Source organism: Tursiops truncatus, chromosome 1, assembly GCF_011762595.2.
Source record: "Tursiops truncatus isolate mTurTru1 chromosome 1, mTurTru1.mat.Y, whole genome shotgun sequence".
Classification (NCBI taxonomy): Eukaryota; Metazoa; Chordata; class Mammalia; order Artiodactyla; family Delphinidae; genus Tursiops; species Tursiops truncatus.
In genome coordinates, this window is record NC_047034.1 from 97075672 (window position 1) to 97329357 (window position 253686).

At 36.2% G+C, this 253686-nt stretch overlaps 1 protein-coding gene and 1 long non-coding RNA gene across 11 annotated transcripts; one reads left to right on the forward strand and one right to left on the reverse strand.

Moving 5' to 3' along the window:
- Window positions 1-34234: 34234 nt before the first annotated feature.
- Window positions 34235-132552, reverse strand: SNX7 (sorting nexin 7). 9 transcript variants are annotated; one of them, XR_012334406.1, is made up of 12 exons: window positions 132314-132550; window positions 107620-107802; window positions 96133-96180; window positions 95271-95381; window positions 94766-94930; window positions 92504-92702; window positions 87722-87921; window positions 84860-84946; window positions 54804-54956; window positions 44172-44274; window positions 42773-42814; window positions 34235-34647 (listed from the first exon to the last, which is right to left on the reverse strand). XR_012334406.1 is itself a non-coding variant. In XM_033863062.2 (11 exons), the coding sequence occupies exons 1-10, from the start codon at window positions 132491-132493 to the stop codon at window positions 44218-44220; spliced, it is 1383 nt and encodes a 460-aa protein (XP_033718953.1). In that variant the 5' UTR covers window positions 132494-132550; the 3' UTR covers window positions 34235-34647; window positions 44172-44217. The 9 variants fall into 9 exon arrangements, 7 of the variants coding, with proteins under 7 accessions (XP_033718953.1, XP_019775674.1, XP_033718968.1 ...); XR_012334398.1 differs by having other exon boundaries at window positions 42773-42875; XM_033863062.2 differs by lacking the exon at window positions 42773-42814.
- LOC109547436 (uncharacterized) lies at window positions 132456-242671 on the forward strand. Of its 2 annotated transcripts, XR_012334420.1 has the most exons (6): window positions 132456-132751; window positions 135251-135336; window positions 140145-140358; window positions 219405-219503; window positions 235676-237216; window positions 240993-242671. It is a non-coding gene; the product is annotated as an uncharacterized lncRNA (long non-coding RNA). The 2 variants fall into 2 exon arrangements; XR_002173240.3 differs by lacking the exon at window positions 140145-140358.
- Window positions 242672-253686: the final 11015 nt, after the last annotated feature.

Consider the following 253686-nt stretch of genomic DNA (forward strand, 5'->3'; position numbering starts at 1 on the left):
CCTCCCTCTCCCTGGCCTGAGTGAGCAAGAGAGCCCTAATCAGCTTCTTCTTTAACCTACTCCTGTCTGGGCAGGGAAAAGTCCCCTGAGGGCAGCCTACACACAGAGGCAGGACCAAAACCAAAGCTAAACCCCAGGAGCTGTGAGAAAATGAAGAGACAGGGAAATTTCTCTGTGTAGCCTCAGGAGCAGCAGATTAAATCCCCACAGTCAACTTGATAAACCCCGTATCAGATGAGTACCTGAATAGACAATGAATGTTCCCAAAATTGAGGGGGTGGACTTTGGAACCAACTGTAGATTTCGAATTTGCTTTCTGCATCTAATTTGTTTCTGGTCTCATGTTTATCTTAGTTTAGTTTTTAGTGCTTATTATCATTGGTGGATTTGTTTATTGGTTTGGTTGCTCTCTTTCCTTTTTTTTTTCCTTTTTCCCTTTTTGTGAGTGTCTATGTGTATGCTTCTTTGTGTGATTTTGTCTGTTTAGGTTTGCTTTTCCCATTTGTCCTAGGGTCTGTTTGTTTGTTTTCTCTCTTCCTTTTCTTCTGAGCCCTGTGGCAGGGTCTTGTTGATCCAGCCAGGTGTTGGGACTGAGCCTCTGAGGAGGGAGGGCCAACTACAGGACATTGGACAACCAGAGACCTTCCAGCCCCATGTAATATCAATCAGTGAAAGCTCTCTGGACATCTTTGTCTAAACACTAAGCAACAAATAACATACAAGGGAAACCCCATATGGTTAACAGCTGATCTTTCAGCAGAAACTCTGCAAGCCAGAAGGGAGTGGCAGGACATATTTAAAGTGATGAAAAGGAAAAACCTACAACCAGGATTACTCTACCCAGCAAGGATCTCATTTAGATTCAATGGAGAAATTAAAAGCTTTACAGACAAGCAAAAGCTAAGAGAATTCAGCACCATCAAACCAGCTTTACAACAAATACTAAAGGAACTTCTCTTGGCAGCAAACACAAGAGAAGGAAAAGACCTATAATAACAAACCCCAAACAATTAAGAAAATGCTAATAGGAACATACATATCGATAATTACTTCGAATGTAAATGGATTAAAGGCTCCAACCAAAAGACACAGACTGGCTGAATGGATACAAAAACAAGACCTGTTTATATGCTGTCTACAAGAGACCCACTTCAGACCTAGGGAAACATACAGACTGAAAGTGAAGGGATAAAAAAAGATATTCCATGCAAATGGAAATCAAAAGAAAGCTGGAGTAGCAATACTCATATCAGACAAAATAGACTTTAAAATAAAGGCTATTACAAGAGACAAAGAAGGACACTACATAATGATCAAGGGATCAATCCAAGAAGAAGACATAACAATTGTAAATATTTACACACTCAACATAGGAGCACCTCAATACATAAGGCAAATGCTAACAGCAATAAAGGGGGAATCAACAGTAACAATAATAGTATGGGACTTTAATATCCCACTTTCCCCAATGACAGCTCATCCAAAATGAAAATAAAGAAGGAAACACAAGCTTTAATAGACACATTAGACCAGATAGACTTAATTGATATTTATAGGAGTTTCCATCCAGAAACAACAGAATACACTTTCTTCTCAAGTGCTCATGGAACGTTCTCCAGGATAGATCATATCTTGGGTCACAAATCAAGCCTTGGTAAATTTAAGATTATTGAAATCATATCAAGTATCTTTTCTGACAGCAATGTTATGAGACTAGATATCAATTACAGGAAAAAGATTGTAAAAAATACAAACACATGGAGGCTAAACAATATGTTACTAAATAACCAAGAGAACGCTGAAGAAATCAAAGAGAAAGTCAAAAAATACCTAGAAACAAATGACAATGAAAACACGATGACCCAAAACCTACGGGAGGAAGCAAAAGCAGTTCTAAGAGGGAAGTTTATAGCAATACAATCCTACCTCAAGAAACAAGAAACAGCTCAAATAAACGACGTAACCTTACACTTAAAGCAATTAGAGAAAGAAGAACAAAAAAGTCCCCAAACTTAGCAGAAGGAAAGAAATCATAAAGATCAGATCTGAAATAAAGGAAAAAGAAATGAAGGAAATAGTAACAAATATCAATAAAATGAAAAGCTGTTTCTTTGAGAAGATAAACAAAATTGATTAAACCACTAGCCCGACTCATCAAGAAAAAAAGGGAAAAGACTCAAATTAATAGAATTAGAAATGGAAAAGAAGAAACAACTGACACTGCAGAAATACATAGGATCATGAGAGACTACTACAAGCAACTATATGCCAATAAAATGGACAACCTGGAAGAAATGGACAAATTCTTAGAAAAGTACAACCTTCCAAGACTGAACCAGGAAGAAATAGAAAATATGAAGAGAACAATCACAAGCACTGAAATGGAAACTGTGATCAAAAATCTTCCAACAAAGAAAAGCTCAGGACCAGATGGCTTCACAGGTGAATTCTATCAAACAGTTAGAGAAGAGCTAACACCTATCCTCCTCAATGTCTTCCAAAATATATCAGAGAGAGGAACACTCCCAAACTCATTCTACAAGGCCATCCTCACCCTGACACCAAAACCAGACAAAGATGTCACAAAAAAGGAAACTATAGGCCAATATCACTGATGAACAGAGATGCAAAAATCCTCAACAAAATACTAGCAAACAGAATCCAACAGCACATTTAAAGGATCATACACCACGATCAAGTGGGGTTTTTCCCAGTAAATGCAGGGTTTCTTCAATATACACAAATCAATCAATGTGATACACCATATTAACAAATTGAAGGAGAAAAACCATCTGATCATCTCAATAGATGCAGAAAAAAGATTTTGACAAAATTTAACACCCATTTATGAAAAAACTCTCCAGAAAGTGGGCATAAAGGGAACCTACCTCAATATAATAAAGGCCATTTATGACAAACCCACAGCCAACATCATACTCAATGGTGAAAAACTGAAACCATTTCCTCTAAGATCAGGAAGAAGACAAAGATAGCCACTCTCAGCACTATCATTCAACATCATTTTGGAAGTTTTAGCCATGGCAATCAGAGAAGAAAAAGAGATAAGAGGAATCCAGATCAGGAAAGAAGAATTAAAAGTGTCACTGTTTGCAGATAACATGATACTATACATAGAGAATCCGAAAGATGCTACCAGAAAACTACTAGAGCTAATCAATGAATTTGGTAAAGTAGCAGGATGTGAAATTAATTCACAGAAATCACTTGCATTCCTATACATTAACAATGAAAAATCTGAAAGAGAAATTAAGGAAACACTCCCATTCACCATTGCAATGAAAAGAATAAAATACCTAGGAATAAACCTTCCTAAGGAGAAAAAAGGCCTCTATGCAGAAAGCTATAAGACAATGATGGAAGAAATTAAATACGATACAAACAGGTGGAAAGATAGACCATGTTCTTGGATTGGAAAAAACACTGCTGTGAAAATGACTATAATACTGAAAGCAATCTACAGATTCAATGCAATCCCTGTCAAGCTACCAATGACATTTTTCACAGAACTAGAACAAAAATTTTACAATTTGTATGGAAACAAAAAGACCCTGAATAGCCAACACAATCTTGATAGAGAAAAATAGAGCTGGAGGAATCAGGCTCCCTGACTTCAGACCATACTACAAATCTACTGTAATCAAGACAGTATGGCACTGGCACAAAACCAGAAATATAGATCAATGGAACAGGATTGAAAGCCCAGAGATAAACCCATGCACCTTGGTCACCTTATCTTTGACAAAGGAAGCAAGAATATACAATAGAGAGAAGACAGCCTCTTCAATTAGTGTTGCTGGGAAAACTGGACAGCTACATGTAAAAGAATGAAACTAGAACACTTCCTAACACCATACACAAAAACAAACTCAAAATGGATTAAAGACCTAAATGTAAGGCCAGACACTATAAAACTCTTAGTGGAACACATAGGCAGAACACTCTATGACATAAATCACAGCAAGTTCCTTTTTGACCTACCTGCTAGAGAAATGGAAATAAAAACAAAAATAAACAAATGGGGCCTAATGAAACTTAAAAGCTTTAGCACAGTAAAGGAAACCATAAACAAGATGAAAAGACAACCCACAGAATGGGAGGAAATATTTTCAAATGAAGCAACTGACAAAGGATTAATCTCCAAAATATACAAGCAGCTCATGCAGCTCAATGTCAAAAAATACAAACTACCCAATCCAAAAATGGCAGAAGACCTAAATAGACATTTCTCCAAAGTAGACATACAGATTTCTCACAAACACATGAAAAGATGCTCAACATCACTAATCATTAGAGAAATGCAAATCAAAACTAAAATGAGGTATCACCTCACACCGGTCAGAATGGCCATCATTAAGAAATCTAGGAACAATAAATTCTGGAGAGGGTGTGGAGAAAAGGGAACCCTCTTGCACTGTTGGTGGGAATGTAAATTGATACAGCCACTATGGAGAACAATATGGAGGTTCCTTAAAAAGTAAAAATAGAACTGCCATATGACCCAGCAGCCCACTACTGGGCATATACCCTGAGAAAACCATAATTCAAAAAGATACATGTACCACAATGTTCACTGCAGCACTATTTACAAGAGCCAGGACATGGAAGCAACCTAAGTGTCCATCGACAGATGAATGGATAAAGAAGATGTGGCACATATATACAATAAAATATTACTCAGCCATAAAAAGAAATGAAATTGAGTTATTTGTAGAGATGGATGGAACTAGAGTCTGTCATACAAAGTGAAGTAAGTCAGAAAGAGAAAAACAAATACCATATTCTAACACATATGTATGGAATCTAAAAAAAAAAGGAGGTTCTGATGAACCTAAGGGCAGGACAGGAATAAAGACTCAGATGTAGAGGATGGACTTGAAGACATGGGGAGGGGGAACGGCAAGCTGGGACGAAGTGAGAAAGTCGCATGGACATATATACACTACCAAATGTAAAATAAAAAGCTAGTGGGAGGCAGTTGCATAGCACAGGGAGGTCACCTCTGTGCTTTGTGACCACCTAGAGGGGTGGCATATGGAGGGTGGGAGGGAGGCTAAAGAGGGAGAGGATATAGGGATAGATGTATACATATAGCTGATTCACTTAGTTATACAGCAGAAACTAACACAACATTGTAAAGCAATTATACAATTATACTCCAATAAAGATGTTAAGAAAAAAAAAAGAGTTATGCCATGACAAACATAGAGCACATGAACCTAAATTTTATCCTTGACTCAGCTCTCTGGGCATTCCGCTGATCTGCTAAGTTATTAATATGGCTTAACTTGCTCTTGGTGAACTCATTCTGCTTATCAGTGCCCATCTTTTCTATGTGCTTACATGTCATCTAATCAATACCAGTCCATTCTTAGTTTGAAAAAATCAAAATAAAATTTACTCTTCTATATATATTAAAATATATTATTTCTACCATTTTGAAAATTTGACAACTGCTATATTCTAGGCTTGAGGCAACTCTGATCTTCATGATTTCGTGGAGCAGATTCTGTCATTCTCTTGAATGGAGTTCACCCAGGTCTGGCAAATAGTCTTCATTATAAACGTTCAGATTTTATCCTACTATATTTTCACATGTGATTGTTTCTCTGTTCTTTCCAAGCATGTCATGGGGGTCAAGGAGTCCCACAGCCCCACTCGCAATAACTCCAACATTTTCCCAGCATTGCCCTTTCTGGGGTCTAGTTCTCTGAAATAGAGATAGCTAATAGAGATAATGCATTTTTTCCTTTAACCTTTTCTATGAATTTCAGACCATTCTGGGTTTTATTCTTCCCTGAACAGATTTTACTTTTTATAGACACTCAATAAATACATGTAAATTTTTTTAAATAATAAAAAAAGAAGAAGGAACAGGCCAAAACAATAGGAATATTTTATAATAAAGAAAACATAATTTTGTGTAGATAAAACATACTAACTTATAGAACTTCATATCAGACGGTTAGACTATACCTACAGGTAAAAATCACTTTAACTGCTTTGCCTGAGTTGATTGCTTGCTGTTTCAAACTCCCTGGCAATTCAGTTAAATTGGTTAGACCATTACATAATATGAAACTGACAAGTTGCTTCACTGAACTGACTCACCGAGTCAACCAAAAGTTGAACTTGTTGCATATGGAGCCATAAGACAATCTGGGAATAGTCTCATATTGGGTGCTGTGGGGCTTGGAGAGCACTAAAAAAAAAATTGTGAATCCTTTCTTTTCCTGTGATGTTTTTACCAAAGGATTTGGCGATACAACAGTATTAAAGCTCCTTAGAGCTAAGGTGTCTTTGTTATCTGAAGAAATATAGTCATGATTGCAAATAGTCTATAACATGCATTTTAAAAATATCTTTATTGGAGATAATGTTGTGTTAGTTTCTGTTGTACAACAAAGTGAATCAGCTATATGTATACATGTATCCCCATATGCCCTCCCTCGTGAGCCCCCCTCCCACCTTCCCTATCCTACCCTTCTAGGTCATCACAAAGCATCGAGCTGATCTCCCTGTGCTATACAGTAGCTTCCCACTAGGTATCCATTTTACATTTGGTAGTGTATATATGTCAATGCTACACTCTAACTTTTTCCCAACTTGCCCTTCCCCCATTGTGTTTTCAAGTCCATTCTCTATACCTGCATCTTTATTCCTGTCCTGACACTAGGTTCATTAGTACTGTTTTTTTAGATTCCATATATGTGCATTAGCATACAGTATTTGTTTTTCTCTTTCTGACTGACTTCACTCTGTATGATAGACTCTAGGTCCACCCACCTCATTACAAATAACTCAATTTCTTTCCTTTTTATGGCTGACTAATATTCCATTGTATATATGTGCCACATCTTTATCCATTCATCTGTTGATGGACATTTTGGTTGCTTCCATGTCCTGGCTCTTGTAAATAGTGCTGCAGTGAACATTGTGGCACATATATCTTTTTGAATTATGGTTTTCTCAGGGTATATGCCGAGTAGTGGGATTGCTGGGTCGTATGGTAGTTCTATTTTTACTTTTTTAAGGAGCCTCCGTATTGTTCTCCATAGTGGCTGTATCAATTTACATTCTCACCAACAGTGCAAGAGGGTTTCCTTTTCTCTACACCTTCTCCAGCATTTGTTGTTTGTAGATTTTTTGATAATGGCCATGCTGACTGGTGTGAGGTAATTTTGTAGTTTTGATCTGCATTTCTCTAATAATTAGTGATGTTGAGCAACTTTTCATGTGCCTCTTTCCATTTGTATGTCTTCTTTGGAGAAATGTCTGTTTAGGTCTTCTGCCCATTTTTGGATTGGGCTGTTTGTTTTTTTGATATTGAGCTGCATGAGCTGCTTGTATATTTTGGAGATGAATCCTTTGTCAGTTGCTTCATTTGCAAGTATTTTCTACCATTCTGAGTGTGTCTTTTCATGTTGTTTATGGTTTCCTTTGCTGTGCCAAAGCTTTTAAGTTTCATTAGGCCCCATTTGTTTATTTTTGGTTTTATTTCCATTTCTCTAGCAGGTGGGTCCAAAAAGATCTTGCTGTGATTTATGTCATAGTGTTCTGCCTTTGTTTTCCTCTAAGAGTTTGATAGTGTCTGGCCTTACACTTAGGTCATTAATCCATTTTGAGTTTATTTTTGTGTATGGTGTTAGGAAGTGCTCTAATTTCATTCTTGTACATGTGGCTGTCCAGTTTTCACAGCACCACTTATTGAAGAGGCTGTCTTTTCTCAGTTGTATATTCTTGCCTCCTTTATCAGAGATAAGGTGACCATGGGTGCATGGGTTTATCTCTGGGCTTTCAATCCTGTTCCATTGATCTATATTTCTGTTTTTGTGCCAGTACCATACAGTCTTGATGACTGTAGCTTTGTAGTATAGTCTGAAGTCTGGGAGCTTGATTCTTCCAGCTCCATTTTTCTTTCTCAAGATTGCTTTGGCTATTTGGGGTCTTTTGTGTTTCCATACAAATTGTAAAATTTTTTGTTCTAGTTCTGTGAAAAATGCCATTGGTAGCTTGATAGGGATTACACTGAGTCTACAGATTGCTTTAGGTACAATAATCATTTTCACAATGTTGATCTTTCCAATCTAAGAGCATGGTTTATCTTTCCATCTGTTTGTATTATCTTTGATTTCTTTCATCAGTGTCTTATAATTTTCTGCATACAGTTCTTGTGCCTCCTTAGGTAGGTTTATTCCTAGGTATTTTATTCTTTTCATTGCAATGGTAAATGGGAGTGTTTCCTTAATTTCTCTTTCAAATTTTTTGTTGTTAGTATATAGGAAAGCAAGAGATTTCTGTGTGTTAGTTTTATATCATGCTACTTTACCAAATTCATTGATTAGCTCTAGTAGTTTTCTGGTGGCATCTTTAGAATTTTCTATGTATAGCATCATGTCATCTGCAAACAGTGACAGTTTTACTTATTGTTTTCCAGTTTGGATTCCTTTTATTTCTTTTTCTTCTCTGATTGCCATGGCTAGGACTTCCAAAACTATGTTGAATAATAGTGGTGAGAGAGGGCAACCTTGTCTTGTTCCTGATCTTAGAGGAAATGCTTTCAGTTTTTCTCCATTGAGAATGATACAACATGCATTTTGCATCATGGTACCAAGTGAGGAAATCACACCTAGAACTTAGAATAACCCTGTCTTGGCATCATAAACAGGGCACTGATATTAACTAAGTTAAACACACTAGTAAGAAACTGGGCTAATATTTACCAAAAGACCACTGCAAAGCTGGAGTAGAAATTCCGAATGACATTCAATAAATGGATTAGTATGTTTGTGCTGGGTTTACAAAGTGTATCTTGGCACTCCTTGTCATTGAAATGTCAGTAAGCACTACAGTACCAATAGGCCTGCTTCAAACTTCTTCCCAATAGCTAGAATTGAGGTTTTTGCTTAGAATGTTATTTTGTGGTTTGAGGCTTTGACAAACTAACTTGGAAGCACAGCACAATTTCTTTGAAATCTTGTAGTTTAAAGTGGCATTGACAATTGCACCTTCACTATTCCACTTTCTCTCCTAACTCTGCATGTTCTTGTTAAGAAAGAAACAATACTGGCTGAAGTGAGCATTAGAAAGGAAGTAACATGTTCTAAGACAGGGGCTGGGATAAAAGTAAGAGGAAACTACGATCTAATGCCATGTTTCTTAGGCTCACATAATTTGAGTTAGAAAATAGTTTAACAGTCAGCTAATACATTTCCTAATTTTACAGATATTCTAGGAAGTGAAGTCACTCCGCACAGAGACAAGATAAAAGCCTATCCAACAGGTCTACTGTTAGTTATTTCTCAGTCTTACCTGGTAGATCACCAGACTGGTTGACACTGATATTTCCTCCTCTCTGCCACTCAGCAGGCTTTCTAAAGGGGAAAGATACTGGCTGTGGCTGGCAGCAGTGTCTCTTCGTCCCTCTGCATGACACTGTCTTCCTTTTCCAAGGGATTTTGCTGGGAGAATTCCACGGCTCCCCACCAGTGTAGAGCCAGTGCTTCAGGGAAACACAGAGTAACTTGTGTTTATCAAAAACAAAGACCTGGAGTTCTCAGATAGGGAAGGCAGTTTAGGGAGGGGTTAAGAGCACAGACTTTGGTGTGAATCACATGGATTGTTGTGTGAGATTGTTCAAGCTATTTTTAAAGTAATAATTGGTTTGGTCTCATAATATCAAGTAAAGACTTTTCCGTGTGTAAATTACTTGATGTAGTATCTGTTAAAAAATATTATCCATTGTTACTATATAATCAAATAGGATTACCCCACCTCAATGTTTCTTTTCTTTACCAAACCTAACTGTGATCTGATAGCCTTTCATTTTACTGATTCACAATGAAAAAAAAAAAAAAAGGATATTTGTACAGCTAACAAATTTGTTGAGGCAACCAGGTTTTCGTGTATCAAATATAAAGTATTTAAAAAACATCATTTCAGAATCAATACCATATTGTTATTCAAGTTCTGTGTCATATTTATATGGGGCCACAGGCTTTTCAAAGAATTATGGGCTTGAAAAATAACAGCAATGGAGCTACATAGCCTGTATGCTGGTGATGGCAGTGACCCATAAGTATTTGGAGTTAGTGAGATGGCTTTTTCCACCTCTTTCCCCTTCTGTACACCATTTTGATGGCTTGTTTGTTTGTTTTTTCAAGCAAGCTGGATTCAAAGGACTGAGAGCCATATGTCTCATTGATAACGGCTCTTGAAGACTCAATGTAACAGCTGAATCAGGAAAAGTGATGTGGTAAGAGAGAAAAGTCTGATAATCACTGAATCAATCAATGTCAAGTATCTTTGCTTCCTGTACTGAAACCAGAGAAATGTTATGTTGGAATATTATATAAATAAATTATTTTCCTTCATGTATTTTTAAAGATCTCTTTTTAACATCTTTATTGGAGTATAATTGCTTTACAATATTGTGTTAGTTTCTACTGTATAACAAAATGAATCAGCTATATGTTTTAAAGATATTTTGATGAATGAATTATTAAATTCCTGAAGGAAGGTAAGGAAGATGGAACAAATTTATTCTTCTCTATAAGATGTGTTTGGACATGCTGCAAAATGAATGGCTCTCAGCCTTCAGAAAGTGTGTTCTTCCCCCACGGTGTGCCTCTCTTTTGCTGTGATGCCACATGTGACACAAAACACAATTAGCCTTTCAGTTGGGCTCTGCATTTTTCTGATCTTCTAACAACTGGGTGTCAGATATCTCAATGTATAGCCAACCACTCACAACAAGATTATACATTAGACTCTGTGCTATCTATTTTTATGAAAGATTTCTGAAAGCTAAAAGGAATAAATTAACTCTGCCAAATCTGTGATAAAGTTTCTTGCTCTGATTGTTAATAATATTTCCATGACTGTACAGTTAATACCCATCAAGGAAAAGACCACTTACAGTATCTTAAAAGGCGGACACTGATAGTTATATAACATACATTTGATTCTTGGTGCTATATAGTCATATTTGCTGTAGACTAAATATTGTGGTAGTATCTAATAGCAAGCTGTAAAATAACTATTAGAGTAAATCTTTTTGAATGCAATGTAAACACAAACCAACAATGCAAAACCAGTTATAGAAGTTTTTTTAAAATTCTCAGATTTTAACAATCTGATGCTTGTTTTCCTCTGAGTGGTATTTTAGTGTTAACACTTCTGTGTCCATACTTTGTAGAAATGTATAGGCTGGTGAATGTTTGGGAGTAGAGATGTTGTCTGTCTTTTTCACCATTAACTTCACCACTGAGGAAAATGGCTGACACGAAGATACTCAAAAGATACCTATTTATTATTAAATAAACAGTACATATCAAAAACTGTGGAACATGTATAATAATGTATATTTTATTTTTTAATTAATTAATTTTTATTGAGGTAACATTGACTTATAACATTATATAAACTATATTATATATATAATGTATACAACATTATATTTCTACTTCTGTATACCTTATAACATGCTTACCACCCAAAATTTAGTTTCTATCTGTCACCATACAGTTGAATTCCTTTACTCATTTACTAGCGGTTACTCTCTGCCACTACTCTGTTCTCTGTATCTACTTGTTTGTTTTTATTTGGTTTGGTTTGTTCATTTATTTTGTTTTGTTTCTTTGTTTATTAGTTTTTGTATTCCACATATGAGTGAAATCATACAGTAATTGTCTTTCTCCATCTGACTTATTTCACATAGTATAATACCCTCAAGGTCCATCCATGTTGTGACAAATGGCAAGATTTCATCTTTTTTTATGGAGATATATATATATATATATATATATATCCTTTCATCCCATAATGGCACTTAGGTTGTTTTTATATCTTGGCTATTATAAGTACTGCCTCAATGAACATGGGGGTGCAGATATCTTTTTGGATTAGTGTTTTCATATTCTTTGGATAAGTACCCAGAAGTGGGATAGCAGGGTCATATGGTAGTTCTGTTGTTAATTTGGGGAGTCATCTCCATACTGTTTTCCATAGTGGCTGGACAAATTTACATCCCTAGCAACAGTGCATGAGAGTTTTGATAATAGCCATTCTGAGAGGTGTGAGGTGATATCTCATTTTAGTTTTGATTTTTATTTCTCTAATAATTAGTAACGTTGAACATCTTTTCATGTGCCTGTTAGCCATCTGTATGTCTTCTTTGGAAAAATATCTATCCAGCTCCTCTGCCCATTTTCTAATTGGGTTGTTTGTGGTTTTATTATGGGGTTATATGAGTTCTTTAGATATTTTGGATATTAACCCCTTATCAGATATATTATTTGAAAATATCTTCTGCCATTCAGTAGGTTGTCTTTTCATTTTGTTGGTGATTTCCTTTGCTGGGAAGAAGATTTTATTTTGATGTAATCCCATTTGTTTATTTTTTATTTAAAAAAATTTTTTTTTAAGACTTAAATTTATTTATTTATTTTTGCTGTGTTGCATCGTCGTTTCTGTGTGAGGGCTTTCTCTAGTTGTGGCAAGCGGGGGCCACTCTTCATCATGGTGCGTGGGCCTCTCACTATCGCGGCCTCTCTTGTGGTGGAGCGCAGGCTCCAGACGCGCAGGTTCAGTAGTTGTGGCTCACGGGCCTAGTTGCTCCGTGGCATGTGGGATCCTCCCAGACCAGAGCTTGAACCCGTGTCCCCTGCATTAGCAGGCAGATTCTCAACCACTGTGCCACCAGGGAAGCCCCCATTTGTTTATTTTTGCTTTTGTTTCCCTTGCCTGAGGAGACATTTCTAGAAAGCTATTGCTAAGACCAATGTCAGAGTGTACTGCCAATGTTTTCTTCTAAGAAATTTATGGTTTCTGGTCTTACATTCAAGTCTTTAACTCATTTGGAGTGAATTTTTGTGTATGGTGTGAGATAGTGGCCCAGTTTCATTTTTTTGCATGCAGTTGTCCAGTTTTTCCAGTGCCATTTATTGAAGAGAATATCCTTTCTCCATTGTATGGCCTTTGCTCCTTTATTATAAATTAATTGTCCATATAAGTGTGGGTTTATTTCTGGGCTGTCAATTCAGTTCCACTGATGTATGTATCTGTTTTTCTGTCAATACTGTGCTGTTTTGATTACTATGGCTTTGTGATGTAGTTTGAAGTCAGGAAGTGTGATACCTGCAGCTTTGTTCTTTTTTCTCAAAGTTGCTTTGGCTATTCAGGATCTGCTGTGGTTCCATATACATTTTAGGATTTTGGGTTCTATTTCTGTGAAAAATGTCCTTGGTATTTTGATAAGGATTTCATTGAATCAGTAGACTGTTTTAGGTAATATGGACATTTGACAATGTTAATTCTTCCAATCCATGAGCACAGAATATCTTTCCATTTATTTGTGCCTTCTTCAATTTCTTTCAACAATGTCTCATAATTTTCAGTGTACAGGTCTTTCACCTCCTTGGTTATATTTAATTCTAGATATTTTATTCTCTTTGTTGCAGTTGTAAATGGGATGGTTTTCTTAATTTCTCTGATAGCTCATTGTCAGCATATAAAAATGCTACAGATTTTTGTATATTGATTTTATATCCTACAACTTTACTGTATTTGTTTTTTATTTCTAATAGTTTTTTTGGTGGAGACTTTAGGATTTTCTATTTATAAAATCTTATCTGCAAACAGTGACAGTTTTACATTTTCTTTTTCAGTATGGATGCCTTTTATTTATTTTTCTTGCTTAATTGCTCTGACTAGGACTTCCAATACTATGTTGAATAGGAGCAGCAAGAGTGGGCATCCTTGTCTTTTTCCTGATCTTAAAGAAATAGCTTTCAATTTTTCACCATTGAGTGTGATGTTAGCTATTGGTTTTCACACATGGCCTTTATTATGTTGAGGTATGTTCCTTCTATTCTCTCTTTATTGAAAGTTTTTATCATAAATGGATAATAAGTCTTGTCAAATGTTTTTTTCTGTATCTTTTGAGATTATGGTATGTTTTTTATCATTTATTTTTTTAATGTAGTGTTTCATGTTGATTGAATTGTAGACATTGAACAATCTTTGCATCCCTGGAATAAATCCCCCTTGATCATGGTGTATGATCCTGTTGGTGTATTGCTGAATTTGGTTTGCTAATATTTTGTTGAGGATTTTTGTATCTGTGTTCATCAGAGACATTGGCCTCTAATTTGTGTGTGTTTGTGTTGTCCTTATCTGGTTTTGGCATGAGGGTGATGTTGCCCTCATAAAATGAGTTAGGAAGTACTCCCTCCTCTTCAATTTTTTGGAATGGCTTGAGAAGTATAGGTATTAAGTCTTCTTTGAATGTTTGGTAGAATTCAATGGTAAAGCCATCTGGTCCTGAATTTTTGGTTTGGGGGAGCTTTTTGATTACTGTTTCAACCACTGTACTAGTGTTTAATTTAGATTTTCTATTTCTCCAGTCTTGAAAAGTTGTATGATTCTAAGATTTGTCTATTTCTTCTAGGTTGTCCAATTTGTTGTATAGCTGGTCATAATATTCTCTTATAATCTTTTGTGTTTCTGTGGTCCAACCAAGTTGACTCAAAATTAACCATCACAAGTCCACTCCTTATCATCTTGACACCCTCATGCATCTCCTTAAACAACATTTAATCTCCCAATAAAGACAATAACTAGGTCCTACTTTTGCCTATCATGATACAACTATCCCATGTACAACAAAAAGCGCATTTATCTTTTCCCCAGAAGAAGATGCAAAGTCATTGGATAATGTTTACTCTTCTCCTTGATATCTTGTAACAAACATAATGTAAAGCTAACAATACTTAAATACTATGATATAAATTCAATACATCTGATGTGACATAAGGGTTAAAAGAGTGAAGAAAACAACAATATTTGCATTAAACCTATACACACAAAATATTGATAACAAAATAAGGAAATATTACTCATGACAATGACAGTCCTCATTTTGGTAACTGGTTACATGGCTGTGGTTGTAGCTGGTACTTACAACTACCTTCTTCCATTACCCACTCTGTATTCCCTTTGCCTTCAGCAAGCACCTTAGCTGCTTGTGGTTCTTTACCTGGTGGGTGACCAAAACCTTCATTCTTAAAGGGTCAAGGCCATTGGAATCCCTCCCTGAATTGGGTTGTCATAGTTTTCCATTGACCTTAGTCACAGGGCATGGCAATATTAAGATGCCCTAATTCCAGACGTACTCTTACTTACCTACATTGTGGAATAGCAGTCCACTTTCCCCTTCATAGTCAGGATCAGCCAGCACAGTAACTCCCTTCTTTGCCTATTGATTCAAAGGTATGAGGAGCCCAAAGTGGTCAGGCAACAGTCTAAACTTGCAGTTCAATGGAATCGTTGTGTCTCCTTATGGAAATATGCCTCCCTTAGGAACTAATCCCTCTAAGCCAGTAAAGCATAAAGTCATGAGACCAGAAAGCAAAAATTTTGCTTGTGTTTCACTAGGAGTAATAGTGAGTGGTGCCATTCCCATTTCTGTCACTTGATTTTTGGACCTGTGAATCCTGGCTATGAGTGAAATAGCACCCTGTACTGGATACTAATTCAGTGCATATACAGCCTCCTGTAAGGTTGGTCCTGACTGAGACCCTGCTTCACAATTTCTTCATAAACTCAGAGACTAAGTTAAATTATCCCCATTGTAACTTACAGCTTTTAGGGTCCTATATCATGACTGTATTATACTTCATGCTTCTTAGATTAAAAAGATTATAATGTTTACTTGTTATAAAAGAATTTTGGGATCTTTTTTCTTTAAAAGGAATTACCCCCAAATCTTCAAGTATTTGCAGCCTAGCCTTAAGAGGAGAAAAATATTGACTTCCTAAATGGGATTCTCAATGATTTTCATCACATTATTAATGGAACATTCAACTAATCTAACCTGTTACAGAGAAAGGATCAGTATAAGACCTTCAGAAAAAAAAAAAAAAAAAAGAAGAAAATGCAGCTATTATATATTTTCAACCTTAATGTTTAGAAGTGGGTAATGATAGTTCTTTGGCTTGCATTTCCATTTTAGCTCTTTAAAGTTTACTGGAGGATGCAAATTATGCCATCAAGCCATCTTGTGCTCTTTAGGGCTTTGTGATAAAATAATTAAACAAAAAATGTTTCTCTCCAAAAACATATTGATTGTGGCATAATTCTCCCTTCCTTCAAATGTTAGAATCTGAATTCCTTAGGTCAGAATGTATTCCAATATGACAGAAATCCATGAACATGAAACTTCAAAAAAATAATGAGTGTAAGAAAGGATGATAATTAAGGGAAAAAGGAAGAAGGAAAGGGGAAAAGGTGAGTTACTATGCTGTTACTCTAAGAAATATTTATATTTTATAATAATTTCAAAAGCAAAATTGACTGCAATGATAATTTAGAGGAAACAAATAATGGGGAAAGAAACGATATGGCCTTCAAGAGCGGCTCTGGGCAAGGTTACTAAGTCTGGCATCAAGCTTGAAGACATCTCAGAACCCTCAGTCTTCCATCTGTTATCCATTGCAGCAGACTTGTGGTGATGGGAAATGGAATTTCTATACTGTTCACCCAGGGTTCTGACTTACTTCAGATACAGCTAGTTATTCACCCCATATCTAGCCTTCTCTTTTTCTTAGTAATGAAACTTTGATTTTATTCTATGGAAGTTGCATATACAAATAAATAGTAAATTCTCCAATCTTCCTTGAAGCTAAGTGTGGTACTTGACCAGCCACTGAATTGTGGTAAATTCCGGCCATTGAGTTATAAGCAGACCTGTTTGTTAGCATTAATTTCCTAACTGCCAAGTTCAGTAGGTCCATTTCCTATATGTTGGCTCTGAAGCGATTCACCTTATTTTGTTTTTTATTTATCCTGAAACTCTGTCCTTCCTTTGCTTTCAAAACAAAATTCTGTATTTTCTTCCCTAACATTTCAGCAACTCCTTTCAACTTCTACTGCCACTACTTTAGTTAAGATCTGAGTAATTGCTAATCTGTGCTATAGCAACAAATTCTTAATTAATCTTGCAGCCTCCAATTCAAATGTAACTTCGCTTTGTTATGCACAGAATCACCTTATTTTCTCTAATCACTTTAAATTAGTACAGTTTGAGGCTGATACTATGAGGCAGAGAGTTAGAGAATAATTATTATTACTGTGACTGTATTCTCAGGATGACATAGACAAGTAGATTTCAGGAACAGTGGGACATGACAAGAAATAAACATTTAAACTCATGCATATGTGGTCAATTAATTTGAAGTCAAATAGTCTCTCCAATATACTGTGTTGGGAAAACTGGAGAGCCACATGCAAAAGAATGACACTGGACCCCTATCTTATACCATACACAAAAATCAACTGAAAATAAATTAAAGAATTGAACATAAGACCTGAGACAGTAAAACTCCTAGAAGAAAATATGAGGCGTAAGTTCCTTGCCATTGGTCTTGGCAATGATTTTTTTGGATCCGACATCAAAAGCAAAGACAACAAAAGCAAAAATAATCAAACGGGATTACATCAAACTAAAAAGCTTCTGCACAGCAAAAGAAAACACAAAATGACAACCTACAGAATAAGAGAAAATATTTGCAAGCCACATATCTGATAAATTGTTAATATCCCAAAATAGAAACTCATACAACACAATAGCCAAAATCCAAACAATCTGATTAAAAAATGGGCAAAGGACCTGAATAGAAATTTTTCTAAAGAAGATATACAGATGGCCAACAGGTATATGAAAAGATGCTCAATCTCACTAATCATCAGGGAAATGGAAATCAAAACCACTATGAGGGGCTTCCCTGGTGGCGCAGTGGTTGAGAGTCTGCCTGCCGATGCAGGGGACAAGGGTTCGTGCCCCGGTCCGGGAAGATCCCACATGCCGCGGAGCAGCTGGGCCCGTGAGCCATGGCCGCTGGGCCTGCGCGTCCGGAGCCTGTGCTCCGCAACGGGAGAGGCCACAGCAGTGAGAGGCCCGCATACCGCAAAAAAAAAAACCCAAAAACAAACAACAAAAAAACCACAATGAGATATCACTTCACACCCGTTAGGATGTCAAATCAAAAAGACAAGCAATAACTACTGCTGGCAAGGAGAAAAGTAAATGTCTGTACTGTTGGTGGGAACATAAACTGGTACAGCCGCTATGGAAAACAGTATGGAAGTTCCTCAAAAAATTAAAAATATAACTGTCATATGATCCAGCAATTCCATTTCTGGGTATATATCCATAAAAAGCAAAATCACTATCTGGAAGAGATATGTGTACCCCTATGTTCATTGCAGCATTACTCACAATAGCCAATATATGGAAACAAACTAAGTGTCCATCAACAGCTGAATAGATATACAATAGAATATTACTCAGCCTTAAAAACAAAAAAGGAAATCCTGCCATTTGTGAAGACAAGGATGAATCTTGAGGGCAGTATGCTAAGTGAAGTAAGCCAGATAAAGAATGACAAATACTGCATGGTATCATTTATATGTGGAATCTAAAAAAGCCGAGCTCATAGAAACAGAGAGTAGAAAGTTGTTGCTGAGCCTGAAGGGTGGGGGAAATAGAGAGAGGTTAATGAAAGGGTACAAACTTTCAGTTATAAGATGAATAAGGTTTGAGGATATAATGTAAAGTGTGGTGACTATAGTGATAACATTATATTGTATAACTGAAATTTGTTAAGAGAGTAGAACTTACATGTTCTCACCAAAAAAAAAAAAAAAAGGTAAACATGTAAGATGATGAATGTGTTAATTAACTTGACGGAGGGAATCCTTTCAAAGGTACACATATGTCAAATCATCATGTACACTTTAAATAACTTACAAATATTATGTGTAAATTATATCTTAATAAAGCTGAAAAAATTTAAATGAATAAATAAATAAACCTAGCTATAATGTGCCATGGGAGGATAGAGGGAAGAGTGACTCTTGGAGATGATAGGAAAATTCATCAAAGATTGGATAACGTTAAGGTCAGTCTTAAAGGATGCGTATGAGTTTGAAAGGCAGAAGGGAAGAACTCATCAGTAGAAAGAAAAACGAGCAAAATTGCAGAGGCATTAACGTGTACCAGTATTTGGAGAATGCCAAACAAGTCCATGCGATTGGAATTTTCAGTGGGTAGGGAGAAAAGCACGGAAGGTCATATAGGCCACAGCCTTCAAACTAGCCTGTGGCTACAGAAGAAAATTTCCCAAAGGTGAACTGGCATGGGTGACCTTTTTGGTAATCAATTTTTCGATACTTTTTTGCTAACGTGTTTTTAATTACTTGCCGTTTTAGTCTAAGTATTTTTTTTTTTCTTTTTTGGCCAAGTGACGTGGCATATAGGATCCTAGTTCCCCGACCAGGGATCGAACTCACACCCCCTGCAGTGGGAATGCAGAGTCTTAACCATTGGACCTCCAAGGAAGTCCTAATTTCTAGATACTTTACTTAACTCCTAAACATACTCTTCTAAAACTCCTTCAGAATGTCTCTGTTTTTTAGAAGTCATGCCTAATTTTCTTTCTCATCTTCCTTTTACAATAGACCTTCTCCCACTTTACAAAGGAGAGGCATATCTCTTACACAGTTTACACAGTTTACTTCAGTTTACACAGTAAACTGAATTTTACTGTGGCTAACTTCCCAGGGATACAAATCCACTGGTCACTGAACAAAGAGACTATATATATATACGATGTGTGTGTGTAAATAAAAATGCTGTATTCTTGTCAATGCTGAGATGTTCAGCGTTTTGGGTGAGGCAGGATTACTTAATTTTTATTTAATGACTTTATCTTATCCGTCTCTGGATGATTATGAAAGAAAGCATGGCTCCAGAGACTGTGTCTCATGAGAGTAAAGCAAAGATTTTATTATAAGAAATGCTGAAGGTTGTGATGCTTTATTTTATCCAAATGACACACTGGTAGCAAGACTGATCTGTTTATCTATCTGTCCACTTATCCTTCCGTTTATCACTTATCTCTCATGCAACTATCTTAGAATTCAGAAGGGAGATGATTACGGTAAAAATACGAATTTATATGTTTATTTGAATTGAAAAATAAAGACAGGATTTCTTACAGAAAGTCTGATTTGACAATGAGGGCTGGCTTTGCTAATTAGGTCATATGGTAGACATTTACCATAAACTGAATGAGCTAAGTCTGTAACTCCAAAGTTCTGACAAAGACATATTTAAGATACATCAGATTAAAGCACTTTACTTTATCAAAATTTATTGTAAGGGCCAAGTTTTATTAAAATTAGCGATAGCTAAATTTCCCCAAACCTTTCTGTTTAACTAAGTGCCTCTAAGTGAAAGAGTAAGAGAATTAGTAATTGTCACTGAATAAGTTTGGGTAAAATCTATTTTTCATATGTTCCAGAAACTGAAAAGTGAAGAAGGACTCTGTGTGATAGCCATGTAAACAGCAGCTAATTGTGCCGTGTAGATCTCCTTCCAAGAGCAGACCTGCTGTGAGCAGTGTAGTTAGCAGATGCCTCCAGCTGCCACATCTCCATTTCTACTGTGATGTTCACAAGAGGTCATGCTTTCCCTAGGCTGCTCACAGCCAGTGACTGAGCCTGGCAGAGTGACTAGAGCTGGGCCATTTCTGCCAACACCAGACTCTCCCAACAGTCATCTTTGCTCTGGGGCTGCCTTCTGACCTAAGACTTTTTCAGGGCTGTTCTGTATCCTGAGGTCCTTCAAACCCAGTTTCCTTTCCTTCCACCTCTTAGGTTTAGATTTGCATTGTAGTCTGAAGCCTTTCTCTGTTCCTCGCTCCTCTATCTCTTGTAGGCATATCCTATATAAATCTTTGACGTTTCTAATGTTGTCTTGGTGTCTGTGTCCTTATCTGACCAACTCTAATGCTAGGGCATCAAATCCTTTTCAGATTCTTTGCTTTTAAAAAAATTTGAGAGAGAACCTAATCAAATTGTCCACTCCCCAATAAGTGAAAAATAAATTTTGTTAATAAATCTGGGATTGGGCTAATCGGCGTTAAGAGTAATCTCATACCCTGTTTGGGATGAATTCAGGAATTCAGACCAAGGTCAATTGTTGCATAATTAAATAGACACAGGGATTGGTTCAAGATGGGCATACATTCCAATCTGGAGAAATGATACACAAGGAGAAGTTTGTTGGGTAGTCTGGGAAAGAGTTTTCCTGTTCTTAAAAATAGGTAACTACTGGAAGACAGTTCCTAGTATCCTCCGGATGCTCTGTATGTGGATATGAAACCAAAAATCATCATTTTCACTCGGTGAGGAAAGCAAGCAGAGGAAAGGCCAGCAAGTGAAGTGCTCAACGAACAAGGGAACTGCAGGGGGCCAGAGGTGGGGTGATCTGAATAAGTAAGTTGATCCTAAAGCCCACCCCTTCTTCTGGACTTCCTAATTAAGGGAGGATATATTTCCTCTCTGATTAAACCTCTTAGGGTCAATTTTCCTATGTATTATCATCAATGTGTCCTACTTCCTTTGTCAATGTTAGCCTCCCATTCCTCTACTTAACATCGGAACCTGTCCTGAATCCAATGTGGGCCAGTCCCCTCCCACGTGGAGTGGATCCTGTTCTGCATCCCCAGTTCCTTGGGCTGCTCTCCTGAAAATGGCATGCAGTTATTTTTCTAGCCTTTGGGCACTGCCTCTGTCTGAAGCCTCCCACTTCTAATCTTTTTCTAGAATGAGACCAGTTTGGATGTGGATACCAGCCTGAATCAAAGCCAACTTCGTGACTGTTTGCTGCATTTTCTGCTGCAGAGTTCATTTCCCCAGCTACACCTGTCTCTAGCCTCTACAACTTCCATATCAGCCAACAACTTGAGTTTCAGTGGATGGCTAAGATTTCAGAGATTATGGCTCCAACAGGAATATAAAATAAGTAACTTTCAAGCTTATTCTCCTAGGTAATTTTCACAAATATATAGTTGTGTACAAACACATATTATGCAACCTCTCTCTATATGCACATAAATATGTATCTCTCTATATTTATCATATGTGAACCTTTCTTACTAGGATATGCCCAGTACATTATGGGTAGACCAATCAGAATGGAGAACAGTAAGCAACAGAGTGAATGCAGGTAACTTCCAGGCCCCAACTATCTCTTGAGCTAACACTTTCACTTCTGAAATTTGGGGGCAGTCTAGGAAAGGTTCCAGGAGAGAGGCCAGCAAGGTGATTGGAGGCCTATGGCAGGGGCTATTACCAATTGTTATCAAAGTAATCAAATATTATAATGGCCAGTATGGCTGGATTAGTTCAAATCATCCTGAATATCAACTCTGGTTATGACAATTTGCAGGCTTTTCTTCAAGTTGTGAACAATTCCACTGATGTTGTTATTTATACTCCAGCCTTTTCCTTCTCCCTGTTCTTCTGCTGTTCCTAGCTTGCAAATATCCTCCAGTGTCCTCACCTTTTTCACTTACTATCAAGGAAGTCATAAAACCGTACTGATTACATCCTTAATAAGTTCATGCTATCTAACCTCAGTCTGTTCTGGTAATTGCTCACAGTTCCTAAAAAACAAAAATTTGGATAAAGTTAAACTACTTATCTTGAGATCTTTTCTCTCATTCACTGTACTCCAGACACCCTGGCTGTCTTTAACTTCTTTTTGTGCATCAAGCTTTTTCCCACCTCAGGACCTTTGCATGTGCTGCTTCACTCAGCTGCATCTACTCCCCTTTGCCTGCTTGGCTAATTCTTATTTTCTGGGTCCTCAGTAGTCCTTCCCTGTTTACTCAACTTAAAATAGAGGCTCCACGTTATTCTCTCTATTGGTGGTTATGCTACATCATAGCACTTGTCGCTGTTTGTAATTGTGCATTGTTATGGGTTGAATTTTGTCCTCCACCAAAGAAGGTATGTTGAAGTCCTAACACCCACTACCTCAGACTGTGCTCTTATTTTAAAATAGGGTCATTATAGAGGTAATCAAATTAAAATGAAGTCATTAGGGTGGGCCCTAATCCATTATGACTAGTGTACTTGTGAAAAGAGGAAATTTGGACTCAGAGACACTAATGAGGGAAAACTATATGAAGACACACAGAAAGAAGATAGCCCAGTGACTGCAGTGGCACATCTACAATCCAAGGAACACCAAGGATGGCCAGCAAACAGCAGAAGCTAGAAGAGGCAAGGAAGGATTCTCCCCTAGAGCCATCAGGGAGAGGACAGCCCTGGTGACACCTTGATTGCAGACTTCCACCCTCCAGAACTGAAAGACTAACAATTTCTATTGTTTTAAGCCACCTAGTTTTTGATACTTTATTATGGCAGCCCTAGAGCCTAACACACGCATTAAATGGAGATTTAATTTTTATTTATGTATGATGTCTACCTCCTCATTAGACTTTTAGCTTACTGAAGGCAGGTTATGTTTATTTTATTTAGCATTACCATTTACAACAGCACAGATGATGGTATCTGGCACCTATGAACAGTGGAATATTTGTGGAATTAGTGAATTACTGTTATGACTGGATGCACAGATGATGGATATTTGAATGCAAAGTGTTTCAAAAGATTTGAGAATTTCAGATTGCTTAAATAAACCACTTAGAAGCAATAATAATTTAACCTTAAAATCAGTAATCATAATACTTCAAGTAGGAAGAGAAAATTGTTTTTGCATAATTAACAAATGCCTAATTTAACCAGCTCTGATTAGCTCTTTAATTGCATGTTCTGGGATGATTTGCCTTAAAATGAGAAAGCATTGTTCTTCTGATCTTACCGAAACATTACCCTAACTGTCACGTTTAGAATAAAAAATACAAACAATGTCTCCGATCTCCATGACTTACATTAAGAGAAATATAAACAGGAACTGTGGACATTCAATTTTTCTGTTTTGAACATATGTAATTATAGCCTTCAAGAACTGCACTAGCCAAAGTGGTGGTAAACACACACAAATACCTGTCCTATTTTAAAGGATCTCATCGCTCAAGAACCTTTTGAACATGAACATAAATACATTTTCAAACCTGGGGAAAGTGTAATACACGAAAAGAAGGGAGGAAGATAAGCAATAGTATGCATGCAGTTGGCTCCTGCTCCAATGATTTTTAATTCATATGTCTTTCCACTAATTACCATACACATTCACACACTACACATGTGTACGCACACATCCACACACACACACATCCGTGTACATAAGTACGACCTTAAATGTGTATCCATATCTATCTATATTCACACGCATACATCATATTCTGAACCTTTCTTAATACACCTTAGTAACTATGACCATTAGCATGCTTTATCTCAGGATATCCTGAGTTCATGGATGGACTGAAAGTTTCAAGTATTTGGGCAAGTAACAAAGGAAAGCTGATGTAGAATTTAGTATTTTTTTAAAGTAAGTAGTCAAAGTCAGCTGTGTATGATTTATTCTAGTACTTCCCAGCAATGTAGATCTGGCACGTTAATTCCCCCTTTCCACAGATGGGAAACTGGGGCCTAGAATACTTAACTAACAAGTTCAGAATTTTAAATGCTAAAATGCTTCTTCTTCTTCTTTTTCTTTTTTACAGTATGCTCAGTACTTAATTCTACCTCTAACAACTCTAAGAGTTTATCCAAAGCCGTTATTAACACAGAAGAACATTATTTCTACATTTGTAAGCTAGACGTCAGAATTGGGTTGCCAGAAAAAAATCTGTTTCCAGACAACTTCTATTTCTCTCTGAAGTTAGGCTGTTCATGGTTCACGTTGCTATACCCCTACATCTGATGTGTAAAAGCTAGAAATTAGGAAACTTTTCTTGATCGTTATATTATCTATGAGTTGATCAGTACCTAATTGTTGCATGTTTCTATTTCACATTATGTAGCGATCAAATTGATTCTTCCGTTTAGGAAAGAAGCCTATGCTGTAAGGTAGGTCTCTCTGGGAAAAGTCCTAAGATCCGGTTTCTATCTTTTATGTTTAACGTGTGCACTTAATATATACAGACCTTTACATAAATTATTTTATGCAGTACTATGTTAGTAAAGTACTATTATTAGTCTTTTTATAGAACAGGTAAAGCAGGGTGGATCAGGGCACAGATTCTGGACTTCTGGTTTTCACCAACCAGTGCAATTTCAAAAGAACTACAGGGAGATGAAATGATGGTGTATTAGTCAGGGCTCTCCAGAGAAACATAACCAATAGGATGTGTGTGTGTATAATTTATTATATATAATAAAGGTATCATAAAATTTATATTATATCATAAATATTATATATAATAAATATACAATTATTATAAGGAATTGGCTCACACAATTATGGAGGCTGACAAGTCCCAATATCTTCAGTCAGCAACCTGGAGACCCAGGAGAACTGATGGTGTAGTTCCAGTTCGAAGGCCAGCGGGCTCAACTTCACCAGTCCCCAAATCTGGGAAAGCTATAGACCAAGGAAGAGTTAGTGTTTCAGTCCAAGTCCAAAGCCAGAAAAATAGCCAGTGTCCTAGTTCAAAGGCAATGAGGCAGCAGGAGTTTCCACTTTTTAATTCTATCCAGGCATTCAGCTGATTGCATGAGGTCACCCACATTAGGAAGGGCAATCTGCTTTACTCAGTGTATGGATTTAAACGCTAATCTCATCTGAAACACCCTCATGAAAACACCCAGAATAATGTTTGACCAAATATCTATCTGGCCACCCTGTGGCCCAGTCAAGTTGACACATAAAATACAATTAAATTTTATTTTAATAAGTACGGACATTTCAATTATCATTACCTCATAAAGGAAGCATATTCATGACTTTAAAAATGACTTTAAATAGGACACAATTTCAAAACAATTCATGAAGAGAATTAAGTTTGGCTATATAAAAACTACAGTAATTATCTTTCATTTTCTCATTTTAATGTGGACCAAATAAAACTGCCAAGATGAAATGAGTCAGAAAATCGAGATTTGGAGGCTACAGGGAGTATGCAAGGGAGTGAAATATTGAGGGGGATGTCCACTGAAATCCAGGGCTGCTGTGACAAAGACCTGCTTTTCTGCAGTTGAGAGTACAAAAGGAGTGATGAAATGGAGAGGGCAACCAGCTAAGAGTCATTAGGCCCCTTTGAACTTTTCTTTTCTCACATGACAAAGGCTGACTGAGATACTGTTAAGAACTGGTTGTCAAATGCCCTGATTCTAGATGTTCAACCTAAGTAGATCTGTGAAATGACAGAAATAAAACAATTTGTCAAAAGCTTAAACCTCAGAGATCTGATGCAATGTGGTGCTGTGGACAGAAAATTTGGAAGTCATACTGTGCTTACCAGGTGGCTCTAGTCATTCTACAGTTGTATGAATTTCATGATTTGCTCCTTTCATTTTCAGAAGAAAAAAAGGACTAATCCTATTTAAAAACAAAGTAACATAAAATAAAACAGCAAATTAAATCCTTTGTAAAATACCTGTGGAGAAAGGAACAAATGGGCCTAATTCTACTGCTTTAACTGTGAATGCTTTTTCGGTACTGTTTGTATGTGAAAGTTTCACTTGAGATGTTATGAAAAAAGTAGCTGCCTTTCAAATGAACATTCTCTGTCACAGGTGTCAGAATTAAGAGGTGCACTGCTAAAGTGAGTCAGCATATAACATGGTAGAGGAGTCCAGGAACAGACTGATCAACTACAAGATCAATTAAGGGCATGTTGGCGTCCAGAGCACCTCCTTCAAGGCTGGTCTGGGAGCTGTGGGAAGATCAAGGTAGCCAGGCCCCAGGAGGCAGGGGTTGAAAAGCTTCTCCCCCAGTGCAGATTTATATATATATTTTTTTCCTTCACTGTGTCAGGTGGAAACACAAATAAAATTGAAAAGAAAATACCGGGGACAAATGGATACATTAATATGATTCTGTTTGTGAAGATTAAAAACTTTCTAGTGACCTGTGTATCAGTTCTAAATAAATTACTGGGTAGCATTGTTTGGGGAGGGAAGTCCCTGCCATCCTTGTTTAGTCTCTATTAAGGAAATCTGTGTCTTTTTAATATTCTTGTGAGGTTTTAAGAGCTATAGGTCTCTTCTTGCATGTTCCACAGTAATGTGTTTGTGGGTTTTACTTTTGAATGCTTGCTTTTAGAGAGAAAAGGACATTACCCCTTACCCTTTTCCTCAATTCTCGACAACCCCAAGGGGGATGATTTAAAGGGAAGGGGTGGGGAAACACCAAAAATGAATTTATTTTATCTAAGCTCTGTAGCAGGATTCATGTTGTCCCTCTGGCAGTTCTTTCTCTTTCCTGTATATGCAATAACAAGGTTTTAAAAAAAAATGATAAAGAAGCGAGACTCTTAGACAAAGTATTTATGTAATTATTTGATAACTCTTGTAAATAGGTGGAATATGAATGCTCGGAATATTAAACTTTAATTTATTGACATTGTACATCACTCTGTGTAAATAGGATTGCCGCTGTCAGGTTTTGTGGGTTTGTTTTCCTATAGTCAGTTTTATTTCAGGGTCACAGGATCGCTTTTGAAAGTAGAAAACACACTTTCTGTACCGACATCAACACACTTTTCAAAACAGTTGTCTGCAAAGAAATTTTTTTTTCTTTTTTAATGTCCAAAAGTGGGGAAAAGTGCTATTGCCTATTTTACCAAAACTTGGGAAGGTTCAAATTTCTAAGAGTGGTTCTGAGATTGCTTGGGGGCAGAGGGTGGGGAGTGCAGAGGCTGTGGTAGGACTTTCTAATTTTTCTTTTGTATTTGTATTTGCTAGTCTCTGATTTCTTCAAAACCAAGTGGGATTGACTACTTACTGTCTTCAGTATTGATGGTGTTTTGAATTGGTGCCTATAGAGATGTATATTCAGAGTTCAAAAGTCAGGTGCTGAGAGCTGGTTTAAAGACAAAAATTCATGAAGGTATATTTTGTGTTATAATTTTTGATGAGTTCTTTGGTTTTCTGTAGTTTTGCCCTCTCTCTTTAAAATATCATTGAAATTTCAATAAATTTTTGTTGAAATGTCAAAAAAAAATTACGGGCATGGGCACTTAAATTTAAATTAAAGGTGTTTAAATGCCATTTTTCACATGCTAACCTGGCTTAAGAGACCTGGAAATCTCCACATCATAGATTAAGTTCATTATTCTTAACTTTCAAATCTTCATGAAACAGTGAGAATACTGAACTTGATCTTTAATGAAACTGGGTGCAGCAGTCCCTCATTACTCCATTCACGTTACAGTATTCATATAGTTGGTTAAACATATTTGTAAAAGAAAGGATCACAGCTTTGTCATTCAATATATCCTTCACATCAGTGTGCTTTGATGGAATCTCAATGTAGTATTTCAATACAGGAATATATTTTATACACTGGGCTCAGTCAAATCTAATGTAAAGGTTGTATTTTCAGTACAGATGTGTGCACTGTCAACTCTAATTTCACAGTCTTGTGCTATTTCTTAGCCAATAAAATTATGATTGACTTCCTATGTAATTATATGTGCTGGACTAATGGTTTATTTATACTTGTAATCTCTAATCCACGTTCCTTCAAGAGCTATTTTTACGTTGGTCCTTTCTTGTTGAAGAATTCTAGGCATAAGAACAGAATACTGTTAATTATACAAGTGTATAGAACTTATACCATCTAAATGAATAAAAATGTAAGCTCATTTTAAAATTATACTGTGGACATAATTACTCTGTCTTCCCCCAACCTCTTCTTTCTTTTCCATAAAGCAGCCCTCTTTGTTTGGAGGATGAACATCTAACATGGGGTCTGAATGAAAGCTGCCATCTTCCTTTGGCAGTAACCTCCCTGCCTGCTGTAATTTGTATAAAAGTGAGAACCTGACCTAGAATATACTGATAATAGCACCCTGGCTCCATATACTGATGATAGCACCCTGGCTCCCAGCTGCAAAGATTGGCCTGGGGCAGGGATGTGGGGAAGAGGGAGTTGGCTGTATCCCAAACCACTTTCCTGGGATTTTTCAAATGAATTGAAGCTGGAAGGGAAGAGCTTTTTCCTTCCTAGCAGCAGAGCTGGGGACTCGTGAGCCAGGAGTTACTAGGAGACATTAATCTAGCCCATAATTCCCCAACTTCAGCGACCTTGCATTTTGGGTCAGACAGTCCTTTGTCGTGGGGGGCTGTCCTGTTTATTTTAAGATATTTAGCAGCATCCCTGACCTTTATCAACTAGATGCCAGTGGTACCTTTACCCATAATGTGGTTTCAAAAAATATCTCCAGACTCTATTAAATGGCCCCCATCTGAGAACTACAGAATGAGTCTCATGTATGAGCAGGACTAGGTGGAAGTGAGGTCAACCTATTCGAGCAAAGTAGGAGATAAAGACAGAAGCAGAAATAAACCTGTTCAGAACCAGGTATGCCCAAGTGTACCCTTTTCCTTTTTGGTTATGTAAGTCCATCATTTCCCATTTTTCTAAAGTAGTTTCTTTCTTTTGTCAGGTGGAATAAGAATTCTGAAACAATATCAGAAAAAGAGACGGGAAAACTGGGCCAAAGGCAATAAAAATAATCAATCAATAATAGGGTTTGATCAAGGCATAGATTTAACTGTGAGTTTTGAAAAAAAAGAACTTATAAACCTGTTTAAAGCAAAGAAATTGATTATGAAACAGACGGTCAACAGCACGAGTAGAATCCTAAGAGTTCCAGAGTAATATAAAATTATCTTCAAGGTAGTAGTCTTGGGATGAGGCATAAGAAACGGGGAAAACACATTTATTTGCATCTTCTTCAGATTATACACATGTCCAGTGATAATTTCCTATTTAAAGTGTGTGTCTGTGCGTGGTTCTCTAAAAAAGGAGCACATACTGTTTTCTAGTCAATCAACTGCCAATAATAAAAAGAGAGAAGGGAAAGTACAAACTGTGAACCAGACACGTTAAGTAACATCCCCCAAAATATCTTAAACCTGAACCCACTGACTCTAAAATTCACATGAGTCAACCTCTATGATGATGACTTTCACCCAAGTACAACACAGGAAATAAGTTTCTTTCTTCCTAGGACTTTAGGTCAAAACAACAGAGAAATTCATCATTAATGTTTCCCCTTTGAATAGCCACTTGAGGCAAAAAGATTTCAAATTCCCCTCCAGGTAACTGGAATGAAAGGAGGGAGTGGAATCCTTAGAAAGAAAGAAACAGTATTACCTGGTTAGAAGCAATTGTACAAGATGGACTTGAACCATTTTCAAAATGTGCCAAGTCTATCACCAATTCCATATAGCAGCTACTGGCCTGTCTCACTTGAAATCCTTGTCTTTTTGTAAAGGCTATGTACCAGGGGGGAAGGTAACTGAACAGCAGGAAATCTGGTTTTTTGGGAAGCAGTTATTGAAAGAAGGCACGTGTGGAATGAAAAGTACCTATAAACTTTAGGGTAGATCTTTCCTTTAAGTAAAAGTCAAATGTGTTATTTTGTTGTTGTTAAATCTTTTTTTATGCTAAGGTATCCAGTAATCATATTTTCATATCACTAACAACCCAACCACCACCTCAGCACACATCACAACAACCAGTTCAAGAAAGCTACACCAGGAGTTCCACTTCCAGGATGACAATACAAGGAGCTCCGAGGACCCATTCCCCAGCAGTGAAAATTATAAGACATAGTCTCTTCAGCAAATAGTACTAAGACAACCGTATATCCTCATGTAAAAGAATGAAATTGGGCCCTTTCCACACATCATATGCAGTAATTGACTGAAATTGGCATCAAAGACCTACATCTAAAAGTTAAAACTCTCTTTAGAAGAAAACATAGATCTGCATAACCTCTGATTTGGCAATGGCTTCTTGGATATGATACCAAAAGGATAAGCAACAAAAGAAAAATACACTAAACTTCACCAAAATTTAAAACTTCTATGCTTCAAAGTGCATTATCAAGAAAGTAAAAAGAAATATTTGCAAATCATAATCTGATAAGGGATTTGTATGTAGAACACATAAATAACTTTTACAACTCAATTATTAAAAATGGGCAAAGGATCTGAACAGACATTTCTCCAAAGGATATATATAAATGGCCAACACACCCAAAACAAAAGATGCAACAGGAAATGCAAATCAAAACAAGACACCTCTTCATCCATTAGGATGACTACAATAAAATAAAATAAAATTTAATTTAATTTAAAAAATAATAAGTGCTGGTGAGGCTGTGAAGAAATTAGAACTCTCATACACTGCTGGTAGGAATGTAAAACGGTGCAGTCACTTTGGAAAACAGTCTGGCAGCTCCTTAAATGGTCAAATACAGTAGTGATATGACTCAACAATTCCACTCCTAGGTATAGGCCCAAGAGAAATTAAAACATATGTTCACACAAAAATTTACATACCAAGTTTTATAGCAGCATTATTTATAATAGCCAAAGCTGAAAAAACCCAAATGTCTATCAGTGAAAGAATAAACAGATAAATGGACACATACACACACACACACACACACACACACACACACACACACACACCCCAGAATATTTTTGGCCATAAAAAAGAATAAAGTACTGACAAATGCTACAACAGGAATGAACCTTGAAAACATTATGTTAAGTGATAGAAGACAGTCACAAAAAATCACATATATGATTCCATTAACATGAACTACTATCTAGAATAGGCAAATCTATAGAGACAGAAAGCTGATTAGTGGTTCCTCAGGCCTGGGGACATGGGGGAAGGGGTTATGGATATGGAGTGTTAACCAAAAGGTATGGGGTTTCTTTATGAGGTGAGATGATGAAAAACCAGAAGCAAAGTAAGTAACTATAAACAAGAAAATGGCTGCACAAATCACTACAGATTCAGACTAGGAAGTACTGTGCAGCCGTTTAAAAATGTATAAGAGCTATTCTTGACTTTGAAGGATTTCCACAAGATATTGTGAAGTGAGGAAACAAAAGGCAAAATAGTATGTATAATATGACTTCATTTTTATAAAACAAAGCTAAAAACTGTGTGTGAGGGAGTGTGTATGTGTGTGTAAGTCTGTATAGGATACTATGAGCATAGAGCAATGTAAGAAAGGATACATATTAGTTAACGTGTGTAGCCTGTGTGTGTGTGTGGTGTATACGTGGGATAGCAGTCGTGGATAGAAAGGGGGAGAGAAGCGAGGAAAGGCATACAAAGCTAAAGTTTTGTTGAGATATAATTGATATATAACATTTAAATGTTTAAGGTGTACAACATAACGATCTGGTTTATATATCGCAAAATGATTACCATAATAAGATTAGTTAACATTCATCACCTCACAGATACAACCAAAACCTTGATAAGAACTTTTAAGATCTATTCTCTTGTCAACTTCAAACACGCAACAGTATTAACTGTCTTCATCATGTTGCACATTACATCCCCAGGCCTTATTTATCTTATAACTGGAAGTTTGTACCTTTTGACCACCTTCACCTAATTCCTCTACTCCCACCACCACTTCCCTCTGGCAGGTGTTCTAAGTTTCTGTATCATTTAACACCCTGTGAGTTGGAAATTATTATCTCTACTTATTATCTCCATTTGAGTTCAAGATTATTATCTCCAGATGGGGAAATGGAATTTGGAGTGGTTAAATGGCTTGGAAAACAATACGGTTGGGGCCATCCTGATAGGAGGGACTCTCACCCAAAATTTGTTTTGTATGTCAAGACCGGCGACGCCATGAACACACCAACAGGGTATGAAAAGGTTTATCACTCATATAATGAGGCTTCCTGGGGAGAGCAGGGCTGGCCTCTCAGGCTGTTTGAAAATGTCTTGAGACCTGGGAAAGGAGACTGGCTTGGGGTTTTTATGATGGTTAGAGAGGGTGAGCCCCTGCATGCTGGGAGGAGGCTGTATGGTTTGAACTTCCTGTGAGTGCCGAAAGAGGGAGCACTCTTTTGGCCTTAGCAGCTTGTCCAGACACGGGGCAGGAGAGGAAAAGGGAGGTGAGGCTTAAAAACTGTCAGCAGGGTGGTGGCGCAGTGGTTGAGAGTCCGCCTGCCGATGCAGGGGACACGGGTTCGTGCCCCGGTCCGGGAAGATCCCACATGCCGCGGAGCAGCTGGGCCCGTGAGCCATGGCCGCTGAGCCTGCGCGTCCGGAGCCTGTGCTCCGCAACGAGAGCGGCCACAGCAATGAGAGGCCAGCGTACCGCAAAAAAAGAAAACAAAAAACAGAAAAAAAGCTCTCAGCAGTCAAACATCAAAAAATGAAGCCAGGGCTTCCCTGGTGGCGCATTGGTTGCGAGTCCTGGTCCGGGAGGATCCCACATGCCGCGGAGCTGCTGGGCGTGTGAGCCATGGCAGCTGAGCCTGCGTGTCCGGAGCCTGTGCTCCGCAACGGGAGAGGCCGCAGCAGTGAGAGGCCCACGTACCACAAAAAAGCCAGATTCTTTATCACAAATGGTTTAAAAATTGTACATGCCACTATTTAAGAAAAATGTTTAGTTTTATATTTATATGGTGTTTGTGTATCTCTTGTTTTAGTTAAGATAATCTAAATGTCTAGTTTGTGTGAGATACTTAAGAGCTAGTAACCAAATGGTACTTAAAGTCATACATGTAACAGGCATGACTAAATACCTCAAACTTTACTCAAAGTCTTGAGAAATATATATTTCCAAAAATTGCCAAATATTAGGATAACCAATACATTCAATTTTTAAATGCAGCCATAAAATGAATATAAAATTACTCTGTATGATAAATATTACTAGAATGTAAGCCTGGAGAATGAAGTGAGTGTAATGTGTCTTTATCATTATCATCATAAGCACCTGCAATTGTGCCTTACAAAGAGTAGACCCTTAACAAATAAACGGGAGAACAAATTTGATAAACACTGTGTACATTAAAAAATAAATCTAGATGTGAATTGTGAAGAGTATGTAAAAAAAAAAATACCAAAAAAAAGAATAAATTTACTAGTGGGAAAATGACTGTATAAGGAATTCTAAATAGTAACTCAAAAAATAATTTAAATTTATCTTGGTAATCTTTAAACAGTTACTTAACTTTTAATAAACCAACTTTTGAAGTTATCATTAATGTTTAATAATATTTAATCATTTTTGCATATTTACTTTGAATTCCTAATATCAAAGTAAATAGCATTTCAGAGAAAATTATGATGAAATAATGGTGAATACATAGGATAGTTGTTAACATACATTGGATTCACATTAGAATCTGCTTCAGAGGCTTGAGCTACTAGTAGAAAAAGAACACACACAAGTCATTTCATATTAAACTTTTTATTAAAACTGAGTCTTTACAATATATTTAAAATGACATGTTCCACAGACAAATATTTAAGAAAAAAACTTTTTAATGTATAATTATTAGTATACAAATTTAAGAACATAGTTAAAACTAAGCTAAATATTTATATGTATATATATATCCAAATTCATATGAATGCTCTGGAACACCTGAGTTTTAAGTTGTTGGTTTTCCAGATAGTGTGAAACACTTTTCGTTCACTTTAGAAAGGACCCAGCCCATCCAGAAAGAATAACTTTGGTTAACCTTGGTTATCTCCCAAAGATCACAGAGAAGTCTTCAATGCGATTACGATTTATCTTCAGAGGCTTCTTCCAAGTGGAGATCTGTCTGTGATGTAAGGAAGGATTCCCATGTAGCAAGGCACTAAATAATGGAAACACACCATGAGGAGGTCAACAGTAGTTCACTTTCACTGTTAGAAGGATTAATAAATCCTTACGTATCTGTTCCTATAGCAAGCTGCCCTACTCCTCTCTCCCACAGGCTTGCCAGGATCCCTGTCATTTTCTACATATTTTAATTCTTAATGAGGGAAACTGTTGCTAAATAAGAGGAAACCATAAGACGTTAAAAAATTAGCATGGATTAGTTTGCTGAAATAATCCACTATTCCCCCATTGTCAGGATAGAAAACAGATCTTTAATAAACTGTAGAGGGAAAGATGGGCCATTTGGATCTGAGGGGGCAGGCATTAAGTATCTAGACAGAGGAGTAGTGATACAAGCAAGGCTTAATCAGATTTGAATCCTACTATATCAAGTGTGAGTTTGTGCAAATTGATTAATCTCTATTATAGTTTCTTCAGCTATAAATTAGGTTAATGACAATACTTACCAGTAAAGCAATCGTGAAAATTAAATTTACATAACCTGTATAAATTTCTATGCAGAATGCCTCGCTCAAAGTAAGTATTCAAAAAATTAGCAATGATTATATTATGATGGTCTGCTGGGACTAGGTGGTGAGATAGTCATTAATGTGCCCAGGAAATGAATCAAGGTGACCTAACTGATATCTACAGAACAAAAGAGAATATGTATTTTTTTCCATGTGCATATAAAACATTTACCAAAACACACCATATTCCAGGTTATACAAGACATCTCAATAAATTTAAAAAGAATCAAGTTATATGAGGTTTGTTCTCTGAACATAATGAATTAACTTAGAAATCAGCAATTGAAAGATATCTGAAAAATCCCCAAATATTTGAGATCTAAACAGGACACTTATAAATAAGCCCTGTGTCAAAGAAGAAATCAAAAGGTAATCTAGAAAGTATTTTATTTTAAACTGAATGAAAATGAAAATACAATGTATAAAAAATTTTGGAATGCCACTGAAGTAGTACATAAAGAGAAATTTATATCACTAAACACCTTCATCAGAAAAGAAGAAAGGGTCTTAAATGACTTCAGTTTCCACCTTAAAAACTAAAAAACAACAAATTATAACCAAAGTAAGCAGCAGAAGAAAAAAACCAGAAAAGATAGAAGTTTGACTCAATGAAAGAGAAAAACAATGAAACCAAACATTGAATCTTTGAGAAGATTAATAAAATTGATAAACTTTTAGCCAGACTGTTCATAAAAGAAGAAAGATGACACAAATTACCAACTGTTAGGAATGAGAGAGGTGACATCCCTTTAAATTCTACTGAAGGAAAAAAAGAAAATATTATTGAAAACTTTATACCTATACAATTGAGAACTTAAATGAAACCAATGAAAAGATACAAACTACCAAAACTCACTCTAGAAAAAACAGATAATTCAAATGAATTTGAATTTGTTGTTAAATATCTTTCCACAAAGAACACTTCAGGCCCAAATGGCTTCACCAGTGAATTCTACCAAAAACTTAAGGAAGAATCATATTAATTCTAACACAAACTCTTCCAGAGAACTGAAGAGAAAGGAATGCTTTCCAACTTACCAAAGACATTACAAAAGAACAAAACTACAGACCACTATCCCTCATAAACATAGATGCAAAAATTATAAACAAAATTTTAGCAAATCAAATCCAGCAATCTATAGAAAGAATTATATTTCATGACCAAATGGAGTTTATCCCAGGAGTGTAAGATTGGATTAATGTTCAACTATCAATCAATGGAACTGACTGTATTAAATGTAATTTATTATCATCTCAATAGACATGGAAAGACATTTGTCAAATTACAATGTTCATTTCTTACTTTAAAAAAAAAATTCTCAACAAATTAGGAACAGATGGGAATTTCTACAACTTGAGGAAGAACATCTACAAAATACCTACAATTAACATCATATGGAGAAATGCATTAAATATTAGCAGTTATTAGTATTTTATTTCTTTTCAATGCCAGGAAAACAATTTTTAATTCAGCTTTATAGATACTCAAAAATCTCCTTCACCAAATTTTGAGTATAAAAAAGAAGGAAACACAAAAATACCTAAATACAGATAATGTTTAAAAATCTATCCACAACATTTACAAAACAATGAAAACTATGAACTGGGATTGAAGGGCCCATAGAGAACCATGGTTCACCTTTGGAAAGAGTCCTGTTTCCCTTGCGAACCTGATTTCTGGCCTCTTCTGCAAATCCATATGTTATCTACTATGTGGTAACACTGCAGGGCAGGCCAAAGCAATTACTGCTTTCAGGAGATATCATATCTTTTTGATAACTCTGCCAAACTATCATTTAAAAAATCTTTGAACATATGCAAGGTAAAATTCAAAATAAAAATCTGAGCAGTCTGCTCTATTTAGAATTCCTGTCAAATAAGGGATCCAAATTGCACGAAAGATGGTATTAATCCTAATGTGATGAAACTTCTATCACTGTCATATTCTTCAACTCTCCTAGTTTAGTAAATGTCTAAGGAAGATCAGCCCTCCATGCTGATTAGTGTTGTGAGTTAACATTTTCATTTCTAAAGCAAATCCTAAAAATGACAGTGAGATATGGTAAAAGAAACAAGTTAGCTACTTAACTATCTCCCTACCATCCACCATATGAAAGGCAGAAAAACAATTTACGTATTTTGAAATACAGATTATAGAACACTAGCACAGAAAATCAAGAGAAGTATCATGACAACGGCTGAATATCTATATGAATACTTGGTCAGGCATTGTAATGGTTGTTTTATCACATATTACCTTCTTTAAACCTCACAGTGACTACTATGAATCTTATTTTATAGATGAGAAAGCTGAGGATCAAACGGTTAAGTATGTCTGTGATATTACAAACCTGGTAAGAGGTATAGCCATTCATTAGCAAATGGAAAATAACCAATCTCTTGAATGACCACCAGGATACATGGATACATTTAATAAGTCACTGGCCCATCAAGATGAGACACCTTTTTTTTTTTTTTTTTTGAGACACCTTTCTTTTACATAGTGGAAGAAGGACCATTTTGGAGGGCAGGTGAGTTAAAAAAAATGCATAATTGCAGGGGGTTCAACTTTTTTTTTAAAATAAATTTATTTGTTTATTTTGGTTGCATTGGGTCTTTGGTGCTGCGCGCGGGCTTTCTCTAGTTGTGGCGAGCAGGGGCTACTCTTTGTTGAGGTGTGCGGGCTTCTCATTGCGGTGGCTTCTCTTGTTGCAAGGCACGGGCTCTAGGTGCATGGGCTTCAGTAGTTGTGGCGTGCGAGCACACTGGTTGTAGCACACGGGCTTAGTTGCTCTGCTGAATGTGGGATCTTCCCAGATCAGGGATCGAACCCGTGTCCCCTGCACTGGCAGGCAGATTCTTATTCACTGTGCCACCAGGGAAGTCCCAAGGGGATCAACTTTTAGGAAAGAGTATATATGCAGGTTGAGTGTGTAGAAATTGATTCCTTACATACCTCTTGGAAATTTTTATGTATTTCCAGGAGTATGTATACCCTTTGAAGATGACTGAGTTAATACATGCCAGGAATATAGTAAGTGCTCAGTAAATGCAAAGACCATAGAGAAGAAATGTACTTTACTACTGATGCAAATATGCTGCTCATCATAAACACTGCATTTTTCAATCTGAATATTCATCAACTGACATCCTGGCTTCTATTGATCCCTAAATTTGTTAATGTTAGGTTTTGCTATAAAAGCCTGATCCCCACTCATGTTGCTGACCATCAGATTTCTGGATCTACAAAACTGAGGACATGCTCTGAACTGTGTAGCTCCTGAAGCTACCAATCTTCTTTTGGAATTTTGATAGCAGATTTTTTTTACTAACTAAATATGTTAACTGCCTCCTCCTGCCAATGTTTAATATTAACCTATTACCTGATATGTTGCTCATTTACCCAGTTAATGTACATAAATCTATTTTAAAATAATGAATGATAATCTCTACAACTCCTTAAATCTTTTTAGTCTTTCTTGTTTTTCTTGGATTTCTGAGTATGAAAAACTAAGTAAAAACTCAAGAAATGGATTATTTATACCACATAAATAGTTTAGTTCAGTATTCACTGCATCCAGGACTGTGATAATTGGAGGATATAAAGAATCATCAAAATGACAACAACAAAAAATCTCAAAATCTAGTGTGAAACTTCCTTATAATTGTAAATTATATATATATATATTTTAAATTTTTTGCAGAACGCGGGCCTCTCACTGCTGTGCCCTCTCCCGTTGCGAAGCACAGGCTCCAGACGCACAGGCTCAGCGACCATGGCTCACGGGCCCAGCCGCTCCGCGGCATGTGGGATCTTCCCGGACTGGGGCACAAACCCGTGTCCCCTGCATCGGCAGGCAGACTCTCAACCACTGTGCCACCAGGGAAGCCCGTAAACTATATTTTTTAAAAATGTATTTCCCTGGTGGTGCAGTGGTTAAGAATCTGCCTGCCAATGCAGGGGACATGGGTTCAATCCCTGGTCTGGGAAGATCCCTCGTGCCATGGAGCAACTAAGTCTGTATGCCACAACTGCTGAGCCTGCGCTCTAGAGCCTGCGAGCCATAACTACTGAGCCCACTTGCCACAGCTACTGAAGCCCGTGTGCCTACAGCCCATGCTCTGCAACAAGAGAAGCCACCGCAATGAGAAGCCCACACACTGCAACAAAGAGTAGCCCCGGCTCACTGCAACTAGAGAAAGCCCATGTGCAGCAATGACGACCCAATGCAGCCAAAAATAAATAAATAAAATGAATAAATTTATTTAAAAAAAAGAAAAAGATGTTAAAACAATTATTTGAAAAAAATATATTTCTGTTATTTGGCTTCTCACTGTTTTCTATCAAGAAACTGATTTTTTCCCCACTTTTAAATCATTATAATTAGTAAAGCAAACTAATATCAAAATTAGAGTAACAATCAAAAATACACAGTGTCACGGGTGGCCTGACCTTCAATCATACCCATCAGCTCATTCTAGTTTTAGATTCTCATATTGTCATAAGAAAATCAACAATTCCCCTTCTAGTTGAATAATGTATTATGATTTTCCATACACATTATTTTATTTGATACAACAATACTTTGACAAACTCAAGTAATTGCATCTTATAGTTAAGGGAACTGTGATCCACTGAGTCCAGCACTCTTTTCTAGTGCCCCACGCTTCCACTGCAGTAAAAGTAAGTCCATAAACATGTTGAACATATTTATTGGCAGGATGTTGGGTGACCAGAAAGCAAGTTGATCACAAATCCTCGTTAACTGAGAATGCAGTGCACACTTTTTTCCAGGTGGCTCCAGTTTTTAGACAAAGACCAAAAACTGTAGCTTCTCTATAAAGGGCAGGACTGGGAAAGAGGCTGTATCGTTAGAAAAGTGAGCCAGAACTAGGGTAAACAGGTCTGACAGGTAAACAAAAGCCCTTTTGTCCCAAAACACATTCTTAAATACTTCTCAAATACACAGACAGAATAGAAAATAAGTTTTAATTCCAAAACTCTTCTTGAAAGTAAATCTCTTGCTACCCCAGTAAAGTAGTGATGACATTTTGCCATTAGATAAGGTAAATGTCTCTTTAGTTCTCATAAGTAGGTAGTGATCACACAAGCAGATATGATCAAGTGTTCTAAAGAATGAATGATAACAAAAATGGTGTTTCTGTAGATATAGCTTCCAATGAAAACTTCCACATTTAAGAATCAATATTTTCTCAAGATGGTGGGATATGAAGAGGTTCTGTTCCACAGTCTGACTTCAGGCAAATCTTTTCATTTCTCTAGGCCTATTCGCCCATTCATAGAATAGGGGGGTTGGACCATGTGTGTCTGTTAACTTTCATCCTAGAACCTAAAGTGGCCAACACAAAAATAAACAAATGCAACCTAATTATTAACTTAAAAGCTTTTGCACAGCAAAGGAAACCATAAACAAAACGAAAAGACAACCTACAGAATGGGAGAAAATATTTGCAAATGATGCAACCGACAAGGGAATAATCTCCAAAATATACAAACAGCTCATACAGCTCGATATCAACAAAACAAACAACCAATCAAAAAAGGGGCAGACCGAAGATCTAAATAGATATTTCTCTAAAGAAGACATACAGATGGCCAAAAGGCACATGAAAAGACACTCATTGTCACTAATTATAATTAGAGAAACGCAAATCAAAACTACAGTGAGGTATCACCTCACACCGGTCAGAATGGCCGTCATCAAAAAGTCTACAAATAATAAATGCTGGAGAGGGTGTGGAGAAAAGGGAACCGTCTTACACTGTTGGTGGGAATGTAAATTGGTGTAGCCACTATGGAGAAGAGTATGGAGGTTCCTTAAAAAACTAAAAATAGAGCTACCATATGATCCTGCAATCCCACTCCTGGGCATATATTTGGAGGAAGCCATAATTCAAAAAGATACATAAACCCTAATGTTCACTGCAGCACTGTTTACAAGAGCTAAGACATGGAAGCAACCTAAATGTCCACTGACAGACGAACAGATAACGAAGATGTGGTATATATACACAATGGAATATTACTCAGCCATAAAAAAGAATGAAATAATGCCATATGCAGCAACATGGATGGACCTAGAGACTATCATACTAAGCGAAATAAGTCAGACAGAGAAAGACAAATATCATATGATATCCCTTATATATGCAATCTTAAAAAAAAAGATACAAATAAACTTATACACAAAACAGAAATAGCCCCACAGACATAGAAGACCAAATTATGGTTACCAAAGGGGAAAGTGGTTGGGGGGTTGGATAAATTAGGAGTTTGGGAATAACATACACACATTACCATATATAAAATAGATAACCAGCAAGGACCTACTGCATAGTACAGGGAACTAGACTCAATATTTTGTAATGGCCTATAAGGGAAAAGAATCTGAAAAAATATATATATGTATGTATAACTGAATCACTTTGCTGTACACCTGAAACTAACACAACATTGTAAATCAACTATACTTAAATAAAAATTTAAAAAACGAAAAAAAAATTTGGCAAGTGAGATCACATACAATTTGTAAATATGCCTTGTTCTATTTGGCTTGACACAGTGTGGAAAGGCATCAAACATAACATTTTACCTCTCCCCTCTGTATTTGATATTTATAAGGTAATTGTCACTATAAATAATTTCCAAAGGTAAGATTCAGAAATACATGAGAAATATTTTCAATTACTACTACTGCTACTATTACTACTAATAGTTTACATTTATCAAAACCTTATTATGTGCTAGGCACTGCATTAAGAACTTAACATATATTTTACTTATTTATTTACTTATCTATCCAGCAGCTTTCAAACATATTTTCTACATTGGCTATTTCGGGCTCAAGTAAAATAAGTAGTGACTTAAGGGATAAACTAGTTGAGACTCCTGGAAAAGTATTTATGAGTATAAAAGCTTCAAAATGATTTACTTTTAGTAACTTACTGGGAATATTGAATTTTGCTTCTAAAACTTTCCTTTCATCTTTCTTTATTCCATTATATACATACAAACATATGTGTACATATATATTTTAATACCAAATAAAGCTGATGTATATACTATTATTTTTAGTACTTTATAGATAAGGATGCTGAGGTCCACTGAAATAAAAAAAAGTCTTCAAGGTCTCTGAGCTTAAAAGTCACAAGTTATGCCTGTCCAAAGCCCATGCTCTTAGCCACCAGATGATAATGCCAACATAAAGTTTGATATCTCCATAGGTAATGCTACCACACTGTTCATGGAACAGCTAATAGAAAACCTAGTCTCATCCAAATTATCACATAAGTCAAATTAATAAAATATTATCTATATATCTCTGCTAATAAAGTAAAATAACCATATATTTGCCTAAAACAATAACAATATCTATTATTGTAAAATGTAATAAAAGCCAAACCTTACCATGTACCCCTTTTTAAACCAGAAATTTCCATATTAAGTCAAAGTTGTTGTGCTTCTAGTTTTCCTACTAATCTAAAAGTATCTTTTAGACAGTGCCATAATAATTGCATCTCTCTTAATAAATGAAAACTGAGAAATATGACTGAGTGTCCTTTACGTACTTTAATGCTGTCTCAAATGATCTTGGGCACAGACGACATCACCTACATTTGAGGAAACACTGAAGCTCAAATATGTAAACATCTCCATACTAGGCCAATATCACTGCAAAATAAATTACATTATAAAAATTGTAGGCCATGCCTAAAATGAGGGCAATGGAGTGTGCAACATTTTAGTAATTGTTTTTTTTATCATCTAAACCTAAGATCCAAACAGTAATGAAAACTTTCAGGAGCTGCATATTTAAACATTTTTCTGAAATGTAATCAATCCAGAAAGAAATTAGAGATTATGTTACAAATGGAAAGCAACTTCTATTATTTTGCAATGGCTCAAAATTATTCATTAAATTTCATTTTTGAAAAAGTCTAAATTCAGAATAACCTGCCAACTTATAATTTGAGAAATGTCAATAACTTCAAAATAACAAGACTTGCATACTTTTTTCTAAAATTACTTTTACATATCTCTCAAGAACATAAGTAATAAGTTTGGATTTGTAAATACTGCAAATACTTCAATGACTGCAACAGAGTTAACACAAAAAACTCATTAGCTACAAACGCCATCTTGTGGTCCATTTAAAAACTAATTTTGTAGTATTAGTCTGTAGATCTCTAACTCAAGATCTGCTAAAGATAGAAAAAGCCTTAGATACGAATAACTCCACTTCTGTCATTGTTACATGTGGAAAAATTGGGGCTCCAAAAGATCTAATACATTGGAAATCTTTATAGAAAGAATATGAGAGCCAAATTTTCATATCTTTTCAACTCATACTTTTCTATACCATATCATCATTGTTTTTTAGAAATAACAAACCAATTACATGAAGTTTGTCCAGTTTAGTACCCCAGACACTTCAAACACCAAGCTTATCTGTGTTTGCTTATCAAACATGGAAATACAACAAACTAAAAAAAAGCACATTTACTTTCGGATTACTGGAAAACTATCAAGGCACAGCTATGATGCTTAACTACATTATTTTAAAGCATTTCACACATGTCTTCTAATTTTATTCTCCTAAAGACCTGTGAGGGATGTGTGTGGATAGGGTGTGGAGGAAGAGGAGGACCATCAGTACCACTTTTTTTTTTTTTTGCTGTACGCGGACCTCTCACTGTTGTGGCCTCTCCCACTGTGGAGCACAGGCTCTGGACGGGCAGGCTCACGGGCCCAGCCGCTCTGCGGCATGTGGGATCTTCCCAGACCGGGGCACGAACCCGTGTCCCCTGCATCGGCAGGCGGACTCTCAACCACTGCGCCACCAGGGAAGCCCGGTACCACTTTTTGACAGATTAGAAAACTGGGTATAGAGAAAATATGATGAAAATTTTACAATTAGTGGCAGGCACTCTGATATCCAATTTTAATTTTTTTCATTAGTAAACCCACCTTCTTTTTTCAAGATGTTACATCATGCAGTGTGTGCATGTGTGTTTTAAATCATTTCTTCCTTTTCTTTGCAGGAACTATTTATTGGTCCATAGTGTATAGTCTGCCATTTATGAAGAACAATAAGAAGAAAATTCTTGATTCAGAATCTAGATAATTTTAGAAATTATTTAATTATCATATATAATCGCCTATTCAAGTATTTGATAAACTTAACTACAGAAAAAGTTATCCAATCCAAAGGGTGGCAAGAGGCACAGACTGTCTATGCTATGTCCCTTTTACATCTAAGCTCAAATTCGCTTGTACAGATAATTGAGAAATAACTATCTCACAGAATGAGACTGGTGAAAATATTTTTAATACAAGTTTTTAAGAAAGCAGAAACCTGCAAAACAACAAAAGCTTTAAAATTACATGAACTATAATAAAAGATGTACACAGTTATGTGGAAACATGAGCTATAGCTATGGCTTTGGAATATGCAATTCAGAACAGAAATCATCACTTAATAAAACAACAAAATAGTTAATTACATAATACTTCAGAATTCTAAAAATGAGAAACACTCGATTTTTAAGATTTCCTTAGAAGTAAATAAAAGTCAGACCCTGGTGCATTTAAACTGATTCTATAATTAACTGTGCTTTATATACATTATAATACTTGAATATTAATCAGATTATAAATGTTTAAATGAGAAAAGACACTACCTATGTTAAGTGTAAGAGATGAAAAGACTTTTAGAAAACAGAAGGAACTTTAGAGCAGTGCTTCTCAAACTATCTGCGATGATGAATAAGTCTTTTTCTTTCAGTCTGCTGAGGACCATTAAGTGAACCTACTGAGCTGACTAGTTTGCACTTCATGCCACAAGAAATCACCACAAAAGCTGGATAATACTCGAATTGGCCTATACCTTATTTAACAAAAGTCTAATAATCACCCACTTGGATGTCATGACAATGTCTAATTGCTATAGAAGATTTCAACTGATTACATTTAGTTTCTGAATCTATCATGTTATAAATCTGTAATTAACAATTTATGAATTGGACATTAGTCCACAGTTTAAGTAGCATCACTTTAGAGATCAACATAATTACCTGAAGTTTCCTAAATTGTGTTCCATGACAGGCTAATCCTATAAGAAGAAATGCTGACCTAGTCAAAGAAATTATGTCTTCAGATTCATAAACCATATAAGCACATAAAAGACTCTGAGAACTTTAGTAAAAACTCCTGTTTAACTTTAACTCAAACTTATTTGACTACAGAACCTATCTTTTCTTTCACGATTAACACCCATTAACATTACAAAAACTAATTTCCTATAAAATGCATTGAGAAATTCTAGTACAGACAGAATTTCTGATGTACATTATTCAACAATTGCTTAAAAACTCCCAGTGGCAGAGAACTTATTTCTTTGCATTGCAATTTAATGTAATTTAGAGAATTTTAATACATAGGAAATAACTCCGCCTGTGAATTCAAATTATACAATTTCCAAAAGTTGGTGCTAGATATGTTTTCTGAAGCAACAATAAAACATGTACTCCTTCCATGACTGCCCTCCAAATACCTTTCTTCTTTTCCAATTCCTTGAATGAAGATGCATTTCTTAGACCACTATCACCATGATAACCTTATTCTGACTACATCTTAGTTTGCTAATATTACTATCAAAATGCATCATCAAGTCTGAATTCAGCATTTTGAATAGCTACTAAATAATGGAGATCATTATTTTGTTCTAATTTTTTTAAGTCAAAAGTGTCTTCTAATATAAAAAGACCTCAATATGCCTCTTATGAAAGTTAACTTTTGAAAAAAGCAAATTTCAGTGTGGTCACCAAGATAAAGACCCAGTAAATTAAATGACTTAACGTCTGCAAAGTATACTATCATTCTACATGCTGAAGATAATCTTATTGCAAAGTAATTTTGGCTTGAGTATAAGGATTCCTTGTGGTGGGTGGTGGTAGAAGTAGTTAGAAGTAGATTTACTACTTGGAATACGACCTTGTCATCAATGTAGAGGATAACAATGAACCTTATCTGCTATGACAGAGGAGCATTCATTTGTATCACTGAAAAGCTGTATCAAATTATTGAGGTGTAAGTTTAAAAGGTCAGTTGGCTACAACAGAACAGTATTTTAAGCCAAGTGGAACTGAAATGTACTGTCAAGAGCTCATATTTACCTAAACTTCTTCAGATGGTTTTACAATAAAAGCTCTAATGAACATTTTTACCAGTTTCCTAAGTGTTTTCTAGAGACTATTTCAGACATTAATTTCATAAATGACTTCGGTGAACAAATAAATCTGAGATCTTAAACAAAGGTGAACAGATGTTTTTCCTAGGGAGTTTCTTAGAAACTTTAATGTGCTAAGATGCATTGCCAAACTTCTCCACAAAGTGAAACAGCACAACCTAAAAGGAAGACACTTGGCTATGAAGTTGTCATATCCAATGACAGTCAAAGTAAAATCAATAGAAGCAAATGATTGTGTGATCAAGTATGTCCTTAAATATACAACAATTAGAGACCCAAAGAACTATGCCCTGGGACTTCCTCTGCCATTTGTAATAGTTGATTTAAAAAATTTATAAAATGTCTTTAATGTAGAGTTCCCTCAGCTCAATTTATAATTCTCACCTCTTCACTCATCCAGGATTCCTGGTACAATCTATCAAACTGAGAAGGCAGCTCTGCAGCCTCTGTGATAGCTATTCTCCATAGATGCCTCCTCCGCAACCAATCGACCATAATAGAGGACCATAATAGCCTCCCATGAACAATCCAAGCAAGTGTTTTATTGATGAGTTTGTTTCCATAATCGATGGTGAAGCTTCTCATCAGACAGTGAGAATAAAAGGTTTTAGCCTTAGGATGACACAAGGTTATTCCATCTGTTTCCATTGTTCTAGTCATTATTACCATGTACCTTTAAATTCTATTTGAAATAGGAATTGATTGCTCCCCCCAAAAATGATCTCCATAGGATAAATGGTAAAGAGGACAAGATTAATCATTAAACAATCAATAGTGTTGGTCTCTTTACTCAAAATACAAAGGGAAAAACTCCTAGGTATTCAATGGATTGTCATTTAACAGCATTAAGAAGATGAAAACTTGGTGTTTTTCTTTTGATGAAGATGACCATCCCTAAATGAACTGGATGGTGCATAGAAGAGTAGTGTAATGCTGCCTGAATTTGCTAATCCAGACATTCAGGCTTCTAATGAGTGCCTCCCATTGAGTAAAAAAGTAAATAATGTGGACACAAGAACGTAATGAATTGGAAAATTTAGCTGGCATAAAAATGGTCAGGTTGAGTAAATATCTAAGTATCTTAGCCTCTCAAGCTGGTGGTGTGTTTACTTTCCAGGAAATCTATCCTACCCATTAATGGAAATCTACTGAATCCCCTAGGGTATATAATGTAGTTCTGAAACAGTCTTCAAATAGTTCCAAAGATAGACTGCTATTTTCTGAAGGGCTCCTTTAGCACCATCAGATCTGTCTTCCTCGGTCCTAGGGATTAGGTCAGGTACCGGCTTTAGTAAATGTTATGAGGCATGACTGTAAAAAGAAAAGTACCCTGATATGGATTCAAAAATCCCTGTCCTAGATAACTTTGAATTATTCCAGCTCTAGCTAAATTCTTTATTCTTATGATTTGGAAAGGGAGTTGAGACACATTAACCTTAAAGAAAGTATCTGTTTACTCTGTTTCATCCTAAGAGACTGTCAATATAAAAATATAATTTAAATGGTTCAACATAGACCAACTTTTATGCCTCTCTCCCAATATTTAAAAGGAAAACTCAAAAACTACAGGTCATTCCTTAGGACCAAAATGATACTAAACAACTACAACTGGTTAAATCCTTAATCACTTCCATCCTTCTCTTTACAAGAAAGGCTGTTACAAAGAGTTGAGCAGTATGAGGTGATTGTGTATGGTGCGTAGAAATTACAGAGGTTAACTATTTTGGAAACAGGTGTCATTGTTTCAGTATCTCCCAAAACCTTCTCTGGAGCTAATCTGAGTATTCACCTAGGAAAGAAAAGTAGCCTGCATTTCTCCTGGGTGAGCAGAAGTCTGTCGATCTTTCTCTACGTAAATCAGTTTAGAATTAAAGGCTTCATATAGGGCTTTGTAAGCACTGCTTTTGGGCTGATAAAGGAGAGGCTTTGCAAGGGTCATTGTAAAAAGAACACGTCAGCCTTCTCTTTTTGTGGCAATGGATAGCTAATGTTTTATTATCTCTTCAAATATACTGAATTTTAGTTACCTTTTATTTGTATTTGCCTAAATCTTGCAACTTACATTTTCATTCTCCTTGATGGAGAGAACAGGAGTGAAATAGAAATGAAGTAGTTCTGTTTCCTCAGTTTCCATAACATGGTTTCCATTAGAGATTCACTTTACTAATTTTATTAGAGTTTATTAATTCCTAATTTTCTTGCTTCCAAAAGAGGCTCCTCACACCTACTTCCATTTGACTTTGGTACTATTTGGAAGTCATTCCATTTTTTTCCAAAACCTCACTTCTTCCTGAAATGTGCCCTTCCTGATACTGTTTCTCTGTATTCATCTCTGACTATATCTCTCTCTTTACATCTTTGTCTTTCATAGTCCATGGTCCACAGATGTAATCGTATCTGATTCTTTAACTGCTTCACTCTTTTTATTACTTTTTAGAATTGTCCATTCCTCTTATGTCATATTCTCTTTTTGAGTCTGTGATGTTGAAATTATACTTTTCTGTAATTTTTTCAAATCACTTTACTAAATTCTACGCAATATGACTGAAAATGGCCAGGGTTTCCTTCCTTTGCTTTCCTTTGACCTCCCAGATTTTGAAAATGGTACTTTCTCCCCAAGTTTCTGTCATGTTACATAACTGTTCCTCTTTGTTGGATGGAATTAGATCTAGAGAAGCTCTTCCCTCTAACTGTTCCTTTTAATTCATGTAGATGAACAGAAAGTCCATAATTTATCTGGGTCCCAATTTTTTAAAAAAGAATGAAATTTCAGACAGAAATCTAAATGCCACTCATCAAAATCTTGCTTAGCTGGCAGTTTTATAATCATTACCAATATAGATTAACCTCTTAAAGTCACAATGCTTGGGAGCTATCTTTACTTGGACCAGGGTGTTTTAAATATTCACAAAAATTTTAAAAATGTTCCAAAGCATGTAGTGCACCACTTAATTTAAAACAAGCAACTCTTTTGCTAGAGTTTATTTTACCATTCCCCAATGTAATAAGGAATACATTTCTAGATAAGAACAACTATACTTGAAGAACTTCTAGGACATTCAATGCTTATCTACTACTTATTTTGTAGAAGAACTGCTATACGTATTTTTTAAATTTTCTCTACTTTTTAAACGGTCCATATATAGCTGGACTTGGAATTTAGGAAAGCATTAGTTGTACTATTGATTTGGCTTGATGGTGAACGCTTGTAATGATATTTTTTCTTCATTTATCTTAGAGAAAACGTCCTATACTATAATTGCTTTTCTGCTTCCTAGATGTCCATGTAGATACATATATTTTTATTATTCAGTAATGATAGAACCCTTCTATTAAGCCAGCTCATTACCATTCAAGTAAAAAAAAACTAATTTAAATATTCTTCCATTAAAAAAAGTAATACATTGTAAAGCTGTATAAATCAAGTGAAAAATACATATACTTATTATTCTTCCCTAAGGGCAAGATTTAATTTTGAATTTGAATGTTGCTTAGCATAGGGTTTTGATGTTAATTGAATCTTAAATGAATGATTTTACATGAGGCAATTGACATTCTTAAATAAGACTGATAGCATTTGAAATGAAGTGACCTCTAACCTGGTTATTTCTTGAAATTCTTATCAAAAAAGATTTTAAGTCTAGTGTTCATAATTATTTTTAATAGTATTATTTATGAGAGCAAAAAATTTACATAAGTGCTTAATTATTAGTAGTTCTCTTCACTAATAAAGGTATGTTAACATGATGTACTAGAAGATTATGTCATTATACAGAGAAGTGTTTAAACAAATAAAAAATACAGAACTCAAAATAATACATATCCACTATAATCATCATGACACAAATAAGTAACATATGTTTTTATGTTGACACATTTGAAAAGAACCATGCAGAAATTTTAAAATATTTTTATCTGCATATAGCAAATTATTTTTCTATAATTGCATTTAAGTGTAGCCTTCTCTAGGAGATAAGGTTATGGGCATTCTTTATTTCCTCTTTATACATTTGTGTACTTAGCTCTTGTCATTTTTTTGTTTTTCATGTGCATGTATTAATTTTCAAACCAGAAAATGAGGCTCTGAAATGACTTCCATACATTAACTAATAATTCTAAAATAAACTGTGCAAAGAAACAAATTTTATTACTTCAAGTATTATATTCACTTAACTACAAACAGTTTTACTTGGCAAAAATTAACATTATGCGATCTTTCCATGATTATGATATTAAAATTAAACTTTCAAAGGGTATATTCTTTCAGTTTATAATACCTACCAAGGATTACTTCCTTTCAAATCTCTTCACCATCATCATAATCATCAGCATCAGTATCATCAACAATTGAAACTTACACTCTTTTGTACCTACTAAAGAACAATTAGAAAATGTCCACGTACTTTATCCAGCATGTCATATTTTATGGTTTCAGCATCCCTTCACATTTTAGCAAGAAATAATTTTCTTTGGTTACCTGGATACCAAGATACTTTGAAATTATTCACCTATGTTCAACTGGATTTTTGTTTTATTGTTTCATTATTCTTGTTTTTATAAAAAGACTCAAATTTATTCTTAGTTATTGGTCATATAGAACAAAATTGGGAATAGCTTCATTTCACCTACTCAGAGTTTATTTGGAGATACCTGTCTTATATTCGGTGTCAACTGTCTCCAAGTAAATTCACACATCTAAGTATAATATTTCAATATGACAATAATTGGTTTCTGATACAGACCTATATCTCATATTTACAAACTGAGTTTCCTCTTTCATTTTAATATTTAAATTTTAAGTTGTAAACAAACTGTGACCATTTTACTTCATAAAAGTCCAAAGGCAAATGTTTATACCCCATTTCTTCTATCACACTAGGAACAAGCCCCTTTGGTGATTTATTTTTACAAATGTGGATGAAAACAGAAGTATTTCCATAATAATATGATTAAATTAAAAAGGGACTGGAAAGATTCTGCAATATTTCACTTCCTTGTATATCTGAGATATTCTGAAGTTAACAGATAACAGCAGACTGTTGCTGTTTCAGGCCACACAGTTTGTGTGTTAGTTAGGAAGCCGTGATTATATAAGGGCCCCGATTCCCTGATTATGCTTGGACTGATGTGTCAAATCAGTTAAGAGTTATTCACTTAGGAAAAAAAACAATAAATAACTGGAGCTGTAGGGATCTTGTGAAGTTATAATAAAGAAAACCAGAGATTCATCCAAATATATACATCTAAGATGCAGTACACTTGATATAATTTTAGCAACATGTAGAAATATAATTCATTTGGAGGAAAGGGTGAAAAACATACTGATATAAACTGCTGTGAAGAACAAAGTTTGCAATATAGCAATATGGCACAGTGATGCTAATTTAACTATTTCTAATAAAACCGTATTTTGTATAAACTGAGTGCAACCTATGAGCGTGACAAAAATATGTATTTATGTGACAGGTATAGTCAAAACTCAAACATTTCATTTGGAGTTCAATGGAATTGCCATGAACATTTTCTCTTAAAAAAATAAAAAAGCAAACTTAGAAAAGTTTTGCAGACTTTATCACTGAAAGGAAAACATAGTAGGTGCACTTGTCACATGACTTTTATAACCTAATATACTTATGTTTTATAATCACAATCACTTATAGTATATTGTATATCTTAATTTTCAAGGCATTTTCTTAAAAATTATTTCAATTAATTGTCATAACACTACTATAAGGTCAGTGTGGACAGGTTCTATTGTAAAGGAGAGATAAAGTTATTTCTGTGGATTTAAAGAGTTAAGTGGTAAAAAAAGCCTATGTTGATAAATGCGCTTTATCCAACAGAAATATTTTAAATCATTTCAAAATCTGAGATTTATGAGAAATTCCTTTTAGAGACTTGAATTTACTTAAGGTTGTTAATGTAGAATAAAAAAATAGGAGAGGTAGAAAATGATCTTTCCAATCCCACCTGCTATAAAGAAAATCACTTGAATCTGTCCACTAATCTCTAGCCCACTGCCATGAGACCTCTATGTCAGTTCACATCTCTGTCTTTGTTGCTATGTTTTCTAACTAGGCTCAACATGTTTAGTTTTGTTCCACTCTGACCCATATAGCCAGTGTGATCTTTCTAAAAGGCAAGCACAATAGATATTGTCTCTTCCCTGCTGAAAAGTCTTCAGTGGCATTCCCCATTTCCCTTAGAATGAAAAATAAAAGACAAAGCTTATAAGGCCCTCTTCAGCCTAATAGCGTTCAGGACATACTAATGTAAAATATGACATGTTGGCATATTAAGATGAATGAGTTTGAGAATATGGCAGAAGCAGAAAGGTCACTTTGACCTTCTTCCAACCCTTATCTCACAAAGCAGGTCATAAAACCCTCATACAAGAGGTGGCCTCCTTATGCCCAGAGGGAAAAAGAAGCATCTTTACCTCCAAAGACAAAGGGACACTTAGAAGACTCCTAACAAAAAGGACTTGCTAAATTCCCTCCAGTTTATTTCACTTAACTCATACTCCTTAACCTACCCTATTTCTACATGACAGCCCACTCTTCATCAAACTTAGCGTAGAAATACTCAGATCTGTTTCTTCTGGTCTAGATTTGCTCATGAAGGCTCCTGTACCACAACGAACTTACATTAAATCAACATATATACATTTTTCCTGTTAATTTATCTTTGTCAGTTTCATTTTCAGACCCAGCCAGGAATCCTAAGAGGATTGAGGAAAATTTTTCCTCCTCTACAAGCCTCCTTTTTCAACTCAACATTACCTCCACTCCACCATCCTTCAAAGAGAACCTCAGTAATTTGAACATGTACTCTCTCACTTCTCGTCTTTTCTCTGCCTGGAACTCTCTTACTCACATCTTTATCTGACTACCTCTCATTCATCATTCATTAAGGTCTCAGCTTAAACACATCCTCTGAGGAATCTTCCTCTTTCCCTGCAATGTCTTTCTATCCTGGAACTTATTATACTTTATTATCATAACGTTTTATTTTAATTGACTGTTTCTCTTATTGACTGTAACTACATGAGAAAGGGACCGTGTTTGTCCTGCATACTGTGGTCTCTCCAGGGCCCAGCACAGTGTCTGGTGGTAGTAGGGGCTCAAGTAATTCTTGTTGAATGAAAATATCAGTATCAGTTAGATAATCTTGCAAAATATAAAATATTTTAGTTTAAAGTACCTTTAAACTAGCAAGCACTATAGACTACAAAGGATAAAATAATTCTCTTAATGTATCAATTTTGTATAGTCATTAATTCAGTCAGAGATAAGGTTAAAGATGTATGTTTAAATATACGTTCCAGGAAAAGTATGTTCAGAATACGCTAGATGAATGGGAACTTCCCTGGTGGTCCAGTGGGTAAGACTCCACACTCTCAGTGCAGGGGCCCCGTCATCGACCCCTGGTCGGGGAACTAGATTCCGCGTGTATCCTGCAACTGAGAGTCCGCATGCCACAACCAAGACCCAGCGCAGCCAAAATAAATAAGTAAATATTAAAAAAAAGAAAAGAAAAAGAATGAAGTTGTACCCCTACCTCATACTATCTAAAAAAAAAATTAACTCAAAATGGGTCAAATACCTCAATGTAAGAATTAAAACTATAAAACTCTCAGAATATGCTAGATGAAGAAAGTGATAGCATAAAATTCATTTAAAATAATAACTACTTTGCGGAATTGTTAGTTGTTCAAAAAAGGTAATCATTTGAAAAGAAAAATGTTGACTAGGCTCTTTCCTGAATTAAAAAACAAACAAAAAAACACAACTGAACTATAAACTAAACTGCACTAATGCTCCTTTTTTGATTTTTTGAATAGCTACAGAAGGCATGGTAGGGATGGCAGGGACATAACGTATAAGCCCTGAACTAATTTTCAAACCTTTGGTCCTTTCCTCATTTTGCAAACCCTTTTTAATACAAGAAAAAGAGAGGAAAAGGAAATAAGATAGGAGAATCATTAGGAAGCATGTGCAAGTGCTTTTGAAGAATTCAAATCCTTCCAAAACAAGAAACTGAGGGGAAAACAGACACAATAAAATGGTAGCATAATTCTTTCTCACATCAAGCTGAGCTCAAATTAGGTACTTGGGCATGCTGTGTAGGAAGGAAAACTTATCACCCTCCCTCCACATATACACATTTGTGTCAGTGGGTGGGTTCAGCGTTACTATATTAACTGGCAACTCCACTGGCACTGAGCCACCGAAGAGGCTTCTGAATGTGACACTTGGTTCCTGAACAGACTCTTTCAACACAAGACATATAGAAAGTAAGAGAGAGGATAACATTTTAAAAATGAAGCAATACCACATATCACTAATTACCTGTTCATAAGAGTGGATATTCTCCTCAGCCATATCTGTAAATGCTGACTTGATATCATTTTGCATGTTTTGTTTCCATCTTTCCCAATCTGCTTTCAAGGCATTGTTAGCGCACTCCACTTTATCTTCCAGTTTTCCAATCTCTTCCGTAAGCTGAATTAGATCACAAAGAGATCAACTGATCTATGTATTCCTGCCACTAAGTGAATTCTTAAAGTCTAAGCTGAATATAATAAAAAACAGTTTAAGAAAAATACTTTTTTTGAAAAGTCACCAGTATTTACCCTGTATACTAACTAGTTAAAGTAAAGAGAACACTGGATTCAGAGATGTCAAGTTGAGTTCTAAGGTCTGCCACCAATTAGCACTTGACTTTACCTAAATCTCTCTAATCTTGGGCTTCAGTTACACTATTTATAAAGCAAAGGAAATTGGACTACAAGTTATTCCAAAATTTTTTTGCAATAACTCTCTAATTACCACTGATTGTGATGAAATATTTATGTTAAAAGGTATGGTTGGGGGCTTCCCTGGTGGCGCAGTGGTTGAGAGTCTGCCTGCCGATGCAGGGGACACGGGTTTGAGCCCTGGTCTGGGAAGATCCCACATGCCGCGGAGCAACTAGGCCCATGAGCCACAACTACTGAGCCTGCACGTCTGGAGCCTGTGCTCTGCAACAAGAGAGGCCACGATAATGAGCGGCCCGCGCACCGCGATGAAGAGTGGCCCCCGCTTGCCGCAACTGGAGAAAGCCCTCGCACAGAAACGAAGACCCAACACAGCCAAAAATAAATAAATAAATAATAATTAAAAATGAATATCTGCTTATAAAAAAAAAAGATATGGTTTCACATGTTCAGCTTCCCCTTCCTACTCCTCATTTTTCAGCAGTTTTTAGCAGAATGCTCAGTTAACTGACATGTTATAACATCCGTACAGATTATGTAGTCCAACCTGGAGGCCCAGGGGATTAACTTGTCACATTCCACTCAGCTGGTAACAGAGGCAGGTTTATATCACAAGACACCTGACACCTAGTCCACGCTCCATTAGACAGGCTGAGTGTGACAGTCATACCTCCTCCCCAACTTACCCACCAACCTTTGAGCATGGAACCCATCAATTTATTGCTTTATATTTAGCACATTTATATTTATATAAATTTTTATATATTTATGCATATTTTATACACATATATTTATTCATATAGTCAGCATACATTTATTTATTAAGTTCCTTCTCCATACCAGGCATTATTCTAGGACTTGGAGATTCAACAGTGAAGACAATAGACAAAAATCCTTGTTTTTACCGGAGCTGATATTCAACTGGGGAGAGACAAACCATAAGCAAGATAAATGAAATATGAACTACCATTTGATAATAAGTGTCAAAAAGAAAAACAAAGCAGAAAGGTAGATAGGGAGTATAAGAATGATGCAATTTTAGATAAGATGGCTGGGGAAAGCCTAAATAAGAAACTGTCATTTGAATAAATATCTGAAGTTGATGTGAGAGTGAACCATGGGGTTCTTAATCAGAAAAGCATTCCTGGCTGAGGAAGAAACAGGACAATGGCCTAGAGGTGGAAGCATGCCTGGATGGTCCAAGAAGAATAAGGAGACCAGCATGGCTGTAGCAGGTGGCAGAGTTAAAAAAGAGGGAAGCTCTTAGGAGATGAGGTCAGAGAAGCAGTGGGTGACCAGATCTTACTGAGCCATGCAGTCCATGGTAAGGATCTTAGGTTTTATTGAGTGAGACCCAAAGCCAGAGAGATTCAAGCAGAAATGACACCACCTCTCCCATGTTTTAAAAGGGGCATATTATACGTTACCACTATTCCTTGGCTCCGAGTATTTGAAAGAGGCTATCATTTAAGAAGGTCCCCATTACAGACATGCTAAAATGTGAAAATGTATGTCTTAGAATCAAAAAAATGTTATTTTACTTCCAATGCTTGTTTGAAATATTCTTTTTATTCATTTGTCTGTGTCTATTATTTTGCTGTGCAATTTCACTGCTGACTTTATTTCATTGCAGCCATATTTGCTTTTGTTTCCCTAAGAATAGACATTTGGTATTATATAAATCTTTTATTACCTATGGGAGATCTATTTCAGTAGTAAGGTTGGTTTTCATGTTTTGTGTGTGGCGGGAAGATGTGTTTTTTTTCACTTTCTTATTTTGTTTGTAAACTATCTCAGTGAGGCCATTTATTACTTTATGGGTATGTATGACTCTTTGGGGGTAATTATTTTGCTTAATCACAGAGAATTTGTCTAAAAGGATGTTAATGGGATTTCTCATGGTGGACTGCGGATGCTGGAGAATAAGCTAAGGTAAAATTTTACTGACAGGCCAAACTCAAACAGGATCCGGAGAAAGCTCAGGGGCCGGTTACAAAACCTCACTCCTCTGGGTTGTTGGATGGAATCTTGCCATTTTCACAGCCAGATGGAGATGATTAGAAAAGTGTCTTTTTTTATAGCTAGGATCAAGAGGTACCTACACCAACTGTAACTGCACTGTTTTTCTCCTCTGCTTAGGTTTTGCAGTCTAAAAGTGCCATGCACTGGAGTGGAGTGGGATTACTGGCAAAGTTCTTTACTGAAAGTGGCTTCAGGAAACACAGTATCTAAATCATGTATTCTATCTTCCTTCCCCTCCTGATGGAGCTTAAAATGGTGTTACTGCCATAAGGGATTTAAACAAAGTCTTCCCTTTTTCAATCTGCAACTCCCTCTCCTAAAAGCCCTTGTTAGTGGTAGTCAGGCTGGTTGGTGCTTCTGCTCTGGCCCAGAGCTACTGCATTCCTAAAGAAGTCCTGTCCTGTTCTTTGACTTCACTCCCACCTACAGAAAGAAGCTTTGTAGCCTGATCAGCACGGCACTGGGATTAAGATCACTAATGATAGGTTAGACTGATCGCAGACCTCACGTCTGTCTTTCACAAGCTGTGTGACACTGGGTAAGAGTACTTTTTGAAGCCCTAGTTTCTTCATCTGTAAAATGAATATAAAAATGACACTACCTATCTCGAAGGGATTTTTATTAAAAGTTGCCTGAGATAATGAACACATTCATTGATGTGCACAGTGCCTGACAATTTTTCTACTAAACTGTATCTATTACTATCATCATTACCACCATTACCACCCGTACCACCACCATTACCACCATCATCATCAGTTGGTGAAATGGAAATGGATTCCCTCTCCTCTTCCAGTATTTTGGTCTCTGGAAATATACCATTTCTTTGCCAGGGTCTAGGTCTTAATTTCTAGTGCTATTTCTTGATTTATTCTCATCAGTGTAGAAGAGGATACATATGTTCTAAATATACATGATCAATTCCTCTCACTTTTTGGAGGCTATATATATATATACTGACCACTTTTTATTTCTTTGATGATTCCATCATTATTTTAGTTAGAAAAGGAAAAAAGAGACATTAGGTATTTCCTCACACTGAGTCATCTTCCCCTAATTTTGACTTGAAGAAACTCTAATTGATAATAAGCACAAAACACTTAATTCAAATTAGGAATGATCTGGACTATTCTCTTTCCTACCAATTTACAAAGGCATATTATTAGATTTCCCTTCCCTTAGTTGACTGCACTTTTAGCAAGTTCTTTGGTACACAGAACTGTGCATTTAGATGGCGCAATCCAGGCTCTCAACATAAACAATGAACAAAATTTCACCGAAGTGGGAGAGTAACGTGTTAGGCACCTGGCGGGCCAAAGAAGCCCCTCTAGTGCTTCAGCACCCCTCTAACCACAGAGCAGGTTTCAATAACTCTAAAAGTAGGGAATTATAGTTTCTACCGGAAGGCAGCATAGAAAAGACTGAGTTTAAAAGGATTAAAGCTTGAATCATTCATTTCACAAATACTGGAAACGACTTGGCCCTCTGTTGGTGGAAAAACTGAAGAAGGAAGCAATCCTTCTTGCCAGGAAAATGTTGTAATATCAGAATAAGTAATAAAAGATTATAATATAGTGAAAAATAAAGATTTAGATTTAACTGCAAGGCTAATGGGTAATCTCTAGCTTCAGTTATATTCAGCTAGAAATGAGCCATACAATTAAGTGAAAACCATTAATACTAAGAGCTCAGGCAAACAAAAAAATATCCTTCTTCAATAGCGAGTACCTACTATAGCACCAGAAAAAGCAGCAATAATAATGACCACTTATTGTATTTCTGCCATGGGCCACTGTATTAAGCTATATACTTTACATATATTATTTCATTTAATCTGCATAATAATATTGCAAATTTGGTAATATTATCTTCCTTTTACAAGCTGGGAAACTGGGAGAAAGAAATAAAAGAGATCACACAGCTTTTTGTGGCATCATGGAGATTCAAGTGAAAATACATGCTCTTTCCATAGTGAGTGAATAGCCCCAAGCTAGCTTGCCTGTGGCTTTCAAGGTTAAACTGATTCAGCTCTTACCTTAAAGAGTTTGTTATCTTTTAGAATGCAGATATGCAAAAATAAAACAAAAACCAAAGGCTATAATAAAAAGCAGAATGTGATATATATCATAATGGAGGAAAAAAATTAAAGTAGTATATAGAAAGATACAGCATGGAGGATTAATTCCAACTTTGGTAGGGGACATTCCAAGTGTTAATTTGCTAGGCAGTGAGTGGGGAAGAAGACACCTGGATGAGGGTATGGCATAAATAAAACCACAGGGATGTTATGCTATAGAGTGTGACAAAACAATGGATAAGAGATAGGTTTGGAGGCTGGAGGTGGGCAAGAAGAAACATGGGAAATGCAGCTGGACAGGCTGATTGAAGATTGACCACTAGAGGGTGTAAATGCTATTGAGCATGAAATGGATTCTGTAGGAAAAGGTAAGCTACCGAAAGTTTTTGACCAGGGCTGAAGTATACTTCAGATAGATTCCTGAGTCAGAGATATGCAAGGATGCTTAAAAGAGAAAGGGAGGAGGAGGGGAAGAAAGGAAACCAATTAACCTGCACTGGGACTATGGAGACAGCAATAAAAATGATGAGGATTTGGTTCATTCCCACCCACTCATCCTGCAGCATTCACTCAGCATCCATCTAGTCTCTGTTAGGAACTAAGATGAAGGGTGAAAAAACAGACCTTGCCCTCAAGGACTCATGCCTAAGGGGAGAAATAAAAAAAAAACCAACTGGATACAGAAAATGTGAAATGCAGTTCATGTGAAGCAAATAGGGTGTACAGTCCTAGAAGCATGTTTACTTTGAAGTTTCTAAAAATCGAAGGTGGTCTGTCAAGGTTGGTACCTAGAGTGTGAGTAGGGGAATAGCAAAAGAGGAAAGAGAGGCAGCTGCCAGGTACTAAAGGGATTTCCCTGGGGGGTGTTTGGATTTTCAAACCAGGACCAGGAAAGCAGCAGTAACAATGAGATTCCTGATACAGGGGATACTGAGAGGAGGAGATCCTGAGACACAGAATCAGTAGGGGCTGGCAACTGACTAAGTATGGGTGGGCACTGGAAGAAAAGATAAGATTATCTGATATTTTTAACTGGATAGCATTCACTGGAAGAACAGGTGGAATAGGGTGAGATAGGAAATGAAGGCCTAAAGCCAACAGTAATAGTCTTGCAGGGTGAGGTATACATCAAACAACTTTTGGAGGTCAGCCTTGTGACATGTTTCACTAAAAATTCTTACTATAACTCTTACAAAGTGAAAAAAAAAAGTACTCATCCCTGAGAAGGAACAGGGTCATGGAGAAAAAAAATAAAGGAAATAACAATGAAAAAAAGAGAAAAATATGATCATGCTAAAAATAGTCCACCATTAACATCAACATATTAAATGTTAAAGTAATATTTAATTACTATGCTTCATTATTTCTCATCCATGAAAAGTACAGTCTAGGAGGTGGGTGTCAGATCAAAGAATAAAAGATGCATGAGGTTCATGTCATATCCCATCAACTTGGATATATCCTAGATTCAGCTGAAGGGTGCCCCTTCCTTTACTTGTTAGATTGAGCTTGTTTTGTTTCTTTGATTCAGTTCAAGATTATCTAGAGAATGGTCTGACGGCTAAAGGGCCAAGAACTGACATACTGGTTCTGTCCACGTCAGTTACAGCTCTGAACCCTGGTTATATCATGTCATGAATGTTTGTCACAGGCCATGTGGGAAAGTGGGTAAAATAATTTGGATGAATCCACGCAGATCATTCATTACTGCTAGGAAATAAAGCCTACATTCTAATGAAATAGCCCTGTGGACCATTTCTACGATTATAGACCATTACACTATTTTTAACAGTTACTCAATTTTTGAAGCACATGTCTGCTAAGACAACCACAGGTGCACTGAATCGCTCAAACCCATTTAACCACCTTGGAGGTTTTCCTCCTTATTCCCTCAAAGCTGACTTTACAAAGCGAAACCAATCCAGAAACCCTATAACATTTTAATAATTTTTATTAAAATAGGCCTTTTATAGATTTTAATTTTCTATGACTTTTATACATTTAAATTTGCAAGAACGTATTTTCCCATAAGTACAACCATCAGAAATAGATGGATTTTTATAGAAAAGTTAGATAAATCCATGCAAATACAGTTTATTTATTACCTTTCTTTAAGCAAATGATTAAAATATAAAATTTTTTTCACAGATAATTCATATTTTATTAACAATAAAAAAGATATAAGTGATAGAACATTTTAGAATCCCATAATAAAGACAAGGTTTTTCCTTTGCGACAAAATGTTGTCTTGGAAATTATATCAGAAACATCTATTTATTTATAAATAAAATATTACAGATGTGAACTGTATAATCACAAAGTTGGGGTAGCAAATAAAATAGGGTAGCGAATAAAATATGAAAAATATTTTTAAATATTTTTAAAAAGAACATACTCCACAAATATACATCTCCAAAAATATTTTATAATAAATAAAGTTTGGAGACAAAAATGGGATTACCTGTATACTCATAAACTATTTAAGAGGTAAATACAATGTATCTAGAGTACGTATATTTGATCTAACACTAAACATTAAAAAATAATCGGGCTTTTCTTAGAGATTAAAGTGTGCTTAAAGATGATTAGGTAGGCCTTTTGCTCTTAAGATTTAAGGTTGATCTTTTGATGCTATTTCTCTCAATATATTTTCAATACAGAGGCAAGAACTTTTACATTTACTAATAGACACAAGAATTATTCCACTGGATTTGCTTGGCTATACTATGTCCTCCTGCAAATGGACTCTGAGCGCTTATCTGGACTTTCTGGCAGAGAAGTGCAGGTATTTAGGAATTACTTTAGAATAGCTTTAGATTTGGCAAGGACTATGAAAGACAGCAATTAACTTTTGGAGGGATGGCACAAGATATGGGTAACTACCTAGCCAGTCAGATGAGTGAAATCACCTTTACTACTAAGGAGGAGATGACAAACAGCCCGATTTCCTTTACATTCTTGCTGGATAGCCTTCTGATTATCTTTGATTTCTTTGTCTCTAACGTTATCAAGAATGGTCTGATAGTAAGAAAAAGAGGAATTTACAAGAGGTGTCTCGAAGCTATGGTGAGGGATAGAGTTAGGAAAAGGAGCTGTGTTTGTGCATGTATGTTGCACATTCTTAACATCTGCCTGCTCACCAGCAATGCTGAGTCCCTACTATGATCAGGTCCTGAGCTGCATGTCACACATGGCATCTCATTTAACTTTCTCCGTAACTCTTAGAGGTAGATTTCTTCCCCCGCATCTAGCTGGTCCAAGTCTTACAAAGTAGACTTTGCACGTGATGAACGTGGGTCCATGTAACAGTGCACTTTCAACATCCTTCCACCAGCTCTCAATTATGCTTTTCCTCTCTTGAATTATTTGGCAAACTCAATCTAAGTTGATTTTTTAAAAAAAATATTTCCTGCCCCCCCACTTTAATTTTATTTATTTGTGCTCCTTAAACCTCTATTCTCCTCCAAAATACAGTTTCTTATTACCTTCAATAAGATGAAAGAACACATAAATTGAGAATAAAAGTAAACATTCATTCAACAAATCTTTAAGTGCTTACTGTGTCCCAGGCATTAGCCCAGGAACATGACCAAGAGCACAGGGGTGAATACGAGAGGGAAGGTCCCTGTTGCTGGGAGCTTACAACATAGTAGGGGTTTCAGACCCACACTGCATTGGGCATTCCCTCTTTGTCACCTTACCAACTACCTTAGAGTCTATCAATGAGCTTGTTCTTTTTGCATTAAAAAAAAGGAAGTACCTCCCAACGTAAATTTTAAGAAATCCAGAACATCTAGATTCAAAAATTTCCCCAGAAAAGGAAATGTATCTTTATATCTAATAAATATCCTTACTGCATCTTTCTCAGTTGCCTTATGGTATTAATAAGTTGTATTTACCTCCTCTTCTCTTTTTTCCATGAATTTTAAAAATTTCATAATCACACACATTTATAGGACAGTGATCTAGAGCCTGCGCTCTGAAATCCATGGGTGATAATCTTGACCGTGTTGACCTTAGCTAACTAAATTCAGTTCTGTGATAGGCTGCCGTTTCCTCATCTGTAGAATGAGGAAAAAGAAAGTACCTACTTCACAGGATTGTTTTTGAACAACATGTTAGCAAAGTGCCTGGGACTTAAGCATTTAATACATGTTAGGGTTAGAGTGGCACTCCAGAGTGATTATGGAAGGACAATTGTTAGGGTCTCGGAAATGTCCTGACTGAATCTGCCAGCTCACTCACTTCTACTATGTTAGGGAATACTTACTGAGGACATGCATATAAAAGGAACAGCCATAGGGGAAACAAAGAGACATTAATAGCTCAGAAAGCTCCCCAAATGCTCCAATATGCCTGAGAGTATTGGTGGCTGAATGGACAATGTGGCCATGCCAAAAAGTCTATGTAAGGCCATTCCAATCAGGCTCTCCTCCAAATCAGATGGGCAAGGCCAAGAAGTCCAGAAATTACCTCCATTTTGAGGAACTAGGTTACCACATTACGTCAATAAATTATTCCACTCTAATACAAGAAATATTAGTATCTTGCTAATTTATGGAATGATAAAACCCTAAGACAAACAATGCAGATGGCTCTTCCCACACTGATTCTGAAAGTTCCTTAAAATATACTTCCTAGTAACCAAAAAAACCTGTCCAGCAACTTAAGAAGACCCCCTATACTTCCAAACATTCTCTTATGCCTTTAGTTTTTCTTATTTACCAGAGATCAGTTTTTAGAAAACATATTAGTTCCTTCAAGAACTATTTGTTGAGCACGTACTATGTGCCAAGAGTACCACGCTAGACACAGTGCCCCTATGTGAAATATTTTCCTTCTTTTCTCACTCAGTTTTTGGCACACTGATGTCATAGAGGTACATCTTTACTTAAATCAGAAAGTCCTCCTAATTCTGATAGTTTCATGATGGGACCAGTACAGAATGACTTAATGTGTGTTTCTTAAATTGGGATTTCTATATCCACATCAATACTCAGTGATAACATAAAGGATTGCCAATGTCATAAATAAATGTGGCATAATCTTGTCATAGGTATTTTATGGAGATCAGAGAAAAATATTTTTAAATTAACATAAACATAAATATATTATGGAGTAGTGATATTCATATGAAACTTTAAAACAGGACACCTTAATGAAATTTTGATCTTGCACTCGCCACGAATGGGTCTCTGACTACTGAGGTATACATTCCAACTTTCCTATACCAAAGAAAGTAAACTCTTTTCATAAAAATGTTTGAACTACACACTGCATTACAATGTGTTAGAAGGAAATCTGCTTGACTGCTGAACTACATATTTAATAAAGATTAATATACTTTGGCATGATAATTCTAGGTGAGTTAATTGCCATGATTACCAAGTTTTATCAAAGTATCATTTATAAAAATTACAGACTGAGAAAGCAGCTTCCCCATAGTCTATTTCTCCAGGAACAGCTGCCAGGATGATAGAAGGAAAGTCAAACTTTTTTCAACGACTTTGATCTATCACTGCTGAACAGCAGTCTAGGGAAAATTTCACTTACCTCTCTAAGAAAGAACCACCGTCTCTGACTATTTAATCATCCCCATCCTTCATCACTTATCCCTGACATTATAATCTACAACTAGTGGCAAGTAAGCACCCCTTTTCCTCACCCTATGACTGTCTCTATTTACAAGTACAGCAGTAAGTTCATGTGGGCAGCATGATTAAAATTTAGAGTCTCTCCAATATCATGACTGAGCTCCTAACATCTGAAGAACTTACAAGGGTCTGCTCCTAATGCACTATTGGAAGAGTTATCTTCCTAATGAATGATAGCAATCTCACACAAATTAGTCTAGTATGTAGAATTTATAAGGATAGCATGACCTGGATACAAAAACTGACATTTCTGGTACAAGCAATGGTAATTACAAATCACTCTCCCCCTGCCCCCAGCTTTATTGAGGTATAATTGACAAAGAAAAAAAAATGTATATGTTTGAAATATACAACATGATGACAAATCATTCTTATTCAGAAATATAAACACAAAAGTCCTAAAAGTTGAGGTAGCCAAATCCAGCAAGGGCCAAGTTGAATTTATCCCAGGGATCCAAGGATGGCTAAAATGAGAAAATCTCTCAGTGTAAATCACCACATTACGTGAATGATGAAGAAAAATCATACACTTACAATGAGTCGGTACAGGAATCCACACAATAAATTTGAACACCCACTTATGAATCAACTTCTCATCACATAGGAGTAAATAAAAACTGCCTTAACCTGATTAAAATATATATACTTTAAAACGTTTAGCAAATATCAATACTAATGGAAAAAATCCTGAAAGCATTTACTTTAGCATCAGGGATAATACAAGGATGTCCCATCACTGATAACTTTACAATGCATTTTTTAGCCAGCTCAATAAGAAATGAAAAAATAAATACAAGGTATAAAGATTGAATAAATGAGACAAAACTATCAATATATACCCATAAGGTTTTCTACATAGAAAATCCCAAAGAATGTACAAAGAAATTATTAAAACTAAAAATAATTTAGAAGATTGCTGGATATAAGATACATATGCTAAAGTGAATTATATTTCTATACTCTGGCTCAAAAAAAGTTAGAAAATAAAACATTTTAAATATATAATTTATGATAAATACAAACAAAACATAAGGTACTTAGGAATAAATTTATGGAAAGATATAGAAGACCGTTTTGGAAAATAACATTTTAAAACTTATTGAGAGATATCAAAGAAGACAAATAAATGGTGAGGTTTCTAAAAATTATTCCGTTTTAAATCTTGTAGCTAGTTCTCTTTCTTTTAATTTCAGTTTAAGTATCAGTTCCTCAGATAGTCCTTTTCAGACAGCATTTATGTTCAAAGTAGGTACTTTTTCACTACTCTCTCCATCTCAGTCCACTGTTCATCTCCTTAATATTCATTAGAACAATTATTTTTTGTATGTTTATGTACTTTCCTGTTAGAATATAAGTTCTAACATGGGCCATGTGTCTACCTTTTGGCCACTATATCCTCAGTACTTACTATGTTGAAATGTGATAAATATTTGTAGAATAAATGAATGATTTCAGAAAAGTAAAATATTAGTAATGAATCTAGGCTTGTTTTACTACTGCCTTTCCAAGGATTGTTTTACCACACTTTGAAATACCACAGAAACTTACAAGCTGCCTGTACCTAAACCTAAAGGTATATATCACCAAAATTTTTGAGCAAAACAATACAATTTGAGGATAACAGCTATTCTTACTTAAAAATATCTTCATTGTTTTCTTTTTAAAATGGCTTCTCTATTATTGCCTTTTATGGAAATAATTAACCATTCAATCTATTTATTCAAGTGCTAAAACTTTCTCTTCATAATCAGAAAAGCTGAGAAATTATCATTTTAAAAGTTCTTGAAAATAATATACCTAAATAAAAAGATTTAGATTGCCACTCCATCATAAGACAATAGAAAATTCAAAAATTCAATTCTAATCTGACAGCTACTTCTTCTTAACAAGTATTAATTAAATTGCAGGGGAGAGAGAAGAGGGCTCTTAACAATAAAATTACATTATTTTCTGATTTGTGAGAGGGGTAAGATGTGTCTGAAAAATTAGCTGCTTGATTATACAATGCTGCTCAGGCATCCATGTGATTACTACATGTGAATGCCTTTTTTATATACTTTACAATACATACTTTTCTTAAAAAGTAGAAACCTCTCTTCCTGAAATTCACTGCAAATTTTGTTATCCAAATGTAGCTTGTTCAGTAAAGCACAATGTATTTTCTAAAAATGACAAATTAAGTCATAAAACACCCACAAATATAGTTGATACATCACCTTTCAAGTCAGTACCTCCAACACCATTAACGTCCTTCGAATAAGGAATAATCATAATTTTCTTTGACACTGGAAGCAACAGAAAGCCAATTATTTAAACAGCCCCATTTTAGGAAATGTAGTGATCCCTTTTGCATCCTTTGTACAACAGAGGCACAGTAAAAATATATAGGATGGAAGAGGATTCATTTTTTCCAGGTGCTTCCATGAGTCCGATTAATATAAACCTTTTAAAAAGGAATGATGTGGCTCCTAAGAAAAAAAATTTTTTAATCAGGGTCTTTTAACTCTTTCGATATAATTTCCTATATTTGTTTCTGAAGAACATAATCCAAGCCTAGAAAAGCTATATGCTATACTATCATTAGGTTTTAATAAAGTTATAAAAATTATTTCAAAGCCAAATCTAAACATTTATTTTATAGACCTTCGCAGGCCATACAATTTTCTGCCATTAAATATTTTTATTCACTATTTAACCAAACAATACCTCTACTATTATCTCATTTAATTCTCACTATACACCTATAACGTAAATATTGTTTTACTAACAAGAAAAAGGAATGCTTACTGAGGTTTAAGTTACTTTTTTGTAACTTTTTTCCAGAATCCAGATTCTCTAATTTGTGATCCAACCCCACCATATTACACAATTCCATAATGCGGCCCATGAACCTCAAGACATATATAAGACAGCTCACAGGCTGCATGAAGGAACTCCCATTTATATTTAACTCTTTTTAATTGACATAAAACATTATACTAGTTTCAAGTGTACAACAAAGTTATTTGATATAGTATATATGGTGAAATGATCACCACAATATGTCTAGTTAACATCCATCACCACACAGTTACAAATATTTTTTTCTTGTGATGAGAACTATTGAACTTTTCAGATCTACTCTCTTAGCAACTCTCAAATATACAATACAGTGTTATGAACTACAGTCACCACCCTATACATTACAATCCCATCACTTATTTTATAACTGAGAGTTTGTACCCTTTGATCACCTTATATGTAATTCTCATATAATGTTTTTAACTTATATGCATAGTTTATAATACAGATAAAATATATGAGTAAAGTAGTGCAAGTAGATAATTTGTAAATTTAAAATGTACACGTACTGGGAGGTGTGCTCAAAAATATTTAGGTGATAGAGTACGTTATCAAAAAGTCTGGTGACTGAAATGTTATCTTTGCTGAAGTACTGTGTACATCAGACTTTTAATCAAGTGATTTTGCTTGATGTTTTTTCAGACATTCATCTCTTTTCTATCTGAATCCCTACCAAAGCTAAAACCTTCAATAGATATGGTCTTTCCTCTTTGACTCAATCAACCAAACTACCATACATAAAAAATACAGCTCTTAAAGTTGCAGCATATTCTAAAACAGAGCTAGCCAAAAGAACTTTCTGGAATGAGAGAAATGTTCAACTTTGGAGTGCCCAAAATAGTAGCAATAGCCGCATGTGCCTTTGAAATGTGCTGGACCAACTGAAGAACTGAAGTTTTCCTTGTATTTAATTTAAATTAATTCATATTTAAATGTAACTAGCCACATGTGGTTAGTGGGTACAATACTGAATAGCAAAGCTCTAGAGAGCTGTGATCAATATAACTGGAATAGCATATGTACTCAAGTATATAAATTTTAGGGCTTCCCCCCCAAAAAAATATCCTTTAGTAAACCTGCTTTTACATGGTTTCCCAGAAATCCTCTAATATTAATGAATATTTTTTCAATTACTTCATTCTAAAGACATGACGGTATTTTAGAATATTACCTTGAAACAAATTCAATATTTGGTACTTTTGGATATATATAGTAGTTTACTAATAGAATTCGTTTAGTTTAGTATTTTTTTAAGGGAGACAACACACTAATTATTTTTAGGAAATAACTTCATAATTCAAATGTTTATTATCATTACAAATAAGTATTTTAAAATTTACTTTTAAAAGCACTGCAAATCAACAAATAAGAAGGATAAGTGGGGGTAGACAAGTTCCACCACATATAAAACATATTTTAAAACATCCATTACTGAAACAGTACAGTTCTGCTGCTTAATTAACAGGCCAATCAAGGGAACATACAGAAAGCCTTAAAACAGTTGCATGTGACAACAAAAACTGAGTATACTTCAAAGGTAGCGTTGCAAAATATTGGGGAAAACATGACTACTCAATAGATAGCTTGGGCACAGCAGGATAGTTATCTGAAAAAATATATAGTTGAACCCACACCTTACATTTATAAACAGAATTAATTCCAAATGGCTCAAAGATTCAAATGTAAAAAAGAAAACCCCAAAAGTTAATAAAAGAAGTGTGATACAATTCTTTTGTCATCCTAACTTGTACTTGAAAGTAAAATCCTTTAGAAAAAGATAGATAAATCTGACTTTATAAAAACTAAACTTTTCTGTACAGAAAGATCACTATAAAGAAAACTAAAATACAGTACAAATGACAAAAAGGACTAATTTCTCAAACAAGAATTTCTTAAAAATCAGGAAAGATCAAGAATAGGTAAAATCTAATGAGCAAAAACCAGACAATTACAAAAAAAGAAAGACAAATTTTACTTAAACATAAAAAATGCTTAACCTTGTTCATCATAAGAAAAATAAAAATTAAAACTACGAAGGGATACTATCTTCACTTAACGGATGGCAACGATTCTACAGTTTGATAACACTGACAAGGCTGGGGTGGAGGGTACAGGAGTAAACAAGCAATCAAACATGTTGGTGAGACTGTAAATAGCTCTCCCAGCGGAAAGTAATTTGGTGGTAGTTCTAATAACATCAACAATAACATCAGCTAATTCTTTTAGCTTTTCCTTTGTACCAGGCACTATTCTAAGCACTTATGTGTTACACATTTAGCCCTATGAGCTAGGTACTATTATTTCTTCTATTCTACAAACTGTGAAACTTGACCAAGGTTGCACAATTAATAATGAGCTATCAAAACTGAACAGTCTCTGGTTTAGCAATTTCAATTCTAGGTATTTATTCTACAGATCTACTGGTACATTCACAAAATAATACACATACAAGGTTATTCACTGAAGCATTGTTTATAGTAGCAAAAGGTTAGAAATAAATGTTCACAGTTGGAGTCAGATTAAATAAATTCTGGTACATCCATACATCAGAAGACCATGTAGCTGTAAAAGACCAACAACTGGAAGGATCACCAAGATATGTTATTATATTAATAAAGCAAACTATAGAAAACTTTACAGCATATTACTACATTCACTAAAAAGTAAAATCAGAATGTATCTGAATTTGTGGTACATCCATAAAGAAACCTGGAAGGCTACAAAAGTAACTAACAACAGTATGTACTTGTAAAGTGGGTGGTGGGAATTGGGAAGATAGGATATGGGGATGGGAAGGAGACTTTTCATTAAATGTGTGTTTTAAAATGTATGAATTTTGAATCATGTGAATACATTACATATTTGAATAAATCATTTTGGTTTTTTTTTTAAGGCAACATGCTCATTGCTTACATTAGAGATCAAGAAATATATTTTTGGGGACAAATGAAATGTTGACATTCCTAATGTTCTATAAATGAGCACTGGTGGCTGGAGATAACATTTGAAGGGACATATCACGTAGGGACTAAAAATGAGGCACAGACACAGAGACTCTGAGCTCCTTTTTCCTGGTTGTTGAACTGTATGAGTATATAACCTCTTCCAATGAAAAGAGAGTCAGATGACTCAAAAGAAGTGTTGAAGATGCATGTGCGAGTGCAAAAGGTGATATTTCTACATTAATATATTATTTAATGTGTATATTAAAGAACCACATGTTCATATATGTGTATGATCTTAAATGTGCATGAGTAAGTTAATCTAAATATCATAACTAAAAATTTGACGCTGGACAAAAACCTTGTTTTTTGGTGTGGAATCTTCTTTGGGAAACTTGTGTCAGGGTGTCCTTACATTTGCATTTCTACATGTGACAGTGATGACCACACCTGGCATATGTGCATGCGCCTTTCATATCCTCATTAATGGAATATGCAGGATGTGTCCAGCATTTTCCTGGTGTGAGGGTCTGTGACAGATCTTTTAATGCATTAAAGATTTGTTCTGAATGCATTTCTTTGTCCTTTCTCTTACTCATTTTAGATTAAAAGCTTCTACATCAGAGGGTGCCAGCAGCAACAGAACCTGCCTCCTGGGAAGCACAGAACCTCTGCAAGTTTGTAGCTTATTTTGAAAATGCACCTGGTGATCACCAGGTGCATTTTCAAAAAATTCTTCCCCTCTTCCCCAGCCACACAGCTACTGAGAACTACTGACACACATCATGCCTCCTTAATTCATTTCACATTTTCTTTTTTACTGAGAGATAAGCAAGGCAGGTCAATTTACTCTAAAATTCATACTATTAAAACTGCCAGTTCACTGTCACAGAATATTTCAAATCACCAATAATGTTCTGTGGCAGGAATGGCAAAAAGAATTTATCATGCGTGCCAACTCTAACTGATCGGTATCAGTCATATGAAGCACGTTGATATGTATCTTTTCAGATGTCACCCTAGAATACAGTTTTTAAGTTACTGGCACGATTTCTGGAGTCCTGCTTCGACAACCTCTACATGTGCAATATTGAGCCAGTAACTTTTATTTCTCTGTACCTCAGTTTTCACATTCGTAAAATGAAGAAAATTATAGTACCTACCTCACTGTATTGTGTGGGACTTAAATGAGACAATACACGTAGAGCATTTAGAACTCTGCCTGGCACATGGTAAGTGCTTAAAGAATGTTAGCTGTCATTATTATCATCATCATCAGTTTTAGCATAACATACTGATCTGGTTAAAATAAAATTCTATATAGGAATTCCTTGAAAGAAGGCAAAAAGAATTTCAACTTTCCCAGATCACAACTCTACATGTTCTAAAGTGTTTCCAAGTTGCAATTCCCAATTTACTGTGAGTTCTAAATATATATATATTTGGAAGCGATTGAAAAAAAAACACTAAATTCTTAAAATTCCTTTTTTGTTTTGATCTTAGTAGAATATAATTGTTATTTATCTTCGAAGTCTCACACCCTTCTAGACTTCAAACCCACCTATCAGGAAAAGAAAAAAAGGGTAAGAGACCAGGGAGTATAGTGCCAGGTTATAGTTCTGGTTCTACTATTGAACTAACTGTATAACTGTGGACAAATCACTTAATCTTTCTTATCAAAATCTCCACTACTACCACCTTAGTTTATGCCATCATCATCTCCTTCCTACTGCACTGGACTCAACAGTCTTTTTGTTTCCCATGCAGGAAACAGAGTGAGCACATGAAAACAACTGTCAATTCTTCCTTTTCCCTTTCTCTTCTTGAACAATTCAGTCCTAAAGCTTCTTTGGTAATGCAGAGCAAGGCTGGTGTCCATTCTGGTGGAGGAAGGAAGGCAAAGTCATGGTGGCCCAGAGCAGGATATGAAGGCATTAGCAAGATGATGAGGTCTTCCCTGCAAAGAGTGGTCCAGAATGGGAAGTAACAGCACAAGCAGGGTGAGAAGGGTGTGTATTGCGTGTGGGCAGCATGGGGGAGCTGAGGCTAGCACGGAAAACAGACTCCTAGAGTGGTAAAGAGGATACTCTTGCATGGGTGTGGTCCAGTGCAGGGTGTGGAAACTTGCGTGGGGTGAGGAGTACCTCCACTTAGGAAAGAGCTATGAGCTCTTGAGCTATGCAAGATTGTTTGCAAACAGGGAATCAATCAAATAAATAGATATGTAAAGGATAATGGGAGCCTGTTTCTCACTGTCAGAAAGAGAACCACAAATATTGAAAGAAAGAAAACTAGAATGAACCCTCATGATATTGGATTTAAGTTGTAGGCATTGGTATGAAATTGTTATTTTTAATATTTATAAACAGACAAATCAATATAGATATAAAAATGTGTGATTATACATTATATTCCTATCTATATATCCATAGATATGTTTCCTGTCTATGTCCACTCAGATCTTGGAATAATGTTACCTAAATAGCAATGAACATATCTAATGCCAAGATACTATATTCTAAACATAATTTTTTCCACTAAAACTAACCAGGGCTTGTTAGGAAAATGGCTGATTCTGGGGCTGGAGCAAGAAAAGTACAAGAAGAGCCTAGAAAGTCTTGTTGTACCAGAAAGAAGTAAAGAATGATGGGAACATGTTAAAAGGAGGGAAAAAAAGACAGCTTGAAGATGGTCCTACTAGCCAAATTGGAGGCAATTTGTGTATCAAAATACATAGTGATAGTAATGGACTAAAACACACTGACTAAAATAGAAAAGCGCACGCGCGCACGCACGCGCACACACACACGCACACACACACACACACACACACACATACACAAATCAATTTAAAGTTTAGGGCTTCCCTGGTGGCGCAGTGGTTGAGAGTCCGCCTGCCGATGCAGGGGACACGGGTTTGTGGCCCGGTCCGGGAAGATCCCACATGCCGCAGAGCCTGCGCGTCCGGAGCCTGTGCTCTGCAACAGGGGAGGCTACAACAGTGAGAGGCCCGCGTACCGCAAAAAAATAAATAAATAAATAAAGTTTAAAGTAAGGTAAGGAATGATATAATTATAGTCTCAGAGTAGCTCCCCACAAAATGTTTTTTAATTACAAAGGGAAAGGAGTGATTTTACAGTGGAGAAGCTTGGCAGACATCACCTTAATCGAGTGAGATCAAAGAGTATATTGTTAATGGGACAAATAAAAATCATGTGCTATCTAACAGGTAGATTGCAGCATCACTTGAGTAATATTCCTGTCAAAGATTGACAGTTTAAATCTAATCATAAGGAAGTATCAAACAAGTTAATATTGGAGGTATTCTACACAATATTTGGCCTGCAATCTTCAGTGTAATGGTCATAAAAGTCAAGGAAAGATGAAAAACTATTCTAGACTGAAGGAGACATCTAACCATTGTCAAGAACATTACAGATCACTGGCAAAATCATTCAGGGGTCTGTGTGTTAGATAATAGTATTGTTTCAATGATAACTGATTGATACTGATAGTTGTATTATGGTTATATAGGAGAATGTCCTTGTTTGTAGGAAACATACACCTTTAAGGGGTCATGAGCATAAGGTTTGCAGTTTACTTTCCAATGGTTCAAGGAAAAAAAAAGATTTTTAAGTTGTACTTGCAACTTTTCTATAGATTTGTCACTTCAAGATTAAAAAAAAAATTTTTTAAGCCTATAATATACCAAATCAGAATTCTTCCGTGCTTGAACTCTTCAGTAGCTCCCCACAGCAACTAGGATGGAACCCATGGCCTACATGTTCTCATCTGCTTGCTCAGTCCTCACGCCCCAGCTGCTAATAAAGGGGTACTTCATTCCCTATACTCTAGCTACACCAGATATAACTAAAGCTCCTGGAACACAGGAAGCTAATTCCCATTTCAGAGTTTTGCACGGATTCTTCTTAGAACACTTGTGCCAGATTTGGGAATGACTGCTGCCTATCAGCACTCAGCTCTCCTCTCAATGTCACCTCCTCAGAAAGGCCTTCTCTTCCCCTCCCGGTGTTCTCCATCACATTACCCTGTTTTATTTTCTTCATAGCACTAAGCACTATCTAAAATTATCAGAGTCATTTATTATTTTTTTCCTTTATTTTCAGTATCCCCCCCCCACCACACACACACACTAGACCATAATTTCCTTGGGGACAGGGGCTATGTCAGTCTTGGTCACTGCAGTGTCCCCACCATGAAGTGCTTAGATGGGGAGGGAACTCATAACTCTTGGCTGACTGACAAGCTAGGCCTCAATTTTCTTATCTACAAAAGTGGGAATAAAGTATGCCTAACGTGTAGTATTATTCATTGGATAGTAAACGTAAATTATTAAAACAGTGCCTGGCATACAACAGGTACTATACAGATGCCAACTGTGCTTCAGAAAGGAAAGCACTAGTTTGGGTCTAGAACCTCTTTGAAAGTTGAACGGAGCTTTGATTGGGGCATTTCCCCTTAAGTCTGCTCCGCTATTGACTAAGCTTTAGTAGAGAGAAAAAGTTTACTCTCCAAAACCCAGAAATATAATAAATCAAAATGCAATTAATTTGGTGATATGGCACTGTACTAGAAGAAAAACTACTGGTTCTGTTCTTTGTAGAAATATAATTTTTTTATTTTTAGAAGTACTATTTAAAAACGATTCATACTTTAAATAACGTTTTATGATACCATTACATGTTTTCCAATATATTAGCCTTTTATACTTTCTTCTTCTAACTTACCAAAATTTTTACTGACACAAGCTCTAGATTTATAAACATTAATTCATCTTCAAAAAAAGTTTCTTCAGAGTAAGCATTATTTCTGCCTGTTCGTGGATAAAGAATACTTAATATGTCTGATTAAGGTCACAAGTTAAGTAAAAGTGAATCAAAGCCCTCTCCAGGCTTCAGACTCCCAGCGTGTTCCTGCTCTAAGCATAATCATGTATTTATTGAGTGCCCAGGCAGGGCCAGGAGTGAAAGAGATATGTAAGACAGACCCTTAGGACACATTTCTTATTAACGAAAAGTCTAAATTAAAAGGAAATTGAATCTATTTTGAGTTTCTATACGGGAAAGCTGTTTAAACTATTATATCTATGGTAGGCAGAGCTCCACAAACCAAACCACAAATCCACAAGGACACTATAAGTAGAATTTCTTAAATCCTGAGAAGAAATGACTGGAATTTTAAACTACCCCTTTTACTTAACCATCTGTTACTTTTTCTGTTGCAGTCAAGACAGTGGGGAAAAAATGTTCCTAGAGAAAGACACAGAGCTTACAATCTTCCCTTAGAAAATCACCTACACCGATGTTACACTGCCTCTTTTCTTCAGTATTTCATTGTCTCCCCCCTGCCCCTGTCCACCCTCATCCACCACAAACGTACACAGCCCTTATTCATCAGGACTGTAAGTTTATGTGTTCCTTTTTCAAATCAGTAAGCCTTAATATGCAGTAACTTCCCCAAGCAAATTTCACGGGTAAAAATTTTGGAAGTAGTACAATTTTTTTCACCTCACCCGCAAACACCTCCTGACTAATTTTCTGGGTAACAGTTAACACGAGTAATTTGGTGTTCAAGTTTGTGCTCACATCAGATATGCTGGCCTTGGAGGATTCCGAAAGAAATAACTAAAAAACACGTTTTTTGTGTCAAAAATACATTATAAAAAAATGTGCTGATCTTTGAAATTTTTGGAATATTTTACCTCTAGTCATTTATTAATTTGTTCCTTGTTCCATATTAGATTTAAGATGGTTTCCAAAATTATACTCTACAACTAGTTTAAAGGTATTAAGTGGATAAAGACATTAGCACAAAGGAAAATAAGAATAGGGGAATAACAAGGTAAAGCCAGGGGTGAGTTTGACACATAAAAGACATTTGCCAGATAGAAGTGGATCAGAATTGGGGTTCTCAACTGTCTAGAAACTAATGTAAAGAGTGGATAAAGAGTGGGATAGGAACAGGTATAAAACCCAAGATGTGTACACGCTGGAAACAAGCTAACGGCTCAGGAGAAATTAAATCCCATTGTTGGTGCTGAGACATAAATGAAACTTTTCTCAGGGGTCCTCATAAAGGAAAACCAGAATGTAGTCTGTGCAGTTGATGCTTATCATAAGGGATTTATGGTTCTCTTCCTTAAAATGTCCCTTATAACAAAATCAATGGTACAATACCAAGCATTGTTTAGTTAAAATAATTGTTTAGAGTCCAAAACATAACTTTTTTTTTTTTTTTTTTTTTCCGGTACGTGGGCCTCTCACTGTTGTGGCCTCTCCCGTTGCGGAGCGCAGGCTCAGCGGCCATGGCTCACGGGCCCAGCCGCTCCGCGGCATGTGGGATCTTCCCAGCCCAGGGCACGAACCCGTGTCCCCTGCATCAGCAGGCGGACTCTCAACCACTGCGCCACCAGGGAAGCCCCAAAACATAACTTTTTAAGAGTCAGTATAAATTCATATACATTTTAAATTATCTATTCAATTGCCTAAAGTGACCAGGTGGGGCAAGTGGGAGTGGTCACTAGTCAACTCAAGATAATTGATGCCTCTTTTTTTTTTTTTTTAACAATGTGAAAGTCTAACAAGCAGGATTACAGTTATCATTTCCAAACCTTAATCTAGAAAAATGAGACATCCAATATATACTTCAAATACAAAATATTTACAATCTAACACTGGTTAGGTACTGCGCTAAGAGTTTTCATAGGCTGATTTAACAACACTCTAAGGAAGATATTACCCACAACTTTTATAGTTGAGGAAACTAAAGCAAAGAGAATGTAAGTAACTTGTCCCAAACTACAAAGGCACACAATACTGTAGCTGAAATTACATGCAACTCTGCAATTGGGTTTAAGACCTTATATTAAATACTTTTCAGATACTGCTCTACTTGCAATGCCATGAGACAAATAACAGAGGGAAAAAGTAGCCTGGTAAAATCCCAAATAAAGACCTCTCCCCACAAAAAAAAATAAAAATAAACACCCCAGGCTCAACAGACTTATTCATAAGGTAGACACGATTTTTTGCTATTTAATCAAATATCATCCTTTACAAGTTTATATAAATAGCAGCACATGGATCTTTTTTCCAACCACCTGAATGAATGATGCCCTGAATGAGAGGTCTGACTGTGACGGTACGGAGGGAGAGGAATGCTAGGCACCGCCTGGATCTTTGTTCTGGGACGAGAGGCTGCTGAGGGCTTTGTTGATTAAGCGTCACTCATTCACCCAGATCCCCACCCAGTGTTGTGTCTACAGCTCCAATACACAGGTACACTGTGTATGTGAGGCACATATTTATTAGCTGTTTACCCAAAATCCATTCCCCACTCTCCTTCTTACTACATGAAAGAACTCCAGTTTTTTTAGGTATTTGCATCAGAAGGCAGTTTGTAGCTGATCCAAGTCCATTCTGATGGTCCCATTCCCACTCCAAGCAACTGGCTTGATCCATGAACTTTTCAGGACTCTGGCCAATGAGATGTGAGGAGAAGTCTGCTGATACCTTCTAAGATAAACTGATAAAAGGAAACATACAAGAAGAAAGTCCTTTCTCCTTCCACTGGATAGCAGCATGTCCTTCACTGCTGTGTGAGTGTGTGTATATGTACATGTGTGTATCTGTGTGTGTGAGAAATACATATAGATGCAAACAGGCAAAAAAGAAGCAGAGAAATAAAAACAGATACTAGAAAATGAGGCACATAGAAAGGAATAAATTTGTTAAAAAGGGGAGAGGTGAGACAACAAATATCTGAGAAAACGCAGAGCCAACCTCTGCTGCCACCACACACAAAAAAGCTATGTCAATATTATCATTTCTTTAAAGCTTAAAGAGAAGGCACTCTTGCTCTATACATCATTTAGTACACTATCAAGAACATTTGAAGATTAATAACCACAATTTGAGGATGGGAGTAAAAAACTGGTTCAAAAATAGCAACTCACACAGAGCAAGGACCAGATTAAATAAATTTGGTATCTGTTTGTATCTTCTGAATGTGGCTATATGCAAATCCAGACTATAATGATCTTATGAAAATGCATTTTTTATTTTTGTTCCCATAAATATACTGTTGAACAGCTATGGCATTATATCTAGATCCAGCTCTCAGATTCCATGCACATATTGCTAAATGTCAAATGTATTCATATTCATTTATATTTGAATGCTGCTTTGAGTGGCAAACTATAAATCATCCATTCAAAAATAAAAATACAAATAAAATGGATATGCAGCATTATTTAGCACCACAGATGAACTTTATTTATCTTACAGTTAAACAGTGAAGTGAATAAGCATTTTCAAACAGAAGCTCTGACTCTGAAAACTTATAACTAAACTGCAAAAACTACAAGTTCCTCCAAGTATCTGAGTTTTCCTCAAAATCTGTTATTGTTATACCTTCATCTCCACAGACAGAAAATTCCTTACTTTGAATATCTACTTTATTGAATCTCTTCTTTATCAGAGCATCTAATGCTCAATCTCTCTTAAAATGTTTTATTATCTACAGTTGCCTTAATTATTCTGTATCAAGCTGTTTTTATAAATACCTCATAAATGGAGAGGTGGTTAAAAAATTTGAATGACCCTAAATAAATCAGTTTAGTTCATCTTATTGGTCCAATTATTTACCACCAGCCGAAGCTATATAAATACTCTTTCCTTCTCCTCACTAGCCATCCCTTCTTAGATTTTTATTGGTGGAATATGCCAAGGCTCAGTCCTATTGTCCTGGGACCTCTTTTTTTCATCCTTTAGTGACCTCAACAAATGTCATGGCTTTAAATACAACCTATCTGCTAACAACTCCCACATATATATCTCCGGCTGGATCCCTTCCCTGACCTCTGGATTTTTATGTTCATTTTCATATGTGACTCCCTACTCAACACCTCACTTGGGTATCTGATGGGCACATCAACATTATACATTCAAATCTGATTTCTTCACCTTCTCCATGTTCTTCCCAAACCTGTTCTTCCCAAAGTCTTTGCCATCTCAATGCCAACACTTAACTTCCAGTTGCTCAGTTCAAAAATCTTGGTATAATCCTTGTTCACTCACAATTCATAGTCCACCAAATAGCAAACAGCTCTCTGTCTTCAAAATATCCTCAGAATCTGACCACTCCACACCACTTCTGCCCCGGTCCAAACTATGATGTCTCACTGGGGTTGGAAGAGCTAGTCTCCAGCTCTGGCCTTCTCCCAGTCCATACACACTCCACATAGACATTATATTTTGTCCTTCCCAAGCAGAGTAATTGATTTAGAACAATTCTGAACATGTCACTCCTCTGTTCAACTGTCGTCTTCCTATCTCGCTGAGACCAAATCTTATAAGGCTCTACGTGATCTGACCCCTGGCGACCTCTCCGACCTCATTTCCCACAACTCTTCTGCTTCCTCATTCCATTCCAGCAACACTGGTCTCCTTGCTTTTCGTGAAACATGCAGGCATACTTCCACTTTGCACTTACTGTCCCCACTGCCTGAAATTTCTTCTGCCGGGTATTCATGTAGTTCAAGACCTCACCTTTTTTGGGTTTTACATAATCATCTTCTCGGTAAGACCTTTCCTAACCCCTAATTTTAAATTGCATTGCTCCCCAACACTACCTCTTCTCCACACTTATCACTATATGACAATACACTATAAATTTCAGTTGTTGCTTACAGTCTCTATCACTAGAATATAAGACTCATGAGGGCCTTTCTTGACCACTGTCTCCTTAGTGCTTAGAATAGCGTCTTTTATATGTTAGGTACCTAAAAACATTTGTTAAAAGGTTTTCGTTGAATACTTCTACCTTAAATGCCATCTCATCATGACATAAAGTTGCACATCTCCAATTTTCTTCTTCCTCTTATATGCTATAGTTCAATTTGTAAAGCCACAATCTGCTTTCCTTACAATCTAGAAATGTCAAGGGTCACTAAGAACTTGAAACAAGGGCCACCCTCATTCTTTAAGTGCTTCAGATTCTATCTTCCACCTACGTCTCTCTCAAATTTCTCTTCTCTGCAACTCCACTACCACCTCTTCAGTTCAGGCTCTCGCTGAATCCACACAGTCCAAAGAAAAAAGCCCATATTCCTCATCCTGACAATTAAGACTCCTTTCCCATCTGACTGCGGCCCATCTTTAGAGCCACATCCCTCAATTCTCCTGTACCCTGCTCTCTACACATCAAACAGGGTTTCTCAGTTTAGCACACTTTTTTGAGCCTTTACTACTTTTCATAATATCCACTCACTAGTCTTCAAGGAACAATTACTTACTCATTCTACAGGACCCATCTCAAGTATTACTTCTGTAAAGCCATCAAAATAACAACAGCTAACAACCACTGAGTGCTTTCTATGATACAAATAATTGACTTGCATTGTATCATTTGATCCTTAAACAAGCCTATTAGAAAGGTACTAACAATGTCCCCCTTTATACATGATAAAATGAGGCTTAAAAATGTTAGGAAGGGCTTCCCTGGTGGCGCAGTGGTTGAGGGTCCGCCTGCCGATGCAGGGGACACGGGTTCGTGCCCCGGTCCGGGAGGATCCCACATGCCGCGGAGAGGCTGGGCCCGTGGGCCATGGCCACTGAGCCTGCGCGTCCGGAGCCTGTGCTCCGCAATGGGAGAGGCCACAACAGTAAGGGGTCCGCGTACCGCAATAAAAAAAAAAAATGTTAGGAAATGTGCCTTAAGACTTAATAAACAGATAAGCTAAGATTTGATCCCAGGTCTATCTAATTCCAAAGCCTAAATGACAAAACTCTAAATCAACAGCTGAACTGACCTTCAAATGAGTATTCTACAAGTCTTTACTGAGTTTAGGTCACTTCGAAACAATTGATTTTATTGTTGTGAGATAAGAAGTACAAACCACAAACTCTAAGAAGCAGCCACTTTACAGCTACCCAGATAATAAATCAAGGAATTCGCTATAAAACATTATTTTCCTTTGCAGGAAAACACATAATTTTTGTGGGCATGTTTGTGTGATAAGAAAAAAGTAATAATAATGTCATAATTGCCAATTTACAGCATATACAAAGTTACAGGCACGGTAAAAGACAAGAGCCTTGTATTTGCATGCCACGTACCCCACCTGATAAAGATCACCTGATATGTCTAACATGACCTCCGGAATGTTACATCAGTGCTCTACTTCTACCCAATAATTATAACTACACTAGTGTTTGCCCTTCTTGGTAGGGCTTCATTTCACTGACCTTTGCATTATGAGTTGCTTTGCCCAGTTTGCATATAACTTCCCACCCAAAGGTGACTTTGATGGAGCTTCTGAAGGTAGCCCCAGCAGGTCTCCATAGAAATGGCCCCAGGGTTGTCTCCAAAGTGCCCTGCTTGAGTTGCCATGGTAAACAACCAGGCTAGATTGCTCTATTCAGTTCTCTGCCAGGGTCTCCATGGTGACTGCAAAGGAGGGCTCCTTTTAAGGACCTCACAAGGGCACGTTTCCATGGTGACCCTATCCTGCATATTTCTAAGCAACTTCCCTTCAGTTGTTCTGCAACCAATCAGAGCAGGTTCATTTTGAGAGTAACCCTGGAAGGTTGCTCCCAAAGATATCATCGTAACACACAGGTATTTGGAAGTGAGGTCTGTAATCAAATAAACTGCTTGAAAATGTAAATGGTACCATTCACAAATCATTAAATTAGTTCCTATGCATTTTAGGATCTGTTTTTGATGGGTAACAAAAAAATACTTTCTCTGTTTCAAACCTTAATAAAAATTATCTTACAGAATATAATGCAGATAATTAAAGTTTCAAATTTCTCCAATCTTACAACATAGCAGCTAACTAGGTAAAAAATACTTTATAGTGGACATGTCTCACACTCACACACACACACACACACACACACACACACACAAAATGAAATCCAAAATACAGATGGATCATCAGGTTATAATGAGATATCAAGGAAATTTTTATAGAGCAAAAGACAAAATATTTGCAAGTCAAATGAAAAGAAAAAATGTGTTTTTTAGTTGAGTTGGGAAAGCCTAGCCATATTTGGGCCTAAACTATTTTTTCCTGTGTTTTTGTGGTTGGAACAATCCCAACTACTCTTCCTTTCAATTTAAAATACGAATATAAGCCATTCTGAACAGATGCTTGGTTTTCAAGCCATTTTACTATTCTCCTGAAACTTTAAAATACTGTACTTTTCCTAGTATTTAGTCAAGGGCAATATTTTATCTAATCACAAATTTCAATATCCCACAAATTTAAATATCTTTAGAAATTATTTAACAAATAAAAACATTCTACAGTTACAATGATACAATTATAATTGTTGTACATGTGCTCACCCATCTCTGTTCATTCCAGTTGACTTTTTAAATTAAAAAATATATATGTACATATATGTGTGTGTATATATATTATATAAATATAATATATATAAATGTGTATATATATTTATCCCTTACTGTATTGAGAAGGTTAATCTTGGATTTCCTCTTTTTTCTCCTCATCTTGAGGTAAAAGCAAGAGCTCCCCCTCGACCACTAGTTCCACTTGTTCTACATTTTCTGTTAGTCTCTCTCACAGATTCCATTCTCCTACTCTGTCCACAGCAGCCCACCACTCCCCGCTCACACTCCATGCAGGAGAATAAATTTGAGTTTGAAAAATAAGCATAGTTAAGAAAGGTGAGGATAATTCATAATCACGTTTTAGTGAAATCTCAACATTTTACACAAAGTCTGATTTTGTAGAGACTTATTGCTTCAAATGTTCAATATGTTTTTATGAAGCCAAGCAATCACTGCAAGTTTCATTCATTCACAATATTTATTGAGTGACCACCATGTACCAGGCACTGTTCTCTGGGCTGAGAATACTTCAGGAAACAATTAAAAAATTCCTACCCTCAAGGTATTTAGATTATGGACAGGGAGAGAAAGAGAAAGATAATACAAAGAAAACCAGTAAGAATTTCATCTTTTGTGTTAGAAAATTATTAAAGCTAGAGAGAAAATTAAAGAAGGGAGGAGGGAGGTTAGCTCCCAAGCCAAGTTGGGATGGGCAGCAATAATACTATGGATTAATGGGGGGCGGGGGGGTTGGGGGCTGGGGGGGTGTTTCGAGGACTCCCCCATTCACCTGATGTAAGTGTACTCTAAACCCTTAAATTAAAAATAAAATTAGGAAAGTCTCTTTCATAGAAAATGTAATAAAAGTTAACAAAGTAATGAGTGATTTCTCCAACTTTTATACTTGCTCTCTGAGAGGCAGCATGGTCTGAGGGAGGCAAGTGATACTCTTACCTCCAGTCCTCCTTCTGTTTCAAGAACTATATAAATTTGGGCAAGTTACTCTATGTTTCAAGTCTCTTCCTCTGTTTTAAAACGATAACAATTCTGATCTGATAGTATCATGACAACATGCAAAGACAAGAAAATATAAATGCTAAACTATTGTGCGTGAAAATATAATGTCTGAAATTTGCTTTAGAGTACTTCAGAAAAAAAAAAAAAGTGAGAAATAGCCAGGTGAAAAAAACTGGGCAAAATGTTGGGAATTAATGAAGCCCAGTGGTGGGTAAATGAGTTCATTATATTATTAGATCACTTTTTATGTTTGAAAATTTCCATGAAAAAAGTATTTTAAGAAAAGGATTAAACTTGAAAACGAAGATACCTCCTTTGTAAAGATTTTTACAATAACCAGAAAAATATGTATAGGAACACCAACTTACCTTGTACAAATTTCTTATAAAACTAGTAAAAAGTAGATTTATTTACTGAGTACTTACTAACCTTCTGGAACAATGTTAGGTACTTTTTTCCATACTTTCTGAATTCAAGCACTCTAATTTAAAAGAAATTAACTTCATACTTTACTCATTGTAAGAAAAAATATAAGACAGAAAGGCAGAAAAGCATCGTAAGCTTACAGACTCACCTGGTACTCAATGTATAATCGATTTTTGGAAGAAATTTTAGTATCATTTACTGAATGCTTAAAAAAAAGCATGTAATGGAGCTAATACAAATTTTAGACAATCAATTCTACGTGATTATAACAAGAAATTTAAAAACTTACCAGATCAGTATCTGCCTTTTTAGAGGTCAAAGCTTCAACTTTGGAATCCAGTTCTGCCTGTATTTGATCTCTTCTTTTCATGACACCCTTCATATTAAAACACAGGAATGAAACAGGTTGTACTTAGTTTTAATAATCTTTGTATAACAAAAATATACATTTGAGAATATAAATACCATCTCTTCCCCAGGCCATCAGTCATCTAGGGGTGTAATGACTTAAAAAAAAAATTAATCTCTAAAAGCTAAACTGATAGCAAGTATTTAAAGGAAACTTTTTCATAATCTTTTATTAGTTTTCCCAATGTACACCTTACTGGTTTAAGTACTTTATGTACAAAAGACATGTTTTGATGGTGCACTCTAGGCAGGTACAGTTCTTCAAAAAGAGCAAAGAACTAAAAAAGTCAATAGGAGCACTGAAAATACGTGCTATGGTGTAAACTGGTTGCAGTTGGGAGGGCACATGGGCTACACATCTGAAAGTATCTACAATCAGCCCTCTTATTGGACTCCAAAGGCATAGTTAATCAAAGTCAATTACAGTGGGGAATCAAAATTGAAGTGTGCATTCACATCTTAAGATTTTATTTTAGCTTAAAATATGTAAGTATTAACCGATTAGCCAAGACTGAGGAGAAAGCATGGCGTCTGCTCTGACTGAGAGGAGTTCCATCTTGTTTTCTTGAATAACCATGATTTCACGTTTCAGTCAATACACCCTGGTGAAGGAATTTGAGTGCAGAATTCATCTACATCTTTTATAATGTTTTCTAGTCTTTTTCAATGTCTTTCCCTTGGTGACTAACTTTTCTTCCAAGACAGTCTTTGTAGACACCCAGATTCTTTTTATTTGTACTCATCTTTCACTGGTTTCCATAGTATTAATTAAATAATGAAACTGTAAAAATGAACACAAATGTCCTAAACAGTTCAAGGCAAAAATAAAACTAACTCTGGGTAAGCAAACAGTTCAGCCAGGGAGAGCAGAGTTGCAGGACATACAAGAGAAGGGCCTTAGTGAAGTACAGGTCTTTTGGGTATTTTCAGAGGAAGGGAAGAACCTTAACCACAAATCAGTTAAATGGAACCAGATAAGCTGGCTCTATAGTATTTGAGAGAATATTGAGAGGCATTAAGGATAAAAATCATCCTGAAAATGACTCACCCTGGTTTTGTGCCTGGTGGAATCAATCTTAAAACGTTCAAAAGAGATTAACATTTCTCTTGTTTTCAAAGAAATGAATAGAAAATTCAACTAATTATCACAAATTCTTTTATATTTACTTCAATGTTTAATGGCCATTAATGTCAGGAACCCCTTCCTTTCTCTAACCCAAATGACACATACTATAATTTAGTCCCATTAATTTTATGTATGTTTCCATAAATATGAAATATTGTGCTTCATATAGATAGAAATATTTTAAGTAAGAGGTGACTTCAGAAGACAACTAGTAAAAACTGCACAAATTTAGTCAAGGCATGTATTTTTCATTATTTTAGCTCACATTGAAGAAAATATTCCAATATAAAACAGAAGCACAACTTCAATATATAAGTGCTATTGATTATACCCTAGGAACCTACAAAATAATGCAATCAAATGAGGACCTATAAAATAATTCAATTCCGGTTGCTATTATAATTTTTCCACACCTTTAATAATACAGGATTTAAATTGCATAATTTCCATCCTGACATAAAGAGCAAAACATCTAATTAAGGGAAAAGAATATAATATTTTTAATGATAAAAATCAGATCTCTTTGAACAGCCACACAAGAGAGATCAATAATGAAGTAAACCAATGGAATGTAGCCAAGGAAATTGATGGAGGCAAGGAGGAAGCACCTCAGCAGTGAAACATTAGAGGACTTTGGGAAGCAGGGAGGGTGTGTTTATGGGAGGATCACAACAAAGTCAAGTAACAGCAGAAATCCGAAATACCTACAAAATATTTAATGATTCTGTGAAAGGAAAACCTAAACATGATAAATACGAAAGAGGCAGATATCATGCTGAAAGGCTAAGAGAACTTTTCTTAACAAGACAAAGTAAGAAAAATTTTTTAATCCTCCTATATCAAGAGTACATGAATACAGAAACCAGACATGGATTCAAGTCTAAATGGCAGAAAAAATGGACTATAACTGAATGCAAGCTGACTCCTTCCCCCACTGTCACCCTACAACACCAGAAAGCTGAGGGTATCAGTTCAACTGTGCAAGGTATTGTGAGCAGAGAATAATACTGGATGAAAAACATTAGCTTTGCAGACAGAATTGCTAAATTCAAAATATCTGGAAACCTTAACTTGAACTGAGGAGGTTAAATGCAAAACTCTGATATAAGAGGAATAAAAGCCTTTTCAAATAGTGAAAGAAACATGTTAATTTGAAGGATCTCTTTTCAGAGGCACCCAGAAGACAGAACAAATATCAAGATCCTACTCAAGTACTTTCTACATAATGATACTAAATATATTGCTAAATCAAATGTACCTAGAAGCAAGAAAGCAACTCTTTCATGAAAGAAATTTCTCAAGTGCTGAAAAATTTTAAAGTAAAATTTTAAAAGGCTGGAAAAACTAATCATACTCCCTATGTAAATCTTGACTGAGGATGCTTCAAATCTATCTTATAAACTGTTGTTGCTACTGTTGAAAATTCCTGTCTTTTATTAACACATTCTTCCACTCATCAATTCATTCATGCAGTGAACAAATATTTACGAGTATCTACACGCAAAGCATCCTTCTAGGATGGGAAGATAGTGGTGAACAAAAAGAAATAGAAACTGCCTTTATAAAGCATATAATCAGGTCAGGAACCAAGGCAGAAGTAGAATTAGGTGTTCTTACCATTAACATTTCACTATAAAGCACATACTCATGTACGACAGGAAGCAGGGCCTCTGAGAGTCCAGACATCCGTTTTTCAGTGGCCTTACAGCATCTGTCAATGCAGCTGGCAACACCTTTTAGAGTATCAGCCAGATCTTCTTCTGATGCTGACCACAGAATATGAATTGGGCCATATTCTTTCATTTCATCAAAATATTCTAAAAAAAAATAAGTTCTTCAATTTACAGGAGTTTTCAAAATCCCTGTATTACAGACAATAAGAAAGGACCTTATTTTCTCATCGTGCACATGTTCTTGTACATGAACATAAGAATATGGATATCATCTTTCATTAAATTGACCTGTCATCCCAATCTGCTCAACTGGTCCTTGAATGAAAACTTTCCAAGTGTAATCAGTAACATGCTTTTTCATTCTCAAAAGTGTCCTGGCTTGGGAGATAAATTATACGATCACTGTATCTATCACAGACTTCTGCCTACCAAACAAACTATACCTGAATACCTCATAGGCAACGTGACCTAAACAAAACATGTCTTCTTTTTCCTCTTATCCTGTTTACATATCCTCTTAATGGTAATTGCTTCCAGAGATCTAAGCAAAAAATGTGGGGTCATCCTAGACCCTAGACTCACACCTGCACAGAGCCAGTCAGCAATTCCAATATTTCTAAATCTCTATCTATCTAACCATCCATCCATTTACCCACCCACTTACCTACCCACCCACCCACCTCTCCGCACTTCCACTGTCATCAGCATCTCTAACCTGCACTACTGCAAGGAACTTCTAACAATTCTCCCTCTTTCAATTTTTGTCACAGTATATGAACAGTGAAGTTTCTTAGCTGAATTAGAAAGTCCTTTATGATCAGTCCCTACCTTGCCTCTCCAGGTCTAACTCCTCAGATTCTCCCCCAAAGATATTTTAATTCAAGCCAAAATAACCGCTCATTCATGAATATCTCATGAGTTCTCCTAACTTAAACAATGCATGTATCTTTTAGTCTTGCCCTCTACCATTTCTATCATCTAACAAACTACTTCTAATCCTTTAAGTCCTAACACAAACAAATCTCTTCTGTTTCTGTTCCAAAGCCTTCTTAGATGCTTTGTCCTCAATGAGTCTATTATAATTTTATACTTCTATTAAAGCCTATCATAATTTAATACTTCTATTATCCCACTTTATTATAACTGCTTGCATAACTCACACACGCCTAGGCCACATGCTCCAAGACTCAACTGGGCAGGGTCTTATTATTTTTTTAATCTCAAAGCCTAATACATAATATATTCAATATATATTTTCATATCAATGAAAGAATGAATAACAAAAGACTATTCAATGCTTGATAAGCCAAAAATTTATCCAAAAATTTGGATTTCATTTTAAAATCTGAATGCTTTTATATGTTTGCTTTCACACTATCAACTTTTTATGACAGACGGCTTTTTATGGTAGAGAATGCATGAGTAGTGAGTGTTTTTGGTTTAATATCCATATAAATACAATTAAATTCTCTATATTTAATCATCTTAGTAGTCACTGGGCTTAGTTGAAATATGTCATATTGCTCTAAATTAAACTTTTTACTAAACTATTAAAATTTCAAAAGTTTATATGATCAAGTAAACTAAAAAAGACTTTAAAAATTAAAAAAAACAGAAATATTAGTTGTCACCTAAGGAAGATATTCGGTTTAATGACCACTAGAGCCCTTCCAAATTGCATCCTCTTGATCTAGGCCTATCTTTTATTTTAAATAATCACCAAACTAAACTAATATTTCTAGAAAATATTCTACTTTATTTCTTTTCTCAATTTGTGTATATATCAAAGTGTGTCATTAACCCTGTGTAGTATTTATTTTTATATAGAGAGCTTCCCTGAAATTCTAAAACTGTGTTTATACAGCACTCAAATCGCATCTGTAGGCAAACACTTAATGAGCTGCACTGTAATTTGTCCATTAATATATCTGTTTCCCCAACTAAACTGTGAGCTCAAGGACAGGTACTATCTTAACCCTCCTTCAATCTTCAGCACAAAGCAGCAGCACAACATGTGGTCAATACAAATTTGCCTAATAAATTGGGGAACACAAAACAAAATCACAGAAAAAAAATGAATAAAAGTAAATCATAAGAGAAATGACTCGTTGTGATCATCAAATTCTTTATGATTTAAATATGAATGAAACACCCTATATAGCTTAGACTCCCAGGACTACAAAAAAAAAAAAAATCTATCATTTTGAATGAAATCTTGACAAGTGGGCTTCACATTCGAAAGACCAAGAAATCCCTCAAGTTTGGGCCAGTGTGCATTCACTCCTTGAAAATGAGAGCTCAGATTTATAAAGTCTACCACAAAACCCACTTTTCGTTTTGAGCGTTTCACAAATATTAGAGTATATCAAAGATTTTAAAACTAGCCCCTTGTGCTGGCAAATATAAAGCATATTGATATTCTACAGAAATCTTAAGTGTCAAGAGTTTCCAAGGGCCTCTTTGAATTGCTATACAACTTAACTATGCATCAAGAATCTACTTAATAGAATTGGAATCACAGAACCTAGTTAAAACAACTGGCTTCTTGACATTAAAAAAAAATGACAAATGGTAAATACAAAGGCAGACCAAGAGGCATAAAACAAATTATTAAACTATATTTAGTCACCACAATGACCTCACCAAGTCAATACATAGGAAAGGAAGTTAGAGAAAAGGCAATACACACTCAGATATAACAATTTTTTCTATATCTCTTTTAATAACCAATCAATTCTTGATAAAGCAGATTTTCATACCACCAAATCTTATGTTTATTCATTTATTTTTTCAATCACTGAATAGATTTTAATTGAGCATCTACAATGTGTTAGGCGCTATCTAGATACCAGAAATAAATCAATCCTTTTCCCTTTTTGTCCTGATGGAACTTACAGTTTAATGTGGGACATGGACAATAAAGAAATAAACCATCAAAAAAAAAAAAAAAGAAATAAACCATCAATGCAGGGACTTTAAGTAGTTCATCTCTAAAACCCGTTTATATTAGGAAATATATTTTCTGAATTAGTCATCTATTTTTAATGTAGGTAAATACAATCAGAAAATTAGCAAAAACTCATAGAATTAGAAAAAATCATAATGGAATAAATTATTATTTTTTAGTATTTATTTATTTGTTTGGCTGCATTGGGTCTTAGTTGCGGCATGCAGGATCTTTAGTTGCGGAATCTTGAGTTGCGGCATGTGGGATCTGATTCCCTGACCAGGGATTGAACCCAGGACCCCTGCATTGGGAGCGTGGAGTGTTAGCCACTAGACCACCAGGGAAGTTCCATCATGGAATAAATTCTAACTTGAAAATAGGAAACAGGACCTATTTTCCCATATATAAATCTCTGCCATTGGTTGGACAGGCCTAATGAGTACTTGTCCCCCCATACAAAAATCACTAGAAACTGTGAAAACCCTATTTCCTGACACATCCCTTCTTTGATTAAAACTATAGCCCATGTTGAACATTTGAGACCAACTACATCCAAAATATTAAGCTCTTTATCACTATTATCTATAAATGAGAACAAGACAGCTAGTGATTAATTAAAGCAAATGGAAACCGGCCAGGACTACATTCAAAATCATTTAGGAATCAGAAATTTTCACAATAGATCTGGGAATAAACCACACTTTGAAGGTGAAATTCTAACTTAATGTTGTGTGATTCCTCTGTAAGGAGCTTGGAAGTCGCCACTGGTCTTAACAAGAAAACTGCCGAGCAGACTGAAAAGCCAACTTTTTTTTGGATCTGTGAGAGAGGGGAGGACACAGGACAAACCACTGCCTGCAAGACTGAAAAGACAGACACATGGATACAAGGAATCTTGTCTTCCTGGAGCAGAGACTCAAGAGGGGAAATCACTTCTGCAACCAGTGCCGGGGGGTAGGGAGACTGAAACTGTCAATGATGAATTGCTGGAGGCTCAGTGTGGACAATTCAAAGAGTTAATAAAAACTCCAGAGGAACCCAGTCACAAGGGGACCCCACAATGTTGTGAGATTTACCCCCAAAAGCTTACACAGTAAATATCAGATAAAAACTACTTCTGCTTCCTGCAGGGGGTGGCAAAATGAACCATTTTGAAATAGCCTTCTTAACAAGGCCTGCCCTCATGGGAAACTAGTTAACCAGAGCATAACCTGATGGGGTATTATCAGAACCTAAATGACCTGGAAGGGAAATACCCAACTTGAGCCCACTCTGGTCATCCTGATCCAACTAAGAGGCGGGAGGAAAAAAACCTGAACTTTTGTGAAGCTCACGGTCCAGAGGCACAGACTCACTAAAGGACTGAGACCTGATCACAGGCCTCTAGAATACTTCCTCTCCCCGACACCTCACTACCACATTACTAAAGGCCTGTTTACTTTTATGAGTACATCATGTCCGGCTACCAATAAAAAAATTACAAGACATACTAAAAGGCAAAAAACACAATTTGAAGAGAGGGCAAGCATCAGAACCAGATGTGGTAGAGATGTTGGAATTATCAGACCAGGATTTTAAAACAACTCATTAATATGTTAAGGGCTCTAATAGATAAAGTAAACAGCATGCAATAACAGACAGGCACTGTCAGCAGAGACAGAAATCCTAATAATGACCAAAAAGAAATGCTAAGTTGATGTTGCCTTACCACACCAGCAAATGTAAAGATCCATCAGAAATCAAACAACTTTGAAATCACATTTCAGTGATTCTACATACCCCTTTCTTCCTTGTAAATTCTCTGAGATATTTTATCTATCAAATTTATTTTCTGGCTAAATATTTCAATAAAGTTATTCATTTCCATGAACTCCTCGGGGCGGCTTTTAACTCCTCTCATTGATAATGCAACCGCTCTGACCGTCTGCCCCATCCTGCTGAGTAATCCAGGCCCTTGCTTCTTGTGAGAAGAGAGTTCCTAGACAAAAAAATAAAATATGCGTGATGAAGCAGACAATGATATTCCAAGTCCCAACAACAAAAAAGAAATCTAATTAGAAGAATAAAATAAAGATAATAAAAATGTTTCATATACGTCTTTTTTTTTTTTTTTCACGTTAATTTGAAGCAGATGAGTTTAGGGTACAGTTCTTTCTCTAAATCTCAGTCTCCTTGATAACATTCCTTTTCAAAGAGCTCATGTAAAATATGTTTCCTCAGAGCATGGATCTTTCAAAGAACAAGGTTTAACAGAAGGAATCGCACTTTAAGGAGATTACTGGAGAAGATAAGAAGGATGATATGAGATGAAATCCATATTTTATAACAGGAATTTAATAGAAAAATGATTGAGAAAAAGATTTCTTAGGGTCTAACTATAACTACTCCCTGGGAAAAAATTGGAAAACTTCATTAATTCTTTAGTTATAATAATAGCTAGCATTTATTAAGAGCTTAATGTTGCAGGCACTATACCTGCATTCTTATATACATAACTCACAATAACACTATGAAGTAGGTTCTATTATTATCCTCATTGTACAGAAGAAAATAGAAGCAAAGGAAGGTTTGCTCAAGTTCCAAGAGCAATGAATTACTCGATAAGGATTGGAGCCCTAGCAGTCTGACTCTAGGGGCTTCACTGCTAAGCACTAACCTGCTTTGTCTACTTAAAGTCACTAGAATAGTTGGTAAACAGATACTCCCTGACCATAGCTCTGCAACTAACTTAACTGGATAAACTGTGTCACTATCTCCACTGGCTGACTGTCTTTGGAGAAAGATTTTTAATAAAATATATAACTAGCTGTTTCTAATTCTAGTTAACTTAGGAGGGTCAGCTACAGACTTGCAAAGTAGAAATGCTATAAAAGGATACACTACAGTATTCCTTCAGAAGTATGGCATACTAAAAAAGAACACCAAGAAGGAGGACAAGGGATTCTGAGGATGGTTGTAGCACTTACTGAAACACAGGTTTGAGATCAAATAAAAGATGAAGAGTAACATACACACACACACAAAATCTATAACAATGCTGACTACCAAATCCACAGATAAAAATATTATGTATTATTTACCCAAATATTAAATAACATATTATCTTTCTCCAGATCTTCTTTCCTAAAGGTCTTACACAAAATAATATATAAACTTGTTTATTTCCATGTCAATATGATTTTGTGTGCAAATAATAACAGATGCTATTCTTGACCAGGCAACACGTCTATCGAGGAGTGCTACCACATCATTCGATAGAGTAAACATTATCAGAAACGGCACAAGTCACAACGGGCAAGCTGTTACTGCAACTGCTGACTGCAGATAATGTTTCTAACAGCTTCTAAGGGTCTGGAGTCAGGCCACAAATTCATCTCACATAAGTCACATAGGGCTTCCAGACAGCAAGTACCGTCAAGATTGAGATGAATCACTTTTTAGCTTCGATCACTTTGGCAACAACCGAGAGATAGAAAACTCAACACTGGTCAGTAAGTATTTAATACTGACCGTTGTTCTACCTGTCATCTTTCTTGGTGAGTTACATCTTCATAGAATAAAAGAAAAGGAATATATAAGGTTTCTGTATTAGAAATTAGACCTCCTTCAATTAGGTAATTGAAGGGAAAGTAAGGAAATTCTATTATTTACCTATCTCTCCATCCATCTATTTAATAAAATCTTTTATCCTAACTTGAAAAGCCCTGACCAATTACTACTCAAAACAGTGTCAATTTTTAAATGTTTATATATTTTCAGTATTGGCAATATATGCAAGGAGTACCCAGGCATTAAAAAAAAAATTCAGCTACCAAGAGAAATATGAGGATGTATATGTGAGAAAGGTACAAGATTTTCATAATGTTTATACGTAGACCTGACACAGGGTTGTATCTAAAGGATCTCTCTCCAATGTTTAAAAACATATCTTAATTCGAGGCCACTCTTACCTGATTTATAAAGGTAAATAAGAGAAAGCATACAACCTACTACACGTATAGATACTAAAGGATTATATGAGTATAAATTAAAATCCTTTACCCAAGCTTGTGCAGTAAGAAAAACTTTAAAGTCTTCATTAAATGTTAGAGTTGGATGATCAGCAATTCGGTTCAAAAATTTATGCAATGCCTTCCTGCGTGTCTCAATGAAGTCATCGTTAAAGCGTTCCACCATTCCTTTCACTATAAACTTTTCTGGCAATGGCTAGGGCAAAAAAATTTAAAAAGGTATCTGAACATTATGTGGCACAGGATTATAAGGAATTCTACACTTTTTCTTTTTGGAAGATTATTTGAACGTGTGATCATTTCTTATAAAAATAATTTTTCAAAATTCACAACGCTAGAGCCAAACACTAAAATCTTAACACATTACAATACTTTAAAAAAACAAATCTGTACATAGATTGAAAAGTTTAAAAACAAATGTTCCTAAGATAAATGAATTATACTGAATTAAAAGGTCTGAAATTGGGTGTTAGGCATTCTAACGATTCACAAGACAAAATGGCAGTTATTCTGTGAAAAAAAAAATGTAAACTTACTGGAATAATCAGAGTGGGGTGTGCTTCTTCAAGTCTTTCTTTCAACCAAAGGAAATCTTGATAACGTCTCCTAACTTCAAATTCACTGGAGTCAAATTCCCCACGAGACGTCTGAAGAAAGTAGGAGAAAATAACAGCACATGCAATATAAGACAGAAGACATTTGCCTAATGTTATTTTAGACATTCTGAAATAAATGGGTCTCTAAGAAAAACTAACAAATTCTAATTATTCAGTGTTTGTCAGCCTGTCTTTTTTTTTTTTTTTTGCAGACATCAATTCATGTAGCAGATGAAACAAAGCAAACTTTCCAGTATTCCCAGAAAGAAAGCAAACATCATGCTCAAATTTAAAATCCAAACTGAAAAAAATCTGTCTTAGAGCAACCATCTGTCTTCCACAAGATTTTAACTACTATTATCTTTGGCATGACTTTCTTGCTAACAAGAAAGTGTGTTCTGAATTTAGGTTTCAAATATATTTCATTTTTCAAGATGATCAGAATTCAGAATTTGAGGAAAGTCCTATTTTTGCAACTTGGAAAATAACCTGAACATAACTGAGAAAAAAATGTTTTCCTGGAATTTGCTCAAATGAATTGCTTTGATAAAATTTGCTTTTAGTATTTGAAAATTCTAACATTATACAGAGTGATTTTACTGCTTTTTAAAAATGTCATTAATGGAAATTTAACGTGAAAAGAAAATCTTCCTATCATTTCTCAAGGAATTCTGAGCTATATGCCTAAACTCCTAAAAACTAAGCAAATACATTAAAATATCTGTTCTTAACAAACTAAAAATCTACTCCAACACACATGACAAGAAGAACATGGGTAAAATACCAACCTCACTTCTATTACCTGAATTCCAAGCCAGATACAAAAATAGCTTAGATAATGCGCCCTCACCTATCATAAGAAAAAAAGTCATTTATATAATTTTTTAAAAAATTATACACAGTAATATTAAGTTTGAGATTTTCCTGGAGAAGTAAACATGGAATAAATAACACATTACATATTTCACATTCACCAGAAATATCAATCACCCACACAGACGAACACAATTGTAAAATTAAGCAGTTCAAGTCAAAATAAGATGCAATCTTAATTGTTATAAAATAAGGCTCACAAAAGCTATACTTGACAAAGTTTATTCTTTTAAAATGAATGTTTAGAATATCATAAAATATATCTTAGCAAAACATTCCCTTTTTAGCGGGAAAAAGTGGAGGTAAATGAGATGCGGAAGTCTAAGGAACTACATGTTCAAAAAACACTACAAAATCTAACTATTATGCCAAATGGTACAAGTTGTGGAAATGGTAAAAATAGGCAAACTAAATCTAGTAGAAACACAGTTTAACAAATATATATACAAGTTGGTATGTGTATATATATATGCAAATACATAAACATGCATACATACATATGCACACAAAACATGTTTAGAGTCACTCATTAAACAACACTTACTGATACCTCCTCATACCTGGCACATACGTATAGGTTCACTACCCATTTCCAAGAAAATAAAATGGCATAACTAACAATAAAAACACTCAAACACTGGGAAGTTAAAGTAAGATAGAGCTTTACATGTCTTCAAGAATTCCCAAAACTTCAAGTAAACACAAAAGAAACTTGTATAAATTCCAGGAACAGAAAGATATAAAATCAAGTCAAATAATTGGTTGATTCTGTCCTCATCACCCTGCCACTGACTTAAAAGAGGAGTTCCCTAACATACTACAATAACAGAAGAAAACAGAGGATAAGTACAAATCTTAAGGACAGTGCATTCTTTCTTCCTACTCTAAGACTTCATTGGGCTTCTAAAGAGTTATAAGTTATATATTATTTCTGCTCCAAAATAACTTTTTAGAACACAAGTTCTTTCTAAGTTGGAAATTTATCATCAAACGCTGTTATTCCTACTGTTTGGAAGTTTTATCTCTATCTTCTAATCTAGAATACAGTTTCCCATGGAAAGTAAATTGTAAATGGTGTTTCATGTCTGACCATAAGAGCTTGCATACTTGAAGTTTAGGACTAATGGACTCATGTGATCTATACCTCAAAATGCATTTATTTAACAAATACTGACCTTTGGTCAAGGGCAAACAGTTACTCTAAATTGGAGGATTTAGAAAATTGTTTTTGAGGGAAAATGAATCTCAGAATCAAGAATACACTTTAACCCACAATTACATACTGGCAGGCATTGATGAGTTTGTCTTCATGATGAGGATGTGAGAGGACAGACCCTTATTAAACCTCTGAGTTCTTACTCCTACATGTCCTAGGTCAAGGCAAATCTCTAATCTCTGAAACAGAAAGTACTTCTTTAGAGCACTCACCTCAGATATTCTAACCTGGAGAATAAAGGATCATTTCCCATAAGGGGAACAGATGCCAGGAATGTGGGCTTCCTGATATAATTATTTACAATCGGGTCACCCTTAAGTATTTCTAAGTAGGAGATTGCCAGTGTACATGTAGGTATATGAGCATGTGCATTTATCCTTCTTTTTTATGAATATGTATCTTTATTTTTTATTTTATTATTACTTTTAACATCTTTATTGGAGTATAATTGCTTTACAATGGTGTGTTAGTTTCTACTTTATAACAAAGTGTATCAGTTATAAATATACATATATCCCCATACCTCTTCCCTCTTGCATCTCCCTCCCTCCCACCTCCCTATCCCACCCCTCTAGGTGGTCACAAAGCACTGAGCTGATCTCCCTGTGCTATGTGGCTGCTTCCCACTAGCTATCTATTTTACATTTGGTAGTGTATATATGTCCACGCCACTCTCTCACTTTGTGGCAGCTTACCCTTCCCCCTCCCCATATCCTCAAGTTCACTCTCCAGTAGGTCTGCATCTTTATTCCAGTCTTGCCTCTAGGTTCTTCATGACCATTGTTTTTTGTTTGTTTTTTAGATTCCATAGATATGTGTTAGCATATGCTATTTGTTTTTCTCTTTCTGACGTATTTCACTCTGTATGACAGACTCTATGTCCATCCACCTCACTACAAATAACTCAAATTCGTTCCTTTTATGGCTGAGTAATATTCCATTGTATATATGTGCCACATCTTCTTTATCCATTCATCTGTCAATGGATGCTTCCATGTCCTGGCTATTGTAAATAGAGCTGCAATGAACATTGTGGTACACGACTCTCTTTGAATTATGGTTTTCTCAGGGTATATGCCCAGTAGTGGGATTTCTGGGTCATACAGTAATTCTATTTTTAGTTTTCTAAGGAACCTCCATACTGTTCTCCACAGTGCCTGTATCAATTTACATTCCCACCAAGAGTTCAAGAGGGTTTCCTTTTCTCCACACCCTCTCCAGCATTTATTGTTTGTAGATTTTTTGATGATGGCCATTCTGACCGGTGGGAGATGATATCTCATTGTAGTTTTGATTTGCATTTCTATACTGATTAATGATGTTGAGCATTCTTTCACGTGTTTGTTGGCAATCTGGATACCTTCTTTGGAGAAATATCTATTTAGGTCTTCTGCCCATTTTTGGATTGGGTTGTTTGTTTTTTTGACATTGAGCTGCATGAGCTGCTTGTAAATTTTGGAAATTGATCCTTTGTCAGTCGCTTCATTTGCAAATATTTTCTCCCATTCTGAGGGTTGTCTTTTCATCTTATTTATGGTTTCCTTTGCTGTGCAAAAGCTTTTAAGTTTCATTAGGTCCCATTTATTTATTTTTGTTTTTATTTCCATTTCTCTAGGAGGTGGGTCAAAAAGGATCTTGCTGTGATTTATGTCATAGAGTGTTCTGCCTATGTTTTCCTCTACGAGTTTTATAGTGTCTAGCCTTACATTTAGGTCTTTAATCCATTTTGAGTTTATTTTTGTGTATGGTGTTAGGGCGTGTTCTAATTTCATTCTTTTACATGTACCTGTCCAGTTTTCCCAGCAACACTTATTGAAGAGGCTGTCTTTTCTCCACTGCATATTCTTGCCTCCTTTATCAAAGATAAGGTGACCATATGTGTGTGGGTTTATCTCTGGGCTTCCTATCCTGTTCCACTGATCTATATTTCTGTTTTTGTGCCAGTACCACACTGTCTAGATTACTGTAGCTTTGTAGTATAGTCTGAAGTCAGAGAGCCTGATTCCTGTAGCTTCATTTTTCTTTCTCAAGATTGCTTTGGCTATTTGGGGTCTTTTGTGTTTCCATACAAATTGTGAAATTTTTTGTTCTAGTTCTGTGAAAAATGCCAGTGGTAGTTTGATAGGGATTGCATTGAATCTTTACATTGCTTTGGGTAGTAGAGTCATTTTCACAATGTTGATTCTTCCAATCCAAGAACATGGTATATCAAACAGATGGTATATCTCTCCATCTGTTTGTATCATCTTTAATTTCTTTCATCAGTGTCTTATACTTTTCTACATATAGGTCTTTTCTCTCCTAAGGTACGTTTCTTCCTAGGTATTTTATTCTTTTTGCTGCAGTGGTAAATGGGAGTGTTTTCTTTTTTTTTTTTCTTCTTTTTGCGGTACGCAGGCCTCTCACTGTTGTGGCCTCTCCCATTGCGGAGCACAGGCTCAAGACCCGCAAGCTCAGCGGCCATAGCTTACGGGCCTAGCCACTCCGCGGCATGTGGGATCCTTCCGGACCGGGGCATACACCCGTGTCCAATGCATCGGCAGGCAGACTCTCAACCACAGCGCCACCAGGGAAGCCCGGGAGTGTTTTCTTAATTTTACCCTCAGATTTTTCATCATTAGTGTATAGGAATGGAAGAGATTTCTGTGCGTTAATTTTGTATCCTGCTACTTTACCAAATTCATTGACTAGCTCTAGTAGTTTTCTGGCAGCATCTTTAGGAGTCTCTATGTGTACTATCATGTCATCTGAAAACAGAGACAGCTTTACTTCTTTTCCAATTTGGATTCCTTTTATTTCTTTTTCTTCTCTGATTGTTATGGCTAAGACTTCCAAAACTATTTTGAATAATAGTGGTGAGAGTGGGCAACCTTGTCTTGCTCCTGATCTTAGTGAAAATGGTTTCAGTTTTTCACCATTGAGAATGATGCTGGCCGTAGGTTTGTCATATATGGCCTTTATTATGGTGAGGTAAGTTCCCTCTATGACTACTTTCTGGAGGATTTTTATCATAAATGGGTATTGAATTTTGTCAAAAGCTTTCTCTGCATTTACTGAGATGATCATATGGTTTTTCTCCTTCAATTTGTTAATATGGTGTATCACATTGATTGATTTACGTATACTGAAGAATCCGTGCATTGCTGGGAGAAAACCCACTTCATCATGGTGTATGATCCTTTTAATGTGCTCTTGGATTCTGTTTGCCAGTATTCTGTTGAGGATTTTTGCATCTATGTTCATCAGTGATATTAGCTTACAGTTTTCTTTCTTTGTGACATCTTTGTCTGTTTTTGGTATCAGAGTGATGGTGGCCTCGTAGAATGAGTTTGGGAGTGTTCCTCCCTCTGCTATATTTTGGAAGAGTTTGAGAAGGATAGGTGTTAACTCTTCTCTAAATGTTTGATAGAATTCACCTGTGAAGCCATCTGGTCCTGGGCTTTTATTTGTTGGAAGATTTTAAATCACAGTTTCAACTTCAGTGCTTGTGATTGGTCTGTTCATATTTTCTATTTCTTCCTGGTTCAGTCTCAGAAGGTTGTGCGTTTCTAAGAAATTTCCATTTCTTCCAGGTTGTCCATTTTATTGGCATATAGTTGCTTGTAGTAATCTCTCATGATCCTTTGTATTTCTGCAGTGTCAGTTGTTACATCTCCATTTTCATTTCCAATTCTATTGATCTGAGTCTTCTCCCTTTTTTTCTTAATGAGTCTGGCTAATGATTTATCAATTTTGTTTATCTTCTCAAAGAACCAGCTTATAGTTTTATTGATCTTTGCTATCATTTCCTTCATTTCTTTTTCATTTATTTCTCATCTGATCTTTATGATTTCTTTCCTTCTGCTAACTTTAGGGATTTTTTGTTCTTCTTTCTCTAATTGCTTTAGGTGTAAGATTAGCTTCTTTATTTGAGACGTTTCTTGTTTCTTAAGGTAGGATTGTATTGCTATAAACTTCCCTCTTAGAGCTGCTTTTGCTGCATCCCATAGGTTTTGGGTTGTCGTGTTTTCATTGTCATTTGTTTCGAGGTATTTTTTGATTTCTTCAGTGATCTCATGGTTATTAAGTAGTGTACTGTTTAGCCTCAATGTGTTTGTATTTTTTTACAGATTTTTTCCTGTAACTGATATCTAGTCTGATAGTGTTGCAGTCGGAAAAGATACTTGATACAATTTAAATTTTCTTAAATTTACCAAGGCTTGATTTGTGACCCAAGATATGATCTATCCTGGAGAATGTTCCATGAGCACTTGAGAAGAAATATTCTGCTGTGTTTGGATAGAATGTCCTATAAATATCAATTAAGTCCATCTTGTCTAATGTATCTTTTAAAGCTTGTGTTTCCTCATTTATTTTCATTTTGGATGATCTGTCCATTGGTGAAACAGGGATGTTAACGTCTCCTACTATGATTGTGTTACTGTCAATTTCCCCTTTTATGGCTGTTAGTATTTTCCTTATGTATTGAGGTGCTCCTATGTTGGGTGCATAAATATTTACAATTGTTTTATCTTCTTCTTGGATTGATCGCTTGATCATTATGTAGTATGCTTCCTATCTATTGTAATAGTCTTTTTTTTAAAGTCTATATTGTCTGATATGAGAATTGCTACTCCAGCTTTCTTTTGATTTCCATTTACATGGAATATCTTTTTCCATCCCCTCACCCTCAGTCTGTATGTGTCCCTAGGTCTGAAGTGGGTCTCTTGTGGACAGCGTATATACGTGTCTTGTTTTTTTATCCATTCAGCCAGTCTATGTCTTTTGGTTGGAGCATTTAATCCATTTACATTTAAGGTGGTTATCGATATGTATGTTCCTATTACCATTTTCTTAATTGTTTTGGGTTTGTTATGGTAGGTCTTTTCCTTCTCTCGTGTTTCCTGCCTACAGAAGTTCCTTTAGCATTTGTTGTAAAGCTGGTTTGGTGGTGCTGAACCCTCTTAAGTTTTGCTTCTCTGTAAAGGTTTTAATTTCTCCATTAAATCTGAATGAGATCCTTGCTGGGTAGAGTAATCTTGGTTGTAGGTTTTTCCCCTTCATCACTTTAAATATGTCCTTCCACTCCCTTCTGGCTTGCAGAGTTTCTGCTGAAAGATCAGCTGTTAACCTTATGGGGATTCCCTTCTGAGTTATTTGTTGGTTTTCCCTTGCTGTATTTAATTTTTGATAGTTTGCTTAATATGTGTCTTGGCATGTTTCTCCTTGGATTTATCCTGTATGGGATTCTCTGTGCTTCCTGGACTTGATTAACTATTTCCTTTACCATATTAGGTAAGTTTTCAACTATAATCTCTTCAAATATTTTCTCAGTCCCTTTCTTTTTCTCTTTTTCTTCTGGGACCCCTATAATTCAAATGTTGGTGTGCTTAATGTTGTCCCAGAGGTCTCTGAGACTTTCCTTAATTCTTTTCATTCTTTTTTCTTTATTCTGCTCTGCAGTAGTTATTTCCACTATTTTATCTTCCAGGTCATTTATCCGTTCCTCTGCCTCAGTTATTCTGCTATTGATCCCTTCAGTGAACTTTTAATTTCATTTATTGTGTTGTTCATACTGTTTGTTTGTTCTTTAGTTCTTCTAGGTCTTTGTTAAACGTTTCTTGTATTTTCTCCATTCTATTTCCAAGATTTTGGTTCATCTTTACGATCATTATTTTGAATTCTTTTTCAGGTAGACTGCCTATTTCCTCTTCATTTGTTTGGTCTGGTGAGTTTTTGCCTTGCTCCTTCATCTGCTGTGTGTTTCTCTGTCTTCTCATTTTGCTTAACTTACTATGTTTGGGGTCTCCTTTTCACAGGCTGTAGGTTTGTAGTTCCTGTTGTTTGGGGGTTTTGCCCCTAGTGGCTAAGGTTGGTTCAGTGGGTTGTGTAGGCTTCCTGGTCGAGGGGACTAGTGCCTGTGTTCTGGTGGATGAGGCTGGATCTTGTCGTTCTGGTGGACAGGTCCACGTCTGGTGGTGTGTTTTGGGCTGTCTGTGGCCTTAATATTTTAGGCAGCCTCTCTGCTAATGGGTGGGGTTGTGTTCCTGTCTTGCTAGTTGTTTGGCATAGGGTGTCCAGCACTGTAGCTTGCTGGTCGTTGAGTGGAGCTGGGTCTTGGTGTTGAGATGGAGATCTCTGGGAGATTTTCACCGTTTGATATTACGTGGAGCTGGGAGGTCTCTTGTGGACCAGTGTCCTGAACTTGTCTCTTCCACCTCAGAGGCAGAGCCCTGATGCCTGGCTGGAGCATCAAAAGCCTGTCATCCACATGGCTCAGAATAAAAGGGAGAAAAGAAAGAAAGAAATAAAGAAGATAAAATGAAATAAAATAAAATAAGAAAGTTATTAAAATAAAAAATAATTAAAAATTTTTTTAAAGTAATAAAAAAAGAAGAAAGAGGAGAGGAACCAAAGCAAAAAACAAATCTACCAATGATAACAGGAGCTAAAAACGATACTAAAAAAACCAAACAAACAAAAAACGGACAGACAGAATCCTAGGACAAATGGTAAAAGCAAAGCTATACAGACAAAATCACATACAGAAACATACACATACACACTCACAAAAAGAGAAAAATGGAAAAAAAAAAATATATATATATCGTTGCTCCCAAAGTCCACGTCCTCAATTTGGGATAATTTGTTGTCTACTCAGGTATTCCACAGATGCAGGGTACATCCAGTTGATTGTGGAGATTTAGTCTGCTGCTCCTGAGGCTGCTGGGAGAGATTTCCCTTTCTCTTCTTTGTTCTCACAGCTCCTGGGGTTCAGTTTTGGATTTGGCCCCGTCTCTGCATGTAGGTCACCTGAGGGTGTCTGTTCTTCGCTCAGACAGGACAGAGTTAAAGGAGCAGCTGATTCATGGACTCTGGCTCACTCAGGACAGGGGGAGGGAGGGGTACAGAGTGTGGGGTAAGCCTGCGGCGGCAGAGGCCAGTGTAACATTACAACAGCCTGAGGTGCCGTGTGTTCTCCCAGGGAAGTTGTCCCTGGGTCACGGGACCCTGCCAGTGGCGGGCTGCACAGGCTCCCGGGAGGGGAGGTGTGGATAGTGACCTGTGCTTTCACACAAGCTTCTTGGTGGCTGCAGCAGCAGACTTAGCATTCATGCCCATCTCTGGGGTCCGCGTTGTTAGCTGTGGCTTGCGCCCATCTCTGGAGCTCGTTTAGGCAGTGCTCTTAATCCCCTCTCCTCATGCACCAGGAAACAAAGAGGCAAGAAAAAGTCTCCTGCCTCTTCGACAGCTCCAGACCTTTTCCCGGACTCCCTCCGGGCTAGCTGGGGTGCACTGGCCCCCTTCAGGCTGTGTTCACGCAGCCAACCCCAGTCCTCTCTCTGGGATCTGACCTTCGAAGCCCGAGCCTCAGCTCCCAGTGCCTGCCCACCCCGGCGGGTGAACAGACAAGCCTCTCGGGCTGGTGAGTGCTGGTCAGCACCGATCCTCTGTGTGGGAATCTCTCCGCTTTGCCCTCCGCACCCCTGTGGCTGCACTCTCCTCCGTGGCTCCAAAGCTTCCCCCCTCCGCCACCGGCAGTCTCCGCCCGCAAAGGGCCTCCCTAGTGTGGAAAGTGGAAACTTTTCCTCCTTCACAGCTCCCTCCCACTGGTGCAGGTCCCATCCCTATTCTTTTGTCTCTGTTTTTTCTTTTTAATTTTGCCCTACCCAGGTACGTGGGGAGTTTCTTGCCTTTTGGGAGTTCTGAGGTCTTCTGCCAGCATTCAGTAGGTGTTCTGTAGGAGTTGTTCCACATGTAGATGTATTTCTGGGGAGGAAGGTGATCTGCACGTCTTACTCCTCTGCCATCTGGAAGCTCCTCCTGCATTTATCCTCATAATCTTGGTGTCCATGAATGTAAAATTTTTTAATATTTATTTATTTATTTATTTATATTTGGCTGCATTGGGTCTTCGTTGCTGCGCGCGTGCTTTCTCTAGTTGCGGCGAGCGGGGTCTACTCTTTGCTGCGGTGTGCAGGCTTCTCATTGCAATGGCTTCTCTTGTGGAGCATGGCCTCTAGGCACACGGGCTTCAGTACTCGTGGCACACGGGTACTGTGTGCCAATGACTGTGTTGTATAACCTTTGGCAAGTTTTGAGTTTCAGTGGGCTCATTCACAAAATGAGGGTAAATCATAAGATCCAGATTGTTGTGAGCTTCAGATGAGTTAAAACATATAAAGTGGTTAGAACATTGCCTGGCACAAATTAGTCCCACAATAAAAGTTAGTTTAACACACTATAATGTTATCACTATCACTATTACTACTACTACTACAAGAGCAGTACATTTAAAATATGATGTAATATGGATAACTCATAAGAACTGTATGTCTATGATTAGAATGAAATCCATAGGGTGTTTTATAAAGTGTCTTTCTGAAAGAAACAAATGAGGGGAAAATAATTCAGTTTCACAAAATCTTTGCTAGAAAGGGTAATGAAAATGGATGATTATAACAGTAGTAACAGGAGAAATCTGGCTCTATTCTTAGCAGTGTGTCTGTATTAACACACTAAATATTCACAAAGACCATACGAGGTTAGTACTGTTATCTAATTTACAAATGAGGAAACTAAGCATAGAGAGGTTAATTAAATAGCAAGGAAGGGGGGCGATCAAGATTCAACTCCATGCTGTCTTGCTCTACAGCATCTTGATATGACTATGATACTATAAATTTCTTCACTCACTCACTCACCGAAAGGTTAAATTGCTAACTTGCTATATCCCAAGGATTGTGTTTAGAATTATGGATAACTTAAGATACAATTACCTTCCTTGAGAAGCTCACAGACTCATTGGGAATAAATACAAATAAACACACAGTTAGTGACCTACACACAGGTAGGTGTCAATTACTGAATACTTATTATATGTTAGGCACTTTGCTAAGTGTTTTACATTGATTAGTTATCCTAACTTAATTCTTACAGCAACTCTACAGAACCAGGTTCTATTATCATTTCAGTCTTATAAATTAAAAAACAAAAAACCCTGAGGCTTAGAAGGACTAAATATAGGCTTTTGATTTCTTTGCTACACTGACTGTGGTATCTTACATTCTTTAAGAGTTCAGTTAGAACACTGTGAGCAAACAGAAGAAAGAGGACTCAGCACGTGGGGCAGAGGTGGTGGGCATCATTTTGAATTATATCTTGAAAAACAAACAGTAACTCTTCTGTCTGAAAGTGGGAAGGGCATACCAGACAGAAGAAAAAGCATATGCAAAATCATGAGAGGAAGAAATAGCCTAGAATATTCAGATAAAAGAGGTAGTTCTATGCAAGTGGAGAGCGGGGGTATTACAAGTCGGGAGTAAGAGGTGAGTCATATATGGTACGCTGGCCCCAGACTGAGAAGTTCTCTATATATCATACAAAGGAGTCTGCACTTTGTTCTGTAGGAAGTGAGGAGCCAGGGAAGGATCTTAAGAATCTGAGTAAAGAGATCAGATATATACATCTTTATGCAACATAATTAGCAGCAGTGTGGAGGCTGCACTGGAAGAAGTGATTATATGAACAGGGTCCAAAAGCTTTGCAGCTACAAAAGGGATGCACTACAAGAGATGTAGAGTGAGGCTTCATCAGCAAACTATTATAACTTATAAATAGAATTCTTGAAGGCTGCTATTACACAAAGGACTTTAAAAAAAGATTATACTATTTGTTTTTCTTTACTTTTTCAGAGTAAACTGTCTTTTTGCAGAGCCTTGTCCTAGGAGTCAGGAGACTCAGATTCTAGATCTGTCCTTGCATCATTAAACAACTAACAGTGTTTCATATATTGATATAAGATAAAGTGGCCATTTGCTCTTATTTGGAAAACAAATGAAATTATTTTTTTGGAATCTTCAGAAGAAATGTGAACACAAAATATTGTATCATGTTTTTAACTAGTTGTTTTCTTTATTAGCAAACTGAGGCTCTTCTTTTCCAAATATATTTCTTTATAATTTTTAAACTAAAAACCTAAAATGTTCCTATTTTAATAAGCACAACTGCTAAAATACAAGTGACTGGTACTCAGGTTAATTTGAATTCATATAGAACAAGTGAAGGACAGATAAGATGCAATGTCTTACTCAAAATGGCTGAAAAACTAGAAGTCAATTCAGTTAAGATTCTCTAAGTTGAGTGTCAAAGTGAACAAGAAGCAGTTCCAAAAGTTCAAAAAAGCAACTATATTCAAGAAAATGTTCATTAAATACTTACCTTAGTAATAATCCTATAAGTAATGAATGTTTCAATTGTAGTAACATGGCTTTCAGGTTCATCAACTGTAATGAAAAGATCTTTCAAATCTGGCTCATCTTCAAACTTGACTTGGTTTATCATTGATAAAGGGGATGTTGGCATCACAGGGCTGAAGGAATTCATGTCCATCAATGAGGCATCCTAGGAATAAAACAATCAAAAATTAATATCTATAAGGAATAAAAAGTTAAAATCCTCTTTTTCTTAGGCACGACAAATACTAATCAAATATGTCAAGAACAAAAAGGATAACTGGACTCCTGCTTAAATAAGGTATATGGAATATGTATTTTTATCTCTGCTTCTTCTCAAAATCCCACTTTAAAAATGACAGTAAAGAAACAAAGACAGAACAAGACAAAAAGTCATAAAAAGGCATAAACCCTCAAGGTAAAAAGAAGAGACTAAGCAAACAAAGTTAACTACTGTTTTGGAAACTGATGGTTGAGTGGTAACTGAAAAGCAGTGCAGAAACAGCTAGAGTAAATGTAGGAGAGAATGGTAGACCAGGAAAAAGAAGGCACATTTATGACACAGGATCACAGCGACACTCAAGAATTAGAGGTGCCAGGAACCTGTGGACATAGAATGCTGGAAGAGTTAAACCAGAGGATTGGTTGAAAAGCTCATAAAACAAAAAAGGAGTTAGTACCTCAGATTCCCTCACCTACCCCATGCAATCAGGTGACTTTTCTTCCCCAGTTTTGCAAAAAACCTGGAAATTTGCTTTCTGGAGTGTCTCTGAACTCAAGAGCACCAGGCAGGATGGAGGGAGAGAGAGGCCCTATGAAAATACAGATATCACGGGAAAGTCCTACATACTAGAGGAAACGATATCCAGCCCTTTCCCCTCATTTGGCCCCAAGAACGTGGGCAGCAAGATGTTGAATGTCTACTCAGCTTGTCAGTACCTGGTGCGGGAACTACCGAACATCTCAACATGTGGAAAGCCTCTGATGTGAAAGATTCACAAATAAAGAAACAAAGAGAATACAGGAAGCAGACAGAATAGAGAATATAATGCTTTAAAAATAGATGAACTCATTAGCGATAAGAATGATATCAAATTCATGAATAAAACAGGTGTTATTTTTCAAAAAAATTCAGAGAACAACAGGAAAACCAATAAAAAAGGAGACTCGTGAAAGTTGAAATATGATGGAAGGATAAAAACTCAAGCGGAAGTTCAAAAGATTTAACTTGAGAACTAAGCTGAACCAAAAGAACATGGGATGGAAAAGGAGAGAGAAGTATTTTTAAAAATTAGAGGATCCAGGTAGATAGTACCTGAATGAACAGAATTCCAGAAAATGAAGAAGGAAAATGTCCTCTGAATTGAAGTATTTCCAGGTTGACAGGGCCTAGCAGGCCTCCTCAAAATGAAGAGGACAGTAGTGGGGTGGGTAGTATCCCTACAAGCATCTATCACCATGCCATTTCATAACAGTGGGGATTTTCAATTCCTAAAAGCTTCCAGAGAGACTATAAACAGGTAAAATACAATAGGAATGGCTTCAGATTTCTCAGTGGTAACACTGGAAACTAAATGATAATAAAATAGTATCTTTAAAATTTTTAGAGGAAAATATTTCCTACCTAGAATTATATACATAGCCAAACTGTCATTCAAGTATACAGGTAGAATGAAGCCATTTCAGATAGGAAAGATTTCAAAAACTGACTTTCCATGTACCCATTCTTACACATTCTTTGGAAAACTCTTCACTTTTCCAAAATAAGGGCATATACCAAGAAAGAAGAAATATATCTGAAAGTAAGAGATTCAACATAGAAGAGAACTAAAGGAAATTCCTTGGATGACAGTGAAAGAACAGACTTAGAGAACAACCTATACAGACTACAGCAGAAAGACTCCGGGGGGCAAGGAGATGAAGAGGGAAAGAATAAAGGAAGAGAGGGAGGAAGGAAAGAGAAAGAGCAAAGGAAAAAGGGAAAGAGAATGAGGGAAGGAGGGAGGGAGGGAGAAAGGAAGGAAGGGAGGAGGGAAGTGGGGAGGGAGGGAGGCTGACAGAATACCTGATACATTTAAGCATAATGAAAGGAAGCATGCTATATTAGATTTTGTAGATGAATTGGTGCAAAAAAGCCAAGAGGCAGAGAAAACAAGAGAGGGAGAAAGGGAGGGCCTAAAATAAAGGAATGAATGAATGATGAACTCTAAAGAAAACAAAAGGTACAAGTATGAAAAATGTAATCATAGTTCATTACATGGCTTAACTGTAAATAAAAATAAATTGTTCTTAATACTGAATTTAACTAAACATGGTGATACAGTTATATTAAGATAATGGGGGGAAAAACATATGTATATGTTAGAAGGAAGGAGACATTGCCTATAAAACAGTTTCAAACATGCCAATACCATGAAGGAAAAGGAAGATGAGGAACTGTTCCAAACTGATGCAGACCAAAGAGACACAAGAGCCAAAGCAACATATGATCTTGGATTGGATTCTGTTCCAAAGGAGAAGAGCCTTTGTTTTTTCTCTCTAAATGATATTATTGGGACAACTGAAAATTTTGAAAGGGTCTGTGGATTAGAATATAGTATTATGTCAATATTAATTTCCTGATTTGCATACTTATACTGTGATTACGCAGGACAGTGTCCTTGTTTTCAAAAAATATACACAGATTTAATTAGGAGTAATAAAACATGTCTCTAATTTACTCAACTTGCACACACACAGAGAAAACAAATGTTGTGAAATGGTAATAACTGGGAAATCTAGATTCTTTGTGGTATTCTTGCAACACTTCTCCAAGTTTGCAATTATTTCAAAATAAAAAGTATATTTATAGTTTTCAAAAGTCAAATCATCTGACAAGGCTTAAAATAAAATGAAACAAATTAAAAAAGCAGCATCACATGCTCCACTATTGCTATTACCAGTTCATGCTCCTCAGAAGCAAATTCAGAACTCTATTAGCTATTTTTGTTCCTTGTTACCTTCCTTATTTCAAAATAACATATATTTTCTTTTTTTTTTAATTTTTCAATTTTCATATTATCAGTAGGTTTCCTACTAAGGAGGATGAAGAGTATTTATTTAAGCCAATTAATTATATGAGTATAGACTCAGAATCCTATTTTACTCAATGGGTTATAATCCATTAATATAATTTATTTTGATGTTCTAAGTGCCCAAAATTTGCCTAGTAGGAGCTCCTTAAAGCTGGCATCTGTGTGTTTTTGATATGTCTTCATTATTCCTTGAGCACTTTATTTTCTGGCATAGCAAGATGTTTCAGATTTATGTTATATTTTCCCTGCCCCAGTCATGGAATCAGACATTTCTCCAAGGAGCTCTGGTTTCTTTTAGAGGAGACTGGTATTTAGAAAACAAGATATAAATGCTAGAAAATATATGTATATTAGGCATGATTTAGACCAAGGAATAGAGGACAAATTACAGTTGAGTTGATCAGACACACAAAAACATGGAGACAATAAATGTCTTGCAACAAAAGTTTAGTGAAACAAATTATGGTATATACCTACAATAGGATACAATAAAGTCTATCCATATATTAGAATACAATAAAGTGATTAATATATTAGAAGAATATATAGTAACTTGGAAAAAGATTCCCAGTATGGTATTAAGAGAAAATATTAGCTCATAAAATTTGTATTCAACTAGATTCTAATGCATGTACGTGTATTTATGTGTGTGTATGACAGAGGGGGATCAGAGGGTAGGAGAGAAAAAGTGAGAAATAGCGCACTCACGATATGCATGCACTCATGAACTTAGAAGCTATACAAGAAAGTTAACAGAAGTTATTCCAGGTGTTGGGATTGCTGTTGAGTTTAATATTTTCCTGTCTGAGTTGCTGTATTTCCAAATATTCTAAAATAAACGTGCATCATTTTGAAAAAAGGTTTTTAATTGTTTAGAGTCAACACTGTATCTAACGTGTTCAGAAACAGTAAGAACTACTGTAAAAAAAAAAACAGTAAAAACTACTGAAAAAACTACTGTGAAAAAAAAACAGTAAGTTAAGAGAGCTGTCTAGGGCCATTTTGGCAGAAGACCTTGGATTACATATTTGATTATCTGTTATTTTTTCTTAATTCAAAGTTGTATAGTTAAATATGAAATTTAAAAATATGTCCGGAATCACATGAAAATGGGATTGTCAAAATAAATTATGGGATGCTAACACGATGGAATACTAAGCAGCCATTAAAACCAGAATTTAGAGGTTTCAAATAAATGTGCAATCAGCATGTACAAAAATCTCTCTCAATTATCATTTCATATAAACAGTAGTTTTTTAAGTTGATGGGCAAATGTGCTTTAAATTTCACTGACAGTGCATACAACCATGTGCTTTGGCGTTCTTTGTAGTCACCCTCTTAACTCACCACAACCCACTTCTTTTACCTACTACATAATTTAGCATTCTATTTCTTCTGCTTAAAATGCATCCTTTCGTAGAGTGGAAAAGATCTGCCTGAATTTATAAAGGCTCACAATTCCAATGAGTGTAGTGTGGTGTCATAAAAATATGCTTCAATATCTAGCAAAGGAAGAAAATTACAGGCTGAAATTTAGCAACATCCAAGATTTCAGTAGAAGGATGTAAATTACTATGAATCACTCAAAAACATTCTTAAAACCTCAATAAAAGTGACTATCCAAAGAGTTTTATATTCGCTTCAAAAAAAGGAAAGAAAATATACTGACAATACTTAAAAGATTTACATTTGGACACGAATAAGTAAAGACAATAAGTGTTTGAGAAGATCCAAAGAAGTAACTGACCAAAAAGAACTTCATTTAACTTTTTGTGGTTGATGCTTTTCAGGAGAAATGGATCGTTAAAATTTGTTCTTTCCAAACAAAGTTCTTACTTCCACAATAACGCATGCCTCTTTATCCTGCTAGTTCTCTCTGTCTTTCTCCCCGTCCTCAATCTCATTTATACATTCATTCATTCTTAGCATTTGGATATACAACCATTATCCTATGATATTTCACACAATGAAAATACATCTTTTCATTTTTTTTCTTCAAGAGATTAAAGCAGAAGGGAAATTATTTGCATGGTAAATCTCTACTTCTTAAATAACATTGAATACCTTTCTTATAGCTAGCATAGTGAAAACACACTCACACTCACTCAAAAAATCTTGGGATGGTTTCAGGCTGAGATTTGAATATGTATAATAGAGAAGTAAGCCAAATTGTCGCAGGAAGTCATTGTCTTTTATCCTTACTGCAAATCAACACATTCACTGTAAGAGAAACCATTTAAGTGACTTTCCTGAAATGAATGGACATTAGCACTGTGCTAGAATAATACTGAAATTTGTTGACAAAGTCACTTACAAATTAAGGGTAAGTTTTCTTTGTTCTTTTTTTTGGTTTATTATAAGCATTTGTTGTGGGTTGAACCATGTCCTCCCAAAATTCATATGTTGAGGTCCCCCAGTACCTCAGAATGCGACCTTATTTGGTGACAGGATCTTTACAGAGGTAATCAAGTTAAAATGAGGTCACTGGAGTGGGTCCTGATGCAATATGACTGGTATCTGTATAAAAAAGGGGAAATTTGGACATAGACGTTCATAGAGGGAAGACATGAGACATAGGGAGAAGACAGCCATCTATAAGCCAAGTGGAGAGACTGGGAACAGATCCTTCCCTCACTGCCCTCAGAAGGAACCAATCCTGCTGACACCTTAATTTCAGATTCTAGCTTCCAGAGCTGTGAGAAAATAAATTTCCGGCTGTTTAAGACACCTAGTCTGTGGTACTTTGTTACGGTAGCCCTAGCAAATGAACAGCATTTCTGTATATAGAGTGGTACATAATAAATATTTAAGGAAGGAAACAAGGATAGAAAGGAAGGAAGGAATTATAATTAAAATATTTCATCCTTGCTCCGTTAATTTTTTTTACAGGTTAACAAGCAACTTCAGTAATTTCTGAGAAATGTTTTTTGCCTCCCACTTTTAATGCTATTAGGTGGTTCCAATGTTCTACTATTGAAATAAATAAAATACAGAGCTGACATTTAAAACAAACAATGACTTGCCAATATTTGAGTGCTCAGGAAATAAACTCCAAAAGAAACAGGTTAAAAGGTGAGATATGATCTCTCTAAGAGGTGTCTCCTTCACTAAGATGCTACTCGGGAACATCTCATAAATATAACATGAATTACTCTGATAATACTAAATTGCAACCACCATCTGTGCACAAACAACTATTTTCTTTTTACAAGTAGAGGGAAAAAAATCAATGTGAGAAGTGTGATAAATCAGAATACTGGCATGAAAAGGCCATGCAAATAAAATTGCTGATGTACAAGAAACACGTACACCAAGAGACATCTGGTAAAAAGCAACTTAAAGTGGAAGGAGTTTGAGAAACCATGTTGTTATGAGGGACACTCATCTTGATGGGCCTAAATTTAGACTTACCAGCTGTGTTTTGGTTTACAACTCTTTCCAATCTGCCTGCTTATAATAATAATAAAAAATTAGAAAGGCCTTCTGTGGAACACTGTTGGAAATGTGATTGGGGGAAAAGCCAGCCTATGTCGTGTTCTATAAAGGGGCATACAACACTCAATAATCTTGTTTGACATAATTTCCAGTGCTATGTAGTATATATACCCTTGTATGCATATATCATAATCTATTTATTCATTTTTCTGTTTCTATTTTCTAACAGTGTTGCTTTGAATATACTTGGACTTTTTCAGGTTTTGTGCACTATGAAGTTATATACTGACCACAGATATGTTTCACATAATTTTGTTTGACATAATTTTCCACTCTGGCAAAAAAAAAAAACTGGTATATTAAAAGAAAAAGTCTCTGTAGTTAGGCAGAACTAAACTTAATTCAAGTTTACATATATATACAGCTGTGTGAACCTGGTCAAGTCACGTTACTTTTCTGAGATTCAGTAACATCAGAGAGGTCATATCTCACCTTGGATCACAGAGGATAAAAAGAGATGAATAAATGTGGGGTATACATTGTCTCCTTGAAACCTTCATGTGAATTATATAAACCTTACCATGACCCCACAGAGTATGTTCTATTTCTTTCCCTTTTTTAAACCAGCTAGCAATACTATTGAGTAGGTACTCTTTTACCTCTTGTTTTCCAATGAGGAAATAGGTTAAATCACTTGTTCAAACTCTTAACTGCTATTAAGTAGAGGAACCAGCATTTGACCACCACCTAACTGCCAGTAAGTCAAACGTACTGGGAGTTGTCACTGAATTCAATTTTCAGTTTCCCACAAAATTAAACAGAAATCTAAAGCAAGAATAAATCAATCTCTATGGTTAAAATATAGTCATGTAGTGGACAAAACCTAAGGAAGTACAAAAACATTCAAGGCAGCCCGTAAGAATGGATAGATGAATTGTGGTATATGCATACAAGGCTTTATATATATATATATAAAACACAGCAATGAAAATCAATTACAACTTCATGTAAGGCCATTGATAAATATCACAAACTAAATATTAGAAGAAAAAAGATCAAATCAGAGAAGAATTCACACAGGACAACATCATTTTTTAAAGTCCTAAAACATACAAGGTCCAAATTCACATAAATCCTTAACAAATAGTGCTTCAAGATACATATACAGATCTCCCTTGACTTACAATGGGTTTACATCCCAATAAACCCATTGTTAATTGAAAATATCATAAATCAAAAATTTATTTAATACACCTAACCTACCAAACATCATAGCTTAGTCTAGACTATCTTAAATGTGATCAGAACACTTACATTAGCCTACAGTTGGACAAAATTATCTAACACAAAGCCAGTTTTACAATATAGTGTTGAATATCTCATGTACTTTATTGAATGTTGTCTGAAAGTGAGAAACAAATGGTTTTATGGGTACAGAACGGCGTCAAGTGTATCGGTTGCTTCCCCTCGTGATCGTGTGGCTGACATGGAGCTGTGGCTCACTGCTGCTGCCCAGCACCAGGAAAGCTTATCTACCACTGCTCGAGAACAGATCAAAATTCACAATTCAAAGTATCGTTTCTACTGAATGTGTATCGCTTTTGCACCATAAAGTCTAAATATCATTAGTCAAACCATTTTAAGTTCAGGACCATCACTTTTATGAAAACCAAATGAATGATAAAAACAAAATTCAAATTATTATTTTCTTTTAAGCATGAGAGAGAGAAAGAATCTTGGAGAGGGCCACACAGGGAAGGCAGGCATACCTCACTTTATTGCACTTCACAGATACCATGTTTTTTACAAGGTTTGTGGCAACTCAGCATCAAACAAGTCTATAGGTGCCATTTTTCCAACAGCATTTGCTCACTTCATGTCTCTGTGTCACATTCTGGTAATTTTTGCAATACGACTTCAAACTTTTTCATTATTACTATATTAGTTATGGTGATCTGTGATCAGTGATCTTTGATGTTACACTGTGATTGTTTTGGGACATCACGAACCACGCCCATATAAGATGGTGAACTTGATGTTTGTGTTCTGACTGCTCCACCCACTGGTTGTTCCCCCATCTCTCTCCCTCTTCTTGAGCCTTGCTATTCGCTGAGATACAACAATACTGAAATTAGGCCAAGTAATAACCCTACCATGGCCACTAAGTGTTCAAGTGAAAGGAAGAGTCTCAAGACTCTCACTTTAAATCAAAAGCTAGGAATGATTAAGCTTAATGAGGAAGACATGCTAAAAGTCAAGATAGGCTGAAAGCTAGGTCTTTTGTGCCAAACAGTTAGCCAAGCTGTGAATGCAAACAAAAAGCTCTTGAAGGAAATTTAAAGTGCTACTCCAGTGAACACAGAAATGATAAGAAGGTGAAACAGCCTTATTGCTGATATGGAGAAAGTGTTAGTGGTCTGGATAGAAGACCAAACCAGTCACAACATTCCCTTAAGCCAAAAACTAATGCAGAGCAAGGCTCTAACTCTCTTCAATTCTATGAAGTCTGAGAGATGTGAGGAAGCTGCAGAAGAAAAGTCTGAAGTTTGCAGAGGCTGGTTTATGAGATTTAAGGAAAAAAGCCATCTCTATAACATAAAGTACAAGGTGAAGCAGCAACTGCTAATGTAGAAGCTGCAGCAAACTATCCAGAAGCTCCAGCTAAGATCATTAATGAAGGCTGCTACACTAAACAACAGATTTTCAATGAAGATGAAATAGCCTTATATTGGAAGAAGATGCCATCTAAGACTTTCATAGCTAGAGAGGAGAAGTCAATATCTGGCTTCAAAGCTCTTCTTAGTGGCTAATGCTGCTGGTGACTTTGAGGTCAATGCTCATTTACTATTCTGAAAATCTTAGGGCCCTTAAGAATTATGCTAAATTGACTCTGCCTGTGCTCTATAAATGGAACCACAAAGCCTGGATGACAGCACATCTGTCTACAACATGGTTTACTGAATATTTTAAGCCCACTGTTGAGACCTACTGCTCAGAAAAAAAAAAAAAAAAAAAATTCCTTTCAAAATACTACTGCTCTTTGACAATGCACCTGGTCACCCAAGAGCTCTGATGGAGATATACAGTGAGATTGATGTTTTCATGCTTACTAATACAACATCCATTCTGCAGCCCATGGATTAAGGACTTTCAAGACTTTCAAGACTTATTATTGAAGAAATACATTTCACAAGGCTATGACTGCCATGGACAGTGATTTCTCTGATGGATCCGGGCAAAGGAAATTGAAAATCTTCTGGAAGGATTTCACCAGTCTAGATGTCACTAAGAACATTTGTGATTCATGGGAAGAGGTGAAAATATCAACATTCACAGGAATTTGGAAGAAGCTGATTCCAACCCTCATGGATGACTTTGAGGGGTTCAAGACTTCAGTGGAGGAAGTAAATGCAAATGTGGTGGAAATAGCAAGAAAATTGGAATTAGAAGTGTGAAGATGAAGTGAACTGCTGCAATCTCATGATAAAACTTGAATGGATGAGAAGCAAACAAGTGGTTTCCTGAGATGGAATCTACTCCTGGTGAAAATGCTGTGAAGATCGTTGAAATGACAACAAAGGATTTAGAATATTACATAAACTGATACACTTAGTTGATGAACCAGAGGGAGGGTTTGAGGACTCACTCCAACTTTGAAAGAAGTTCTACTGTTGGTAAAATGCTATCAAACAGCATTATACGCTACAGAGAAATCATCTGTAAAAGGAAGAGTCAACTGATGCTGAAAATCTCATTTTGTTGCCTTATTTTAAGAAACTGCCACAGCCGCTCCAATCTTTGGCAACCAACTCCCTGATCAGTTAGCAGCCACCAACATTTCTAAGTGCCAGGGATGCACCTTAGCACCATACACTTGCATTATTTCATTTAATCCTCTCAACAATCTGATGAAAGAAAGCTCAATTATTATCACCTGAATTTTACAGATAAATAAGCTTGTACCATAGGGATAATAATAATTCTCCCCAAATCACTTATTTCTTAATTGGAAGAGCCAAGACTCAGTCAGCACTACCATCACCACCACCCATGCACACACACCAAAAGCACCTAGTATAGCACCTTTATTTCACTTAACAAAAGTTCATTGAATGTCAACTATGTATCAAGCACTAGGCTAGGATACAACAGTGGCCAAGACTGGCTGGCATGGTGCCTTCTCTCATGAAGCTTACACGATAGTTAGGGAAGAGGGTAACAGATGATAACCAAATAAAAATATAGAGAAACAAGATAAGTCCAGATATAAATAAGTGTTGATAAACAGGGGAGTAAATTCCAGATAAAGTGGAATGAATTGCTGGAGTAGGTGGTTAAGGCAGGAAGTGAGAGGAATGCTTTTGAGAGAGCTGTCAGGGAAGGTGTCTTTAAGGAGGTGATGTGAGAAGAAGCCAGCCAAGAAAAACACTGACAGAAGAGCATTCCAGTCAGGGGAACCAAAAATGCCTAACGCAGGAAAGGACTTAGGATGTTGGGAGACCAGAAAGGAGGCAAATGGGAAGAACACAGGCTTTGATGAAGATATAACCAATGAAACTCATTTTGACGTTTACTGTGGCAGAATTTTAAGTATTCACATTTTTATCTTATAGGTCTTGAAAAAAGGGAAGGGAGAGCTCCACGATAAATGAACGTTGCACCTGAAATCCAAAGTAAGATATCTGTTGCACAGCTAGAGGTTTTTAAGGGTCTGTATGATCCTAATCAGACTATTCATGAGCATTAACCAGTAAGAGGTTATTAATCATGACTAATGCCTTTCCATTTATCTCAATTATGCTTGGGTAATTTCTTATCTAGTGGAAATTTTTCTTTTTTGTATTTAACACTCCATAGAAAAAAAATTAGTTTTCCTTACTCAGAAAGGTTCAACATGCCATTTGCATATGATTTTGCCACAAAACCACTGTGGGAGCCGCTATGATTGTTCCCAATAACCCCTTGTCTTTCTATGAAAGGAATACACCTCCTGGTCAGTTACCAGGTAACTTTCAGTGCCTCCTTATGGAAGGAAAATAAGTTTCCCACCCCAGTTAATTTGACCAGTGACTTGCTTTGGATGGTGTCATGTGTCTGGGCAGAAGATTTGGAAGACATTGCCTGTTTCCACCGGTGCTCATATTCTTTTCCCTTTGCCGCAGGAATGACATGTCCCAATTAGCATCACTCCTTTAATCTTGATCCCAAAATGAAGAAAACACAAGAAGCAAACTCAAAGCCTGGGCCAGACTCTCAGTTCAGTCACAGTTGACAGGTACATACCTGAGAAAGAAGTCTTTATTGCAGGTAAGCCACTAAGATCTTGAGGCTGTTTGTACTACCACATTATCTAGTGAAACCTAACAAAAAAATACCATTCAACTTTCAACCAGGTTAAATATACATAAATATATGTATAAATAATATACATAAATATATGTACATATGTATTATGTATGTATGCACACGGATACACACACTTAACCTTCTCAGAGTTAATACAAAAGAACAAAATAGGAATTTTTTTCCCCCCAGTTCTGAAAACTCACATACCAAGAGTTTGCCTTTAGTTTTTGGTCACATATAATAAGGTTTCCATTTTAACTGTAAACAGAATTTCTTTTCCTAATGTTTCATTGTAAATCAGTAATCTCTGTTTTTCATTTTAAAATGAAATTTTTATTTCTTATATCAAAAATTTTTAAACAATGATTTAAAAAAATAAAATATGCTAAATGAAAGAAGCTAGACACACAAAAAGTGCAATTCCATTTATACGAAGTGTCCTAAAAAGGCAAATTTATAAAGACAGAAAATCAATTAGTAGTTGTCTAAGGCTGGGAGTAAAAATGGATATTAACTGGAAATGGCATGATGGATTTGAGGTGGAAGATGAAAATGTTAACAGTGGTTAACAGTGATGGTTGTACAACTAAGTAAATTTACTTACAAAAAATCATCTACCCAAAATGGGTGAATTTTGTGGTATATAATTACACCTCAATAAAGTTAGTTAAACACAATTAAAAAGGGGTATGTTATACCAAAGCATTTCTCAAGGCCAAAAAAAATTATTTGTTTCAATTTTAGAAACTACTGATTTAACCTTCTGTTTTATCACAGATGTGTTTTACTGATTTTTATATCAGTATTTGCTAATAATTTTGATTGTCTAACTACACCCTTTTTTATTAATACTATAAGTAGCACTGCATTATCCAGCGTGATTGGATATATGAAGTGTCAGAGTTATTCAAATATTCTGTTTAAAATAGACAAAACTTTTAAGCACATAACTCTCCATTTGTTTACTGAGACAACTTTAAAGTATATTCTTAAAGTGACTAAAAATGTTTAACTTTTAGTCTAATATCCTCTTTGAAAAGTGTGGGATACAATTAAAAAATACATGAATAAAATAAATTTGAACACTACAACTGCATAACTGTTGAATCTGTGTTTCCTTTTGATCACACTAGTCACTTGCAAAACTAGCAGGCTCTCAGAGTTATACTAGAGCATCCTATCAGAACCCCCAAAATGCAAAAATAAAACTCCACCTTCAAAACCCAATAGAATATATTTTATTAAGTTCAAATCTGAAGTCTTTTAACATTATTTTCCCAAAATACTTGTAATGATTTTCCCCATTGCCACTGACCAATAAATAAATAAAATACTGCTATCTGCACAAAAGAGCTCTATAGTTCTTCTTCCTATAGGTTCTCATGGATTTTTTCTTCTTTTGGCTATACAACATCCAATCTTGTTTCCAACCATAACACTGGGTATAGTTTCTGCTAGTGCCTGTCCCTTTCTGCATCTGCATTTCCAGCCTTCAAATCTACTTTGTGAGCTACTGTTTCATTCCTTTCCTGCCAGAGTTGATTTCCATTGCTTGCAACCAAGCCCCCGATTGAGACAGGTGCTATTGGCTTCAAAGGATTTATTTTTCCCAAGTAAGAAGGTTTCTAAATGATTCCCTTGGGTTTTATTATGCTTTGTGTTTATTTCTTCTAATGAAATCTAAATAGGAGCTTTTGTCCAGAATTGACGCTTAACATAGCTCTGTGTCATCCATCAATAATATTTACTCACCATTTGTCAAGACAAATTTGTTTTAAATTCTATTTGGTCTAGTAACCTGATTGGAAAGACCAATACAATACAAACTGAATTTACTGAAAACAGATGATTGGAAAATTACTGCAATAACTGTGTCCATATATACGAAAAAAGGCACAGGCCATATCATTCATTAATGTATTTATTCCATTAACATTTAGAGTTCCTACTCTTCTATCTTCAAGGAATTTAATTTATTGGAGATAGACAAGCAATTAAGATTTTAGAGACGAGAAACAAATACCTCTTTATAAGGCAAAATGTATTAAGTATTATGAGATTCAAAACACTATTATGGGGAGCACAGAGAAGAAATTAATTCTAGCTGGAGAATGAAGAAGCTCTTAACGAAGAAGTCGCTTTACAACGGGCCGTAAATAACAGAAAGGATTTTGTTTTGTTGACCCAACAGTATATTGTAAGGTGCAAATAAATCATTGAGGAATCCTGTTAAAATACAGATTCTGATTCATTGGTTCTGGAGTGGATTCTGAAACTGCATTTCTAACAAGCTCCCAGGTGATCCAATAGATTCACGGAACATACTTTGAGTACTAAGGCGCGTGCGCATGCGCACATGCAAAAGAGAGCGAGAGAGAGAGAGGTGAGGGGAGCCACAGTGTAGCCTAATCACCAAGAGCCTTGAATGACACAATGTGACAATATGTTCTTTATGTTCAGAGCTGGGTGCTCTGGAAACAGTTTTCTGTGAGTACACAGGACAGACTACAGGCAAAACAGAGAAGAAAGAAGACCTTGTGTCTTCTTGTGAACTATTTTAATGGTTCTCAAATGTAAACACAATACTACTTGGGGTTGGAGCAGTGGGAACGAGAAGAAGGCACTAATTCTAGAGATACCAAGAAGATAAAACCAACTGGGACATTTCAGATATGTAGAGGACAGGGAAAGTGAGTGAAAGGGATAAACAGAAGGTAAGACCTAGTATTTTATCCTAGATATCTAAGAAATCATCATATCATTAGCAGAGAATCAGATGGAAAAGATAACAGGTGTGGGAAGAGAAATATAAGAATTAGGGAATGGAGAAACATAGTTCAGTTTGGGAATGAAACTGTAGGGATGAGTTGAGGGGATGAGTAGGACCACCTAATTAAGGCTTTCCATTGCTCCTGTGGTTAAGTTTAGCATGCTAAAACTTCATTTCTTTTTTTTTTTTTTTTTTTTTTTTTTTTTTGCAGTACGCAGGCCTCCCACTGCTGCGGCGTCTCCTGTTGTGGAGCACAGGCTCCGGATGTGCAGGCTCAGCGGCCATGGCTCACGGGCCCAGCCGCTCCGCGGCATGTGGGATCTTCCCAGACTGGGGCATGAACCCATGTCCCCCGCATCGGCAGGCAGACTCTCAACCACTGCGCCACCAGGAAGCCCTCATTTCCCTCCTAATAGCGGGAAGGGACAGTGCAACTGTCACACCCTCTTCTCCTCTGGGACAGTCATCCAGCTTGTGCCAGAGCATTTTTAGTGACAAAATTTATGGCCTAGCTGAGTAATCCCTTTCATTTTGGAACCTTCAATTAGAAAACTATTCCATAAACTGACCTAAAGCTGATCTCCACATACTCTTGACCTAGTGGTTCTACTTTTGCCCTTCAAAACTATAAACATTTAATCCACCTAGATCATAACAACTCTTCATAAAGGTTGTTAAAAGACTCAGCCCAAGTCTTTTCCAAGCTAAACTACATTTTGTTCTTCCCAGCCTTTCTTCACAGTTGCCAGAACATATCATCAGTGAAACCCTTAGTTTATTCTCCTTCATGATAGCAAATGCATGGCGAGACTGTTACTACTGCAACCCTCCCCACTCCTTGTGCCAATGAAAGACAGTGCTGATGGATCCAAGCCCTCTTTCTGCTAAGCCCAGACTAGATCTAAGGTTCTATCTCAAAACAGCATTCCAAGGATCAGGGCACTGGTATCCATAGATGACATAATATACCTTTGCCATTTTCTGACATCAACTCCCCCTTTAAAATACAGAGGGTGGAATGGAACTTAAGTTGCACGAACAGTTCAAATTATAGTACAATTAATACTCCATATGACCTTGAAAATATGTTGTTTGTTCAGATTCAATAGGTACCTTGTCATTTGGGTATACTGATCATTCAGTCACTGAAAATCACTAGGAATGTTTGTACATAAAATGGTCTTATGCAAGGTCTCTCCAAACTTACCCTGCAAGTTTCTTGTTGGTTTTAATTCTATTGTTGACCATATATGCTCATTCATCAGGAGAACTGAGGATTTTTCATCTTCTTTCTACTTCACTCACCTACTCTTCCTCCTCTGGGAGGAATATAAGAGTACTTAACATCTAAGAGGACTGTGATGGTAGACAGTGGAGCTCCTAGTGGGAGGAATCCTGGATCAGCCCTATTTTCCTTTATTTTATTGGCTCCTCTTTTATTTATTAATTTTATTTTTTTATTGGAGTATAATTGCTTTACAATGGTGTGTTAGTTTCTGCTTTTTAACAAAGTGAATCAGTTATACATATACATATGTTCCCATATCTCTTCCCTCTTGCGTCTCCCTCCCTCCCACCCTCCCTATCCCACCCCTCCAGGCGGTCACAAAGCACCGAGCTGATCTCCCTGTGCTATGCGGCTGCTTCCCACTACCTATCTACCTTACGTTTGGTAGTGTATATATGTCCATGCCTCTCTCTCGCTTTGTCACAGCTTACCCTTCCCCCTCCCCATGTCCTCAAGTCCATTCTCTAGTAGGTCTGTGTCTTTATTCCTGTCTTACCCCTAGGTTCTTCATGACAATTTTTTTTTCTTAAATTCCATATATATGTGTTAGCATACAGTATTTGTCTTTCTCTTTCTGAGTTACTTCACTCTGTATGACAGACTCTAGGTCTATCCACCTCATCACAAATAGCTCAATTTCGTTTCTTTTTATGGCTGAGTAACCATCGAAATGGTAAAACCCACTGACGTAGGATCAGTATGAAGGTCAGAGAAGTGGGAACACATGACTTGCCTGCTTTAATCGTGTATTCTAGGTTTTAAGTGAGACAATTGAGAATGCATACACACATACACTACATATATACATACATAGAAACATTCACTATGCTTACATACTCTACATGCACACACATACATAATATATGTGTATATATATATATACATACACATTCATATATGCCCACACTACACACATGCATACATATGTAAACACTGTGTGTGTGTGTGTGTGTGTGTTTTATATATTTCTGTACAGATTACCAAGGTAGAAAACCACTCATTGATTCAAGGATATTTCTTGAGTAATCATAATCCAAGCTAGTAATAAAATATTAATTTGGTTAGACCTGTACTCCTCAAACTGGTAGCCACTAGCCACAGGTGGCTATTTAAATTTAAATGTAAATTAATTCAAATTAAACACAATTAAATGTTCAGTTCCTCAGATGTACTAGTTTACAATTCAAGTGCTCAAACGGCACATGTGGCCAGTGGCTGCCACATTAAACAGACAGAGCTGGAACATGTCCATCACTGTCGTTCTTTTTGGACAGCAGGATCCTACACGGGCTGTGTATAACTGATCAATATTCAAGAGGGTTTACTAAGGGCCAGGTACTATTTATAAGCTCTTTACATTTAGTAAGTCATTTAATTCTCATATTTATTATTTGCCCTCATTTTACGGATGAAAAGTCTGAGGCTTTGAGAGGTTAACTAACTTGCCAAAGGAAATAAAGCTAGTAAGCAGTGGAGACAGGATTTCACACACAGGCAGTGTAGCTACAGAGTCTCTGCTCCTAAATACTAAGTTTACGTCTTGCTATATTTTAATTTACAATGATGAGTAGAGCCTCCTTCAAGACTTTACATTTATCCCAATTAAATTTCATAATCTGCTTTTAAACCCAGTATTCCAATTTATCAAAAATCTGGAAGACTGATTATGTTATACAGACTATTAGCTTTTGGTAGTTTCCACTGCTGTATAAGAAACCATCCCAAGACAATTTGTTTTTATATTTTATTATGCACATTGGTTTACTGGGTCAAGAATTCTGACAGGATACAGCAGAAATGGATTGTTTCTCCTCCATTATATGTGGGGCCTCAGCTGAGATCTGAGGCCTCAATGCTGGGGGCTGACATCATGTTAGACATTTTCACTCACAAGTTAGTCATTTAATGCTGGATGGCGCCTGAGACTTCAGCTGAGGCTGCTGACTGGAACATTTACGTGTAGTCTCTCAGTGTAGCCTGGGCTTCCTCACAATATGGAGGCCTTAGGTTGCATGTCTTACATGGCAAAAAGCACACTGTCCCACTGAAAAAAATCAGAGCCTTCATTTCCTTTTGTGATCTGGCCCTGGAAGTTGCACAGCATCATTTCCACCATACCCTACTGGTCAAAGCAGTCACAATCCTAGCCAGATTCAATAAGTGGGGCATAGATCCCACCTCTTGATAGGAAGGTGGCAGGTCACATTATAGAAGAGCATACAAGATGGGAGGTGGTGATGTGGCTGTCTTCATCCAGTTATTCTCCACACTTTTGTAGTATTATGTGTTATGCTGGTTATTCTCTCTTTTCACCCCCACCCTTCCAGCTCTCATCCATCTATTCTCTGTCCCTTTGGAGACGGACCCCTATGGATGCCATCACCTGAGCAGCTTGCTTAGTGGGGGCCAGAAGCAGAGATCCAAGAACAGGAGAAGAGGAGCTCAGGGAATATACCCCCATTTCCTCCCTGCTTTGGTGCCACACTTCAGGCAGTGGCATATTTCTAGCTACATCTCTGTGTAAACACAGCTCATGTGGAAATGGCCCCTTCTCCACAGCTCCAACTCTCATTGGGTTCCAGCAACACTATTTCCATCTCTCTTCCCTTTAGAACTAGGGGTGCTAAAGGCTTTTTGCTACTGCAAGTCTCTAAGTGCCTCAGTATCCTTTCTTTGTTCCTGAAACTTGCCCAAAATGCTATAAATAAATAGTCCTTGCATTAAACTCTCTTCATTTAAATCATGGAAGAGAATTCTGATTCTTGTCATGGCCATGAATAATAGATGCAAACAACAGGAACTGAATAAAGATGGTTCAGACAACAAATGTGAAAAATTAATAACCAGACTTCCAATATCTTCTTCTAAGTATTTCAGAGAATTGTTGAATAGTATAATTGTCCCTCCATCACTACACTGAGTTGCCAGATTGATAGAGATCATATATATGATCATATATTGATATATATATGAGCTGGTTTTCTCCACAACCATAGCTCATTATTCTTTCAAAAATATCCTTTTCCACAAAAATATGAGTGATTCTTTCAAAAGCTTGTTCAAATAAACATATACATTGTTATATTTCTGATTTACCTAAAAACAATCTTAGTTTTCCACCATTCTTATTAAAAATGATCACCTCCTTCTCTTCAAAGTGTTTACACTAAATATAGTAAGTAGTTCTGTTGCTTCGATAGCTTTACCAGAGCTTGAAATTAAGCCTACTTGTCTATACCTTCCAGAACTTCCTTTCTTCCCCCTTATTTTTGAAAAGAATTTTTACCTATTTCTAGCTTTTGAGCACCAAGCCTGCATACCATGACTTCTCGAAGTCGACTAGTGGTGATGACGATAATTACATCTGTAAATTCCCTGATTATCCTAAATGATATAGATCTCACTTTATGGTCCTGAATATCATTTAAAAAACCAATAATAAGAACTATAATTTACTGAGTAACAAATAAGCATCTCAGTGTTTCACTGTGACCTGTTTACCTACGCTCTGTTTCAACTGCTGTTTCTTCTACACATTACAGTATTTAATTTTAAAAAAGGCAATTTATTTTAATATATTATTTTTCCCCCAAAAGAAGAACTTTTTCTTTTAAATGTAGACAAGTTTGCTCCTTTTCTCTAGGTAAATTTTTTGCAAGCCTCATCTCATTTTGGCCCAGTTCTAAAACAATTATTACACTATTGTTACACTTTTTATCCTTTTTCTTTTCCTTTTTTCGAATTATCAGTTATGTTCTCCTACCTTCCACATCTATTCTTGTTCTTTTAAGTCAATATCCTCTGCATTCCCTGTGCTCTATTGAGAGTTGGCATCATTTTCTCTTAACTGGATTATCTGAAAACTCAGAACAATACTTTGTTTTACTTTCCATCTCTCTTGATACTGTCATTTAGAGTTTCTGTCACATCCTCCAACCGGACTCCAAGACTGTGATAACAAGAACTGAATCTTGCATTTCTTTTTTCCAAAGAATCCTTAGCACAGAATCTTACACAAAAATACTTAACATGTATTTACCAGGTACTTGTAATGTACTATGAGAAAAAAAGGAATAATTATAAGCCAAAGAGCCTACTCTTTAAAAAGCTTCTGACTTGCAAATGTATACTGATAAACCACATTAACAAAATGAAGGATAAAAATCACACGATCATCTCAAAAGATACAGAAAAAGCACGTGATAAAATTTAACATCCATTTATGATAAAAACTCAACAAAGTGGGTATAGAGGGAACATACCTCAACACAATAAAGGCCGTAACAAACCCATAGCTAACATATACAGTGGTGAAAAACTGAAAGCTTTTCCTCTAAGATCAAGAACAACACAAGGTTGCCCTTATTCAACACAGTATTGAGAGTCTTAGCCATAGCAATCAGACAAAAAGAGGTAAAAGTCTTCCAAATTGAAAAGGAAGAAGTAAAACTATCACTATTTGCAGATGACAGGATACTATATATAGAGAACCCTAAAGATGCCAAAAAAAAAAAAAAACTATTAGAACTAATAAATGAACTCATTAAAGTTGCAGGATACAAAAATCAACATACAGAAATCTGTTGTGTTTCTATACACTAATAATGAACTATCAGAGAAATTAAGAAGATAATTTCACTTACAATTACTACAAAAAAATACGTAGGAATAAATTTAAACAAAGAAATGAAAGAACTATACTTTGAAAAGTATAAGACACTGATCAAAGAAACTGAAGACAATATCATGCTCATGGGTTGGAAGAATTAATATTGTTAAAATTTCCATACTATCCAAAGCAATCTACAGGTTCAGGGCAAGCCCTATCAAAATACCAATGGCATTCTCCACAGAAGTGGAACAAACAATCCTAAAATTTGTATGGAACCACAAAAGACCTTGAATAGGCAATTCAATCTTAAGAAAGAAGAACAAAGCTGGAAGTATCATGCTCCATGGTTTCAAACTATGATACAAAGCTACAGTAATCAAAATAGTATGGTACTGGTACAAAAACAGACATATATATCAATGGAAAAGAACAGAAAGCCCAGGAATAAACCCATGCTTATATGGTCAATTAATTTATGAAAAGGGGGCCAAGAATATATAGTGGGGAAAAGAGAGTCTGTTCAATAGATGGTGATGGGAAAACTGGACAGCTACATGCAAAAGAATGAAACTGGACAACTTTCTTATACCAAAAAAAGAAGTAAACTCAAAATGGATTAAAGACTTAAATGTAAGACCTGAAACTATAAACTCCTAAAAGAAAACAAAAGCAGTTGCTCTTTGATATCAGTCTTAGCAATATTTTGGGGGATCTGTCTCCTCAGGCAAGGGCAACAAAACCAAAACTAAACAAATGGGACTACATCAAACTAAGAAGCTTCTGCACAGTTGAAAGGCATCAACAAAATGAAAAGGCAACCTACTGAATGGGACAAGTTATTTGCAAGTGATACATCTGATAAGGGTGTTAATATCCAAAATATATAAAGAACTCATACAACTCAATAAAATAACAATCATGAAAAAGAAAATAAACAAAAAAGAACAAACAATCCAATTAAAAAATGGGTAGAAGAACTGAATAGATAATTTTCCAAGGAAGACATACAGATGGCCAGAAGACAAATGAAAAGAATGCTCAACATCACTAATCACTATGGAAATGCAATCAAAACCATAATACGATATCACCTCAAACCTATCCAAATGGCTATTATCAAATGAACAACAAAAAACAAGTGTTGGTGAAAATGTGGAGAAAAGGGAACCCTTGTGCACTGCTGATGGGAATGTAAATTGGTGCAGTCACTATGGAAAACAGTATGAAAGTTTCTCAAAAAATTAAGAATAGAACTGCCATATGATCCAGCAATCCCTCTTCTGAGTATTTATCTGAAGAAGTGAAAACACTAATTTGAAAAGACGTATGCACCCTATGTTCACTGCAGCATTATTTACAACAGCCAAGATATGGAAGCAACCTAAGTGTCCATTGATAGATGAATAGACAAAGAGATGTTGTATATATGTATACAATTGAATATTACTCAGCCGTAAAAAAGAATAACATCTTGCCACCTGCAACCACATGGATGGACCCAAAGGATATTATGCTAAGTGAAATAAGTCAGACAGAAAAAGACAAATACTTTATGATTTCATTTATTTGTAGGATCTAAAAAAACAGAACAAATGAACAAACAAAACAGAAGCAAAACTCATAGATACAAACTGGTAGTTTGGCGGAGGGAGGCGGAAATAGGTTGGGGGGATTAAGAAGTGCAAACTTCCAGTTATAAAACAACTAAGTCACAGGTATGTAATGTACAGTGTAGAGAATATAGTCAATAATATTGCAGTAACTTTATAATGGTGACAGATGGTTACTAGACTTATCATGGTGATCAATTCATAATGTATATAAATGTCAAATCACTATGTCATACACCTGAAACTAATATAATATAGTATATCAACTATATTTCCATTAAAAAAGAGAAAAAAAGAGCTTCTGGACAGGGGCATGGTATATATATTCATAAATAATCTAAGGAAATAAGAAACTACAATTGTAAATACAAACTGAATATGAAAATGGTCAATCTCAAAGTACTAAGGGGTAAAGTTAGTACACTTTGGTAGTAATGGTTGATACCATCTTAGGGTAGGCTGGACAGTGGCAGGGTTCTACAGAGAAGCAGGCTAAAAAGGGAGTCATAGAGAGAGTAGGCCAAATGAAGACAACTTTCTTAAATTTGCTTGTCTATCTGTGGTTAATGGTTGAAAAATTCAACTTACTAAAATAGAAGCAGGCAAGGCCCATACACTTGGATCCACCCTGCTTGCTAGTGCTGTATAACTACATGTGTTGGACACTTAGAAAAAGTTAAGATCATCTATAGAAAGCAGCCATACAGATTAAGGTAAAGATACAATATTACACATTATTATATGCCCTGCTTAATAAAGCAGAGGTTAAGTATGGTGCTGCAGCTTACAGCCTTTTAAAACAGGACACAAAATTACAAACACAGAATTAGGTGGAAAAACAATTTTTTTATTTAGAATGAGAAAAAAAATCTCAACAACTGGTTGGAGCCATAGAGTTCTAGATTCCTTTCTTCTGACGTAGCTTTAGGCAATTCACCAGAAACGCCAACTTAGAAATGCTTCTGGCTACAACCTGTCATTCCCTTTCCACCTAGAACCTGTACAACTCCCAGTAACTTACATTTTACAGAGGCCTAAGCCAACAACACAGTTAAATTTAAATTAAAGTTAAATTTCATTAACTTCACCTAAAATCCGCCTCTGACTACGGAGGCTCATTAAAACAGTGATTCTCAGTTGAGGCTGGGACACTGAGAATCTGGGGAAAGAGAAACCACATGACAAATTTAAACCATCCCAGATGATTCTGATATGCAATTGCCACTCCCTACATTCTCCCCGTACCCCCTGCCCCCGAAGATTCACAGTGCAGAATCCCATACACTAATACCATAGCCTAATGGTATCTTAGAAGGCAATATAAACAAGAACTGGCCAATTGTCCTTGATCTGAACATAAAATATGTGTGGAACATAAAAGTGTACACAATTCCATTATTTTAGAATTTAAACACATTGAAAGGTCAAGTGACTTCATCAAGGGTACAAAACTGATACTCTCTCTGAACCTCCCAAATACAACTGTTCCTACCATTTCATTTAATCCTGAAGGAAAAAAAAGGGGAGTTTTACATATTCCTCTTTGGGGTCAGAGTATGCTTGTTCACTTTCTAACTTCTTTCCCAGAATAAAGCAGCGGTGAAGTTTGTTGGCTTTTCTTAACAGCTCAAGGTAACATTTACCTACTGTACAGGCTTCTTAGTAATTAATACAATGTTCCCATCTCAAGTCTTCTGCCAACAGCAACGAGAGAAGATGCAGTGGCATTGAACGGCCCCGCAAGAATGGTATTTTTCTTTTCCCAAAAAAAAAAAAAAATTACAACCACCAGCCTACACGCACAAGTCGGCCAGTAACCCTTGTCAATTTCTCTCCAACTATCCTACAAGTTCAGAGAGCCCTTTGGTCCTAGATTTCCCCGGGTAACCTTTAAAAACGAAAGCTCCGTCTGTGGGTTCGGTAGCAGGAGCTGACTATCTGAAAAATCCTGAGCTCCGCAGCGCAGGAGCTTCCCCGTTGGACACAAGAACCGTTTTCTCCTGAAGAGGGATTCCCTCACGCCTCTTCCCACTAGACTTGAGACTCACCTCCGGCGCCACCCAAGTCTCCAATCCACAACCAGCAACAACACTAAATCAAGAATAATTTCTCTAGACTCGGGTGATTTCGCTCCCAGAGTTCAGGGCTGGCTGCGCCTGAAAAGAAGCTGCCAGGGGCGGGGGCAATTTTGGGCCACCGCCTCCCGGGTTCGGGCACTGTCACTGGAAATGTCCGCGTCAAAGAAGGGAAGAGGAGAAAAGGGGGAAACAGCACAACTTTGCAGACTCCACGAATCCAAGGCCCTGCCAAACATAAGGTCAAAGTGCAAACGAGGGAGCGGCTGCTATTCGGGACCCGCCGGGACGCAGCCCCGGAGCCTGCGAGCCGCCAGGCGGGGTCGGGCAGCTGGGGGAGACCCACCCTGTCCCGGCTCCGAGTCTCCAGCGGGGCCGAGCGAGCGCGCTGGGGCGGCGGCCGCACGGCGGGGCCAACTCCGTGAGTTGACTTGGAACTTTCCCGGGACGCGCCGCCGCGCCGCCCTCACCTTACTGAACACCTCCAGGTCGTCCTCGTCTTCGTCCAGATCCAGCACCTCGGCCTGCAGGAGGGCGGAGGAGCCGCTGCTGCCGGGGAGGGGGGCGTCGCCCCCCGGGCTCTCCCCGCCGCCGCCCCCAGCCGGGAGGCCCGAGGAGCGCGCCTGAGGTGCCCGGCACTCGCCCTCCATCCCGAGAGTGCGCGCCCCGCCGGCCGCCGCAGCCAGCCAGGCTCCCCCGAGCGTGCCCATTGGCTCCCGCGCATCCTGCGCCTCCCCGGCCAGCCCCGCTCCAGCCCCACGTCCGCTGCGCAGACGCGGAACTGCCAGGGCGAACGCGGGGCCCAGGCTCATCCCCACTTGGCTTGGGGCCTGCAGGAGGCGAAGGGGTGGGACTCTCGGACTCTCGGACTCTGGCTAGGGTGGGGCCAGGGACGCTGTCCCCTGAAGGTAGGAAGGGGGCGTCCTCGTGCGGACCATGCTGCGGGGCTACCCTACGACAGCTTCCACGGGGGCGGGGGTCTGGGCAGAAGCGACGGAGCGAACCGTGAACTTCAGAGCATCCACAGCGGGGCTGGAAAGCAGCCGACCTATCTCGCCAAGAGAAAAAGCCAGTACTGTATTTCCTGCATTTTAATGGTTGCCTTTTTTTCTTGGTTGTGGATTTCGAGTCCGTCTTTTACTAAGGCTAATGCAAAACCTCCTCTGTTTTGTAATTGATTTTTGACCCAGTGACCGGACTGTGTGGTCATTTCACTGTAAAGCCAGGGAAGTTGGATTTAAAAACGATTTTCAGCCCCTTTCAAATGTATCTTTATTCCTGGAGGTCATCCTGAAGTTAATGAGCAAGAATGTTACTAAGAGTCGAGGACAGCGAGCAGGACTGGACCTTGACACCAAGAAATAATCAGCAGTCTTTATGCTGCCAATGAAAAACTGTAATTATTTAGTTGTTCACTGCTTATTATTAAAAAAAAAAAACAACTAACTTCCAAAAATAATGGATAATTGAATGCAAATTGATATATTTGGAACTATCTTCAGGTTTTATTACTTACTCGCCTCAGCCCCATCTCTTTTCTCCCATCAGCCAGGAAAGAACATCTAAGAACTTTGCACATAGAGAAGAGGCTAATTCAGACTTGATTTCCAAAACCTCTCCTGGCAAAGTGTTTAGCCTGATGTTTAAAACTATTAACTTTGGAAAAAAAGACGTATGTAAGAGAATTTCTCTTTCCAGTTAGAGGACAAGGCCTTAATAATATGTTCCCTCTTAACCGTTCATACTGGTTTCAGTTCATGAACACACTTATTCAGTCAAGCTGGTCTCTCTAAGGGGTGAATATCCAGGCTCCTTCCTATGCTTTATAGTTCCTGTACCCAAAATGCCATCTCCTGCCTGTCCTGCAGGAATTAACTATAATCCCATGTCTTTCAGGAAGACTTTCTGATTGACACAGTCTGTTCCCAATTTAGCATTTAATTTTATTTCATGCTGTAGGTTGTATTTATTTCATGTAAATGCCTTACATTCCTTAGTAAATTATAACATTTTAAGCTTACAGATCACATTATTTATTAATAAACCACAGTAGTAGAAGTACTCACTTAAAAAGGCTCTCTGCTAGGGTATACAAAAAATACAAGTTATTAAAAGGCTATTTTTTCTCTCTAAGCTCATTCTGGCTAGTCAAGAAGATTCAAGTTTTTCGAATTGCCGTCTGAACCAGGAAATTCCGAAGGATACTGTGACACACAGAATTGCCAGAAAGCATAGAGACAGGCTCAGAAAATGGGCAGAACAAACCAAGACTATAGAGTTTGTATCACAGCCACACCCACGCCACAGAACTAATAACGCAGACATTGCTGCCACCATTACTGAGCACCAGATGCCACACCCCTTCCACATACTGCCATTGACAGTGATGTCACTGGACTCCAGGTGCTGACACCAACATCAGTACCACAGCTGCCTCTGAGAACTGCCTTTGCTATTACTACCACAAACGTACCCACAGTCCTGTTTCTCTGTTTTAATTGTTCTAGTTTCAAAACCCTGAAGGGTAGATCTGCTTGACCCACCTGGCTAAATCCCACAGAGATTTCGAAGGCAAATTAGATTTCTAAGCATAGAAAGGCCATATTGATACCGGTCAGCCAAAAAAAAAGGAAAAAAAAAAACCCCTTACTATTATTCATTCCTTTGGCCGCCCAACATTAAAATCACATTTGTTCACATGCTTTTTTTTTTTCCCATTCCTGCTAAATATAGTTCAGCTATGCCTCAAACACCTGGGAATATAGTCCTCAGCTCCCCAAAGGAAGAAAATCCAAACATACTCATTATTGGTGCAGCTCCAAGTCTAATATGTCTATTCCTCCTGTAGTTCTGCTGCACTTAATGCTGTAAGTGCTCTCTTACAGTCCCAGATTCCCATTAAATGGGATCATCACTGGCTTCTTTAATGGAAGCATTCTTATTTGGGTGCTATATTCTCTCAATCGTCGTAGTCCAAAACTTTAAGTACAGGTATAATATTAAGAGAAGCCCTACCCAGTCCTGTCCCTTGGTTTTTGGACTCTTATTCTGATTAATATCATATATTAATTTTTGGGTCTGAGCATATACATCTTGTCAAAAAGCTCCCTCTCTCCCACACTTTCCAGGTAGGATCTCCTGAGACCATAACGGTGTTTAATATGCCAGTCAACTATCCATAAAGTCAGCTGTTTCTGGTAATGGGACTCATGATAAGACAAGTCACCCCATGGGCATTGCCCAATGGCTTTATTTCCTTTGCTGGAGGTGATTTAACTGATTAGAAAAAAAAAAAGTTATGTGCGAAATCTGATGGGAAATAAACCAGTCAGTAAGTTCATGGATGATCGTGCTGGCAGAAACTTGTTGAGCAGGAAAAGTAAACCCAGTGTATCTTTTCCATTAAGGACAAATCATGACATCCTCCAGATTATGTGGCTGCAGAAGGACCGGGAGTAGTTGTGGCAAGTTGAGGTTTAATAACTTACCCAAGGTAAGTAATAAGGGGTAAGTAATTTAAGGCTCTCTGAAAGAAAGTGTTAATAGATGTTGCCTTAAAAAAATAGGAGAGGGTTTCCCTGGTGGTGCAGTGGTTGAGAGTCCGCCTGCCGATGCAGGGGACACGGGTTCGTGCCCCGGTCCGGGAAGATCCCACATGCCGCGGAGCGGCTGGGCCCATGAGCCATGGCCGCTGAGCCTGTGCTCCGCAACGGGAGAGGCCACAGCAGTGAGAGGCCCGCGTACTGCAAAAAAAAAAAAAAAAATAGAAGAGAGGATTTATAAGGATATTTGGGGATTCTTCGTTCTTAGACTTTGGCAGAATAGATAATTCTATAATCCTTCCACTAAATATACTGACAAACTATAACAGAATCTTTTAAATGCATGGATGAGCGTTCAAGGAAGTAATTGACTTCCAGGGGCAAGAAACAAAGTAAGCTTAAGTGAGAGAATGAGACTAAACATTTGAGCTGATACTCTGCCGGCCCCCAGGGTAGGATGGTAGGATTGGCCTAAATAATCTAAAAGTGTGAGTTTGAATTATCATGAAAGAATAATGGAAATGGAAATTTGTAAAATATTCAGTCAATAATAAAACTCTTCTGGATCAGCCTAGGCTCAAAGTGGGAAAGATCTCTCCCCCCAAAATCCTAACCATGGTTCAGGAAGTCACAATTCAAAAATATACAAGTGACCCTGGTTGAACGATATATCCCTGGGATATCTGGCACAAGCAAATTCAAAATCTCTTCAACCCACTTCTGGCAGAGCCACTACGGATAGAGCTATACTTCAGATTAGATCACAATCCAAATGAAAAACATTGAAGGAAATGATCTACCACGTGCCAGAATTACTATACAAAACTATTAAAAGGATTAGAGCCTCAAAGAACTTTAAACAATATGCCAAAAATATAAATTATTTAATAAATGAAAAGAATAAACATAACTACAAGATGCTACCAAAAAAAGAACCAAAAATCCAAAAATGAAAAAGCACAATCATTGTGCTGGTGGTTGATTTTTTTTGCCTTTTCACTTCAAATTGGATCTTGTTGCCCGCTCTGTAATAGTTGTGCTGGGTCTTATAAATATTTCTCCTTTGCTACCCAGCATGATGTTAAGCTTGTCAGTAGAAGGCCTGGAAGAACACTGGAGGAGGAAGGGTTTTCCTGTTTCGAGTGTGCTCTCTTACTAGTGTCCTGCAGAAAGCTCTTTTTGTCTTCTTTGTTCAGCTCCTGCATAATTTCTCTAGAGTAAGGTTCCCGCAGGGCACAACTTTTTATGATGTTTGAGCAAACTCATGCAGCTACGGAGGCATAGTCTAGAGACCCAGATATTGTGGGCCTGTCCCTGGCCCAGGTTGCTTCACCCCATATCCTCTCCTCGGTCCAGGACATGGACACACACCAGGGGCACTGGAGGTCAGCCATCCCCTAAACTTTGTCCTGAACAGCCAGCCCAGGGCTGACCTAATCTGAGCTATTCATGGAAGTGCACTAACCTCCTGGAGAGGGGGACCTCTCCAGCTCCTGGTTCCAACAGTGTCCAGTAGCTTCTCCTGGTACCTAACAAGTTCTGAGGCTCAGCACCTCCCAGAGGGTAGATTTCCAGCAGGTCCCACTATTGAGCTACTTCATTGACTTCTCTAACATTCAGGAGGCCAAGGTGGTATTCTTTCCAATGACATCTGCATCTCAGTCATAGAAGGAAGGCTTTTCCTTGGGTACTTATCTCAGCCCTAGGGGTAGTGACCACATCTTATATCTGCTATTCCTGGATTTTTTAGAATTGTTTTTAACTCTCACTAGCCAATTCCTCCTTACTCCAAGCCCCTGTTAATAAAGCTTTATATTAAACTTTCCCTGTTCAAAAGACTATGTGGTCCTATCTCCTGACTGGACCCCAAACAATACAGAATTTGTACCAGGAATGGTCCCAGGAAAAAACCCTGCAAAAATGGCATTCTGGAACTCTCCTTAGAACCAGTTGACTGAGGAAGAAAAATCCTGAGCCTGGTTTACAGAGTGGTCTTCATGATATGTTAGTATTGCTTGAAAGTAGCAGCTGCAGCTCTATAGCCCCCCCTCACTCAAGGGTAAACCTGAGGACAGTGGTAAAAGAAAATCCTCCTAGTGATCAGAACTTCAAGTGTGACATTTAGTCATCTACTATCTCTGGAGTGAGAAATGTCCAGAAATATAGGTCTATATTAACTTATGGGTAGTTGCAAATGGTTTGGTTGGAATAGTGAAGGATTTGAAAGGAACCATATTAAAAAAACTGATGAAAAGGGAGCTTAAGGAAGAAGTATGTGGATGGACTTTTCAGAATGAGCACAGACTGTGGAGATATTAGTGAATGCTAAATGTCTGCCAGAGGACCATTACTGCAGAGGAGGTTCTTAATGATCAGGTGAATAAAACTACCAACTCTGGGGATGTCAGTCATCCTTTCTTCCTAGCCATCACATTCCTTGCTTACTGGGCCCATAAACTAAGTGACTATGGTATGGTAGCAGAGATGGAATCAATACATGGGCTCAATAGTTTCATGAGGAAGCAGTTCTATGGAGCTCCTCATACTACCATTCTGGAAGTTGTCTCTAATGCTCACTTTCTATAAATAACAAAACGTCTAGAAAATTGCTCAGAGCTAAAGTAGTTTTTACTCCTTTTCATTATGATGCAGAATTTGGAAGATACAATTTTTGTAATGCAGTGTGATCCCAGGGAAAACTTTTATTTCTTTAATTTTTCTTAATTAAAATTGCATTTTTGTTTCAAAAAGAAACTTGTCACACAATCTCCTTAGGATTGGAACTTAGTATCAACACTTTGGCCTGGAGAAATTTTAAATTTTCTATGTTAGATACAGTTTATGGAAATTAAACAGTTCTTGTTTAAAAAATTAACTTTTTAAAATACCCGGGCTATAAATAACAATGATGCCAAATAAATACATAGAAGAGGGATAAATAAATAAGTGCATTAAAACTCCCACATTTAATATCTTTAGGAAAAAGAGAAAAAATTTGCAGTGAATTATTAATATACTTTGAGAACAGAGGCAACAGTGTTGAATATTTATAAGTATTAAACAGCAATTTTAACCTTGACCTTATCCTTTTGAAAAATTGCAGTTATTATTATGAGACTGAATATTGCTCCAAACATGTTATGTAAATGTTTGATCTTATACAGTAGAATTTTTTTTTAAAGATAAGAAGATGTTAATATGTAGATGTCTCAGATAAAAATGTTTCTCTCTCTTTTGAATGGTTGGATCAAAAGAGTGGTTTAATAGTGACAATACTGATGAACGATCTGACCACGCACTCTTTGAAGGTAGAAACCTTGGCATATTGTCTTTCATAAGAATCTAGAGAGTATTTGTTAGCTGTGTGAACTTGCATATCAAATGCCATTGAGGCATATGGCACTGGGATAATAGCATACTCCTCCCATTCTTGGTAATGCCATCTACTTACTTCTCTATCACTCCCCTAAATACATAACCTTTTTGGCTTTAGGTTCACAGTCTTTCCTTACATTCAAAATCCTATAATCATCCTGATTGAATCTGTTCTTCATAATGACTCCCAAGTTCTTTATCTTCTTCAACACAAGGTTTTCTTGACCATTTCAACTCAGTCACTCATTTCTGTCAGAAAAAAAATATATATATGGATTTTAAGTATATAAAAAACACTCAAATGCAATAATAAATACAGATAAAATTCTAAGTTCTAATTTCTATCTATGTAATTGTCTAAGATCCCAAAGTTTTTAAAATTTTTCAAATTTTGTTTCTTAGAGAATTTGATATATTTAGTTCAATTTGATAATAATTAGAAAAAAGCAATTCGTAAGTAATTAGTAAATAAAAATTTTACATACTTAGTATGGGCTGAATTGTGTCCCCCCCCAAATCCATACATTGAATAAGGAAATGACAAAATTAAGTATGATATATTCATGAAATGAAATGATGTGTGCTAGTTAAAGGAATGAACAGCGGCTCCATGTATCAACAAAGTCAAATATGATTGTTAGATAAAGTAACAAATGAAAAAAGAAAGTAGCAGACTGTGGATAAACAAAAAATGTATACCTATATCTATATACACTTACACAAACCAATAATATGTTTTCTGTGGTGTGTATGTTTGTACATGAAATAGACATCAAACTATTATCATGGTTTACCTTTGTAGAGAGGGAGAGAATATGGGTGGCCCAAAGCAACTTTAGCTTTTACTCAAGTGCATCTAGGAATTTTGGCTTTTCTCTAAAATTTAAAGGAGAATGCATTCATGTTTTCATGCTTTATAAGGAATTAATTGTTTTCAAAACAAAACATTTTATTGAAGTATGTTTGATTTACAATGTTGTGTTAGTTTCAGGTATACAGCAAAGTGATTTGGTCATACATATATATGTGTGTATGTATCTATATATATATATACACACACACATATATTCTTTTACAGATTCTTTTCCATTATAGGTTATTACAAGATATTGACTGTAGCTCCCTGTGCTATACAGTAGGTCCTTGTTGGTTATCTATTTTGTATATAGTAGCGTGTATCTGTTAATCCCAAACTCCTAATTTATCACTCCACCACTTTCCCCTTAAAGAATTAAATTTTTAAAAAGCTGCTCTGCCACCAAAACACTAATTAAAACATTGTGCTTCCTGAGCACAATCTTCTATTATTCTAGCTTATTCTTTCAACTATTCCATGGCCATTCTTTTCTTTTCTTTTTTTTTTTTTTATTTTTGCGGTACGCAGGCCTCTCACTGTTGTGGCCTCTCCCGTTGCGGAGCACAGGCTCCGGACATGCAGGCTCAGCGGCCATGGGTCACGGGCCCAGCCGCTCCGCGGCATGTGGGATCTTCCAGGACCGGGGCACGAACCTGCGTCCCCTGCATCGGCAGGCGGACTCTCAATCACTGCACCACCAGGGAAGCCCCATGACCATTCTTGTGTCTCACTCAGCCATCAGGTTAGTGCTCTCTTTACTTCTCTCTAATACAGCACCATTCAGCTTAGATTTCCTGGTCCTTCATTCCAGTCATTCTAGTAATCAGTCCTCTCGCCCCTTTTTTCTTCTTTTGCATGTGCCTCTAATGCCCTCAATGTGGACAGTTACAACTGTTTATTTTCTTAGTATTCACACCTGGGTACTGATTGCTGTTGGAAGACAGAATTACTGAACATGACAAACTGTTCCCAGTAACTTCATAATCACTCACCTCAACTTGGTCCTCACCTCACAGTTATTCTACTGTGTTTCTTTATTTTTTTAGTTTATTTTTAAAATTTTTATTTTATATTGGAGTATAGTTGATTAACACTGTTGTGTTAGTTTCAGGTGTACAGCAAAGTGATTCAGTTATACATATACAAGTATCTATTCTTTTTCAAATTCTTTTCCCATTTACTTTATTACAGGGTATTGAGCAGAGTTCCCTGTGCTATACAGTAGGTCCTTGTTAGTTATGTATTTTAGATATAGCAGTTTGTACATGTCAATCCCAAACTCCCAATCTATTCCTCCCCACACCCTTCCCTCCTGGTAACTATAAGTTTGTTCTCTAAGTCTGTAAGTCTGTTTCTGTTTTGTAAATAAGTTTGTTTGTATCAGTTTTTTAGATTCCACATATAAGCTATATCATATGATGTTTGTCTTTCTCTGTCTGACTTACTTCACGTAGTATGATAATCTCCAGGTCTCTCCACGTTGCTGCAAATGGCAGTATTTCATTCTTTTTAATGGCTGAGTAATATTCCATTGCATATATGTACCACATCTTTTTTATCCATTCTTCTGTCAATGGACATTTAGGTTGCATTCATGTCTAGGCTATAGTCTACAGTGCTGCAGTGAACATTGGGGTACATGTATCCTTTCGAACCACGTTTTTATCCAGATATATGCCCAGGAGTGGGATTACTGGATCATATGGTAGTTCTATTTTTAGTTTCTTAAGGAACCTCCATACTGTTCTCCATAGTGGCCCACGAACAGTTTTACTGTGTTTCTTTATTCAGCTTTTATTCCTACTCACTGCAATGGCTATTTCAAAAGTCAGATGTAACTCAAAAGTTCAGAGAAGACTCTGAACCTAGCTGGCATAAACTCCCTCCTCACGTTCAGCAGGTGACTTAATCTCCTATTTTATAAAGCAAATGGAAGCTTCCAGGTGTCAGATATATAGACCCACACTTCTGTCTCCATGCAATTCTCTTTCCATTTGTAACGAAATACTTATCCCACTTCTGAAGACAGGGAAGTTGTCAATTCTGAATATGAACACTGGAAATGTTGGGCCTATTTTGGGAATGCAGGAGGATTAATCCTGAAAACAAAACCAACACTCTGAAGTCAACAAACAGAAATGGGAAAACACTTAAATCCTCATTGACAGTATTAAGTATTTTACAAGCAAATTTCAAAGTGTCCTTATGAGAGATTCCATGGCTGTACATGCAGATTGAAATGATAAATATCTTCATAATTTAAGTTACTTGATTCATCCTTTTCTTTTCTTGTTATTTACATTTCAAAACCCTCTATATTCTGAAAAATTCTTAGTTCAGGAAGACTTGAAAATGGCTACATGGGGATTCTACTCAGTATATCCTTTCACTCTGATATGCAGCCCTTTGGGAATCCAGTTTATTGTGGAAGGTGGGATGGGTGCTCCTGTTAGACCCCCATATTATGTAGGGCATGGGATTTCTTATCTACTCCTATACGACTGGAAAGACTAAAATTCTATTTTTCTGGATTGCTAAATGCCTTCAGGACAAAAGTTCATTTCATATGTTTTGAATACTTAATTCGGTATTTTTTTTCTGATAGAGAGGTTAATCTTAAATACCTAATATACTCTTACTGCATATAGATGCTACCATAGCTTTTAAAACTTGAATCAGCTTTTCTGAGGTATAATTTACATTCAAGAAATTTCACCAAATTTGAATATACAATTTGATGAGTTTTGACAATATATACAATTGTGTAACCACAACCAAAATTCTGATATAGAGTATTTCTATCAGTCAAAATAGTTCATTGGTAGCCATTTGTCATATGTAAAACCTGGATTCACAAAATTTGACTTAAAACCTTAATACATTTTTCATATTTACATATTCTTTAAATGTATTATATTTGTGAATAATTTTAAACAATTACTTCTTTTTTCCCTCTTCTGTGTACTTTACAAAGTTGTAGTAATTTTGTGATTGTTTAAGTGAGGGAATGAAAAGGGATTGTGTACAGAGGAGCACCTTGAATTCACTATAAAGTTAAGCCCTTTAAATGAATGCACAAGCAAATGGGTGTTAACTGGAAGAGAAGCTGCATGTAAAGAGAGGAAGAGGACTAACAGTATTGAAAGTCTACTATGGTAGACACTGCATATATCATCCCTTTCTGTACTCACAAATAACCCATAAGTTAGATAGTTTTAAATCAGTATACTAATTAATATAGAGGGGTTCCCCCAAGCCTTAGGATTATAAGTGGTAAAACTGAAGTATGAATCCAGCTATAATTACACAATGTTTTCCCTTTATTATTTCACGTGACCTTCCAGTGTATTTGAAATTAAAAAGACAGTAAGTTCTTTAAAGATAGAAACTCTGCCCAAGGCACCATTTTTTGTTTGCATGTGTGTATGTGTATATGTATGTATGCTTATATATTTCCATTCATTCATTCCATAAGCATGTGTTCAGTGTATACTACGAGCCATACAATATACTTGATTTTCGGGATACAAAGGTGAACAAAACTGACAGGAAGCCTGCCCTTGAGGAGTTTACAGTCTAGACAGGGTTGCAGAAGAGTAAGCAGACAATGGCAATATAATGTGATCAGGATTGCGGAGCATAGGTAGAGGGTACTCGGGGAACACGTAGAGGAGGCGCCCATCTCACATATGGTAGTTCTGAGAAGGCTTCTTGGAGAAAGTAATGTCTAAGCTAAAACTTATGTAGAAGACATGTTATCTAGGTGAGGTAAGTCAAGTGTAGAGGTGAGGAGTGAGTTCTAGGAAGAGGAGATTGAATTTGTAAGGGCATGGAAATAAAGAGCAGCATTCTCCAGGAATCTGGGGGGAAGAGATGATGAGAGAAAAAGCTAAAAAGGCAGGTTAGTCAAGTTGGGATTATGACAACAGATGCCACTTCCGTGAGTGTGTCTTTGGATATTCTGAGTCTGTTAAATTGTGTTTGGGTGCATATTGTCTATAGTGGTTGCATAGTGTCTAGAGTAGCCTTAACAAGTAAGGAGTTACTGTTATTAATAATAATATTTTTAGACAATAAGTCCAAAGAAACACTCCAAATTTTAGGTCGCTGGTCAAGGTCAGATGATTCTTCTAGCTATCTGCTTGGCAGTCCTTAGCATGTAGCTTCTGCTTTCATGGTTTCATAATGGCAACTTTATTTCTATGTATTGAGTCTACATTCCAGTTAGGGAGAAGTGGGAAAGACAAAGGTTAAAATGTGAATATTGTCAGTTTATATTTTTTTATTTTAATCAGGAGAAGACATAGTGTTTTGGAAGCCCCAATGAGCAGCCATCAACTTACATCTGATTGGCTAGATCTGTGTCACAGGGTCATCCCTAGCTGCAGAATAGTCCAGAAATTTGAGGTTTTTAATCAGGAAAAATCTGGATTGGTTGGCAAGATAGTGAATGAACAACTAGGGGTGTTCCCCATACTCACCATATGAACTCTTGAGTAAACGATCATTGAAAATTTCTTCAGAGATCACTGTAAAAATGTTAGTTTTAGGAAAATATGGGAAATGTGATATCCAGAGAAAGGATGGAGTAGATCTTACTCATGGTTACTGTTGGGTATTTGGGGGCTCCCTTGGCATAGACTATGGGGATGAGGTGTCATAACAAACTAATCCCAAGATCACTTGTATTACTGGATGGTAAGAAATAATCACCCATAAAAAGCAATTCAACCCAAAAGATGGATTTTCTAGTTGACTCAAGTTTCAGATTCCTGGTAGAGCATGTCTGGTCCATCATGTGCCACATTTTACAGGTAGCATAGGGAACCTGTAATAATACTAGTGTGACGAGGAATAAGGATGGGGACAGATCATTCATTAATTCATTAAATATTTACTAAGTGGATGACGGGATCATGGCTGGTAGGCAGGATCATGGCTGCGGACAGGAATGGACTATTCTCTATGGTCATTCTTCCCTTTGGTTGTACTCCTAACCATTGCAGTGTTTTGTTTGTTTTGCTTTAAAAGATAATGTTTGGTTCATTTTGTTAGTATCTGTGATCTCTACTGCAATTTTATTCAACTTTTTTATCCTACAAGTTCCCATCTCTGTTTCTTTCTTGAAAGGTCCTTTTTGCTTGGATTGTAAGGCACTTCTTCCTCAGCTCATTCTTAAGTGTCAGTGCTCCTCAAAATTTTGTCTTTCACTCTCTTCTCTCTTTACATACTCTTCCTAGGTCACATTATGCATTCAAAGTGCTTCAGTTGCTTCTTCTATATGCCAGGAATTGTTAAACTTTATACTTTCAGATTTCTTTCTTTTAAGCTTCAGATTAATAAATCTAATTGCCTGTAGGACACCTTGTTGGTTTAAAACCTTGAAACCTTCCTGGGTGAAATCTGAAATGGACCCCAAATGCAGAGGGTAAGGAGAGACCCAAGAAAGAGGCAGACCACTCCAGTTTGGTAGGTGGCAGGTTTAATAAGCAAGGGAACTTATATAGGAGGTTTGTCTTGGGTGGCTGCAAGATGAGTAGATCTCTGCACCCACCCACCACAATCTTAAAAGTGTATATAGAGGCCTTAACTGGGTTCAGTCACATGTACTGTCCAGATGTTCTCAACAACATGGTGCTCTCTCAAGGCTACATCCTTACAAACAGCTCCCACTGTGGTAATGGTGGGCAGAATGTACATTCCAAGGACAGGATAAGGGGAGAGGAGTCTCTGATTGTCCAGGTCCAGTTCTGGTGTCAGTGGGAAGTCACGTCCTCTTGATGACCTCCTCCAATACACGTCCTGTTTCAGAATCCTCAAAGTTAACATTTCTAAAGTTGAATTCAGAGATACTTGCCGATCTGTGGTCAAAGCATTTTCATTGTTGCAAAAGCCCCCTTCCCTTTACTGTAATAGTCATTTCCCCCACCTTGTAATAATCCTTTTGAATAAAATCTCTCTTTACTAAATCCAGACTTGTTTCTCATTTGACAATTAATGGTGCTGTGCTTCGGATGGAGTACTGACTGCCCCTCGGGCCCCACTGTCTTCGCCGATGTATTCATAGTGGCTTCTCAGACCCTCTGTGTCCTTTTCTAGTTGGAAAAATCAGGATTCATGGTGATGAATCACAACTCCTAATCTAATCCAGTTGTCAGGACATTTGTCTGCTGTAGCATGGTAGCAAAGAGTTAGTTTTACATATTTTTTCTGGCAAAGAGATTTTTCTTCACCCCTTTTAGGGGGTGTCTTCTATTTTCCCTTAGATTCTCTAAACTGGGATTGGATGTGGGAATTCCCTCAGTTCTCAGAACCATGGAGATTGTGTGTGTGTGTGTGTATGTGTGTGTGTTTGGGGGGGGAGGTGTTCCCTCAAACTCTGGTCCTGGCTTAACTGTCTGTTAATCCCATGTGTAACTCTCATTCTATAAGGCTTATTCTTTCCTCTTATTCTCTGTTGACAACATGAGACTCCATGCTTTCCATTCTGGCACGGAGTCAGTTTAGTATCTTCAGAAGTAGCCACATTTCTCAAAAGGCAATTTAGAACTTCAATTGCCTTTGGGGGGAACTTGGCAACTCCTCAAACTGGCTTATCTAAGCCATCATCCCTGTTCCTCATTCCTCCTTTTTACCACCTTAGACTTTGAATATTCCTGATTTTCCCAGAAATTAATGAAACTGAACTTATTCTGAAAAAACTTTATTTCAACAGTAATTATTTTTTATATGTAGTGTGTCAACTTGAAGGTAGTTTCTAACGTCTTTTGATAACTTAAAACCCTAGATTTATGCTAAATTAATTATGCAAAATATTGTGGTTGTGTTTCTGTTAAGGAAAAAGAAGAGTAATTTTGTCCTAAAGTAAAATGATTGGTTGTTTCAGAATGAGAAATAAGAAAGTGTAGGACAAAGTCTGAATGAATATGGAAAGTTGTAGAAGGTTTATGGGAAAGGAATTTTATTTCTTGTGGTAAAAACCTGGCTAAAATTTATGGGCTTATTTATAAGATTTTCAAAAGAAACTTTAGTATCAGTTATTAAACTGATATAAAGCTAGATTTGGTTTTCTCTCTGTTAAAATGACAAAATTTTCTTAGATGATTGTTCTGCTCTTAATAAGAGGTTATAAATGTCTTTTCTTTACCTTCTAAGTATCTGCCCAGAAATATTGTGTCTTACTAAAATAATTTCCTGTGCTTTATGTTAACTTTAAATTTTAGTTCACTATTTTTCCCTGCTCTATTTTTCTCCAGTTACCTTATCACAGCCAACGGCATGACCATCAAACTAGTTACCCAAGTCAGAAATCCAGATGTAATGCCTTTTCTTTCCTCCCATCCCACCATCTGATATATCAAAAGATTCGATTGATTCTACCCTTAAATATATTTGGAGTCTGTCCCAAAATACACATTTTAGCATGGTCAGCAATTCTCTCCCTGCAGTGAAGCAACAGAAGATTCCAAATTATAATAAGATGCAACTGTTTTGACTTACCATAAGATATCACTCTCACAGCAATGAAAGACTATTCAGTGTGCAGTCTGTCTATGTTGGTAGAACAATACGGGTATCAGAAAGTGAGTTTTGAAGTTGAAATTGGATTAAAGGAAGTTAGGGATAATTTGTTTAATGGCATTAGGCTAAGTAAGACACTCTCACGTAACCAGCTAATGATAGGGTGATCTTTCCCATGCAACTGAAAGATTTGCAGTCATTGACTATAATTTCAGACATTCATCTCAACAAGGTTAGCTCACCTTTGAAATTTAACCTACTTGAAGTTCAGTGGCTGAGACTCTCTATTACCTAGAAAGTACTTGGGTAGTCATGGCTAATACTTGATTCTCTCGCTCAGATTTTTTTTTAATATAGTTGACCCATCTCTTCTGACCAACATGTAGCATTGCTGGCAAGGAGAATGTTTATAATGATTTCAATTGAGCATGAATTGCAAAACGAACAGTTCAATTCTTAAAGAAAAATCTGTTTTCCTCATTTCCAAGAGATTAAAATTTTATAGTTTTTTCATTTTTAAAAGTTATTTTAAAAAGGTCCTTTTTAATCCAGACATTATGTTATTAGATACTAACACCTAATAAACTGTGGTTACTTGTGACAGATTTGGGTTTTTTCATTTTTCCTATTTTTTAAATTAAAAATTCAAAAAGTTATATATTATGTAAGAACTAAAGTGAGACATTTTTATTTTCCAAAAATAAGTATTCAGCTAAATTAGGTGTCAGGTAATGACCCTTCTTGCTTTCCCATTCATCGAAGCAATTATTTCATGCCTTCCCTTTTCTTCTTAAATTTCTGATGCTGACAGCCCATCCTTTCCCTCAACAACAACAACAAAAAATGTACCTAGTAATTGGTATCATATTTCATTAAAAAAATTGAAACTATCTGATGGGAACTTAACCATCTTCCACTAGCAGATGCGTTGATGTTATATCTTGTGAAGAAGGGGCCTTCCTCTTATGAAAGGCCAGTTCTTCTCACATGCTCCTGTCCCCAAGCCTTCTCATGGTCTCACTGGCTTTGATTTATCATTATATTAGTTTGCAAGGGCTGCCATAACAAATACCACAGACTAGGTGGCTTAAAGAATAGAAATTTATTTTCTCACAATTCTGGAGGCTAAATGTCTGAGATAGGATGTGAGCAGGGTTGACTTCATACCGAGACCTCTCTTTTTTTTTTTAGATGGTCATCTTCTCCCTTTGTCTTGCCCATCATGACATCCACATGGTCACACTGATGAGTTTTTTCCCCATGATCCCTGTAAGTGGTCTTCTCTTTCCCTCAGAAGTAAATGGAGAAGCATGTAGCCTGTGTTCTGCTTAACTGCATTTTGTCATAGAAGTGACACAATCCTGTGGAAACAATACCACGTGGAAGAAGGCAATGATGAGAGAATTTCTGAGAAACAGAACCAGAGTCCTGATAGAACCATACCTGAGGCTTTCTGTATTTCTGGACTTTTAATTCAAGAGGGTCAATAAATCCTTCGTTGTTGGTTAGTTTGAGCTAAGTTTTCCTTTCTAACTGAAAGCATAACTGAATCAACAGACTGAATCAACACCATTCTTGCCTGGCCGTCTCATCCATCTCTCTCTTCATTTCTCATTCTCGGTCTCAGTCTTCTCCTCAAGTTGGTCGTGAAATATGTTAGTGTCAGTTCTCAAGGACATGGTTCTCGGCCTTGTTTCCTTCTTTACAAACACTCATGCAGAAGAGTGCAGACTGAGAAAGAGATTATGTGTGTAGTGGGCTCCAGTGGCAGTCTGGTGGGATGACAGGGCAAAATAAAAAGAAGGGCTGTAGGGATCTCTCAGGGATAGGCTGTCTCTCAGGAATCAATAAAATTTTTGCTTGTGTGTGTGTTGAGGGAATAAAAAATGGAAAAATAGCTAAAGAACACATGATTGAGTATAGTTAAAAGAATTTCCTTACTATAATTATATTGTTTATTGTATTGAATCAAAAGCAATTTCTATTCAAGTTCTGAATTCCAAATCTGGAGTTGAATCACCAAGGTGTTTTAGATTTTCACCTGTGCTTAATCTGTTTTCATGTGCACTTATGAGAAGTCTTAGAATTACTTAATTTAATTACTTATAATTAACAATTCTGAATAGAATTCTAATGTTCTAATATCAAAATTTTATCAAATTCAAATTTGGAGAGTTATTCAAGCATTGATTTTTTTCCCTTGGTAAGAAGGCAAATTTAAGACATGGAAATATTATTTTAGGCTTTGTTCAAGGTGATAACAAGGAAAAAGAACATTTCAAAATATCTCCATGGTAGCACTTGGTATGTTTTCAGTTGAAAATAAGAGAAAACCCAACAAATATTGATGAACAACAAAGGGGATTTATTAGCTCTCTTAACTGAAAAGAGTAGTAGTTCTTACTGTAGATGAAAGTTAACAATTCTTGCTTAATTAGTTTGATGGCCATGAAATACAGTGAGTCAAATATATGCCAATTTGTTAACTCTAAAATATGAATCATATTAAAATATTTCTGAGGAAGGCCCCCAAAATCTGCAGCCACAATGGCTATTTACCTTAAGTTAGCACTGTCTGCTGTGTTCCATAGAGCACTAGTTTCTTGCAAGGTCTTGAGGAAAAGAAATCCACAGTCAAATACATCTTGGGATTATGGAGTGGTTAGCCACCTGGGCTTCAGAGGCAGAAAGCTTCGTTTGGAACACTGGCTCAGTCAGAGACATATTGCTCACCGTCTCTAAGCTTCATTTTCCTCCTACACAAGTAGAATGAATGTCGTGGAGATATAAGTATTACATGAGATAGTATACCACAGTATCTAGTACTTATGGAATGCAGACTCTGTACCAGGTGCTTCTCTGAGGACTTCATGCACATTCACTTGTTTAATTCTAGCAACAGCCCTAAGAGGTAGGTAATATTATTGCCTCCATTTTACAGATGAGGAAGTTGAGGAACATAAAGATTAAATAACTGCCTAAGATCACCTAGCCAGTAAGCAGCAGAGTCAGGATTCATTCCAGGGCAGTATGTATCTAAAACCCCTGCTTTTAACAAACATGCTATACTTCTCATTTGATGGTAAAGAAATGTATTTTATTATATGAAACCTAGAATTTTCCTCAACACATTTGGTCACTAAACAGTTTATTTGTAATGCTTGTTAACATACTTACTTTAGAAAATATTGCTGTTATAAATGCACTTGGAGAGGTGAATAAGCAAAGGAAAGTATCTCAGCAGTCAGGTCCCAGTGCTTTCAGGACAGAAAGGGGAGCCAGCCTCAGGGAAAGCTGTATCAAGGGTCCATAACCATCCAGGAGAGAACAGGAGTTTTATTAGCTCAATAGCTCTGACCACTAACCTCTTCAACACTCTTTGAAGTTGTATGTTTGTTACCTATTTTTCACTCAAAGTGAATCTCAGTTTCAGAATTTCCAAAAGAGATCTGTTTGGGATGATTTGCCAGTTTCTAGTATCAAGACATAGTTTCTTGATAAGTAAACCATAGGAGGATGACCTTCTTAATGTCAACTCTGTTTTTCCTTTATTCACCGTTTACCTTCAGCAGAATCCCTGGCCCAATCAATTGTGGCCTGGGAGAGAAAATCACGTGACCCAAGGCTTGACACTTTTGTTTGGAAGGAGTGGCTTGTTGTTGTTTCCTTCAGAAGAAAACTCTAGGCATGGCAGACACTTATGATTCATGAAATATTTAGTACTAAGCCTAAGAATAACTTCTTGCTAGTACTAAAATTATCATATGTATGTTTTGAAGTTTTAATCACTGATAACATTCGTTATATTAACATATATGAAAAATAAAATCAATATTACTTACTTTTAAATCATTACTTGGTGAGCATCTATAACTTGACAGACTAATTTTATGTCTAAGGTAGAGACATAAAATCCCTACCTTTTTGCAACTTCCATTTCAGTAGATGAAATCAGACAATTAAAAAGAATAAATACAAAGTATATTATATGGTGAAATGCACAAGAAGAAAAATGAAGCTGGGTAAGGGAATTAGTGTGGGGGAAGTTATTGTTTTATAGGATGGTCATGGAAGGCCTTTCTGATAAAGTAATATTTTAGCAGAGACCCAAAAGAAGGGAGGAAATGATACACTTGGAGAATAGCATTCCCGGTGGAAGGAACAGTAAGTACAAAGACCCTGTGGCAATTTAATTCTAGGGGAGGTCATGGAGGTAAGTAAGGGGAAGACTGATAAACATGAGATTAGGGAAGTGGCCAGGGATCAGATCAGCTAGACCTCTGGCTTTTAATCTGGGGAGGATGGGGAAACATTGAGAAACTCATTTGAGTGAAAGAATCTCTCTTACATTTTTGAAGAATCACTCTGACTATTGCATGAAGAGCAGACTTTAGGAGGGCAAAGGTGGAAGCTGAAACACCAGGAAGAAGACTACTACAACAATCCAGGAAACAGATGATGTTGGCTCAGAACAACAAGGAAGTGGTGGACTGCTGGATAAATCCTGAAGATTGAACCAACTGGATTTCCCATCCAATTAGGTGTTAGGACTTGGGTCATGTGGTCCTGCTTCCCAGACCACAATCAATTGGGCCAGGAATTCATACCTAAGAAAAAGGTGGCTATAAAAAAACCAGGATTGCCATAAGAAAAGCCAGTCTCCTTTAATTTAGTTTCCAGGAGATGAGGGGCCAAGGATGACTCCAAGCTTTTTGGCATAAGCAATACAAGGAATGACATTTCTATTTACTGAGAAGAGAAAAATTGTGTAATGAGTAGGTCCGAGGAAGGGTGGAAATCATGAGTTCAAATTTGGATGTGTTAAATTTGAGAGGACTATTAGCTATCCCAGTGGGAATGTTGAGTAGGCAGTTAGATATTATGACTGGAGTTTCGGGGAAAGTCTAGTCAGGAAATAAAAAATGTGTCATGAGTATATAGATGGCATTTAAAGCTCTAAGATTTAATGAGTGCACCAAAGGTTGTAAAACAGAAGAAATCTGAAGATTGAGTCTGTGGTACTCCCATGTTTAGAGTTTGAGAAGATGAAGGGGACCAGCAAAAAGAGAAAGAGCGACCAGTGACTTAAGAAATAGTAGGGTTTTGTTTTTGTTTTTGTTTTGTTTTGTTGCGGTATGTGGGCCTCTCACTGTTGTGGCCTCTCCCGTTGCGGAGCACAGGCTCCGGACGCGCAGGCTCAGCGGCCATGGCTCACGGGCCCAGCTGCTCCGCGGCATGTGGGATCTTCCCGGACCGGGGCACGAACCCACGTCCCCTGCATCGACAGGTGGACGCTCAACCGCTGCGCCACCTGGGAAGCCCTAAAAATAGTAGTTTTTAAAAGGTTTACAATTTTTTCAAACATAGATATGCACTGTAAGGATAACTAATCTCTGTGCTGAAATTATGCAATATTCAATATTAGAATCAGTAGAATAACAAATATTTTAGTTTCATAAAAGGAAAAATCTATTCTATATCTGTAACTTTGCTTCTGTAAAAGCAAAAAACAAGCTGATTGTTTTGGATAAGTTAATTAAATATGCTAAGTAGTTTTAAGGTAAATTTGAATAAGTCTTTCAAACTGACCTTAAAATAAAAGTCTCAAAGTCTAAAATGAAGTCTAAAATAAAATAAATGTAAAAGTCAGATAACCTAGTATTAAAATAAAGATTAACAGGGGCTCCAACATTTCCGTCTCTTGAGGGAAACTTGAGTTTCTCTAACTTTTCTGCTCAGTATATTCACTGAGGAAACATATGTGACCAGTTCCAGGTTCTCAGGTTTTTCAATTCTGATTTTACCTAGAAGTATTATCAGAATGATAGTGGAAACAGCAAAGGAACCATAATTGCAATCTTGTACAAAACCAATTTGGTTTGGATTGTCACTTACAAATATGTCTTTTATTTAAAGATAAAACATTAGAAACATTTCATCCCAGAAAATGAAAGTAGAATTGGGGTGTTTTGATGTCAGAGCTAGAAACAGGTTTTTTGAGTGCTGGGCAGAATTCTCATCTTCTCTTAAGTTTTAGAGTTAATATAATATATACCCGGATGTGAATACACTGCCATCCACTCTATTCATGTTCTTTCAATGTGTCATTCTCTTTTTTTTTTTTTCAGTTTCAGAGTTAGTACACATAACCAAATATGTACATACCAGATTGGAATATTCTAAATGTCCCAAGATACTTATTGAACTGTATAAACCTGTATTTGCCTTTGACAGAAATGTGTTTCATTTATTATCTATTGTGTGAATGCATTCTGTAATAGAGTAGACATAAAAATAAATAAATTGTGGAATGTCAGAGAAATCACTATTATTGAGAAAGACATATGGATTTACAGCATGATGTAAACATGTGATATTAGTAATAAAATTATAGCACTTGTAACTTCTATGGGTGCAGCAACTTTGCTGATGTTCTCATCTCCCGCGCTCTACCTGGCAAGCAGCACATTTTTGTTGAATGCTTTAAGAAAGTATTGCCTGGTGGCAATGGAGAAAGTTCTAGTGGAGGTATCAGCTAGTTCTTAAACTTAAAGGACTTTTCTAAGTGGAGAAGTGGGGACTATGGCATCTGAGCAGAGATAACATGTTCATAGAGAGGTTTGAAAGTGCAGAGCCCTCCTGAGAGCTGTGGGTCTGACATAGGGTTCTTCTCCAAAGATATAAAGAGCTGCTTAGGGAGAAATGGGGGGCTAGGATGAATGCCGGTGCTTTAGGGGATTGCACCACCCCACCCCCTTTTCTAGCATGTCTATCCACTTTCCCTGACCTGAAGACCAGATCCCAACCTACTCATCATAATGTGAATGTTAACAGCCCAGCTTACAAACACAGAGCTCCGAAGTAAACCTATTCACAAGAGAGAATGTGTAGTAAAGAGTTCACTTAAAAGGCCTGGGACTGTTATCATTAGAAAGGCCTGTTTGCAGGGGTGGCCCTTGGCTGGCATCTGGGAAGTTGGCTCTCAGAGTGTTCTCAGTCAATAGTTACCTGATAAGGGTGGTTCATTGTGCCTAGACTTTATGAACAATATCGTTTATGCTAAACGTCTGATTTTTTTCTGAGAGTTTGGAATTGTGGCACAAGCAAGGCAGAGTATGCTATGTGACCAGACTCCAATAAAAATCTTAGGTGCTAAGTTTCTATTGAGCTTCCCTGGGAGACTTTGAAAATGTTGTCCCAACTCATTTTTGGAAAAATTCAAGGTGTCCTGTGAGTCTCCTCTTGGAAGTTTGTGCCTGGTTTCCTCTAGACTTCTCCCCGGTGCCTTTTCCCTTTTCTGATTTTGCTTTGTATCCTTTTACTGTAGTAAACTGTACCTCTGTGTATGGCTATATGCTGAATTCTGTGAATAACTCTATTGACTCACCAAACCTGAGTGTAGTTTTAGGGACCCTCAACACAGGGACCTAAGAGAAAAGAACAAGCCTACAAATATAATCCATATCAGCTATGCAGAAAAGCCAACTGAGTTTTGCCATATATACAAATGCTAAATTACTATGTTACACACCTGAAACTAATATAATGTTATATGTCAATTATACCTCAAAAAAAAAAAGTCCTCCACTTTAAAAAATACATTCACTTGAAGTGAATGAAGTAATATTGATACAACAGCTTAAAAGAGAAGTAGAAGACATACTAACAAAGCAAATCGCTCAAGAAAAATATCCAGATAATCCAGAGAAAAATAAGAATATAAAAGTAAAAACAAAACAACTATATTAATTAACTTGTGAAATAGTTGAGAAGACATTTTATCAAAAAAAATTCAAAATAGGCAAATCAGAGAAAAAGAAAAAAGCTCTTGGAAATTATACATGTAATTGAATCATTTAAAATTGCTTTTAAGGCATTATTCTTTAAAATAGAAAAAACAACAAAGAAAGTTCGAGGAAGTAATCAGGTATAGATAATAGATGTGGGTGGTTCTAAATCCTGAAAGTTCCAGAATGAGAGAGAGAGGAAAAATATAGAGGAATAAATTTTCAGAGAAAATGGAAGTAAAGTTGCCAGGGTTGAAAAGAGACATGGATCTTCAAACTAAAATATTCACTGTGAGCAGAATAAATGAAGAAAGATCCAGAGATAGACATATCATCATGAAATTTCAAAATGTCAACGATGAAGAAATAGTGTTAAAACCTGACATAGATAGGGAAAAAAAGTCAGCTATACAAGAATGTGATTTAGACTGGTATCTGATACATCATCAGCAAAATTAAATTCTAGAAGGCAAAAAAACAAATCTTCTAAACTTTTAATTAAAATTATTTTTAACCTTGAATTCTATACCCAAACTGTTAATAAAATAGGTGGACAGATTATGTGTCTCCTGAAATGCAAGATCAATTACCTACTTGGGGATTACTCTGAACAAAAGGAGAAAGAAAATAAGAAAAGGAAAATATTTACCAACAGAAATGATGAAACTAACCCAAGAATCCAGTGAAAAGGATCCCAGGGATGGCAGTTTTACAAGAGTAGCTACCCTAATTAGATTAAAAAATCATTGGATTCTAAGAAAAAAGTGTGATCGGGAAGAACAATGAAGTAGATGACAAGAAACATACAGCATAAGTAAAACTTTAGGTACAGGTGTTATAAGTAGTAAGGCATATGTTTCATCTCCAAAGTAAAATTGTATAAGGTATTTATGCTACAGATAAGAAGAAAAGTAAAATATGGTGAACTGTTTGAAAATTAACAATATATAAGGAAAGAAAATCCTTTTGGTCTGGAGTGTCTTCTTTTATTGGAATTTTGATGGTTTCAGCATGCTAGCTTGCCTTGAGGTGAATCACATTTACATGGCCCTCGTAAGTGAATATTATTTATTGTTCTTCAAATTTTGGAATCAATGTAGAAACAAAGCATGGGAGATTTCAAAATGATTGTAAGATATAACCATAGTGGGATTGCATAGTGAATCTGTTCACTGATGAATTTCGGGCGTCACAATTCATTCTGGGCATATAGTAGCTACACAATAAGTATTTTTGCTTGAATGAATAAAACTAAATATAAACACAAAAGAAGTATACAAAAACCATAATTGCTTAGAAATTAGAAATACACTCTACAACATTTTGATAAAAGAAATTCAAAAGAAAACAGGAAACTATCTACAAAACAATTGCTATGAATTGAATGTTTGTGTACTCCCAAAATTCATATGTTGAAATTCTAACCCTCAATTTGATGGTAATAGGAGATGGGGCCTTTGGGAGGTGATTAGGTCGTGGAGGTGGAACCTTCGTAAATGCGATTTGTGCCTTCATAAGAAGAGACATGAAAGAGCTTGCTTGCTCTCTGTCTGCTCTCCACCAGGTTAGAATACAATGAATAGGCAGCCCTCTGTAAATCAGTAAGAAGACTCTCACCAGATACGTTGATCTTCGACTTCCCAGCATCCAGAGCTGTGAGAATAAATGTTTGTGGTTTAAGCCTCCCATTCTATGGTATATTTGTCATAACCTCCCAAACTGACTAAAACAACAATGAAAGAAGACATCACACCAAAGTCTACAGATCCAGGGAAATCTGTATTCATGAGGAAATGTTTGGCTTTGTTTACCTTTATCACTAAAGAAGAGAGATGAACTACAGAACAAAACAAAATAATTGAACACAAATATTAAGAAATTAGGTACACAATAAAAAGATAATAATATTATGAAATTATATAATAAAATCTGAAGTAGATAAAAGCAAAACAATAGGATAAAGTCAAAGTAAATACAAAGGCTACTTTTGTAATAAAAGACCAAGGAAAGTAGATGCACTCCTCATCGCAATGGTAAAAGAGAAGAGAGAACCAAATCTACAAGATTAAGAGTGAGAGTGATAGCCAGAAATACAAAGGAGATTAAAATAATTATAAAAGAATGTTGCATAAACTTATGGCCAGACATTTGAAAAAACTGCAGAAAATAGATAGTTCCTGGCAAAATATAAATGATCAATGTTTATAAGAGAATGCCAAAGAAAACCAAAAAGACTAAAAAAACTAGAGTAGTCAATACAATCTGAAAGTTGACTAAATAGCTACCAGTGAAAAAGCCCACAGGAAAAACACACTCTTTAACTCTGCTTATCCCTGAAACCTCAAGAAAATTAGAATAAAAGAATTTTTTTGAAGGCATAAACCTGCAAGGACAGAGAATGGACGAGCAGACAATCAAAAATTGAACAGGAAGCCAGATGGCACTGAAAAAATGGACCAGCAGCACCTGACTTAACATACCAAAGAAAGCAAGTCTTCAGGAGTTGGGGGGAAAGCGGGAAAAGTTACCTAATTTCCACTTCAAAAACATTCAGGAATTGGAGGCTTCAAGTACCAATGGCTACAAAGGTGTGGGCTGAGGAATAGTTAGATGTGCAGATGACTCTCCTTGCCATGGACCCTGGGGACTACTCTCCTCTACCCAGAAGAAGGCTGGAAATTAATCAGTTCTACCGCTGTTGCAGAAGCAGGTAGAAACTACTCTCCTAAATACCAATGGACAGATAAATTATTACCCCACTTTGGGAAAGCAATCACATGATATATACTAAAATATAAAGAATATCTTAAAATATTTATTAAAATTTATAAACTGACTTCTATTCCTTAAAAGTAAGGGAACCAGCCTATAACAATTTTTAATTATAGCAGAGTATACAGTGGCTAAAACTGGAAAGGTTTTGAATGCCTATCTATAGTTGATTGGGTGAATAAATTATGAAATATTCATGCTCTAGAATATTATGCAGGTAACACAAGTAATGAATTCCAACCATACATGTTCACTTGACTGAGTTTTCCAAAGTATTTCTATGTCTATAGGTAAAAATATGCCTATAGACAAAAATATAATTTACTTTATATAACAATGTTAATAAAAACCTATACTTATATATACTTTATATTTAATATTGTAAATGTTTAGAAAACAATCATCTGATCATGACATGTTTAAAACTCAATTTGGGGGCTTCCCTGGTGGTGCAGTGGTTAAGAATCACCTGCCAATGCAGGGGACACGGGTTCGAGCCCTGGTCCGGGAAGGTCCCACATGCAGCAGAGCAACTAAGCCCGTGAGCCACAACTACTGAGCCTGCACTCTAGAGCCCACGAGCCACAACTACTGAAGCCCACGTGCCCAGAGCCCATACTCTGCAACAAGAGAAGCCACCGCAATGAGAAGCCCAAGCACTGCAATGAAAAGTAGCCCCTGCTCACCACAACTAGAGAAAGCCTGTGCGCAGCAACAAAGACCCAACGCGGCCAAAAATAAAATAAATTAAATAAATTAAAAATAACAACAACAACAATGAAAGAGAGTACATACAAATATTTTTTAAAAAAACAAAACTGGGGCTTCCCTGGTGGCGCGGTGGTTGAGAGTCCGCCTGCCGATGAAGGGGATGCGGGTTCAAGCCCTGGTCTGGGAGGATCCCACATGCCGCGGAGCGGCTGGGCCCGTGAGCCATGGTCACTGAGCCTGTGCCGTCCGGGGCCTGTGCTCTGCAGCGGGAGAGGCCACAGCAGTGAGAGGCCCGCGTACTGCAAAAAAAGCAAAAAACAAAAAACAAAAACAAAAAACTGAATTTGGGGAACTAAAGGGCCAGAGTGATCTGCAGAGAATTGATTGGGAGTTGGTGAAAACACAGCTTTGCAATTGCTGAATACAGACTGTAAGTGTGTCAGATACAGAACTGGGGATGTCATTCTAGAAATTCTGTCCTGATAGAAGACTAAGGAAAGAAGAAGCAAGACTTAGCATGCAGAAAATGAAGCCAGAGAACTGGAGGCTGAGGCAGGGCCTCTCCTGTAGTCCTGGGAAAGTTGGCAAAATGAGACATCTAAGAACCCTGGGCAGAAGAATCCACGGCAGCCCAGCTGTCCTGTAGGAATTTGGGAAGGAACTGCCTGATTTAGCTGCTTGAGCTTTAGACTCTAGCTCAGGAGCAGTGATGACAGTTTCCAAAACCTGCTGGTTTGTGGGGCTAACCCTACTAGGCTGAGCAGCTGCACTGCCACTGAGCTTAGAAGAAGAAAAGATAGTTGATAGCACTAAATATGGTTTGGTCTAAAAGTCAGCATACTGGACAGATAAAATGAACACATTTTATTCTCATGCTCTGTAAGACCAATTTTTAGAGTTTTTCACATCAACATAGGCCAAATATGACAATTTCCATTGTGACTATTAAAAAACTTTTATCAAAAACATTTCCAGGGGCTTCCCTGGTGGCGCAGTGGTTGAGAGTTCGCCTGCCGATGCAGGGGACACGGGTTCGTGCCCGGGTCCGGGAAGATCCCACATGCCGCGGAGCAGCTGGGCCTGTGAGCCATGGCCGCTGAGCCTGCGCGTCCGGAGCCTGTGCTCCGCAACGGGAGAGGCCAAAACAGTGAGAGGCCCGCGTACCGCAAAAAAGAAAAAAAAAAAAAAAAAAAAAACACATTTCCATGACTTACATTGTTATTGGATGCAATTACTAGGCATTCATTTATATTTCAAAAAGAAATTTTCTATGAAGGTTTTCTTTATTAGTGTTTTAAAAAATCAATTTAGACTACAAAAGCAGTGACTCATATTTTACCTTGATTTTATTTGTCAGTTCAGTTGACAATTGAGTAGATTTTAAAAAAGTAATTGATGTTACTGCTTTAGGAATTGAAATATTATGGACAGATCATGTGAGAGAAAGTGAGTGGCATTTGCCTTTTATTAGTATCTATAAATGGAAAAAAGCAGAATATGAAGGTCATACAAACTCTAGTATATAAATATATAATAAAATCAAATTCTTTTGGAAAAATAATAGCAGTCTTTTCAACAAAATTAACTTTTTCACATGGTATCACATTTTAAATTCACAAAAGAAAAATAATCATTCAGAATAATTATGAACATTTGTGCATTCGCTTCAGTAATTAATATATAGGTAATTTCAGTTTTCCAGCGTTAGTAAATTTTGGTAACACTTCAGTAAAAAGCAAGCAATTTCAGTTTAGTGTAAGAATTCGATTGTTTCTTCCAACTTTAAAATGTTCTATTATAATAAATTTGTTTTGTTTCAAACTTACAGTGACATACAAACGACTATATTAATTCATTTTAACCTATAATGAAAAACATTTTTATTCAGTTGGACATTTAGGATGAAAATACCCTTCCCCACAATATTTAAAAATACTTCCTTATAGGGGATATTAGAGTGTAGTGTTTAAGCATGTGGGCTCTGGATTCAGAATGCCTGCTATAAAATTCTGACTTTGTCCCTTCCCAACTATGTGATAATTCCTTAGCACCTCCAAGCCCTAGTTTTCTCATCTCTAAAGTAGAGATAATTATAGTTGTGAGAATTGAATGAAATAATATGGGAAACACTCAGCAAAATGCCTTGCAAATAGTAAGTACCAAATGAGCACTAGTTATTACAATGGAAAGAATGCCATGCCTATGTTTAGAGGGCCCCGCTGGGAACACGCTATGATCTGACAGGGCTACAGAACCTCTCTGCGTCCAAACAGCTTTTGTCTGTAATTAAAGACCATGTGGTAGAGGGAACAATACATTGGATTTTATATTACATTGGAATCTGTCTCTTACAAACCATACGACTTTGGAAAAACCATTTAAAATAGCTAAACAGGTTACTTTACAGTATTATTGGAAAGATCAAAGTGGATCATATACATGAACCAGATAGGATTTTAATCATCAATAGGTTTGAATATAATTGTTTGCAGTCAGGTTTATCTTTGGATTAGGGCATTATTTCTCAAACTTTGTTTTTTTTTTAAGCTGAGGAATTCCCTATTCAAATGAAATCTTATAAAACTCCAGCTAGACTTAGATCACTCTAAGTTTTTAGTAATTTGATTAAAGTGGGCTGATATAGCTCATTTTTGCTTTTTGAGGTCCACAGAGTTTTCTCTAGCTTTCTTACATATCCTTTACATTTTAGCTCCAATACCATATTTTCTGTAAGAAGAATGTATCTAGGCAAAATATATTAGTCTCAGAGGCCAGTGGATAAAAACAAAAAACAAAACAAAAAGACACCCAACCAAAATATTTCATAAAGGGAATTTAACAGAAAGAACTAGTTACATAGGTGTTAGAAAGCCAACAAATGAAAACACAGAACATGAGTTACCAAGAAATAATACTTGCAGGAAGCAGCTACCACACAAAGGCTGGGGAAACAAAGAAAAAAGGTTGGCGTTATCAGAACCTAAAAGCTCAGAGGTAGAATCCTATGGAGCTGAGTTTCAGTCCTCTATGGATGGAGCCACGCTGGACTGCTGATGGCTTTTATAAAGGACCAAGATGAAGATGGTTCGGGAGTCTTGAAAGTAGCTGAAGCTGAAACCAACTCCTGCCCCTGTCTCAACACACTCCATTGCTAAGAAACACTGTCAAGATCAGCAAGGAGAACACAAAAGGAGGAAGCCCCTTGTCTCCTCCTCTTGCCTCTCAATCTCCTTTTATTTTCTTCTTTGGACAAAATACAGTCCCAGGCTGAGTCACAGACAAAGTATAAAAGAGTGAATCTGCATTTCTCTAATGATTAGTGATGTTGAGCATCCTATCATGTGTTTGTTGGCCATCTGTATATCTTCTTTGGAGACATGTCTATTTAGGTCTTCTGCTCATTTTTGGATTGGGTCGTTTGTTTTTTTGATATTGAGCTGCATGAGCTGCTTGTAAATTTTGGAGATTAATCCTTTGTCATTTGCTTCCTTTGTAAATATTTTCTCCTATTCTGAGGGTTGTCTTTTCATCTTGTTTATGTTTTCCTTTGCTGTGCAAAAGCTTTTAAGTTTCATTAGGTTCCATTTGTTTATTTTTGTTTTTATTTCCATTTCCCTAAGAGATGGGCCAAAAAGGATCTTGTTGTGATTTATGACATAGAGTGTTCTGCCTATGTTTTCCTCTACGAGTTTGATAGTGTCTGGCCTTACATTTAGGTCTTTAACCCATTTTGAGTTTATTTTTGTGTATGGTGTTAGAGAGTGTTCTAATTTCATTCTTTCAGAATGGCCATAATCAAAAAATCTACAAACAATTAATGCTGGAGAGAGTGTGGAGAAAAGGGAACCCTCTTGTACTGTTGATGGGAATGTAAATTGATACAGCCACTATGGAGAACAGTATAGAGGTTCCTTAAAAAACTATAAATGGAACTACGACGCAGCAATCCCACTACTGGGCATATACCCTGAGAAAACCATAATTCAAAAAGAGTCATGTACCACAACGTTCATTGCAGCTCTATTTACAATAGCCAGGTCATGGAAGCAACCTAAATGCCCATCGACGGATGAATGGATAAAGAATTGTGGTACATATATACAATGGAATATTACTCAGCCATAAAAAGAAATGAAATTGGGACATTTGTAGAGACATGGATGGACCTAGAGTCTGTCATACAGAGTGAAGTAAGTCAGAAAGAGAAAAACAAATACTGTATGCTAACACATACATATAGAATCTAAAAAAAAAAAAAAAGTTCTGAAGAACCTAGGGACAGGACAGGAATAAAGACGCAGACGTAGAGAATGGACTTGAGGACACAGGGAAGGGGGAGGGTAAGCTGGGACGAATTGAGAGAGTGACATGGACTTATATATACTACCAAATGTAAAATAGATAGCTAGTGGGAAGCAGCCTCAAAGCACAGGGAGATCAGCTCAGTTCCTTGTGACCACCTAGAGGGGTGGGAGGGAGATGCAAGAGGGAGGAGATATGGGGATGTATGTATATGCATAGCTGATTCCCTTTGTTATAAAGCAGCAACTAACACACCATTGTAAAGCAATTATACTCCAATAAAGATGTTAAAAAAAAAAAAGTGAATCTGGAACTGAGAGATAATAGCTAAAAAACTTGCACACAGAGTTAGTTACTTTTTCCTCTTTCCATTCTAGTTCTGCAATACTTTTTTCTTACCTTGTTTACATTTGCTGCTTTGCCAGATTATATCTCTCTTTGGAGATGTCATTCACCCACTAGACCCAGTTAAGTATAGCTGAGACGAGTTCAGTGAACACTTATAGAGTGGCTGTTATTTCTAACCAGTTAGATGACGATGATATAAAGATGAAAATGATGCAATTTTGTTCTTACAATCTTGGCTTATAACCTGATATTTTCAATACAATGAAGCAAACACAATGATAACCTGGCTACTAAGAGACCCAGAAGAGGAGCAATTAGTCAAGCCTCTGGCAGGAAGGAATAATATAAAGACATGAGAAAAGGATGTTTGAATGGGACTTGAGCTTAACCTTGAAAGATGAGGAAAGGTGCAGAGGTGAACAGCCTGGGCAATGTATTTTTTTGTTTTTTTGTTTTTTTTTTTTTAGAGCATAAAGCGTGACCTAAGGAATGAGAAGAGATGAGACTAGAGATATAGGCAAGGGATTGTGCCTTATTTCTACACATAACTCCAATCATTTGTGTAATGTCAGGCATACAATGAACACACAATAAATATTTGGTGAACAGTGGAATCAATGAGGTATAATTCAGAAATAGTATAATATATAGATGGTGATAAGCTGTGGGAGGTTACAGGATTATAGCTTATCATTAAACACCTAGGATGTCAGACAGCTAAACATGTAGTAGTGGAACCCCAAACATAAACTTTATGATCTCAAATAACAGGTGTTCTTCTCATAATGAAATTGTATGAGAGATGGCTATGACCAATTTCTAGACAGACAGTCAACTAACATTTCTGGATGGTGATTTGAAATTAAATTGAAGTGCCAGGATAGGAAGAATAAACATGAGAGCAAACTGTGAGAGAATGTAAGAAAATGTTCTTTTGGTATTGGCTCCAAGTTTCTTTGAGGTTGCAGGTAGAGGCAGGAGACAATGATTTTGGACTGACAGCCCACTACAGGGTGTTATATCTAAAGAGATGAGAAAACAGAGATGTTAAGTTGGCCTACTGCCTCATGAAACCCTGATAGAGAGACCTACCTGTATTGGCCATTTCATATGTAACTTCCATGAAAATAAGAATGAAAATAATTTTAGGAATGTGTCTTTCAAAAATTAAGTGTATTTTAATTCTCTGGCAAACCGTTTGTAATAGTTAAATAAATGAAGCAGACAAAGACTGAAAAAAAATGAGAAGGTAGTAAATGTCTCATACCTCATAAGTAGTCAGCTGATATTTTTATCATGAATGAATAAAAATGGATAACATTTTGAATTCAATTTGTTTTAGCAACTTTTACTTTTAGTTCCAAGGCATTTCCTTGTTAATTAAAATTTTGTCTCCTGATGAAACTGTTTAACCTGGTTAGTTGATCAAAGAGAATTAAATTTCTTCAGTGACTAAAGTCAGAATCTCCTGAAATACATAATTAGGATATATTCAGGCTAAGAATGAAATCAATATATGAAAGTGAGAAAATTTAATTGCTTGTTTTGAAGAGTCAAAAACATGCAAATGTGATAGTGTCTTACTATAATCCCATGAATATTTTTAAAGTAGTTGTAAGTCAAAGTGGATTGAATTATCAAAGGTAATGCATTTTCATAGAAGTTATGTATGGAGTCATTTTTATGAAGAATTTCTCTAATGCTTATTCTTTCTGCCTTTCCAGAAAAGGCAATAAGCTTAAGAAAGGAGAGAAATCTATAATTGTTATCAAGGAGAAAATGGTTATAACATCTAAAGTAAAATTGTGAGTTGATGGCTCTTTTAAAAAATATATTAAATTAAAAAAATACTTTCTGACTTTATATTAATGATATTAACCCATTTTCTATCAGATGAGTTGCAAGTATTTTTCCCAGAATGCACTGACCTTTCACTTTTGTTTTTGGTATTCTCTGGTATGAGATTTTTATTGTTTATGAAGCAAATCTCTTTTATACCCACAATGAATGGGAATGCCTCTACTATTTCACTATAATAGTTGAGTCTTTCTATCCTAGTTTCTCCACTTACTATCTGTATAAAATAAAAGTTTCTTTAAAATCAGGATAGTAACTTACCTTCTAGTATTGTTGAAATAATTAATTTAAATAAATGCCCAATAAATGGCAGAAACTATTAAAATTATTCTTAAACATAGTTTTACCATTGGTGCAAGATTTTCCTTATGTTAAGACTATGTTTAGTACCTTTTTTTTAAATTTTATTTATTTTTGGCTGTGTTGGGTCTATTGCTGCACGCTGGCTTTCTCTAGTTGTGGTGAGCAGGGGCTACTCTTCATTGTGGTGCGCGGGCTTCTCATTGTGGTGGCTTCTCTCGTTGCGGAGCACGTGCTCTAGGCGCATGGGCTTCAATAGCTGTGGCACGTGGGCTCAGTAGTTGTGGCTCACAGGCTCTAGAGCACAGGCTCAGTAGTTGTGGCACACGGGCTTAGTTGCTCCGTGGCACGTGGGATCTTCCCAGACCAGGGCTTGAACCCATGTTCCCCTGCATTGGCAGGCAGATTCTTAACCACTGTGCCACCAGGGAAGCCCAATGTTTAGTACTTCTTAAAACATTTTAAAAATAAGAAATGGCTTTTGAATGGTATTGAATACCTGTTTAAGCAAAAGCTATTGATTATAGAAAATTATTTTAAAAATAAATTGCTGAATTTGTTTTAAAAACAATTTATTTAAAATGTCTGAATCTTTATGCAAATAAAATTGTCTACATAATTCTTTTCTGCATCCTTTATTGATTTCAGTTTAGAATTATCCTAGACACATCAAATTAATTGGACAGCTCTTTTTCATTTTTCTTGGCCTGGAATAAACTATGCCAGGATCAGAAATAGCTATTCTTTAAAGTATTGAAAGCCCACATCCACAAACCTTTGTGGCCCAGAATCTTTCGAGCAGTGATAATTATAATTATGTGATATTTTCCCCAAAATTATCTTATATAAATAGTCTGTTTAACTAGTAGATATATTCCAGTGTCAATTATGGCACTTTTAATATTTCTACAAAAAACATCTATTCCATTGACATGTATTAGTTGAGATTTGTATATAGTATTCTTTTAAATTAAAACAACCAATTATTGTTAACTTACTTGATTTTTTCATATTATTTTTAATTTTTCTCACTTTTTGTAATTAGATTCATCTATTTAAGTCTTTTTCAATATACTTGTTTTCTAGAATTAGTAATTCCAATATTTTCCTGATTTCTAGTTCTAATGTGTATATTATAAATGATTTATTTTTTAAGTTATTTTCCCTAAAGTTTAAAACATTTTTAAATAATGTTTTCCTAAATATGTATTTATGAATTTTTTCTTTGTTAAATAAGAAAATAATTGAAGCCTATTTATCTCTGTATCCATATGATATTTTATATGGTTTCTGTCTTTGATCTATCTGCAATTCTTTTTGATATATGGTGTGAATTAGGATCTAACTTTTTTTTTCTAAGAGTACTTAGGGGTTGTAATGTTATTTATTTAATCAATCTTCCTTTCTTCACTGACTCAAAACACTACATTTATGACAAAATAATTACATTCATAGATAATGTAGTTCTTGTATCTGTCTATGAGCTTTTTATTTTACCCAACTGATATATCTGACACCTGTACCACACTTGTAATATTTGTGACCTAATCGTTAATATCAATACCTGAAATAAACATTGCTATCCTTATCCATTTCCCTTTTTCTTTATCTTAACTTCACAGTATCAGCCAATGAGTTAGTCTTTTCTACAGTTTTGAATAATCTTCTCGACTTTCATTATTCCACATTCTCTTGGTTTTACTTCTGTCCATCCATCTATTCCTTTTTAGTCACCTGCAAGTGTATCTCCCCCATATCTAACTTTAAATGCATTTTCTATAATAGACATACATGAAATAAGCTGAATTTATTGGTTTGTGTGTGTGTGTGTGTGTGATTATAACAGAGATAAAAAGTTGCTCAAAATTTTAATACCTCAGAAATACCTAATTCAGACTTCTACTTTTGGCTTTTAAAAGCCTACTTGTATCAGATTAATATTGTCACAGTGAATGAAAAAGCTTTATAGATAAAAAATTTAAACTGTTCATAAACATTAGAGAATGACCAAGGAGTTCAGAACCTGAGAGACCAGGATCCCTGAGAGAAGAAAAATGCATTGAGCTTGGTCTAACATTTGGTGTCACTATTCCCCTTGAAGTTTTCATTGTATGTAAATTGTAGCTAAGAGTCTGAGAAGTCAAGCAGAAAGCAGCAACTAAAAAGCTAAGAAGCCTAGAAGAATTTTCAACAAACACTCTCATGGTGTGAGGAAGACAAAATTCAGTTCAACACCTGCCAAAGGTGATGCCTGTGGAAGTTATAGTTGGTGTTCCTGAAGGGTCACATCCAAGGAATAAGGATAAAAGGAAATTGATTATCCCTCACAAAGGTTGAAACCCAATTTCTCAACAGTTCAGTCCACACTGGATTAAGGTGATCCAGTCCCATAGCAGGCTGACAGCCAGAAACAAATGTAAATCTTCTCTGAAGAAAGAAGATGTCATCCAGAACCTCATGTAAGCTTCAATGTGTGTGTACACATTGGCATTAAAAACAAAACAAAACAAAATTCCTGTAAGATAGGATACAGTATTAAATAATTGAAAGCAAGAGAAAATAGGCAGTATAAAAAGAACCACAGGTGGTACATAGTTTGAAGTAATTTGACTTAGACTTAAAATAACTTTGATTAATATATTTTTAAATAGATGACAAAATAGATACTTTTAGTAGAACTGAAATCCATAAAAAGAGCAAAATGGATACCCTAGAATGCACAAATAAAATAATTAAATTAAGAAATCAATAGATTGATTTAACAGTAGATTAAAGACCAGTGAAGATAACATTAGTGAACTGGGAGAAAGGTCAATAAAAAATATCTGGACTGAAACATGGAGAGGACAAACAAGATGGTAAATTCAGAAAAGAGCCTAAAAGACATGGAAAAGATTAAAAAAAAGAACTAAAATATTTGTACTTAAAATATCAGGATAGAGGAAAGAATGAGAAAGGAGCAATATTGAAAGAGATTATGGCTAAGAACTTTAGAAATTGAAAACTGGAGTCCTCACTGATAGATTCAAATTGCTACAAACCCCAGTATGTCAAATACAAAGGAAACTACACCAAGGCTCATAAGACAAAGAGTATATCACAAACTGTTTAAAGGAAACAGACACATTACTTTAAAATAGAAAAATAAGAGCTTCAGCTTCTTTTAAAAACAAACATTATAAGCCAAAACCAGAAGCAGAGTACTAGAGTGCTGAAATAAACCCACTGCTAACCAATGAAATTATTTTTCAAAAATGAAGGTGAAAATGTAAAATAGATAGCTAGTTGGAAGCAACCACATAGCACAGGGAGATCAGCTCGGTGCTCTGTGACCACCTAGAGGGGTCGGATAAGGAGGGTGGGAGGGAAACGCAAGAGGGGGGAGATATGGGGATATATGTATACATATAGCTGATTCACTTTGTTATAAAGCAGAAACTAACACACCATTGTAAAGCAATTATACTCCAATAAAGTTGTTAAAAAAATTTTTAATAAATAAAAACCAATAACAAAAGAAAAAAATGAATGTGAATTTAAGATTTTTTTTTTTTTTTTTTTTTTTTTTGCAGTACATGGGCCTCTCACTGCTGTGGCCTCTCCCATTGCAGAGCACAGGCTCTGGACGTGCAGGCTCAGTGGCCATGGCTCATGGGCCCAGCTGCTCCGCAGCATGTGGGATCTTCCCAGACCGGGGCATGAACCCGTGTCCCCTGCATCAGCAGGCGGACTCTCAACCACTGTGCCTCCAGGGAAGCCCTAAGATATCTTTGAACAAACAAAAACTGAGAGAATTTGTTTCTCATAAACTGACTAAAAACTGATACTAAAGTGAGTTCTGTAAGTCAAGGAAAATGCTGAATAAAAATGTCAAAAGAAATTTTGAATTACTACAAACCATGTCATCGTATGGGTGAACCATAATTTATTTAACCATTGTTATGGATTGAATGTTTGTGCCCCCTCCACCAATTCATAGATTGAAACCTTAATCCCCAGTGTGCTGGTGTTTGGAGGTAGAGCCTTTGGGAGGTAATTAAATTTGGGTGAGGTCATGAAGGTAGAGGTAGAGCCCCCATGATGGGACTGGTGCTCTTGTAAGGGGATGAAGAGACCTGCGCTCTGGAGCTCTCTTTGCCAAGCAAGGAAACCAGGAAGAGAGCCCCAGAACCCGACCATGCTGGCACCCTGATCTCAGACTTCCCAGCCTCCAGAACAGTGAGAAATAAATGTTTGTTGTTTAAGCCACCCAATCTATGCCATTCCAGTTATAGAAGCCTGAACTAAGAAATCATGAACGGTTTTGCTATTAAAAACAACGCTTCAGGGGCTTCCCTGGTGGCACAGTGGTTGAGAGTCCGCCTGCCGATGCAAGGGACACGGGTTTGCGCCCCGGTCCGGGAAGATCCCACATGCCGCGGAGCGGCTGGGCCCGTGAGCCACGGCCGCTGAGCCTGTGCGTCGGGAGCCTGTGCTCTGCAACGGGAGAGGCCACACAGTGAGAGGCCCGTATAAAGCAAAAAAAAAAAAGATAAAAAAAAAACCCAACAATGCTTCAATAAATAAACTTATACATATGTCATTTGGCGATTTTGCCAGTATACCTGCAGGTATCACTCAGTTGAACTACCTCATAAAGGAATGTGTGCCTTTGTAATTTTGATAGACATTGCCAAATCAGTCTCTACAAAGTTTATGTAATTTATGCTCCCACTGGTAGTGTCTGAGGATGCCTTTTCTTCCATACCCTCTCTGAAAGTGTGAGTTTTCAAATATTTTTTCATTTCTTAAAATAATAGGCTAAGTGATATCCTCATTTTTATTTAGGATGTCTTTATAATCAAGATAAAGCAACTTTTAAAAAATATTTAAACACCAGATATTTTTCATTTGCTGAGAACTGTCATCTGCCTTTTTTAAAATTACCAGTGTTTTTCTTATTAATTTGAAATACCTCTACAAAGATGAAAGAAATTAGCCATTTGTCAAATATGTTGCACTGTTTCCAACTTATTGTCTTTTGACTTTATGCTTTTATGTGGATATTTTAATTTTCAAATAGTCAAATTTATTAATTTCTCTCATGGTTTTTGAGTTTTATGTCTTTAAAGCATTCCTAATTCTAAGATTATGGGGGAAAAATATTCCTATATTTAGTTTTAGAACTTTTTTGGGTTTATGATTTATTAAATCAATGTTATTTGAAAACACTGATATTTCAAAGTTGGCTGACTATTCTCACTAATTTATTTTTTCCATATATACTTTAGAATTAGCTTGCATAATTTTGAAATTTAAAAAAAATGCCATATTTACAATATTGACTTCTCTTATCCAAGAATATAACAAATCTTGGCATTTATTCAAATCCTTTTGGTATCTGTTAGTAACATTAAAAATTTTTCATTATATAAATGTACTGCTTTTCCCATTGTTTTTCCTTTAGTGTCTCATATAGAAGGTTTTTTTTTTAACTTGACTTTTATTTCCATTGTATTTCATAACAGGCTGCTATTTATATATAGATATAATAAATTTCTATGTAAATCCAGCATACTTACTGGATTCTCTCTCTGTGTCTAGTAGTTGGACAAATTATTCCCTTGAATATTTTAGGTGCATAATAATAGTTATCGGCCTTAATGAAAATATTGCATTCTCCTTTTAATGTTTATACCTTATATTTCTTTTTCTTGCTATTTGTATTGGCTAGATCTGCCAGACTAATTAATGATAGTAGCAATAATGAACATTTTTCTTCTTTCTGGTTTTAATGTGAATGTTTCTATTGTTGAAACATTCAGTCTGAGGTTAGCTTTTGGATTTATGCATATACACACACATTCATGTTAATGCTTTATATTATGTATACAAATACTTACGTACACTTATTCACCATAATAAGGAGGTATCTCTCTGTTCCTATTTTTATGGGAATCTTTCAAATAAATGTTTTGAATTTTATCTAATACCTTTTAGTCTTATGAAGATAATCATTTCTCTCCCCCTTGGACATACCAAAAGGTAGATCATAATAATAGATTGCTTTATATTAAATCATCTACTCCTAGCAAGAACTTTTTATCACAGAAAATGCATACTTTGAATGCTATTTAGAATTTTTTGCATTGATATACAACAGTACTGTTGGTCCTTAAATTTAATGTATTAAGCTGGGTTTGGACAGTAACAAAAGGAAGTGTTTTCCCTTCCTATTTGATGGAGCTCTAGCTCACAGGTAAATCTGGTGTAACAGTTTTTGTGTAAGGCAATTTGGTCCTGAACCTTTGTTTCTTTTAAGAAGATGAGGGTAGGCATTGAGAGCCATCTTGCTACACATGATTTCACCTCCTCCTACCCATTCTGCTAGCCTGTTTCTGGTGAACATGGCACTTCCTTGCATTTTCTCAATTACCTGGGTCTCTCTCACCTCCCCCAATATCAATTATTTATTTTTATAGTGTGTTTGTTTTTTTCCTTTTTAAAGTACAGACCTAGTTCTATTAACCCATTCTCATTTCCTTGCATTATTTTCTCATTCAGTCATATTCCTTTTCATTTCTGCCATTATCTTCAACTGTCCCTCGCTTGTGGTACATTGTGGAGATGCCTATTTGAGTTTACAGAAGATATGAAGCATGTTTCTAAAATTTTCTTCTGTTTCCTATGTTAATCACTTTCAGAGTTGGGGTGTTTTCAGTGATTCTTCCTTTCTCTTGGCATCAAAATGTTTTTCAAGGACTCCATATTGTTATTGTTTTTCTGTTGTTTCCTCATTACTCATTTTCAAATAGAAGAGATCTATGCAGGTCTTTAATTTGCTGTCAGACAAGGTAGATGCAGTTTTCTTATAGTTCCTTACATTCTGCTTGTTCACTCTCACACTTCACCTTAGATTTAGTTCCAGAAATTAGGTGGATATTCATATGCAGTCCTTGGCTAAATTTCCAATGCCAAAAATGTAGGACAGGGACTATTTAAGCAGCAAACTGGGAGATCTGTAACACTCTCCTTGACTTTCCATAGGAATGTTCTTAATGATACACACACACACACACACACACACACACACACACACACACACAGAAAGAGAGAGAAACCCTGCCTGTGTGCTTGAAAAGAAAGAGTAAAAATAGGCCTTCCTGGGAAATTTTTTTACTAGCAGCATTTTCATTGGGGATTTTGTTTTTGTAAGAATAAACTAGTAGTATATATGCTCTATATTCTGAACTAGAAAAGTATTAGTGGCCAAAAGAAGATATAAAGACTTTGAATGACTTCTAGAGACAGCATTTAACATTTGGTTGCAGAGGTCATTCTGATCAGAACATCAGATGACACTTCATGCATAAATGTCAGTGTCCTTCCCTAGCCTTTACCCCTTTGCCACATCAACATCTAATATCTTCCCTTTAATCCCTTACTGCACTAGCATCCACTACATTTGTTCACATATTAGGAGAGTATGATTTCCAGGAAGCAAATGCTGAAAATAGTAGATGAGGGGTTGTACATTACATTCTGCATTGTGTTCTGGAACATGCAGTCATATTAGAATAGTGCTTTGATGGGGCAATAAGAGGAAGAGTCCTTGGGAATGGATGGTTGATGTAACACACACATACACAAACACACACACATGCACAAATATAAGACTTTAAAGGCATAAGTTGGCCTTCACTTATTAACATTTCCTCCTAAAATACATTTTTTTTCTTGAGACCATGCTGTACCAGTGTTGGAACCACTCAAACTTTAGTAGAAAGAGCACATTATACTTCAGTAAGTTATACTTCAATGAAGGAAGTTCTTAGCCTAGCCTAAGAAATCTAAAAATAATAAACTTATCACATCTTCTAATTTTGTGTAAGAAGTACTTCATTTAATCTCCAACCTCACATTTTCTTCCTGTTAAAAGGAGATGAAAATATTGAGCTAGATTATTGGCAAGTGATGAGCCAAAATTTAGAAATAATTGCATAGTTCCTTAAATATATAACATTATATAAATGCTATGAGAAGCTCAAAACAATAAATAATCCATAAAGAGTATTGACTTTATACTTTCATTATAAAGCTATGTTCCCTCAAGGCTTGAATATTCCATGAAGAATTCCATTAATCTTTTATATATGGCAGACACAATGAAAAACACTGATATGTTGCACATAAAGCACTTCTTAAAATAAGATTTTTTTTAATTACCTAAATTATATCTAAGCTTATCTTTTCTTATTCAAAAAGCGATGGTAAGTGCAAAAGATCAATTATTTTTTCTCATAGTATAATCTAGTTTTAGTTTAATGCATTTTAGTGACAGATGAACTCACCCTGATCTATTATATATCATACTTTTATATTGTCATCCAAAAGTAAAATAGGCAAGTATAAGCTTTTAGTAAGTGGGTTTTATAAAGCACAGTGGTCATGTCAGCAATTTCAGTTACTCTCTTTTACCTCCTCTTCATCATTCCCAGTTCTTCACAATTTTCGATTATAACTTATGGATGCATTTACTCATTGGGATTCTTTTAGCCATGTGGAAAAAAATTTCTGTGGTCTGGTTTATATGATGAATTTGAGGGTGGAGATTACTGTGTGGCTTTTAGGCAGTAAAACTGAAACAATTTTTTCTGCATCAGGTATTGATATATTTCTGTTTCTATATTATAAATATTATTATCCATTTATTTACTTATGTGAATATACATTGAGACAATGATGCCCTAGACAATCAGGAGTGGACAGCTGCCAATATGTTTAATTTAAATTATAAATGATGGCCTTAAAATAAAGAAAATGCAAACATCAAAAGAAACATTATTTTAATTCTACAGAGATGTATTTATCTTCTATAGAAAAAGTAAATACTATGTACTGAGGGAGTTTTAGCATTCCATGTTAAAAGAGAATTCTACATCATACCACACAAAAGCAAATTTTTCTTAGCTGAAAAATTAAAAACTGAAAGATGAAATTTTAAAAACATTTTAGAATAAAATATAGAAGATTTTTTGTAACGTTTTGGAGAAGGAAAGCAGTATTAAAATAAATGTCATACAGTCAAAGAACAGTTCTAAAGCTAGATTATATTTAATTCTCATCTACTGCTATAAACTTGGGTAATTAAGTTTTTGGTTTTTTTTTTTTGCTTCAACTTCCTAATCTGTAAAATAGAGGCAACAATCTTATCTACTCAAAGTGTTGTTATGAGGATAAAATTTGCTTAACTCATGTAAAGCAATTAGAACAATACCTGCAACATAGCAGGACTGTGGGTCAATTGGCACCCAGATTGAGGACAGCAGTTGGTCACAGTGATGTTCTTATTATGGTCAAGGATGGAAGTACTCCACAGCATACACAGACACAAGGGTTATGCCTCTTAAGCCCTAGATATATTACCTATTCCATTTGCCGAAACAAGTCACATGGCCAAGCACAACTTCAACATGTTGGGGAAATATACACTTGCCATGTAATGAATGGGGTAAAGAATGAATATTTTGGAAATATTATCAAATATACTATACTCATTAAAGTCACCACTTGCAAGATTGGTTCTTTGAGGTTTGGTCATATAGAACTGTGATGTGGCGTGGCTGTTTGAGTAAAAAATGAAGATTTTTACACATAGGCTTGTTTTGGAAGAGTTTAAAAGACAGAAGCATGCAATCACCTGCATTTGAGGAAATGGAGCATAAGGGATTTTAAGGAGTGTAACTTTGATCTATGTGTACCCTTCACAGTTTTCAAGAAAGGCAAATAAGGTAAAGAGTTATTTTGAAAGTATTTTTTGCTTGCTGTTTCTTTGATTATGCCATCAATCTGGGCCAGGAGTATGTGAACAGTAGCGTACTACACACAAAGTGCGACCAAATCACCACAATCCCAATAAGCTTTTAAAAAGAATTTACAAAGTAACAGTTTAAATACCTCACCCATTTAGCCATGCAGATTCATCGTGCATTCATAAAGTTGAGCATCTCTGTTTTCTCCCCATAAGACTGGGCTGGAATTCTGAGAATTATCTTTTCCACGATCCCTTGCCAGAGGCATCCATTTAAAATTCTGTCATGCAGAAGTTTTTTTCTGTCAATGGTAGGCAAACGCAGGAGCTTTAACCAAAGTGCAAATCTCCCACCTCTGCCTGTCGCAGCTGTGATTACCAGGGACATAGGTTACCGTGGGTCCTGGCCTTGGTGACAGTAGCAGCTTCCTAGTTTTCTGAAGCCTAGTGATGAACCTCAGAGCCAGAGTAGCCTTTCCTGACTTTTTCCTCCAGCTATTTCAGTGAGTATGTAAGCACTTAATTTCCTGTAATAAATCTCTTCCTGTTAGAAATACTTACAGTGATTTCTGTTTTCCTTCTCTGAACACGAACTGATAGAGCCTTTTTCATGTTGATTGGCCATTTATATTTACTTGTTCACCAAATGCCTGTTCATAATCATTGCCCATTTTTTATCCTATTGTGCTGTAAAATTAATTTTAGAAATAGTAATGTTTCATCCCTTTTGTGCTACTCCTTTTTCTTGGCTTTTTTTTAAACTTTGGTAACGATTTCTTGTCACACTGAAATTTTCATTTTTATGTATTCAAATCAGGTATTGTTTTTCTCTATGGCTCCTGATTTCCTCTAAATGCTTAGAAAGATCTTCCTCACTCCACGTTATAACTATACTTACCTATATTATTTTTCATACTTAGTTACTTTATTTTTTGTTTTTTATCTTTACTAAATTTGGAATTTATTTTTATGTGTATAATAAAATAGAATTATACATTTATTTTCTAATTTGAGAGCCAGTTGTCCTACAAAAATAATTTTAAAATACTTTCTTTGCCCTTTCTCATATGAATTTTTAAAATTTGTACTTGAATTTTTTAAACATGTAAACATTATCAGGACTTCTCTTTCACTGATATTTCTGTGTACTATTTGTTCACTACTATATTTTTTTGATCATTGCTTTTTAATAAGATTTATTCTCTGATAAGGCAATTTCCTTGAAAATTCTCACATCTATGCTTTCCTATGAACTTTAGAATATTTTTTTCCAGTTTGTCAAGCATTACATCTAATGTACTTTAATTTCATTAAATATACATATATAGACAAATACACATAAGTTTGGAAAGGATTGATATTTTAAGGCTCTTAGATCAAATACTGGAACATAGAATGTTTCTGCATTTATTCAGATTATATTGTATATCTTTCAATAAAATTTTAGTTTTCTTCAATAACTTGTATTTTTATTGCTAAAATACCTGTGTATGGTACACCATATTCCATTCAATTAGATCTTACTAATCACTAAAATATTGAAATGACTTATTTACTTATCCGTATATTTCATTCTCTTCTCATATAATAATTAAGGAATCCAATGATTCATTACTTGAGAAGTTGCCTTATACTTGTCTGTGAATATATCCATTTTTTTCAGAAGCCATAAGCCAATTTATCAAGCATCTGAACCAAGAGATTCTTATGTGCCTGCAACTTTTTTTTTTAATCTTTTTTATTTTTGGCTGTGTTGGGTGTTCATTGCTGCACACAGGCCTTCTCTCATTGAGGCAAGTGGGGGCTACTCCTCGTTGTGGTGCGTAAGCTTCTCATTGTGGTGTTTTCTCGTTGCAAAGCACAGGCTATAGGCGCGCTGGCTTTAGTAGTTGTGGCTCGCGGGCTCAAGAGCGCAGGCTCAGTAGTTGTAGTGCACAGGCTTAGTTGCTCCGTGGCATGTGGGATCTTCCCAGACCAGATATCGAACCCGTGTCCCCTGCATTGGCAGGTGGATTCTTAACCACTGTGCCACCAGGGAAGTCCCATGCCTGAAACTTTTATAAACATTTTATCCAGTATATTAAGATACAAAATAGTTGTCATGTTAAGTATTATACAATGTAGAAATTTGAATACTGAATCATAAAGATCATATTTATATGTGCTCATAAGCAGTGATCACCTGTTATGAATATTAACATATAAAATGATTTGTATACTATAAATCATCTATATGTGATTTTTTCCCACAAGATTACTAGATGCTAGTGCAATTATTGCTTAGCATCATCAAAACCTCTGCTGAAGATTGGCAAAACAGACCTAAATTTGAAAAAAGTTATTTCAAAATAGAAGACAGCTTACTAAAGGCATTAAGAGACCTTAGTTTGTTCTCTTCTACCTGGCTGTCTCCAGTTATAGGCAGAGAGAGACCATCTTTTTTCATCTATAGGGAAAGAGAATAGTTTTCCCAGAAGTGAAGTATTCTACTATGAAAATCAGCTTCAGGACAAACAACAGCATATGAGAGCAATACATCTTCTTTGTGTGTTGGAGTTTATAACATGTGGAAGGAAATGTTGAGCAACAACACAAAGGCTGGAAGGGAAAAATGAAGTGATATTATTGTAAGGAATATATGCTCAACGTAAAATGGAATGTTACTTAGAAGCAGATCAGTTAAAGATGTACTCCATAAATGCTGACTCAACCACTAAACTAACAAAACACAATGTTATAACTAATAAGTAACAAAGAAGATGAAATAATAAAAAATACTCAATCCAAAAGAAGGAAAAAGGAGAGCCACCCAGTCTATGGTGTTTTGTTATGGCAGCCTGAGCAGACTAAGATAGGTATCTTCAAAAAACCTACAGATAACATCATACTTGATGGTTAAAGAGTGAGTTATTTTCCCCTTAGACATGTAATGAAGCAAGAATTTCTGCTCTCATCATCCCTGCTAAGCATTGTTCTGGAGGTTCTAGCCTATGAAATAGGCAATAAAAGAAATAAAAGGCATCCAGATTGTAACAAAAGAAGTAAATCAGTCTTTATCCACAGACAACATGATTGCGTATGCAGAAGATTCTATGGAATCTACAAAAAAATTAGCTAGAACTAATACATCAGTTTAGCAAGATTGCAGGATACCAGGTCAATATATAAAAATTAGTTGTACCATAGTAATTTTCAATTTCCCTCATATCTTCTACATTTATTAATTAGAATTTCTCTGAAAAGAACAGTTGTCTCTTCTCACTCATTTATTCAGTCAATAGTTTATTTATTTTAGTATGAACTCGTGAATATTTATTTTATAATTTGGGTTGTAATCCAATACTATGTTATTTTTTGTTGTTGTTGCTCAAATTGTTCCAGCTTTGGACACTGAGGGGCTCTTCTTGGTTGGTGTGTCTCCATTCCTCCCTCCCTCCCTCCTTCATCCTTTCTTTTCCTTTCTCTTTCTTTTTCCTCCTCCCTCCCTCCCTCCCTTCTTTCCTTCTTTCTTTCCTTACTTCCGTTTTTACTTATTTTTTTTCATTTTTGGAGTTCTTTCCTTTTTGACACCACACAATGCTCCAGGCTCACCTTTTTCTTTCCCAGCTCAAGGCCAATATTCAACCACTTCACAAGAATCCCTAATACTTTTTATTAAAAAATGGTACTTGGAAATCAAAATCTTAAAATTAATATGCTCCTTTCTCCAAAGACTCTAATGCAACATTACCTTAGAGTAATATATTTAGTATACATAAGGAACATTAAGGGGTTCCTTATAGCCTGCCACCTTGATTATTTGTTATTTCTTGTAACAGTGAGAAACCTGGCTGTCATTATCTACAATATATTTACTTATTTCTTCAGCCTTGTTATACATGTAGCATAGTTTCAGATTTACTAACCCATATGCTGTGAGAAACAGTTTTACCAATTAGAGGGTTTGTGTGGTTCTTTTTGTCTTTAGCATTACAATATCTACTTAAAATACTGTTTTACAGCATTACAAAGGTCAGTTCCTTTCTTTCACATCCTCTTCAGTGTGGTTGTGTCATACATTTGTAATACAGTTAGATTCATGTATAGCCAACTGTGTTCCGTTTGGGATCCTTTTCAACATCATGGTTGATTATTTTTTCAATCGCATACAGTAAACATCACTCTTTTTTGGTGTACAGTTCTATGGGTTTTGACAAATGTATAATCATGTATTTACCGTACGGAATATTTCTATCACCATCAAAATTTTCTCGTGTGCTCCTTTATAATCAACTCTTCCCTCTATCCTGCATCTGTTTTCTGTCTTTATAGTTTTGTTTTTCACAGAATGTCATATATACACGTAGACTATTTAGCTGGCTTCTTTCATTTAGCAAAATGCACTTAAGATTTATCCATGTTGTTACTTGAAGCAGTAGTTCATTAATTTTGGTTGCTAAGTAGTAGTCTATCATATGGGTATAACTGTTGAACCACTCACCCATTAAAGGGCAATTGCATGTTTTCAGGTTTTGGGGATTATGAATAAAGTTGCTATAAACATTCTCATACAGATTTTGTGTGAACAAAATATTTTAACTCACTTGGGTAAATATCTAGCAACAGGATTGGTGGGTTTGTATGGTAAGTATATGTTTAACTTTATAAGAAACTGCCAAATCATTTTTAATTTTGATTAAATCCAAAATATTAGTTTTGTGGATTGTGTTTCTAGTGTCAGATCTAAGAACTGTTTACAAAACCCGAGATCAGGTAGACTTTTTCTAGAAATTTTAGAGTTTTACATTTCACAGTTACATCTATAATTCCATTTTAGTTAATTTTTGTGTTAGATGTGACAATTAGATCAGGTTCATTTTTTTTGCATATGGTCATCTGATTGCTCCAGAACCTTTCATTGAAAAGACTTTGCTTTCTCCTTTGAATTGCCTTTGTACCTATGTCAAAAGTCAGTTGACTGTATTGTGTGGGTCTATTTCTAGGCTTTCGATTCTGTTCCATTGATCTGTGTGTCTATTCTTTCACCAGTAGCATGTTCTTTTCTTTATTACTGTAGATTACATGTAGTCTTGAAATCAGGTAGTGTGAGTCTTCTATTTTGATCTTTTTCAGAATCGTTTTGACTATTCTGTTCCTTTGTCTTTCTGTTTAAATTTTATATGCAACTTGTAAATATTAAAAAAAACCCACACACCTGTGGTTTTGATTAGAATTACATTGAATCTATATATTAAATTGAGAAGGATTTACATAAGAGCAATACTGTATCCTCAATCCATAATCACAGTGTGCCTCTCCATTTATTTAGGTCTTCTTCGATTTCTTTCATCAATGATTTTTTACTTTTCAGCGTATAGATTTAGTATGAATTTTGTTAGCTTTGTTCCAGTGATTTCATATTATAGAGTGCTACTATAAATGGTATTTTTAAAATTCTAAATTCCAATTTTGCTGGTAATTAAGAATATGATTGACTTTTGTATGTTTTTCTTGTATCCCAAGACCATTCTTAAAAATGCTCATTAGTTCCAGAAGATGTTATATAGACTCTTTTGGGTTTTCTACATATATAATCATATATTTAAACATGGTAATTCTTTGGGTAGCTAAAAAGTAAGAAACAGTACTATGTCTTCCAAATAATTTAGATTTTGGAGAGAGATTACCCTATTAAAAAAAAAGTAAAATATATACAAAATTCTAATCATGATAAAACTGTAGCCTAACTGATGTTTTTAAACATATCTAAAGAAAATGTTAATAGATATGGCATTTAGAACAAATAAGCCAAGAGAGCAGACAGAGTTTTGACATTTATAGGTTAGCAATTAAGCAATCAGCACATTTCAGGGAAGATGGACACTGAATCTTAAGGACAATGAATAAGGTTTCTGGTGTAAACAGGAATGATTCATCCTATCTGAACTTGGCCTGGATGAAATTAACCTCTATTTGTCTGATTTCATTTCCTCCAAGCATCCTATTGATTATCATTTGGTTTCAGGTTCTAAAGTCAGAGTGCTTTGGTTCTATTCAGCCCCAGTATTCAATAGTTAGGTGCAGGCTTTTTAATATCTTTGAGCTCCATTTTCCTCATTTGTAAAATGAAGCTAAGAATAGTACTTACTTCCTAGGATTGATGCGAGAATTAAATAAGATAATACAGTTCAGTATGCTAATGTGGGCATCTCATAAGTAAAACGGACATGGCAGATATCTGAGTTTTCATTGTTCTTACTGGCATCCCAAACTGGCATCTCTCTCAAGAAGATGGCCAGATGAGAGACCCCAGCAGCCAGAGGCAATGGAGTGTACCAAAGGCTATGGGAACATAGGGGGCTAGAGATGAATGCATCTTTTACATGAGGGAATTGAGCAGTGGCAATTAGCCTCTTCTCATGGGGCTTCCCAGATGACTCAGGGAGAAGCAAGTGGGCACCCACTTGTGCCCAGGGCATCATGAAATAAGAGTGGACTATAATAGCTTAGTAAGACTTACCCTTTCTGTAATATATGGCTACCCAGGAAGACTTTTGCTAGAAAGACTTATGCCTCTTGTCTTTTCCCGACCCTGGAGATGCTGGAAGGAGGAGAGGTACTGTGGGGCAAGAGAACTGAAAATGTCCTCCACCTGGCACTTCCTTTTCACTTGATACCTTGCAGGTACTGGCAGTGAGAAGATGAACACCGAATTATCTATGAGATACAGTCAACTGGATTTTTAATATCTGAAAATGAATACATAGCTATATATCCTGCCCAATATGTCTTAAGAGACCACAAAGGAAAAGTAAACAGAGCAGGTTTTGAAGAAAAAATAAAACATTTTCATATTTGTATTCTACAGAAAACAGACTGTGCAATTAACAGGTTTTTGTAGCTGGGAACAATTTTTTCCTAATTGGGAACTCTTTTTTTTAACTTACTTTTTCATGTCAAGAAAAATGTTTTATTTTTCCTTTCATCATTTTAATGAAATATTGAAAGAATATATGTAGGATATGAAGCATAATAATAAAAGTAACAACACAAACCAAGCTGCATCTTAAGAACTAGAGGTGACAAATATTTCCTATTAAGTGCTCTCCCTATCGTGTATACCTGTTTCCACTCTAGAAGTAGCAGATACTGTGCGTGCCCCACCTTCATACTCTTGGCACTCACCATTCTTGTAAATGCAGATGTATTCTTACTGCCAGTGTCTGCAACTCTTGCCTAGGGGATTTCTCTGGAGTGGATAAGGTAGGCTAGAAGTTCCAGAGAACTTGCTTTTTGTTCTTTTTTAGTATGTTTTAACACATGCACACACACACACACACAGACACACACACACACACACACCTCTAAGCAATATATTGTTCAGTCTTGTGTTATCATAAATGTGATATCACACATTATATAGTTTTCTGAGACTTGCTTTTTTCATTCAACATCATGTTTCCAAAATTCATCTGTTTTGTGTATACCTGTAGTTCATTCATTTTATGACTATATATACTGTCTTGTGACTACAACTTGAATCAACATAATTTTTAAAATTCATTCTCCCATTGATGGATGTTTGGATTGCTTCCATATTCTTTCTATAATGAATAGTGCAAGACTCTCAGGGAACCTGTGCAAAAATTATTGTATCATAGTTTATGAGAATGTTCATTCCAAATTGCATTCCAAAGTGGTTGTAGCAACTTACATTCCCTCTGGCATAAGAATTCCCATTGAACCAAATTCTCTGCAACATTTGATCTTGACATTTCTTCACTGATTTGTAGTACTGCCTTCATTGTATGTGAAGTTATCATCATGTATGGATCCATCTGGACTCATTGGAATAGTCATTAGCTCATTTATCTGTTATTGTGCCAATAGCATGTTACATTTGTACTATATTTTGTAGACTATCCTAATATATCTGGTAGAACAGGTTCCCCTCTTTTGTTTGTAAAGGTTGACTTTACTATTTGTGAATCATTTCTTTTTTTCAAAATCATTCCTCAAAAAAATATAAAACTTTTTGTTTGTGGTTTCCTTGAATATTTATGTTAATTTAGAGAGTAGTGACTTTTTATAGTATTGAGACATATCATCCAAGAGCATGGAATGCCTCTTTCTTTATTCAGATCATTTTCTATGTTACTTTGAGTTCTAAGTTTTGTCCATAGAGATCTTCTGTATTCTTCTAAAGGAATTCCTAGGCACTTTACTGTCTTTGTTACTATTGTGAAAGTTATCCTCTTAAAGTTAATTTCTATTTGGCTATTGTAGTAGAGAACCAAATCTCTCATAAGTAGATATTCACATCACCTGCAAATTATGGCAATGTTATGTGTTACCTTCTAATGCTTATCTTCTTTATTTCTTTTTATTTCTTTGTAGTCTTTACCAGAACTTCCAATATTATATTAAACATGAGCAGTGTTAGTAGATCTTCTTTTCTAGTTCCTATCTTAAAGGGAATGCATTAAAAGTTTTTTTCATTTCTTACAAGGTTTACTGTAGATTTTGGTATATACCTTTGACCAAGTTAAAGATAGTTCTCTTTTATTCCTAATTTGCTAATGTCTCTTGTGAAAAATAGAGCTTGCCTTTTATCAAATGCCTTTCTAGCTCAATTGTGAAAATTAAATATTTTTTCTCTTTATACTATTAATGTCACAAATTATAATTGATAGATGAAATTCAATTTATTTTATAATTATAAGACTATTCACTGGATATGATGAGAGAGAAATACGATGTCTAGAGCTGCTATAGCTTGGGCAAAGAACTTGTCTGAGAATGAAGCCAACACACGGCAAAAAGCAGAACAAAACTAAGAGATGAAGAAAACCGGGTCCTAGCAATATGCATTGTGGCATCAAGCGACACATGAACTCAGTGGTCTCCTAAACATTCGTTTGGAAAGCCAATAAATTCTCTAAAACCACTTTGAGGTTGCTTTTTTCTGCTATGTACTTGATTTGAACACATTACTCACATAATTCAAGGTCTGATTTTTTAAGTGACTAACATTTATAAAATTGCCGATTCTATCTTTATGATTTGAATGACTCCTTTTTTGTAACATCAATTTGCAAAAATTTATGAATCTGTTCCTTAACACTAATCCACTTCTTTGTCTATTTTGTCTATTTCTAAACCAAAATATCCTCATTTTTTAACATTAATATTGCTTTTTAATTATATTTATTTTTGAACGGTTCAAAGTCAGAAAGTTTAGAACAGTGTACATTAAAAACTCTCCTCCCGACTCCTGACTCTCAATCAGTGTTTCCCATTCAGATCGCCCAGTTTGATAGATTTCCTGTATATCGTCCCTGAGAACTTTAAGCATGCACAAGCAAATATATTATAAGCCAAAAAAGTAGTGTACTATAAAAATTGATCTGTACCTTTAAAATAGTGAATCTTACAGATTATTCCACTTCAGGATATAATGCACATTTTCATTATTTTTATAGCTGGGTAGTATTCTGTTGAATGAATATAGCCTCATTTGTTTTACCAATCTTCTATTGACATTTCTATTTTTTTTTTTTTTAGTATTACAAATAGTTAAGGATTGAAAACCTTGTGCACATATCATGTTGAATATGGGGGTATGTAACTCTAGTATACATTCTTTGTTGTGAAAGTACTGAGTCAGAAGGTGTATATATATACAAATTTTTAATTTTTGGAAAAATATTGTGAATTGCCTTGGCTTAAAAATTACGCATTTCAGGTGGTAATATGTTTGAAAATATCTATTTTTCCACAGCCTATTATCAAAATATTTTATAATGGCGAATGAAAAGTGGTATCTGCTATTTTAAAATCAACCTTATTGAGATATAATTTACATATGACAAAACACACCCATTTTAAATGTTCACTTCAATATGCTTTGACAAATTTATACACCTGTATAACTACCTCCACAATTAAGAGAAAAATTTTTATCACCCTAAATGTTCCTTTGAGCCCCACCCAAGTGATTCCCATACCCATCCTTTGTACCTGGAGGTCATTGGTCAGTTTTGTGTTGCTATATATTATATATGCTGTTTGTCAAGTTTCACATGAGTGGAATTGTACAGTATGTACTCCTGTGTGCCCAGATTCTGTCACATTTTTGTGTGTATCAGTAGTCTATTATTTTTTTATTGTTGAGTAGTATTCCATTGTAAAAATACAATTCATTTATCAATACACCTATTAATGAATATGAGTTATTTTTAGTTTTGGACATTTGAATAAAGTTACCATCAACATTGATGTACAAATTTTTATGTGTACATATGTTTTCCATTATTTGGGGTAGATACTTAAAAGTGGAATCTCTGGGTCAAACTTTGTAAGAGATTGCCAACTGGAACAAACTGGTTGTAAAATTTTGCATTCCTGTCACTAATACAGGGAATTCTGTTTGCTCTGCATTCTTTCTAACACTTGATATCATCAGTCATTTACATTTTTGCCATTTTAATGAGTCTATAATGCTATCTTATTACAGTTTTAATTTGCATTTCTCTGATGATGAAGGATGTTGAGCATCTTTACATATACTCATTAACCACTCTTACATCTTCTTTTCTGAATGTCTATTCAATCTTTTGCTCACTTAAACAAATTTAGTTGTTTGTTACAGAGTTGTAGGAGTTTATAACTATACCTATATCTTTATCTATTATCTAGCTATCATTTATCATCATCTATTATCAATCATCTATATAGTTTGGATACAAGCTTTTTGTCAGATAATGTACAACTTTTTGCCGGTTTGTGGCTCACCTTTCATTTTTTAAACGATGTCTTTTGAAGAGCAGAAGTTTTTCATTTTGATTAATACAAATTTATCACTGTGTAAAAGTGTGTTTATTTGTTTTAGCTGAGAAATCTCTGCATGTCCCCAAATAATGAAGGTTTTACCCTATGTTTCCTCCTAGGTTCCTTATACTACTGGCTTTTATGTTCATGTCTATGAATCTTTTTGAATTATTTTTTTGCATGTGGAGGGAGGTAAGGTTCATCTAAATCAAGTTTATTTTCTTACATGTGGATGTGTAATTTTTCCAGGCCCATTTATTGAAAACATTCTCTATTACCCATAAATTACCTTTTAATCTTTAAAAAAAATAATTGACCATATGTTTGTAGACATACTTATGAACTCTCAATTCAGTTCCATTGGATTATATACCTGTCTTCACAACAGTATCATGCTGTCTTGATTGTGTAGTTGTACAGTGAATCTTGAAATTAGGTGGTGTGACTCCTCCAAATATTTTCTGCTTTTTCAAAATTGTTTTACCTATATAGGTTCTTTTGATTCCAATACAGATTTTAAATTCATCTTGTCAATTTCTATTAAAAAGCTTGCTGGGATTTTTTATCAAGATTGTGTTAAATCTCTTGATCAGTTTGGGGAGACTTAAAGTACTAAAAAGCTGAGTCATCCAGTCTATGAATAGGATATAACTCTTCACTTATTTCATCCTCTTCTTTGCCATGTTTTACAGTTGTTATTGTGTATATCTTGTATATATTGTTCCCCAGAAGATATTTATGGTTTTTGATGATGTTGTAAATGGTATTCTTTAAATTTCAATTTCCTTTTTTTATTAGTAATACAGAAATGCAATGCATTTTGTGTCTTAAGCCTAGTATCCTGTGACCTTATAAGGATAAAGAGATTTCTACACCTTCCTTTCCAATTTGTATGCATCTTTTTGTATTCTTACAGTTTACACTAAATAAGACTTCTTTGTTCCTAACATTAAGAGGAAAACATCCAGTGTTTCACTATTAATTATGAGGTTAGAGAAAGATTTTACACAAAACCTCATATCCAATTGAAGATGCTCCCTCTTTTTTTTTTTTACAGCCGGTTTTTATTAGTTATCTGTTTTATACATATTAATGTATATATGTCAACCCCCATCTCCCACATCACCCCACCACCACCACCCCCCTGCTCTCCCCCCTTGGTGTCCATACGTTTGTTCTCTACATGTGTGTCTCTATTTCTGGATTGCAAACGGTTCTTCTGTACCATTTTACTAGATTCCGCATATATGTGTTAATATACGATACTTATTTTTCTCTTTCTGACATACTTCACTCTGTATGACAGACTCTAGGTCCATCCATGTCTCTACAAATGACCCAATTTCATTTCTTTTTATGGCTGAGTAATATTCCATTGTATATATGTACCACAACTTCTTTATCCATTCATCTGTCAAAGGGCATTTAGGTTGCTTCCATGACCTGGCTATTGTAAATAGTGCTGCAATGAACATTGGGGTGCACGTATCTTTCTGAATATGGTTTGCTCTGGGTATATGCCCAGTAGTGGGATTGCTAGGTCACACGGTAATTCTATTTTTAGTTTTTGGGTTTTTTTTTAAATAAATTTATTGATTTTATTTATTTTCATTTTTGGCTGTGTTGTGTCTTTGTTGCTGTGTGCAGGCTTTCTCTAGTTGTGGCGAGTAGGGGCGACTCTTCGCTGCAGTGCACTGGCTTCTCATTGCGGTGGCTTCTCTTGTTGCAAACCACAGACACTAGGTGCGCAGGCTTCAGTAGTTGTGGCATGCCAGCACAGTAGTTGTGGCTCATGGGCTCTAGAGCACAGGCTCAGTAGTTGTGGCGCAAGGGCTTAGTTGGTCCGTGGCATGTGGGATCTTTCTGGACCAGGACTCGAACCCATGTCCCCTGCACTGGCAGGCAGATTCTTAACCACTGTGCCACCAGGGAAGCCCTATTTTTAGTTTTATAAGGAACCTCCATACTGTTTTCCATAGTGGCTGTATCAATTTACATTCCCACCAACTGCAACAGGGTTCCGTTTTCTCCACACCCTCTCCACCATTTATTGTTTCTAGATTTTTTGATGAAGGCCATTATGACTGGTGTGAGGTCATACCTCATTGTAGTTGTGATTTGCATTTCTCTAATGATTAGGGATGTTAAGCATTCTTTCATGTGTTTGTTGGCAATCTGTATATCTTCCTTGGAGAAATGTCTATTTAGGTCTTCTGCCCATTTTTGGATTGGGTTGTTTGTTTTTTTGATATTGAGCTGCATGAGCTGCTTATAAATTTTGGCGATTAATCCTTTGTCAGTTGCTTCATTTGAAAACATTTACTCCCATTCTGAGGGTTGTCTTTTCGTCTTGTTTATGATTTCCTTTGCTGTACAAAAGCTTTTAAGTTTCATTAGGTCCCACTTGTTTATTTTTGTTTTTATTTCCATTTCTCTAGGAGGTGGGTCAAAAAGGATCTTGCTGTGATTTATGTCATAAAGTGTTCTGCCTATGTTTTCCTCTCAGAGTTTTATAGTGTCTAGCCTTACATTTAGGTCTTTAATCCATTTTGAATTTATTTTTGTGTACAGTGTTAGGGAGTGTTCTAATTTCATTCTTTTACATGTAGCTGTCCAGTTTTCCCAGCACAACTTATTGAAGAACCTGTCTTTTCTCCATCATATATTCTTGCTCCCTTTGTCAAAGATAATGTGACCATATGTGCATAGGTTTATCTCTGGGCTTTCTATCCTGTTCCATTGCTCTATATTTCTGTTTTTGTGCCAGTACCATATTGTCTTACTTACTGTAGCTTTGTAGTATAGTCTGAAGTCAGGGAGTATGATTCCTCCAGCGCTGTTTTTCTTTCTCAAGATTGCATTGGCTATTAGGGGTCTTTTGTATTTCCATACATATTGTGAAACTTTTTGTTCTAGTTCTCTGAAAAACGCCATCGGTAGTTTGATACGAATTGCATTGAATCTGTAGATTGCTTTGGGTAGTATAGTCATTTTTACAATGTTGATTCTTCCAATCCAGGAACATGGTATATCTCTCCATCTGTCTGTATCATCTTTAATTTCTTTCATCAGTGTCTTATACTTTTCTACATATAGGTCTTTTGTCTCCTTAGGTAGATTTATTCCTAGGTATTTTATTCTTTTTGCTGCAGTGGTAAATGGGAGTGTTTCCTTAATTTCTCTTTCAGATTTTTCATCATTAGTGTATAGGAATGCAAGAGATTTCTGTGCATTAATTTTGTGTCCTGCTACTCTGTCAAATTTATTGATTAACTCTAGTTTTCTGGTAGCATCTTTAGGATTCTCTGTGTATAGTATCATGTCATCTGCAACCAGTGACAGCTTTACTTCTTCTTTAATGATTTGGATTCATTTTATTTCTTTTTCTTCTCTGATTGGTGTGACTAAAACTTCCAAAACTATGTTGAATAATAGTGGTGAGAGTGGGCAACCTTGTCTTGTTCCTGATCTTAGTGGAAATGGTTTCAGTTTTTCACCATTGAGAATGATGTTTGCTGTGGGTTTGTCATATATGGTCTTTATTATGTTGAGGTAAGTTCCCTCTATGCCTACTTTCTGGAGGGTTTTTATTATAAATGGGTGTTGAGTTTTGTCCAAAGCTTTTTCTGCATCTATTGAGATGATCCTATGGTTTTTCTCCTTTAATTGGTTAATACGGTGTATCACATTGATTGATTTGCCTATATTGAAGAATCCTTGCATTCCTGGGATAAACCCCACTTGATCATGGTGTATGATCCTTTTTAATGTGCTGTTGGATTCTGTTTGCTAGTATTTTATTGAGAATTTTTGCATCTATGCTCATCAGTGATATTAGCCTGTAGTTTTCTTTTTTTGTAACATCTTTGTCTGGTTTTGGTATCAGGGTAATGGTGGTCTTGTAGAATGATTTTGGGAGTGTTCCTCCCTCTGCTATATTTTGGAAGAGTTTGAAAAGGATAGGTGTTAGCTCTTCTCTAAATGTCTGATAGAATTCACCTGTGAAGCCATCTGGTCCTGGGCTTTTATTTGTTGGAAGATTTTTAATCACATTCTTAATTTCAATGCTTGTCATTGTTTTCTCTATATTTTCTATTTCTTCCTGGTTCAGTCTCAGAAGGTTGTGCTTTTCTAAGAATTTGTCCATTTCTTCCAGGTTGTCCATTTTATTGGCAAAAAGTTGCTTGTAGTAATCTCTCACGATCCTTTGTATTTCTGCAGTGCCAGTTGTTACATCTCCTCTTTCATTTCTAATTCTATTGATTTGAGTCTTTTCCCTTTTTTTCTTGATAAGTCTCACTAACGGTTTGTCAATTTTGTTTATCTTCTCAAAGAATCAGTTTTTAGTTTTATTGATTTTGCTCTCATTTCCTTCATTTCTTTTTCATTTATTTCTGATCCAATCTTTATGATTTCTTTCCTTCTGTTAACATTGGGGATTTTTTTTGTTCTTCTTTCTCTAATTGTTTTAGGTATAAGGTTAGCTTATTTATTTGAGATGTTTCTTTTTTGTTGAGGTCGGATTGTATTGCTCCAAACTTTCCTGTTAGGACTGCTTTTGCTGCATCCCATAGGTTTTGGGTCATCGTGTTTTCATTGTCATTTGTTTCTAGGTATTTTTCGCTTTCCTCTTTGACTTATACAGTGATCTCCTGGTTATTAATTAGTATTGTTTAGCCTCCATGTGTTTGTATTTTTTACAGATTTTTTCCTGTAATTGATATCTCATCTCATAGCGTTGTGGTCAGAAAAGATACTTGATGCAATTTCAATTTTCTTAAATTTACCAAGGCTTGATATGTGACCCAAGATATGATCTATCCTGGAGAATATTCCATGAGCACTTGAAAAGAAAGTGTATTCTTTTGTTTTTGGATGGAATGTCCTATAAATATCAGTTAAGTCCATCTTGTTTAATGTATCATTTAAAGCTTGTGTTTCCTTCTTTATTTTCATTTTGGATGATCTGTCCATTGGTGAAAGTGGAATGTTAAAGTCCTCTACTATGATTGTGTTACTGTCAATTTCCCCTTTTATGGCTGTTAGAATTTGCCTTATGTATTAAGGTGCTCCTATGTTGGGTGCATAAATATTTACAATTGTTATATCTTCTTCTTGGATTGATCCCTTGATCATTATGTAGTGTGCTTCTTTGTCTCTTGTAATAGTCTTTGTTTTAAAGTCTATTTTGTCTGATATGAGAATTGCTACTCCATCTTTCTCTTGATTTCCATTTACATGGAATATCTTTTTCCATCCCCTCATTTTCAATCTGTATGAGTCCCTAGGTCTGAAGTGGGTCTCTTATAGACAGCATATATATGGGTTTTGTTTTTGTATCCATTCAGCAAGCCTGTGTCTTTTGGTTCGAGCATTTAATTGATTCACGTTTAAGGTAATTATTGATATGTATGTTCCTATTACCATTTTCTTAATTGTTTTGAGTTTGTTTTTGTAGGTCCTTTTCTTCTCTTGTGTTTCCCACTTAGAGAACTTCCTTTAGCATTTGTTGTAAAGCTGGTTTGGTGGTGCTGAATTCTCTTAGCTTTTGCTTGTCTGTAAAGCTGTTGATTTCTCCATAACATCTGAATGAGATGCTTGCCGGGTAGAGTAATCTTGGTTGTAGGTCTTCCCTTTCACCACTTTAAGTATCATGAGCCACTCCCTTCTGGCTTGTAGAGTTTCTGCTGACAAATCAGCTATTAACCTTTTGAGAATTCCTTTTTATGTTATTTGTCATTTTTCCCTTGTTGCTTTTAATAATTTTTCTTTGTCCTTAATTTTTGTCCATTTGATTGCTATGTGTCGTGGCATGTTTCTCCTTGGGTTTATCCCACCTGGGACTCTCTGTGTTTCCTGGACTTGGGTGGCTGTTTCCTTTCCCATGTTAAGGAAGTTTTTGACTATAATCTCTTCAAATATTTTCTTGGGTCCTTTCTCTCTCTCTTCTCCTCCTGGGACTCCTATAATACGAACATTGGTGCATTTATTGTTGTCCTAGAAGTCTCTAAGGCTGTCTTCATTTCTTTTCATTCTTTTTTCTTTATTCCGTTCTGCAGCAGTGAATTCCACCATTCTGTCTTCCAGGTCACTTATCCGTTCTTCTGCTATTGATTCCTTCTAGTGTATTTTTCATTTCAGTTATTGTTTTGTTCATCTCTGTTTGTTTGTTCTTTAATTCTTCTAGGTCTTTGTTAAACATATCTTGCATCTTCTAGATCTTTGCCTCCATTCTTTTTCCGAGGTCCTGGATCATCTTCACTATCGTTTTTCTGAATTCTTTTTCTGGAAGGCTGCCTATCTCCACTTCATTTAATTGTTTTTCTGGGGTTTTATCTTGTTCCTTCATCTGGTACATAGTCCTCTGCCTTTTCATTTAGTCTATCTTTCTTTGAATGTGGTTTTCATTCCACAGGCTGCAGGCTAGTTTTCTTGCTTCTGCTGTCTGCCCTCTGGTGGATGAGGCTATCTAAGAGGCTTGTGCAAGCTTCCTGATGAGAGGGACTGGTGGTGGGTAGAGCTGGGTGTTGGTCTGGTTGGCAGAGCTCAGTGATACTTTAATCCACTTGTCTGCTGATGGGTGGGGCTGAGTTCCCTTCTTGTTGGTTGTTTGGCCTTAGGTGACCCAACACTGGCACCTACAGGCTCTTTGGTGGGGCTAATGGCAGACTCCTGGAGGGCTCATGCCAAGCAGTATTTCCCAGAATTTCTGCTGCTGGTGTCCTTGTCCCCTCAGTGAGGCACAGCCACTGCCCACCTCTGCAGGAGACCCTCCAACACTAGCAGATAAGTCTGGTTCAGCCTCCTATGGAGTCACTGCTCCTTCCCCTGGTCCTGATGAGCACACTACTTTGTGTGTGCCCTCCAAGAGTGGAGTCTCTGTTTCCCCCCGTCCTGTCAAAGTCCTGCAATCAAATCCCCCTAGCCTTCAAAATATGATTCTCTGGAAATTCCTCCTCCCATTGCCGGACCCCCAGGTTGGGAAGCCTGATGTGGGGCTCAGAACTTTCACTCCAGTGGGTGGGCTTCTGTGGTATATTTGTTCTCTGGTTTGTGAGTCATCCACCCAGGGGTTATGGGATTTGATTTTTATTGTGATTGCACCCCTCCTGCCATCTCAGTGCAGCTTCTCCTTTGTCTTTGGATGTGGGATATCTTTTTTGGTGAATTGCAATGTCTTCTTGTCGATAACTGTTCAGCAGTTAGTTGTGATTCTGGTACCCTCACAAGAGGGAGTGAGCACACATCTTTCTACTCTGCCATCGTGAACTAATCTTGAAGATGCTCCCTCTTGAGATGCTCCCTGTTGTTCCTTTTTATTTTTTTCAAGAGCTCATCATCAATGGAAGTCAAAATTTTTAAATGATTTTCTACATCTATTGAAATAGTTCTATGTGTTTTCTCCTTATTCTGTTAAAATGGTGGATTATGATTGATGTTTAAATGCTAAACTAACCTTGGGATAAACACCACTTCTGGGATAAATTCCACTTGGTCAAGATTTCTCATACTTATAAATATTGTTGAATGTTATTGCTAATTTTTCTTTAAGCTTTTTTCTTATTGTTTTTCATATGATATATTGGTCTGCTAGTCTTTTTCTCTTTCTCTCTGCCTTGTTTTATTTAGTTTTGGTATCAGTGCAATGCATCCTCTATTTTCTCAAAGAGTTACTATTAATATTTTTATTTCTTAAAGATTTGATATTATTCACCAGTGAAGCCATCTGGCTGAAAGTTTTTTATAGGAAGCTTTTATATCACAACTCTATTTCTTTAACAGAGATGGACCTATTCAGATTTTCAATTTCTTTTTGAAACAGTTTTGGTAATTTTATCTTCAAAAGAAATTTTTTATTCATCTAAGTTCTTGAATTTATTGGTATAAAGTTTTTCATAATTTTTTCTTATTGTCCTTCTGATTTCTGTATGATCTGTAGTGATAACTCCTCTTATGTTCCTCAACTGGTAATTTGTGTTCGCTTTCTCTTTTTTTTCCTTCATCAGTCTAATAAGGTCTTACCAATTTTAGTTATAATTTCAAAGAACTGACATGTGGTTTTGCTATTTTTTTAAATTCTTTATCTCTTCTCTATTTTGTTTTCAGATTTCTTTTTTTAGATTCTTAAGGTAGAAGCTTAGAGAATTCATTTTGGATCTTTCTTTTTTATAATGTCAACATTTATAATTATACATTGCTCTCTAATCACTTTTTTAACTGCATCTCACAGATATTCATGTTGTATTTTCATTTTCATTTAGTTAATTTATTTCACGATGTATTCTAATTTCCTTTTTGATTTCTTCTTTGAGCAACAAATTATTTAGAAATGTATTGTTTAATCTCCAAATATTTTAGGTTTTCTAGAAAGCTTTCTGTTACCGATTTTTAATTTGAATTCATTGTGGTAAAAGAATACTCTATGATTTCATTCTTTTTAAAATTGCTGTGACTTGTCTTATGAATGAGCATGAATATTGCTTATCTTGATTAATATTCCATGTACACATGAAAATAATTTATATCCAATGTTTTGGGATGGATATTTATATACATAATTATATTTATGAATTTATATATTTATATGTTATAATACTGTGTAATAATATAATTTTACATTTTTATAGTCCAGAAAGTTGATGGTGTTATTAAAATATTCTATAACTTTGTTACTTTACCTCTTCAATGCCACATACAAGAAAACAAAAAAGAGGAATACAGATTGGAAAGGAATGTGGAGAAATGTATCCAGTCACTAATGACATGAGAATGTACATAAAACTGACTGTTCTTTTCTAATGGAAAGTTAAACTTATTGTTTATTTTAAATAGTTCCTATTTTAAAAGAATAGTTAAACCTGTAAGCTCTCATCTTGAAAGAGAGAGAGAGAGAGAGAGAACATCTAAATAAATACAAAGCTTACCTTTTCATTTCTTTGAAAAGAAAAAAGTTTTTTTTCATTTGTTTCTTGACTCCTATTCTTCTAGGAGGGAATGAGATTTCTCTACTACATTCACGTAACTTTATTCAGAGATATTTTATCTGTACAGAATCAAGGGTGGCCATCAGACAGAACCAAAAGGCCAACCTTGATATTTTCCCATCCCACTTGCATGAGACAAGTCACTTGAATATTTCTTGAAGTATTTAGAAATGATTGTATTTTCTGCATATCTAAAGATCTACCATCTTTGTCCATTATTTTCTAATGAAAAATTAAACTTACCATTTCTATTTAATAATTTCTACTTAATATACAGAAAGGCTTATTTCTCCTGGGAAACTTTCTATTGCTATAGATATTCAATGTATCCTTACAGTTTTTTTATCTTCACCATTGGTTGTAAAGAGTTGAAAATACTATAATCATTCTTTGTGTGTAGATAGACTTATGCTACACAAAAGTTATAATGATGATGATGATTGCTATGAGAAATGAGCTTAAACAACTAAAACATTAACAGTGGAATTATCTAATAAACTTAAAGCAACTTGAGACATATTGTCAAAAACTGAGATTATATCAACATGTAAGCTCGGTTTGTGTTTAAATATCTTATTTATTTTTGTCATATTTTATCAGTCTAAGCAAATGCTTTTAAGGTACTTGAATGTAATTGAATTTTCTCTACTATAGCACTTCAATTATTTAATAATTTATACCACTCTTGAAGGTTTCTATTTAGTAAAGTTTCTTTCTTTATATTTCATCTAAGATGTGAGATATATTCTGGGGGCTAACAGAATCATATTTCTAAAGGGTTGCATTTATCTTGTATTCTTACTATTCACTTTTAATTGTAAGCATAATCAATAGTCTAGCTTTTGAGATACGTTATATCTTAAAACATCATACACTATGACCTAGCATGTACTCTCCTGCATTTTGCAGCAAAAGATTGTCCAGAAGGAGCTAGTCTAAATTTTTACATTTTATTTTGAACTTATTTTAAAACACTGTTGTTTAAAATAGTGCTTATTAAAACAAAAACCTTATTTTATTTCAGCCCGCTCTTCAGTTTACTGTAAGAAGCCTTCATAGCTTAGTAATTGAGTAATTGAGACTTAGTAAAAAGTAATTGAGCTCTTCATTTTACTGTAAGAAGCCTTCATAACTTAGTAATTGAGAGGGTTCTGAGTCAGACTACCTGGCTTTATCACTTCTAATTCTGGGACCTTGGTCAAATTACTTGAGCTCTTTGTACCTCTAGTTTCTTATATATATGTAAAGGAAATAATGATACGGTTTATTTCATAAGACTATGCTTTATAAGATAATATATGTTAGGGATTATAAAATTGGCACATAGATAGCACCTAATTAACATTAGGAACTTCTTATTACTCTGAACTCACACAGAATGTTTAGTTATACATAGTTGTCATTTTGACAAGAAAAACTTTTAGGAAGATAATTCTTTCATTCACTCAGTAAAGATATGTTGAGAATTTACAATCTGTCAGGCAATGTACTAAGTGTTGAAGGAAGGATAAAAACTGTTTCTGACATAAAGGAGGTAACCGGTTGTAGGGAGACAAGTGAGGAGACAGCAAAACAAGATGATGGCTGCTATGATATAATAGAAGAGGGATCAGCAAACTTTTTCTGAAAAGGGTCAGATAGTTAATTATCTTTGGCTCTGTGGGTCATGCAGTTTCTGTTGCAAGTACTCAGTTCTGCTGTTGTACTGCCAGCTGAAAATTGGCGTTTGCCATCTGCCTCTACAAGGGTTAAATCACAAGCTGCTGCGACTGCTGACCTTCAACACCCCCTGAAAGGAGTTCGGGGTAGAGATCAGGAATGAGGCACTCTGTGCTCTGGGAAAAACTGGCAGAACAGGCCTTCAGGTAGACAGATATTTTCAGGAGAACATTTTATAAGCCCAACTCTTGGATCTCCTCATATCTAGAAAAGCACTAAAATCATAAATGGTGACATCTGCTCTTTGGAACTAGCAGTAGCCTTCACAAGACTATCAGCAAGCTTGTGTAAAAATATGTGCTTGATTGCATGTACTCCCCCTTCACCAAAATCACATATCTACTGACCTGCCCCCTTACGTCTTCAGAGCAGTTTCTCAGAGCTATCTGAAATGCTGCCTCCCAGGCTATAGTCTTCCTTTGGCCCCCAAATGAGGCAAACTTAACTCACAACTCTCATGTTGTGCATTTTTTTCAATCGACAGTACTAAAGCACTTGTTTCAGACTATACAGAAATAGGTAGGAGGCCAGATTTGTCTCTAGGCCATAGTTTTTTTGTCTGTAGTTTGTTGACTCCTGAGATAGAAAGATCAGGGTTCCTGGGAGGAGTGGTCTTTCTGGATGGAAGTATGACAAACAGGTTTAAATATAGAGTACAGATAATTCAGGTGAAAATGAGTGAAGGAATAATATGCAAAGCATAAAATAGCATGTGCAAATAATAGCCTCCAAAACTGAGTACTTACTTTGTACTCTGCACTTTACATAAATTATTTAATTTATTCATCTCAATATCCATATGAAGTAGTCATTATTATGTCTATTTTGCAGAGAAGAAAATTGAGACTTAAAAAATTAGGCATCTTGCTATGGTCATACAGATTATAAGTACCAAAGGGGTGTTTTGAAACCAGATCTAAGTGATTCCATGCATGCATGAGCTCTTAAACCTTATATTATACGATGCCAACAGATGTTTAGCTATTTGGAAAACAGCAAATACCATGGCCAAGGCATTGAATGATTTGAGTTGATGGAAGAAATGGGGCAAGATCAATGCTGTATTAGTGACTTTGGAATTTATCCTGAGGGTGAAGGAAGAATAATTACAGGATTTTAAGCAACAGACATGTGTTTTAGAAAAATGATTCTAGCCACATGGTGGAGGAAAACTCATTGATAATCAAGGCCCGCAATCAATATTTGTTAAATTTTTAAAAACAATGAGTGTAATAAAGGGGTTGAAACAGGATACATGAAATGTATTTGGAAACTAGAGCAGTGATCTAGGGAAGAGGTTATGAGGGTCTAAATGCGGACAGTGGTTGAGGGAATGGGAGAAGAGATAATAGACATACAGTGGTTCTCAAATTTAATTCCCTAGCATAATTACTGTGGTGCTTTAAAAAATTCCACATGCTAAATATCATTCCTGGAGATTCTGATTCAGTAGGCCTGGGTGGGAACTAAGCATCTACACTTTGTAAAGATTTCATGCATGAATCCGTCAGCCGCATAAAGAATCCCTGGGAAATAGAATGAGTACCATGTAAATTATGGCACATTTACTAAGATTAGGAATGAATGAAGGGGAAGAAGATACATTTCAAACTGAAGAAGGTGCAGTTGAGTCATTTTAGGTGCATTCAAATGGAGACAAGCACTGGATAGAGTTTCCAGAGCTCAGGAGCAGGGCTAGACAGCCAATAGAAACACGGAAGTCAGTAATCATTCATAGAAAGAAGATTAAACGTATGTTCTATAAGTTATGTTACAGCTGAATTCAAGATCAGAATGCCTCAGAGGGTAATCAGGCATTGGAACAGAGGCCTATTGGCTTCCTAGTACCTTTAAAACACACCTCTTTTCAACCGTGGGTTTGTCCTTTATTAGGGTCAGCAAGGTTCTACATGCCAGCATGGTGCCATAATATTTCCAGAAATTAGGCATTTTCTAGTGCTCTCCTCAAACGCGGAGTATAAAGTTGTTTTTAATGGGGCTGAGCTGGTCAGGAGGAGACAATCCTCAACAGCACTAACACTCAGTGTACACCAGCTAATCGGAACCGCCCCCCCAGGGGAGGCACTTGCCACAATTAGCAGAACTTCTTGCAAAGCCGAAGAAGTAAGTGAGTACAAAAGAGAATGGGCTGTACACTTAGTCAACACCTACAGCAATTTCTAATGTTTCATTTAACAGAAATAGTCCGTGCCATCAGTATAAAGGACAATGCCTATCTTTTGTTTGTTGGAAAGAAAGCATATATCCAACTCTCATAAGGATAACTAAAACCATTTTGATTTTTTTTAAAAAGGGAAGCTAGAGCAGAGACAGGTCTGAAACTTTCACAGTTTAGACAGCATCTTGAAATTCTTGATACTGAGTCAAATTAACAAGAAGCTTTGATAACTACTCTGAAGAAGCATTATAGAAGTGCATTTTTGTACATTTGAGCTTGAGGACAATTATCTAGTAAATCAATGACTGATGGTAGGTAAATGAATGCACAAAGAGCCTTAGTTATTTATTTATAATTTCTGCTCCTTAGATTCCCAAAAGAACTTGAGGTGGCTTACAATAAAAATGTTTATATGTATATTTTATTTTAGTTTTTAAAAAATTTTATTGGAGTGGTTGGGAGTCCGCCTGCCGGTGCAGAGGACACGGGTTCGTGCCCCGGTCTGGGAGGATCCCACATGCCGCGTAGCAGCTGGGCCCGTGAGCCATGGCCTCTGAGCCTGCGCGTCCGGAGCCTGTGCTCCGCAGCGGGAGAGGCCACAGCAGTGAGAGGCCGCGTAACGCAAAAAAAAAAAAAAAAAATTTATTGGAGACCAGTTGATTTAAAATGTGTTAGTTTCTGCTGTACAGAAAAATGAATCAATTATATATATATATGTATATCCACTGTTTTTTTAGATTCTTTTCCCACATAGGTCATTATAGAGTATTGAGAAGAGTTCCCTGTGGTATACAGGGAACTGTATATTAGTTATCTGTATATTAGTTATTAGTTATCTATTTTATATATAGTAGTGTGTATATGTCATTCCCAATCTCCCAATTGATCCTCCCCTTTTCCCCTCTGGTAACCACAAGTTTGTTTTCTACATCTGTGACTCTATTTCTGTTTTGTAAATAAGTTCATTTGTACCCTTTTTTAAAATTCCACGTATAATTGATATCATATGATGTTTGTCTTTCTCTGTCTGACTTACTTCACTCAGTATGACAATCTCTAGGTGCAAAAATTTTTATTTTTATTAAGGCAAAACATTTTAAAGTCAGTATTAAAAGGGCCATAATGAGACACAGTGACCTTCTCTCTGCTTTATCTCTCAGTCCTTCTCCCCCCGAACAATTATTTTTCAACTTTTTCATGTTTTTTCCTGATATTTGAACATAATATATATGTTGCTATTACTTGACTTAATCTTTTTAATATAGTAACTTCATTTTATATTAGGTCTCCTAACTCCCCTCAATTCTCCCTTTTCCATCCTTCTAATAATAGTTCTATCACAATGTTTGATTGAATCAATAGGCAGTGTCTACCTCATGTCACTATGGATATTATTCATTGTGGAGCCAAGTAGCATATCATGACTGTTTACCTTCTGGCACAATCTTCTCTATCCTCCATATCCCCAGAATTAATAATTTGCTTGCTTTTTCATTTACTGAACTTTATGTATGTATTGCTAATTCTTCGCAGTAGCACCAACAAGTTCATATGGTTTTCCAAATACTTACACAACTAACCTGTATTTATTATTTTTTCTTTCTTCCTGGAGAATGTCCTCCAGACCCTTCCACTTATCCTCTCTTTTCTGGACAGGTTTCTTCTAATGCATAGGTGTCCTTTTGGGAACTTCTCTTTCTACTTTTCTACATTGGATTCCTGTTTCTTGAATCCAATGGTTTCTTCTTTCTTGGTTTAGTGCCTTGGTTTTCTAGATGACATCCTTCACTAGCCTACAAAGAAGTGGTGCATGAAAAAGAATATTTTTTAAGTCTCACTTTTTGAAGGTGTCTTTTGCCATTCCATGGAATTTTAAAATTTGGGTTATCTTATTTTTAAGTTCCACCTACTCTTTTTTGTCCCTTTATCACAGCATCTCTTTTGTGTTAGAAATGAAATAAATCTTTTTTGGTGGTATTAATTATAACGATTTCTTAAAGTTTTCTTATTTTTCCCTGCTAACATTCAGTATAGTGTTCTATGTATGTCAATTAGGACGAGCTGGTTGATAGTGTTGTTCAATTCTTCCATATCCTTACTGATTTCCAGTACATATATTCTATCAGTTACTAAGAGAGATGTGTGAAGTCTCCAGCTGTAATTGTGGATTTGTTGATTTCTACTGTCAGTTCTATCAGTTTTGCTTCATGTATTTTAAAGTTCTATTGTTAGATGTATATACATTTAGTATTATTATACCTTCTTAATAAATAAACCCTTTTAATATTAGTGATGATAATCATTAACATTATGTAATGTCTCTCTCTTTTTTTGGGGGGTAGTAATCCTTATTTTGAAGTCTACTTTGTCTGGCATTAATATAACTGATCAAATTTTTTTTAATTATTTTATTTTATTTTATTTTATTTTTTGGCTGCTCCGTGTAGCATGTGGGATCTTAGTTCCCTGACCAGGGATTGAACCCATGCCCCCTGCATTGGAAGCAGGGAGTCTTAACCACTGGACTGCCAGGGAAGTTCCCAATTTTTCTTTTGATTAAATTTTACATGGTATGTCTCCTTTTTCCACTTTTATTCTTACCAATCTATGTTTTTATATTTAAAGTTGGGTTCTTATAGTTAGCTCAGCAGTTAGATATTGATTTTCTTTTTAATCCAATCTTACCATCTCTGCCTTTTAATTGGAATGCTTAAAAACAATACTTTTTATTTTACCTGTGTTATAAATTCAAAAACATTGTTACTGGTATTTTTTTTTCTTTAGATAATTTTGGGATAGAACATTTAAAAATATTCTTTTATAGCTATCTTAATTTCTATTATTTCCAGGGCTCTTCATTTTTTTATATATATTTCTAATTTTCTCTCTGAAGATCTTCATTTAACATTTCTTAAAGTGTGTGACTACTGGTAATGAATTCTATTATCTCTTGTTTATATAAAGAGTTCTTTACTTTTACTGGGTATACAATTCTGGGTTGACAGATTTTTTTCTTCATTTCTTTCTTTCTTTTAGTAGTTTAAAGATGATATTGTCTTGTGACTTGTATAGTTTCTAATAAGGTCTGTTGTAATTCTAACTTTTGCTCCTCTATACATAATTTGTCTTTTTTTTCCGTGTCAGCCTTCAAATTTTCTCATTATCTTTGTTTGTTTTTTAACAATTTGTGTATTGTGTTTGTGATTTTAAAATATTATTTTTACTGCTTGTGTTTCTCTGAGATTCTTGGATATATTTTTTGTCATGTTTTATTACTTCTGGAAAATTCTTTGCTTTTAACTCTTTACATATTTCTTCATAAAATAATTTCTTATTTTTCCTCTTCTTCTGGGGTTCAAGTTACATGTATATTGGACGATTTGATATCATCCCACAGTTCTTGAATACTTTTTTCTGTTTGTTTTTCATACATGTTCTTTTTCTTTTCAGGTTGATTAATTTCTACTAACTTTTCCTAAAGTTTTCTGCTCCCCAGTTTATTGGTACTTTCTTTTTTTAAAAAAAAATCAGATCTTCTCTGTTCTTCATTTTAATCAAGGTATTTCTGAGTTATTTTGTTCCATGATTATTTTTACTTAACAAAATAGAAATGCTTTCTTTTGTTTCTATTTTGTTATTTTGAGATTTTGCATTAACTATCTTATCATTTCTATTGTTTTTAGTTTTACTCTTTTTTCACCCTAGTTTGCTGAATGGAATGCTCAGCTCTTTTAAGAAAAAATGGTTTTTTGTAATGTTTTCATTTCATACTATTTCTTCTAAGTGATGCTTAGCTGCATCCCATGTTTTGATATATAATGCTTTCATTATTGTTCAATTTTAAATATTTTCTAATTTTCATTATAATTTCTTTTATAAACTCCTTTCCATTACTGAACTCTGGAAAAATCAAATAAATAAATAAATTTTAAAAACTTCCTTTCCATTATGATTTCTTTATTTTAAAGCTATCATATTATAATTGTAACTTTCAAATGGGTTTTTGTCATCATTTTTTTATGTTATTGAGACTTAGAGGAAAAAAGAGGTCCTTATTAGCAACTGGCATGAGATTTACACAGCACAATTCTGAAAATTATAACCAGTTTTATATATAGTTCACCCTTGAACAACTTGGATTTGAACTACACAGGTCCACATATATACAAATTTTTTTCAATAAATGTGACAGTAATACATGATCTGTGGTTCATTGAATCTTCAAATGCTGAACCACAGATATGGAGGGCCAACTGTGGGACTCGAGCATCAGCAAAATTTTGATATCCATGGCCGGTCCTGGAACCCATCCCTCATGGATACTGAGGGACGACTATATTCCATTTGTAGCAAATCTTGGCCTTGTACTTCTGGTCTTCTACTATAGGTACACCAAATATTAATACTCAGGTTAATGGGAAGGTGTATAAAATTTTATATAGGAGAAACCAGGAAATACAAAGATGGAATAAAATATAAGATTAAGAAAATACTTGGTCTGTTGTTTCAGCTGTGGTCCTGAAGCTGAACTTCACAGCAGTCAAAACACAAATAGTGAACACTAATTTAAATTTCCCACAAAGAAAATGTGAACTTATTCTTTAGAAAACAGTTTTCCCTAGTATTCAGGACACATTTGTCTCAAAAAAGTTTTTCATAAGAGGGACACTTCATTGTGTAAGTGAGCTGCTCAACAACTTCTCAATAATAAACATAGTAATGGTATCACAGCAGTGCCCATGTCCATGCCTCTATGTAGTTCATGACTCTAGAAGGCATCATTTGCAATGTCTTCTGTGCCAGTGGCTCTCACTGACATTACACAGGATTTACACTGCCCATCTATACACAGAGTTCCTGCAATATATAAACTGAGGCTATAACACTGAGTGCAGCTTAGTGAAAAGCATTCTCCAAGAGAGAAATTTGCTGTGATTCCTTTGAATAATTTCACCCTGAGCAATGGTCCCAAAACTAAGGGCTATGGAAAAACCCTAACCATTATTCATGACAACGTAATATCTCCCTCTTCTAAATGGCTCCACAGTTTTAGTAGCTGTGTGGTCTTAGGCAAGTTAGTTAACCTTTCTAAACTTCAGTTTGCTCATATGTAATATAAGGATAATAGTTAAACCTGCTTCATAGGGTAGTTTTAAGATCTAAGTGAGAGCATCTATATAAAACACTGAGCAAAATATAAAACTATAATTATTTTAAAGTTGAAAATGTTCTTAGACTTCAATACAATAGGGTTTCCATATGGTAATGGAAATATAAATATTTAATTGTCCATATATTCTCCTATATTGATTTTACTTTTAATAAAGGGTGAACTATTAAAAACAAATCAGTTATTAACTCTTATAAAGAAAGCATACAAGATTACTCACACATGCTCATATTTAGCTTAAGGAAAGCCATCTGTGGTATTCCTCCCTGCAGATGAAGTCATAAGGCCCAGTTTCAAGTGATGTCATTGCTACTTAGTAAATGTGCATTCTTAGGTACATAACTTACTGTCTCTTGTTTCATTTCTTCATCTGTAGAACTGAGGGATTGGAGTGGATGATTTCTGAGGTCCCACTGTGCATTCACCCTATATGATTCTTTGGCTCTTGTTGGTACTACTTTTTGAATAGCTCCAAACAACAGGATCAACAAATTTGAAATCCATCATGGTCCAAAAGTCTGAGATTAGTGGGAAATGTGGTAGTAAAGTTCCAGTGCAACAACAAATCAATATCTAACTGCCATTTTGCTGTCTTCAGAATGCAGCCCTTTATATCAACAGAATGATACAGAGCTCTGTTTCTTGGAAAGCAATCCAAGAAAGAGTGATTTAGAGAGAAAAGCTCAAGGAAAGATAAGCAAAGTCAAGGAGAAATACAAAGGTGACTCATGAAATTGACCCACATCAAGAATCAAATTGATGTTAGGATTCAAGCTAATATTTACTAGCTGCTTAGAAAAAAAAAATCCCCTGCAAGACAAAAAAAAAATGTTTGAAAGGATACAAATTTGTGAGATGTCTATAAGCATTTGGAAAGGGATATGGAAAAAGAAAAAGAAGAAAATTGAAAGCCCTGAATGTCTTAGGTTATTTTAGAGTAGAAATTAAATGCACAGATTTGAAGGAGGCTTTTTGCATGTAACTGCAACAGCTACACCTACCCAGTGCTCTCCTTTGTTCCCCTTAGCCAGTCTAATTGTTTCATATAATAAAAACATCAGGGTTACTTTCAGTTCTTTTTTTTTTAACTTGCAAGCAAAAGATATCATTAATGTTGCTAATCATCCCTTTCATATTTCACGAACAAATAAATTGTGCAGGTGTCCAATCAGAATAAAATAATCCCTCACCCTAGAGTAAATTCCATGTAATTCCCTCACACTATCTTGCCTCTGTGACTCAACTTTCTAAGCAGAGTTCACATTTGTGTTCTGCTTGGTTTTTATACCTACAACTCATAACAGTGGGATGGGAGAGTGTGAAAGGTTCCCTTCTATTTTATTGTGAGGGATAGATCTGTTGATATACAGTGACCTGAAGGAAAAAAAATGAACACATTTAACTGATTCCAAATATGTTATTTTCATTGATGATTCTCTGGTTATAAAGTCGGGATATTTTGATTGAGCCTTAGAAGAATTGGACTTTTCTTCCTGTAGTTTACCACAGAATTATCCCAGCTGGGGGTCCAAAATAAAATTTATTGTTTATACTTGGCTCAGCCTTCTGTAGATTTCAAATAGAAACATTAAAGCCCTGTGGGGCATGGTGAACTGTCATTGATTTTGAACTGAATTATCAAATATTCACTGGGATGATAGATAAACCTGTGGCAGTTTATATTACCCTTAAAAATGGCAAGACTTTAAAATTTCTCCAAACCCCCTCGAAAAACTAAAAAACATAAATATCAGTGCCAATCAGTGTTAAGAGCTCATTCAACTTTTATTAAGAAAACTAAGTTCATTTATTTTCTCACTTCGTCTTTGGTATATAAAGAAGAAATACATTAGTAAACAATATGCATCCTCCTTTTTGACTTAGGCAATCCTACCATAGATATGATTGTGCAGCTTGTTTCTATAGTTACCATTTTTATGATATTTTGATTCCGTTATTCCTTTGTCAGTCAATACTTAGACAGTTTTTTGCATCTTCTTAAGTTTGAAAGTCTGACAAACCTTAAGCTTAAAACGTTTGCTAGGTGAAATGCTCCCAAGTGCTTTTTTCTTTTTTTTTTTTTAAGGTTCTAAAAACATTTTCTGTGACCCCTTAGAGCTAGAAGTATTGATTTTTTTAATGGGTACACTTTTCTCAAATGGAGTCCATCGCTTAAATCCAACATCCACTCCTTGTTGAAGGAGCAGTTTCTTGTTTCCAAGTAATTACTGTTCTCTATTTTTGCCACTGATAATGCTATGTTTAAGGATCTATATATTCTTTCTCTCAAGGAAATTTAAAGTTGGTCTTCCATGCCAGAAAACAAGGAGGAAAGTGAATGTTAATAATTGATAAGTTGTTATAAAAATTATGTCACAGAATTTTAGAATATAGAATTTTAAAACAGAATTTTGAGCTTTATTCTACATAATAAACATCTTTTATATCTTTTGAGATCAGGTGGGTATATCTTCCCAGATTGGAGTAGGTAGGTCCACTATTTTTTTTTTCACTTTGTACAAATTTTCTCAAGAAGTTAGGGATTGAAATCTGTCAGAGATTAAGATTTTTTTATTCTACCTTTATGAAAAATATGAAAAGCATCCTGAGAGCGAAGAAGTCATGGTATCCACTCGCCCAGAAGTTCCAGTCACTTACATTGTTGATCACATAACCACTAGGCCCTCTGCCAATAACCTAAGATATATGGTGGTAGATGATGATAAGGAAGGCATTCTTTTATGGATTTGCAGTTACTCTCTTGCCTTAGGCAAGGCGGAGTTGAGACTTGTCTCTCTCGGTTCTTTCTAGCTGCCTGGACAAGGTGTAGCTCATCCATCCATTTTGACACCAGCCTCCTAAGATGGCCTTGCTCATAGACTTGGGCTACTAGCCAATATTCATTAATTAAACAAAAGTTATCTGACAGTTTGTTAATTCAAGGACAGTTTGCTCTCTGTACAGCTTAGGAAGATAGTCCAACCAGAGAAAGGTGAGAGTTCATGGTATGGTGAAAAAGCACAAATAGCTCAATGGGTCTAAAACATAGCATTCAAGAGGCTCATTAGGAGAGATGAGGCTGGAGAAGTTTGAAGGAAGAGGAAGGCAAATTGTTGGGTGCCTTATATGCTGTGGTATAGAGTTTGTACTGAATTCTGAAAGCAGGAGAGCCATTGAGTGACAGTGAGTAGGAGAGTAACATATTAATTAATTGTTTCTGTTTGTTTTGTTATTTTGCAAAAATTCACTCTGGAAGCTCTTTGAAGAAAAGCTTAGAGCAGGAGAAACTGGAGTCCATCTGACCAGCCAGGAAACTCTTTATCAACTTATTTAAGAAATCTAAATGCATAACAAAAGCAGCAATTATGGATTGGGGTACAAAGACAGATTGGAAAGATGTTGAGAGAATAGAATAGGTAACATTTATTGTTTAATTAGATATGGGGATATAGATATACGTAGCAACAAATTCACTGCTGCAGAAACTCATAATCATTTCCAGTCCTGCAAGCAGAGAAATTCACATCCAGGAAGTAGTACCATTCCCTGAAAGAAAAAACGGGGGATGGGGGGGAACAGATTTTAGAGGGAAATAATGCTGAATTCAGTTGAATCAGTATTAATTCATACCCGCTTTAATTAAATGGATATTTTACTTCTTCCAAATACTCTCTTTACTATCCAACACCTATGGTCTTCTTGACTCCTGTCTCAGTGGGCCAGGAAGCAACCATTTTGGGGGCATCTGCAATATATTTTTGCCAAAGAAGTTTCCCTTGCATAAACTGCTTTCCTCTCTGCCTTAACAACCCTACTTCTCCTTTAAGGCCTAGCTCATTCTCTAACTCTTATATAGTGTAAGTAATCTATACTACATTTTAACAGTTGTGTCCGCTGGGCCCTATAGGCCTTAAATATTTGAAATCTTCTTTCCTCTCCATTTGCTCTCTCTACCTTTTGCTCCATTTGCTCTCTCACCATTCTGTAGACCAGCTTTTCTAAAGTATGAGATATGTCCCAATGGTAGTACTTGAAATGATTTTGGAAGATACGCTAAGATGGTCTTAAACACGATAGAATCACATACTAAGAAAACATTCCTCTTTCAATTCTCTCTCCTATATTCAGGTTAATTCAAGAGGGAAGGTTCAATTTTGACTGTAATGAAATATCAATCTCCTAGAGCCTTTTAAGAGTCAATGTTATGTAGCTAAAATTAGATAATTTCTTTGTTTTGTTTTTATTGCATTCCCTTCTGTTTTCAAAAAGTGATAGTGTTGTGTGTTTTAAAAAATTATTTAGGGCAGTGAAATAGAACTTTCTTTTTAAATACATTTATTTCAGTTAAGAAGTGAATTGAGTAAATTAATGACAGTATTAAAGAATTAATATAGATGGTATGCCAATACCAGAAAAATTATGAGAGTATTATATTTGTATCACGGATATAGCAAAAATCCGAAATCTCAGATGCAGATCACTAAGTCTGGGAAACATAACTATGATTCCCACCAAGCCAAACTACTTGGCTTTCTGCAAATATACTTTCCTATATCAGACTTTTATGCATTTGCTGTGTAGGTACCTTAGCTTGGATATTTCCCCCAGCCTTTTCCACCTAACTTAGTTTCTACATCTCCTCCAATGTGAAACCTTTGCTTATCTTCTCCTGTTTACTCAGTATAAACTGTCACATTAAACTGTACTACAAGTATTTGTACAAATATCAAACTCCCCAATTGATTGCAAACTCTTCGTAGGCAGAGATAAGGTGTTATTCATCTTTAAATCTCTAGTTTCTAGCAAAAGGACAGATACAAAATAAGCAAATGTTTGATGAATGAATGAATTAAAATTTTGCTTATCTCTTGCAGATTAATAGTGTTGTTACTTACATTGTTAGTTTTTTAAACAATGAGTGAAACTAGTAATAATGATTCTAGTCTGTATGCATGTGGCATGTGTAAGTGTGTTTTAGCAGAACAATGTGAATGTACTTAATGCACCAAACTAGACACTTAAAAATGGTGCAATGGTAAATTTTACATTATGTAAACTTGTCCAAAATTTTAAAAAAACACTTTACAGAAGATAAACAAAAATTTAAGATTTTAATGTTATTATATTGGGTCACAATTGTCCCTGTGTACACATTCCCTTTAAAGACGGACTAACTACAGATCAGTTTAGGAATTCACCAGGAGTTCATTACACCAGGCGTCAGGTCAAACCTAAAAATGCACTGCACTTTTTTATAGGGCTACAAATAAAATCAAATAATGCAAGTTTAAATTAATCACACGCAGTAGAGCCATTTTGTAAGTAGTATAAATATTTCTTTAGGCTTCAGTGGTACTGAGTTAAGTGTCACTGATTTATGACTTGTTGTATGCCCACATTAAAATTAGTCGTTTTATCAATATTCAAAATTCAGATGAAGTATGCATTGTCATTGATAGATTTTTTTCCAACATAGTCTCTTTTGATAATAGAAATCTGTGGAAACTAGACTTAATTGTTTAGGATGTTCTTTTCTGATGAGGATTTGAGTTGGAATGTAGCAGCGGTGCCTGAGAAGGCCTGAATTTGAGCCCCCGAAGGCAATTGGGACCTAGTAACCAACTGAGAACTCTCTCCCATATTGATGCTTTTCTCAGCACATTTGCTTCATTTTTGTGTCTTATTAAATTGGTTTCCACAAGGTAGGTCAAAGTCGGCTGCCCATAGCTCCTATTCCATTTCCAACCACACTGAGGGAATAACTCAATAACCTGGTCTTGGTCCTGACCTGGTCTAATCAAATATGCCCAGAGCAGTAAGGTCTTGATTTACAGAGATGACTATGGGTACCAGATCCTGGGAATGGGAGAAATGGCAGTAAGGGAGATTATGTGAGCTGAGCAGACATCCCAAAAGGTGTCTACTCCCTGTGTTTAGGCTCCGTCAAGGGCTGACCACCCTAACTGTCCCCAGTGTGCTTGAGCTCTCCAACCACTGTGCCTTCTCTATGTTATTTCAGTAATTTGAAAGAAAGTATGAAACAGCAATGGGTCCAACACCCTTCCAAAAAACCTGAACAACTGGATAAATGTACCTACCTGAAAAGTAATGCTTCCCACTCCATGAGCCAGATATTGTCTATCATATCTTTATTTCCTTCATGTGTTCGTATCACAATGATCCTGTCTATTTATGTTTGCTCATTTACTGTCATCTCCACCTCCCACTCCAAGAATGTGAGCTTCGTGGAAAACCTTATCTGCTTTCTTCACTGTTATATCCCTATTACCTAGAAGAGTTCATGGCATATAATTACTGTTTAGCAAGTCGTTGGTAAATCAATAATTTAAAAATATCTCACATTCAGAATGCACTTTAAGAAATATGTGAATGTGGACTTCCCTGGTGGCGCAGTGGTTAAGAATCTGCCTGCCAATGCAGGGGACACAGGTTCGAGCCCTGGTCCGGGAAGATCCCACATGCCATAGAGCAACTAAGCCCGTGAGCTACAATTACTGAGCCCGCATGCTGCAACTCCTGAGCCCACATGCTGCAACTACTGAAGCCCGCGTGCCTAGAGCCCTGCTCCACAACAAGAAGCTACTGCAATGAGAAGCCCATGAACCGCAACGAAGAGTAGTCCCCACTCTCTGCAGCTAGAGAAAGCCCGCACGCAGCAACGAAGACACAACACAGCCAAAAATAAATAAAAATTTTAAAAAAAAAGATGACTTGCCCAAAGATCCCCTGAGATGATGGAGGCTTGGAGTTACCTGCTGCAACAGATATGTGAGTGGGGTACCTCACTAAAAATAGAGAGATGTTTAAGAATCTGGTGCCCTCTTCTCCTCCAGCAGCCAGTCAAATTCCAAATCTCACAGATGTGGTCTGGAGGTATATCCTTAATATAATTTAAACAGAAGATGCTTGGATCTAAGCATACCAGAGGGATGGGACAGTATACCGGAACTAAGTAAAAAAAACCCTCTTCTTTGGAGAAACTAAAAGGTCTAAGAGAAAGGATCACCCAAGTCTGTCAAATTATGATAGTGGGATTGCAACTAAAATTTGCTGCTTTTAAGAACTACACTTGAATATATGAATGAGGAGACATTTGAGGAAAACCTCCAAACCTTCAAATGAATGAGGGAGCCTAAGAAACAAACAAACACATACAAATAAAAGCAATTATAAGAAAATAGAGATGAGACAGGAAAAGCTAAAAATTTTAAAGAAACATTACAGTACACCATGATATTAGATAGATAAGAGAAATTATTGCTTCCATCAAAGAACATGATGCCATGAAAAAATAATCTGAAAACATGAGAGTGATAGTCAAACCAAAATTTTAAAAGGAGGGTGGAAGATAAAGCTAAGTGAATTTCTCAGAAAGTAAAAGAAAATGACAAAGAAATGAAACAAGGAAGGAAAAAAATAGCCTGTTAAACCCTTGACCAAGAAGGGTTCCTGAAATGTAGAGAAGAGAAAATGGGGAGTGGCAGTGGGAACTATCAAAATAATGGAGGGAATTATCAAGAGTTGAAGATCAAATGTCATCAGATTGAAAGATATCATTGAATGTTACCCTCACCCTCCAAAAAAGGTGCAGCATCATAAAAGTTCAGCTCACCAACGTTAGAAAGATCCCAATAGCTTCCAGAGTGAACATACACAAGGAATAGAAATACAAAGGGCATTGGATTTCTTACTGAAAGTGATGTTTTCAAAACTGAGAGACAGTTATTTCAACTTAGGATCTGTAGCAGGTAAAACAATCAATTGCGTGAGAGCAGAATAAAGGTATTTTCAGACATACAAAGACTTAAAATTTTTCTTACATGGGGAGAAGAGACAACTCTTTTGCATAGAAGAATTCCAAATAGCTTATTAGCTACTCCCCCCCTCAAGAAAGTAGAGCTTTACTCTCTACTCCTTAAATGACATGTGGCACTTAATGACTTGCTTCTAATGAGTACTATATGGAAAAGAGGAAAACATAACTTTACAAGAGAGAAACCTGGCAAACACTACCTTAACCAGATGATCGAGTTTAATATCATCAGTGATAAGTCACGTTGATAATGTGCACCTTTGATATGATGTAATGAAATGGCACTTTTTCCCCAAAACACATTACCCAGTTTAATCACGAGAAAAAAAAAATCAAATCCAAATTGGGGGACATTCTCCAAAATTCCTGACTGGTGCTCCTCAAAACTCAAGATCATCAAAGCAAGGAAAGACTCTGAAATATTATAGCCAAGAGAAGCATAAGGAGACACGCCTGCTAAATGTAATATGGTATCTTGGAAGGGATTCTGGAATAGAAATGGAACATTAGGGAACAAAAACTAATAAAATCCAAATAAAGAGTGGATTTAGTTAATAATATCGATATTCACTCATTAGTTGTGACAAATGTACCATAGTCATGTACTCTGTTAATAACAGGGGAAACTGGATGTGGGGCATAGGGGAACTCTCTGTACTGTCCTTCCAACTTTTCTCAAAATCTAAAACTATTTTAAAATAAAAAGTCTATTTTTATAAAATTAACATCCACAAAGTGTTTCATAGGATGCTTCTGGAAATTTTGAAAGTAGAGTAAGTAAAGGAAGACATGAGATCTAGAAAATAGATGATTTGGCACAGGAATGTGCCGTGAGTATGAAGAATACTCAGTTTCATTTTGATTGAGGTCTTTTGAAGCCTGAAACAAGAAGGTCTTCTGGAAAATGATGCAATCTCAAAATTAACAATATGACAGAGCACTAGAAAACAAGTCAAACCTATGACAGCTTTGATAGAAAATTATGATCAGGAATATTGTCTTCTACATAAAAAAGGAAAATGAGGTACTATATGAAAATTAGGAAAATCTAAAGAAAGAGTGTGCAACAAAAGAAATGTAATTATAGCTCCCTATGTGGATCTGAGGTAGACAACACTCTTTCCATAATATCACAGAATGCATAATAAACTAACTCTCTTAGAGAATGAGGAATTGAATGGTGATGTAAGGGAGTTAACTTCTTATCTACTGTAACAATCAATAGTAATGCTTAAAATTGATAAAAACCAACACAGTAGTATATTTTTCTAAATGGGCATAAATACCAGGAGAAATAGCTAAACCAGTTGAAAGTGATTTACTCTGTGTAGCAGAACTGAATAGTAAGGAGATGTAAGGCAGGGTTCTACTTTTTTTTTCATACGCATATTATAATTTTTTTTTTGTAGTTTAGTCAAATATGGAATTTATTGCATAAAAATTTTGTTGTAAGAGTTTTTAAACTTTTTTTTATTGAAGTATAGTTGATTTACAATGCTATGTTAGTTTCAGTTGTATAGCAACGTGATTCTTTTTCTTTTGGATTTTTTTCCATTATAGGTTATTACAAGATATATATACATATATATTTTTTTCATCACTGGGTCTTCAGTACCTGCTGAGTGAGTGACTGCCCCCTAGTAAACAACCCCTAAACATTTGTAGACAATTTAAAAAAAAAATGAAAGTTTCATGCTGTGTATTTGCAGTTGATAATATGAAATCACTTGGTAGCAATATTTTGGCATCTTCTCTCAAATCTTCTGCTTTCTCAGTTGTTAAGATGAAGATACTACTAATTACCTAATAGCATTTTGGTAAAGATGTATAAGGACAGCATGCACAGTGTGTCTAGCACACTGACTGGCTCATAGTTAGAACTCAATAAATATGAGGTTTTGCCCCTCCCCCAATGCTTTTTTTCCCTTCACTATTGGCACACCTAATTATCCTATTTCAAGCTTATTCCATACATTTCACTAAAAACAATTATTGTTAAACTTTTCCAGTGAGCTAGAGAAGGCCTTATTGTAGATTAATCACTCTTCCGTCAGATACTTCTTTGTTTCCCTTATAATTTCCACCTTTTTTTTTTTTTTTTTTTTTTTTTTTTTTGCGTACGCGGGCCTCTCACTGTTGTGGCCTCTCCCTTTGCAGAGCACAGGCTCCGGACGCGCAGGCTCAGCGGCCATGGCTCACGGGCCCAGCCGCTCCGCGGCATGTGGGATCCTCCCGGACCGGGGCACGAACCCGTGTCCCCTGCATCGACAGGCGGACTCTCAACCACTGCGCCACCAGGGAAGCCCCTATAATTTCCACCTTTAACAAATGTTTTATTTATAGGTATATATTAACTAACATGTGATAAAAGTAAAAATTTATATATAGCAATCTCTAGCTTAGTATTATTAATCCATTCAGATATTCTGTGCAAAATATAAATAAATCTAGCCAGGAGGCATTCCCATCACTTTAAAAGGAAAAACTGTAAAGTGTTGCTGGTCAACTCCAAACTCCTAATCAAAGCTAGAATGGAAGAAAAAGAAAAAGCCTACATATAATAACAAACTATTACATTGGGAACATGGAAAATATCATTTTGAAACCATCAAATAATTAACATATTTGTAAAAAAGAAAACAAAAGCCCCACATCTCTGTGTATGTAGTACCATGGCCTCCCTTAATACCAGCAGCATTTGAGATGCATAATCACTTTACTGATGTTCCGCTGACACTTTTCAAATAATCTATATTTACTACTAATTATAATTAGATTACATTTCTAGACTTTTTCCATTAAACTTTTTTTTTAATGTTGTATTGAGCTCTGGGGATATTGATATAAAATTTCCATATAAACATTAGATGAAAAATGTAGTGAAGGATATTTACATTCTGGGAAGTTTGGGTATTGAAATCAAGAAGTATTTTTACTGGCAAAACATTGATGTGGAGACATTCTGCCATTGTGCAAGCACACAGGCTCTAATACAGTTCCATTTTAAAAGGAAAAGTTTGAATGGTTATAGTATTGATGTTTTTAAAAATAAAAATTGAAATAGATACTTTTATTATCTTACACTAATTGAAATCACTAGAATCACAGCTTCAGATATATTTATCTAAGGCAACACCTTTATTGTAATAGGATAAAATTTAGGTCCACAGAAGTGAATTGATATTCAAAAGACACATTAAGTTAGTGGAAGAGCTGGTTATTGCAGTGGAACTCCTTGTTCTGTGCTCTTTGATGTAAAGCACTATTGAATTATGTTTAAATTTTAAGGGAAGGCTTTAATCAGAACCAGAACCTATATATTAAGGTAATTTCTGGGATAATTTTCTCCTGTCATTCAAGAATTGCCAAAATAACAAGGGACATTCATTTTTAGAACATTATTTCACGTTTGAAGAGTAATATAATTAAGGCAAGTACCTAAACTAAAAGAAAAAATTCAAGTGATTCTTATAAAGATAAGTGGCAATTCAAGTTACAAATTTATAAAAATAGTTTTTAACTTTACAAATCAATTAGGTTTTCAACTTTCAGCCTGAGTACATTTAAAAGTTCAAGTATTTATTTATGACCTTTGGCCTGTACAAAACTCAGGCAATATACTATTTTCTCCTAGCATAGGTAACTTATGCTTGATTTTAACTTCCTTATCAATATCAAAATTCATCCTAAATTTTTAAACCTCATCAAAGGCACTTTATCAATTGGATTTCTGTCAATTTTAAAACTGTATTCATGACCCTTCCCTAGTGGCGCAGTGTAAGAATCTGCCTGCCAATGCAGGGGATATGGGTTTGAGCCCTGGTCCGGGAAAATCCCACATGCTGCGGAGCAACTATGCCTGAGAGCCACAACTACTGAAGCCTGCACTCTAGAGACCGTGCTCCGCAGCAAGAGAAGACACCGCAATGAGAAGCCCGCGCACCGCAACGAAGAGTAGCCCCGCTCACCGCAACTAGAGAAAGCCCACGCGCAGCAATGAAGACCCAACGCAGCCAAAAGTAAATAAATTTATTTTAAAAAACTGTTTTCATTCAATATTAAGGATTCTTTAAATTATAAATGTCAGTTTGATTAATTCTTGAAAAATAACTTACTGTTGCATAAAAAACAATGAATCTTTGAATAGTATATGTGATAAGGCATGATTGCCACTGCAACACATTTTCAATATATCCAATATATCTTTGTGTTTAAAATCATACATCTATGGGATTTGGGGTCGGAAATGGTCATTTTTAATTCTGCTGTCCATCTCTCATATTTTACAGATGAAGAGGTAGTGTTAGAAACATGTGCTTTATCCAAGGTTACAGCATAATGGTACCATTTTAAAGAGTTGCTACATTGAAAGTTCATGAAAATCCTAAAATTGATTTAAGGCTATTCTGTTATTTCTTTCTTCTTTCTCCATGAGAAAAACAGCAAAGTCACTTAGAACATCAGATGACTTCTTTTTTCTAAGTATTTCTTAATGTTTTAAATATGCTTGAATTTGCTCTTAATGAGACCATTTGATTCCAGAAATGTCAAAAGTGGCAATCAATAATAATAATAAATATTTATCGAACACTTACTATTGAGTGCTTTGGTCCTGGGGACAGTGAATTTTATTTTGATCTTAGCACTTTACTCAAAAACAAGAACAAAGTCAGATTGCTAAATCTTAGGAGGGGAGAGTTGTCAGGGGGAGGCTTTTGCTATAAACAAATCATCAACCAACAACCACTTTCTGGAACTTCTACCTATATGTATGCTGTTCATTCCTTCATTCATTTTAAGTTCCCAGTGCAATTTTTAGTTTTAAATACAAGTAGTCAGGGGAAAGATAGTACAATATAAAAACAAACTCTGATCCAATCATCCTGCTGAACCAGTGAGCTTTGGCCAGAAACAGGTGAGCTACCAAGACTGAGAATAGTGATGGGAATATTACTAGACATCTCAGAGGACCCAGAGACCAAAGTTAGAGGAAATCTAGAAGCACCTGAAATGGTAGTAAAGGACAAAACAAGAGTTTTTATCAGTGGCAAGTGGATGGACATTGAGAATTAGAATTTTGCATTGTTCAGGAATTGAGGCAGACAAGACAAAGACTGAAAGAACCAACACTGACCAGAGATCAAAGCTGGCAGGCAGGGATATCCATAAGAAGAATGAGGGGCTTTGAGATAAAGTTGAGAAAAAAATGCAGATGAGGCCATTTTCTGCACCAAACAGGAAGTTCATATAAACTGCTTACTAGCAAAACATTTAAATAAATATTAGTCAGTAAATCAGTCAGTCCCAGGCTTTGGACAGGCTAGAACCCAGTGGTGAGAGTAAGTAGAAGAGTTAACCTGGATGAAAAAGGGCAGATGAGAGATCTCATCTGAAGCAAGTAGTCCTTGCTTCATGTAGGATGGCTTTCCTCATACTTATGGTGTATTGCTCTATTATCATCAGTATTTGTGCAGTAGTCTCTAAATTCTCCTACCAGAGGACAATTTTCTCAGTTTATATGGTCGTTATGGCCTTGATATTATTTCTATTTGTAGGAACACAGGTAAAAAGCTGGTGTTGCATACTTCAAAGAGGTCTACACTTTAATAGTTAGATGTTCAGCAAAATATGTTAGGATTTGTCAGAGTGCCAAGATAACTTCCTATTAAATATTATAACATAACAAACACTTGGTTTGATATTGTCATTTGCTGTCTTCATTTTTGCACCTTTGAAAAGATTTTGTTAACACATGAAAAATCAACTCTACTATTTTCTTACCAAGTCTACTATCACCTTACCATGGTGATCAGAAAAAAATGATAATAATTTATATTCCTTAAAAAATTAAACCCATGAGCTTTATTCAAGTTTAATGAAGTAGTAAAGTTAGATGTATGATTAATTCAGACTCTTAGGAATAAATCCTTTTATCCTCTCATGCTAGCATTTTTGTTTTGAGTGTATATAAATGCACTGTGTTCATAAAGTCAAATGTATATTTTCAGTCTGGGAACATTGACCTATTCACCCAATCCTTCAGTAGAAAATTGATTTTTCTCAATGCAATATTTTATTGCTACTGCTATAGGACCATGGTTTTGACATTTTTTAACTTGGCAGTAAATGTGATATCATAATTTCTAGTTAATGCCTTATGGCATCCATAAATTAATAGGTGAATTGGAAGCAGGTATTGTCAAAGAGTGGATTTTTATAATCCATGTAAAGGGTTAGATTTTTAATCCGCATTGCTTTGAATTGTGAAAGGTTACCTTTTTTTTTCCTGGAAAAGTTCTGTGAAGAACATTTTTATTTTTTTCCACAAGGAGGTTACTGTTTAATGAGTACCATTTAATAGTGGAACAAATGATTCAAATTTTCCTGATAGAGAAGAGTGAAAGGATACACTCTGGATAACTGTGTAATGTTAGTATTTATGTCACAAGAGGAGTTTCCCTGAGGTAGCATGCAATTTAACACAATACAAGTGAGCCTGCGCCTGTGGAGACTGCAGGACTGGGAGGTGATCCAATATTGATGAAGTTAATCAATACCCAACCTTAGCAAACAGTTAAATATATTCACAGGAATTCAAAATAGTGGTCTGAAGTCAGAGTAAAAAAAGTTTTTACCAAGGTCACTAAACAGAGTAATTAGAAGCAAGCCTATATTTTAAGTCCTCATGGCATTGTGTCAGGCAAAATTTTTACCTTTGCTTCCTGCAGATGATTAATTCAGATCACCCATAAACCACATAGCCTTAGCATAAACAATGTGACTTTGGTAAGAGGAGACCGAGAAAGGGTAGAAGAGGGGAAGGTGGAAAGGTAACAGCATTTCTAACTGTGCACTAAGGCACATGGTAGACACTCCACAGATACTTGTGTATGAGTGAATAAATACGTGAAGTAAAGAATAAGTAGTGGGGGGCTTCCCTGGTGGCGCAGTGGTTGAGGGTCCGCCTGCCGATGCAGGGGACACGGGTTCGTGTCCCGGTCCGGGAGGATCCCACATGCTGCAGAGCGGCTGGGCCCGTGAGCCATGGCCGCTGAGCTTGCGCGTGCGGAGCCTGTGCTCCGCAACGGGAGAGGCCACAACAGTGAGAGGCCCGCGTACCGAAAAAAAAGAGTAAGTAGTGGGAAGAAAAAAGGAAAAGGGAAGGGGTGTGGATAGGGAGCAGCCATAAGGACTGATGGAAAATGTGTTTAGAGAAGCAATAAGAAGGGAACTTTGACCGCCATTCTGGCCACAGTGACTCTACTGGCAATAAGTGGAGTACTTTAAAGCAGGCATGAAGGGGCCTTTACAGGACTGGGGGAACCCTGAAAAATGAAAGGGTTTTTAAAGCCTCACGCAGGAGTAACCACTTGTGAACAGCCTCTCCTTATTCTCAGAAGATTTTGGCAGCGTCAAAGGGCCTCCAATTCCCCTAGAGAAAGAAGGCACATAATTATGATATGCACAGCCTTTGAAGTCAAACAGATTTGGATTCAAAATTGGGCTGTTACTTCATAGCTGTATGATTTATCTCCAGCAAATGACTTAACCATTCAGAACTCAACGGAAACATAATAGGTATTCAATAAATTGTGTACTTAAAATAAGCACTGTTTACTTATAAATATTCATTGAAAATAGTACTTCTACATCTAATGGTAGAACTGTCACTTACATATTCTGATTTGTTTTTATTCTAATTCAGGTGGTTCTGGACTGTTTTCTACATCGATGAAAAATTTTCCAACTACTGCTGACCACATATGCAATTAACAATATCATTCTTTGCTGGTCTTGTAATCAGGTAAGACTATAAATATGCAGGATTGATATGTAATGTTAATTATGATTATCTGATGACATTAAAAAATTAGTGTAAAAGAAAATCTATTCCTATTGCTTATAATAAGAACATTTTGATCATAGAAATGTGGATTATTTCACAGAGGAGTTATCTACCCAAATTAAAACACTGCTGATCACGCAGCTAAACATCCAGCCCCACCAAAGACATTGAACATTTTTATTTTAACATTTATAAAAACCATTCTTATTAAAGGCTTTATTAAATCTTTTCTAAGTTGAAGTTTCATTTCTCAGTTTTAAAAATGGAAATCTTTTCATGAGAGAGACTCTTCTATGATTACCTAGCAACTTTACTGCTTGAGTTATTTACAAATTACTGAGATTTCAAAATGTCTACATAAATAAATGGAAATAAATACCCTATTTTGGATTTTAAAAGCTTAATATTATAGTGATATGAACCCCAGCCAAATTAATTTTAATTATTATGTAATTCTGGTCAATTCTCAATATTATGAGAACTTGGTAAAATGATCTGAAAGAGTAAACATGCTTGGCTAAACAGCCAAGATATTCTGAAAATGAATATTAATGAAGAAGGCTGTGCCCTACCAGATATTAAAAACATATCTTAATGTTATATTTATTAAAACAGCATGGGACTGCTACATAAATAGATAGATCCATGAAAAAAAAGGAAAATACAGAATCATACTCAAATATACAGCTTGCACACACATACAGCATTAACCCTGTACCAGGTATGTTTTTAAACCTATGACAACATTAATTCCTTTCCTTCTCACCACTACCCTGTGGGGTAGGCACTGTTATTAGCTCCTTTTTACAGATAAAGCTTGGTAGAGCATAAATAACTTGCCTGAAGCCACCCAACTCATTTGTGAAAGCTCAATTTGCATCTAGGCAGTCTGGCTCCCAGAGTCCACATTCTTAGACACTGCTTTAACCCACTTTTATTGTAAGCTAAAGAAGTGGTCCTTAAAGTGTGTGTTGGAGACCCCTCAGGTCCATGAGACTCTTCCAAAGTCCATAAGATCAAAGGTATTTTTTAAATGTACTAAAAATAGTATTTGCCCTTTTCACTGTCATTCTCTTACAACATACAATAGTTTTCCAGAGGCTGTGTAGCATGTGCTATTGCAACAGATTCAATACAGACCCAGATAAGAGAATCCTGCTGTCTTCTCTGAAGTTAGACATTAAAGATATTTGCAAAAATACAAGACAAAGCCACTCAGATCACTAAAATGCTTTTCTTTTGGAAATATTATTTTTAATGAAATGTTATTTATATTAACATATAAAAGGGGTCTATTATTATTTTTCAATAAATAAATATTACACAAATTTCTGAATTTTCATTTTTAAAATAGTAAATATTGAGAGGTATAACCTGTTTTTGTTGTTTAAATTCCATAAGCAGATCTATGAAGTCCTCAATAATACTTAAGAGCATAAAGGGGTTCTGAAACCAAAATGTTTGAGAATTACTGTGCTAAATTAAGCATTTCAAATCATATGGCAGAGAAAATTTTATTGAACAGTGTACTGGACGCATGGTTCAACCATTTTGGAAAAATAAAAATTATAGTCTTCCAAAGACTCTACAAATTTGTGATAGAAGTAGAAATAGATAACAATCTCTGAAGCAATCTGGCAATACAGAACAAAAGCCTTAAAAATATGACTAATTCATCAGTCTCAAAGTTAGCAATATATCTTAAAGAGATAATGACTAATATGTTAAAATAACTTAATTAAAATAATGCTAATTATTGCTTTCTAAAAATGCTGAAATCTTAATTGTATAAAAATAGGAGCTTGATTAAATTATTATGAAATGAGTAAAGAACTACTAAGCAGCCATTAGAATGAAATAATCGAGGACTATTTCTTGATGTAGAAATACTTCCCTACATACTGTTACCCCCAAAAATTTATATGCGTGCATACATGTGTATAATATACATATATAAAATACATATATTTTTATGATCATGTTCTTGTAAACATTTTTATATAAATCTCTACCCATGCATATAGCATAGCAGAATGAATATATATCAACATTTAAGCAAAGCTATTCTTTAGTTTTTCATCTGTATTTTTTATTTCTATATTATGAACATATATTAATTTCATGAATTTAAAATTTTACTTATGACAGTACAATTATTCAACAGTGAGGAAATGGTAAAATTGTGACACTGCATGATATATTACACCGCAACCAAAATGTTCAGGAAAAGGCATGAAACTAAATGTACTGAGGGAATTCCCTGGCAGTCCAGTGGCTAGGACTCCACGCTTCCACTGCAGGGGTCACGGGTCGATCCCTCATCGGGGAGCTAAAATCCTGCAAGCCATACACCCAAAAAAATTAAATAAATAAAAAATAAATGCATTGAGTGATATGTGATTGAATATTGCAACAACAGAAAGAAAAATAACAGAAATAGCTATCAAGGACATAGTTTGCACAGTGGGGAAAATGTGTATATAAATCGGATATCCAGGTTTGATATCATTCTTTCATACATATTACATTTCTCAGGTGTAAAATGGTTTGTAGTTACGCAGGAGAATGCTCTTGTTCTTAGCAGATATGTACTAAAGTATTTAAGGGCAAAATGTCATGGAGTCTCTAACTTGCTTTCAAATGACTCAATAAAAAGTGTATATTGATGCAAAAAAAATAAAAGAAAGAGCAAATGTGGCAGAAGGTGACAATAAGTGAACATAGGTGAAGGGTACAAGGGTGTTGACTGTACTATTATTGCTTTAAATAATAGGTTTGAAATCTTTTCAAAATAAACTGTTGGTGAGGGGAAGGAGGTGGATAGCAATAGTAAAGGCTGCAATGAGGATTTGCAATTAAAGAGGAAGAGATGCAGCAGATAATTAGCCGTTAAAGGAGGTCTGGGCGGAGACATCTTTTGAACATTCATTGAGCACCCACTGCATGCTCAATAAATACATAAGTGCTGTAGAAAAATAGTCATGAGAAAGTTTTAGTGACAAGAGGAAATGTTTAGGCAGGACATAAAACAATTACAGTATCAACACAGCTTTAGAAAAATATATGTACAGAAAAAGACTATTAGGAAATATACGAAGTTGTTAAGAGTGTTTTTTTAAGGAGTTAAATGCATGGGTGATTTTCATTTATTTCTCTATACAGTTCTTTATATTCCAAAGTTTTGACAATGACTAAATATTACTTTTCCAACGAGAAAAACATAGCTCTGAAATCAAATGCACCATGCCATGTGGAATCTTTGTACTTCTGATTTATACCTATTATGTTTTATTGAAACAGGATGATAAACCATTTTGCACTCTCTAGCCTGTGGGAGCCTAACAGCCACAGCCAAAATCACATATTTCCAAGAACATATCCCAACATTTTGTGAAAGTTTATGCATGGTAAAAAAACAGCAAGTACTGTGAGTAGGGCTGTATAAAGAGATGTCCAGCACTAGGATATTAGGATAAACTCTGAAAATTTTACTCTGAAAATTAAATTAAGGGCTTCCCTGGTGGCGCAGTGGTTAAGAATCTGCATTCCAATGCAAGGGACACGGGTTTGAGCCCTGGCCCGGGAAGATCCCACATGCCATGGTGTAACTAAGCCCGTGCGCCACAACTACTGAGCCTGCGCTCTAGAGCCCGTGAGCCACAACTACTGAGCCCACATGCCACAACTACTGAAGCTCGCGTGCCTAGAGCCCGTGCTCCCAACAAGAGAAGCCACCATAATGAGAAGTCCACGCACCGTTGCGAAGAGTAGCCCCCGCTCGCCGTAACCACAAAAGCCCGCTCACAGCAACAAAGACCCAATGCAGCCAAAACTATAAAGAAATAATAAAAGAAATACATTTATTTAAAAAAATTACATCAATTAGATAAATACCTATTGGAAATAAGCAACTCTCATCACTTCACCTTAGCTAACTGAAGCCATTAATGGATCCAAAGAAAGAATATCACTATGTGACAGGGGCTACTTTACAAAGGCAGTTGTGAGGGGTAGATTAGCAGATTTTCCTTCATAATTCAGTAAAGGCTCTCTGGGCATCAAGTTTTGCCTCATAACTAGAGCAATGAGTCTGGAATCAATCAGAATCATCATGCTTATTTTGATATCCTTGTTGATAGGATAACTTTAGCTTTGCCTATGTTGTCAGAGACAAAGGATGAATTACAGTTCATAAATAAAAGATGGCCAGTATTGAAATGAGAGCATAGTTTTCAGGTACTTATTTCAAAAATTCTACTTATTTTATGGGCCAGAGTTTCTGATTCAAGGTGAAATTTCTTGTTTAAATAAAAACAAGTGAAATTCCATTATAACATCAGATTTTAAAGTTGAGATTTACATGTATCTTAGTCTGTTGGGCTGCTATACAAAATGCCACAGACCTGGTAGTTTATAAACAACAGAAATTTATTTCTCACAGCTCTGGATGTCAGAAGTCCAAAATCAAGGCGTCAACATGGTCGCATTCTTTGGTGAGAGTCCTCTTCCTAGTTTATAACCAGCACCTTCTCAGTGTGTCCTCACATGGTGGAAGAGGCTAGGGATCTCTCTGGAACCTCTTTTATAAGATACCCCCCAAAGTCCCCATTTCCTAGTACCATCATCTTTGGGGGTTTAGGATTTCAACATATTAATTTGAGGGGTATACAAATATTCAGACCATAGTAACATAATAAAGGAAATTGAACTACATTTCTTTTTGTAAATGGACTGCCGCCATTATCCACAAACAATCCCATCAATTAGCAAATCTAAAATATAGCTCAGTGCTGGGTAATAATATATTTTTGAGTGACCTGATGATATTTCTCTAAATTGCAAGTTAATTATTTTTAAAACTTATTGTCCATATCTTTGTTTCAATATGGCAGGTTATCTCAAATCAAGAGAAGTATATTTTAGTATGCCAAATTGTGTTAAAATTTATCAATATTATCCAAAGTTATACTGCAGGAATCAAACTGCCAAAGACACCAGGCTAAATGCAAGAAAAGCAAATCTTAAAATTGAAACAGTAAATTCGCATTTTATTTTTTGGTTAGTAATTATCACTCAAACAAAGCCCACATCTAGTGTCATTACTTCCCTCTGCAATATTCCTATGAAGCTAGTGAATGTTGATTAATTACATTTGGGCATTTTTGTTTCATTTTGGCCAATTGGCCTCATATTTATGTATCCTAGTGGGTTGATATTCTGAATAAACATGGAGTACAACCAAAGGGCCTTCAGATATATTTTATTATAATGTATTTCTTGGTAAGAAATGAATGAGAATCCATTATCTAAAAAGTCAACATATTACCTACAGAATTTATATGATTTATAAACTGCCTTCTCTAAACATCAAATTTTAAATTTGACCCAGAATTCCAACTCTTGTAATTTATTCTGGAAATAATCAGGAAAATGCATAAAATGTATACAAAGAATAGTATTCCAGCACAGTTGGTAATATTTTTTTAATGAAAACAATGTTGACAATCAATTTTGACACTCCATAAACAAGGAAAAAGTTTGTTTACATTTATATTTATTGACATAAATAGAGGTCCATTAGAAGTTTTATGGTACAGGTAGAACCTTATTATAGTATGATCCTATCTGAGATGTTTATGTGTCCATAATATTTGATAAATTGAAAATAATCTTGTAAGACATACCCCAAGCTGTTAGTTGCAGTCATAGAAATTGTAGGGAGATTTTAATTTATATTTCGTATCTCTCTTTCATACCATTTGCATTTTAAACAAAAACCAAATCATTTTATAATTATAAAAAACTAAACTTCCAACAACACAACCTGCCCCAGGCTATATTGATTGATATGTGACAAATGTATATTAGTGACCTAAGCAGTCCCCTACTCCATCTTCAATCCCATCTTCATTTAGTTTTTTCCTACTCACCTTCTTTGGACTCAACCTAAATATCACTTCCCTAGGAAAACCATCCCTAACACTTGTAAGCAGATTAGGCTTTCCTATTATAAACATGTTGCACTTATGTTTTGTAATAAAATTTACAATTGCAGTTTCTTGTTCCTGTACATTTTATTTGCAGGATTATACAATTCATTATGCATGGACTGTGGCTGTGTTGATCACTGCTATATTCCTAACACTTAGCCTTCTGCCAGGCTCATGGGAGGGCTCAGGTACCTCTTTGTTATATGTATCAATGAATGAATTTTAAAATGTGATGCATCATCTGAGAAAGGATAATTCTAAGTTTGTTTACATAAAATATTATAAAAAAATATACATTTAGTTCATATTCAATAATTTGATGACTAAAAGAACATGTTACACAGAATTGTCCTAAAATATTGAGAATATATAAGGTCTCTAAACATAGCACTGAATTTTGTTTGACTGAATGAGATTATAAGACAATTGAACCAACAGTTACTATTAATCCTATTTGTAGGTTGGAAAGCTGAGGGTTATGTCCCTTGCCCTAGAAATCTTTTTATGCTGTGGCTCTTTATATGAAATACAGAGACTTGGATCATTTGGTTATTAGATGGTATGGGAATTAGAATTGAAATGTATTCTAACTTTTTCAGTTAGTAGCTGTACGTCTTAAAGAGGCAGCTAACCTCTTTGGGGTTAATTTCAGTTACAACCTAGTCACAATTCAATACTTAGAATGTGTTGCGCTATGTAATGATCAAAACTCTTTGCTTAACCTACTGTATAGCACAGGGAAGTCTACTCAGTGCTCTGTGGTGACCTAAATGAGAACGAAATCCAAAAAAGAGGGGATATATATATATGTGTATAGCTGATTCACTTTGCTGTACAGTATAAACTAAAACAATATTGTAAAGCAACTATACTCCAATAAAAAAAAACTCTGCTTAATTTACAATTAAATCTCCTCTTTCCTATTTTGTGCAGTTGCTTGGAAGTGGTGGAGATGGGAGGCATGGTGCTTCTGCTATCTATTCTCTCTTTGCTCACTTCCTCATTACCTGCTACTTTGATTGAAGCTGGGAGAGGGAGAACAGGTACAGAGGATAGGTGAATTCCTATCTGGCTGGTTGGGTTCATGCTCTGGTCTTGGCAGAGTTGGTGTACTTGAGTAGATGTTTAGAAGATTAAAGTTGACAGTGTTTTATAGGCTATTCAAAGATATTTTGCCTGCATTCCATTCTGGAATACACTTTACCCAAGAAGATGCATATCCTTTCCTTGTAGTTGCTGGTTCTCCTTTCCTATCCACTAATAATGATACAGCTCCACTTAGCACCTCATTCTGCAGAGACCATAAACCAAGATGATAGCCTGTGGTGCTCTCCTATGTACCCATGTCTGGATCACAGAATTCCTTCCTTCCAAAAACTCTATGAGGTTAGGATGATTTCAGTGCATCAGTAGCACTCTCCTACCACCAAAGCAGTTATTCATCATATCTCTAACCCTTTCACAGGATTAACAGCAGATTAGAAACTGTGGAGTGAAAGATTAGTGAACTTGTAGACATAGCACTAGAAAATATCCAAAATAAAACACAGAGAGAAAAAAGACTGAAAAAATTAACAGAACATGAGTGAGATGCGGGACAACTTCAAGCAGGCTATGTCCATGTAATTGAAGCTGCTGATGAAGCAAAGAAAGGAAAGAAGATAGAAAAATATTTTTTTTAACTTACGACTGAAAAGTTCCGAATTGATGAAAACTATAAGGCCAGGGTTTCAAGAACCTCAAAGATACCAACCACAAGAAACATGAAGGAAACTACTGCAAGGTACCTCATGATAAAATTACTTTCAGTCAGTTAAAAAGCACAAAACAACTAGAGAACAAAAGATATGATAAATATAAATCAGTAGTTCTAAACTGGGGACTACTTCAATCTCTCCAGGGGACACTGAACAATGTCCAGATACATTTTTCATTGTCAAAACTGAGGGAGTGAGTGAGTAGAGGCCAGAGATGCTGAATGACAACAGACTTTGTGTCAGAAATAATGCAAGCCAGAGGATATAGAGCAACTTTAAAGAACTGATAGGAAAACACTGTCAACCTAGAATTCTACACTCTGCAAAAAAAGTTGCTTTCACAACGATGGTGAAATACAGACCTTATCAGACATAAAATGTTGAGGGCTTCCTGGTGGCGCAGTGGTTGGGAGTCCGCCTGCCGATGCAGGGGATGTGGGTTTGTGCCCCGGTCCAGGAGGATCCCACATGCCGCGGAGCGGCTGGGCCAGTGAGCCATGGCCGCTGGGCCTGCGCGTCCAGAGCCTGTGCTCAGCAACCGGAGAGGCCACAACAGTGAGAGGCCCACGTACCGCAAAGAAAAAAAAAAATGTTGAGAGAATTCATTACCATGAATTATAATTAAAGAAATGTTAAATTAAAGGAAGTCTTTCAGGAAGAAGAGAAATAAGACCAGAGAGAAACAGGGATCTACAAAAAGAAATAAAAAGCACTGGAAATGGAAAGTGTACAGATAAATATAAAATACGTATTTTATTACTTTTAAAGATATCTTTAAAAGGGGGCTGCTTAAAGCAAAAATAACACAATGTATTATGTGGTTTATAATGTATATTTAAGTAGAACACACAAAGACAATAGCACAAAGTCTGAGATAGGAGGAGAAACGGAAAATGCTATCATAATATTCTTATGTGTGAAATGATAGAATATTACTTGAAGGAAGACTGCAATAAGTTAAACATGTATACTTTATACCTTTAACAACTACTGGAAGAAGTAATTAGGGCTTAATAACAAACAAATGAGATAAGATAAATCAGGAAAAATACATAACTCTCCAAAGAAGGCAGAAAAGGAGACAAAAAGGAATAAAGAACAGATTAATCAACCAGAAAACAAGTAGCAAGATAGTAGACTCAAACTCTACCATATCCAAAAGCACATTAATGGATAAGGTGAAGACATTCCAATTAGAATGCAGAGACTGATGGATTAGATTTTTTTAAAGTGAAATCTAATTATATGTAGCAAAACAGAAACCTACTTTAAGTACAAATACAGAAGTACTTTGAAAGTAAAAGGATGGAGACAGCTAACATTAATCAAAAGAAATCTGGAGTGGCTATATAAATATCAGAAAAAGTTGATTTCAGGGAAAAGAATATTACCTGATAAAGATGGTCATTTCATAATGATAAATGGGTCAATTTATCAACAGGACATAAAAATCTTAAATGCTTTATTTAAAAATCTGTGAAGGAAAATACACAAAGAAAAACACATTAAAAAATACAAGAAGAAACAGGAAATTTTACAATTGCTATTGTGCAAATACTGTCAAAATATAGTATTGTAAAAGTACAAGTACTGAAAATTTCAATAATTGATAGAATAAGTAGACATGAAATCAATTAGATATAGACATTTATTGTACAATCTATCTTACAACAGCAGAATGCACATTCTTTTTAAGACCACAAGCACCAGTTATTAAGATTGGCATATTTAAGGGTAATAATTTGAATAGACACTTCACACAAAACAACTAAACACATGAAAAAATACTTGACATTATTAGTCATGAGGGAGATGAAATCTAAAGCACAAAGTGATATTACTATATACCCATTACAAAGGTTAACATTTGAAAGATTGACCATATGGAGTGTTGGTAGGAGGTGCCAAAAATGAATGTTATGGAAAGCTTTTAGAATTTTCTGAGCAGGAGAGAAATATATGGTTTATGTTTTGCATGATCAATATAGTATAGCTATTGTATCATTATGATAATAACTGATACAGGTTATTCAAAAATCCCTTTGAGTTCAACAACTTATCTAACTAATTAAGTTGAGTACAGAATGTTCATGATTCGATATGTTCAGATAGTTGACATGGGTGAAAAATGAAAATCCAGACATAATTCATTGTTCTGAATCTGTGTACTGACTATGCTATGCAAAGGATTAATAATCTCTAAAAGTGAAAATTGGTCTTACAACTCTGCAAAGCACAGTTTTGTTTCTGGATAATTACAGAATAATATAAAATATCTATTTTATGTATCCCTTAGAGCAGTAGTCCCCAACCTTTTTGGCACCAGGGACTCGTTTCCTGGAAGACAATTTTTCCACAAAAAATTGGGGATGGTTCAGGACGTGATGCGAGTGATGGGGAGCGATGGGGAGCCGCAGAGGAAGCTTCGCTCTCCCGCTCCCCTCCTACTGTGCGGCCCCATTCCTAAGGCCAGGGACTGGTACCAGGCGTTGGGGACACCTGCCTTAGAGAACTCTTTAGACTAATTCAAAGTCTTACAAGCAGTAATAATAGCTTACTGCCTTCCATTTTGCATAATAACAAGATACTGATTAGTTGGAGAAATTATTTCAGTATATTTAATTTTTCTTTACATTTCACCTACCAGCTTACTAATGAAAACTTGATATTATTGTCCACCTCATTAAAGAGCTTAAAAGAAGTCACAGAGGATTTAAAGTAAATGAGACAGTGGGTGTTAACAGAAAATTAGATATATTTTGATGCCTTATTTTTCCATTTCCTTTTTTTTTGGCTCTTGGAGGATTATGGGTGGTCAGGCTCTATTTCCTGCTTAGAGATGCTAATATTCTGTTTTGCTAATGAAATAATGGGAAAAAAAGAAAAAAAACATTATTCACATAGTGCAAAATGCCATCCATGCCATTTTCATTCAAGGTATGTTCACTAAGCACCTTCTATGTGGCAAACATATTAGGGATTCAGTAGTTAATACCACAGGAAAATTCTCTGCTTTTGAGAAATGTACATTCTAATGAAAGATACAGACAAAAAGGAAATAAACAAATGTATATCTCAGGGGAGAATATAGTTAATGAGCACATGAAAGGGAATGGAGGAAAAGGAGTGCTTCTAGGGTCCTCAGAGAAGGTCTGTCCCAAGTAGTGCATTTGAGCTGAGATCTAAAGGCAGTGAGGGAGGGCACTTAGGCAGATTTTCTTAAACAGTAACATTCCAGACTGAAGAAACTGCAAGTGCGAAGACCATGGGAATTATGCTTAGCCTGCTTGAAGAACAGAAAGGAAATCCATATGACTGGTGTGTGACTGATGCAGAGAAATGTGGAGGAGAGTAGTCAGAGAAATTGTCAGGGTGGGAGTGGATCACAGAGCACCATGAAAGTTTTGGGGACTTTACTGTGAGTGCATTTGGATGCCATTGTAAAGCTCATCAGAAGGGGTGCATGAGCTGACTTACATCTTGAAAGGATTACTCTGTCAGATGACCTGAGTTACTATAGGGAGACAAAGATAAAAGCAGGAAGACTTCCTGGGGAACTTTTCAGTAACCTAAAAGAAAGAAGATGTAGGGAAAGAAGTGAGTTGCCTATAACTGATTTCCTGACAGACTACATGCGGATGTGAGAGAAAGAGTCAAGGATGGGTCCGAGTTTTAGACTTCAAGCATCTACAGGGAGGGAACAGAAATTAACTGCGGAAAAAAAAAGCAGGTTTGGAAGTAGACCATTTGAAGTTCATTTGGAATATGTTACATTTAATATCTTAAAGATATCTGTTTAATTGACTTCTGCACACTTTGGATCAAAACAGCCCAGCATATCTATTTTCTGATGGTAGAACACCAAGAAATGACCTGAACTATTCCTCTAGTCTTGGAGACAAGTCACCATTACCATTGACACCATTGCAGACCACAGCATCCTAGCAGCAGGCAATTCAGGGCCTGTCAATTTATCGAATGACATGTCCTATCAGAGTGTCATTTACTGCTCATGCCTCAAGTATTTTGCCTCCTTCCCTGGGACTTCTCCATAGACAATATGGTGTAGGATGTTGAAGATCTCATGTATTTCCCACACGTGATATCTGTAAGCAGGGAGTGGGGAATGATGGCTCTTGATTTGAATCCTTGACCAATAAAAGGCAGGAACTGGTGAATATATTCTTCTCTCTTTCTCCATGAAATATAGGTATGTCCCAAAGGATGGAATAATTAGTCAGACTTGGAAGTAGTAAGCTCCATGATGGATCCTTATTTTGACGCTCCGTAATTTCTTGCTTATCCCTAAGATAGTATTCCATAATAAAATAATGGAACACAAGCTCCTTGCCTCAAGCTAAGACAACACCCATGTGGAAAATCTAGTCAGCAACTGGATAAAGACTTCAGTTTAGAAAAGATGTCTAGAAATAGAAAATATGGAGTTGTTGGCATATTAATGGAATTTAAAGCTCTGAGACTGGATGAGAACCCCTAGAGAAGGGATGTAGATAAAGAATTTGCATGAAGAGTGAGAGTTGGGACACTCCATTATTCAAAGTTTAAAAGATGAGGAAATACAGCAAAGGAGACAAAGAGGAAGTAGTCGATAAGATAAGAGGAAAACCAGGAGAATGTGTGGTATCCTGACATCCAAGAGAAGAAAGTATTTGAAGGAGAGCAGTCAAATGCTGCTGAGAGGTTAAGACGAAGACTGAGTTTGGATCATTTTCTTTGTCAACATGGTGGTCACTGTGTTCTTGAAAAGAGTTTATATCCTGGGGTACTGAGGCAAAATTCAAACTGGAATGGGGTCAGGAGAGAATGAGGAGATTGGAAGTAGGTTCACTAACTCTCCCAAAGCATTTTCCTCTCTAATTTCTCTGCATTCATTCCTTTCGTGACTACAACCAGTCTAAATGCATTAAATACCATCTACATATTGAAAATGCCCAAATGCATATATTCAACCCAGACCTCTCACCTTATCTATAAAACTGTATGTCCAAATACTTTCTTGACATCTCAACTTGGATTTCTAATAGATAATGTAAATTTAACATATAAAACAGACTTCTGAACTCCTCACCTTCTCCCCCAAAACCTTATTCTCCTTTAGTCTTCCACATCTCAATGAATGGACATTTCATTCCTTCAGATTTCATGTCCAAAAATCTTAGAGCCGGGCTTCCCTGGTGGTGCAGTGGTTGAGAGTCCGCCTGCCGATGCAGGGGACACGGGTTCGTGCCCCGGTCCGGGAAGATCCCACATGCCGCAGAGCAGCTGGGCCCGTGAGCCATGGCCGCTGAGCCTGCGCGTCCAGAGTCTGTGCTCCGCAATGGGAGAGGCCACAACAGTGAGAGGCCCGCGTACCGCAAAAAAAAAAAAAAAAGAAAAAAAACTTAGAGCCATCCATGACTCCTCTCTACACATATAACATTCAATTTGTCAGTAAACTCTGTAGATTCTATTTTTAAAATATATCTAAAACCCTACAGTTTTCACTTCTTCCTTTGTTACTATCCTGGTCCAAGCCATCATCATCTTTTACCTAGATTATTGCAAGAGTCTTCTCTCTGGCCTCCCTGCTTCATTCCTTTCCTCCATCACTTTTCTCTATTTATATTCAATAGGGCAGCTAGGCATAATATTTTGGAAAGCAACCATACTCAAGTTTCTCCTCTTCCCAGAACCTGCTAATGACTTCCCCTGTCAGAGTACAAAGTCAATGTCTGTTCGATGGCCTACAAGGGCCACATGCTTTCAGGCCCTTCTTCCTTCTCTAATTTTATCTCTTGCTGCTTTCTTCCTCAGTGTACATTAGTATCCTGGCTGTTTCTCCAACAGTCTGGGCACATTCTGGTCTCAGGGCTTTGCCTTGGCTGTTCCCTCTGTCTGGAATGTTCTTCCATCAGCTAACCAAAAGAATTATTTCCTTACTTCTATCAAGTCTTTGCCCAAATGTGACGTATTTGTAATACTTGATACTGCAACCCCAGCCCTGGCTCTCTCCCGTCCTCTTATCTTGATTTGTTTTCTTTCTATAGTACTTAATTGCTTTATAATTTATTTATTATGCTAATCCACTATCTTCTTCAAGTAGAATGTAAGTTCTTCTGACAGAGATTTTTGTTTGACTTATTCATTCTTAATGCCTAGAATACTGACTGTGTATAGTAGGTACTCAAAACATATTTATTGAATGAATAAAAAATGATTACATCTGCATATTATATGTATTTCTCAGGCAGCAAATATTGGTAAAATTTTAAAACAAGTTTGATATCATCCACATTGGGATCAAATTGCCTTGATTCACTAGCTTGCTTTAAAACTCATGTATCTCTGCATTGATGACATAACATTTTTTATGTAAATGTTCAAAGGTCTTACAAGTTCTGTTCCAGTATGTTAGAATGCTCTTATTGATGTGGAGAGCCAAGGATAAGGCAACACCAAGAACAAGATGAAAAGGGAGGTTTAAGATAGGGATATTTTGGAATATTTGCTGACAGAGCACAGAATATAGGTTTGTGGATATGAATTTCTTATTCAGAGCCAGGTTGAGCAATGTGACCCTTTGCCAAAGCTTCTTACATTTTCCTTAGATTACTGATGTGAAGCTTCTGTTTTATTGAAGCTTATGGTGATAAGAATGTTGGGCCCAGATTAACATCTCCTTTTTTCTTGAAATCCAATGAAAGCATTTTATCACTTATGAGGAACATCATACATTTGCATTCAGCTGAAAAATAGAAAGCCACAAAAATAAGCTCTTTACTACGGGCATTCTGAACTAGGTTTCAACCTGTCATTGACAAAGAACACTTTCTTCCATTTTTTTAACAAAATATGTTATTTCCAAAGACATGGTTTATTTCTCTGTAGAGATGGCCTGAAACTTAGCAGAGAAAAACAGATTGTTAGCACATGACTTAAAAGTAAAACAACAAAAAATTCTCTAACACAATGTCAAAAGAAAACCTAAGAATATGTGCTGTCCTGGATTTTTAGCTTTGATTATAGAGTGACAAATGATTACTGTAAAACCTAAGAAATCTTTCTTTAAAAAAGGAAAAATTGTTTGCAGATTTGGAGAAAATTTTAAAACGTTATATAAAAAACAATATAAAAGTGTAGGTGGATGGTTGGCAAAAACAACCTAGAATTTGAGATCAATGACCTTTATTGTTATTCTAGAATAAACATTAGAAGGGAAATAACCATTCATTAGACTCAACAATAGGTAGAAACCACAGTTGGCATGAAAGTTGTATTTCCCTTATGTCTTTAAGTAGTGCTTTAGATTTTCTTAACAAGACAGACTGATTCACATTGCCTTATAGTTCTTTTTCTTTCTTGGCTTTCAACAGAGTGTACTGTTGGGGCCATTTTTCCTTAAATCTTAATTTGTTTTCTGATCTATGAGTTCGTTTTTCTAGTTGAAGGAATGGAACAATGCCCACAACACAGTGAAAAATGAAGCTTTCAATCATGAATCCCAGTTATTGAGGAAAACAAATGGCAATATGTTTAATAGAATGCCATATCCAAATATGTTGAATGGCTAAATTTCTTAACATTTTAGTCACTAGTATTATTTTCCTATTTTTTTCCTTGTGATTCTTTTTTTTAATTTCTTTTTTCAGTTCTTTTTCTTTGTAATTTTATCAAATATTTTTCTTGTCACCTGGGGAATATGAATTTGACATATAACAAACAAATACCCTTAACACTTATAAAATTGAACTCTATCACAGGAGCATGATTAGTTTAATGTAAAATATAATTACTTAAATATATAAAGCTTTTACCATTTCAAATGACTACATTATTACATAGTACTTTTATGAATGATTCTATATCAAATATATTCAAAATATTTCACATGTTCATTTAATACTAAGAATTATTTTTAGACCTTGGCTATAGCACATAAAAAGTTATTTCTATATTATGTAGATATTTGCTCAAATAATTTCTATAGTGAATCCAGTTCTGAGGAGGATGAGGTAAGCATACTCTACCCTCTCTCTCCAACTGAATGCAAATATTAAACTCTGAACAGAAGATAGAGAGATATAGATAGATAGATAGATAGATAGACAGATAGCTATCTGACACTTAAAATAAATGGTAGCAGAAAGATTTGGGAAGGATTCCAGAATTTGATGTACCACCAAACCAGAGGTAAATATCCCTTTTCCCCCCATCTGTTATCACCTGCCATGGACTCAAAGGCAACTTGAAACCTAGCAGTGCCACCCAGCAGGGATAGAGAAAGCCTCATTTTCTGTACCAAGAGGTTGTAAAGAAGACTCCTAAGGTCCAGAAAGAATAGGATTAAATCCTTTGTTTTCTTTTCTTTCCTCTCCTGTCCCAGCCTCCAGGCAAGACCTCAGTGGCACAGAAGCTGAGCAGGCACCTAAAATACTGAAGGAAGTATTCTTCAGTTCCTTTATTACCAAAGGAGCTGTGATTCAAAGAACTAGAGATGAAGATACTTTGCTTTTTATTCCTTCTTTGTCCTCTTCCTACTAAGCCTCAGCTACAGTATCAATTGTGGAAAGTGGAAAAATAGGGGCACTAAAGGCCTGGCTTTCTGATTAGAAGACCATGAAATGGGGACCCAGAGGACCAGAAAGTATTGAAGAGACCACAGAGAGAAGGGAACTCTAGCAAGATATTGCATAAAATGGTGTGTGAACTACTCACCTCATGCTATGAGCATCATCCTCATGCTATGCATGTGTGAATCTGGTACACAACCAGCATCCCAAAGGCTTTGAGAACTACGGTCAAAACCTCTTCTCAGGTCCAAGACTGGCCACTGAGTTAGTTGTGCAAGAGATTTTCACTGGAACCACAGCCCACAGAAGGTGGGATGGAAACTGTAGCCTGAACCTAAGTAGGCCAATTGCCTAGTAAAACAAAACTAAACAGAAATTTGACTATTATCATAGGATTTAAATAAGACCCAGAGTCTCATAACCTAATATTCAAAATGTCCATGATACAATCCAAATGAAGAATCAGGCATATGAAGAACCAGGAAAATATCAGCTCACAAGCAATAAAAACAATCAACAGATGTCAATGCTGAGAGGACACATATCTTCGAATTATCAGACAAAGTCTTTAAAGCAGCTATTATAACTCTGCCCCCAAGGAGTAAGGCTGAACACTTAAAACAAATGGGAAGATAGAAATTCTCAGCAAAGAAAGATAAGATGTAAAAAAGACTAATAGAAAATTTTAGAACTGAAAAATACAATAACCAAAATAAAAGTGACACAGGAAAGAGTCAGTGACCTTGAAGATAAATCATTAAAAATTATCCAATCTGAATGACAGACAGTAAAAAGATAAAAATAAATAAACAGAGCCTCAGGGACTGGTGGGACAATATCAGAACATCTAGCATTTGTCAATGGAGTCAAAGAAGGAGAGGAGAAAGAATGTGATGCAGAAAACAAATATTCGAACGGCTGAAAATTCCCAACATTTGTTGAAAGGTCTAAATATACAAACTTGAATAACTCAGCAAGTTCTAAAGAGGATAAGCTCAAAAGAATCCATGCCCAGACACATGATAATGAAACTAAAGACCAAACAAACATAGCTAAAAACAGCCAGAGAGAAATGATGCATAACATATAGGTGTTTGATGATTCTAATAACTATGGATTTCTCATCAGCATCCATGTTGATGGGAAGGAAATGGAACATTTTTAAAGTGCTGAAAGTAAAGAACTGTCATCCTAGAATTCTGTGTCCACTGAAAATATATTTTAAGAGTAAAGGTGAAATAAAGATGTTCTCAGATTAAGGAAAACAAAAAGAATTTACTTCCAGTAGACCGGCCAGAAGAAAAATGATACTAGAGAGAAACTTGAAACACCAGGAACAAAGGAAACAGACATGGTAAATATCTGGATAAATATATTAAACTATTTTTTCTTAAATTCTTTAAAATATGTATAATGGGGCTTCCCTGGTGGCGCAGTGGTTGGGAGTCCGCCTGCCGATGCAGGGGACACGGGTTCATGTCCCGGTCCGGGAAGATCCCACATGCCACAGAGCAGCTGGGCCCGTGAACCATGGCTGCTGAGCCTGTGTGTCCGGAGCCTGTGCTCCGCAACTGTAGAGGTCACAACAGTGAGAGGCCCGCGTACTGCAAAAAAAAAAAAATATATATATATATATATGTATAATGGTTGAAAACAAAAATTAACATGGTCAGATAAGCTTTTCTATATATGTAAATGTAATATATATATGAAAACTGCAACATAAAGAGGAAGGTGAAAAGGTCCTACCTATATGGTGGTAAAGTTTCTATATTCCACTTGAAGTGATAAATATTAATTATAAATAGAATGCAAAAAGTTAAGTATCTATATTGTAATCTCTAAGGAAATCACTGGAAAAAAATGTCTACAAATAGATATAATAGAAAACTCAATCAATAAGTTTAAAAATGGAAATTAAAAGATGAAACAATCCAAAACTACCAGGAAAGGAGAGAGAGACAGAGGAAGGAAAATAGAAAAAATAAGAAGAAAACAAATACTAAAATGCTTTACCTAAATTCTAACAATTCGAAGCACATGTCAATAATTACATTATATGTAAATGGTTTAAACACACCAACTAAAAAGACAGATTGCTGGGTGAATGGAGCCATTTTCAAAAGGTTACATGCTGTATAATTCCATTTATATGACATTCTAGAAAAGACAAAACTACAGTGATGGAAAACAGATCAGTGGTTGCAAGGGGTAGGCATGGGGGGAGGGTGTGACTATAAAGGAATAGCAACAGAGTTTTGGGAGTGATGACTCTGTTCTATATCTAAATTGTGGTGGTGGTTACATAAAACTATACATGTGTTAATATCCATAGAATTATTTACCAAAAGAAGGTCAGTTTTACTATATGCAAATTAAAAAAACAAAATTAAAAATAATATCTATATACTTAATCTTTGCTGTATGCCAGTCACTGTCCTTTAAAACATAATTTTGTATAATCTTTAGAACAATGTAGAACTAGATAGATTCTTCTCTATTTCACAAGTGATGAAAATTAATAATTGAATGCCTTACTAAAGTTCAGTAAATGACTCACTGAAGAGTAAACAATTAGAAGTCCACAGCAGAATACAATCAAAATCTTTCTGATTCAAAAATCTTATTCTCTGTTTGATGATGCTTATTTTCTCAGAAGCAGTGGTCCACATCTAAAATTGGGAAAAAAAAATGTTATTATCACACATATTAGAAAACAGAGAAACAAAGACATTATAACACAACAAGCATATTTTCTGCTAATTATTTTTATTTATTTTGCTGTGCTTTGTTTAAAGATAAAGTTTCTGTAGGATACTAGTAGTGTAGGAAGAAACTGTTCATTCATTTAATAAATATTTACTGAATATATATGCAAAACATACTGTGCACTATATTTGATTCAAAAATGAATCAGATACAGATCATATTCTCAAGGTGCTTATGATCTACAATGGAAATTAGAACACGTATATGGACAATGTTAAGTGTCTGTTCTGACTGTATCTCCATGAGTAACAAACCACACCACAACTTAGAGATTTTTAGTAACTTAAAACAAAATTGTATTATTCTGACAGTGACATTTATGAACTGGGATCAGCTGGGTGGTTTTGACTTGGGATCTCTGATGTCGTCCACACTCTCTTGAGTTGAGCTGGAGATATCTGAAGGTTCCAGTGGACTGAATTTCCAAGATGCATCATTCACATGGCTAGCAATTGATTCTGGCTGTTGGCAGGAAGTTCAGCAGGGGCTATCCATAGGAATGCCTACACATGGCCTCACCATGTGTCTTGAGCCTCTCATAGCATGGCAGCTGAATTCCAAGAGTGAGTGTTCCAAGAAGCCCAGGTATAGCTACGAGACTTCTTAAGACATAGTTTCAGAAATAACACAGAATCATTTCCTATACATTCTATTGGTCAGTTCTGAGTCAGACAGATTTAAGTGGAGGGGACTGAATAGGGTCATGAATATTGAGAGGTGTGGCTCATTTTCAGACTATTTTCGTAAACTACCACTCTCTGCCCTTTGGTCCCCAGTAAGCCACGTCTCTAATACATGCAAAATTTACTCATCTCCCACCCAAGACCTGTGAAGTCTCATCCTATTACCACACTGGCTCAAACTTGAAGTTGAGGAACTTATTTAAACTGGGTCAAGTTACATCATTCTGTTTGATCTTAAGGCCTATGAAATAATGACAACAAGTTATCTGTCTCCCACAGTAATAACATATTTTGTATGCTGTGTGTGGGGAAGATACGTACAGTATACACATCTGACATAAAATGGTGACAAGTATGAGATACCCACAATAGACACCTTCAAAAAGAGGGTCAGAGACAGAAGTATCCATGCAATTCCAAAATGCAGGCCAGCACAAGTTATCAATTCCTTGACTAGAGAGCAGTTGTGCTCCCTGGGAGTGATTCTCCACTCTTTACTGTGAGTTACCCTTCACTCTTTACTGTAAATGGCCTATGTTTGCCATTGAGTAACTTTCTCAGCCTTCTCTACCTGGAGCCTTAATGACTCTTTTCACTTTGAACTGTCCTTAGAACAGCAGTCCATGCTGGTGGTGCTTCTGCCAACACAATTTTCTTCAAACTTCATGATTTTTTTTTTCTTTTTTTTTTTTTTTGTGGTACGCGGGCCTCTCACTGTTGTGGCCTCTCCCGTTGCAGAGCACAGGCTCCGGACACGCAGGCTCAGCGGCCATGGCTCACGGGCCCAGCCGCTCCGCGGCATGTGGAATCTTCCCGGACCGGGGCACGAACCCGTGTCCCCTGCATCGGCAGGTGGACTCTCAACCACTGCGCCACCAGGGAAGCCCAAACTTCATGAGTTTTTAATGAATCTTATTAAGGTTCTGTCTAGACAAAAAGAGAAGGAAAAAAATCCTCACCCACAAATTTCTTTGAAATAGTTTATTTTCTGCCTTTGGTTGAGAATCATTGTAATGAGGGACAATGCCCTTAAGGTTCTTCTAGGCATGCCGTAAATCTTTCTGGTGTGTTCTAAAGGAGCTTCCAGCCACACCCTTGATTTCAGCTTTACTCTGGGGCTACAGTTTACTGCAATGCCCTGGATTTGATATATGCCTTAAGGCATTTCTTACTTTGAGACTCTTTTGCTGGTTACAAAGAGACAGGATGAGAAACAGTTGTGTGTTTTTTTTTTTGTTTTTTTTTTTTAACCGAGTGACTCCTAAGTCCTTTATATTTCCTATAGGTTTGTTAGAAATTGAATAGGACTCTTTTTAGTTCACCTCTTCTATAGCCATACCTTATCATAATACAGCTAAAAGAAACTAGTTGGCGCTTTCAGCATATGCCCTAGAATCTCCTTACCCAAATTCGCCAATTTTTAGATATGTTTAGCGTTTGCAAGGCTCTGAAATGTTTATAACTGAATAGAAAAGATCCTCTCTTTAGGTTCCAATGACAATTTTTTGTCTTTCAAGTGTTCCCTATCTCTTTAAGGCTTTTGTAGTTTTCACCTACCATAAGATTTTGGGTCATTTTTGGCTATAACACAGTCTAAACTCTCCTAAATGCTACACATATCTCATCTCATTTGATTTTCACAAGAAGCTTATTAACAAAGATGTGTCTTTTATTCCAGTACATGGCTAATCAAGAGGTGGCTGGGGGTTCTGCCTACACCATTATTGTCCTCACTATCTGGAAAAGCCAGCATCTGGAACATTTCTAGGTATGTGGCAGAGGGAAAAGAGTGCTCCAGAGGATTGCATACAGACAAGTAAATGCTCAGCACAAAAGTGACACATGTCATTTCCCTTCACAAGTCATTAGCTAATGACAGCAACATGGCCATATCGAGTTCAGCAAGGTGGGAAACTACAATCTTATCACATACTCAGAAGGAGAGAGAGAAATAAGTATTTGTGACCAGCTCAAATGACTAACACCTCATGAAAAGTTCGTAATACAGTTCTTATCATAAAATGGATGCTCAACAAATAGTAACTATTGCAGCTGTTATCATTATGGTTATTGCATCTGCTATGGTCTACTTTTAGGCCTGCATTCTGCTGACCATCTGTCCACTTGTAACCTTGCGATATAATATAAAATAAATGGAATTGGTGTCTGAGAACAAACTTGGCCATTTACCAACTGTAAAAGTGGGCAAAACATTTGATTTCCATGTACCTCCATTTAAAATTTATTTTGCTCATTTTAAAGCATGATACAAATGTAGGTCAATCCATGAGAGGCTGAGTCATGCCTCAACCTTGAGGCTCAGCCTAATTTGGGACCTATCCTCCCCAGTGTAACTGTTGCCTCCCGTGAAATTCTGGGGTAAGTCAATTCTGCACCCTTTCAAAGAAACAACACTGCCCACTAGAATGCCTCTTCCCATACATCTCCAGGCAATGTCCCGAATACTACCCATCACAAATTATCTCTTTCCAGGCTCAGTGTTATTCCACTATGCCTGAAAGGATTCCCTAAAACTGATTCCTTTTATTGTGAGTAAATTTCTCAGTAATCTTGGCTTCATTATGATAGTTCTAGTTGACGTACTTTAGACCTTTCTTGACTGTAGCACCTGATACAGTTTTCCAGTCCAATTCACCTCCTGGCATCATCTTTTTTCACATCAATGTTCTCACCATTTCTTCTAATACCGTGACTCCACTGTTCTTTGCAAACCTCCATCATCTTCAATTTAACTTATTTACTTTCATCTTCCTTCAATTCCAAAGACCATATCATCAGCCTTCCTGTCAAAGCATCAACAAAGCCACTTAAAATTACAACTATGCTATGAAAGCTAAATGTATTCTGCAATGACTGTGAATATTAAAGGGTTGACCTAATTGGAGAGGTAAAGGGAGGTTTTCCCTGTGAAAGCATGATTAAGCTAAATTCTGAAGAAAAAGTGAGAAAAAATTATGTCTGCTACTGTTTAGAGTTGCTCCAATTCCATTATCTCAATTCCGAGTTTCTATTTGACCACAGTCATATTACCTTCTAATGGTGCTGTATATTATGTTTCCAAATCTTTGTTCTTATTTCAAACTTCAGACTTTTTAAACATTTTTGCTTTTTCCTTGTATACCTTCCACTTGCCTACCTACTCAAAATTGGCTTCTATTATCAACAATGTCATGTTACACACTAGAATATTCCAACATGTTGATTTTACTTTCAATCTCCATGTTTTATAACCAATCTAATGTTTCCACCCTGCTCACAATTACTCTTTCATTATATCAGCTTATTTCTTTATAGTAAGTCAAAATCTAAAATTACATTTATTTATTTACTTATTTATTTGGGGGCATCTGCTTACTTTTTTTTTTTTTTTTTTTTTTCTGTACGCGGGCCTCTCACTGTTGTGGCCTCTCCCGTTGCAGACCACAGGCTCCGGACGCGCAGGCCCAGCGGCCATGGCTCACGGGCCCAGCCGCTCCGTGGCATGTGGAATCTTCCCGGACCGGGGCACGAACCCGTGTCCCCTGCATCGGCAGGCGGACTCTCAATCACTGCACCACCAGGGAAGCCCTGCTTACATTTTTGACATGGGATTGCCAGCATCTAGAATATTTCCTGGCGTAAAGCAGGTAGTCAATAAATGCTTGTTGAATGAATGAACAAATGAATGTTCTTTCCAGATTTCTTTCACAGAGAAAGTGGAGAAATCTTGATGATTGAGAGTACTATAAATTTAAGCAATCTAACTCAGTTTGCTTTTTTAAATCACCTGTTAAGTCTCCCTTACATTTCCTATAGCATTTGTTCCTAGCAACCATTCCTGCCACTCTCACTTTCAACAGATAACTTCTAACTTGCTAAGATCCAAATGAGCTCTTGCAAATAGCTTTCTTTTTTGATTTCCTCAGTATTCTAGCATCAGTCTTGTTTGAACCATTCTCTTTAAATGACTGGAACAGATTAAATCAATTTGATATAATGAACTCAGCTTTCACTCATTCATTTACTAGCTTATTTATCAAAAATGTTTTGATGTTCCTTCGTCTAGAACAACAGGGTTTATCCCTGCCATTAAGAGGCTCAGAGAAGGGTCATGTTCTGTGATAACTGCATGTTCAAGGGCCTGCAAGTTCTGTCTGGTGTCTTTTTCTCTACATCCACTGCTCTTGTTTTTCTCCTTTTTACTTGCTGTGCCCTCATCCATGTATTATCCATGCACTCTCCAGCAGAACTTTCTGAGATGAAGAAAATATTTTGTTTTTGCACCATCCAATACGGTAGCCACTAGCCTCACCTAGCTCTAGTGCACTTGAAGCATGGATAGTGACACTGAAAACTGAATTTTAAATTTTATTTAATATTAATTTAAATTTAGATTTAAACTTAAATACACATATAATTACTACTGTATTAGATAGCACTTCTCTAGCCACTGTGGTGTTTTATCAGCTCTATTAGTTCCTTTCACATAGCAAATTATGTTTCTTTTCAAGACATTTGCACATGCTATTTTTGCTGCCTGGAGTGCCTTCTGTTTACCCAGTGCTTTCTCACAAAACTGTTCACATGGTACTTATTTCTCTTCATTTAGAGTTTGGCTTAAGGGTACTATCTTCCTCATCCTGACCTTCCCATCTATAGTAGAAACCTCCTCACTCCCTGACCCCTTTTATTTTCTATCTTTTCCCTTTGCTTGTTTCCTTCACAGCACTTATTAAAACTGAAAGTATTTTTATTTATTCATTCTCTCTTGTTTATAGTGTGTCTTCCCCAGCAGAATGTAAGCTTAATGAAGGCAAGATCTATGTGTATCCTATAAATTCTTGTGATTCCACAGACTAAAACAGTGCCTATTACATAGTAAGAATTTTAAAATATTTTTGAATAGTTGAGCAGACAAATGATGGCTGTAATTTTAGCCTGTAAAAAGTATTTGGGTGCACTTAAGTAGTGAAAAAAAATCTGCATAGAACAGAAGCAGGGAGAGCATTCAGTGAAGAATTTTATGAGCTTAAAATAATTAGCATGCCAAAGACATATGTGAGGTGGCAACTTCTGCTCCCCTATACCATCAAGTCCAAAAAAACTCCAGGGACTTCCCTGGTGGCGCAGTGGTTGGGAGTCCGCCTGCCAATGCAGGAGACGTGGGTTCGTGCCCTGGTCCGGGAGGATCCCACATGCCGCGGAACGGCTGTGCCCGTGCGCTGAGCCTGTGCATCCGGAGCCTGTTACTCCGCGGCGGGAGAGGCCACAACAGTGAGAGGCCCGCATACCGCAAAAAAAAAAAAAAAAAAAAAAAAAAAAAATCCATATTTTTTTCTACACCAAAATTACCAAACTGTTCTATGCACACTGGCTTGACTTCCTCACCCCTGTGTCATGTCTTTTGTTGCGCCACTCGATTAAACTGCTTTCCTAAAGACAGTGCATCTCTGATCACTTTTCTTCCTTGCCCCAAACTTTGAATAGCCTTTCAGAATGAGATGAAGGAAGGGTGAGTTTTTAAGCTCTGAATGTAAATCACACTCCACCCTGGCACGGCCCTGGCTTCATCTTTCAAAATGTTTCTAATACTAAAACATAATGTCGTTGAAATGGACTATTTAATAATATGCTGTCTGTAATTGGCGAGCTTGGCTGTCGCCACATTTGAGAAATCATCCCTGACTCTCCTGGACCTGATCTCGGGTGGCCTCGGCCTGCAGTGGGTTGAAGCAAGATCTCAGTTCCCCAGCCAGAGATTGAAGTCAGACGGCGGCAGTGAGAGGGATGAATCCTAGCCACCAGACCACGAGGGCCAGAGGCCAGTGACAAGATCCCTGACTTGTCTACTTTGTAGAAATAAACTTCAGCAAAGAGACAGAAAGTAGTGAAACAAGTAAAGTGTTTATTAGGGGGGAAAAAGTATGTGTGAATAGACACACAAGGGTGAGCTCAGAGAAAGAGCTGCGCCTTCGTGGTAGTTTAAGTCACTTATTTGGGGCATTTCTTCCAGGTTTCCTCTGGCTGGTTATCTTGCACTGCCTGGCTCTGAGTCCATATTTGGTATAACTCAGGGTCCCCTTCCCCGCACCCCCGCACCCCCATGTGCACATGCATCTCTTAGCCAAGATGTATTCTAGTGCAGAGGCCTATGGGAAGATTGACACCACCTACCATGGGGTGGTACCCCCTCCCTTTTTGGTCCCCAAGGAGCCTTTCTGTGCATGTGTAGTCAGGAATGTCTTGACTCGAGAATGAGAAATAAGTGGTCTGTTTATCTCTTATCTGGGCAGGACTCAGCTGCTCCCTGCCCTGCCTTTATCTTATCTTGGAGTATCTGCCCACAGGGAACATGTTCCAGCTGCTCAGCCTGGGGCCCATCTATCTCCTGCCTCAGACCAAGCACTCTGACGTCTCCCTGCTTGTCATTATATCTCCCTTCCTAGTGTGAGGTTTGACCTATGGTGGGTACTTTATATGGTGAATGAGTGAAGATGCATTCAATTCAGAGACTAATCTTGGATTTTGAAAAAAATTTTCCCCATGCATGCCTAAATCTCAGAATTTAGGTGCTGTCAGGAATATTACAGGTGAAAAAGTATCATTTACTGTTTTCTCTAAATGAGAAAGGCACATGGTTTTGAATAAAGAAATGAATGGATGGATGAAAAAAGAAAGGCATAACCACCTTCAATGTTTTATTCATATTAATAAGGAGTTTCCATTTGATTGCAGTGAGCAGCAGTAGTCCAAAAACAAATAAATAAATAGGCAGCCTCCATATTTGTAATTTAAAATTTATTTCAGATTCTCTTATTTTAAGTAAGTATGCATGGCTTAAGGACTCAATTTAGGTTCATTCCTGTACTAGGAGACACCTGAGGCCAGATTAAAGGCATATAGACCCTGCACACACCCTGATCCGTATCAGCACCCCTGCCCTTGAACCATTGCTATACAACTCCTCACCAGAGCCTCTGGGGTTGGGATACACAGTTTTCAAACAGCGTGAGCCTGCTGTGTCCCCCTGTGCCTGGCAAAGCAATAAAGCTATTCTTTTTTACTTCAACCAAAATTCTGTCTCTGAGATTCAATGATTCAATTCAGCACCGGTGCACAGAGGCCAAGTTTTTGGCATCATTCTTGTATTTTTAAAAAACCAGAAGGCCCAATTTATAACAGTTTTCCTTTATGAAAATTACCATCCTATGTTGCAGGTTTGCCTTCTAGATCTTTTTTGTAAAAATTTGTTTAGCAGTCCCACCTTTCTCTACTGCTTCTTTCAACTATTTTCTGAATGTGTGTCCTCTGAAATACACTACCATTTGATTATAATTATTGTTCATCATCTGCTGCAGAAGAATCCCATCCTTCTTCCTCAGTGAACTGCAAGGATGTGCCAGAGAATTCTGAGTAGAACAGACATCCTCTTTTTTGGCCTTTTCATATGGGAAAGTCATAAGTAGAATCAGAAGATGTATGAGAATTTGTTCTGATCAACCGAAGAATGCTTTTTGAATACAGTTTTAGAGCAAAAAACAAAAATGGTAGATATACAAAGGTTTGATATAAAAGTCCATAGGAAATTTCTATAATAGTAATAGAATAATAATTCTACAGTTAAAGAAGAATGAGTACCGTGAATATAATCATGACATTTTCATATCATGGATAGTTGTTGCCCCAGCCAAAAAGAAAAAAATATCCACTTTTCTACTCTTTCTCTGGGCAATTAGACATCACTGCTACGGTTTTAGGAGCTGATACTGTTCTTAATGATGGAAAATTTTGTGATTGGCAGCTGGGTCTACAAAGTGGCCACATATTTTCAGCAGTCTGCTCATAAGTGTTTCTAAAATTTTGGAAGCAACGCACAAGAAACTTTGATGGCAGTTCAAGCCAGGATCTTGTGGCCTTTCGTTTCCTTAAATCTAGAGGGAAAAAATGGATAAGGATGTCAGGGAGGAAGAAATTTTTTTTTTAAATTTAATAACATATATACATAGGAGAGATCCAGAAAAACGAGTAACTCACCCAAATGGCAGAAGCCCTCACCTTAAATACTATCCTCAGCCAAAGACAAAAGACGATGTTGAGGGTAGGGAGACTCATTCATGGGGTTACCAGGAAAAGCACAGTAAAGAAGGGTAAGGCTGTGATACAGATTTAAGTCCTAGCCTCCTCCATTGAGAAGTGTCTAGAGATTCGGCCATCCTTCTCTTCCAGGTACGTGGTGGAAGACGCCCTTACAAATGGAAATTTCCCTTGCAAATGTAAATGTTTCTCACAAAAGGGCAACTCCCTTTTTGTTTTCAGAGTTTTCCCCATGTATGCTGTTTCCTAGAAAATAACCGGCTTAAAATAATATGCCAGAGACATTTTAGCATGGCAAATTCTGCTCCCCTTCAAGAATTTAAGATTAGGATTATCTGATTAATCACTCAGTTTCCATACATAGGCTATTGTTTTCCAAAGGCTCGTCTGCCTATGGTGAAAATGGAGGTGAGGTGGGGTGTGGTAGAGGGTAGGGAAACTAGAAATGCTATTTAAGGAATGCAAAGAGAAGGAATGAATTCACCCTCTAACATTCAAAAGAGATTATACAAGAAGTCCATTTTCTTATAAGCAGGGCTCCTGCCCTGAGGGAATATTTTCTAAATTTCTTTAAATCTTTAATCACAGTTTAAGCCTGGAGGGTTTCTCTCAATGTGTAGGGAAGATACCAATACTTCCTAGGACAGCAAGGCCAGCGACTTTCTATTTTATGGCAGAAGTATATGGGGATAGGAGAAGGGAGTGGTCAGTTGTGTGTCTGCTAATGCCCTGCAAGGACTTCAGCTCAGAGTAACTCCTGTGTGTATGTGTGTGTGTGTGTGTGTGTGTGTGTGTGTGTGTAGAGTTAGGAGGAGGAGAGCAAAAGGGGACAAAAAGATGATGATAACTCAGTAGGGGAGGAAAATGGGAATTTTGACTTGCCTCCCCATTTAGGAATCTGAGATGCCTTTGTTTCCTGTGTGTATCGAAGGAACTCGGAAGTTTGAGAGCCTAGCTGGAGTACTTGCCAGAGGGGACATCTAAGAGAGCTGAAGTGGCTTTTCAGAGAGGCTACCGGGCAGTCAATTTAGGCAGGGGCTGAACTGTGCACAGCCAGACCACAGAGTACCTGAGATGAGCTAAGATCAAGCCAAGTCAGCCAGCGAGGATCACTGGGTCCAACCCAGCTGAGGGAGGCTACTACTTTTGATGACTCCAGGCAACAATGACAGACACAACTGCTGGCTGGTGGGCAGTGCACAGACGCAGAGGGACACCCGTGTGGGACTAAAGAAACCTGCAAACATCCTACGCAAGAATCTCTTCACCTCTCCCATGATGTTGCAAACACTCAAATATCACTTTGAAGAAGAACTCTTGGGTTGGGGGTAAAGTGTTTCAGAGCTAACTAATACCAAGTAATGTGTAATCAAAGGAACATTTTACATTATAAGACTAGGCTAATTTTAAGGTGCTACATACCTTCTGCATTGTAGAATCACTTAAATTTGTTATCCCATTACACATGTGTGTGTTAATATACATGGTTACATGTGTTTTAAGACTATACATGTTTTAAGACTATACATGTTTTAAGACTATACATGGTTACATGTGTTTTAAGACTTTACTCTTAAAAGGCTATAAGAAAATATTTGCCAAGTGGGTGGGTAAAATACCATCATCAAAACTGGAGGACTTTTGAGAGTGAAAAGGGTACTATTAATTACTCCAGCACAAAAAGGCATAAACCTGGACCATCCCATGCCACCTGGGACACATTCTACAGAAGAAGCTGAATTCTGTTCAAGAAAAGAAGTTTTCTTTGATTGAGATGGGGAGAGATGAGGGAGAAAACTTTTACCTTAATGTATATATTTGTTTAAAAATGGAGATTACCTTGGGGCTAAGAGAGTTTATGCAAATAAGAATTAAATTGTACTATTTAAGAAATAAACAGAAATTCAGTGGATGCAAGTTGGCTAAAAAATGGATATAAAGGACTTCCCTGGTGGCGCAGTGGTTAAGAATCCTCCTGCCAATGCAGGGGAAACGGGTTCCAACCCTGGTCTGGGAAGATCCCACATGCCACGGAGCAACTAAGCCCATGCGCCACAACTACTGAGCCCATGTGCCACAACTACTGAAGCCTGCGTGCCTAGAGCCTGTGCTCCGCAACAAGAGAAGCCACCGCAATGAGAAGCCTGCACACTGCAGCAAAGAGTAGCCCCCGCTTGCCGCAACTAAAGAAAGCCCGCATGCAGCAGCGAAGACCCAACGCAGCCAAAAATAAATAAATAAATTTATTTTTTTTTAAATGGATATAAGAAGAATCCTTTGATGGAAAGTTATGCAAGAAACTAACAATACTTTAGCACGTTAAAAACTAGGGTTGGGGGGAGAGTGGCATGGTTGGCCAGAAATTTACAGTGGAGGGATAATTAGATGATTTAGATTTTAAACAGAACTTTGCTGTGCTGCCAGCTGTATTTATACCCAGCGGATCCAAACCTTTGTAAAATCGGGAGTGTCCTTTGGTTACAGTGTTGAGGGATGGGAGGGAGGGAATGAAAACATGGAGCTGTCTGCAGTGCCAGGTGAAGCCAAAGCTGTATGAAAATAATTCATGAAGCCTAAGAACTGAAACTAGTGGAAATGGAAAATTCACCAGGAGCAAGACGGTAGAGAAAGACGCCACCTGAAGAATGTAAGCCCCTTATGAACTGAGAAGCTATCTGTGGGTGCAGTGGGTGGGTATGGGTTTCTACGAGGAAGATAAGGGTTCCAGCAAATCTACCATCATATTCAAGAAAAGATTGTTCTCCTAAGCCTGGAAACCTGGAAATAACTAGGCTGTAGAAATCTAGGTTAAACACACTTTACACAATTTTATACAATTAAAATATAATTTCAGTGATTGGTCAATAACATTTATTAACTAGCCACTCCAAACACACTGTTGTACTCAAAGTCTCGAACTCACAAACTTAGTTAATTCCATAGTGAAAAATAAAACAAGGAAAGAGGTTCACATTTGCATTTTCTATGATTATTGAAATGTCTTTTCCTCCTTATGTGTTAACTATAAATAAACAATACCAATTCTTCACCCTTATATTGTTTTTATTATTATTAAAGTATCTATAACTTACATACAGTGGCATAGATTTATACCCACTGGTTATTTAAAGTTCATGAAATGCCTTCTGCTCCCTGGAGGAAATGTACCAAATATGTATAAAATAATAATAAAATAATACTATGCCCAAGGATAGACCGTGTGTCTATGTTTTCATACTGTGAGCATCATGGGTATCTTAGAGCACAGGCTGTTTATAAATGAGGCCTCCAGCTGTTACTGAGAGACTCAGGCAGAAAAAGGGAGTAAACGGAGTATAATAATCCTGATTATTATACTGTTTCTATAGTGACCCAGGATGAGTTGCATTCTCCTTAGGAATAAACTGCTCAGTCAGTAGCTCCTATGAAGTACCATGTGGTAAATTACCTCCTTCCATGTACTAAATGATACCTTGATGCCTTGGAAAAATTAATGGGTGAGTGGTTTACTCTGAGAGCATTTTATTCCCTCTGAGTCAACATAGGATTCTGCCCAATTAAGTTTTGGAGGGCAGAATTTGCCCTAGAAAAAGCAGTTTAAAGGTTTAGAGTAATCGAAGCATATAAAAACTAGTCCCTGATGTATAGTAAAGATTGGACTTCTCACCATGGCTAAGACTTTCATTATCACAGAGTTATTACATTTCCCTCGGTGGCCAAAAGAAGGGGGGAAAAGAGTGGGAGCTACCATTAAAATATAAAATACATTAACATATTTCTAAACATTTATTTACAGTTAATCAACTATCTCTTGGTGTCTTCTAAAACATGTCAAGTCATTTGGCCTATCACCATGTCTCAGACAATTCAGACTGTTGCCATGTCAGGTAAATAAAAGTTACTGTTTTCTCTAGAAATATATTTTCTACGTGTAATGGATTATATACTCATTGACACAACATAGAATTCAAATAGGCTGGAGGCATTGTTGGATTTTGAACTAATTTTTTTTTTTAATAGAGAAGGCCAAAATGCCATATTGTGCAGTTTATCTATTGCTCAAGCTCTGTTCTACAGTTGGTTAAATTAAATTAACAAAATTAAATTAATGAATTTTTGAGAAGGATTTTCTTTAAAGAATCTGATATTATTGTGGTTATTTAAACAAAATAGATAAACTTTTTTATATAGTAAAAGTGCTTAGAGTGTTTGAATCTAGTACAGGCATAAATTATCAAGTAATATTCTACCAGTAATTATTTTAGGTTGACATACAATGATATTAATATTATCACATTTATAAAGCACTTTTATTTTCTGAGAAATGGTGGATCTTTCACTCAAATATTTTAATTGTTATCAAAAGACATCTATGAAATATTTTTTTAAAATAGTTTAGCTGTAGGGATGGAAGCCCAAAAAGAGCTTTCCCTGACTTTAGTCTGCTTCCCTGGGACTCTAATACACCTTTCCTCACAATTGTCAAACTGCAGTTCAAAAACGAACATCTGGTCATGAAACTCATAGACATGGAAACAGAGGGCAATAAGTATACGTGCATGCATTTGTTTTTACTAAAATGGTGACTGAGAAATAAATTACACAAAGTAATTTGAATTTGAAACAAGAGGGAAGGGGGTAGGGCACAACCTTTGAAAGAATGACATAGCCCGAGGACATGACATAAACGGATTAGAACCAGATGGGTCCAAGGTGGTGGACAAGTCGACTTCCACTAGACCTTGAGCCTCAGTATATGCTCATTGTAACACAATCAGCAAGCTAAATGACACACCCACAGACGCCATGACAGTTCTAAGGCAACCAAAGGATCAAAAAGTGGGCTGTGGCCCAATTCCTAGAAATCACTGCCCCTTCCCGAAATAGCTGGAATACTCCTCCCACTCAGCCTATGAAATTACCCACCACTATAAAAACTGACAACCCCATACCCTGGTGCCTTTCTCACCTTCTGAGATGTCCCACACTCTGTCTGTGGAGTGTGTTTCTCCCAAGGCCTTTCTCACCTTCTGAGATGTCCCACACTCTGTGGAGTGTGTTTCTCTCTAAATAAATCCACTTCTTAACTATCACTTTGACTCTCAATGAATTCTTTCTGCAATGAGACATCAAGAAACTGAGGTTCATTAAGTCCTGAAACCAGGTATGTGATCTTAGTTGGAAGACTGGTTTTTGGCCGGGTTTGAGTCCCGGCCGCATGGGTTCAACTCCCAATCTGAGGTGCATGGTTTCAATTTTTATACTCAGAGTAACAGCTTAGATCTACCTCCTGTCATAGCCACTTAACAGCTATGCAGTTACCCTGTGAACTTTATATTTCTCATCTGTAAGATGGGAATAATAATCACAAGACCTCATGCCAGTTGTCCTAATGATTAAGATATTTTAACTAATTTAAAACACATTGGCAGCCCCCATGGTGTGACCTATTTAGAGGGTCAGGAAGGCCTCATAAAAAAAGTGACATTTAAAATGAGAGTTGAGGGGGACCTTCAAGATGGTGGAGGAGTAAGACGTGGAGATTATCTTCCTCCCCACAAATACATCACAAATACATCTGCATGTGGAACAACTACAGAACACCTACTGAATGCTGGCAGAAGAACTCAGACCTCCCAAAAAGCAAGGAAATCCCCATGTACCTGGGTAGGGCAAAAGAAAAAAAGAAAAAACAGAGACAAAAGAGTAGGGACGGGACCTGCACCTCTGATAGAGAGCTGTGAAGGAGGAAAAGTTTCCACACACTAGGAAGCCCCTTCACTGGCAGAGACGGGGGTGGCAGGGAGGAAGCTTCAGAGCTACAGAGGAGAGTGCAGCAACAGGGGTGCAGAGGGCAAAGCAGAGAGATCCCTGCACAGAGAATCAGTGCCAAGAGGCTTGTCTGCTCACGCGCCGGGGTGGGTGGGGGCTGGGAGCTGAGGCTTGGGCTTCGGAGGTCAGATACCAGGGAGAGCACTGGGGTTGGCTGCGTGAAGACTGCCTGAAGGGGGCTAGTGCGCCACAGCTAGCCAGGAGGGAGTCCGGGAAAAGGTCTGGAAATGCCTAAGAGCAAGAGGCCATTGTCTTGGGGTGCGCGAGGAGAGGGGATTCCTTCCCCATCTGCCCACAGAAGGCAGAGCACTGCCTAAACGAGCTCCAGAGACAGGTGCAAGCCATGGCTATCAGCTCAGACACCAGAGACGGGCATGAAACACTAAGGCTGCTGCTGCAGCCACCAAGAATCCTGCGTGCAGCACAGGTCACTATCCACGCCTCCC

Excerpts from the sequence above, each read along its gene's own strand:
- SNX7 (XM_019920115.2), bottom strand. The coding sequence starts at position 132,493 with ATGGAGGGCGAGTGCCGGGCACCTCAGGCGCGCTCCTCGGGCCTCCCG. Across the intron at positions 87,922-92,503 it reads AATTTACAAGGAAGAAAGGG|AATATTTTGATGAAATGAAA; the intron begins GTATGTAGAATC and ends ATTTTTTTTTAG. Across the intron at positions 34,648-54,803 it reads ATATCCACTCTTATGAACAG|TGCCTTGCTACATGGGAATC; the intron begins GTAATTAGTGAT and ends TCCATTATTTAG.